Below are 281,953 nucleotides of genomic sequence, written 5' to 3'. Positions count from 1 at the left end.
GGAGAGTTGCTAAGCATCCCCAAGAATCCAAAGATGGGGGTTTCTGTGTACGGGTTTTTACCTGCGGTCGGAACCTCAGTTACTGTGAGATCCCTTTGCACCTAATTAAGATATATCAGGAAGAAATACACAAAGATGCATAATTTACCCGCTCTTTGACTGATTTAAGTGTATCCCCGTAGGGAACTACACCCATTTAACTAAAATCAAGTTAGAAATCAATTTAGTTACATTAGTGCATTTTTGGTATGGAATAGCCCTTAATTTGAATGGGAACAAAGACCCACTATGGGCCAATTGATTCTGTTAGGTGAAGGAAAAGCTTTTATTCTCAATATAGCTACAAAGAAAATCAGTTTCAGAATGCTACAGAATATTATATATGGAAAACATGAGGATCTGTGCATATAGGCTTGGTTTCTTTCACACAGCTCAGAACATCTTCATTCCTTCTGTGATTTCAGGCATTCCTACACAGAGTTAGTCCAGAAAATCCTGAAAAGGGGGGCAGTTTACCTTCCAAGAACCATAGGAGCTTACTTTCAGTGGCAGAGTATGTGGAGGGTCAGAAAGGTCTTTCCAATTTAATGTATGAGCTCAGGAGACATGGGAGAAAGGAAAAGCCTGCCCTCCAGGAGCATGCGGGGGGAAATGACGTACACTGGCAGGGAAAGAAGTCAGGATAAGAAATCCCACCTCAGCTTGCTGTGTGGCCTCCCAAGCAGGGACAGGGACTGATCATGGTATTGCATAGAGGTGGGAGGGAGAAGATCTCCTGTTTGCATCCAGTGGGACCTGTCAGGGAGCTGGCGCCACGGGTGGAACAGCTTGAGCTGCACATGTTCCCATAAGGAGGATTGAAATGTCCCTTCAGTTGGCTCACTTTCCTCTGAGGCACAGATCATTCTATGGGGGCTGGTAGGTGCACTGAGGGAGCCTGGAGACACCAACTGTTCCTGAGGGCCTGTTTGCAGCCACCTCTGGCTAACACAACTGTGGCTCCCATCTGCTGTCCAAAGCAGACTCCACAGTGGTTGTGCTCCATGGGATTCCTGTTTGACCTCATTACCTTCCCACATCTCTGTGTGTGAGGGAGAGATTAGGTGAGGGAGAGGGAACAGAAATTAGGGGTTTCCAGCAATGATGGGCTGCTCATCCCAGTTACTTAATTTTCACTACTGTAATTTCTTAGACCTCCCAGGACCACTTGGTAATTTTGCCCCCACTATCCAGCTCTTGACCTTCAAACACAGTCCCGGGAACAATGTTATAAAAGATATACGAAGTAAGACTCTAGGTGGCACTTCAGGCTGCATAACTGTGACCTTGTCTGTCAAGATATGAAGCATTTAAATCATAGGTTTAATCAGGTAATCCTTTAGGCAATCAGGATGATCAGCAAAAGTGTGTTAGCACTGTGTAGTCTCTGCAGCACCTTCCAGTATATCTTTCCAGTGTAGCCAGACCTATAGTTCAGTTCCACTTCACAGGCAGAAATCAAGAGAAATCTCACTCAAGAAAATGAAAATACTCACTGGAATAAATCAGAAACAGGCCCATGGATCTCTTGCAGGACCAAAAGTTTGTCACCTAAGCAGAAGTAAGAAGCCAAATATATGTGTAAGACTCAAATACTAGAGATGAGTGCATAGCAGAACCACAGGAAATTCAGCAAAATACTGCACCACTCCAATACCTGCTGAAGGGATACACAGGCTGTATATTCTATTTTTATTGAAAGTATTGCACTGTCTATTTTCTGTATGTTTCATCAGTACAGAGCTAGCAATTTTTACTTTTCTCCACAATGACTAGTCAGTGAGTACCTTGGACATGTGCTTGCTTGACAATGTACTAAGAATGAAGCAACAGAGCAGCAGTGAAGCATGCTCCAGCATGCTTTTTGGAATCAGGGCCCAAATACTAATGCGTTTCTCAGTGGACGTCTGAAGGTGCTGTTCCACACCACAATTATCTAATGGCAAAGCTGCCAAAGGAGGATTCTGCCTTTTCTCACCCACAGTTACTTGTTACTCTCCCACCTCCTTCCCATTTATCACTCCTAAGTGTGCTGATGCCCTCTAAACTAAATCAGTGAAATGTCTGGTATTAGCAAAACCAGAAAAAAACCCTGCTGGTCTGTTTTAGACCATGACACCTGAAATAGCTGCCTTAACGTAACTGCGACAGGGGACAGGAAACTGCAGTAGGGAAAGAAGCAGAAAGGGAATGTATTGGGAAGGACAAGAATCTTTTCCAGCTGTTTTCTTCCTACAGAAACGTTAACAGTGACTAGTACCCAGCTGTCTATACTAACTGGACCAAAAAAACCCTTGTCTGCTTCTTCCTAACCTCTCTTCACTGGATCTATGTTAGACTAGTTCACAATTTGGCAATGTGAAATCCCACAGACTGTCTGAAAAAGGGCACACAAGACATGCAGATCTCCCTGTGCATGAGGTCTTCTCTGCTGCATCACGACTTCACACTCTCAAATGCAACACAACTTTTGCCTCTCCACCCTTCCCATGCCTCATGCAAAGCCCCTGGGAGCATTCATGTCCCTGGAGGGGAAAGCTTTTTGCCTCTGGGCTTCACTAGCAAGCAGCAAAGCTGGAGCAGCTGCTCCAGAAGGATTATAACACCTTCTCCCACTGGGTCAAGCCTTCCCCACTGGCTGCTGAACCGGCAGCATCCAGTTGGCAGCTGCAGGGGACTGAAGAGACTTGTGGAAGGAGAAAAGCAAAAACATTAAAGAAGGAGAATGTCAGCCAACTTGTTGAGGATTTATTAAATGGGATCAAGTTTTGGCAAATGTTTTTTCTTTCACAGTGAAACTAGTAGACCCAGTACAGAGTGGTTCCCACAACAAACTTTTCTATATTGTCTTCTAGGGAGAAGCAGCCTACGGAAAGCTTAGGGAGAAAGCAGCCTAGGGAGAAAGCTGACAATGCCATAAACGGTTAGATAATCCCAGCAACATAGAGGTATGAATATACAGAGTGGAGGCAGAACAAAGGGATGCCATATTCATTTTTTCTCCAGTTCTCTCCCTCTCCACCTGAGCCTAGCTTGCCACAGTTGCAGGAGCATTCAATAGTCATGGAATTGGGCAAAGTGAGTTCACCTTTCAGCAAAAGGCACATCAATCAGTTCTGCTCTCCCCACCCTAGCCTCTCTGTTTCAACAGCATCTGAACATTTCACCATTATTTTATTGCTCATTACTCTCAGTTTACTGCCCTCACAGTTTACCCTCACTATACCCCCAGGGATGAAGTGAAGTCTTACTTCACCCTTTGAGCAAAGCTATGGACAAACTTCATGGCAGTCTCAATAGGTATTTTGGTCCTTAACTCCCAGTTAGGGTCAGGAAGGCTGGGGCTGAGTAACACTGATGCATGCAACATGTGACCTCTTTGTGGTCCTACAGATTGTGTGCACAGACCAGGTACCTTCTCACAGTGGAGTCCCAGCACCTTGGGGTCCCTTGGTCAGGTTTGTTTCAGAGAGGAGGCACCTGAGGGGATGCACTGGTGTCACTCTGCCCACCTGGGAAGCAAAGCAGGCAGAGCAAACAACACTGATGCAGGCTGAAGGAAGAGGGGCAACAGGTTCACAGGAGGGGCCCTGAGGTCACCCTTAGCATCCTAACTACTGCACTGAGGCCACCAAGGGAGTACCAGACCAGTGCCCAGCTGATGAGACAGCCTGGCACTGCACAGTATGCTCAACACCAAGAATGGGGAGGTGTCATTCTGGGGAAAAGGGGGAAAAACACAGACTCAACACGGCAGGTATGAAACACTCTGTGTAGGACTGAATCCTGCTTCACAGTGCTGGACTGGTGCAATACCCACCTGTGAGCTCCTGCTCCTACCTTTGGTATCCACAGAAGCTCTTCCTTTATATCACTTATTGCTACCATCTCTTTGAGCCTGAATGATAAACTCAAATGACATTTTTTTATGCTTGTTTTTATATATATGGAAGAAGATGTAACCTAAAAAAATAGTGTCTTCTGTCCTCTGGGCCAGCTCTGGACAGTCATGTCATAATGAGGAACACAATAAATGTCAGTTTGTCTTAGAAGGCACTCGTCAGGGATTTAGGTTCACCATCTGCAAACAGTATTATCTCCAGTGCCATAATCAGCCTGCAGGAGGAATGGGTTCCTAGGACCTTTGGCATTTTGAGTGAAGTAAAGTTATACAATTAAACTTCAGTTAGGAAATATCCATAACTTGCCAACAGGGGAGAGCAGCTAAGAGCATTACCGGCTGTCAGCACCTGGGAAACTAAATTGAATGGCCAGAGCACTGAGATATGAAAACTGGAGGAAAAATCATGTGCCTACTTTCTTTACGGCTGCAATGTCATAGGTCATATGTTGTGCTAACCTGTAAGAAATAATAGGAACTTGGAGATAAAATATAGCTCCAAATGGGAACTGGGGCATGGCATAGAAGAAGTTAGGCAAGGACAAACAATTACTAGTACTCTGAAGTATAAAATCACTGCTCTCTCTATTCCTAGCAGCTTTATAAACTAAATCAGCTGTTTTAAATAACACTGTTAGATTTCTAAAGACATCTATTTCCTTGGTTGTAAATAGAAATATAATTTCTTTAAACTAAAACTACTCTCTCATGCAAATCTGGGTGTTTAAAAAAAAAATTGAATTAGCAACATATGTAACAACAGCCTTTTGGGGATGTGTGATGCTTATACACAGATTCCTGAAAAAATTGTGTCACTCTTACAAATTTATGACTCCCTTCCTGTAAATCAAATTATTTGGGCAATGCAGTGCAAAACAGAAAACAAAGAAGCAGCAACTAAAATTGTTTAGATGCACTTTATGTGTGACAAATCAGGGCCTCACACATAGGAAAGGAGATCCCTTAGTCCAGGTTCATTAAATGGGGACAAGCAGTAGCACTAGGGATGGGCTCAACCTGTATTGGAGGAGGAAGAGGATGAATGCTTTGAAGCATCTCCTGACTGAGAGACTAAGGAACCATAATCACCTCCCACCCCTCCATGCCATGGAGCTACTTGTGCTCCCCAACAGCAGCAGAGGTAGGACATCCACTATCACACGCATAGTGGGGATATATCATCACTGTGTGACATCAACAGCCTGATTTGGAGGGTCAGTGCAGGACACTGAGGTTCGGCACCATCCAGAAAGAGGGGCTGGGAAAAATACAGAGGCAGGTTTAGGGAACGATGGTGGTAGGGGAGAAGAGGCTGGTTGGAGCCTAGTGTGGTGTGAATTAAGAGTCTAGCTAAAAGCAGGAAATGTTCACACTTTTCAGAAAGCTTTATGAGCAGTGCTAATGAAATAGCAACACCCAAAACACTTTTGTTCCTATACACTTTTCTAAGGCATCCATTTGAACAGCAGTTCCTGTCTCAGGGTCTTCCTGCAGAGCAACGGGCGGAGCATGCTTGTGGCCTAAGAAGTGACACTTTCACAGTGTCACTTGCCAGCAGCAAGTACCAGCCTGTTTAATGAGGCCCTCCATCACTCCCTGCCCTGCTGACTGCACACTGTGGGTGGCACTGGCATGGATGTCTTTCACCAAAACGCTTGCTTCATGTCAGGGAGGTGCACCCATTTGTAACTCCACTTGCCTGGCTGTGTAGGTGCCTCCAGCCACATGCTATGTTCAAGAGGAGGAAATGCCAATGGCTGCAATGGAGCCTTCAAGGGAATGCTGACTCACCTCCATCCAGAGGTCGCAAGAAGCACCCAGAAGTCTCCCTCAGTCATTTGCAGCAGATGGGGAAACGTAAGCAGCAGGCATAATACCTCCCCAGCCTGCCATAGCTTCTAAATGCCATGGCCTTGCACAACATTGCTAAAACAAATACAGCAATTAAAAACCTCTGCGTAATGAGTGTGGTTCTGCAAACAGACAAATGGGTGGCAGAGCGGTGGCAATGCCAAGCGTTTCCTGCTAATCCATTTTCTCCAAGCTATGTAATGGTTACATCCATAAAGAAGTAGTAGAGGAAAGGGAGGGAAGCACAGGAAATCCATTACTGCCATAAAGGGAAGGAAACAGAACAGGAGCCTGTACCCAAATCTGGGTCCTGAATTCCTGACCTCCTGCCAGGGTAAGATATTAAAAACCAATACCAGGGGTGGAGCAGCGGTAACCACGTCAATGACTCATTCCCTTGTGAAAAGCAGAGCCACCCAGACAACTGGCACGGCGCCTCATGTGTGCCTGGCCTCGGAGAGCTCACCCTGTCACGTAAGCAGCTGGCACACTTCCTGAGATGAACAAAAAATGCAGACAATTTAGCCTGGCTACCTGAGCCTTACCCCTATTACAGTCTCATAGAAATGGAAACAGAGTCATCCTGATGAGACTTTTGATCCCCAAAAAACATGTAGTACTATGTGAAATATCTAGGAAAGGAAAGTCTGGATGGGAAGAAATTAGGAATTTCTCTTTGAGTTGGCTAAAATCACAGCTGACCTTATTTCTGGTGCTCAAGCAGAAGGAGATAGGGCAACATTCAAGCTTTCTCCTTCCCCCCGCCTATCCTGCTGTCACCCATACCCAATTCTGGTCATGTGCTGAGTTCTCACAGTTTCCACACAATCCCACCCTTGTGCTCCCAACTCGGGGATGAGGAAGTTGTTTATCACAGCATTTGGTTTGTCACATTCATTTCAGATGATGATAATACCCAGTTGCAAGTAGGACATTTTACATCATCAAATATTGCAGCCATTCTTCTCCAGACAGGGAAATGAAGGCTTAGGGGGTAAAAAGACTTTCCTTTGGCCACCTAGCGAGTCACCGATGTCCCAAATACCGGTGCAGAATTAAACATCACTCCCTAGGCATGCTTTTAGATTTAGCTTGCCAGTATATCCCTCTGAAGTCCATATATGAGAATTGTGCCTAACACCTGCACCTAAAACTATATTTTTGTTGCAGGAGAAGGTGGGGGGTGAGGGCAGCTCATGCCTCGGTACTGTAGTTGATCACTCAAAAACTTGTGTACTTTCAGCATTTGGCTAATCAAATTTCAGCAGAGTGCACATAGAACGTATCCAATCTGTCTGTTTGTAAAACTTGACAAATTTTTGGCATCAGCAATAGAGAAGCCCATGCACCACCATCTTCCCCACACTGGAAATTTCACAGTCTGATTGGTGCAGCTTGCCTTCCTGAGCCTCACATTTCTCAAGAAAAAAGTTTCACCTGTAACTACATCTTGGAACACCAGTGGGGTAAGGTCTTCAGTGTGATAGGCTATATCCTTCCTACACATCTTTTCTTTCTCCTCTGTTCCTCCATCCACTACTGCTAGCCATAGGCAATGCCATAGAGATGCATCTTGACATTGAATGTTATAGGGGCTGATATTAGAGACAGAGTACCCTCAGAGTTCAAGGCTGGCTTGCTATGTGATTTGTTTGCTTCTTGAACCTTCTTAAAGCCACAGGTAGGAATTTTAGTAGCTTTCACAACTGTGATGGGGGAAGACCCAATGTGACTGAAGGCCTTGTATGACTGTGCTTCACTCCCAGGTAAAATTAAAAAACCTTCCTGAAAGAAGATGGGGATTTTGTATTTGAAACAACACAGCTGCCAAGATGAACTGGTGTTTAATTTTGGTGGCACGCAGCAGTTTTGTGTGTCCTCCGTATAACCCATGTCAGAATGGGGCAGTTTAAGAGGGCTTCTGTAGAAAGTCCCTTCCGACTTTGCTCCAGGCTCATGGGAATAAAGCCCATCCATACCCCATCTCCCAAGTCCTACAAGTGCTCATGAGCCCCAAGTGGCACATTTAGCCTGCACTTCACAGCTCCTGTGCTTGAACTGAATGTTGACATGCCTTAAGTGTCCCAGGTCAGATGCTGCAGTCTGCTGCAATATTATTACCGTGGATAGGACAATTGTTAGTATTTAACTATGACTTTATTTTCTTGGTTTTTCATAGCAAACAAACAAGAGTGTGATCTATGGCAGTTTCCATTTCAGCGTCTCTGCAGCTCTACCGCAAAATGCCATCATCCACACCTCTGATCCCTGTGAGTCCTGTTAGCGCATCTTGTTGGCAGCAGAAGTATTCTTCCACTGCAGGTTTGATCCAAAACAGCATATTCCACCATCTGCAGCTACCTGCTGGTGTCCAAGATGTAGTGAGGTGGTTGCTTTCTTTGTCCAATAGCATTCGCCAATATTTATCTTTGGCATCAAGTGCTGAGGCTATTTTTGCTTCTGCCAAGTCGGGTTAACATGTCTTTTGTTACAGGCACTTGGTAATGAGCAGTTTGTTGTACTTTGATGAGGTCGCTCAGGCTTATGTGAGTGAAGCATTTGCTCCTGTAGAGGTTGGCCCCCAGGTCAGCACCCGGCTGGGGGTGCAGAATCTGCAGCGCTGGCACCTTCTCTCTACATGCACTTTAGAGTTGCTGCTTCTCCTTCGCCCTTGGTGCAGTGGTTACACAGGTGCCGTCCTGGCTGAATCACTGTCTCTGTTTCAAGGTGAAATATGCCTGGAAGACATCCCAGTCCTTTGGAAATACCTCAATAACCTTTCAGCAGTGCTAGCTGCAGAAGCAGCACAGAGCAGTGCCTGCTCTGACTCTCCATGGGCCAGATTTTCTGCTTTGCCTGTGTCTCACCACAGCTATTCCACCTCACCTCATCCGCAGGTTATTTATTATTAATTATTTTTCTTCTACTGAGTATCTTACTCTGGAGATTATTCCTTCTCTTTTTACTTGTTTTCTTGCAAAAATACCAGTGCTTCTTTTTTTTCCCTTCCTTCCACCTCCAAAATACAAGCCAGAGGAGCACTCCATCTATTCTGTGGCTGTGAATTGATGTGCGCTTGCCTCCTACTTAGCCACATCTCTCTCAATACTAGGATGAGCTCTTCAGGCACCTTCACATAAGTCATTGCTTCTTTCAGGCATACCACAAATTCCTTTTTTTAATATATGATCTGCTAACAAAAGAATCAGCCAGTTTCTTTGGGGGCAGTATTCTGATCTATGCATGCCTTAGATTCAATTACACTTATTGAGGAGATTTTTAACTTATGTTTTATTTAGTGAAGAGGAAAGGTTATGGCCTCCTGTGGTTTTTTTTCTAGATATTATATGAGTCCTCCTGATGTGCCTGAAAGTCACTGCAGTATGTCCACAACTGCCGCTAGAGTGGTTATTATTGGGTTTGTTTCACTCCCTTTTCACCTCATTTTCCTACTAAGATCCAAAAAAAATCCAGTTGATAAATTCATGTCTTTTCATATCTATCTTCCCAAATATTGGAATCTTGGTAATGTTCTTTCTTCCTCCTTCCTACTCCTTTTCCTTGTAAATAAGCATGATCACAGCCTTCACTTCTGATTACACGGGTAGAGAAAGGAGATCACCTCTGAAATCATGCTCTCCATGAAAAGGAGATGAAAAGGCCTAACGAGCAAAAATGACCTGGAAAAAAAGAAAATGGAAGAACCGAGGATTGCCGCCAGCAGCTCTGCTGAGGACCCAGCCTGCTTGCCAGCAATTGAAAAGCTGCTCGCAATTGTAGGTGACTAAACCTGGGGCACTGTTTCAATGTCTGCCAAAATCAACAGTAGGCCAGAAGATGCTGCATAACGACCATTGGACTTGTCTTCCAGTACTTCTAACTGGCCAGTTCCCAATCCTGTGCCTCAGTTTCCTGTTTCTGGAATGGGAAGAGCTGCTATATTTTGTTGCAAAAAAAGGAACACCCTTTATGTATGCCAGGAAATTAGTAAACACAGCAGTGGGAAGGGATCACTAGAACAGATCGTAATGATGAAATAGCTCAAATAAATGTTTCTTCCTCCAAATGTCTTATGCACAACCAAGGATGTAGGTCGGTGGAAACAAAGGAAAAAAATCCCCTTCCCACAGAAAGTACAAAGCACTCAAACCATTTGCATCTTATCAATAAGTGCAAACAAATGATAGAGAAACAGGTCCAGTTCCTGTACAATAACATTTACCTCCTCCCTTTCATTACAGGAGAGTATAAAGGCTCTTGAACAGGAACAGTTTACAGGGATGACCTAGACACTGAACCCCAGAGCCTGGCCTGGACTCCATCCTGGAGGCAGGCAACTGCTTCCCCTTTCTTGCTGGTCACCACGTCCTTTATTGGACATTTACAAGTATATGTAGATCTCTATTTATCAAGCTACTTAAGAACAGCTTTATTTAGGGCTATTTTGATGAATTAATGCATAGGATATTAAAAACTGTAACTATACAGAAAAGAACATAAACTGAAACACATTTAGCAGTCTAAGCAGATTTAACTGTACAACGTGAACCTTTGGCTTTGCAGAGAGATGTTTGTTTCTATCTTCAGAGGTTTAAAAACTAACCTTCTTTACTGCATTCAGAATTGTTTCTTTCACTCCCATGCCTGTACATGAGGAGCAGCAGGACCACAGGGCACCCTGCTGCATTCACAATTTACACAAGACCACATCTGACCTTGACCTTAAGACACTCATGACCAGATGTAGCTCCAAATGTGGCTGTGTTGGCTTCACTACACACAGGTATGGATCTTTGGCCAGATCCAAGGAGAACAAATCACAGACCAAAGCCTTTCTCAAAGATACTGTACAAACACTGGAAAGGAAGAGAACCTTGAGCTTAAAGAATAGGTAGGAGACAGAAACCAAGAATACTAAAGAGGATTCAGTAACATTAATGTTACTTAGATATTTCCACATACCATTCTATAAATTAAAGCTTTTAACCAGCCTGGAATCCAAAGAGGCACCTAGGGAAGATGAATCAAAGAATAGGCAAGGGGTAGTAAAGAAGAATGTGTATTTTATCTTCCAGAGTGGAGATTCTTCTTTTTATCACAGAACAAAATCAAATTGGTTTAATCACAGCATATAAACACTAGGCTGAAAAGCAGATCTAGCCTACCTAGAAAGAGGGCAATCATCTAAGTACACCCAGTTACTGTGCTTGTAATAAAGTAGCTTTATTTAAGATGATAAAAGACAGGCAGTGCCCCAAAGACATGGTTCCTCTGAAACTCACCCAATGCTCAGGTTCAAGCTTACAGGTGCAATGAGCCTCTTGCTTCTATATAGTGAATGAAGTTTGGGCAACAATTAGCCATCACAGGCTCACTGCTATTGCATTTTCTTGGCATTTTGAAACATTCAATATTTGGATTAATTTCTTGTATTAAGTCTATAAGACCATAATATTTCTTTCTTTCATTCACTATGTGTTTCACTTCAGCTGTTATATTTAGTCATTAACCTTTTCAGTAAACTTCTTCTAAAATCAGTTCCTTACAGTACTTTGGATTGGTTTTCTGGAGCTGGTTCCTTGAATTGTGGTAGATCCCAGCTCAAATCAGGGGTCAGCACAGGTAACCAGGACTGCCTCCAAAAAAATAAATTTGCAGCATTTTGTGAGCAGTACAGAGCAGAAGAAGACCAAAGATGAAACGTAGACATTTACAATGACATACAGATTCATGAGAGACAAGATTCTAGGAATATCTATCATAATATTTCTTCTTATGAAGAAATTAAAATCTTCTTAATATATTTTTTTCTCTCCCACTCTCAGGAATGGTTACTATCACAGATACTTTCTTTAGAAGGTTTATATTTGACAGCACATTTCCAGGACAAAGCCTTTGGCCCCAGTTGCCCAGGCATCTGCACATGTGCATTGGTCACAAGCAACTCAGCAGGATTCTTCACATGCAGAAAGTTACATTTAGCTTTTTTTTTTTTTATGCAGTTTTTCTTAGGTTTAAGTTATTTTCGGCCAGATGGACTTACAACTCTGATGTTTGGATGATTGGAAACTATTTCCTCCCAATGAAAGAAATGCTACTGATGGACATTCTGCCTCCATCATCTTGTGAGAGTATTATCTATCATAGAATCATAAAATCATAGAATCAAGTGGGTTGGAAAAGACCTTCAAGATCATCAAGTCCAACCCTTGATCCAACATTGCCGTGGTTACTAAACCATGGCACTAAGTGCCACATCCAGTCTCTATGATTCCTCAGACATATCTTTTACATAATTGAGGTTGACTTAGTAGAAAAGATCATAATCTCTCATTAAGTGCCATAGACCATGTATAAAGAAAACATACTTACAGAAAGACAGAAAATAGTGTGTTACTGCCATTGCCATCTGAGAAAATTATTACCTTTACCCCTTGTCCCATTTTGGATTTAGTTTCTAATCCTTTTAACAGGCTTTCCCAAATCCTGAGTAGTTTAAAATATTATTTAATATATTCTTTGCTAGAAAGATTTTCTGCCTGTGTCTGTGTCTTTCTATGTACATCATAATATGTATGCACATACACATAATATTATTATTCCCTTAGTAGCAATTAAGCTGTATAATCCACCTCAAAGATATTTACAACAATTTAAACTACCCTGAATCAAATAGTTTAGAGGATTAGAGATGAGATTTGAACAGTTATTGAGAGGATAAATTTTACAGTTCCTGTGCACTGCAACACTGTTTGACTTTAAGGCCAGAGAATGGAGGGTTTGGGAGTGATTGAAGCACAGAAGGAAAAGAATCAAAAGTTGAATATGAATCAAAAGACCAGAATAGTTTGTTTGTTGAGATCTTTTAACTTCCATGTTTAGAGGAGAGTAGACAGCTGGTTCTTTGAGCAAGTTTGTCCAAATTCCTTGCAATCTCCCTCCCTTGGTAATTTGAGGACAGTCAGTGAGCGTGTGTGTACTCCTGTACTGTCTCCAGTCCCCTGCGTGTCTGTGGTGTGAGCAGGCAGAGAAGGTCTGGCTAAAGCTGAAAGCTCTGCTTCGGTAACACAGGGTGTGGTCCAGGACAGTGGGTATAAATTAGCACTGAAAATTCAAGCCACCCTGGATTTATCAAAGGAAAAGAGTATCCAAAGATAAAAAATTGGCTATGCTGAAGAAGGATTGAAATCACAGACCACTGTTGTTTGATTTTTCTTGTGTCTGCATAGCGAACCAGCACACCAGAATTGCTTCATGTTTATGGGTGCACCCAGATGTGTATTTATATCAACACATTTATGCTTTTCACTCTCAGACTCCCCAGCTGAAATAGTGTTTGGCTGAAAGTGTCTTTGAAAAAAAACTCACACAATGTGTTCATCTCTTGCACAATCCCTGGGGCCCTTTCCTTCAGTCTACCTTGACAATGGAGCAAAAGTAAACTCTCTCTGAAACTGACCCTCTTCTGCATGTAACATCTGGGATATTTCCTATTTTCCTCTATCTCTGCCAGTGAGAAGCTACCACTAAAAGTAAAAAATAGAGAAAAATTAGTGTTGGCACCTGGTGAACTAACAGTGTACTTCCTACATAATTCCCAAAAAAATTCCTCTTATTAGTCCCAGAAGGTTTTTTTTCCCCCAAGTTATGTATTCATTAGTAGTATCTTACATACAAAAATGCATCAAACTTCCTGACACACCCCAGGTGTCAGCTCATATTATGCACTGCAAAAGTGAGGAGCAGAGTCAGAGCAGGAAGTGGACCTAACTGAGAGAGGAGACTTTCCAAGCCTCCAGTCTCCCAGGTGTGACTTTGCCCAGCAGCCCAAGGGCAGCCTTGCCAGCAGCCCGTGGAGCAGCCCCAAGAAGCTGCGGTCCTGCTCCCTTCCCCATGTAAGGCTCTGGCAAGCTTGAAAGCAGCAAAAACATACCCTCTGACAGTCAATTTTGCTTTGGTGATGAGAGCATGAAGCAACTCCTTTCTGAATGTACATTTCCTTCCTTTCCTAAGAAATTTCTTCTAAGATATCTGTGTTTGCTGCTTACTAGAAAGAAGGGAGAAATAGCAAAATGTGTATGGTAGACGTGGATGGAGATGCCAAGCACAAGGAAGCCCTGTAGCATGAGTGTCATGTCATATATTTCTATCAGCTTCACTTTCTGGAGATCCACACTTGGTCATGGATGGGACAAGCTCTCTGTGGTTTCCAAATGCAGAGAGGAAATGCTCATTACAATTTCTCTTTGTGAGTCTGGTTACTTTGCTTAATAAAGAGATTTAAGGGGAATGACCTATTTCCAAAGCTTGTAAAAGTTCTAACTGTGTTTGTGGTGGTTTTTTTCTCTTAAAAACCATAAATTATTTCAAACTACCTTTAAGTGCCTGTAGCAGTACCATGGGACAGTGAACTGCCATATTCACATGCCAGAAGGAGAAACAATCTTTTGGATACAGCAGTGGGTTTCATGACTAAAGTGCTCAGAAGCTTATTGCATTTACTGGGAAGTGGGGACAGAAATTACAAAAATTGTGATAAATAGCTTGTCATAGTCCATCTACAGACTTCACCTGATGACATGGTTTAGTGGGCAGATCTTAATACCACCCTCGGGAGGAAGAAGGAAACCAGTGCTGGGACAGGAAGGGGTTAGGCAAGATTTAAATGAGTGTACAGGAAGCAATAAAGTTGTGGAGATTTAGCTCGAGTCTGGTGAGTGTTTGATTGAATCCTTGGTTAGGGAACAAACTTGACAACATTATCTGTTTTTGCTGTAGGAGCAACTGTTCACTTGTCTAAATCCTGCCCTCAGCACCGATGTATATCAGCCTTCAATTTACTCTCACTTCCATTTGAATCACAGTATGAATCAAGCACATCCCCCCTGCTCCTATGCAGATGGTGCGCAGAGAAGACTATGCAGTTCGTTTTAAGGATTTTTAATTTTTTTTTTTTATATTTTAATTAGGTCTGATGTGTTCTTCCATTTCCTGCCTAGGGTAAATTTAACATAGGTGGTGTCTTCCAGGGAAGGGCAGGTGATTTGGGTTGAACCTCAAAGCTGCCTGAACACGTCGTGCTCATCGCTGCCAAACTGAGCCTGTGTTTTGCAAGCCCAAGTTTGGCAGGCAGAAATGCCAACAGGACCAGCCCCGGGAAGGGCTCTAGGAGCTCAGCCCCGGCCGCCAGCAGGGGAGCCCGGCCAGCCGCCTCTCAGCACCCGAGCCAGCGTCAGGTGCCAGAGCGGATCAGATCAGAGGTCCAGCTTGCCTGAAATCCTGCCTGTCCTGTTTGCCAGGAACACATGCAGAAGAACTCCCCCTGCAAAGGACAAATGCCCATCTAAAAACATGTTCCGCAGTCCCGTTTCACTGCAAGAGGGAAGTACTCATTGTCACAAGCCCTGAAGCAGAGATCTGGGTTATTAAAATTGTATTACATTAAAATATGAGTTAATAGATTAACTTTTACCCTGGATAGTTTAACTGCAGATGTAGGCAGTATCGATTGCAATGTCTAACATTTGTTAATCCTGTTGAGCTTTTTACCTCAGTATTTTCTCAAGGCCATGGTAGAGACACTGTGTTAAAAATGCATTTGCTGTTTTAGATTTAAACCTGTTGCTTTTATTTCCAAATCTCTCTCTGATATTTATTACAAAAGAGGGTACACAGCAGTGACTACATGACCCCTTGGTACCATCTGTTATATTATATACTGCAGTGACAACTCTTACTTGCCACCTTCCACTACTGAATTGTCCATATCTTCATCTCATACCTTTCCATCAAAGGTTTTGTTACTCTTCTCTGGACGTAAAAATATGTCAGCCATATAATCTTTTATGAGGTGAAGCTACCCCTACCTAAAAACAGCATTCTAGCTGAGAATATGCCATTGATCTTTCCATAAAAAGGCATTGTAATTCTCGCAGCACTATCCTTTATGCCTCCCTTAATAGGAGGATAACCTGATTCTGGGAACCTATTCCCAGGGAGCAGCTAGATGGAAAGAGGTTCAGGTTCTCTGAGTTTTGACCAGAACTTTTTATGATGCAGCAGAGCCCAAAGCTACATCTCTCAGCAAGGTCACCTTTGCTATGCACACATGTAAGATTCAGACCCACTATCTGTACCCTGCTTGATGCAAATTTCAGTTGCCATGCATGGCCTTTGCTTGCCTGTCCAAAATAAAACACATTGTTGGCTGGCCATTGTCCCCTGTGCTGTGTAGGTGGCCACAGTGCAGGAACAAGCAATAGCAGCAGTTCCAGGGGGCCAGGGGCAAAGGTGGAGGTTATGACCTCTTGTGTATCATTAGGCAATTAGCCGGGGCCCTCTCTAACCTCTCAGAACAGAGGGCCCTGGGCAAACTGTCCTCCCTTTGCCAACCATGCTTGACTGTCCTCTATCCGTAGCCACACTGAAAATTTTGACACCCTCTTGGATATTCTTCTGTTCTGCATATGCACAATATTATTACATACTTTTCTATCTTGTATCTTGCTAACTTGCAAGATTATGAGGCACTAGAAGACTGAATGCCAACAATATCACAGATCAGGAGGGAAGAGGCACTCTCAGAGACACCATAGAGACAGGCTGGGTATTCACAGGTTTTGTCCAAGGTACTGTCCCATCTCAGGATCCTGCTATCTGTATCTAAAATGAAATGTTTTTACCCAAAGGGGCTTAGAAAACAGTAGCCAGAGCCATGTGTGAAATGAAAAGATACAGAAGGGAAAGATTTAAAGGATTTAGACATAATTGAACCTAGCCAACTCAGCTAAGCAGACCCCATTGAGATAATTCCTGACTCCCTTGAAAATCTACTCAGATTTGGTCATAATAAACCAGGCAAATCTCAAATGCCTTCTCCTATTTTTTCCTCTCTTCATGTTTGCAAACAGTGGAAGAAGCTATGTGGCCAGATATGCCCGGTACGTTTCTGACTGTACATTAAAAGGTTAGATGGTCTGATTACGCTACTTCTGAGACAGTGGGGCTTTCTTTTAGTATAATTGACACCAATGTCCTTTGCAAGAGACAGTGAAAACAAAGGAAAGGGAGGATAAAAGAAAAGATCAAGGAAGGAAAGAGGAGGCAGTCTGACAGAAGAGGAGAAATCAGAACACCAGATGTATGCTCCATGTATAGCATTTTATTAGATTACCCAATAAGCAATGGTGCAATTTTGTGTATAAGACAGTACAGGCCTTTCCCTCTCAAGGCTAAGGCAAGAGAGAGAAAAAATGGTCTTGTTGTTAAGGTAGTGACACAGAATTCAGAAGATCTGGCTCCCATTCCTGGCTGTGACACAAACCTTGTGTAAATCACTTAATCTCTCTGTGCCTCTGTTTCCCATCTGTGAAACAGAGATAACACATCCTTTTTCTCACCCCAGTCTGTCTTGTCTATTTAGATTATCTGCTTTCCTGGGCAGGGAAAGCTTCTTACTGCATGGGCTTGGGTTTTCAGTTTGTTTGTCCTCAGTGCTTTTTGCTGGATCTTTTAAGACCGGAGGGAACCACAGTGATCATCTGGACATGACCCCTTATACAAGACAAGTCCTGGGAGCTCCCAGAATTAATTCCTGTTTCAGCAGCTGAGATTGACAAAAGAACAGACTTAAGGAGAAACATATATATATATATATATACACACACATATATTTCTCCTACTATTTGTAATGTAAAAAAGAATGTAGTTTTTGATAAACAACTATATGTGACTTTCACTGATAAAAGCTGGTGTTTTACTTCTTCCTTAATTTTATCACTAATTGAGCAACATTTGCTGAACTCAAGAGTTTTCTCTGATAAATATGTATGTACTTATGGTGGAACTTCTTTTTCCTGACTTTTACTATGGATGTAATCTAACCTACCTGCCCAGTGATGGAAGTACCTGAACAGAGGAATTCATCCCAAAGATCTTGGATACCTGTCTTAGGATAGGAAAAATTGTCCTCTGAAGGGGTCTGTATTGACTGTGCATGGACCTTGGATAAACTTATTATCCCTATTTGCACCCTTAGGATAATTTTTGAGCAATCACATGATATCCGCTACTTTTCTTCTTGACATAGCTTTTCTTTGCAGAATTTATACTTGAGGTTCATTTCACTTCATGATGAGAGCACAGTTGTGATTACAACTTGACTTCAGCGTGATTGTTGCTCCTGTTAATGTGTATTCAACCCCTTCTTTCTCCATCATCACCATACACCAATAATTGGTGAGATCCAGGGAGATAAGTAGATTTGATACATTTTCAAGAGAGGAAAGAGTTCTACTTTGAGTTTTTCTAACCTGGACAAGCTCTAACCACTGAGTAATTGAATAAAAGACCTTTTACTGTGGTCATGTGTTAAAGAAAGGCTGCATTTGCTTTTGCATTTTGTGCACAGACTGATCCTTGAAGTGTGCCACAAGCACATTCCTTGGATCAAGCTCTGTACGGGAAACAGGCAGACAAATGTATAGTTATGACATTGATACTGAACTGCTCAACCCTGTCAGGATTGAGGTGTCTTCTGGGAGTGCACAAAAGCAGAACCTCAGTTGCCTTGGAAACTTCTCCAGCTGAAAACCAAGGAGATTAAGGCAGTTCTGGGCAGTCACCGAGCTGAGCTTTCAGGATTGCCATTTTAGATTCAGATTCCTAAACTCCTCCTAACTTCTCTCTTAAACCACTGTTTGCAGAGCTAGCCTCTATTTGAATAATCAAAATGTCAAGCTGCACAAACATCTCACAGGCTGCTAAATCTATTGCATCAAAACTGTAAATCACTCCATTTGAAAACTGCTTTTAAATTATAGCAAGTTAGTTTAATCAGAATCATCCTGATTGTCTTTAATTATATCACCTTCTTTTAATTCCTTATTACTCAAGCAACCCTATCAGCCATTCCATTATTTTGCCTGGGATCGAAGGCAAGCTGACAGGCCTATAATTACTTGGGTCACTGCATTTACCTTTTTTAAATATTGGTACAACATTAGCTTTCTTGTAGTCCTCTGGAACATCCCCAATGCTCTATGGCTTGTTAAAAATCAAAATTAATGGCTTGTAGTGCTCCTTGACTATCGATCTCAAAATCTTGGATGTAAATTATCCAGATCCACTAATTTTAATGTATCTAACTTTAATATCTGCTGTTTAACACATTCCCTTAGTTACTGCTAGAATGAAAAGCATTCCATCATCATTCTGTCCTGAATCATCTGGCTTTTCCCCAAATACTGAATAGAAGTATTGATTGAACATTTCTGCCCTTTCTTCGTTATTATCGAGAATTCTACCAGTTAATAAATGGATTAATACCATATCTAGGAGAGGTTTTATACCTGAAATCCTGTGAAATACTATAAATTTTCTTTTGTTCTGTTTAGGGATTTCTACGCATATCATCTTCTTCCCTGCTGAATTTTCCACCACTTTTGCTTTCAACTTCTGGTGCTTGCTATATGTTCCCTTTCTCATTTTCCTGTTTACACATTTATTCCCCTGGTTTAGGGACTCATAGCAGTTCTCTGTTATATGAAACTGACCCTTTGGAAGGCAACATATATGTTTTTGTGTCCATTAAACTGAAAGTAGGATTAACGACCTGTCTTTACCTTTCTTCATGTAAAGCCTTTGGAAACTTGGCTTCATACAAAAGTCCATTGTATCCAAGTACACATTTCCCTGTATTCTTGTAATTAACATTGTCTCACTCATCCACATCACTGAGACATAGCACTAACTATTTTCATGAAATAAGGCTGATTCTTTGCATAATCAGCTTACTGAATGACTGTGAGCGCTGTATACTTCCACTGAAAGAAACCAGCATTTTGTCCTGCTAGTATCTATAGTTATGACAAAAGGTGTCATTTCTTTCTCATCATTAAAGCTACAAAAGCTGATGTAGAATGTATGAGAGTACACCCCACTAGCAAGGAGGGTGACAGCTGAAGATGACAAGGTTCTCACAACTGCAAAAAAGGTGCAAAAGTGAAATTGAAATAGTATGAATTCAGAGGAGTTCAGAGTAAGAGAGAAAGCTCCACCCTTGGCCTATCCAGACATATGAAGAAAGTACAGGGATTTCCAAAGTATGACTGATCTCACCATCTTCCACACTGCAAAAGCAAAACCAGACCAAGCTTATTGTGGAGATGAAAATGGTCACTGTGTAAGTAGCTGCAATTAATAAATCTGAAACAAGGTAGCATCATTTATAATAAAATAAAATATCAAAACTAATTTACACTTCTAGAATAGCACTATGAATACTAATTAAGCTGCAGAAACTCTCCAGAGGCTCACAACTATACAAACAAAACCTCAACCCCACTGAACTTAAAGGGAGTATTCATCCATACCCTTATACAAAGAGCAAAACAAACTTCTACTGACAATACTTTGTTTTTTAAAATGCCAAAAATATACAGGGAAGAACAAGTCTGACATTCCAGAGAGGCATTAGGGCATGCCCACTTTTTTTAAGATGCAAAACTAGGGCCTTATCAGAAAACTCTTCAAGACAGAGAGATTTCTTAACCACTTTGAAAGATGCCAGCACATTGAATTTGCAGTCATTTCTGAAAACGAATTAAGAATATGTTAAAGCACAGATTAAGCAAATAAAGACTAGGAATCACAGCTTCCTAATGTGTAAGAAACTTCTTTTACAAGCAAGCGCTGGAAGAAAAAGGTTGGTAGCTTCCCTGATTTTACATCTGAGGGACCTACAAGTGCTGACAGTTGTACATCTGTTTTGCTTGCCTTCTGATGGACAGGAATCAACTCCAGTCCAGGAGCTCTGCAGGCACAAGTCCAAGGTAATAATCTCAAAGTGGCACAGCTGTGGTTCTTGATCAGTTCAAGTGTGTTTTGCACTCATGATCAGCAGCAAGACCCTACAGCCAAGGGGACTTCCGAGTAATCCAAGTTCCCAGCTGTGGCAATAACCAAATCATCAAAGGTTGATAAAGTGAATATTGCTTGGTTGCCTTGGTAACCAGACAAATGCCCAGACCTGTTCCCTTCAGTAACAGAGTAGGGAGATATGTCATCACTACTTTCCTCCTATGAAGCGTTCCCAGAGCTCCTGCTCCATGAACTATGTGGAATGTGTCTTGCAGGTTTTGGAGAGATTAACATTTCAGCGTGTGACTTGTGTAATCAGAACTTTGGTTACAAACTCGTAATATAAGAGGCAGGATATAGTTGTTTGGGTTTAGCACCACAATAATGCAGCTACTCCAGTGCTGGCCCACAAGTGGCCACCTCAGAGTGTGGGTGAAGGAGACATGATTACCTGCATCCATCAGGGTAGATGAAGCTGAATGACTCAAAAGCAGACGTCAGATTAGAGCCACATACATCTGTCTCACAGACATGTCCTTTAACCACTAGCCACTTCCCAGAAAATGTGCCTGGATAAAATACTTAAACTGTATTCTTAGAATTCGGCGGGGGGGGCAGAGGGGAAGAAAAAAAAGATGACTCAGTGTTCAGCTGAAGGACCCTACCAAGGCTCAAAAAAACCCCAGGTTTAAACAACTCTGATCCAGTCTGACCAGTAGCATCAGAATAAAGGCAGACCAATAATCCCATCTCCAGGTTCAAATATTACCTCGCATAAGTGCACTGTCTTGCATTTATTTATCATTCATCTGAAAATTACTTCTGTTAAACTACCCAAATCAGAGAAACATGACACATGCATAGAAAGAAAGGGTCCAAAAATTCAGTCCTACAGCTGCTGCAAGCACTTAAACATTTCAACAGTGTTTATAAATGTATGCCAAACTCGAATTATTTCACTCATAATATTATGATTAGTATAGCAAAGAACTCCAATTTCAAAAATAATTGTGTAGCATTACTCATAAAGGAATATTATGCAAAGAATATTTGCCCTAATGTTTTGGTCCAAAGATTTCTCAGTAATGACAGTAGAAATCCAAATACAGACATTAGTCTAATTTCTCTGATGTTATCTAACTGAGAGACACCGTAACATTCCTCTGTCACAAATCATCATCAAGACACTTTTCAGAAATTATAGTAATGTGGCTGGCTCTTTCCTTTTTAAATGAAATTCATCACTGACTAGAAGTGTAAGAGGTATAAAACCAGAAGCAATTCTTTAAAATTCCTATTGACATCTAAAATAAGAACATCTTCGTAAGACTTCCAGCAATACCTTAACATATGCAATTAAAAAGAAAGGTTAAAACCAATCAACCAACCAAAGAATACAAAACAACAAAACCCTAGATTACGTGAAAAGCAAGGGCAAAATATTCTCCTGAAGAAAAAAAATTATATATCAACAATTTCAACAGAGAAAAACAAAAACAGATTTAGGAGAACTGAGAAGAGGAACTTTACTTATATTGCTTGGGAGATAGAAGGATGACAAGCAGAATACATACCTCAAGATCTCTGATACCAAAGAGTTTGCTGCCCACTGCTCCAAAAAAGGCAATCTCCAGCTCACTACTCTAGGTATGCTCTGCAGGCTGACATTTCTGATGTTTCAGGAAATATCTTCCAAATATAAAGTAGTAGGTGACAGAAAGTACAAATTATTTGAACTTTCATTTGAAAATCAACAAAATGCAGACCCAGAAGTTCTGTTGAATTTCTAAATATTTTCTAATCTCACTAATTCCTCATCAGTCTCAAAGACAAAAGATTACCAACACTCGAGCTGAACAAGAATGATCTAAGTGCTATGCAACAGGGATTCAGCATACTCTCTCCTTGAGGTTGATTTATGACTGGTCATCTTTGGTTTAATGCCCTAGAAGTCTCTCCTACATAATATATGTTATCAAGATTGAGTAAATTACAAAAGAAGCATCATGCACAATTCTAATTCTCTTCTCACAACAGGATGTTTATTTCCTGTTTCAAGATAGTAAAAAGGATTTTCAGTTATCATATTACAGCAATTTACAAAAAATGCCTGTAGGCAGGAAGTTCATGAAGAGTGAAACTGGCTCATAACTAGGTTAGCACATGTGAATGAACTATGAAACGTAAATTTATCTGGTAAAAAAAAAAAAAAAGAAAAGAAAAAAAGGGACATCAGCAGATACATCCAGGTATTAAATGAGCCAAAGGTCACAGTGGCAAGATTAGCGCCTAGAACAAGAGGTCCCTGGTTGGGGCTGGAACATCCAGGCACCCATTGTGAAACTAATTACAATAAAGCTAAGTCAGTCTTTTAAATAAATAACTCTTTGTGTCCTAAGGAGTAAGAGAGAAACAACTTCATCTTTTAGTCTCTGACTTTTCATCAGCCCCTTTGGGCAGAACTGGATCTTCACTTTGACCTCCTGCAGATGCCCACGGACGTGCCTGACACTGTCTGAGAGCAGGGTTTGGCCTCTGGTGGATTTCAAGCAAAGTTATGTGCTTGCAGATAAAATTCAGACTTGCACAGAGACTGGAAACTTACAGAACACATAAGCCCTAGGGAGAAGGGAATGGTCTGAAAACATTGCATATGCTCTTCAGAAGATGCAACCTGACTACTTGGTCTTTGAAGGTAGGGTGGCATTCGGGGAAATGTTCTTGTGCTTAAATATCCTGTTCCCTTTGGAAGGTCCAATGTGGAGGAGTCGGGGGTGCTCAAAGCATGCCATGACCGTTCTATACATAGCAACTGACCCCAGATAGAGGTGCAACAATCCTAAACTCCAGTGTGTGCAAACCCAGAACCCAGAGTCAACATCACCATCTCTGTAGTCTCTTCTCCCCTCACCTTCATCCCAGGGTGTCTCTGGAGGGAAGGCCTGGGCCTTGCTGACAGTCAGTTTCAGGGGCTGCTGCAGTACCAGGTAGAGTGTTTCTCAGGACTTCAGTAATGTGTGTGGATGGTGTAAGCAGCCATCTGCAGTCCTGCCTCCTCTCTTACCAGGTTCTGCCCTGGGCAAAGCAGCACTTCCTCACTGACAGCAGAGATAAAGAAAATTATCACCAGGAAAAGAAATTCCTCAAACTTCAAACCCATATGCAAAAGAATCAATAATCAGTTGTGTGAAGGAAGGATGGATGGTCTGGTAAACTGTAGGCATACATGTAAGTTTAAGGTGCAGTGCAATATCACAGATACTGTTAATTAGAAGAGCAGTCATTGTCTGGACTCTGAGGTCCTTTTTCATTTAACTTCATGAAACCCACTTGGCATGCAGCTCACTGATCAGGGTACTTGCCATTCTCTTAATTAGACCAGGCCCTCAACATTTCCACAGATGTTCTCCAGGAACACATGTTTGGGAAACTATAGGTGAGTGTTTAGCACGTATGGACAAATCCTTAAATATAATTCACTAGAACTGAGGAGGCATCCATCTTTCAATAGGATGAAATTAAACACAGAGCCAAATGTCACTAAAACAATCTCATCCTCTTCAGAAGTTGATCCTAAGCTGTTAACAACCGAGAGAACTGCACCATTTGGCAAAGAGGCACCTCAGACCCAGCTGGGTATCAGACTGAAAGATTGCAACATATTAGGTACAAGTCAGAGAATCAGAGATAAATTCCTCTCACTGCAAGTGGTGTAAACCTGGAGTAATACCACTGACGTCAACTGAGTAGCACAGATTGCCACCACTGTGCTTTAAAGAACTTGGTATTTGATCTCATTCTTTTTCATGAATTCACCTTAGAAGCCCATCAGGCATAGTCAGTTCTTTTGTCTTTGCTATGCTGCTACTGCTGTAATTAATCTTTTTCCAACCACCCTATTGGCAATTTCCCTAATGCACACATCCTCCCTCTCTCTCCCTCACTCCCTCTCTATGTCTCTCTCCTCCAATTCCTCTCTGCTGTGCATGCCCTCCCCAGCCTTTTGGGAGCTCATCATCTTTTCAGTTAGCCTGGGAGCCAAACTGTCTTTAAACTCTTCTTATCTAGACACAAAAGTCTTTTACTCATATGTATCTGTGCCCTGAATATGGGTTTGGTTATTGAAATGGTAATATAAATTAAACCTAGGCTTCACATTAACATTAGTACTAATATAGCCACTTGACAGTGTGGGTGTAAGTAAAATCTTGTTAACACACTTCAACTTCTGACCAGAGGAGAACATGTTGTTATTTTAAATAATCTGTAATTTTTTTCTATCTAAAAAAGTCTTACAGAAAATAACTCATTTTGAGCCACATGAATCATCTGATACTACGAATCGTTCCTTAACACATTTTTAACTATCAAATTGAAGCTTATTTCAAAGCAAAATATTTTCGAGCAAATAAAATCAAGGTGAGGGGGTGTTTTTCTAGAAAATACTGAGATGAAAATTCTGACCAGTATAACAAAATCAGCTTCCGAAATGTAATTGTAGTCAACACCAACAGGCAGATTCAATTGGAAAAACATCTTCCAAATATTCACCTCAACAGCTAGGGGCAAAACAGTCCTTCAGTTCTGGGTTGCTTTAATCATGTGCTGTAGGCGAAGCAAGGCCTGGATGCTTTTGCCTGGACTGGTGGGTCAGTGAACTCCTGTGAGGGAAGTGAGAGTGGCCAGGCAACCCCTGCTCACCCCTGTCTTGTGCTCTAACAGGTACTGGAGTCTGGGGGACTTGCCAGCCACTTGTCCTTGCCCATCGCACCTTTTGCTTCTATTAACATTTGCCTTCCCTGTATAACAATGGCTGGGATGTCTGTCTTTGTACAACCCACCCAGTTAGACAATCTACCGATTATGTGATTCTTCACAAAAATAAAAAGTCAGGAAGTTTAAACTAAAAATTTTAATAAATTCTCATAATAATAATAGCAAATAGACAGATTGATATGTGTACTACAGCACTTCCCCAAATTGCTTTTTTTCCCTTACAAAGCAACCCTCTTGCTGCCTGACACAGCTTCTGTGATGACAGGTGCACTCTCTGATTGCTTCTATCAGGCCTGTGAACTATCTAACTCCCCCTTTTCCTAGAGGAAGCCCCCCATCCCATCTTGATCCATGTGTCATGCCATGCACTGTATATCCCAATAGTACAAATAACTTTAGAAACACCGGGGTGGAAGTGCACAGGCGGCGCATCTGATCCACACAGGTGCACACTCCCTGGACGCTGAGGTGAGTGCAACCACTTTTTCCCACGTAGTCTTTCATCCATGTCCATCTTTAGAAGCCAACACAAAATATGGTCACTGGGATACTCGAATAGCAGGAAGACAGACACTCCATTGTTATTCATGTTACTGTGAGATGACACTGTTCTTCATGACCAGACAGTTTAACTCAAGAAGATCTTATACTCTACTTTCTGGAACCAATTGATACATCCCATATGGATATTGATGGTTGTCCAAAGACTGGATAATGGCCAAGTAGTATTTTCTTAACTTTCGATTCTCACACACAGTGGCAGACAACGAACATATTCCTGCCACTGATGCTCCCAGCACAATCTGGGTCTTTTATTTCTTCAGTAGTAAACATGATTTCAATGGGAAAAGCAGCAATAATAGACCTTGTGCTCTTCTCTTACCACACCACTGACATCTGGTTTGACAATGATAGTACAGCCAGCAACGGATTTGGAGTAGTGTGGCATACATTGGAGATGATGATGGAAATCTACCTCAGGACTTCCTGAGGGTGTCAGGTCTGAAGTGTCCTAGCACTGAATTCTTTACACAGTTTCTTGGAGGTCCTGTCCCTCCCAGATCCATAGAGGACACATGCAAGGAAGCTGAAATGTCCAGACCCAGGTAAATCCTGTGGTAAAGGGTCATTGATGCTTTTTCTGCCTTCTATTTGTCTCTTCCCTGCTTTCCATGTTTCACTCATTTACTGGTTGTGCCACTGTTTTCAAATTAATTTATGCAAAGTGTTAACTTGTTACACTGAATGGATTTTTTTCTGAGCCTTTTAGGGAGATGCAGAGACTGCCTTCATTCAGATTGTTCAACAATCTTATCCACAACCTCCTTCTAACAGGTGTTCAACACATCCCAACAGAATATATTTATCCTGAAGCTTTCTTGCTGCTTCAAACAAAACCTCATATTCCCTCTGCCTTCCCTTTCTCCTTCCTTTGATCCATCCCTTTTTAAGCTTTGTTTGTGCTATTAATAATCGAGAGTTCGGTGCTGTCAGCACATTCAACACAGTAGAGAACAAAGGGCAGAAAACAGCCCCACCTAAAATGAGTTTACAGGCTAATGAAGGCAAACAAAACCCTCCACTTGACAGGCTACACAGGGTGGCAGGCTGAATGGTAACTCTTGCACTGGGAGGGGAGGGGCCGTCCTTCAGAAAACACATTTTTAAGTGGATGAGAGACTGCTTATTAGTATTTCACAAAAGAAAAGAGTTTAAGGGAAAAGTTCCTGAAAGTGAAAATGAAAGCCTGATGAAGCAATTTTTGGGTAAAGGGATGCCAGACAGATGGAGATAGGGAGATGGGTGAGGAGAGATATGCAGCTTAAATAGCCAATCAGTAAGAGGGCAAAGGCACCCAGACACCCTGCAAAGACACTCTAATAAAGAACCGGGGACAGATGGAGCCAGAGCTGTGCAGAGCCTTTGAAGGAGCAGATAAGCAGGTTGAATTTAATGGGGGAATGTGAGAGGTTGTAATTGAAGAGCTCAGGACACTGAGGATCATTAAGAATTTGCAAGGAGAATTGAGCACTGCATGAGGTGCTTGGAAAATCTCCCTATTTGAAGGTTTTAAGGACAAGTTAGATAAACATCTGTTGGGAATGTTGTAGATGTAGCTGATCCTGCCCTGGGGCAAGCGATGGGCTCGATGACCTCTTGAGCTCCCTTCCCTTTTCTATGTGGGTGTGGTAGGCCAGGAAGATAATTTGCCAGATGGTAAACACATTTTTGCCCAGATTGAAGCTGAATAAGGAGTAGTGATTTGAGAGAGTATCCCAGGCTGCACAACTATGCAAGGTATCACATGAAAGCTGGAGAGGAGGAGAAAGAATTAGGTTACCGCACAGTCTTTTCTGCTGAGCGTCAGCCAAGTGTATCAACGGGAGAGGAATGAAAGAAAGAGGAGATGAAAAATAGGTCAAAGATTGCAAGTGTAAATTCAGTTCTGTTCAATATGATGAAATTGTTCCTATGAAAACTATTGTATCATTGAATGCCACTGTGTATTCGCTCACAAGGCCATAAGTATGTCTTTCCCAGACTAGCTATAATAGCGATCTTCGTGTCTCTACTCTAAACAGACAATACCAAGGGGGTCAGCAGAAGCAAGGAGAAGCACTCTACTCCAGCTAGTCTGCAGGTGAAGTAGAAAGGAAAGAAGAGTCAGTAGCAAAACAAAGGAATCAGGTATTGGAACACACACAGAGAAGACACTGAGATGGCAGCAAGAGACGGTTTAAAGTACGGAACAAAAAGATATGCCTTTGTAATAGGAAGACCCTCTACTGGCAAGACCAACTGTACTAAAGTGAGCTGAATGAAATTTTTGGTTTAAAAGGCAACCCAGTGTTGCAGAGAAAATATTTTCTAAGGAAGCTCAAAGACTGCATCCAGAGTGAGGAGGGAATTGAGGTGGTGAAAAGACATGGAGGCTTTATTAACCTTACCTAGATTCACATGGTTCCTGTATTATTTAGAAAAGATGAGTCAAGTTTCAGACTCTAGCAAACGGTGTGTGGGTGTGCATATGCAGAGGGTTTTTTTACCTGCTGCTATCATGTGTCCTTGAAGAAATAAAATATAAACCAGATGAAAACTGATATTCCGTCAGTGGGATACAATGACACATAACAACTACTGAGAAAAACTGGGCAGAGAAAGTTCCAGAGCTAGAGTATTAGACTGAGGATTCCCTTCTGGTGTCAGGTATGAGGTTTGCTTCTGAAATGCAGGGTAGATGCTCAAAGCCAGGAACAGAGTTTTCAGTCATGGGCCTCCAGAGTCTGGGCACTTTCCTAACTATCTGGTGAAAGTCCAGTCATGTCACTTTACCAAGAAACCCAGGCAACTCATACTGGTAATGGAGAAGGGGGAAAATAAAAGAAAAAAGAGAATACATTTTGTTTGAGTCGATGAGTTGATGAGTACATCATAGCAATGACAGAGCAATAGAGGAAGACTAGAAACGGAATGGCCCGGAAGTGGATCAAGGACAAGGAAATGGCCATGTGAGCTATCAGCAAGGACAGGGGAATGGGTTGCCAAGGGATTACCAAGGGATGAAAACAAGAACAGGCTGAAGACAGAGCCAAAATAACAAAGAGTCACTGAATGACTGGTCATAACGGGAAGGCTGAGAAGGTGGGAAGCACACTCAAAGATAGCTGAGGTGAGAATAATCAATGAGAAATTGATTATTTGAGTTATCATCGGTGACTCGATAGTCACAGACAGACTGGGGAAGATGAAAATAGCAAGAAGCCATGGCAGCAGCCAGAAAAGGTCACGTTGACCTCAACAAACACCTTGTTAGTTGATGAAGGTGCCTCATTTCAGAGTAATGAATGGAAACTCAAGAGAAGTCAACTGCTGGCAATAGGAGGCACTTTCACAAAGTCTGAAGTCAAAGGTAGAAGTTGCTGAGAAAACAAAGTCTAGATTAGATTTTAAAAGAGGAGATGAGGGGTACATCAGATGACAGAGGGAAAAGAAATTTAAGTGTTGGGAAGGTAAAGTGTCTGTGACCTGGAAGATACAGATGAACTCAACACTTTCAGGTCTTTGTTCATGACTATGTGTGCTATCTTTTAGCATTTCTAAAACTGAAAACATCCTCACTCTACCTTGTGGCAACCTATACAGACTGGTGAACTAATGACAAGACAACTCAGGGCTATCACTACTGAAAAAAGGCTCCTGGTTCAACCATCCAGCCACAGCAGACCTCTGCTGCTAGAGCACAAGTACCATTTAGGTGCCCAGATTCCACATTCCATCTGCGTAACTTCAGTCAAATATCCAAAATCCATCCAGAGTGGGATTGAAACTGCATGAAAATTATGTCTCTGCTTCTATGTCAGTATCTTTTGTTACACAGGAAGATCACAGCTTTATCACAGTGACTCACCACCCGTACCTCGATGTTATTTCAGCTAGTTTCTCTGCCTCCATTTTGCCCAGCAGTAGGTATAATATGGTGTTAACCTCACTGAAAACCACTAGGAACTCTCATACAGAGCTAAAAATCACAGATCTCACTCTTCCATGCAGCAACAGCAAATTTGCTATCCTCTCTATGTGTGTGTATATATATATGTATATATATATGCATGAATCATAAATGATCTATCATCATTAATTCATTAGATATTCATTGTAATTACCCTGCTTGTGATGAATTAATTTGGTATTAATTTAGATGTCACATGTACAGTACTTTTGCAAGGATTGCCATATGATTCAACCTTAATTAATCTATCTCTGAAGCAAAATGCTAACAATCAATTCACATTACTGGGATGCTTAGGCTGTCGGCAGGAGCACGTTTATTATGATTATTATTATTTATGGACACAAGGAAGAAGACATTACAATATTTGCAATCATCTATACTTTCCATACAGTAGAGTATTTTAGTCCCAACATAGCTATATATCTGCATGGCCTTGCTTAAATGATTTTTCTAATCGATTTGTGAATGTCCTTATCTTTAAAGATGTCACCTTGTATTTACAATCATTGGCAGGTCATTATCCATAAAGATATCTCAACCAATTTTTTTCTTCAGCAGTGAATCCTATTACTTATCCACTGCATGCCAAATCTCTTTTCACTCTCTTTTTGGGGGTGGAGGAATTTATAAGAACATATCAAAGGTTTAAAAACAATTCATGAGACATTTGTATTCCAGAATGGGACTTATGTAAATAATGAAGTGACACTCAATTTAGAGAAGGCTTTATTACTAAAGAAGGAAATCTTATTTTAATCACATCTCAATTCAGTTGAATTCCAGTTTTCTCAGTGTTGTAGTAAGAACACCAAGTGCAACACTGATTACTGTAAGATATACAGAAGCATCAAATAAGAACAAGCAATATTTCTGTTTAAATGCACCTCGTCCTTCACCATAAGAAAGCACAAAAGCTATCAAACTGGAAGCACTTTTAGAATGGGTAAGAACTATGAACTCTATTTAAATTAAATGTAAATAACTAAAACCAAAGTAAAGCTGCAATACATAAGGAATGTACTGTGGAAAACAATGAGATATGGAATTTCTGCTACTTATAGACTTCCATATTATTCTTACAATGATTTTGGATACATCATTATTCCTTGTAGCCCTCTTGGTACTTCAATTTCCAAATCCTGGGAACAGTATATTTATGCCTGCTGAGCTCTTTTTTCCTAAGTTTTGTTTTCATTTTCCTCTGATGCAATGTTGCACTTCGTGTAGAAGCAATGAATAGCTTATTGCAAAATAGAGAATTAATATTAATGCACACTCTTAACAGCTTTTATCAGGAATATAGTGTGAGCCTCCTTGAAAGATTTTTTTTGTCCTTTTCTTGGGGTATGACAGTATGATGTATATGATCTATCATGCTCATTTCCTTCACGCATTCTTAGCCCTACTGGAGCAGCCTCAGAGTGATGGTAATCTTATGAAAACTCAAAATGATTTGTTTATTACTGAAGGTTTATTTAAGGCTGTCACCATGACCTATATCCATTAGTAACCTCAAGAATTCTTAAAGGGACACCGGTCCCATTACCTGCTATTTTCAGCTGTACTCCATGATAGCAGAAAGCTAAGGCTGTTGCTTCTAAGAGCTTTTGATAAATTATATTGCTATCCTTCTCTCCCCATCAACCTTCTATGTTCAATAGATCTCTTGCCTGGAAAAATGTTTAATCCCTCCCATATCACTCAAGCAGCACATATAAGGGCATTGAAAGAAGGGAAATGAGGTAGCTACATCCGTGTATTCCAGTGTATTGGCTTTCAGCAATTTGACTCTACAGGAAAATTGTTTTGAATAAAAAAGAGCAGAAGCCTAGATTAACTCAGAGGACACAATGACCTAGCTCATCACCAAAGTCCACTACCTACACGGTCTTTGCTTTTACAAGTTTACACCCTAACTCCCTTAGAGACAAGTCACCTAAGGTACTCCCTTTCTTCCAAGAGGGCTTCACAGCCACAAAAAAAGCCCCTGTCGTGCATCCCTTAGTTGGTCTGCAAGGCCCAAAGCATGGTCACAAAATGGCTTTGTGCAGCAAAGGCGGAAGATAAAATGGCACAATTCCTTGCCGTCTCTAGGCTTCACATTTAGTACCCTAATTGTCATACAGAAAAGTATAAATATTTTCTCATGCTCTTTTGAAGAATTACATTCCATTTTCCCAGATGAAGTCTTAAGTTATGATCCCTCACCATTGCAGTCAGTCCTGTCAAAGATATCACACTTTGCATTTCACTTACATTCAGATGGGAGCCAGGGCTACATCCTGACTAGCTGCTACATGATCCCTCTGGCATACCTTTAGGCTGAATGACTGTTCCAGTTCATGACATCTGAGGTGCAAGTAAGGCAACAGCTTAAGTTTTTGGCAGAAAAGGGAAGGCACTAATGCCAGAGAGGACCAGTGGCCATGAGTTCTGGGTAGTGAGGGGTGGCTGTCCCCTGAGTGAGCGCAGTCAGTAGCTATTTAGGATCTTCTCTAAGGATGGGCTTATCTTATATTACAGCTATATTATATGTAACTGTATTTCAACAAAGTGATGTGGCTGCCACTTGCCCTCTGCTGAGTATTCACACCACTCAGGGTTTGGGCTCTTTTTAGCCTGAGATGCATTAAACCCATGTTCCAAGAAAAAACCCCGTCCACCAGAGTCAAAGACAGAGTCTATCTCAAGCCTGCAGCACAGGAACAGCAGGGTTTTCTCCTTGCATTGAGATAAGTGTTATGTTTCCAGAAAGAAACTCCGGTTATATATTCACAGGACCAGAGGATGACTCAGAAGGGGACCTCAGGAAGTGTGTCATCTCAGCTATGAGATCAGAATAGGCTGGCCATGGCCTTGCCCTGTCTGGTTTTGTGACCCTCCAAAGGTGGAGATTACAGCCTCTGGGTGACCTGTTTCACTGCTTAACTCTCATCATGGCGGAAAAGGTTTTCCTTATACCCACCTCTTTTGCCTCAAGATATATCCATCATCCCTCACCCTCCTGACTTGTGCCTTTTTGAAGAGCCTGGCTGTGTCTCCTCAAAGACAACCTCACAGTTACTGGCAGGCTTCTAGGAAAGCCAGGGTTTTGCTCCTTATGTCCTGACTAAGTCCACAGCAGTCAGGGTCCTCTGAAGCAACTCCACATCCTTCAGTCTGTCTCGTGAGGTAAGAGCTCCAAACCCCAACTATCTTGGTAGCCTTAGTAGCTTGCTCTCTTTGATTGGTTTCTTTCTTGTACTGAGAGGCCTGAAACTGGATGTGGTATGCCAGGTGCCACCTAAGGAGTATTGAGCAAAGGGAGATAATCACTCCCAACCCTGTACTGGCCATGCTGCTGCTAATACAGTCCAGATACTGTCAGCCTTCTTTCCTGCTGGAGCACACTGCAGTCTAAGCCTCACATTTGGCTTGCTGTCTGCCACGGCTCTCAGGTCCTTCTCAGCAGAGCTGCTCCCCAGCTGGAATATCCATAGCTTGTATCACTGCAAGGTGATCCCACAACCTGTATCACTGCAAGGTGATCCAGGTGCAGGATTTGGTGTTTGTCCTTATTGAATTTCATAAGGCTCCTGTTGGTCCATTCCTCTAGCCTGTCTACGTCCCTCTGGATGGTGGCCCTTCCCTCAAGCAGATCAGTGGGTCTCTCTTCCCACTCCCTCCCCTGCCCTTCTCTTTTGGTGTAATTTGAAAATGTGACAAGAACCTCCTCAGGGTCATTGATAAAGATGTTAGTCAGTGTCCCTGAAAGTGCTCAAAAAACATGTAGATACAGTGCTTAGGGGCATGGTTTAGTGATGGACTTGGCTGTATTGGGCTGATGGTTGGACTCAATGATTTTTGAAGCCTTTTTCAACCTTAATGATTCTATGATTCTATAAGTCCCAGTCCCCTGTTGTTCTTCACTTGTTACCAGCCTCCAGGTAATGTACAATCCATTAGCCTCCACCTTCAGGGCCTGATCATCCAACCCAGTTGAGTGCTACAACCACTCTGTGGTTTATGTTCCCACCAGTGTTGCATACACAGCTGCACAGTGACTCAACTTTGAAAGGAAGAGTAAAAAACTGGAAAGTGTTGTCACATCAGGTACACCATGGTGTGATGTCTATTATGCCCTTGTAATCCTCAGTCCTCATAAAAATGATGAGCTGCCCTTGCAGTAGGAAATTATGTAAAAGATGGGCACCACCAAAGGTAGTCATAGTCTTAGGCACACCTAGCTTTTCATGATTCTCCATAAATGACTCCTAAATGGAATGCACAGATCCATCTGTCTTAAATCTGTACCAGCCTGAAGCCTCATGCTTCAGGTGATCATCTCCCCTGAATAAACATTTCTGAGCACACGGGGAAATCAGAAAACTTCCAGTCTAAGATTAGGCAAAATCTACTGGCATTTTCCATAGATTCACACCTACAGCTTCCTGTTCAGCATGTTTGCTGTTTTCTGTATTTCCTATTCTAATTCTTCAGCACTAGACAAGAGAATCTGTCATCTAACCTGGATTATGAATTCCCCAAGATGATAGCCTATAAAAGAGCAAAGGTTTACTGTATGAGTTTACCTTGTGAATGTAGTTCAAACTTACAGGGTTTACCTCCATAATCCAGACTATCTCAATTAGCACATATGCTTTTCCTGCCTGGCTAAATCAACATATTCCCCTCAGTGATCTCATCTCCTGTCACAATGTCTTTTCCATCTGAAATCTCCCAGTTTATTTTACCTTATCCTGGACCTGGCTATGTTGAGCTCTGTCTAAAATCTGCTGAGGAATGAAAGAAGTGCTATTACATTATAGTTAACTTCCTAGGTTGGGAGAAAACAAAAACTGTCTTCTCTTGTTTTCTTCCTGTAGAGTGAGAAAAAGATTTGTTGCTTTCTTCGAACCTGATATCACACAATGTAACTCTTTACCTTTGAGTCCTGGTATAAGGATTGAGATCACAGGCTTGAATCATCCCTTTGCTTGGTTTGTGAAGTTGTATGTCTCATACAAGACAGGCGTGAACAGGCTGTGACATAAAGTCAAACCCCAGAGTCAAGAGGCTGGATCAGTTCAAATCTGTAGGTTGTTAAACTGTACATAAGAAAAATGCCAGGACACCTAAAAATCTGGTGAATAAAACGTCTTCTCAGACCCAGATGAGGACTGAAAGCTACAGATGGGATTCATAGTTCTGTAAATCCACACAGGGTTCAAATTATTTAGAAAGTGTCCTGAATACCTAGGCCTAGTGAAATTGGGCAGGAGCAAAGAAGTTCTCTACTACATTCTCTAGTAACAGAAATTGAAAACCTGTTTTACATAAAACAAGACTAGAATAAATTCAGCAGAAAACCTCATGTGCAAGGAGCCTTAACAGCTCTGAACTGAGGACTAAAGGAAACAACCTTAAGCTGAAACAGGGGAGATTAAGATTAGATATTAGAAAATTTTTTTTCACTGTTAGGGCGGTCAGGCATTGGAATAGGTTGCCCAGAGTGGTGGTGGAGTCACCACCCCAGGAGATGTTCAAGAGGCATCTGTATCTGGGGCTGGGTAATGTGGTTTAGGGTTCAGGTGTTACAGTGGTAGTGCTGGATGGATGGTTGGACTTGATGATCTTAAAGGTCTCTTTCAACCTTGATAATTTTATGATTCTATGAATATCACTCATACATGATATTCACACTCAAAAGTCTGCATCCAAGTTGCAGACCTCACATGTCCAAAGTGTCTCCTAGGAAGATATCCATACCCTAGAATTCACCTTAGCTGGTCAGCTAGCGAAAAAATACAAAACCAGTAGTTTGAAGGATCAAGGTACCTGACTCTAATTTCCCTGAGTTAGAAATGCCGACAATGTGAATTAAGGCCCAAGCTTCAAAGCTTTTGTGTTAGTCTATAACATGGCGCTATTTGCAAAATCCAAGGTGATAATTAAAACAATATCATTTAGAGAACACTTTTATTCCAATCTTTTGTTTGTATCGAGACAAAACTTAATACAGGCTCATGTAATGACTGTGCTTATAACATGCATCAATAGTATACATAATTGAAACTAGTCCCTACAAATGTTTAAATGTGCCAATGATATAAATAAATAATGAGGAGTTACTTTCAAATAAATTATTATTTCAGTCATCTCAAATTCAAGATCCAAGGGTACAAAGACAAAAATGCGGACTCCTCTATGCAGTGTCTTCAAAATCTCCATTCTGTCTGATTATAAGGGTAAGATAGTCCATATGGTGAAAGATGATTTTTAAAGTTTGCAGATTTCACCCTTCAAGTGTTGGGAAACATGTTTTCTTCAGCAGCTAGTCAAGCTGAGGCATCATTTGAAATTCTTACTGGGTAAGGAAACTCAGACTCACTTTCAGCTATAAGAAAGCGGCTCTTCTTTGGACACTACAATTCCAATCACAGCAAATGGCCCACAAGGGCCATCTGTTGCTCTGTTGAAATGCTTGAATAAGAGGGTGAAAGAAAAGGAGATAGCCGATAAATAAGAGCTCTCCTGAAACATCTATGTGCATAAATGTTACATCTAAAATAGCTTAGTGCTGTCAAAGGAGGATAAGCAACTCTTCTGGTATGGCTCAGGGGAGCACGGATGGAAACTTCTAATGGAGTGCCAAGTTTCAAAGACAATTTAAAGTCCAGATAGGTTGTTATGAATGCTACATAGAGCTGTGTGCCTTTTGACTATCTCTCTATAAGCTGTGACTTAGCTCAGCTGCAAATTGCTTCCGTAGATGAAGAAATCACAGTGTGAAATCGTATGCCTGGTGTTATGCAGGAGGTCAGACCAGATGAACATAACAGCCCTTCTGGCCTAAGAATCTATGGAGTCTATCAAATCTTGCAGGAGGTAGTGTGTATGCAGACAAGAAACATAAAAATCACCTACATAGTTATGGTAAAACTTTATGTCAAATGGGAATCTAAAATTAAATCATGTGAATTAGTCAGAGGTCATTTTTTATTTGCTGAAGCATATATATAAGTAGCTGGCAGAGGTAAATGAAACTGATCTCTAGATTCAATTCACACATCAGATTTGTCCAAACTATAGAGATTATTCTATCCAAACCTGGTATATTTATATATTTTGGAACAAAACTCAAAACAAACAGCAGCGTTGGTGGGTACTTTCACAGAAGGATCTTCCCAAACCAGAAGCATCTGCCTCTAAACAACTAACTGGCTTTCTCATAACCGAAATGCACACAAGAAAGATTGGCACCTGCTAATGAAAGTATTGCTTCCCGGCTATGTTGGGTAAACATCAGTTTGATTAAATCATTTGGGGTTTAATAAAGAAGAATGGGTGCTGCAGAAACACCACAGAAGTGGCTGGATTCCCCGTCAGGTGCAAGATATATGAATACACACATATATATGCGCGCGTACGTGTGTATGTGCATATGGACTCTCTAGTGTATGTTTTTGGCTTGCCGTGCGCTCGGCGGAGCCCTCGGCGAGGGGGCAGCGCCGGGGGAGGCGGGTCCCTGGTGGCGGTGGCAGCGGGATGCTCGGAGCGGGGACAGGTCGGGTTCCCCGCCGTGTGCCCGTGCCCCAAACCCGCCCGTCCGGGCAGAAAGCGGGTCGGCAGCCGGTAGATGGAGCACAAGGCCAGAAACAGGGCTGGGGAACGCGCTGGGGGGAAGGGGGGCTGCAAATCTGCCCGGTATTTCGATTCATAAAACGCATAAATCCTCCGCGATTAATAATAACAGGAAAAGCAGTGACTGTGCGCTTCCCACGAGGTGAAAATACTCGAAGACCCAGCACCCACGCGATGACCGCCGGTCTTTAGCCTGGAACACATGTTTGGACGGGACTTCCGCAGCAGGGTCGTGGAGATTCGTGTGCTTTCTGCTTGTTCCTGTCTCGGTTTCACTCACCTTCGTGGCCCCAGGAAAAGCGTGTTCTCATCGCCACCCTGCACCTTAACAGTACAGCATGCAATGAATGCTGCTTGGTGTTGTAAGACCTACCATGCATTGTCAATGTAGCAGCTTATAAAGTTTGAGAAGCAGAAGAGTTCCGGTTTTTTTTAAGCACATTTAAAAAAAAAAAAAAAAAAAAAGCCATTTTCAGGAACCTTAAAAAAAAAAAAGTTTTTAGATAAATGGCCCACAGGCAGAGATAAAGCCCTGAATTTAAAGGTCCTATAACTCTCGCAGAAGCTTCATCATCATTGTCACAGCTGACGTACAACATTGATTTTTGTGTTATTATCCAGACCAGCCAGGACATAATGTGTGAACATTTACCATCTATTTTTCCACTGGCTTTTATTTCTAATGTGCCCCAGACTCTGAGCAAATGTGAATCCGAGCCCCTTAGTTCAGTCAAATTTATTATCCTTAAGGGATGGGGACCAAAATCACAATTGTAAGTGCTCCCTCCACTCACACACGCATGCACGCACACACACACTAGATGTGCTGTCTGTGCACCACTCCCCTATTGTTTTCACTGTAACTGATTTTGGCACCAGCTCTTTAGCACTTTGGAAGGGCCTTCATTAGCACTGGGACACTGTCCAAAAGGAATCCAGAAAAATCAACACATGGCTGCTCTTGTTCTCATGATAAATGACAGCTTTGGCTGAAAAACAACAACAGTAAGGAAGCAAAACAAAACCCAAAAAGCAACAAGGGTAGCCATAATGTGAATAGGAGAAGTCAGACATGACTAACTCAGCCTGGATGGGGGAACAGGGTTGGCTGGGAGGGGGCAGGGGATTCCTCCCTCGGTACTGTATTAAAAAAGTGGTTTGGCCTTTACACTGATGTGGAGGGTTCACTCCTGGAGGGGAGAGATGCAGGGCAGTGGGAAAAGGCTAGGACCAGACCACACCACTTTGATGAAATGAAGTAAATGGCACCAGCACAGTGCATTATGGAAAATAAAATGTCTGCCATCCTCATGAAGATGAAGAGGGATCCACAAAGAGGGATCCATGTCCCTTATAAAAAGCAGAGCTTACAAATGCAGAGAATGTATTAGGCTGCTGTATTAACCCATTTATTCCCCAATGACTATGTTTACACTCAAATCCTGAAGTGCTTACTCAGGCAAAACTCCCAGTTGACCTAGTCCTGAAGGCTTTAATCAGGAAGTATGCCCAATGACTTCAATGGGAGCTTTGTCTCAATAACTATTCAGGATATGGCCCATAGGGATCTTGAAACTAGAACTAATTGAATTTTTTGCTCGACATGCCTTTTCACTTGAAAAGAACCATTTTTACCCAAAAACAATTCTTCACAAAATGCATCAGTCATTTTTCTTTATTATTGGATACTTTCTATCGTATTGTACCAGAATGTTCTCAAACTTCTTACTCTGCAAAGTTAAAAAAAAAAAAAAATCCAAATCCTTATAGACATCTTTACTCTTTCGCCAAGAAAAAATGACAGGCAAATAGTTTTGACACAATGTTGGTGAAAACTGTGGAAAATTTGCTTACTAAGATTTTGTTGTTGCTATAAATTCATTCCTTGCATTTTGATTTCTTTCATTAAGAATTATGGTATGAGTGAATACACAAGTTTGCACATGCAGTTATCTTACATCATCAGAAACAATTTTTTAACTTATTTTGGAGCCTCTAAAAAACAAACAAATATCAGCTCTGACCTGCGAAGTTTTTTCCATACGCTTAAGCATATGAGCTATGGGGACTCCTTCAAGTTGCAAAAAATTCAACAAATATTTTAGAACAGGCTGACATTCTGAACGGAAGACAGATGTGAGAAGAGGCACCATAAAGAAATTTTTGAGGTAAACATCCCCAAATCTGTGAAAAGATATACAAATCCATCACAACTGTGACAAAATTCTCCTGGAACTACCTAAAATGTGGGGTTTGTAGCTTTATTTTGAAGTCTGAGAATAGCCTGCTTTTCCAGAAACGTATTTCAGGATCTGGAGTCTTATCCGAGAGAGTTTTAAAATATATTTTGAGCTTATGGTTTCAAAGGAGAACATTTATTGAATTTCATTGGGGAAAAAACCCCCAACATTTATCAAGGTGAAAATCTGCTGTGAATAAACCAAAGCAACATTTTCCAGAGCTCATCCTTGATCTTTGCACACCACATGTCTCATCCAAACTTGGCATATATCAGATGGCTGGTCAACAGTGACCCATGAGAATACACACAAGACCCTCACACATCAGCTGCATTACAACTTGTTCATTACTACACACAGCATCCCACATTGATCATGAATATATATAATTAGAAAACAGGCTGTACACTGATGAGGAGTTTGGAAATTGTCCTGCTTGAAATTCACATGAGAAGTACATTTCTGATAGATGTTTAGGCTGTTGACTTAATATGGTTAAAAGCTAAGTAAGTATTTTATTGGAACTTGCGCCTGGATCTCTATCCATTCAAAAATATTTAGAGGCAGATCTACAAACTGATCTTGATTTTGCTACAGGGCCAAAGGCCTGATGAGGTTTCCTGAGAGATTCCCTCTGATCTCTGAATTTAAATCAAGTTTGCAAGCATTTGTTTGGAAACAACATGAAATAGTACACCTCAGTGTTTTCAGACAAGCTTCAGGTAAAGTTAGATCTTTGCAGAGCTACAATTCAAACAAAAACTCAGGGACACTAGTAGATTAGTGCTGATCCTTTCCTGTATCTCCCTTGTGAAGCTAAATCACTGGGAACGATCAGTTGAGCGACTTCTAAATTCCCCTTCACACCCACCCAATTAAACTTTTATCATATGGGTTGATCCCATGATATAAAACACAAGTGTGTCTTAATGCAATTTGAAGTCACAGGCAGCCTTCTGGGAAAAGGGCAGATGCCTGATGTACCTTAAGCTGATGTATTGGATGCTGTTTTTCCTGCTTTATGCCATTAGTACACTTGTTCGCCATCTCCCCTACCACATTGCCATCAGGGAGATCTAAGCTTGGCAGCAGGCTGGGATCCCTGCCTCTAAGCTGAAAGAGGTTGAGCTATTTGCAGAAATAATGCTTTCCAGACGTACTAAACAGCACTCATCTTTCCAGATGGAGGGGCATTAGTGTTGCTTCCAGCCATCTCTTCACCTTCTGGTGTACTTGCCACTCCTCCCGTATGCACCATGAGCCTTATGCTTCAGATACCTCTCCTGCATGCTGAGAAACTCTTCAAGCTGCCTGCACCTTGCAGCCCTGGAGCCAGCTGGAGGAGGGATATAGCCCATCCCACTTTAGCCTGGGACTCCTGTCTGATGGGAAATGGGGGGCTCTCAAAAGAGCCAAACCTTCAGAGACCCTTTTCTTCTCTCATGGTCTGTATTTCTACTTAAAGTATTCAAAAAGGAGAGGATTTGGCAGGTAGACGATCTGATGAAGACAAGTGCTGATAGCAGCTAAGCTAAAGGGGGAGAGAGCAAGAAAGAGAGAGAGAGAGAGGGAGAAAGTCAGCAATGAAGAGGTAACGGCCCCATTGCTAAACTGGAGCTTCTAATGGTCCCCCAAGACCTGCAGACTGTCTGGTCCAACAACTAAGGGCTAAGAGCCAAGCCTTGAGCATGGAGATCTTGGATCTGTGGCACACCAGGCTACATCAACCCTGACGAGGTCATCTGGATCACATGAATGCTTCAAGTTAAACAACTGAAAAAAAAATTTATTTTTTCTTTCTTTTTTTTCCTTTTTTTGTTCTGCATGTGAATCCCCAGTGGAAGAAATCCACCGAACAAGCATGTTGATTTTGGCAAAGGCACACACATTCACTCTGTTCTAAAGATGAGCTGACACGTGCAGATTCACAGATTAGCCATTTCTAAAGGTTAATTAAATATTGCCATTGTTTTCCAAGCTATTAATGTATGTTATTTTATTTTTCTCTGTTAAAGAACATCTGGGTTTTGGAGTTAAAAAATATGCGACCCTTCATCCCCTTCGAAAAAGGTCTTAAAAAACACACATGGAGTTTCTCCTTTAAAAATATGGCATGACTGTCTTCAGAGTCACATTACAACGTTGAGAAAAAAAACCTTTGAGAAAATATTGGGAAAAATGTTCTTTCATAGATCAAAACATTTGATGTGCATTCTTGTCTACCGAGCGTGTCTCAAAACTAGCTCACACACAGTAAATGAGCTGTAGGAGAGGCTCCTTGTATTAGTCAGCCCTTCGTTATTTGCTGAAGTTACTGAAAGTGATTACATTGAGATATGTTCCTGCTCCATACTTTGGTGCCAGGATGTATGACAGCCAGTTTTGTTTACAGTGCTGACCCTGCAGGGTAAATTTAGTGGATCTGCACAGCTTTCCTTATCCCTGTCCTATGTCCCTCCTCAGCAGTTTGGATTCAGTTAATGAGCAGACTTGAGGTGAAAGAATGAATGAGTAGGATTAAGAGAATAGAGGTGTACAACCCTGATTTGGTAGAGTTTTCTTGGCAGGAATGGAAATGACTACAAAGGATTCAAGTCAGTCTTACCCAAGTGATCAGGCTTGGCAGCAGGAGCAAAGGAACACCAAATTTTGCTTGCAGTTTTACTCTGCTGTTCCTGTGATCCCTGAGACAAACCAGCTTCATTCCTTGCACATACTTCCATCATTACATCTCCATGCCCAGGCACTAAGCAGTCTGAAAAAACAATAAGATAACATCATTGTGTCCTCTTTGCACAGATAATAACAACTATTTAAGATGCACAGAAAAAAAGGAATCCAATGCAGTATCTCCTGTACCTCCATTTACTCTCTGTCAAGCAGTGACTGTCACATACAGGTAACTCTCAAGTGTGTTAGGAAGTTTAAATAATTAATGCAAAATACTGCTTGGAAATTCTTAGTTGTAAGGAACACAGAAACATAAAGTGTTGTTCTAACAATGAGAATGTCAGTTTTCATATTCCATGGCTATTCCTCATCAACAACTTATATAAGCTTCAACTTATGCTACCTGTACTAATCAAAGTCCTATGCAAATCCTGAAGAAAAGATTCACCATCCCTGATGCTGATTCTGGCCTCAACTGCATTTAGGTGCTCGTCATCAGCTAGAGTATAGTTTTGACAACCTAGTGGCAATAAATGAACTAAGCCTGCTGACGATACAAGTCACAGACCAGTGATGGTCTAACTCACATCCTTCTGCATGAGTTTATCACCTTTGCAGCCAAACTCCCTTTCTTATCTTCTTTCTAGAATAGCAAGCTGTGGTGGATCTCTATTTCCCTAATTGTACTAGCAAGAGATGAAGGGAGCCCTGTGTTGCCTCCTACATTCCTCTATAAGGTATGAAGGGCCAGAAAAGAAAGGGCATAGAACTAATGGTGGTAGGTAAGTCTGGCTTCTGGAGCAAGACAAACATTTACAGTGTGCCTACAAAATCCTATCATGCCATGAATGCAGCTATCTGTACTCTATATCACCACGTGCAGTTGGTCTCTCTAGCCTACTGCCCAGTGATATTATACCCAGCCCTTCCTGATCCTGCTGGGATCACAACAGTCAGATGAAATAAGAGTAACTCTATTATTTATTTCTGTCATGTTCTGCTTGGAAGGTTTGACGATTCCTCCTACCAGGCATTTTACTAGTCGACAAAAAAGTTATCCATATTGTAGTGCCTGTTCTGACCTGTGAGTTAGCAAACAATAAATCTTAATTACACTTAAATGCTAGAAATCTGCAATGAATGAGGCCACATTAGTCAGTTGTGAATTGGTCCTGACTCCTGCCTCCGCTTTGGCTGGAGATGCAGCTGCAGGAATACATAAATTAGTTTTTGATTTGTTTGTGCAAGTACAATCAGTTGTAGTTGTTCCTTAAGAGCATTTCTAGTATTAGTGGGCTTACTGGCATTCATCCTATTAACATCTCTGATGCAGGTGCCATCTGGAAAGTTTTATTTTAAAAGACTTTTAGTATTGTACTTAGGTTAATAAGAAAGCATTATTTTTAAATATCACAGCAGTTTTCCAGAGTGCAGCTCAGTCTCATGACATCTGCTCAGTGGATACTTGTTACCTTTGGGTTTATTGAAAGAAACCTTCTGAATAACCTTTTTGTTAGCAATCTGCTTTATAGGCCCTGCAATGGAATAGTGTGGAGTGCAAATGGAGTTGCTAGCAGAGGGGATTTTCTATGCTGTAACAAGCTCTTTGGTATTCCAGCACTTACATATCATAACATTCAATAAAATCACCGAGACCTCCTCCCTATTTCTCTCTTTTTGAGATTCTTCCATCTTTATTCAAGAATTGGAGCTCATTTGACAGCCGAGCCCTGCTCAGCGGATGTGGTGCAGTTCCCACTTTGGAAACAGGGGTCTGAGGAAGATTTCCCTGCTGTGGCACATGCAGCTCTATCACGTACTATTTTAAACACTGCAATGAGGCTAATCTTAATTGACTGCTCCTACTGTTCAGGAGCATTGACAAATTACACTGGCTAAATAATGGCTCATTCGCAATAAATTAAAGAAATCACCCACTCCGTTTCCAAATTTCACCAATTCCAATATTTAGCATTCAACAGGAAAATGATTCTATGGAAATCCTGTTGGTGAACAAAAGGGTTTCAGTTATATTGAGCAAAGTGGGTCCCATTGCCAGAAAAAAACCCATACCCTTCATGAAATTCACCTTTAGTAGTAGCTGACAGAGCATAGCCGGTAACCCAAAGTAGCTATTTAGCAACTGTCATCAATTAAACCAGAGCAGAAACTGTTCCTACAAAAGGATCAGCTGAAACTCAGGCTCCTGTTTGGTGATAACATACTCACTATATTAAGCTGAATTTTGCAGAATAAAGAAAAAGAAACTTGTAAACATAAATCAAAGTGAAAGAATTAAAATGGTCTTTTCCTGTAAAACAGCAGTGTTAGAACTGTAAGAGTGCCATTCTGAAGACTTAGTCAGGGCCAAAACCTCTGATTGGGTTAATTCTGGTGTGGCTCCACAGATATCTAAACAGTAAAAGTGTAAACAGAGGCTTTGCTGATTCACAATCCTAAATGTTATACAATTCAGTGTACTTTCTATTCTACCGTAAGGCCTGGATCTCTTTAAATATAGCTGAGTAAAAATAAAGAAATACTATTCTCAGAAGCTGTTGCAGCTCTTCTGTAAGCACCAACAAAATGCAGTCATTCTAGTTGAATGAGCTGGAAACTCCAGATTTATGAGTGTTTCCAGAATACAAACTGCAGAAATCAGACACAACTTTAGGAGACTCCTAAAGGTACACTACCTTTACTAAAATAGTAAATAACACAGGAGTCATCAGGTTGGAGAGAGCACCAAAATAACCAGGTTCTTCTTCAGCTTCAGTCAAAGAACACAGATTGAAGTAATAAAAATTATGTTTGGGAGTGATAATCAATAGTTTTCTGGACAAACTTTGGATTTAGGTTCATTTCTAAAGTAGTTAGCCTTGGAAGAAAGAATCTCATCTGTCAGTTGACACCAGCCTGATGCGGTCATTTTTTTATGCAGCTCTTTTCTTCTGGTGCCATACCTGACTTTAAAAGAATAGTGTACATGGTGGAGTTTACAGAAGAAGCTCTAGAAGAGAGAGTTGAGATCAGCCTTGTGGTTTAGATAATAGCTGCTAAAAAGATAGACTTCAAAGTGAGGTAACCAACAAGTGATATAAGAAATATTCCAAGAGATATTTTGTAAGTCTGGGAACATTTATTCTGGATGCAAAGCCAGAATTTTCTCTCTGGCCACTGGGCAAGAGCACTCAGAAAAGATCAAGTATAATTAAATAAGCAGGTGGAATGTGCAAATCAGTTCAAACCAAGATGAACAAAGACAGCTTGTTTTAAATACAGAGAAATACCTTTGGTAGCAAGGTCAGATAAGGCAGTTTAGGAGTGCCTATAAATAAAATTTGCTTTACTTGGACAAATATATTTCCTCCCATGTTTTTCCACACTGTGTCAGGATTCCTACAGATGTAGGGACCTGTATCTCTAAGTGTCACTCAGCCAAGCAACAGCAGTGTCGTCAGGTGCAGTGACTTTAGTTCTGGACAGAGTATCTGGCTGCAGGGCTGTGAGATCAGGTCCAGGCAGTCCAGGAGCTGGATCAGAGGCTGATGACCATCTGTACTAAGTCTGTCAGCCAAAATTGTCTTGGCCAGTACAGAGCTGGAGAATGATCATGTCTTTGTCTCTTTTTGATCTTTCAAATTACCCTGGGATTCAGGGGAGCTACTGGAAAGGCACAATACAGGCCTCAGAAGGAGAAAAACAAATCCAATAACAATCCTGGACCTATGCCTTCTCAGAGCAGAAGCTCTAATTCTTTGGGGCAAGCAAATCTGTTCTCAAGTCTTTCCACTGTTGCCTCCATATACAAAGTCTGTATATACTACTTATGGACTGCCTCCTCGGGAGGATGCTGCATTTTTTTTCACGCTCCTGGAAATGAAGGACCATTTGGATTCTCCAGGTGGATGTCATCCAGATCTGACCGTGAAGCCTTCATGGAGATGGTCTCTCTTAATGGAAATCTGTCTCAACTCTGTGAAGAGTCATCCTCCTGAGTTTTGAGATCAGAATGCTTTTCAGTCCACTTCTATATCTCCCACCTCCAAGAAATTTGTGTGCAATTTCATGACATAGTTCCTGAGCCAAAGTTCTCTGACTACAAAGGGGATAAAAAAATAGTGGCAAAATATTAGTGATAAAGTTGTGATTAAATTCCTTATCAAGGAGAAGCTTTCCTATGTATTTTTATGTTTAAGCCACCAAGCCAGTTCAACAAGTTGTGGCACCAAGAGCTTCCTGTCTATCTGATGTCTTATATGAGAAAACACTGACTTGACTCAGAGCTAATGAGGTTGCAACCTAAATCCATAAGGCAAATTCACATATATTAGGCTGGCATGAGATCTGGGTGTTGGAATAATTTTGATACTCACAGGAACAGAATCACTTGTAATAAAGGAAATCTGCCAACAAGGAACTAAGATTTTACTGATCTGGAGTTAGTCATTAGCCCCATAGGCTGAGAAAGAATTAGCAACAGCTAATAGGATGCAGAGAGATGTGCATATTTATCTGATCTGAATGCCATTCTTGGATGGGTACCTGCCAGTCCTGGGAATTTTATAAAGATATTTTTGTTTATGAGGGGGCCAAATAGCAGGATTTAGTGCATACAATTGTTTGATCTGCCTTCAATCTACTCTGCTGTTTCTTTTTTCCTTTTCTCTCAGTTAAGAATTGACAAATCTGGCACTCAGTACAAACAGCAGATGGGACAATCTCTAGTATTTGTTTCAATGCTGCCAATAGTCATTGAGGGCAAGGAAACTAAGCAAGAGCCACAAACACACCTGCCCTTACCTTATTCTTGACTAGCTACACAGAGAAGTACACAGCCCAGAGGTGCTGCTGTTTTGAATAATCCCTTGGGTATAAACACGGTGAGATCCACTCTCCTACGGACCTGAAAAGCAACAGCATCCTTACAGCTGCTCCTCAAGGTTCTTGGGGGAGGAGAGGTGTGAGGAGAGATGAGAGGGACAAGTTCTGACCTGCTTCAGGAACAGGGACTGGAGGCAGTTCATAAGGAGATTGACAAGGAAAGGTAGAAAGAAGGGAGGAACAAATGGGTGTATTTCCAAATGCAGAGCAGCTTCCGCTGAAAGCAAATCCATTAGCAAGGTCCTTTGAAGAAAATGTGTAGGTAGGAATCATTAACCACTCCTGGGAGATAAAGAATTGACATTGAATATTTACTCGACATAAAAATGTGTTCCTACATACCTGACTTTGTAAAGCAAGCCGAGGACTCCAGCTCACTTATTATCTCCCGTGTTATCCCTCCTTTCTTGTGCTCACCCTGCTGTGGAAAAAAAAATGAAAAAACAACCCAAACCACTCTATTAATGGAAAACAACTTTACTCCAGTGGAACAAGGAAATGTGCACTGTTCCTGAATTTAGCTCCAAGGGACTGAAGAACGCAGGTAATTCCCATCTGTCTGACACCCATCTAAGTTTCTTTTACTCTAGGTGTCACAGTGGTGACACCACACTGACCATCACTCTGCCTTCCCTTCTGAGCTGTTCTCTGTGAATTAACAGTGCTATCTGGTACAAGATCAAATGCTAATAACCTCACTTAGAGTGTGCCAGTACCATCTAACTCTACCACAACTATGCTCGAAGTCACAGGCTCTGACTGCAGATCTCAGTGATCCTGCTGAGTGCTTTTGAGTGCCAGCTTGAGTCCACCATATCTTCAAACTACAAGTCTGTAGGCACATCTCTGGGCATGGCTGAATGCTGAGATTCAAATATCAGGTAGGTACTTGGTCATAGCAGACTGTCCACAAGATGGCTATGAAGATAGCAGGTTGATAGGGTACAGCATGGGCCATGTTTATGGCACCCCATATATCTGTTTTTCACAGTCCTCTGAAACTAGTCCAAAGGGAGACCATCAGTGTTCATCTCAAAGTGTTTAGTTAGCATTGTCTCAGTTTATTTTAGCTCTTCATCTGCAAATCTGCTACAGCACACCACTTAAAAAATCTTTTTTTCCTTTGCAGCTTTTTTCCCTAGGCTGACCTCGAGATGTGTAGATAGGGGGAATGGTGGCAGAGGAACAACGCTGTGCTTATCCGCTTCCTGCTGCTGACAGGCCTGCATGGGTTTACCTAAGTCTTGACCCCTATCTCTCCTGCACAGCTGCCCCAGCAGATGCTGTGCCCATCGAGGAGATGTGCTACTCATCAAGATAAAAGGAATAAGAAGCTATCTCAAAGCACTTAGGTATGATTAAATAAAGGAGGCCATTTCCTCTGCTGCTAATCTGGTGCCTTTCAAAATCACTAACTTCACTTTTTTTTTTAAAGTTACCATCTTTTAATTCTCCTGGGTCTCCTCTATAGTTCTCCTCCTCCTTCCTGGGAAGGGGTGATACACTTCATGATATGACAGTGGCTCACAGGGCTGATTAAACTGAACTCTGTGCAACACAAACAGCAATTTTTCATGTACAAAATGAAAGAATTGTACTGCTCTCTCTTTTGAGTTTTGCCTGGGTCAGGATACCCAATTAACCTGCAGGCTCTTGTACTGGCAGCTACCTGCTCTTCACTTTGAAAACAAGTCACTCTCCTGTTTTGGGAGCTCTGCTGATCTGGAAGTCTTCCTGTCCTTTAATATGATAGAACAAAGCAGAAGCATCTACTGTGAAAAAGTGAAAAAACCCAGACTCATTCAACATGGCCTCTTACTTTTTGTTTGAGTATTACATTCTAAAGTTCAATAACATCTTAACTGCTTGGCCACTAAGAGAGAAGATATTTTAGGACTCTAATATCTGATGAGTATGTACGAAGTCGAGTAAGTCTCTAGATTGTCTCTAGGTTGTATCTTCCCACTCAAAAGAAATCCAAGGTTTAGACTTTGCAGCCTTCACACAGGTTTGGGGTTTTTGAAACTCAATCAGATTACATATCTTGCTGGGCTTTCCTCATCAGGTATCAGATGCTACATAAAATTTCCCATGGAAAGCTCTAATGTTTGGTAGTCCTCCTTTTTTTCTTTTTTAATCAAAAATCTCAGAATTTGTATAGTTATCAACATGAGAGCATGTGAGAATGAAGCATTCAGTGTGACTAAGCTGACTGTCACCTGCAATATCTCTGCAAAATGGCCATGGGCCATGTGAGGAAGGATTGTGCATAGGCAGCAAAGCCCAATCTGTTCTAGCCATAACACAACCCCAAAGTCACAACCATGGGGCTTGACACTTGAAGTGCAAGAGATGTCTGACTACAGTGAAGTCATCCCTTGCCTTTACTTTGTAGTGCTGATCTGTGAATGTGTCCGCTGAGCAAAGCCATAGGCAAAAAAAGCTTTGGATGTATCTGATGAAGTGTCAGATGCAGGGAGCACGAGCTGCACAGAGCGCAATCCATATCTCCATCTCAGCCTAGATGGGAATGTGACTGCCATAGCTTGTCAGAGTCCATCTTTACTGTGCCCTTCTTAGGGTCACCACTAGTATGTGGGTAATCAAAATGGACAGAAAACCATATGTAACTGATACTTCTGTGCTACAAAGTTTAGCACAGAACTAAATTATTTACACACTGAGCCTGACTTTCCTTTTCTTATGCCATCTTTTACATTTGTGCAAAAAGATGGTAAACAGCCACTAATTCAGCATGGTAATAATAGGTGCAAGAAAACGGGAATTGAGGTTGCTGGTTCACAGAGATCAATGTCTTTCAATATGTTTTTCTTTTCTATAAATACAGACTTTTAGTCAGAGCTAATGTATTATTTGAATCTGGAGATCCGAGAAACAATTGTACAGCAAAACCAGTGTTCTTTACTCTTCCTTGGTCAGAATCTACTCAGTGTGATTTCAAAATGCATGCACTGCTTTGGAGTGGTCTTTTTTCCCCCAACTTTTAAATTCACACATGCATCACGGATTGTAAGGCTGTGCCACACTTTAAAATGCAGTTGTATGTATGAGAATGCCCTGTACTGGCTGCATGGAGGCTGATTGCTAAATCTCCCAGAAACCTTAGCTTTTTTGCAGCCCAGAGCTTCTCATCATTAGAATTCCCCAGGTTTCCACCTCCTTCCTCAACAGCCATCTGGCCTGTCCACACTCCAGCTGCAGTCAGACATCCCTCACCACTTACACCTGATCTTTTGACTCTATGCACCTGAAACAATTCTTACTCAATCTATCAAGGAAAATACATTTAGACAATCAGGGAAGCTCTTCCAAAAGCTGTGAACAAATTGACCAGCTTAAAATGACCGCTCTTTTTCCATGATATCCCAGGTATTGTTAAAATGGAGGGGAAGATTTATTTGAGGAAGGAAATCCAAGTGCATTTCAGCACAGCAATGCATCCTGATGGAATAGTGTTTGTAAAAGCTTGTACTTCTCTGACAATGTTTCTTTTGATACTTGCTTCTTGCTGTCAGGATATTTTCATGGAATAGTAGAATCATTCAGGTTAGAAAAGACCTCCAAGACCATCAAGTCTAAGTTTTGACCGAACACCACCATGTCAACTAAACCATAGCACTAAGTGTCGCATCCAGTAGTTTCTTGAACACTTCCAGGGATGATGATTCCACCACTTCCCTGGGAAGCCCATTGCAATGCTTAACCATAGTTTTGATGGGCAACTCCATTGTCACCTCCTGCTAGTTAGCAGATCAAAGTTTAGCATGCAAAGGAAAGTGGTATCTGCTCAGAAGGGACTTTTGGGAAGGGAGAGCAGCAGGAGGAGTGCTCACATGGCCATCACGGAGTGTTGCAGACTGAATAGTGGTGGATGTAAGACTGGGAGAAGAAGCTGCTGTGCTTTGAGGCTACCTTGTCTCAAAGCTTAAGGACCTTACAACACACACCTTTATTTTTTTCCCCTCCTGTTTCCTCTTATTTTCCATATCAAAAGTTATGCTGGATTATTTTTAGTATTTTGTCCACAAAACATTTGAGAGAAAACCCACCAAACCTCTTTTTTGACACAAGCCTTTTTAAATCCTTCCAAACAGCAGTCTTTTGTTAGTTTATATCTCAGGTTAGAACGAGCTGTTCTATATCAGCAAGAAACCTGTTACAGGACAGACGCCAGCATGATTACAAGAGATGAGTAAACCTTAAAAAGCCTAAGATCTGGTTGGGTTTCCATAAAGCTGAACCTCTGGGGATCATTTCTTCCTGTTGAAGGATCTGGTTTTGGAAACAACAAGAACAGGGAGTATTGTTTTTAATGTTATTTTCTGCTCCTGGTTTTAGGCCAAATTTGAGATTACAGAGGTGCTCAATTACTTTAATGAAAAAATGAAACAGTTTTGCAGCCTAGAAATATATTTGCTTGTGGCTTTTTTCCCATACTCAATTTTTATTTTATTATTAAATATGGTGGCCAACCTCTAGATGTCTGTTGCATGGTACACATATCAGAACTTGCCAAATCAAGAAAATCTGACTTTTTATACTACTTTTGTCACTGCCCCAGCAGCCACAGAAGCACATTCTCTGTTAATAATTTTTTTTACTCTCTTGTTTTGCATTTCTCATTAGAGGCTAGAGTCTATTCTTAATTCCTGTTAGACTGTCATTGACTTCTATGGAGCAACTCCAGATTTACAGTGGTCATCATTAAGAGTTGTTATATTACCAACCTTATAGCAATAATTTCATTAAGATTAGTTTTGCTGATGTTACTCCTCAGCTTTTTTTCCAGTCCAGTAAAACAAATCATAAAGGAGATTTCATCACTGGTCAGCTTGGACAGCCTGCATCTGCCTCTTGGATCTTTCCCCTCTCCACCTTCCTGTGCCCGGTCTCCCCTCACCAGTACCCTCTCACACACACACTGTTTTATAGAAGGAGTCAGTAGAAAACATAGTGTTCAGCACTATAGAAGTGGAAACAGAAAGCAGCCATGGGCAATTAACCAGGGCTGTGACTGCTTATGTTTGGTTCCTGCTTCCATTTCTGTTTCCATGGAAATGGACATCAGATCATTGGAAAGAAAGTAAATTTTCTACTTCTCCTCACCTTCATATCAGCCAGGCTATACAATCCAAATAAATCTAAACTTATCTAATTAAATGTGAATTTAGAAATCTTTTCATTTCATTGAAATAAATTGACAAAAACAACATTGCTTTTGAAGTACTCAGATGCTGTTGGCCGTCCTTTGGGAAAGGAGTAGGTAAGTTTGCCCACCCCTTTTTGTTTTGTAAGGTATGGAAACATGCAAACATCCATCTTACCCCTTCCTCTATGCTCTTGCCTGCCCATTAATATTGTTGTGCTGAACAGTACTCATCACTTGCCCATTAGGGGTCATTTAAGCATAAATGACCCCCCTTACAGAGACTGTGTGGGTTAAAGACCTCTTCTTTGTCTGGCTGCTAAAGCTTTGAGGTTCATTTGTATTGCAGAGCAGCTGCATAAAAAAAGGTTCAAGCCCACCTTTAAAGGTCACACGGTCTCAGAGGAGGAGCTTTGACCTAGAAGGGTTTCCCAGGTGAAAAGCTCAGGGTTTGGGAACAAAAGGAAAAAAAAGTGTTTTTTAAGCTTTCACATTCCTGTGATCTACTCAGAAAGAAAAGATTTGTGTCTTTTATAAACAAACATATTAGAGACTGAGCACTTAATTTCTTCTCTAGAGGTGAAGATGATCTGCAAGTCTGCCAGACCTGTAGAGGAGTAACAATAATTTTCAGTTTGGCTTCTGACACAACAGATCAGTCACACAAAATCTTGAGGGCTGGCTTCAACAGAAACGTCCCAGGTCATGAGTCCGTATTCTTCCAGAAGTAGCAATTGCCTTTACTAGTCAGACAATGAAGGCACAACTTGGAACAACCAGCTAGTCTACCAATGTGTATTACCCACCATAAGATGCTTTGTACTTTTTTTTCTCAAAGAAGCCCTCTAATTTTGTTAAACCCAAGGAACTAATAAAAACTTTGTGACAAAATAGAACACAATAGTAACTCTGCTTGAATTGGCATCGTGCTTTGCAATGTGTAGTGGTTGAAAGTATAAATATCATTACTGTATTAATGCAAACTCAATATCAGTGAATGGCTTGACTTCTAATGAGGTTCGTTTTACACCAGGAACTGGGGAAAGCTAGCTTTTCCAGCGTCTACCAAAGTGTTAATTTCTGGAGTCCAGTAACAAGAACAGTAAGTAAGCAAGCAATCAAAGTGGATCTATACTGGATGGTAGATTTAAACCATTTAATTACTGTAGCTGTAGCTGGTTATTGCTAATGCATGGATCACAAAAGCTTCGCTCCTGCAGAAATCAGTCATGCGAGGGAGATCAGGAATTACAGATACTTCACCAATGCGAGGGATTTGCTCTGGTTCTTTTAAGTGATTTCCTCCAGTGACAAAAGCCTCATGCCTGATACTAATGCACAATATGTAACAAATTTACTTTAAAGAAAAGTGGGTTGTAACCTAATCACAGTCGGTCCTAAACTATACTTCTTTAAATAGCTCATATCAAATCACTCAGTCATGATGTAGATTTTTTTTTTTTAATTTAAATCCATCTCTGTCAGATGGATAAAGTGTAGATGCAATTTTGTTAGATACTAGCATGTCTTGGGGAAGGGGAGAAAGCTAGATGATGGGTAACTACATGCAGTCAATGGTATATAGTCTGATTTTTCCTCTCTAACCAAAAGGCAAGCTTCAAACTCTTTTTCTGCTATAATCCCAGTCATTACGGTCGCTATCACAAGCACAAACACAATCTCCAAGACCAAGATGTCTGTATGAGTTTCTTTCTCCAAAAGGCATTGCACATGCATTTAAAACTTAAAGCAAAGACTCAAGCCATTAAAACTGTTATGATCACCCACAGAGGAACATGGATCAGGATCTAACTTCACAGCACTGGAGCCACTCATAAACTACCGGAAAATTAGAACATTACAGAGTGTATGGAGAAGCCTGTTAAGTATTAGTTGAGTTTGCACAGAAATACATGCAAAGAGCAGGGAGCGGGGGGCAAAATATTTAAGGGGCAAATTAAAAGAAAAAAAATCTGGAATTGTGGATTGAGGTCTAGTTTACAGTAGTGGGTTTGCACTGACAGGACTTCCTAGGGGTAATGTAATATATGCTGATTAATAAGTAGGTACAGGCCATATTTATTCAACAAGTCTAATAAAGCTATGCAAGGCAAATCATACTTTTCTGACAAAACTGCATCTATAGTTTAGCTTTTATTTCAATAGTTAAAGAAAGGATAATACCTTTAATTGCTGTTACAGTCAAGCCCCTAGTTTAGATCCTGTCTGTCATTTTGTAGAATAGATCCCCAGAGACCCTTCTGCTATTGGTTTTGTTCATATCTTAGGAGACTTTTTTTCAAGTAATAAGAAAAATTTAAAGTGGATGTCTTTTAAAGGATAATAAATACCTGGAGAAGAATGAGGAAATACATTAAAGCTGAATCACTGTTGTGTCACAGCAATTTTCCCCTTTTACTCCTGAGATTCCACTGAAATCAATGAAGTTACAGTTACTTAAAGCTGTAGGATTATATTAGTAAACCAGGTACATTGCGTTGCCATAAACAACTAGAATTTGCTGGCAGACTTGCTTGGAATCAAATATGTCCCCTTAAATTTCACACTATTTTCACAATCTTGTAGCAGCAAAGCAAAACAAGAAGTTCACTGTGCAGTCAGAACAAAATCTTTTTTCTCTGGTCTAAGTATTTAGCCAATACAGTATCACAGAAACATTGATTTCTGTGCCCAGCCTAGGAATCCTCCTGATAGTTTCATACAGAACCAAAGACCCAACACAATCTCTTCTTTTATGGCTAAGAAAATGCTGGGAGAATCGTTATCCCTGGGAAAGATTTCTCTGATGGACGAGGAAGGACTGTTCATTAGTGTCATGAATGATGCTGCCTCTTTTTTATGCAACTTGCATTCACTGATGCTGGCACTGTCAGAGCCTCCAACTGTGTGCACAATTCAGTTCATCGAACAAGGCAGCATCCTTTCCAGATACACTCAACGTGTGGTATTATGGTTGGGAAATTCATTCCACAGAAGAGAAACATGAATTATTTCAATTCTTAAAAAAAAAAAAAAAAAAAAAAAAAAAAAAAAAAGGCACAATCTGTGCCTTCTTTTTCCATGCTATTAGAGAGATTATCAGGAAAAAATAAACACAGCAGTTGCTCAAGGTCCCATATAAACAAAACATGGGCTGCAGGCCACTCCATACACAGTGCTGAGCCATTGCTCTTATTTATTTGTAAGATGTAAAATAACACATTTTTCAATAATTTTTTTAATAATTATTCAGTACTGAAAGAGCAGTTTTGCAAAATTTTAAGCACAAAAAGCAGCCCCAAATGTTCTCAGTTCTAAGTACACTCTGTTTTCAGCTCCTCCAGCTCAGCCATTTCCTTTCAGTGTATTTAGTGTGGCAGTGAAACGTCAATTTGTCTGCAGGGAATGGCTGCCTCTCACTGACGCTGAACGTAGGTAGAGGCCAGTCCCACGCTCCTGAGTCACCTGCAGAGCTCAAGGTGCATGAACAAATTACATCTGGTCCCTAAGCATCAAGGACCAGATCCAAAAAACTGAGCTACAACACGTGTCTCTGTATGTGCATTGGTGCTTGCCATACGAGAGAGCCTGGAGCTAACGGCAGGGAAGCAGACACATCTACTCTGAGAAGCAGAGAACCCTGCAGAGATAATAGCTCACATCCCAGGAGCTGGGTAGGTGCTTTACATCAGTAATGCTGGCACAGGGCAAAAAGCCCAGTCTTCTCCCCAGGGCTGAGGTGGTGCCCTCCCAGCATAGTGCCCCACTCCCGTTCAGCCAAAAATCCACTGTTCACAACAGGCAGGGTTTGGGGATGTGCTTGTTTCTGTACCCCCTTCAACCTCACCTCCTCCAGCAGACAGGGGAAACACACAGCTGTGGCTTAGGCTTTTTGAGATAGCAGCATTTGGCCCTGATCCACAGAACTCCATGTCCACACTTTAAAAGCATCAAAGTGAGCAAGGAGCCATTATAGCCCACCTCTAGGAAAACCCGGAGGATGTGGGATAGGAGTACAATTTAAATCCCTCTCCTCTCCAGAGCTTATTTATTTTACTCTGTTTTCCCACTTTGGATGCCTTTTCTCGAAAGATGCTTCTTTCCTGCAGAACTGGGCAGTGTCACAGAGGGTACTCAGAAAAAGAAACCATGTCACTGAAATCCTCCATCTCTTGCAATGATTGAATAGTGCCACCCAAAGTATTTTGTCCCCTGTTCTACCTGAGGAAATTTGCTTCTCTCTGTGGAGAACTGTTGATAAGCTGTTGAGTCACTCTGTTGATAAGGCATTTGAGGTGGAAAAACCACCCTTCCCTTCTCTTCTCTTTATAAAGCAGTTATGCTTTATAGGAAATATATGTATATATTTGTTGGATAAAATAGCTGAAAATAAGAAAGAAAAAAAACCTTTGGCCTAATGGCCAAAGAAGGAGCAGATCTGGCAGACCACAGCAGGCGGATTCGAAGTGTCCTTGTGAGACTGAGCCCTGAAACAAGATAAGTGGATGAACACACTGTTCATGGTTTCTAATCCGACTTAAATGTCAGATAAGTACCCCGCTGTACAGCCCGGTCAAGGCAGAAGCACTGGTTAGGCATGCTCCAAAATGGCATTAGATGCCTCGGGAACTTGAATAGCAAAGATTGAAAGACTTGTACATTCTCAGTGCCTGTAAGACCAGATGGGATCTGAACATGGCTTTTAGGGAACTTAACACTCAGGTCCCTAATTTCCTTCCAGTTATGTTTATCATGCCTAATTTTCCGTCTTTTTTCTGATGCAAGATGGTGCTACACCTGGGATGCAGAGTTTACAAGGAGCCACATTCCCCAGTCTTTTCTCACAGGTAGTCCTACTGATATGAGGAGGAATCTCTGATAAACTACCCGTGAATCACCTGATAAGGACTTCTTTGGGTCCTTTGAGACAACTGCCAGCTTTAGAAAAACAAACAAACAAACAATTAATCCAGTGAACATGCATATAACCCAGGGGACATACAGGACCAAAGAGTGGACTGGAATGTGGAGCATTCATTTTTCCATTATCAGCCATCAAAGTAAAGGGAAGAAAGTGAATAAATTTTGTGCCTCAAATATTTGGAAACCTTTCCAAGCTAGATATAAAATGCAATTATTTATTACTTCAGGAAATACTCTAACATCAAGCAGTGACCCCGAATTGGTGTCAATGCTTACCCAACAGGATTGCCATTCAGAAAGCTTTATGGTTACCACATAAAGTTTAATCAGTGCATTAAAAATAAATTAAAGATTTGCTAATTGTGGTGTAATTAGCTTAATTTAATTACATCGTTCAGTGACTGAGAATTTTATTGTTATTGTGAGATCTTTTCTCATTTGGGGCCTCAAGTTAAGTGGCACAGTATTGACAACCATTTCCTCCTTTAATATTCAGCTTCAGGAATGGGCTGAAATTTTTACCTGAATCTTGCAATTTATCACAATCAGTATCATCACAAATTACAGAAAGCATCCAGTAACATGATAACTTCTAAATGAAGTGTCTGTAACCAGGGCAGTAGCAGCCTCGGCTGTTAATTTGTCATATTTCATAGCCAGCCTGACACCCTGTCCAATTTGCTTGTAAGTTTTATCACAAAGACAGCTATGAGAGCTGCCTCTGACTCTAAACAGGATGGAGGAGATGGACAGAAATTCAGCAGCAGCAGCTTGGCTCTTCAGGTTCCCTGGTTTTGTATACAATGCAGATGCAAAATAAGGAGATATTTGTTTTCTCTATTAAAATCCCTCCATTTTCTCCCCTCCCTGCTTCCTCATTAAGACAACCAAATTTTTTTCTCTAAGACTCCCTGCTGACCATAATCTGATGGTTAACATAATTTATTAGCAGTTACAGGAGTTAAAAGAAATAAGAGGGATAGCAGAACTCAGGGAGCATCATTACCTATTTTACAATTTCATTCCAAAGGATGTCATCCTCTCAAAATGACCTGCAAGTTTTTCCTTTTAGGCAGAAGTTGTGCAGTACTGTAAAAATGACTATGAATATCCCTCCAGGAAATTGGGCTCTCTTCTCCTTTTATCTTCCAGATGCTCTGAGGTCCTCAATCAATTTGCATTGATTTAAGCAACATCATTCAATACATATTATCAATCTAATCTGAGGGGAATTGAGTGAAGAGTAGGTCTTCCTTCCTGTTCCTGACATGTCAAGAACAACAGCACAAGATGCTACAAAACCCAAAAAAGGGTTTTTATTAGTCCAACAGGTGTTAAAAGATGGCTGGACTTACGAAATGCAAGAAACCACATTTTAATTTGTCTGACACTTGAAAATCAGGTTGGCCAACTTGGAGCACAGAGCATATATTAGCTTGGATGGATTTTGTTGATAGTACTGGATCCAGGAACATTTTTTAAGACCCCAGTCTGAGTGCACAAGCACCAACCTCTTCGTACAAAATCAGAGTACAACCAATACCTGTCTGACACCCTTGGGTTTTTCTGCATAATGAAAAATAAGACTCTCCTTGAGGTAGGAGATATTATTCTCCCTTCTACAGTTGCTCCATCAGGTGAGCCTCAATACCTACTCTTCTCATCCTGTTGATGGCCCATGTCCTGCTGTTGGGCAGTGGACTCCACCATAAGACTTAGAAGACAGGCTTTGCAGAGCTAACGTCTCCAGCCTCTAAGTGGTTTTGCAGATCTGTCCCTTATTACACCAGTAACTAAGAGAGAGAATGAGTAGGAAATTAGGAGAGAGCATTCCAGTCTGTACCGCTGAGCCTCCAGAGGGGCTATAAAACCTCTCACACTGTCAGGGAGTCAAGGATAAACAGAGAGCTTGTGATGCCTGCTGTTCATAGGAGGAATTTGAGAATGGGAACTGTCCAAGCGCACTGAGACTAAAGGAGATAGAAGAATGAGAGCACAGAGAAGAATGAAATAAGGTAGAAACCAGTCAAGAAAATCCACAATTGTAGAAATGGCAGAAAGAAGACAAAAATGTAGACAAATTTTCTAGTTTGAAGGAGCTTATTCGAACCAAGTGACCATATGTCAGTCTCCTGAGGTTTTGCCTTTCATGTTGAACTCCTAGCCCACTGATTCTGTGGGATGCAGTCTTCAGCACACGGCTACCACTGTGAGTGAGTCATTTGGTACAGTTCCTGTGGCAAGAATCCCAAATGTGTCAGGCCTGGACTAAAAAGCAAGATGGAGAATGAATACACCTGAAGGCACATTTGGCACTTTAATTCTGAGCAGATATCACTTCTAATTATAGCCAGCCTTATGCCAGCTTACTACCGTTCAAGCGCTTGTGGGTTCGCACATTGAGTGCCAGATTTAATCCATTCAAGGTAAAGCGCAAGAGAACCAATTGCATTTTGCATGCCTTCTACCTGAATGATTTGCTTTGTTGTTCCCAATTTGCAGTTTGACTGGAAGATTTGCACCCCTCTGGTTAGTTCTGGTTGGCTTCTCTGCAGCCACAGGGGCATATTTTTCAGCTGAATGAAGCCCAGCTGGCAGGCTCAATTTGCCCCACCAATGAGTCATATCTTTCTCTAATTTCACCTGCATGAGAGAATTGCAGCTTCCCCTCCTAATTCCTTGAGTTTGAAATTCGTGCTGCAAAGAGAATGTTTGAGCCCACCCCAGCACAGGGAGCAGTAACCCTGCTTGCCTGGAAGTCAGTGGCAAAGCTGAAGAGATGGTCACTAGTGAACATTATTTAAATAGTAAACTCAGTTAAGAGAAGCCTTTCCCGGTCTGATCCTGTATCAGATTTTGATCTTACGTGGTGCCTAGTGCTTCACAAAATCCAGTGCTCAGCACCCCACAAGGACATGTTGTTTTCCAGTGTGATTTAGAGCTTGGAGCGGAGGGAGGGTTTAATAAAATCATGCATCAGTTTTCTTTCCAAACAGCACTGTGAAATGGAGAACAGAAGGAGGATTGCCTCTTCACCCCCTAAATCCACTTAAGCTTGGATTATGAGCCATATTCACCCAATTTTTGCTAGGAGCTTAAGGCAGCACCATGCTGCTCTTGGTCTGTGGGATGCTGGGAAGCTGGGGCAGGATTCAGGAAGCTCCAAACTTCCAGAAGTGAAACTGCCACATTCTTCGATGTGTGGAGCTCGAACAGCATAGGTCTGACTTCAGCCATGCTCTAGGTCTACGTATGGAAATGGATGAAGTGCACACAGAGCAGGCAGAAAGAGTTTCTTTTAATAACTAGTAGCTTTCAGAGCATGTGTTTTTTAGTAGCTCTGCCACACAGAGTTGACAAAGAAATAAAAGGGAACACTTCTCCCCACACAAATCTCTATTGATCCAAATATGGATCTTGTTTCAATATAGAGAACAACTAGCACTGATGCTGTCAAACAGAGCCTTCTGGAATTATTTTACAAGGTCTATTTTCTACCCTTATGCTTCTTCCTGATACTACATGGAGAGAGAGAAAGAGAGAAAGGAGTGAAAAGGAACAGAAAAAAGAGGAGAGGAGTGAAAAGGAAAAGAAAGGAGAGGAGATAAAAGCAAAAGCAAAAGAAAATAAAAAGAAAAAAAAAGGAGCATAGGCACTGGTAGATTGTGTGAAACCTCTACACACATCACCTGCTCTGAGCACTGTCCTTCCCGTACCCATCCCTGATGAGCTGGTTCACTTGTGCAACCTCTGTCCTGGTTTCTCTCTTTCCCCCATGAGGATGCCCTTTCCAAGAAGTAACTGCACACACACACACACCTGGCACTGTGAGATAGGGAGCCTCACCATGGATACCGGCCCCCCATTCCCAGTCTGATCTGCGCTCCTGGGATTTGTGCAACTGTCTCCAGGATGCTGTAAACTCCAGATGTGCCTTACCTACTGCCTGGAGACACCATGTGCAAATGCTGCTTACAACTGTTATTCTGTACTCACACACACACAGAGAGACACTGGCTATGCAAATCAAGCTTTGAGAAATGAAATAAAGCAAAATGTTAATCTTAATCTTCCCTTTAATATCCTACCCCATGCCAGATAAGAGCAGCTGTGTTCACACAATGTGTCCAACTGGACATGATAAATAGCCTGGGAGAAAAGAAAAATATACACACATACACAAATATATATGTGCATACACACATGCTGTAAGGAATTTAAAATATGTTTGTTAACAGAAGTGGTGGCCTCCAGCTCACAGCTTCCTCGATTAAGAGAAGGGTTGATTAGAAATAAAAATGGTTTGCCAAGGTTGGAATCGTACACAATATCTGCAAGGGTAGCCCAAATGATTAACCTTGCTGAAGCACAAATACTGGCTCTCCTCCTGTTACAGTGTAAATGCTGATTGGAAGGAAGAGATCATTCTAGGTCAGTATGTCCTTTATATTGTGAATAGCTTGACAGGGGCTAATAAACTCCCCTCCCTATGGCACTGATAATTTATTATATATTCCTAGGCATCACATGCAATTTTTTATTTAGACATGTATAGTTGGTTAGTTTGCTTTTAGAGAGGTGAAGCAAGACAATCTGGTCAAGAAACAAGCTTAAGCCCAAGGATGCAGAAGGCTCTGCTCTCCTAGTCTTAACCTATGGTGGAGAATAGCATCCTGCTTTGCTGCTGGAACTTTGCATGGCAGCTGGGAATTGCCAAGAGTGAACTGCAGGTCAACACAGTCAACTTCTTGTACAGGGATCCGATGGGTCACACATGTACACTCTCTCATGCTGCAAAGCAATCTCAGCTGACTTCTGAGTGATCTTGTGAATTGAGATCGTAATTTTTAATTGTAAAACTAACAGATTTTAGGAGTGGTCGCTCCCCCACAGCCCACTGCTGAGGGAGCCATACCCCAGAGCAGCCTGTCTTGCTCTTGCTTGCAACGTGCTGCATTTCACACTGATGAGGTAATTCCACTGCAGATGAGGTAACCCTGCAAGTTGCCCACAAGCTAGAAGAGGTTACCATATGATCGCTCATGTAAACATGCAGCCCTGTCCCCCCGGATGGTGGCTGACAGCTGCGCTCTGCCGACGCCCCGCGACGCTGAGCTGGTGGGCAGCAGCGGCCCCGGGGAGCCCCTGGCCTGCGGGGGCTTCGCGCCTCAGTGAAAGCAGCCGGTTACCTGCTATGCGTGTACCGCACACCGCTCACAAACGTGCTGGGCACTGCTTGGCTTTCCGCCAGTCTGACAGGGGACCCTGTTTTTCTGGCACCCCTGCAGCCAGGTTCTTCATTCAGATGGCTCTTCGTCTTCCCGCAACGGGATTTCTAAATGCATGTGCCTTCTCACGCCCTGGTGAAGTGGATCATCTCTTCAGCAAGCACTAGGGAACGACTTTCTCCTGCGGCTAGAGAAGACCTGGGGGAAATCCCTTCTTCCCTTGCCTAGAGGGTGCAGGGGAGGTGAGGGGCAAGGGTGCTGCAGGGCAGCAGTGTAGGGAGCTGCCTGGGAAATCCCCACTGGTTTGATGTGTGAGCACTGGCACTTTATGTGAGTGCACTTCTCACAGGTGCTGTTCCTAGAAAGTCCCCAGTTTGCAAGCAGCACAAAAAATGACTTCTGTGGTTAAGGAGCGCTGATGACTGCACCCCTCTCCTGCCTTTAAGTGTATGCACCAGAGGATCTGCAGAACTCTTCTCACCCAACAGGCAAAAAGCTTAAATCAAAGCTCTCAGACGCAAACACCTTGTCTTCAGGGTCTGGAATCATCGCCATTTACAGTGCAGCGTAGCCTAGGACCCCTACTAGCTCTGCTGTGGTAAGTATTCCCAGTGCTGATCCCTACCAGGGTGCTGGGCAAAGCAGATCTATGTGATGAAAGTGTGAGAATGAGGAGGAATTCACAGAGAAAAAAGAGCAGGACACAGGCTTGTCAACTCCCTGAGCCCAGAGCTCACATGCAGCCTGCTCAATGCTAGGAACTCTCAAAGCCTCCTTTTGACTAACAGGGTAGCTGGGATCAAATCATACCACAGTTCCCAGTAACTACCTGTGCCTTCATGGACTCTAATTAGCCACAAAAACTGTGTTTGAGAAGGTTGTTTTAGCAAACTTCCTCTCAGCAGTGGCAGTCACTGATCTGGAAATCTGTTCTGGGTAGACCTCAACCTGAACTGCAGGTGACAAGTGACCCAGGAGGACCCTGAGGTCTAACATGTCATTAGATTTGGGAAAGCAGCTAGGGTGAACATCTCGTGCTCTGTGCCCAGGTTACAAAGCTCAGGTTCCCTGGTCTGGCCAGTCTAGAAGAGGTCTAACCAAGCACCCCTGGTAAGTAAGGCATGCCTGTGCCAAGGATCCAAAGGAAGCTGTTCTCCTCAGCCCTGGGGATATAATGATCAAAGAGTTGCTGGCAAAAGGGGAAGGCTTTCCATTACCCTCTGGTGAGCTTATTTGGCCAAAAATGGGAATTACTGTGGGCAAGCCCTGGAGGAAGTCTTGTCTCTCCTTCCCCTATCTCCCAGAACAACTGCTTACACAAGGAATAGGTCAAAAGGAATGACTGATTTAATTGGAGTATATGAAGGGACAAAAAATCCATTACTGCTGGAGCTGAGCTCACCTCACAATGCAAGAGCTGAGGTCAGGACTCTTCCCCTTATCCTGAGCTCACAAGACTGCCAAAGGGGTAGACTTCTCCTGAAGTCTGCCCAGAGGGGATTCAAAAAGGCAAGGGGAGAAGTGAGGCCACATGATTTTCTCGTCCCTCCCAGCCTGGAAAGCCAGCAGTCTCTGCACCAGAAAACCTGCATCAGGGCCCCGAGGAACTGTGCAGCAGGACGTGTGTTGGACTCCAGACAATGCAGCTAGATTTTTAAAAGATGTGGCTAATTTTATAAGCTCTAGTGGTTGCTGTCATGCATAATGAGGTACAGTTAATCATTTCTCTGCCTCATGCTGTAGCTGGATCATCTGTGCAGGCTCTTTTATAGGGAAAAGCAAGATGTGTTAGGTTTTACCCCTCCCTCTCTCGAACTGGGTGCCGGTCACTGTTCAGTGGAACACGAAGCCTGGCAGAGTCATGACCACCCTCCACCTCAAAGGGGTCTGTGAACAGCAGGTGGCAGGGACCTAGAGCATGCCTGTCATGACAGACTCTAGCCTTTTGTCTGCATGCCACCTACACTTTTCAGACTTGCTCTGGTTTAGAGGGCAACAGATGGCCACACCAAGGCAGTCTGGGTAGCTTGAGCTCTTCCAGGATGTGTGTGAGCAGCTCAGGTGGGATTCACCTCTCCGACCCCTTGCTGCAGTGTAAATGTTGCCATCCAAGTTTGTCACCTCCCTTCATGGTTTAGGGGGACAAGCAGGCATCCTGTGGGCACAGTTGGCACCTCTGAGATGGTTACGGCCCCAGGTGAATCACCCTTCAAAGGTGCCATTTCCTCTCTGGTGGCCATAAAGGATCTCTAAGGTCATTAGCTTGGACCCGTCCCTGGAAAAAGCCATGCGTTCGGTCAGATGAGTTCCACCCTTTGAACCTGCTTAGTAGCCAGGCTGGCACCCCCAGCCCATGTGTCATGGGTCCTCAGCCCCAGGAAGCAGACCTCAAACCTCTGCTGCTCTGCCTCAGGACGCATCTTCCCCTCCAAAGGCCCAATTACAGGTGCTGTAACACAGGCAGATCATTACTTATGTCAGGAACTGATGGAGATCCAGCAGGCAAAGAGTTAAGAGAGCCAGGGCTTGTTGCTATCCAGGAACCCAGGCTACCTCACCTCCCAGGATAACCGTCAGCCAGACCTTTCTCAAGCCTTTTTTGGCAGGCTGTGTTGTCAGAAAACCACCTGTTACTTGGGAGAGATTCAAATGCATAATGAATTAAAAAAGCATATTGTGTGTTACTATCTAACCCCCAGACAGATGTGTTATTTAAGTGTGGTTGTGATCTGTGCTGTTAATTTTAAACAACATATGATCAAAGATCATGTCTGGCTCTGTGCTTTGCTTCCTTTCAGGTTCTGGCTTGTGTGACCATGCCAGACAGTTGTGGTTTCTGTCATATGGCAGGAAAAGCTTATTTTACATGCTGCCTAAATTTATATTTTATTGCACATTAAAACAGCCCATCAGAATTAAGTTATCACATTGTTTATAATGGTAAGTGAATCACAGCTGTGGAAAAGAAAGCACCACACAAAGGGATTTTTTAGGAACACCTACTCCCTACACTCAGGACTTGCAGCCATTTTAAAGACAGCAGCAGACCGAAGAGCAGACTGAAATATATAAACCACATCACCGCTCCTGTGGGAAGACTGGAAACTGTTGAAAATGGCAGTCCTGCCAACCAATCAGTCCAAAAACACCAGCCAGGCCCTCGGCAGACAGGGGGACACGCTTAACAGATCATGAGATTTTTTTAAAATAATACAGTTGGGGTTTTTTTTATTTGCTCCTTGGCCTGAGTTTTCAGGCTTTGCTACCCAGCTAGAATAGCTAGACATCTGCCCTGGATGAATAGGTGAGTAAACAAACTGACTAAAAAAAAAAGAAAGAGCAGCCCCGTGTGATTGCTCAGCTCATCAGGAGATGAGGCTTTAACTTAGAGGCAATGTGTGTTGCAAGACGCTGGGTAAAACTACAGGAACTCTGGCTCTACTCAGAGTGGTAGAGAGGCAAATATTCTCTTGATGGATGCCTAACTACACTGCTTTCCAAAAAACCCACACTATTTAGGGCAGATGTAAAGCACAGCAAAAGTCATTCTTGATGATTCACTGTGCAGAATAGGTATTTCACCACTGTAGCATTTGAGGATACAGAGAGAATCTCAGTTCAGACTTTCCAGATAAATCTGAGAAGTGAGATTCATCATAAGAGAACTGAAAGTGAGTAAAGTGGTTTAACATTAGTAAACATGGAGCCAGACTCAGCCTTATCTACACTGAGGTAAGTGCAACGCTGCTGCCATGGCAAGTGCACAGGCACAAGGAGCAAGCAGATGCCCACCTCTGAAATGTGCTGGGGCTTTAGCCCTCCTTTTCCTAAGAGAAGGCAAGCAAAGCTTCTGCCACACTGCAGGCAGCTGCCGGGCTTTGACCATCCTGCTGGGGAGGTAATTATCCTCTGACTAAACACACAAGTTACTCAGCCCCTTTACAGGAATCAGTCATCTGTTCTACCCAGGTGTGTCAGGAGGGCTGCTCTAAGTGCCAAAGGCACTCTGCCCCTGCTCTACCCAGCCAGGGAATTCGATCCAGATTCCTTTCCCAGCCTTTTCATCTACTAAGAAACTATTCTCTCCCTGTTGTGGAGTTTCAGCTCTGCCCACTTGAGGTGTGGAGGAGGCTTCACCCTCTCCCAACACCAATGTGCTCCCAATCCCACACAGAGCAGATCCATGAGCTGGGCTAACCACTGGCTGCCACTAACCCTGTGAAAGGCAGGCCAGCCCTGGATCTCAGCTTCACAGAAATAAATAAAGGGAAAAGACATGAACACTCCCCCTCCAAGACTGTATTGAGACACACACCACCGTGGCTCTAGACCAGCCAGCCTTCAGCTGTGGTGGTACTACTCTGCAGCCATTTAGCAGAGGTACCACCCGTCCTCCCTGCTGGGTAAAAACATTGCCCTAAAACCTCTCCATGGAGGGGACTCAGAGAAGAGGTATCTGTGATACATCTGTGAAGGCTGTCCCCACCTCTGGGAGCCAGGCTAAATGCTGTGTGAAGGCTCAGAGGTGAAGCAGTGAGCATGGGTTAAAGGGATGGCACTGTGCTGCTTTAAAGTAAAATAATCCTGCTCTGGGCTGCGACTGTTAGAAGACCTGAAAACACCCTCACCCACACATGCAGTACTGAACAGGAGAGTATGAGTGGTAAGATGGGATTGTTTGAGAGAAGAGACTAGAGATGAGAAGAGGATTTTAAAGAGCACAAACTCATTTCATATGGCTGAGTGCTGGCGACACTAGGAGAAATTCAATGGATTATGTTGCACTGGAGGTCAAAATATAATTGTCCCTTCTGGCCTTTAAAACCTGTGAATGTATAGATGAACCTTGAAATGACCAGATTCCTCAGGAATTTGATTCCTGGCGTTTATTTATTTATTTTCTTACCAGCTGCCAGACACAGCATGCTCCTAGACAAATAAGGAGGTGGTAGTTATGGCAGCGAGTATATCAGTAACGCTAATCTCTTGCAGGGTTTCCTGGTAGAATTTCTATCTCCCTCAAGGAGACAAGGTTAAGGGATATAAGACAGTTTCATCTTAAAAAACTAAACAGCACGGTGCTACTTCAGAAGTCAATAGATGCAAGGGAGAACTAAGCAACTTAGTGCATGAATATTCTCCTAGAAGATTTTTTTTAAACAGAACTCCCAACCCCCACATTAAATAACTCTCTGTTGTCCTAGCAAAGGGCCAAAGAGCTAAAGATAGCTCCACTAATTGCTGCTTCCCTTTGTCCCTTAGCTCGAGAGATTCCCATCTTCTATATTATTACTTCATCATTTTAATTGTGCAAGAAGCTTTTCACAGTATTAATTAGAATAAAAAGATAATAATGTAAAATATAAACAGTTATTAGTATATAGGTAGCATCATTTTTAGAGCAGATACTTTGCAAAAGACTAGTAACCAACACTTCTGTCTGCACATGCTCATGATGGGCAGCCTCATTCTGCAAACTGGGGACCCATCCTGTGACCTGCACTCACACCAAGGACCTATATCCTGGAAATACATTGCTGTCACCTGAGACATGCACTGAAGAAGGGAAAGAAGAGTAAGGAATAGGGGGCTGTTTCACCTCTGAAACAGGAAGGGAAAGCCTAGAAAGTTTAAGGTGACTAACAGCCACTGTTCTTCTCCACACCCTTGGAAGTACAGCACACAATCTACTCTATAACTGATATCCACATGGGGAGGCAACTTGCAAACATCTGACCCTCTGATACCAGGCACAGACATTTAAGCAGACCAATTTACCAGTGTCATTCATTTGCACCTTTCAACTTAATGATACCTTACAGGGAAGAAAAATTCGAATTAAAAATTGAAGCTCTTAATATATCTTTGAAAATGATAAAGGAACAAGATTAAGACCAATAGGAGGCCACTAATCTTGGCATACTTCTGACCTTGTACCCTTTAAATCATTGTAATACCTTGTTCAAATTCAAACATAAATAGGATTTTTTTTATGAGGGAGTTAGTGCTCCTGCTGCATCAAAAGCCATATTACATTTTAAAATTCCTAGAGCTGAGAATACCCATTCCCAAAATAGAAAACCTCCTCACCAGATGATAGTAACGCAGATGACAAAATAACGTTACATCGAAAAACACATCTGTAGAAAGTGAAACAGAAAAGCAGAAGAAAAGCTTTTCTCTTACACTTTTTGAAAGGGGCTTGCAAGGTAAGTAGAATGCATTTTACAACTTTGTAGTGGAGATACAGTATATTGCAAAGTAACCATGTCCTCTCCCTTCCATTGCTTCTCCATTCCTGGCAACTAGCTGCAACTCACGTATATGTGACAAGCATCAGCTAAAGACAGGCAGAAAGAGGGAACTGCTCCCAGCCAACTAACTGCATCTTTAAATTTCTCTTCCCCCTGCTCTCCATTATGTCTGTCTGCCTGCCTCTGTGAACGCCTGTTTCCCTGGAAGGGAGGAGGGGACCCAAGCAAACCCTGAAGCAATCCCAAATTTCCTTGGCAGGGGAAAAATCTATTCTCCAGAGATCAGACCTTTGGTGAATCATTTTCCACTGCTCTGACATGTCAAATACTCCAGTGATTCACCAGTCATGGATCTCTGATTCACCTGCAGTAAACAGGGTTGATTGCTTCCCAGAAGCACTGTGGTTTGCATTGCTCTTTAAAGGCTCCACTTCGTCCATGCAGCTTCTCACCTGCCTGCCACACCCTACTGCCATGGCCTCCCTGCCACAGCAGCAGCTAGGGCAGTGACAAGGAGCAAGAAGTTCAGGCTACTGGTTTTGGATCAAAGGGCCAAGAGGGAAGACAGTCTTGGGTAAATGAACAGTGAGAGAAGTTAGGAGGGCTCATGAATCTCCCCTTGTTCCTATTTAAGTCTGAAAATGGGAAGGACAGAAAAGAAGGGATGGGAGGAGTTTGGTATTTATTTGTGGCTCTCATTGGGTTCATCTCCCTGCCAGCACAGGACGCAGTTTCTCCAAGAGGGAGTACCAGAAATAGAACTGACATTACATCTAATGAGCTTTTTGGTGGCATATTCATTAAGTTTGTAGAAAGGGTAAAGAACGCAGGAAGCTCAGTCTTGGAAAGGCTCCAACTGGACCCCTTTGACTCATTAAAGGAGGGAGTAAAATGAACCATGCCTCAAGGCAATCATAAAAGGATAAGCTGGAAAGCAGGAAAGGGTCAGTTCATTAAGGACTGGGGGACCCCAGCAGTCCCTGGGTGGGTAGTGTGGGGATGGGGCCATGGGATGCTGGAGCCATGGGATAGAGCTCAGCGGCAGGAATGTCTGCTCGCCCTTGGCATGCTGGTGGAGCCACTGATGCTTTGTTCTGGCTGAGCCCCAAAAGGCAGCAGTGAGGGGACCTTAGATAGCCCTTGCTCCCCACAATTGTCATGAGTTTCCCATCCACCACCAGCACCAGCGTTCCTATCTCCATCTCTGGCTTGGACTGGCCTTCCTGCCTGCCAAGGGGAGGGGGAATGGGGGAAAAGTCACACAGACCCTCCTGAGCCTTGCAGGGGCAGGGGAAGGGAGGGGTAGGCAAACTCAATTGTGCAGCTTTGCGGGGGGCCCCAGATTTTCTCAAACCAGTCACGCCAGCTGCAGCCCAGCCATGATGAGAAAGGAGAGGAGACAGTGCGACAACGGCTTCTACACCCCGAGGGAGGAGGAGTAGGAGGAGGAACAGGAGGCCCAGGCTGCTAAACTGACACCAGGCAAAAGTTGGCCACGTTTTCCCCCAGCCACGGAGGAATAGCACAGGCAAGTCAGATGTGACCATGCTACAGGAGCCAGGAGAAAATAAAAACAAGTGACAGCTGACTCTTGAGGACTTTTGTAGGGGTGGGGGAGAGAGAGGGCGAGGAGGGAGGGAGAGACCTACAAATACGGGGGGAAGGGCAGAGCGCAGCCCAGGAGCCTTCTGCAGCAGCAGATGGAGAGGGAAGCTACCGCTGATTCCTGCAGAGTCAGGGAAGGAGAGAGACAGCATTGCACTGAGGTGATCACATGAATAGGGAATGAAGGCGCAGAACAAAGAAGGGGTTTTGGGGAGAGGGAGTGGGAGTCCTTTGCAGGACCCCCAGAGCCAGGGTGTCCCAGCACAGTGCCCTGGGGTGTGCAGCGGGGGGCAAACCTGCATGGGGGCTTGGGTGCAGCCAGCTGAGGCTGCTGGAGGACAGAGACAGTGCAAGCAGAGGACGGATAAAGGAGACAGTGCAGTTACTAAGGGGTGAAGCTCAGTAAGACCCCACAGAAGAACTAATTCCTCAGACCAACCAGGACACAAGCACATGGTGGGAAGGAAAGTCTAAATTCCCTTGCTCTGGGCTCAGGAGCTTCCTCTAACCGGCTGCAGGATGAAGCTGTGGAGGCTGTGAATAGTGCAGCCTGTCTTTTCGCTAGTCCTGAGGTCCCCGATGTGCCTGTGATGATTGTTATGACAGTCATTCTCGCTGTGATTGGCACCTGCCGGTTAGATCCAGGTCACTGTTGGAACATATCTTTTCATTAAAATGGCCGAGAGCCTTTCAATGACCACAGGCCACAGCTAATTAAGGGAGGACCCAACACCCCCACAGGAGTCGGTAATCAGGGCGGATGCTGAGCCACCCACCTCAAGGGGAGCCAGCGGAGCAATCCTGTCCCCGGAACCCTTGCATGCAGGGAGGACATACCCACTCCCGGCATGCCAGGCCACCCACCATCCTCACTGCTGTCACACCAGAGCAATAGCATCACCTCCTCTCACAGAGCTCGTGAGAGGCACAATAGCAACCTGGGCACCTGGGAACAGTCTTTGTGTCTGGCTAGGTCATGGATCCTTGAAAGGAGAAGGACGGATGACAACAAAGCTTCTTAGAGTGTGCGATCAGGTGCACATTTAAGGGACAAAGACGCATAAGCAAGCTTTTGATTTGAAGAAAACCCTTTTACAAAAATGTCTGAATGTGACCATGTTTTAATAACTAATTCTGTGAGGCTGGCTCTGTGCAGGACTTAGGAAACATGACAAAGTCTTCTTAGGAAAGGACACTGTGAGAATAGGTCCATGCTACTTGTATAAATTATCAGATCAAACCCCGACACAGGTGAGATACAATACACTGTCCAAAGAATTTTTGCTGCCAAACACTAAGATGAAGCCATACACTGCCTGAGATTCTACACATATTTTGCATAGTACCTTCCCATGGTCTTAGTTTGGTTAAACAACGGATCAATAACAGTCAGTTTCTTCTTATTAAAAAAAAAAAAAAAATTCTTGAAAATCGAGGAAAACAGTTTTATTCCAAAGGCTACTGGTGTCTCTCAGTCTTGTTTGACAGCGCTTCTGTCCAGGTCCTTTTCTAGGGTTCTCTTATTAATTTTCCCATCACTGAATGATAGAGCAAGAGTTCCTCATCATGGAAAAATGGGCCTCTGGGCTGCCTCCCTACTGCCACAAATGTAATCCGTTTACTTTTGCCATCAAGCTAGTGTCTCCAAGCCACACTGTCTGGTGTTCTCATGCAGACAAACTCTTCCCAGTTCAACACCATTTGCACCTTACAGAGGGGTTATGCTAACCTCAAGAGAGCTATGCAAGATTCCTGCAATGCGATTCCATGCAAGTTTGCTTATTGATGCACTTTCCTCTATTTTGGCAAAATATTTTCACTTTGTGTCCACCTCAAAATGAAAAGACTTTGGAATTATTGCAGCATCCAGGTGCACTTCCCTTGTTTTTTTTGACTATGGTGACCTTCCACCTAGAGATAAAAGAGGACCAGTATTGGAGTTTAGCAATACAAATGATGGTATATAGGACAGGAAAAGGGGCAATGGCTTTAAACTGAAAGAGGGCAAGTTTAGATTAGATATTAGGACAAAAATTCTCTACTGTGAAGGTGATGAGACATTGGAACAGGGTGTCCAGAGAAGCTGTGGATGCCCTATCCCTGGAACTGTTCAAGCCCAGGTTGGATGGGTCTTTGAGCAAATCAGTCTAGTGGAAGGCGCCCCTGCCCACAGTAGAGAGTTTGAAGCCAGATGATCTTTAAGGCCCATTCCAACCCAAACCATTCTATGATTCTATTACAGCACATGTTTTTGGCCCAGTGAATGTGGGAAAGAAGTTTGACTCCCTAAATATGTTCTGATATACCAGACACCTTCAACAGCTTCCTGGCAGAGGAGGAGAGGGAAACTCAATCCCCCCATCCCCCCTAGTTTGTTCTCAGGCTAAACAAATGCTTTTTGGCCTTTCCATCAGTTTCTTCTTCTACTACTGTGGTTTACAAGTTACATATTAGGCCCTATACCTGAAAATAGTTTCGTAGAATATCCAGTCGAGCAGGAGCCTGACCTTAGCAGACATTTCTTGGCACAAGGTAATTTAATAATGACAATAGTGATGTTTAATTTTGACTGTGATTGTGAGAGAAAGGCAAAAGACACAGCAGGTACTTATTGCCTTACACATGAAATGTGTTTTGCAATGCAACTTTTTAAAAGTGTTTTTTAAAGAATCTTTTTTTAATTGCTATGAAGAAAGGTAAACCTTGTGTAATTTTGTCGGCATTTCACTCTGATCTCTAACTGCCTAATCCAGGCCAGGACTTCAAGAAACCCATTACAGTGACACCAGGCACCCACTGTGAGAGTCAGTCTGGGAGCTAGACAGCTAGGAAAAACCACAGCTTTGGTCTGTGTCCAGCAGTCTAAATAAAAAGTTTCCTTTCCATGCTTTGCATTCATCACAAAAGAGCACTAGCAATCTCTTTTATACAGTAAATGTGCACCACCACAGAAACATATCACATTAAAGTCACACTCGTAAAAGCTTGAGCACAGGATGTTAAAAATGAGGTATTGTAATTATGTTATCTCTGATTAATTTCTCCTTTTTAATGACTCACAGTATTCACACAGAAATGTCAATCCCAAGCATAAAAAGAGCATGTGTTGTTTTCTCTCCACCTCAGTAAATCATCATATATTTGGCTTTAGAGAAAATTATTTAGGCATAAATATATATGTTTACATATATAAGTGGATGAATGGAATTGTGAGTGCTTATTTAGTTTGCACTTTTTGCACTTCGGTGATGCCCAATGTTCTTTTCACAAAGGTGGAGGTGCTAAAACTGAGATTTTGCTGTTATTCATGAGACTTGTTAGGGCTTAAGTAAAGTATCAAATGTTATGAGTTCATGATGAGGTGCAAGAACTGCCAACACTATTAACTTCTTACAAGATAAATGATATATACTAAGCCAGCAAAAAAATATACCTTGAAAACACAATGCACCTGAAATACCTCTGTGTTAATATTACCAGGAATTGAACAGCTGCATCTCCTGACTTCAGTATTAACAATTCTTTTCTAATAGCTCTTGTGCACTCAATCTTTGTGATGTTGTTTAAAAAAAAGAGAAAGAGACAAAATCAAGCACTGAAGTTCAGCACTCTCAGAGGGGAATACTGTGGGGAGTAGTGAATTTTGAGCGGTGCTAATTCCCATGCTGCTAATTGGACAGAGGCCATTTCCTGCACGCTAAAGTCAAACAGGACAGGAGCATATGGGCTTTCAGAGAGAGAGTTGAGTCTTTGCAAGAAAACACTAAAGAAAAGCACCCTAGAAGCCCCACAGAATATTGGTGATTGCAGTTAAATTACCGACAAATTACAAACTTTAAAGCTATATGCACAGATGCTGCTCCTATTGCTTCTGGGAGAACTGCACCTTTGAAAAGATGGTGCTTGTTCCCTGGAGATATGCCATTCTCCCTTGGCCCTAGCGTTAAAGGGTATAGGGTTTGATTGGTTTTCTTTATTAATTTTTAATTATTTTTCACTTTATCTGAATTTCTTATAGGTTTCAATGGTAGGATAACATCCTCATTGGTATGCTTTTCTGAGAGCAGCCGGTATAGCTCTCAGGCCTGAAGGAGGGAGGAGGGTTGCAAGTTCTGTAATGTCACAGAGGGGACAGACCTGTCCTACAAGACTGAAAGTTAGCAGTCCACATCAGTCAGCACAGAGTCTTTTATTCAGCTGTGTCATATTCAACCAAGCCAAACATTTATCATCAGTGGAAACCATATTGGCACAAGTATCAAACATTATCTGCTCTCCTTTAAACATGCTAAATTCAAGCAAAAAAGCCTTGCCAAATGAGCCTGGGACAGGTATAAGAAGGTCGGGCTTCAGGTATGTGACAGAGCTAGGATTCTAGGGGTGAGAGGGATGCTCTTGGAGGAGATGCTGATTAGCTCACTTCCCTGTATTTTCCTGCAAAGAAATTGGTGTAGGGTGGCCACAAACCAGGGCACTAACAGAGCACCATTCTGATCCTTTGTGGCAAGGATGATGATGGTCCAAAAGAGTTGATTTTCTTCTATTAGCTGCTAATCAAAGATTCCTCTTTTACTTTGTTTGACAGTTTATTCTTCCCACAGCAATCTCTCCTACACAACACCCTGCAAAAAACAGATGCACAGAAGGTGCTGCACAGGGACCAAGCATTGAAAATTTCAGCTGCCAGAGTGGGTGGTTTATAAAAACAGCCATGGAAAGCCACAGGGACACAATGGCTCTTGTGATGGAGTCGGTCAAAACAGGCAGCACAAGCAGCAGCAGCATCTCCATTAGAGGAGCAAACCTGCTGCATCTCCACCCAGCTTCTGCTTGCAGCCGCAGCTGCCGGCTGACCGACTGGTTTAGCTGCTGCTGGGGCTCCCTCAGTAGCTGTCACACCTGCTCTGCCCTCCCTCGGAAAGCTGCCAGAGGAGAGAGCAGACAAAGGACGATCTGCACAGCTGGAGCTGCTGGAAGCTGCACGCTACTCGGGTTGGTGTAGTGCTCGCCCAACACCCCTCTTCAGTAGGAAGCCTCTTTCCTGCTGCCCTCTGAGTTCGGCTCTTCAAGCTCCCTCATTCTTATCCCTTGCCATCGTTTTTAAGGCATTACTGCAGAATTCCTTTGTGTTTTTCAGTATTATTATCGCCGGTTCTCACTGATTTAGCCACCGCAGACAATATGTCTTCATTGCTGGCTGTGCCCATGAAGCCCACTTAGGTGGCTTGCCTTGGTGCCAGCACTTGCTTGAATGACCCAGGGCAGCAGGGCCCTGCTGGATCACATGGGCATCAGAGCAGCAGAGAAGGGGTTAATAAAGGGTTTAATACCAAGAGGCCATACAGCAAAGCCCAAGTTAGGGCCAGCTGCACCCCTCCCCCCTCGGCCTTCATCCTGCTGCAGCAGCCCTGGCAGGGATGCAGCACTCAAGTGCTTCTTTCCCCACTTCCCTCCTGCCCCACTTGTGTGATGTAAAGCAATCCTTTTGTTTCCTCTTTAAGACATTAGCCTCAGGGGCCATTACAGGGAAAAAAGGTAGCTGGGGCTCTTTTATCTGAAGGAATCCATTAGGAAGGGGGGGGTCTTTTCCTTCCCCCATGCCCAGGGAGCAGCTCCTGCTTTTGCACTGCTCCAGGGACATCTCACTGCTCCAGGGCCACCTCCTCCCTGCTCCATTGCCTTCTCTTCCCTGTTCCAGGGACATAACATCACTGCTCCAAGGACACATCCTCACTGCACCATGGCCACTTCCTTGCAGCTCATGGCCAGCTTCTCAATCCACTCCAAAAATGGGTCAAACGCAGTGTCACCATGCAGAAAGCATGAGTCTGCTATTCAGAGCCTCCACCTCCCCACCCCCATGTGAAATGAAAAGGAGGACATGTTTTTAAATACACCCCAGTGTAACAGATTGGCTTTCTCTTTGCTGACATTTTGGGTGACTGAGGGGTGTTTAGTATTCTGGCATGTCTTTGTGGCTATAGAAAGCAGAAACTCATTCTTGCTCTGTTTATCCTTGCACTGAAAGCAACAGTCCCTGTGCATTTGCAAGAGTCCAGGACCTGAGGATTTAAATAAAACCCCAGTTATTATAACACTCTTAATAAACTTGAAACCACTGAAATAAAAATAATAATATTAATAAAGAAATTAAAAAAATATGACAGGGAAAATAATTGGGTAGCAGGGGGGAGGGGCTCTTTTGAGCATACCCTTTGAGCTTCCGCAAATCATGAATCACAGAACAAACATTTGCTCTGTACAGTGCATGCCACCAAGACCCACAAGGACCTATCTTAGGCTAATATAAATTGCCTGAGTTCCAGTAAGACATTAACAGCAGATAGTCCTGCTTATGCTCCAGCCTCAGCGGAGACCAAGCAGCCGTGGTCAGCCCAGAGCCAAACCAAGCATGCCACCCCAAATGGGTGTATTTACCCAGGCTTGGTGTTAACTGCTAACAGCATTATGTGGTTTTACCACAGATAGGAGCTGGCTTGCACATCAGTGATTCGGAAGACAAGCAGGGTGAGGACACCAAAATAATCCTAGCTAAATACAGTGTTCAGCACAAAAGATGCAGATTAGGGTAGAAAAGGTGCCAGCGTGATTTGCTTCTGTCTAGGTCATGAGATATAGGATGTTTTTGAAAGCCCTTACTCAGCACCTGCCTGCATCCGTGCATGGGGAAGCCACCCCCACAGGCACAGTCATGATGGGCACCACCAACTAGTCAAAAATAGAGGGAGCAAATGAGAGCAGCTGCTGAGGACATAGTGGGAACATGTTTGTGAGCAGAAATACATGTGAACCCATAGCTGGAACTGGTGTGAGCAGGAGCATTACCATGTCTCCTTGTCAAAATCATCAGGGAGAGAAATGCCAGTGGGCTAAGAGCAAGGGTTCCTCCCTGAGCCCTGCCGTGTCCTGTCCTGCACTGCCCTGCCTTGCATGATGGCTCCAGGAGGGAGGTGGAGAGTGAGGGAGGGAAGGAAGTAAGTACAGGCTTCCCTATCCATTGTGGTTTCTTTATAAAATGTGGGGTCTTGGGGAAAAGCCACAGGAGGATCCACATTCTGCTCTTCAAAGATCAATGGTAGTGCACACCTTAAAGCCACACGCTCGAACTCCAAAAAATTTCAAGTTCGCCCAGTACCAAGAGAATAAAAAATAAATGTAGGAAGACTTCTGCCAGGAAGCACTCACGGGAAGGCCAGTGTATCTGCTGCTGCCCATTCTGACAGGTCTCCCTCTGCTCTCTCATAAACATCTTCCCCACACGCCATATGTCACACATACCCTCCCTGGACCCGCCAACACAATTATGCTGGGTCTGGGCACGGCCAGGGGACAACATCACTTTCCCATCAGTTCTGCGCTGTTGTCGGTAGCTGGGGAGATAACCGACCCCCAGCTACTTCTGTCACAGCCAACGGAGAACAGGAACAGGGTTGAGTCCAGTTGCTTGAGGCAAGACAAGCGGAAACACAAAGGTAGCAGAAACAGCACTGGTGTGAAAAATATTTAAACATGTATGATATTGCAGAAGCGACCTCCTTTGCTGTGATGATCCTACTTCAGCACAGGCTAGTGCCACAAAAATGAGTGAAGATGTGTGGTGCTGTTGGTAAGGTAACACCTGATCACTGACCTAAGCAGCCCCTCCTGTAGGGTTCAGGCACCAGGATCCTCAGCTATGGCCTGGTGTCCTACTGTTTCCCATCCACAAAGTGCCTACACCTATCTAAGTGAATTTGCACTGGGAGAGAATCCTACACTGTGTGTGCACTTTGTATTAGGGGTTTTTGTTTAGGGAGAAGATGCAGGAAGGGGTGATTTGTTTCAGGGGGAGGTGGGTGGTTTGCACACACCATACCTGCAGCAGCGGCCTGGCGGGAAGCAGGGGCTGGGTATTGTGCAAGCCACAGGGCAGACGTCTGGAGATGCCTGCAAAGATGTGTTAAAAGCAGCCTGATTTCCAAGCCTGGGCGGATTTCCTACAAGGAAGGAAAGTGACTAGCAAGCCTGTAGCTGCCCATTGAGACACTCGGGCTACACATTTTTCAGAGCTGTGGCGCCTGCCCCTCAGCTCTTCAGGGGGCCGTGGCTGAGCCTGACACTGCCACTGCCATTAAGTGAGTGTCTGCTGGCATGGCAGAAACTCACCAACAGGCTCTCAAGGAGGCACATCTGGTGCTGGAGGTAGCTTCGGTGTCTTGCTTATCCTAGGCTGATGTTCCCAGCAGGGCTGGTAAACAAGTAGATGTTTATAGCCTCCAATCAAGGGAGGATGGCTGCTCAGGCCTGCCCAGGGTATTCTGCACAGCATTGTGCTCAGCTGTGTATGTGCTCCTTGATCCATGCAAGTCAGGCCAGTAAGAGCCAGGGAGAACTTCAAGGAGTTACATTTTGAAGAGAGTTAATACAAATAAAACAGGTTATCTTTAGAAGAATTGCAAGCAAGACTTGTCTTTCTCTACCTGGAGAGTTACTGCCAACACTGAGAAACTGTTCTAACAAAGAGCTCTCAAGAAACAGGGGAGGGATATGATGGAAACCCTACCATTTGAGATGTGATTGACTGGACAAAACATTGAAAATATGATGGTTCCAAAGCTGCCAGAAAAATACATCAGAGCTGATCTCATCTATGACAAGTGTATTATGTACTTATGGATGGATCTATACAATCCCCCACATCTGACCCGGGGTCACAGGCGTAAAACAGTGGGAGTCACTATAAACACACTTATAATTATTTAGGAATGTCTTCTTTTCCTTCCATTCATTAAAGAAAATCATTTTGTTTCCCTTTCCACTTCTTTACTCAGGAAGAACCTGAACCTCAGATGATTAAGGTTTGCAGAACTTTGTGGAGTTTGGATCAGACTTCAAAATTCGAACCACTGTCAGGAATCTGCTCTGCCAAGATGTGTAGAAAATGTAATCCTTATCCTTGGGAATTGCTTCAATAATTCAGTGGTGTGCAAACAATAAACAACACTAAGGGTGACGTTTCTGGCAGTCCTTGTAGCCTCACAAGCAGGATTTATGCCAGGTGCCTGTTATGCATTGCTGTCACAGTCCTGTTGCTTCACGTGCAATTATACTCGATCTTGGGAAGGTGCACCTGGCATTTTTGCCGAGCGTTGCTCTGTGCAGAGGCCATACAACTTGAAGATGATGCTGTGTGAAGAGACAGAGGAGCTTTTTCATCTGCTCCCTGCTCCAGTTAAAAGCATTTCCTGGGGCAGAAGCCAGACATGCTGGGAAAAAATGCTCAGGCAGCCCACTTAGTCTTGCTGGTGGACTGGCATATCTTGGCAAATAGACAATAACTAACGCCCAGAATTTGTTTAACCCAGGGTATTTTAACCTGTTTGGGTGTCAGCTCTAGAGTCTGGCCATAGATGCTCACAACCCTCATGAGAATATCATGCTCTTTCTGCTGTGGTGCCATCAGGTGTAAGTGTCCCGAGCTGAGGTGACCTGCAAAAGGCACGTGGGCTTTCCCCAGCCCTTCCTTGGCCCCTTCATCCTTGTACTCACAGAGGATGGAGAGTTGATGCCAGTCCAATCTCCAGGCACTGCAGCGGCTGGGGCTGGACCGCCTTGACCTAGACTTCATGTCATTCATTTCTCCTCCACTGGGAAATGGCTCTCTGAGGTCTCAGGCATCTGCTACTGCTTACCCAGGCTGCAACGCTGATTATCGGTGCTGGCACTGGTTCAAGAACACACTGTAATACTTTATTGTACCAGTGCTGTTTTTCTGAAAGCTGCCCCAGAGACCAGGAGGATGGGTGGATAGGAAGAGGTAGGTGGACGGGGTCCTCCACGTCTCTGTTGTGTAGGGAGGTCTCCCATCCCAGAAGTTATTGCAGCCAAAGTGCCAGTCTCCAATGAGAAAGGCACTTTGCTTGCACTTGTCAAGTGGTTGTGTGAGGGGAACACATCACAATGGAATGGGGAGAGGATGTTTTCCTTGGCTTGGCTGGGGAGAGTAGAAACCCTCCTGACAGGCAGGAAAGTAGGCAGGGAAGGGAGAAGATAGGAAAAGCAGGAAAGTTCAAGCAGGAAGGCAACATCAGCAGGCAAACAGCATAATGGAGGGCACCTGTTGGAATAACTCCAGGAAAGTTCCCAGTTATTCAGGGAGTCAAGAATGTGTTGAGTCAAAGCGTATTAGGAAATAAATCTGGTGGGCAGAGTGGGAGATGCCTGCATCTACGTTGCCCTCAGAAATATTTTGGATACTGTCTCACAGCTATTGCTCTGAAAGGCCAAGAAACTAATTTCAAATTGCTGTATGATCCCTGGGACAGCAGAGCACTCAGCCAGGAGTGATTTTTCAGCAGGCAGACAGGGAATGGCTGTAACAGGAGCAACGGACCCCTCCCTAATTAAGAAGGAGAGATTTTTCCCAGCAGGGTCTTGACAGGCCCCCCAAATAACCCAACAGCACACCACTGAGGCTGACTCCATCCACAGCTTTCTATCCATCATTCACGCACTTTTGAGGCAGAGCCCTCAGCTTTTGTAGGTATTTCTTCAGCCCTGACCAGGTACAACCAGAGGGATACATTAGATGGAGTTGAAAAGCCTGTTGCTGGGAGCAAAGCTGCTGCATCCATGAGAAGGTGAAAGAAGGTTGGTGCTATAACAGCTCATCCCATGAACACCGCTGCAAACACCACACCAGAAGATCAAGGTCTCCTTTAGATGGTTTCCCAAGGCTTTACAGCTCAGCTATAAAACTGTGCACTGGGAAAAACTTTAGCAGCATGAGAACAAAGTTGTTGCATCATTTTTCCTCTGCAGATTTGCCTCAGCCATTTCTCAGCCCTCACCCTGCTGAAGAAGAGTTAATGTGCTCTCAGCTGGAGAGATTACATTTGAGCACTGCATGGCCAAAAAACCTACATGTGGAAGGAGAGGTGGAGAAGAATCTGGTGCAGGATTGACATTGCTGAGCTGTCTGGTGCCCCTGGGATTTCTCCGTGCTGGAAAAAGACAATAAATAACAGTGACTGATGGTGGTAGCATCATGCCCTGCACAGAAGGCTCTGTGGAGGATGCCAAAGGGATACACAGGGCATAGGCTCCTGCAGGCAGGATGGTGTTTTTGGGGTGCCCAGGTGGTGCCCAACTTCATGCTTTATGGGAAGGCACTACCTCCTCCCACGGAAGCAAATTAATGCCTCCCCTCCCTTCATCCCTCCCTGCTTCCTGCCCACTCCTCAAACCACCTTGGTGGCCAGCAGAGAGGGAGCCTGGGTGGTGCCCAGTGGTGCAGGGACACAGGTGTCTGTCACCTGCTCCCGGCTCCAGCTGGGATAGAGGAGGATAAGGGCTAGCTGTCTGGTCTGCCTCATTGCAAATGAGTTTCTAAAACCACAGCCATTTGCAAGGCAGATCAGCTGAAGTCCTTGACATTGCTTAAAATCTTTTTTTTTTTTTTTTTTAAAGAAGAAGAAAAAGAAGCTGAACTGCATTGCAGTCCAGGTGGGAAGCAGCAGGAGAGCAACTCCAAGGTCAGTGAATTGTGGTGGTAGGAGATGGACCAACTTGCGGAGGCCACATGGTGACATTACCACAGCAGTTCTCACCCTGTGACATCTCTTGAGCTGCAGGGTCCCCACCACCCCAAAATCTGCATTACTCCAGACAGTGCCCGGGCACAGGGGCAAGCAGGGCTTCCTATCCCTGTGATCCATGGCAGGCTTGGAAACCACCTTGCTGGTGCCTCCTCTGGCCTTCTGCTTCTCCCTGTCCGACTTCAGCTCCTTTCCCTTGAAATCGAGTTAAGGGAGGCCTGGGCTTTTCCTTTTACACAGATGAGGTGGGGGGTGCTGCGGGGGAGGGGTTGCTATAATTGGATCACTCACTGTGTGACTAATCACAGCACCGGTAACCACAGTGACTGTGGTTTCAACCTTACTTGGCCATTCCCAAACCTCACGGATGACCCAGCCATCTGCGGCAGGGCAGGCAGGCTGGGGGCACACGCCCCGCAGCCCTCACTGCCTGCCCGCAGGGTGGGTCAGGGGCAGTGGCATCTTGATGCTGGTTCTTTCTCCATCTCTGTGCTGGTGGCCTTCTGAACCGGTGTGTGGGGGGTGGGAGCATGGCCACAGACCAGGCAGGACTTGTAGCTCTTGGTCAGGATGGGCTTCTGTGATGGAGCACCCCCCTCCTCCCAATGCCTCCTGATTAGAGTTTGGACTGTGGCTAGGGACTTGAGATAAGACTATTGTCTAATCATCTCAAGTCTGAGGAGAAGTAGACAAAGCTCAGGAAAGAAGAATATATCTGTGTTAAGAATCAGTCCTAGCTGAGCTCAGGAGGTGGTGGGGGAGAGGGGTTTCAGATGTGTGATGGTGAAATCTCCACACCAAACCAAAAGAGCAATCCCGTGCCCCCACCCCTGCCCTGAGAAGACCACATACACATGGGACATTCACATGAGAGGCAGCTGAGAAGGGGTCATAAAACACCGAAGACCCCCAAATCACCCCCCTAATTCATTCCTGAGGCCTTCCACCACCAGAAGACTGCACATGATCCAAGTGAGGCAAGAAATCTGTTACAAGTGACTACTGCAAAGTTCCCCCCACAAGGGGAGGTGCTGGGCATCTCCCAAACATATATTAATCCATTGGACTCTATGTTTTTTGGGAAACCTTCACCACCAAGAAGACCAGAAGAACTGGACTGATGGGACACCGCCTGGTTACATGGAATGGTGATAGTTTTTCTATTATAATCTCTCTCTGTCACTCTCTTTCTTCTAGCCCCTCCCTCCTTTTCCCTATTTCTTTCTATTTCTCTTTTTCTGTCTCACATTTACCATTAAGTAAAACCCATACTATTGATTTCGGCATTTGGTCTCATCATGTACCTTAATTTGGGCAGAGGCATTTCTAATAATTTTAATAACTGGATCATAACAGCTTCAGCCAAAAATCCAGATGTGACATTGCAGCATTCCCCAGATGAAGGGCTCAGCTTGGCCCAGTGGACAAACCCATGGAGCTCTGCATGTCCGTGTCTGGATGTGACTGGTGGTACCTGTGCTCACTGCAGAGGTGGTATCTGACTGCCCACAACTTGCCCTGGGGCATCTATTTCTGGCAAGGAAGCAGCGGCTAGATTATGGATGGTAGATCAGATTAAGTTTTGATTCTTATGCGTTTGAGTAGGAACAATCCTTAAAACACATTATTAACCTCCTTACCTTTAATCAACCAATTGCTGGGTGCCCTAGCACCTGCTTTTACCAGGTGACCTGGCGAACCTGAATGTGGTTCAGGGAAGCAGGGCATAGGCTGCCACCACTGCTGTTCAGGAAGCTGTGCTGCAGCAATGTGTGTCAGGGCATTCACCTTCCTCTGTAACAAATTCAGGGCTGCAAGATGAGGCTGGGGAACACCCACCTGCCCTGTGCAAACACAGCCTCCTGGGAAAGCCAGACAGCCGCTGCCACTGTCACTTATTTTGAGCCCAGTGTTCAGTTCTCGAAAGGAGGACGGAAGGAAGCAACAAATGGGAAGGAAACGGGCCTGCTTGTGAAATCCAAAACCGGATCGGTAAGAAAAACATCATAAATTATGGATCCCCTGGAGCCGCCGGCAGCCTGTCACTGTGCATGATCTGTCTCCATTGTACTTTTCTGTGTGGTGAAACTGTTGTAAACTAACACAGGGTGAGCTTTTTCTGCCGAGGATCACTGCCCACTGTTAGAAGAGCCCTCTGCCTTCCAGCACAAACAGGCCATTGCAAACCAAATGTTTCGTGTAACCGATAGCGGCCCCAGCGGATAGGCAAGCCCTTGAAGAGGGTGAAGGGGAATGAGGGTTTCAGCTGATCCTGCTCACTGGAGCTTAGCACCGGTGGATGCGCCAGCTGCAAGGACGGGGACGAGCAGCCTGGGCCAGCACAAGGCCGCCCATTGTTCCCCAGTACACTGCTGGAAAAGACAACCGGATTAGGGGAGACGAGTGGCAGTGCTGCAGTGCAGGACACTCTTATCGGGGAGCCAAGGGGGCTCTGTCCCAGCCTTCAGCCCCCTGTTCCTGGGGATGGTGTGGGGGGCACATCCAGAGTGTGGTCTGCCCAGAGCAGCAGGGGTTTTGAGTTGGGGAAGGGGGATTTTCAGCCATCCAGCTACACCAGCCTGTCTTGGATACCAGATGCAAGTGGGCAGGGGGAGGAGGGGAGCGGGAGCAGAGAACGAACTCAAGGTCAAACAGCGAGGGGAGGGGGAAGAAGAGGAGGTGGCGGGGAGGAGAGGAAGGGTGTCCCCCATGCGGGTGGAGAATCGCTCTTTATCCAACCTCCTTCCCCCCTTCTCATACGCCAACCACAGAGGCAGCCTCTCATCAGGATATTTATGAACACACGCACAAATGGGAGGCTGAGGGGAGGCAAAAAAAACCCCCACCACCAACCATCCAACCCTATTTTGCTCATTCTCTTTCTTCAAAGGGCAGATGTGCTATGGCCTGCAAAGCGAGGAGGACACTCCCTTGCTGTTAGCTAATTTAGGCTGACATGTTAGGGTTTTGCAGTTTGAAACAAGAAGTTTAGTAATCAGCCACTAACACTAACCAACACCTCTCACACAACGCCTGTGCAAGGCTTGGGCATCCTTAAATCTAATAGGAAATTTTTTTTTTTCCTTTTGCAAAAAAAAAAGGCAAAAGGCTCAGCAGCATAAGACAGTTCCATGGTAGTGCCGGCAAGCCTCCCTACTTTCACTGGAGCCCAGGGAGTAAATGAACAGTAACGGCGAAGAAAAGGCTGTCACCCTGGTGCTTACAAACGAGTGCCCCTCCCCACCCCCCAGAGATTCAAAGAAATAAGTCTTTCTAACAGGTTTATATAGTTTTAAGAGGTCTCGTTTCTCTTTTTAAGCCACTCTCCTACTTATTTTCTCTGTTTCTGGCCACGGTTCAGCGGCTTATCAGAAGGTGGGCTAGTCCCTCATTGAAGATTCAAATGCACTTCTGTGCCAAATTGACCTGCTGTTATCCCCCCTTTCAGCTACTGTAACCAACACCACACAAACAATGAATTATGAGATTAGAGTTACAGAAAAATGGCCTCATTCTGCAGATGTTGTGTCTGGAACCGGCTGCTGCGGCCTCGTGTTTGTTGTGTCATCTTCCTCACTTCCCCCCTCCTCCTCCTCACAGCCCCACCTCCACCGGGTGATGATGCTTGCCAGGGACCCTGTTATGCAAAGAGTTAATTAGCCTCTTTCAACCCTGACACACACAGACGCCCTTCCCCCCCTCAGAAAAAAAGAAGGAGAAAGAGACGATATGAATGAAAGAGAAAAACACATTGATAAAAGAATAGCTATTGTATAGACAGACAAGCAAAAAATTGAACTGGAATTAAAAAAAAAAAAAGCCATAGCAGAATTATTTTAAGATATTGGAGTTTCACGTGGGAGCTTCATGGTACAGATAGCGCGATGCTGCTGAGGCCAGAGGAGGCACACAGAGTTCTTTTGTTGTGTGTGTGCTGGGAGAGGCATGGGGGTGGCTCTGTGTGCGCGTGTGTGTGTGTGTGTGTGTGTGTGTGTGTGTGTGTGTGTGTGTGTGTTTGTTTGTGGGTGTGCACGAGTGTGCATGTGCTGGAGCCCACATGCTGCCATCAGCTACTCGGCATCGCAGCAGCTGGTACCTGTGGACTAAAAGCCCCCTGGGCACCGTGGCAGCACCAGGATGCAGCCTCCAAAGTACATTTGCTAACTGAGGAGTTTAAGGGTACTGTGATTTGGCTTTATTTTCCCCACAGTGAATCCAAATTTTGAGTTTAAAAAGCGGTCCTTTAAAGTAGATTTGCGGACAAGAAAATATAACAAATTAAAAAGCTACCTTAAACTCTTGATACTGCTGAGAGTTTTGCTGTTGACTTCAACTGGGTAAGGAATTTGCCCAGGAAGCCAGTGACTGATGTGGATCAAGCCTGGTAGATACATTTGATCACTCCTTTTTCCCACTATGCATGGATTACACAGTTCAATAATTATATTTATGTGCAATTTTTAATGCACATTAGGGAGCAATGAATGGAAATAGAAGCTTTCTGCATGCTGAAGGGCCAAAGCTGTGCTCTTGGTTAGTCATGGGACAGGTTTGATTCAAGGGAGTAATTGATTTGAAAAAAAATGCAACTCTAGATTTAAGCTATTTACCAGTTTCATCATATTTTTGGGGAATAGCTTTGACAAATAAAACAAAAATTCACCAGCATTTCATTTGGGGTTTTCAAATGAAAGTACAATTTTCAAAATGAAAATACTCACTTCTGTCTTTTAAAATGATGTTTCAGTTTGGAAATTATTTATGTTTAAGGAATTTAGAAGGCAAAATAAAATAAAGTGCTCTTCTTTAGAGTGAAATCAATCTTTAATTATTTCCTCTGTTGCTGAGTGTTTTTTCCCAGTTCAATGAAACCTTTTTTTTGGTTGTCATTAAATTTATGTCAGAGAGTGAGCTGGATGTCCCCAGCCTGTGTGGTTCTCTCCCCCCGCGCAGAAGGAGGTGTAATTGCTGGGGAAGGTAATTGCCCACATGGTGACAATAACTCTCTGTTCTTCAGGATGCAGCCAGGTATCCGTGTGAAACCACAGGCTGGGCACCATGGAAGTGGAACAAGTGTAGTGATGGCCAGGAGAGGGAGGAGGTCAACCAAGCCTCCTCCTCTGCCTGGTACCCAACCTGAAGGTCCCAGCCTGCATGGAATATCCTCTCTGCCTCTCCATAAAGAGCCCAGAGGCGATCTTGCACCCAAAAGCTGGGAGTTTCTGTGTCCATTCATTCTGTTCATCCAAGAGCAGATGGCTTCTTGCCCCAAAGTGGGGCAGTCCTGCGTCATCCAAAGAAGACACAAGTGTCTCTCTGAATTGCTTCAGGTTACATCCATCCCTCCACTACCCCCCACGGGTTTCCACTCTGGCACACTGCGGTGCTACCGTGTGCCTTTTTAGTAACTGGGACTGCCGTGGCACTCCAGAGGACGAGAAAGCACAAGACAGAAACGGGAAAGCGGCTGCGAGAAGAAGCCCCATGGAGATGCTGCATCTGCTCCCTCTCTTTCTTTTTTTTGCTGGTATTTTAATCTCTCAGCTAAAACGAACAGCAAGTTACAGAATTTGGCTTGATCTTTTGTGTTTTCTGCAAATTCTCAGCCTACCATCACATCCTATTGTGCTTCAGGCAATGTGTAGTTCTAGGCTTCACTTAACACCGGTCTGCGCAGGCAGGAGCTGTAGGTAGGCTCCAATATGTTAAAAACAGTTAACATTCCTTGAGGAGAAACACACTTTTATGAGATGCTGCAGACCTGTTAGGCAGCAGGTTCAAGATTCTGTTCTCCCTGTGTCTCTGGTCTCAATTTCTCCACAGTGTCAGTTCCCTTTCCATCCTATGCTTTTCCCCACCGTCTTTACTTCCATTTTTTTAAAGCAAACTCACATTGATGTTCTTATCCCAGTCCCGTGCTGGTAAGATAGGTTACAAACATCAGTCTCCCTATTAGCAAATTGAACTAATAATATGACAAAGCAACATTTGATAAATATCAGTTATTAAGACCCAACAGTGACAGAAAAGGATGTAAGACTTCAGTAGCCTGAGTTCTTTATGGTCTGCTTAGTTATTTTTTCTGTGTTCAAAGCAAGTGTCTCCTACTGTGCCATTGAGAGGTTTTGCATCCTCCAGTCCACTTGCCCTGGACATTTTATGCTTGTGTATTTTGCTAGAGTTTGAAATGATGCTCAGAGGCACTCTAGGAGAAGAAGATGGGGAGCAGAAAAATTAGAAAGGTGCTCAGGAACTGAATATGTGCGTATCTGTGTGCTAGTTACTCCCCAGTTTATTAATCTGGTTTTACCATATCTATACAGAAAGACTTACTTCAGTTTTCTTAGAATTTGTGTTGTTCCACAGGGATTTGCAAGGTTGTGCTCTGACTGCACAAAATCTGTTCAGTTTTATTTGGAATATTCAGATCAAATGGTTGTATTTGGTTAAACTCCTCCATAAGAATCAAAAAGGAGACTGGATTTCTGTTTGCATTCCTGCCTGTTTTCCTCCCCTATCCCATCAAACAACAACAAGAAGTTATTCATGAGGAAAGCTCCAGCAAGAAAACCTAGAATTAATGTGAGAAAGTTACAGAGAACAAGAAAAAGATCTAATAATGGAAATTACATTAACTGGAGTGCTCAAATCCATATGAATCACAATCCCTATGCTAAGAAGCCACCATTTGGTGGTGCTCTCAGCAGTACCCACTGATGGGTTGGAGGGGTCACTCCCAGGAAGGGGACAGTTGTCATAGCAAGTGTTTCAGCTAGACAGTGCCAGGTCTGCTGTGCCATCACCTGGCGCTGTAGCCATTTAGCCATTTTCATTCATGTTGGTGATATATGAGCATACAGGCACCTGACAGTATCCATTGCTTGATTTTAAAATCTTTTTTTTTTTTTTTTAATCTGCATTTGAGTTACTGCTTTAACCTTTGCAGCAGCATCTTTTTTTAACCCTTCTGAGAATCACCCCATGGCTCACACATGACATCTCTGCTATTTGGTATTATGTCTCTTTGTTGCTACCCATATGCATTTTAATCTCTCACTGCTCATATTGTCCTTAAATAAATGCCGTACCAAACTCCTCCCCATCAACTACAGCAGTGAACACCTGTTCTCACATCATTAACTTTATGCACTTAAATTCTTCAAGAATATCACTCCTTTCCTGTAGCACTGCTGCATCTTGAACCCTGATGGATAATCTATGAAATCTTCAAAATAGCTTCAAGGATGTAAAATGAAGGATTCTCCATCCAGATTCACTTGCTGGTCCCCAGCTATCCCATCTTAATTTGTAATATATATGCTTGTCTGCTTGGCAATAGGTTTATTAAGCATCTGGGGTTAAAAAAAATCCCAGTTTATCCATCCATTATTCTTCCAGCTCAACTAGTGGTAAATCAACAGCCCTAATAAAGTGTTGCATTTTCCAAATGAACAAAAACCACTTCAGGACTCCTGGAAGACAGCACAAGTATCTTTCCATACAGCCAGCATCAACTTCATCACTTTCAATCCTCCCAATTTTTTTTTCACTTGGATGGCAATTTGCCCAGGAACACCTTGATGTGCAGGCTGGTGCTTGCTGTCACTCACTCCACATATCTGTTTCCTGTCAGCAGCAGTATAGCAGTGATCCTGGGGCCAGCCCCCATCCCTCCCTCCCTCCTCTTTCCTGAGCCTTCCGCAGGAGGTGCCGTGTGGGCTCTCTCCACGTGATGGGGAGCAGCTGCGCTCCTGCTCAACCTCCCCTCGCTCCCCCCTTGTTGCAGCTGCAGCCCATCCTGGCTACAAAGGACGAGGAGCTAACTTTTTGTGGCATATGCTGTTACAGTCGGCTTTGCTGCATCTTTTGTCTGAATTTGTTGTCTTCAAAATAGCTGAAGCCCCTTTGCTTTCTCAGCATTCACTGAGCCTGAGCATTCAGCCAGCCAACACATTAGTATTTTGTCTTTGTAAGCACTTATGGCTGCTGTGAATGTGGCCAGGAGTTGTTAGACCTGGGACATCACAGCACCCTCTTCCCTTCTCTCACAGCACAGACAAACTGTGCTTCATGGTCAGAGAACTGCCCTCAGCCAGCCACCTACTTGTCTGTCAGGGCATCCCATCCCATCCCATCCCATCCCCAGGTCATCCCCAGGTCATCACCTGGGGCTCGCACCTTTACCTTCACTGCACTGGGGTCCCTGTTCAGCCCTCCAGAACCACGTGATGATTAGTGACCTGAGACTTTTCCCTTCCCATCACCTCCCTAAGCCTGGCCTTTGCAGTGTTGCAAAGACTCCAAGGTTAGCAAAAGCAAACCTTCTTCCTGTCCTTCTCCTGTCTGCGCTGCTCCTGGAAGGTGTAGGAAGACTTATTCAAGAGTTATTTAGGAATGACAGACATACCTTCTTCACAGCCTGGGCAGGGAGGTTTCCCCATGACATGAAGGGCACCTTTACAAACAGAGGTGGTGCTGGCAGCCCTCTGTCATATTCAGCAGCATTTGTGCTTACCAGGGGTTTGGGCATTTGGGTGTCACGGCACTCACAAGGTACCCTGAAAGCAGCATGCCACCTGACTGGTGCACATGGGGGGTTTTGAAAAGATTCCATAGCCATAAAACCCACTGTGACTTCTGGTGAGAGTATCTGGAAATGTGATCCCAAAGTTTTCTCTGCTCTCAAGTATTTCTTTTTAGAGTAAATAAAAAAATACTGTCTTTTTCTACACACATGCAGTATTCCAAAATGCAGCTATTGCTTTTCTCAAATCTCTCTCTAAAGCCAGAGGGGGTGGGAAGGTTTCTTTACACCCACAGACAAATGCAGTTTGTGCGTAGGAAAAGAGAGACTTTACAAAATAACACCAAAACACCTCATGTGGTGTTGTCACATATGAGAATACAAACACAGCTTTGGTGCAAAACTGTTTTATGCCAGGGAATCTGGAAGTAGCTGGTGTAGATAAATGAGTTTCAGAGGCAGTTAAGTATGTGCATATTAGGTGAGAAGTCTTATGCTCAGGAGAGCCTTATAGTGCTGCATTACACTTTAGCAGCTGCAAAAATCACGAATGTGCATTTAAAAACAGGAATTGGAGGAAATGATGGTGGTTTTTCTTCAGCATGCCCAGAGAAAATGAAACATTTTTCACACAAACTCTTCATGAGGCCTCGTTTATTCTGCATACCCTGTGCATGATACCAGTCTTATTAACCTCTGCCTCCTGCACTCACCCATCAAGTACAATAAAATGGCTCCTCTGATGTCCTTGGTCTGCAGGGAGTTTCCAGAAATGGCATCTGTGCTGACATTGAAATAATTTGCAGTCTGAGGCAAGTATGCAAGTTATTGACGAGGCTGCCTGGCAGCGGCGGTCAACTCTGTGAACTGCTCCGTTCTTGTTTACTTAAAATCCTTTTCCTTCCTCTCTTTATTTCAGAACACAGTATGGCGTGCCACAATGCTATCTAATAGCAGCCCCACACATAGAAGGGCTGGCCAGGGACTGTGGTCTGATATTCACAGAGTCACAGAGGATTCAACACTCTCTGCTCCTTTGGCTTTTCGCTGCCACTGAAAATCCGGTTTCTGCTCTTGGTCTCCTGGCATCAGTCCCACAGCAGGGGCACAGCGAGAGCAGATTATACCCACCACATGACAGGAGTCAATTCCTACTGACTCCAGGTAGCCAGCACTGCCACTGTTTCATTCAGTGTGCTGGTAATTAAAAATTGGTCATGATCCAGCCACTTCCACCTGATATATTGGGCGAAAGCATCTGCATGAGATGGACGAAGGGGTCCTGAGGCACAGATGGCTTCTCCTAGACCTCACGCTGCCTATGTAGGGAGCTGGAGCCCCATGGATACTGTGCACAGCTCAGCCTGTCTCTTCCAACAGCCTGCAGGGCAGGAATGAACCCCCAAAAAATGCATACCAGGGACTGTGCCACAGGAGGATACAGCATGGACTAGAGCAGATCAGGTCATGAACAGGCATGTAGGCAGCAGCAAAAAGTCTTGGTGTTGAATTTGGCCATCCTTCAGTTAATATACACCACAAGAAGGACAGGTCTATCTTACAGTAACTCTCTGCACTTTTCAGTACAACAATAAATATGTATTTATACAAAGACCTTTCTCTGATAGCACTTGTAGTTTGCTGTGGCTGAGAAATACAGAGCATCATGTTTAGTCCCCAGAAACATCATTAACAACCCATAGTACCCGGCCTCTTGGCACAGCCCTGGCTGCTCCCCAGTTACCCCTTACAGAAAGGGGTGCAAAACCAGAATGGGGAGCCACTGTTGCCCAGACCCCATATTGCCACTTCCAGCCTGTCAAAAACCACGGCTCAATCACAACATATCAAGATACACCTGGTGCTCCAGCTTTGAGCCTTTGATCTTCAGCCAGTTTGAAAAGACAGAAAGAAGAAAAAGGTTAATCACAAACAAAGTTGCTGGTCTTGGTATAAAAATGGCAGATTCCCCTGTAACCATGTACCTTACAGAACATGGGCTTTCACCAGAAAGCAGTTGCCTCTCCATTGCAGGAAATAGCTGTATGACAAGTATTTCCAGAGAGAAGAGCGGATTAAACCGGTTTCCCATCTAACCTCAGCATGGGCTCCTTAGGGATACCAAGGAAGGATATCCCTTCCTTGGTATGAGCTCACAGCTTTAGTGGGTGTTTATAACACATGCTGCATGATTTTTCCAGCTAAGCTGCAATTTCAGTTTCTATCCTGAATCTTACACACAGAGAAGTTAAATGGGATGCTGAAAATTCATAAACACAGAATACCTGCTTGTGTCCCCTGGATCTCATCCCCTTTCTGTGTGGGCACATGCACTTCTGGGTACACACAGCAGCCTGGCCCTCACCTGCTCCTTCCACTGGCTCTTGGCCCAGCTTTGTTCAGGCAGCCTAGTCAGACTTGTCCCAGGTGGCGTGCCAGTGCTGTCTTCCTTACCATGGAACCTTTCACCAGCACCTGTGCCACAGCCTCTTCTCCATTATATCTTTCTGGGAAAAGGGCAGCTATTGGTGCTTAGTGGCCTTACAAGGAAAGTGAGGGTTGCCCTCAGGCCCAACATGGCTCCCGGCTGATGGCACTGGCTGCTCTGCTGCCCCTTAGGACCTTGAGCTTGTCACACAGGACACTTGCCAAGGAGGTTTTGGTACCACAGCCTCATTTCTTGCCAAATTTCTCTGTCAGCACTGGAGGCTGAGGATATCATGGAGGAGGGGGGCAAAGCTGGTCTCTGCTCATGCTGGCACTCACTAAAAATCCTGTTAACGAGGAGGAGAGCTGGACTTTGCACCAGGCTCAGGCCTTTCCCGGCTCCATCTCAGTTTGTCACTGAGATAGGCAGCACTGTGTGAAACAAAGAGGGACCAAGAGCAGCTGCGGGAAGCTTTTCCAGAGAATAAATATTTCTATTATTTCCCAGCCTGACTGGAAGCATTCATGAGCTATGAGGAGATGGCTACTCCCTCCACTGCTTCGCTTATCTCAGCCGCTCTAGGTGGTGGTTGCAGCAAACGGCACACTTGCGAGATAACAGCAGCTTTAAAGGGCTGCTGCCTCACAAGGAAAGGGAGATGCTGACTCAGCTGCTGGGAAAATCAAGCAAAACATGGAAAAGGAACAAAAGTTTGTTCGTGGCCTGAAGAGGAGAAAATAAGGGAGGGATTCTGAGAATAGGAAGAAGCTGAATTCAGGGTGCATCCGCTGGCGAGGGGAGGGGGGAGGCCGGGCCAGCCAACAATGGAGCAAAACAAAACAACACAAAGGCAGGAAATGCAGAAGTTCAGGTTCACACCAAAGTTCAGGTTCACACAGTGCAGCCGGGGCAGCTGCCCCACCAATGGCACAAGTATGGAACCTCCCGTGGCTGCTGCACCCCACGACATGGTTGTGCCCACCCGTGGTTTTTGGGGCTCTGCCCCCACACAGTTTGGTGGGTGTTGAATTTTTTTTTTTTTTTTGAATAAGCATGTAACACCCAGTAATGGGGCTGTGAGCTAAGGTAGTGCTGTGAGTGGCACAGCATACAAAGTATCTACACAAAAATTGTTTTATAGTACACAGGAGAAGCAGAGAATTTTCTTCAAAGCCAAAAATTATTAAAAAATCAAAATAGTGGATGTCCCCTGTGACTTCTGCTTGTTGAGGATTTGTTAACTCACTAGGTAGGTTTTACAGTCCAGCTATTTTAGCTTTGATTAGATAACCAGACCAGTGTAAAATGTGAAATCTATATTACCGTGGATCCTCAGTGCTCATATTTCTGTAAGCATTTAGGGAGGTAACATTAAGTACCAAAGCAGGGGCATATCAGCAGTTAATTTTCACTCACTGCTAATTGTGGGGATGTTTTTTTTTTGCTATAATGTTTATAGCAAACCATATTTACAGAGGTCTTTTAATATTCATTAACAAGGAGGTCTTCACAGATTTATTTCTGCTGCAGAAACCAGCATCTCTAGATGCTGAGCAAGACAGCAGAGAAGTGGCTGAGGGCATAAAGGACAAAAACACACTAAGCTTCACTTGGTTAGCAGGTGTATTTAGACTCCAAATTGTTCATGTAGACTTCAAAACAAAATATATGTGGGAACTCAACTCATTGGCATGACTTGGGGCTGCATTTCTAACAACTGCTCTGGGTCCTTTGCCGTGGTTGCAGTGGTTCCCAGGGCCACGGGTTTGTGAAACCTCTCCAGTCAGCAAGAGAGGAAAGGAAACTGGATGCCCTCAACCCACCGGGAACTACTCTGGCAGAGTGGTATCACACTTGCTGCCACAGAGGTGTGTTGCAGCTCCCAGAGGATGAACAGGGAAGGGCTGGTTTCCATCACAGGACTTCTCTCTGTCCTTTTGGAAATGCCATTGCCAGTTTTTTGGGGGCTGCATGCAGACTGCAGCTGAGCCCCCTGCCCGGCTTTGCTGCTGCCAAGAGCAGCTGAGCTCATTAGCATGTAAAGGAAACGAAACTGCAGCTCCCGCTCTGTTTTGGGAGCATAGAGACCATAGAGCCATGCAGGAGACACAGAAATCCCTGTGCATTTCAGACCCTTACAGAGAAGGAGGCTGTAACCATTTTTGATGGGGCAGCACCATTTGTCGAAGATACCTTGCAAGAGAGACATGCCTTGCTCCCATTTGGCTTCTGCGACTGCCACTGGAAGAGGGAGGGTAGAGCCTGTGGAGGGGACCCTCTCAACAGAGCCAAGCAGCAGCGTGCAAACTCCTCTGGGCAGCCAGGGGGTCTTATCTAGTGTCTGTAAATCTCCACATAAATTTATAGCACTATATAAAAGTTTAAAAAGAAGGAAGAGACTGCTGCTCTGTAAAGAAAGGAAGTGGTGGGGAAAGGAGTAGAGACAGGCTTAATTTGTGCAGTAGCCTGGAAAGAGTCCATAGGGAGTTTAAAAAGCAATTGTATTTTGGATCCTGAAATTAAGCAGCAAGCCACTCACTGTTTGGCTGAGGGTGAAGTGGTCAAATGTCATGACATGTGAGGGAAAACAGCAGCTTTCCATCCCCTGTGGGAGAGCTGGAGCGAGGGGTTTGGATGGGAAGGGAGGGTTACTGCACCAGAGGAATACAAAAAACAAATCAACCAAAAAAAAAATGTGGACAGGAAAGCGTGGACGGAAATTTCAGCATAAGGCCCAGGACTGCCACAACAGCAACACGCAGAGGCTGTAGTGTGGCTGAATAAAGTAAAAGGATGCATGGGGAGGGGAAGAGGGGGAGCAAGGGGGGGAGGAGGGCTGGGGATTATAAACCACTGTCAGCTTAATTTCATTTCCCAGTAAAATAAAAAAACTATTTGTAGGCACACAGCTGAGAACAAGGAGATGAGATTCAGCCAAGACGGGTTTGTTAAGAACATATTGCATCAAATCAAATTAATTTCCTTGTGTGATATAGTAATAAGCTTTGTGGATATACTTGAGGTTGGCAAGACAGAGTCTTCCAAACATCCTCCTAAGCAAATTGGGGAAGCACGGTCTAACTCAAACTCCTGCAATATGACTGAAAATCAAATTGGAAACTGTATGAAAGGATTTAGTTAATAGCTAAAAGCAGATTCTGCAAGGCCTCTTCCAGGACCTGGTACAAACAGCATTCAGCAGGGACAGAGATCACACCTTCATGGAGATGCTTAAAACATTTTGAACAGTGATGTTCATGTTTAAAGAAGGTCTTCATATGATATAACACAGTGAAGAAGTGTCCATGCAATCTGGTGAGAAGGAGAACAGGACTGCAGTTAGTCAGAAATAACACGTGGAGGGATGACCAGTCAGGGGACCACCGAGTGGACCTCCTGGGAAACAGAAGATCACAAGCTGAGCACAAAACAACCAGAAACCATGGCAAAAGAGGAGAGCTGGGTAACAGGAGGCATGAATGAGAAGAGCTGAAGCCCCAGGTGAAGCAAGCTGCCTACAAGGACTCTCCCAGCCCAAACAGTCCTGGCCAGTGCCAGGACCTGCCTTAAGACTGACTGAAAGGAGTGGTCTGGAAGGAGCAACCAACAGAGAAAGACTGGGCCAACCGTGGGTCATTCCGAAGACAAAAAACTGAGGGGAAACATGATAATTGATTTCTGAGCTAGAAACCCTGTTGCCAGGGAAAAGGGATCATTTGGTTCTCCATGTTCACAGAAAACGGAAGTAACGGAAACAGATAAAAACTACAGCAAGGAGAGTAAGCTAAAATGCAAAGGGAGCACAACATGGATTGTGGAATCTCTGTCTCTCACAGTCATTAAGAACAGGTTAAACAAACATGAACAGAAGAGCATGAAGGGTTGTTGGCCCTCTTTTAGGGCACTGGATTTTTTAAACATCCAAAGGCTCCTGCCAGGTCAATGAGAGGCAAAAATACATTGACATAGTAGTGAAATAAAATGCTTGAGCACTAGGCCTTCAGTAATAACTCCAGGTATACAGTCTAATAACTTAATAGGACAATTTATGCTATTTTATTTAGGACCTGGATGTTGCAAGACTAGAATCCAAAGGCAGGATGCGTTTTACCACTACCTTCAATATGGCCAAACTTTCACCCTGGAATTCCAGCTCCCTCCACCATCGCCTGCAAGTCTCAATAAAATGTTTATATCACTCATTTTTATTGGATTTTTCTCCACATCCTGATCAGTTGCTCTGTGAAATGCCTAAGAGAGCCTGGCCTTTTAAAATTATACAGAGACATGTAAGGGCTCAAACAGCTTTTCCCATACCCATAGGCACCACTGCCTGCACCCAGCATGTCCTATTATCTTCATGTTTTGCCTTGCTGACAGTTATGAATGCCACTAGTTAGTTAAGGAAAATTTTGTTGGGCTAAGAAAGCAGGATATGGTGATGTTCATTACTGGTATAAGTTCTCCTTTCATTCATCATAGCCATAATTAATTTTCTAGCATGGGTATAGGCTGAGATTTAAAGCCATCCCTGTAAAATGAATTAGCCCCTTTTCTCATCTTATTTGGAGTTCCCTATTGTGAATATACTCCACGTGTAATAGAGAGGCAATTTATGAGAATGAAGTCTCATCTGTGTCCTGTTTCTTGCCCTCTCTCTGGTGATTTTATTATGCCAGGATGCCTCTTCCCATTTGTTTAGAGGGCAGGCTGCATTTGTTATTATGAGTTCAACAGGTTGTTTAGCATATATCAATGCACAGTGGGAAGCAGAGACAGGCCTTGAATGCATGACATCAAACAGTCAAAGTGTGCAGCAGGGGCCTGTGGGTGCGAGATGTTGCTCCATGTAACATCTCAGCACCAAGGAAATACTTACAAAGGCTCACAGTGGTCCAAGACTCAAATCCCAGTAAGTCACAGATCATTCCTGGAGGCAGAGCTGGACACAGCAACTTATAGGCATGAACCTGACCCAGAGCTGGTACTCTGGCACCAGCACACCTCCCATCACTCCCAGTCTGGTACGTAAGACAGGTGAAAATGTGAAGATGGGTTAGCTCAACTGTTTTCATCCAAAGAGGAGTCTGCTATTAGTGCATCTGGTGAGATTTAAAGACATCTCTCTGAAACGAATTAGCCCCATTCCTCATCCTATTTGGAGTTCCCTGTTGTGAATATAATCAGAGCAGTGTGTGGAGAAAGCTGCTGACTTCTGGGAATAGGCATTCAGCTTTGAGAGAGCTCGGGAAAGCTGAACGGGAGAAGCAAAGGTTTTTGCAAAGCAGTGCACTGTGATGACAATTCTCTTAGGCCCAGCTCAGGGACTCTGGTGTTTGCAAGCAGCTACAGCTCCCAGGCCTTAACAGAAAAGCTTGCACCTTTGGCTTGTCTCAGAAAACTCCAGTTCCCTAGGTAAACCAACAGGTAACTATTCAGAAACTTAAAAAGGGCCCGTGGCATCAAATGTTGACTCCACACCTTTAAAAAAGAAGAAACATTGTGCATAGAAGAGCAGATCCTGGCAATCCCACAATTATAAGAGTCCTCTTGCACGAGGGCATGTGGATGTAGCTGGACCCAGGGAGGAAACAACCATGGCCACCAGCAATGCCTCTGACAGCAGCTGGAGCTGCTGCACAGTCTGATGTCTTGTGACTGCCATCTCCATGCTGCTTCAAGGCTGGTACACTGACAGACTGTAATGGCTGATCTTAATGGCCTGGGCTGCAAAGTGTGGCAGCTCACAAAGCACCAAGGGCAAATACATCTGCAGTTTAAACCATCCTACTCTGTCTTTGGAACATCTCCATCCACCTTAGCACTGAATTTTTATTATGGATTGATCACTTGGGCAGTTTGCATGCACATTTCAGTTGAGATGAAGAAGATATTTTGCTGGTTTAATTGCAGCTGAGTTAAAAATAAAAATTAGCACTGGTAACTTTTCACAGGTTTCACCTTTGGAAAACGGCTGCATTTGATTTTCCAGAAAACTGGGATGTAGCTAATTAAAACCGCACATATCATCCTAACATCATATCCTCACTACTGAACTTCTAACCTGACATAAATACATTGCATACTGTAACCTGTTTCTCCTGATTATTAACCTTGAACATGGCAACCTATAAATCATCAGTGAAACAGCTGGTGCTCAGCATTGCCCCAAAGGTGTATGATTACGATCATTTTATATATATCTTGGTATGCAGACATGAAAAATTCATTGAAGAGCTTGGTATTGTAAGACTTATTGTAATGAATTTTCTTAAAAACATAGATCATGTTTAAAATAGGTGTCTGCTCATTATAATGTAGCCATTTATATCTTCTTGAATTACTTGTGCATAGCTTGGCTGATTTCTAAAATTCAAATGTAATTCCTAAACAAATTTGGAGTGGTCAGTTTGCCTGTACTTCAGGGTGACATTTTCATTTTTAGCTTTGTGCCTTTATTTCTAAGGGAGTTAGGACTCAAACTAGCAAAAATATTCAAAGGATTACAGATTTTTCCCCGTTGGAGATTTCCCTGCAATACGTGGTGTTACATTTGTCACTACTGGGATTTCAGTAGCTGCCGTTAGCATTTTAGCAGTGCGGATGGTAGCTGTAGATTCACCCAAGGTCTGGTGCCAGTAAACACAAGAACTGTACAATTTGAAGTCAGTAATGAAACCAAAGGTAATAAACATACCATGAAACAGGATATATAACCAGAACTTGAAAATGAACTTGTAGAGGCCACTAAAATCTGTAGGCCAGGACCTCAAGGAACATGGGGAGTTAGTCCAGAGGGAGTAGGTTATCTGGTGACATTTTGTTTTTCAGGATGGCATCCTCACCTTTTCTCTTCTCCCAACAGCCACACACCAGCTAAAAATGCAGGCTATAGCCTGCACCAGCTAAAAATGTGCTTAGTGACTTAAAGCTACCCAGTGCCCATCTAGCAAGCATCAAGAAGCCTCTGCCACATGTTCCCATCCTACACACATTTTACAGGGAGGCTATAACTGCTCATGTCTAAACTTGAGTGGTTGTTGGTAGGTGATGGGAATCATAAGAGAAGGGTCCTGAATTTTGCCACTGATTCATACCATGAATTTATCATCTGAGAGATGAAACCATTCTTTTCCACAGGGTTATGAGAGGATCTGGTCACCTCTGGTTCCCCTCCCTCCTGCAGCTGCTCTGTCAGAAACCCTGCTTAGAATCGATAGTGGGAGGGCCACCTTGTGCCAGCCCTCTCTGTGCATTTTCCCCAAGACAGCAAAGTCGACACAGGAAGCTGTCCCTGCCCTTGCTGTAGTATCCATTAACAAAGTGCACCAATATCAGGAGAACTCCACCAAGGACTCTGGTACTACATCAGCCACAGACCCCTTCAACCTTCACCTTGCACCAGAGAGGCATCACTGCCACGTTGAAGCTGGAAGGGAAACTACAGTATTCCCACAGAAATCTCCATGTTCGTCCCCGAACTCCTGGTTCTGATTTTCCCTGTGAAAATTTTTGTTCGCTGCAAGCAACAGACACACAGACATTTGCGTGCAACCCTTTTGCACACTGGTCGTCAGAGAGTGCAGATTTAATTTGCTTTTGCCTGCTCACAGCATATTCTCCCTTACCTCTCAGAAAGAGTGAAGACAAGCATAAAAACCAGCTCCACAATTGCTTGCAGATTATTTCTGTAGGTGCAAACAGTAAAGGCTCAACAAGAAAACCAGATACCACTGCACGCAAATGTTGCTTGGGTCACTAGAGGCATGAGGCCTAAAAGCCACCTCTCCATGAGGAATAAATAAAGCACATGGCACAGAAGCATAACTTGTTCTAATTTAGTTAAGATTCTCTTGGCATGCAAACTTGCAACTGCTTTATGAAGACTTCAATAAATAGTGTGCAAGGAAGCCCACTCATCCTTTAGCTTGAATACAGTGAAATCTACTGATGAAAATAGTTTTGCAAATCCTATTTCAAATCCAGGTTAAAAGCAGCCACCTCTGATATGGTTGTAGTCAAATGCTATACACATTCGGGTGTTTTTACTGCATAGCATGATCCCTACTAGCCATCAGCAGAGAAGCTGATGCAAAATCATTAAAGGCTGTTACACAGAAAGGGTGCCAAGAAGAGCTGACAAACACAAGGTATTTAGCAGCATGTACTGAATACAGGCTGAAAGATATTTTGGAGCTTGCCTCTCATGACTTCTAGAAAATCCCTCTTTTCCTTTGGATTAAATATCGTAAAATATCATTAATATCATTAAATACGGTAGGTAAGCAATGATGGCAGTTCTTCAAGTGGCAAGGGAAACTAATAAGGCAGTGAAAAAGCTTGTTCAATTTAAACACTGAGTGTTAAAGGCAACAGATGCCTTTTTCTTTTCCTGAATGCTCCTTTTCTGTGCAGTTGTATAGAGTCAATGACAGGTGCTCTTTGGTAGGAACTGGTACTTGGAAAGCTGGACTTTAGGCCTTTTTAAGAAAAACCACCAGTTTCTACTAGAAGACCACTGGACACTGGAAGCATTATCTAACCAATTCTTTCCAAAGATGGAAAAAAGCAGGAATATTATCTTCTCTCTGCCTGTCCCCAGTGTATCCACAAGCTCCCTTACTGAGGCGGATGTAAGCAAAGCCAAGGAAGAACCAGGGGAGGGCTTTTCAGCACTTCACATGACCAGGGAGAAAGAGAAGCTGTTAGCTTACTAAAGCTGCAGCAATCTACCATCTTAATTTCATATTTGCTCCATCAGCAGAGCAATGCGTGCAGCAGAAGCCTTTTGAAGAGAACATGAAGCTGTAATGATACAAATCCTGCCACTTAAAACCAGTGTCCGAACATGTAACTTCTGTAACAGCTTTAGGCAGGTGAAGCGGCTCCACCTTCTTCTCCAGGCATGGCCAAAGGAATATTAAAGAAACATGAACAACCACCAACCCTCCTCCTAAAGAAGTCAATGTACCGCTTTATGTTCCCATTTCTATGACATCCTATGCAGTCAGAACAAAAAGGTTGAGTGGTAGCAAGTTGTACAGCAAAAGCAATAGCTGCGGCCCTGCCCTGACAGTGGGACTCAATGGGACAACGAGAATCGAGACCCAAAGCTTGGCACGCAGTTTTCTATGGAAGTAGGAGACAGAGGAGAGAAGCTGACAGATTTGGTACCTCACAGTGGGGTAGCAGGTTTGCCATTGTACAGTGGCAGCCATTGATTGAGGGGGGTTGTATTACGACAGCCCGAGACGTAATGAAGATTGTCATGTTCAAGGATGAGCTGGAGTCTTAACCAACAATCATGAGTGCTGCATGATTGTTGCTAACATTAGCCTCAAAACATCCCTGTGAAGAAGGCAAGTGTCATTCTCCATTCTGAAGATTGGAAACTGCAATTAAAGCAACCGCCTCGGGGAAGCAGACAGAATTAGAAATTGAATCTGGAGTCCTGGTCTGCTGATTCGCCCACGGGCTCACCTTTCAGACTTGGGAGCGGGCAACTTAAAACAGTCAAAGGGCACCTTTTACCTGCAGCCTGAGAGACACGCTCCCCCAGATTCCAGCAATAGCTCCAGCCTAATCAAACAAGCACAAAAGAGCAAACGCTGCTTGCAAAACAAAGCGCATACCTCACTGGTCACTGGAGTGCTACAAGCTGGAATCAATGCGATGATTGTGACAGCTGAGAACAAATTCAGCTATGTTTGACAACTTCCAGAAAATATTGGCAGAGGACAGGGAGTCTGCACTGCCCAGCAGCACCTTTGTGAATTGATTAGCCATATAGCAGATGGCAAGCCTGCTGCAGACTGAGACAGCAGAAGATGGCCAGTCTGGTTGAGAAGAACTTGAAGACGACTGGGAAGAAAAAACATGTCCTTACAGTGACAGCCCAAAATGATATTTCAGAAATGTCACATGCATGGCAGATGAGGAACAGGACTGATTTTTAACATTTCCTTTAGCTATTTATTACAAGCACCTGTCTGGCTCATAAAGCAAAATAATATAGGGTAGTTTAAATCTTTCACTTTCACTTCTTTCCTTCACAAAAAAGCCTTAAAGAAAACATTTTAAAAAAATCTTTTTTTTTTCTTTTAAAATATTCTTCTAAAAAGGAATTATTTAAGTCATTTCCAAATCAACTGATATGTTTGAGAGAACTTCTACACTTTCTCTGAAAGCAGGCATGCCTTGAAAGTTTGATTTTAGGAAAACATATTCTGGACAAAGAGCAAAGGCTTTGCCCCCCTCCTCCTGCCACATATTTTTGGGAGGGGTTTGGCACATGTTTGGGGAAAATTCATATTTTGTAATGGTTTTAGGAAATGCCTTAGGCTATTCAGAGTCTGCACAGCTGCTCATCAGTAGCCAGCCATGGCTGAAGGAGCAGAAACTATGGTTCAGAGAAATATGCCATCTTTGTCTGGTGCAGAACAATGCCGCTGCAGTGAAATACAATGGCAGTCTCTTATTTTCTACTAGCCCTTAAAAGGAAAAAAAAAAAAGATTGGGGGGGGGGGATGTGGGGGGGAGAAAAGGGAAGGATCATGGAGTTTCCTTGCAGGGCCTCTGAACTGAGGGAGTGAACATCAGCTCTGTGCTCACAGATATGCAAATCCTTCCCGAGGCCCAACAATAGCAGAAGCCCTGTGGGAGGAGGAGACTGATAGCACAGACCAGGCACTGCTGCTCCCAACTCCTAAGCCTGCAAAGCCCCCAGGTTCCCGGCACTTCCCAAAAACTGGAAGGCCAAAGCATGACCCAAGAAGAGAACTGTAAAAGCTGTGGTACCAGTTGACCAGCACTGCCCACAGAGCTGTACTCTTTTCACTGGACATTTTAAAGCTTACAGTTGGACTGCAGTTCAGTTCATGGGTGCGACTGCCCAAAAGATTGATGAGCCCATGGTTCAATGTCTCAATATTGCCCCTTTGGTTAGTAAGGCTCACACAGAAAAAGCTGGAACTAAAAGAAAAAAGGACTTTCTGCGGTGAGACCCTAATAAACAATATTTGCATCTACATACTCCAAGCAAACTTCCCAAATGGGTGGGATGCATTAGGGTTTTGTTTTTAATGTAACTACAATTACCAGGATTTAATGAAGTGCCTGACTTGCAGCTGTCACTGATATCTGAATTTTTTAAGCAAAGATTGAGGGAGGACAAGTAACAGATTGGAAACTACCTGCATTGAGCTACTGCAACAGAAATAGCTCAAATGACTGAGTTTTGATGGTTTTACCAGTGCTGACAGCAATCTGTACAAGTTAGAAAAACAAAAACATTCACTGACACGGACTTATCCCCTTTTAGAAAAAAAGTACTTTGCACTATAGATCCTTACCCTAAATATTTGCTCTTTTGCATCAGATCTATTATCTAAAACTGCATGCAGACTGAGCTGGGACATTCACCTTGCATTTAGAAGGGGGTTTTCCTCAGTCCCATCAAACTATGATCACAGCAACTGTCCATCTTTAAGTTTAATTTCCTTCATGTATCTCCTCAGAACAGCTGACTCAAGCCAGTGATTATACTGGATGCCCAAAACATCATCTGTCAATGTAAGAAGTAATCTTCAGGTCTCTCCAAGGCATCATCACTTGAAGTCAAAGAGGGGTAGAACACGTTATTGCACAGCACATGAAGCAAAATGTGTAGCCAGCGCTCTTTCCCCCTGAGGAGAGTCAGAAAATGTTCATGGGCTGGCACCTTTCAGGCTGCTGGGGAAGAGTGTGGAGGCAGCAGGACCAAGAGCGCTCATGCCATTACATTACCGGACCCCAGCTGCAATGTTAAGGATTCAGAGGTAGCTGAAACACGTGGTGCAGAGCAACAAAAGTATTAAATGCTCCAAGCAGTTTTGTTCACCATACAAAATTAAATGTGAAGCTGAATACTAAAAATACAACCAAATACCACCCCCACCCCTCCCCTCAATCTTAAGGAAGTGCTTAATGGCAGAGGTCCTCAACAGAAGTGTGTTATTTCAATATGCAGTACGCTTTGATATTTGATGTTAACATGAAACAAGAGACTAAAGCTGGCAGAAAATACCTGCGACTACTTTAGGAATTTGTCCACTATTTCATCAGTGACAGTTTTCAACACTCACATTTGAACCATTTCTCCCTTATTAAAAAATATGTCTGTAATAGCTTGAGCAGATTTGTTGTTCAGTTCTGCACACGATGCACACAGAACAGGCTGTGATAGCATGCAGATCACTGCTGCACTTTGACACAGGTGCTTTCTTCTTGAAAGTAACAGAGAAAGTAACTTATATTCCTCAATAATGCCATTATAGTTTCCGTGAACATTAGGAGGTCCAGAAAAAAAAATGGTTGGTGGCAAATGAAAGGTTCCTCATCAAGACAGACAGAAAGGGTGCTCCAGATGTGAATCAAGTGCAGAATAGTATCTGATCTGTGCATCTTACTCACGTAAGCTTTTATTCATTTAGACACACTTTAAAACTCCGTAAGAATATTTGCAATAATTAACATGTAAAAACTCTGTCAAATCAAAGAAAAACCTTCATATTTTCATGTAATACATTTCTCGGACATTAGATGGCAATCCCCCCACTTCATTTTTCATACAAGGGGCTCATATCCCTTCCAAAAATCAAATGTCACCATCTTTTCAACAGGTGAGGTGTTTGTTTGGCTTGTAGGAAGCAAGGCTGTTCAGAAAGCACAGAGGCTCTCACATTCCCATGGCATTCATTCCATTGCAGCAGTTCTCCAGTTTTCTTTGAGTAGGAAAGGCAGATGAGTAATATCATGGAAGATCCTTGTCCTAGGGGCAAGATTCACTCACTTGTCACTTGGACACTCTACACCACAACTTGGATGTTTCCATGTCAAAAACCTATAGGCAGAAATAGGCGGTTACAAAATTTCCCCATTTTGACAGCGGAGAAAGGGACGTAGTATGGCATTTAACAATATAATTTCTAGTCTTGCCAATTAAAGAGGGCCCTCTCAAGGGATATCATTAGTTTGTGTAAATCTTTTCTGGGAATTATAAAACTGAATTGAAAAAAAAAAAAATGAAAAGAAGTTATTTGGTACAGTATGTGGAATATACACAACGGGAAGCACCTACCAACTCTTATAGTGGGAATTCTATAGGTAGGAGAAAAAATAAGATGTGGTACTTAAACAACAGCTGAAACTAATTCAACAGAGTATATAACACACCTGATCAAGTTAATGTACCTTGGCCTTCAGCCTCTCACTTTTTATCGTGGTTTACGTGTGATGTTTTAGAAAGAGGCAGGAATAATACACCTTGTCAACCATTCTGTGATGTACATGGTGGGGGGAATCCTTCCTGACCTTCATTAACTCCCTATGATCTATTTAAGTGGCAGTACAAGACATCCTGACATCTATTCATTTCAACAGTGCGTGCCTGTGATTCATTCACACAAAATTCACTTCCTAAGCCTTCATTTCTGATCTACTTTCATCGTCTATGAAATGTTCCTTTCAAGCCAAGTTCACCCCTTTTCATATGTCCCCCTTGGGACCAAATTTTGCCCTTGCAATACTTGTCCATTTGAGCTCTTGTGCAAATTCACAGTGTACATGAGAGTGAGGTTTGCAGCTCTCCAGCATTCCAAAAGCACAGATAATATTAGTCCTAAAGATAGGGGTCCACCCACAGCTGGCTTCTGAAATAGCCAATTTTTTATGTACTCCACTGAAAAATCTAACCTTTTATCCTCACTTTTGAGCCGGTTGTGTATGTGTGTGTCAAGGTGACAACACCGTGAAAACAGAAGTTCTCAAATGGTACATTATCTCGAATATCAAAAGGTCACAAAAGGGTACAAATCGGTAGCTCTCCAGAAGAGACACTGGTTTTTATGAAAAGTGGGTCAGTTTTAGTTTCATGTAGGTTGTTTGACACAGTGGTTTCTGGCATCACAAGCTCTGGTCTACAGGATACCACAGAGCCTTTGTATCCCTTGCTGTCACTACAGCATTGTGTTTTTCTACCCATTAACCAAGGATAAATGACCTAGATATTGTGCCTATTAAAGCCTCATTTTTCTTTTGCCCTTTTGTTCTTTAGTGTACCACATTATCACATGCTGAACACATTTAAAGTATTCTCAGTCTCTCATGCCCCTTTGAAGGAGTAAAGTAGGGATTTTAGCGTGCATTTCTGTAGAGTTACTTAGAGTGGAAAATATGAAGGCAATTCAAGGTTTCTCTTCCTGCCTAGTCCCCTGAAGACGATCAGTTTAGCATTTACAGCCACTAATCTATAAAGAATATAGCAGGAAAATGCTATAAAAAAGCCACAAATGCAAATACAGAAAGTGAACACCAGTTTTGATGTCCCTAAACACTACATTCTATAATTACATCTCTGCATATCATGGGTCACTTTTATTAAAAGTATCATTACTACAGTTGGCAGCAATTTACATCTTATCTTACATGATAGCAGTTTCCAAAGAAAAAAAATAAAAAGACATCACAACAAAGAAAAACAATACATTTACAAAGTCATGTCTGTAAACTTCAAGGCTAGTTTAGAGTTGAGGTAATGCTGTTTAGCTTTGTGGCTAAAGTAACAAAGTCCTTTAATTTAAAAAAGGTACCTGATTTTTTCTTTTTGTTTATACCAGTGCATTACAAGATCACGAGACGATTAAACTGTAGCTTTATCCTGTAAGAACCTTCTCCGTGGGTTAATTTCCAAAAGGTACTCTTCACATTCAACAGCTGCCTTATTATTGCTGCGTCTCAAGACAGAGACATTCACACTATCATGAAGATTGTCAGAGAGAGAGTGTGTGTGTGGGTGTGTGCGCGCATGTGAGCGGGTGAACTCCCATACAGTCAAAATGAAGCATGAGTACGATATGTATGGTAAATTTCATCTTGACCTTCACAGCAAAAAAAAAAAAATTTAAATATATAACTTCATCCTTCCTTTAAGCAGCACTTCCTTCTATTAGTGCCACTTGATTAAAAATTGCTGCTTAATTCATAATACCAATGGTACCAAAAGAAAAAAAAGCAGAGCATTATGTCAATTTCCTTAAAAAGACATGATCACCTCTCAAATTTCATCTCTCCTAGGGATAATAAATAATGCACTGCACAATACTTAATGACCAAGATACCTTTTGACACATCTGTATAACATGACTTGAACTTTTTTTTTGCTACACTATGTTACAGAACAGCTTATAAAAACTAAGTATGGACATTAACTGTGAGTGTAAACAGTAGGACTACCACTTGTCAAAAGTTTAAAACACTTTAACTGTAACTGGTACTGGTTATTCATCGTTTTCATTGTTTTCTATTTCTTCCCCCCCCATCAAGTGAGTCTAATTCTTCACCCTGTGCTATTTCATCTTCTAAAACGGAGGAATCTGCAGTTTTATCAAGGCTCTCCTCTGCATCACTGCCTTCGAGATTTTCTTCATCTTTAAAGGCAGCTCCTTCAGTTTTGTCAGCAGCCTTCTCTTCATTGGAGCCCACTGCATTCTGAAGTCCTGCTAGTGCTGGGAAACCGGGCAGAGTCAATCCTCCCAGTCCTGGAGGTAGAAACATAGATGGATAGAAGAGGCCAGGAGCCACGGTAGACAGCAGGAAAGGATTGAAGGCCAGAGGGTTTGTGGGCAATCCAGTGTTGGTGGTGGTAGTAGTGGTGGCAGTGGCGGTAGTTGCCGCAGCAGCAGCACTGACAGATCCATTCGCAGAGTCAGTAGCAGAAACAGTGTCTGTGCTTTTCTCAGAGTCTTTGTTCTCCTCTTCATTCTCATTTTTCTTCTCTTCAGCTTTTGAAGCACCATCCTCAGTCTCTCCTTGACCGGAAGCAGTAGTGGCATTTCCAGTAGTAGCTGTTATGGGGTTATTCAACAATCCGCTTAGTCCAAACATATTGGGCAATCCTGCCATCCCTGGCAACATCAGAGGCAACATGGCAGCCGGATTTTTAGTGTCCCCTCCAGCAGCAGCAGCTGTTGCTAGCCCTGGCGGAAAGCCCATGAGGCCTGCGAGCTGGAGAGACTGCAGGTTCTGTAGGTTCTGGAGGCTTGTGAGGTCCATTCCAGCAAACAGACTGTTCATAAGTAGTGGGTTGATTCCCGAAGTTGATGCTACAGCAGCAGCTGCTGCAGCTGCTTTGGCAATTTCACTTTTTGGCCTTCTTCCTCTTCTGCTTGCTCCTTCCTCCCTCACAACAGGTCCAGTGAGAAGACGGTCAAACATGGACTCTGGAACAAAACCCTGAAAGGGGAAGGTAAAAAGCAGGCTTTATTCTCATTTAGCTTTTATAGCTTTCAACAGTTAACTGATGACGATGGAAGAAACAGAAGGGATTTCAGCATACTCCAAAAGTGGTTTGTTTTTTTCACCCTGGCAAATGGTGACTAGCTAGCTACTAAAGTGAATGGCAGCAGAGCATGTAAGGAAAGCTGAAGAAAGCAAGATCACAGATTTTTTTTACACTTAAACACAACAGTAAAACAATACATGCTGAAACTCTGTAGCTTCATTAAAAAACCAACCTGATATGCTGCAGTCATGAATTCATATCTTTGTAATTCATACTGAATTTCAGTTAGTAATATTCTATTAAATTGAGTACTTGCAGATTTTATCCTTTATTTTCAAACAAATGTTGTAAAATAAAAGGTAGAAAACCTATTCCTTTGATGCTGCCTGTTATCAAGACAACGACATGTATTTCTGTCATGAATATGACAAAAATTTTCTTAACAGTTCCTAATTACAAATACCTGTATTTATTAAGGATTGTTGTTTATAAAAAAAAAAAAAGGCAAAACAAATGCTGAAGGCTACCTTAACTGTGGCTGATTTTTCGAGTATATTTCAACCCCATTCTCCAGCAGCCTCCTATCACCATCCCCCCCGAGCTGGGTAACTCCTACAGACACTACAATTTTCTCAAAACCAACTATGAGATAAAGACTTAATGATCAATTTAAAAAACCTTCAACTTTTCTGTGCTATAATCTACAGTGAAGCATGGAATGAGAGTTTCACTTACAGACTGTTTAACAATGTCAGTCCAATCTGGAGCAACAGCAAATTCAGGATTTTCTTCCAGCCATCTTGGCAAGTCCTTCATTGGAGGGGCCATAGCTCCACCCATCTAATGGAAGAGACAAGGTTAATACTTTAACAAAAATCCAACAACTACCTATATGGACATTTTCTCTCTGTGCACTTTCATCTCTGAAGGATAGCAGGGAAGACTTTCAGTTCAGACTGTGGAAAACTACATGGATACCTGAACTGACAAAATTATGTTTTAAAAAATCATATTTTAAAAAAACAGTTAAGTGCTGCAGCTTAGGCAGGTCTGGTAATAAAATCTGAATCTGATGTAAGGAAAAATTGTGCTATATAGGTTCAGAAAGTATGAACTATTCACTCAAGCGACTAATATGAATGTATCAGAAAAGCAAAGGAGGAATTAAAGGAACCAGGTGGCACAGCCTGGTACGAGTAACTGCCAGTGTCAAATTATTAAACTTTCTGTTTAAAAGTTCGGAGTAGAAAACCTGCTTTCCACATGAAAAGACATTATTAAAGACCTTAACTGAACTAACTTAATTTTTACCTTCTTTCCATTTCGTTTATTTACAACAGGTACCCTTTCCTCTCCTGTCAAGGTGTTTATATCCAGTTTATTAGGGTTTCGACATCTGTGTCGTTTTTGTTTCGGCTTCTGAAATGGGGAAAACAGCACATCTGCACTCTTCTGGAAAGAAGAGAAATGTATTGCTTTTTAGTTTTTCTTTTTCTTGACAAAAATCACCAATCACAGCATCCCTTTTCACAACAGTTTTAAGAAGGGGTCAATTACTTTACTCTCAGATTATGTCAGAAGAAATTTTTCTTGTATTAGATGAAGAAATTCTACAGAACTTGACAAACGCTGTTCTAACATGTTGTTAGACACAAATATTAAGAAAGGAAAAGCAACTCATACATCCTAATGCCACTTGCGTGTTTAGATACATTAGTAAGGATGGCTAAAGAGAAAACCCCCACTGAAAACCAAGTTACAAAATCGAATGACTATGCCTAATGTGAGGAAATTCATTCTGACATCTGTAAAACTAACTTTTCCATTAATACTATAGAACAATGCTTTTAGAATCACATACTTACTGGTACATAACTTGGCATATCTACAGTGTAAGTAGGATGCAATTTAAGCCATTCAACTAAATCCTTGTTTTTCGGAGCATCCTCTCCCACCAGCCTGGTCCCATCCTCTAGATTGATTACGGGGATGCGAGTGTCTGGGTCTAATTGACCAGGAGATGGAATGTTCCTTGCTGGTAGGGCTTCCATATCTTCTTCAAAAGCTTTGGTCACTTCTGCATCCTCCTGAAAACAATAACCTCTGTATTAATTCTCACTTCAAGAGAACAGCTGAAGAAATAATTTCAGGGACTGACCGAAATGTTCAAGATTTTTCATACACAAGAGTTAATGGGGTTTAAATATTCATACTATGTAAAGCAATATCGTTGCATTAGAGAATTTTGTAAATTTAGCATCCTTGAACAATAAAGAATATACAGCTAAAGACAAAGCAGTTTTTGTGTCTTTCCAGCTAATGTCCTTCAAGACCCTCCCCTCCCTTTTCAACACAGTAAGGCTGACATACTGAAGCCTCAAAATGTATGTTGTTGAAATATTTTATGTTAACAAAAAAAGAAAGTAATTTTGAAAGTAGGAGGGAGCTACTTAAAACTCCGCTACAATTTGCTGAGTAAAATCTTCATGTGATCATTTTGTTTGGTTCAAAAAGTAGTAACAGCTCTAAACAAAGAAAAACGTGGTTGGGCAAAAACTGTATGTTACTAATGGGGAGAGTATAGCAAGACTTTAAACACATTCAGGAAGTACCAGAGACAGAACAACAAATATGAGACAAAAAGGGAAAAGGTTGTGGTCTTACTACAGTCAACGATGTCCGTTTGTTGCTCATAAATAACAGATCAAGCCCTTCTACATTTTTCCTCCTTCCTCTCCTCCTCTTCATGGGCGGTTCTCCATCTATTAAAGAGCCATTTAGTAGATGCCTTGTGGGTGTGCGTGAAAGACCTGCTTGCAGCAGCTCCATTTGAGTTTTAAAGGCATCAGACATGGGTGTGGAGACATTAGGCAAGATAAACTTTGAAGTAACAGACGAAAAATTTGAGGTAGAACTTGTTGCCTCTCGTGAGGCCTTTGATAAATCTACAACCTTTTCTTGTCCGTTTTCTGAGACCACCTGAGACTCACGTAACTGGGCAACCATTTCCATAAGATTTCTCCTCTTGGCAGCTCTCTCAGCCTCAATTTCAATCTTTCTTCGTCTCCTCCTCCTCTGACGTGGAACTGATAAATTGAGTGCATCTTCCTAATGAAAAATGAGCATTTCCAAGCATTAGCAAAGCCCTGTTTGCTATGCTCAATTTAAAATAAAACTCCAAACATATAACTCTGAAAACAAAGCCTTCATTTTATTCAAAGAAACACTTTTACTTTTTTCCTATTTTATTTAAAGACATGTTATTTTTTTCTATTATGCAGAAGAAGAAACTGCAAGATAAAATGTTTTATGTAAAAAAGAGGAAGATGCAGGCTTGCCTTTGATAACTGAGGAGAAGCAGTGATATCTTCACTGCCACTGACGCTGGCTTGACCAACCATGGAGAGCTCTGCAAAGCTCCTTTTTTGTAGAGGGCTGTCCACAGCTGTTGGAGTATACCCAGGTATGAGCCCCTGGAAATCAAACATCTGGCGCCTATTTACTGGCCACTTCCCTTTCAGCACTGCTTCACAGATGTTGTCTAATCGGTTGATCATTACTCGGTCCTGCATAAAGGAAAAGTATGTAATGAACCTTCAATGCAGAAGTCGCCTTTTAAACTCAAATGAGTATTATGATGCAATTCAGTTTCCAGAGCTTAAGAAATACATTCAAAAAACAACTATGCTTGCATATTAGGATAAACCGATCACCTTACAAGAAGATAACACACAATTTTATAGAATAAAACACCACTAGGATTTAAAAGTTGCACTTATATTGGGGGGAGCAAGAACTAAAAACAGACCAAGTTTTCTGTGTGACGATGTACTAACTGAAAAATTTAACAGAAACTCACTGTTGTTTTACACTGCAAACCTTCAGTAGTTAGCAAAATCAACAGTTAGGAGGGGAAAATCACAACATCTGCAATCAGTATCTTAAAGCTGCAGTTCTTGAGATCCAAGAGGCTGGATCTGAAATTCTGTCCTAGGAAGTGGATCCTCATTAGCGTCACTATTAATAAAGTTCAACATTATGAAACGGGCACCAACCTAGGGACATCTAATGAATGTCAATTTTCATTCCACGCCCATTATCACTTCAAATTTCACTGAAGCGTGTACACTAAAAATCTCTAATTATGTTTATTAGTCTACTTATGCCGAACCTATACAGATGAAGGATTTTCTGTTCTACTTTCACACTATGACTGGAATAAGATTTTAGCCCATATTTCCAAAATACTTCCTGAAAGCAGAGGAGTATTATTTGATTTTTTTCCATTTCAGTATTCAAGCACATTCTATGTGCCTGAAGTAGTAGAAACTTCCGAACCACGAGAAATACTGCTGGTTAGGGAATATGAGCATCAGTTAGCTTCCTGAACAGCAAAACAGTGCAAAAGCCACTAGCAAATCTCAGCAGCTGCAACAGACTGCTTGCTTTCCCCAGAAATAAGCCTATTAAGAGCAAGGTCCTCCCGCCATTCTCCCCCTTCCCCCCCCACCCCAAACCAGATGGCCCTGTTATGGTGATTAGTAAGCTTAAGACTATTACTACTTTATTTTTCTCTCTCCTCTTACTGCAAAGGAGAGTACTAAATTAAGTATGGATTTATTACAAGGTTACAGTTTTGCATTTTTAAAAACATTTTATACTAGATAATTTTCTGCATTGTTACCAAAATAAGGTACAGCTTTATCCTATCTAAAACTGCAGCTTATGTTTGCAGGATACCTTAATACAATTACATCTGTCAACATTACATAATGGCTTAGATCATGTAGGTCACCAAAACTCTTCTCTACAACCTCATCACCCCACAATAAAGTGGTGATCGTAGAAAGTCTCATTTCTCAATTCTGGAGATCGCTCTGGAGACAAAATTCATAATTCAGAATTGTATAGTGGTGCAAGAGGTTGGATGCTGCTGACACAGTTATGGACCCTATGAAGAACTCACGTCTGCCATGTTTGTTGTTTTAATAAATGACACTATTTTCAACAAAGCAATTTCTTTCATTTCCACTGCTAATTTGTATGAAATAGAGGCAAAAAGTGCTATTCCACAATCTTTCACAGAAAATAGTCTCTTGCCTGTTAGAAGTATCATACAAAGCATGCTGTTATATTGAAAAAGACATATCTTTCTACCCCCTAACCAACCTTAGGCCAGAAAGAGAAGGCAAATGTTCTCTCATGAAGCAGCTGAACCACAGAGGGATCACCATCTTCCATGTAGAATCCATCGCGTGTTTCGTCCCTTGCAGTACTCATAGAGGCATTGCTTTCTTCATCAAAATTCTTACCCTGAGAAACTGCTCCTGCTGAATAACAATCATGACCAAGCATTAACATCCAGTGTCAACCTAACTAGACAGGCTAAGGCAACCAGGTTGGACACAACATTTCTAACTCGGGCTTTTGTTCAGTAATTACTACAGTAGAGCCTTAGCCTTCTGCATTTGGCACAGAGATCATGCTTACTAGCTCAGCAAGCTCTCTTGAAAATTATCCCTTGTGGGGGAATACCCTGTTGATGCTGGATGGTTCCTATGAAAGCTTATCTAGCCACCTGATTATGGAAGGGCAGAGGAACTGCTACATACAGCCCATCCCGCATTCCATAATGGCACCATGTGTGCCACTTACCAGCTGGCTAGAACAACTCTGGGACTCACAGTTAAACACACAGAACTCATCTGACCTATGCATTACCTTCAGGTTGGGAGGATTCTTCTGATTTATCATCATCATCCAGTTTCTCCTCTTCATCTTCTTCTGAACCTTTCTCAGAAATAGATTTTGGATCTACATCTGTACTCATTTCTATGTCTTTCAATTCACATTTAACAGAGCCAGGCTCAGCCTCAGCATCACAGTCTGGTTTAGTGTCCTTATCTGCAATATCAGTTTCCTCTTTGATATCAGACTTTTCTTTGGCTGCTGCATTTTCAGACCCTTCAGCTTTAGACTCTGTTTGTTCCATAGTCTTTTCTTCTTGTACTGGTGTGGATGGGACAATAGGTGGTGTTTGACTGCAGCCAGCACCCAGAGGGTTTACAGAAGAGACAGTATTTGCACTGCCTGTCCCTCTGTTTTGAGCAAAGTTCTTGTGAGCCTCAAGAAAAGAGAGTTCAGGATCATTCAGAATGTGATAATCTGTCCTACTGACTCCATGTTTAGCAGCACCAATCAGTAAGTCTTTGTCATGTTTACCACACTCCCACCACTCTGGCAGGTCCAAACTTGGTTGGCAAAGTTTTAGCCTCTCCCCCAGCTGCGGGTGATGGAGAACCTGTTCGCGGATTTTTCTCAACAGTTCTATGCGATATAAAGTTCTAGAAGCACGCTCTTCTGTGATTGGCTCGATCATTGTGGAAAGATCAGGTGGTTCTGCAATGACATCAATTTGTATTGTTTAACATGGATTAAACGTACACTTATATTAAAATTGTTACACCTGGGCAGAAAGTTTCAACAGTTCCACTGTCAGTAGTCATGTTGATTTCCACAGGTAGTTAAAACTTACCATCATCTGGTTTGACTGGCATTCGGCACACTCGTCTACACATATTCACAAAGCCATTAAAATACTTTTCCAAGCTTTCATCGGACTTTTTATCAAGCCTGGCAAATGCTCGAAATTGATTCCACTCAAATTGATGTTTTACAGGATCGAAAATAATTCCAAAAGTAGACACCACACGATAAAAATCAGCTTCTTCTCTTCTTGTCCATCTAGTCAAGGAGGAAGCAAGAGAAGTGAGGCCACCAAATAAACAAGAATCCAAACATAGTTTAGATGCCCCAAACCCCCCTTAGTTTACTCTTTCAAAACAGAAGAGCATCACTGGTGACATGCAAGCTCAAACAGCATTTAAAGAAAGGTATCACTGAGAAACTCACTTCTGTCGTTTTTCAGTTATTATAGCTTCCCTTTCTGCTTCTAGTGCCCTCACTTCTTCTCGAGGCCGACGTCTCCTGCGGTCAGTCTTCATTAGTGCCTCTTGCCTCATTTGTTGCCTTTTATAGCTGCGCTGATAGGCAGTAATGAGGCGACGCAGACGGGTAGTCAGGGTTGAAGTGTTGGGCCAGTAGAGTTGGCCTAAGTCAGCATTGCTTTCACTGTGCTTGTCTAGAGAAGAGAGAAGTATTACCAACACTAAACATTTCAAAGTTTCAATGGCTATAACTGGATTCCCGTTTTATCAGATAAGAACATGTGCCTCTAATAATGGTGCACAACAAATTAGAAACAGGACAACCATTGGTAGGAGATAAAAAAATAGAATCAAATCATCCAACTCTAAGAACTCAGAAATGCTTGTGAAGCATTTAGAGATAACAATCAAGCATTATTATTCAATGTTATGAATTCAAATATATTATGAACACTGTAGGTATTTAAATTAATGCAATGCATCTTTAAATACATTACTAAGAATATTATTCTCCCTCTGAGGAAACACCTATGCTTATCATTTCCCACTTTATTATTCTCACTTAAACTTGGCAGTTTTCCTCCATACTGAGGAAACAACAGATCTGTAACTTCCAAGATTATCTCAGCAAAACCATCAACGGCTGCATTATGAAACATCCGGTATTTATCATCACAGTTTCTACAATGTAATTAAAAATCCAGAGAACTATAATGTAGATTATTTAAAGACAGTAAATAATTGTTTTGTAAAACGTGAAGTACGAAGAAATTTGGCAGTAAAAAGTTTACTGTGGTACTGCCCCAAAACATCACCTATCCCCTCATAGTAATATAAACAGTCCACCTTTCACTAAACAATTCCTTTTTGCCTTCCTAATTTCTTTGCTACAGCCTTACTTGAGTGTATTTCTATGGACTCCTCTTTGTCTTCTGGAGGTGAGTTTGCAAATTCCTTGGGGAGAAGACAGAAGTTATTTTAGTTTTCAGTTTTGACCATATGTCATCATTTGAGAAGAAAAATATGTCATTTCTCAAGCAGAGCAGCAAACAATCTTTGTAAGGTGTGTTTATCTGGTAGCTCTCAAACTTAAGAACTGCACATTAAAATAAATATGGAGAATCAGTTATAATTATATATATTTGTAAATACAGAAAGTTGGAAGTTCTTACATCAATTTCATCCTTGAAAGGAGTTCTGGTTGGCTTATATTCTGGATCTTCATCCTCTCTGTCAAATTCACCCCTATAAAATATTTAGATGAAATATTTTCAAGAAGTATACTGTTTTTGAGGGGGACTGATTTTCTGGACAGAAGCAAAAAAGCTACAAATGCCACCAGTATGGTGTACCAAGTTACACATTTATATTTCATGCTCAACTGTGTAAACTACTCTATGTACTTTGTACATCATATGGTCACTTCATATCCTCAGGCAACATGTAAGTAAAATATGACATATGAACTCATGCCAACATATACAATGCCGATAAAGTTTATTAATTTTTTCATGTCCTCCTTACCCATCACCGCCATCTGCTAACATGTCTGTCCCTCTCTGTTCAGCAGCTATGGCCTTTGCATCAGGCATGCCAACCCGTTCCAGAAAGCACAGTGCTGGATCAGCTCTCATAGAATTGTACTTCTCATAACCTGCATGCAGAGTGGGAGACAAATGTTTTTTTAAAAGCTATGACCAACTGTGAGTAGAACAGGTTTAGGCACTAGAAGTACAACTTCCTGGATTCATTTATTTATTTTTAAATAAAACAAAGGAGCTGTCACCATGCTGCAAACAATCACTTCATTCACATAGAGAAATTGTTCATATTGGTAAACTCCATCAGCACAGAAACATTTTCCCATCAATAACATTAATGAATGGAAGATAGTCAAGAAAGCATTGAATTTAATGTTGTTATAAGGTTAAGCAAAAACCTTTCACAAGCGAAAAACTTGAAGTTTCCTATATGACTTTTGCACTGGATCTCCACATTCAATACTTGCCTGTGGAAACACACAGATGTGAATGGAAACACACACATACACATTTTCTATAGCTCCAGCCCTGCTGGAACCCTCAATATAGGCTGAAAAAATGCTGTATACATGGGTTATACGTAAGGCCAACGAACCTGTCTTATTAGGTTTAGGATGATGCATGTCAGTAAGATGACACTGTTCCCTCTATGGTTTTCAAACTGCTGTTTGCTTTTTTACTGCCCAAGTTGACTAGATGGAAAATGGCAGATCCCAACAGTGCACTGCAGGAAAATGATTTTTAGACTAGACTTGCCTCAGCTGAGCCCACAACACAGAGCTGCTGTACATAGGCAGAACAGCACAATTCAATTAGGATTTGTACTACAACACACTGCTCCTAACTGCTGTAGAGCCTCAAGCCAAACTGTAATCATGAAAGGTTTTATAAGCCATCATTCTCCCCTTTAGTCAGGCTGGGCTGCTGAGAATACCTCTGCGACCTCCAGAGAATTGGGATTATAATCAGGAATCGCTCACTGTATATATCATGCCAGCTCTGCATCCCCAGCCTTTCAAAGTTAACAAGGCTGCATCCCACTCAAGGGAGCCGGGAGTTCTCAACACTGACATTTGTGAAATATTGCTTGGAACAAAGCCCAGGAGGCACTTGTACAGATTAATAGCAGAGGTTAAGCCCACCGTCCACTTTGACACTGGTTGGCAGAGTTAGCAAGTGAAGCAGTGCTGGAAGCAAAGTTTATGGAGATCTATCTTACTATTTGGCTATTATTTAAACAAATATGGCTTTGTTTTATTTACAGCCAAGAAAGTAATGTTTTCTTCTCAAATGTTCTGCAAACATTTAAAAACAGCATCTGATATTTACAGCTCATATTAGGTTTTTAATGCAGGCAAGAAAAAAAGGGAGATACAAGCCAACAGTTCTTTGGAACAATACTTGTTAATATTATGACTGAACAGTCCTACACACTGAAAGCTTTACAACTGAGTTTTGTTCAGAGTGAGACATCACTTACCGTGTTTAAAAACTCCAATTAAGAGGGATTTATCTGCCTCCTTATCCCACCAGTCTGCAGGAACTTCGGCATGGAATGGCTCAGGTATCCACACATCTACCTCACTGTGAAGACAGCATTATATACTTTCTCAAAGGTATTACTGGACAAAGATTTTAAAACAAAACAAAACAAGACAAAAACAAACAACAAAAAAAGGGGGAAAAAAACCAAACCGAAAACAAAAAACCCAAAGCAAAACAAAAAAGCCTCCCAAGTGGTAAATATTAATTTTGAGGGGGGAAAAACACCCTGAAACCCAACACAGAAACTGAAATATCCCAAAAAATAATTAGGATGGTTAAACAAAAAACAAAAAACCAACCAAACAGCCAAAAAACCCCCAACAAAAAAACCCCAACATTAGGCTATTTTGGGAGTGGAATGGTTATCTAAATATGATTCATTTAAAGTCTTAGTATTTTTTTCATTTTTTAAATTGTGATAGAATAATCCCTCAATATTAGCAGACCTGTAAATCCACTTCTGTCATTTCCCACATTGTTTCCTCCCCCAAGAAAATTGCCCGCTGCGCTTGATAAAATAATATAAGGCTGCTTGAGAACACACATAAAGGGTGACAACCTTTAAACGTTGCATTATTATAGTATGTGTACTTTATAAAAGCCAGTGTCATAAAGCAAAAAATAAACCTGCACTTGCACTAACCTTGAGTCAGCACCCTCTAAGATCTTGTCTGCTTGGTCCCCTATAACTTCTTGTCGTAGATAGTAGAGCATGCGGACACGCAGCAGGACCCTGGAGAGGAAGGCAGAGGGGGGAAAAAGTTCTTAACTTCAGGACTGTTTGCCAACAGTGGCTTTTGGCAGCTGCTGCTGTTCATCCATCATCCTGCCAAGGCTGATTAGCCATGCTGTATGGTAGGCTTGAAGCGTGACAGATGGTGGCACATAATCACCTCTGTGTGGTGCTTTCTGCTGGCTTCCAACAGGCCTGCCTGGCAACTGCTTACACTGCACAGAGAGGGACCCAGCTCAGCCCGGCCTCGGCGCATTTCATTTAGTTCTACCTAGTGCAGCTTGTGAAGTTTAGACACGTACTCTACCACTGCCTCTGAAGTATTGAAGCAAGTTTGTAAACAACTGAGCAGATGGCTTTCAGTAACTGTTCTGCTTCATTATCTCATAAAATTTCCTCAGCTGCTGCCTTAATACCATTTTTGGAAGCACATCAGAAGTTGTAGGAATAAACGAGATATAAAATCTGGTTTTACTACCTTACAATAAACCCTCAATATGGAATGTCAGGTTTTTCAGATTATACAACTTTCTGCTTCTGAGAATGGGGGAGAAAAATAATCCCCCATTTCCCTTGAGAGATATTAACTATTTTTACTCTTTATAGTTCAAACTGCTATTTATTTACCTATGCACAACCTAACTGCTACAAGGAAGTGAAAATCTTCATGGTTTATTTTTCCCCATTTCTGCAATACTACAGTCATTTTTGGAAGCACTGTCAGGTGTTGTGGTCACACTTGAAGCTGGCAGGAGAGAGAATGGCAGACTGGCTTTTCAAGGAGACTTGAAATGAGGTCATTTCTGTAGAAAAAGTATCTACCTGAAAATAATCCTGCTCTCCTATGTTTACCCAATTCAGGGCACCCCCTGCTGCCTAGTTCACGAAGTAAAACCAGTACTGGCTAAGATGGAGATTACTCAGCCTGCCCTCTCACTGTATTTAAATCCATCACAGCAACTGTCGAATTGCTGCTGCTCCTGGAATAGCAAGGGTGACCAGGGAAGCAGTAATCTGATCACCCACTTGCATGAAAAATTTAGACCACCACCAGTTTTGAGAGCTCCTCATTAGAGACCTGATGCAACCAGAGCAATACCCGGTTTCACACGTGTTACTCAATCAAACCTCCAAGAGGAGGGATTTGAATGAAGGTCATGTCTGCAATTCAAAGCATGTCAGACATGCTTCTTTTTGTACGCACGGTAACTGGGACCAGTAAGGTGTCCCTGCTCCCTGTGTGGTTATGTAAATAAGCTGTTGAGGGTCTCTATCATCTTAGTATGAAGCAATAACAGCTGTTACATCAAGCCAAAGAGGAGGAGCAGGAAATAAAACCCAAGAGCAACCAAAAACCAGAGGCTCTTTGAATCTTTCAGGAGTCCTATGCATTAAACCAGCATACATGGTACACAAGAACAGGACATCAGTTCTTATAAAGCCAACTGCTACTGGTACCTTTGAAAGAAATTACTCAGATTATTAACTGGCTTCCACCTCTGTGTGATTTTATCTGTGCTAAACATGTGGTTTCTACAATTCACTTAGTCCTGGTGGATCTGGGAAGCGAAGGAAAAAGATAGCAACTGAAAACATTCTTGCACAATTACCAGTCTTCCCGATCCTTGTAATTATATTATTAAAGAAGCAATATTTTAAAAAATAATTTAAAGTCTGATCTGCAAACTGATATAACAAGTAATGGAGACATGTTACCTGAAAGATTATAATAATGTTCCAGGAAAGAATTTTATTACTTCAAGAGCAAGTGAAGTGTAATAACAGATCTGAGTAACAGTTCAGAAAAAAAAAAAAATCACAAAAAGGTTTATTTGGAAGCGTGCTTGCTAACGTAATTCTATGAGTATCTGTTGTCATCAGCTGAGAATTAAACTTGGTTAGCATCTGGAAATGAGGTAATAAACCCCCTAAATGCCTTTCCTCCTTCACATCACACCCCCTATTGACAGCCCACAGGTACTTTTCAAATCAATAATTTCTTTCCAGTAAACAGCATCAATAAGACACAATACATATTCAAAACACAAACGTAATGACAACCTTTCAGTAACACTGCATTACAGTTGTATGGTATATATACAACAGTGAGTAGAAATTTAAGAACAAAACCAAATGTTCCTAATACCAAAAGCAAACAACGATCCCTAAACCCTAAAACCAGGTATTTTTGGGACAAGGGTAGGTTCAGTGTCTATAATGGATAATATAGTAGCAAAACTGAGATGGAGTCAAAGGAACCTGACATAAAAATAAGATATTATGAAACAAAAGCCAGAAAACAGGTAAGAGAGTCTCTTAAGAGACATTCATGCAACCATTAAAAAAAATAAATATAATGATCTTTATCCCCAAAGGTTTCCAGTTTAGTAACATGTTAGAATTTCAGAAATCAAATCAGGACAAATCAATTCAGGTAAGAGAATTCAGTGAGAAATTTCATCTCAAAGGAGAAAAAAAAATAAAATCTGTATAATGTGAAGAGCGAGAGAGGAAGGGAGAAAAAGAATGAAGAGAAAAGATATGCCCACATATAGCTGAACTGCTACAAGAAACTCTGGAAACTGGATATATGAGTTTAACATCTAAGGAAGAGAACCTTAAGGACATCAGCCTGAGAGACCCCACGAGAAGCGTAAGAAGCAAACAGCTGTTGTTTAAAGATAGCCAACTGTCAAGAGAAATAGACAGTGTAGGAATACAGTCTTATGGTAAAAGTAATAACTTCATCTGATTCCATTCTTACTTAGTAAGTAGACAACAATTTTCTTCAGAACTGTGCTGATCAGTCATAAAGAGCTTACAGAAGTATCCAGATATCTATTAAGACGATTATCAGCAAATTAAAAAGTAATAATGGCCTTTACATCCTATTAAATGGCCCTGTGTTCTATTAAATATATCAAAATTAAGTTGCGGACTTTTCAGAAGCATGTAGTTAAAAAAAACCCCAAACCTCTAAATGATACATTTATTAGTACTTACTTATTACAGTGATGTTTGAGATGTTTCCTATAGCTGTCTTCTTGAAATAATACATCTGGATTACAGGTTGTGAGCCAATCGGCATCTTGCAGCATTGGCTGTGAACTCTGGGCTTTTACTTTCTTCCCTTTCCTCCCTCTGGGCACTGGTGCAGACAGACCTAGATAAAACCCAAATATTTCTTACACAATCCGAATAGAAAAACTCTCACCCCAAACTACATTACAAACATACATTTAAAGCTAAGTATCACTGCTATTTTTAATTACTTTGTGGGCAACACAACCACCAAAAACTGAACAGCAACATAATTCAGTACAGAAAATTGCAAGTAACAAAATAAACCAAAACTTTCATGCAAATTTAGGTGTGAAGATTTCAAAAATTCAGAGTGCTAGCCAGAAAATGGTGTTATATAAATATTTCTTGTAAAAACTCTCATGAATCTGAATGGCTGTAAGGAAACAAGCTTTCTGATTTATGGCAATTTAAAAGATATTAACTCCAGCAGTAGGTGCCAGTTAAAACTTATACTAAAATATTTGTTTAAAACTGATTCAACACTGCATTCTACAAAGTGTGTGAGGGAGACTTCCCCTTTAAGTACAGACCAAGTCAAAGCCCACCTTACTCATAAAATCTGACAAGATCCTACGACATGTCAGAATGGCTATAGTTTAAACTAAATACATAGCATGACTGAAGCAATTCTTTCCTATTTACCAGCATCATTATTTGATTGTGGTAGACATACCGGAATGATTAACCAAAGCTCGAGTTTGCCCATCTGCAGTTGGAGTGATCAGATCCCAGATGAAACTTTTGATATTTTCATCCCCTTTGTAATGATTAAGACAATACACCAAGATAGTCCGGCAGATGGTTTCCACATCTTGTTCTGTTAGCTGACGTTTATAGCGCCCGTGTGAGAGGATGTCAGTCCACCGACCCCAGCTAGAAGAAAAATATGTTCAATACAACAGCCAGGGCACTGGTATTTTAATTTGTGACTTTCAATTTAACTCCTGGTACCAAGCAAGTTGGGACCTCCTGTGTTAGCACTAATGCGTTTTGCATTTGCAGATTACGTCAGGGAATTCTACCTCCAGCACCAAAGAGTTAAGAATGTTTATTTTACAGAACAGGCAATAAGTTCACTGCTCGTAAAGCTGCAATTGAACTACACTCAAAATAATAAAGTACATATGTTTAACTCTAATGGTCCCAGTAAGCTACAAATAGGAAACTCAACCAATCCCTACAATCATGGGATTTGCAGAATCATTCCTAGTTTGATTCTGAAATCCATTATTAGCAATTGTTGTATTCTACTTCCTAAAATAAAGACAATCATTCTGAAGCCTAATGTGTCAGCAATCAAAAATAGCTACCTGTTTGAAAAGAGATAAAATTCAAATTGACACATTCAATGGGGAAAAATATAAAGTATAAAATTTAAGTGGTGCCAAAATACCAGAATCTGTGTTGAAAACCTCTAGATTGACTGTTGATTTCAGAACTACATTGTTCTTTACAAATACACTTTTATTACTCTCCTCAACACTTAGAAAAGAGAGATTAGAACTCGATAACTCAAGAATATTTATGCTATGAGAAACCAGAAACAAGTATTCCATCATTGCAAAACTATTTATCATACCAGTGAGCTCATAGCCATCTGATAGACACTCAGATACTTTAAACTAAATAACACATATATAAACAACCTATATATACATAGCAACCAAAAAAATCTCACTGGCATGTATACAGCATAATGAGGCAAACATTATACAGTAAGAGATGATGTGAATGTGTCCAAGAGAAGGATGAGTTATTTACTATAATAATTTCTGTATTTTCACATGTTTAGCCACAATCAGTATATTTGTACATGCTTACCCATAAACCAACAAGTTCTTCTCCACCCTGAAACATTCACTTCTTGCATAACCTTGTGATTTGTCCTGAGGTCTACGGGGTTTTGTGCTAGGCTTTTCTTCAGAATCGCTTTCCAAGTCTGAAAACTCCATCAGTTCATCCTCTTTGACTGCACTGTAGAGTCTGGTTTGCTTTCTTACTCTTGGTGTATCAATAACCAGGTTATTCTAAAATAAAAGTGAAAATGTAGAAATTTAGGAGAGGGGAAAAATCCTCAATTTAGTTGTACTAGGAACAATCATAAAGCTCTTACCCTTCCATTTAAAGCATCGATATCCAGCTCAGCTTTCTTCGCCCACTTCTGCCAAAAATTAGGGTCATCCAAAGAAATGTCTGTCCTGTTCCCAGATGCAACAAAACTAGCCTAATAAATGTGAAAACACATGCATTGGTTTCTTAACTACATGCTACAACAAATACCTATTTTTCTCTAGCAAATACACTACTTAGAACTTATAAAATGGTAGCATCAAGAAAGAAAGAAGGTAAACCTGGAAAATATAGATTCCCAACATTTGCAAGGAAAATACCTGAGACAAGTACAGTGAAAAAATAAATAGACACAGAAGGCAACTTAATACTATTTCCATCTATTCTGGTCAGATTTTATTTATTTTCCTCTGAATTTCAGTGCACACCTTTGCAAATGTTGAGCCTTTTCCTTCAGATTCAATAGTAATTGTGTGTGTTCGCCTTAAGAGAATCTGATCGATATCTTCTTCACAAAACTTAGACCCCTCATCTTCCTCATCCATCAGAGCACCATATGCCCCCTTTCGAAGAAGATCTTCAATTTCTTTTTTAGAAAGCTGTTGCACCTGTAACACATAAGAGAGGGGGTTTGTTTTTGTTTTTGTTTTTTTTTGACACTAGCCAATGTGTTCATTTGATAGCACAATCAGATTGATTGTCCTCTTATTTGGCAATTTTAAGAACTGAAACACTACAATAACATGGTGTTGGTCAATTTGAAATCACCTTTTAAAGAAGAATACAAACAACAAAATTCTCAGGGCGAAGTTATGCAAGTAGTTTAAACAACTTAATAATTCATTGTCACTGAATTCCTTTAGCTCTGATGACTGCTGAACTCCTCCTGGGAGCAGATTTAACTTACTAACCTGACAAAAAAGCTAAAGCAAAGAAAGTCCAAAGCAAAAAGGCTACGCCAGCAAAAGCTAACTAGAAGAAATCCATAAAGTGCCAGGATCAACACAATGTAAAGGGTGGAATGACAAGAACAGATCAAGATTGAGGGAACATGACTCCACCTGCCCCCTTTTGGCAATAAGTGAGCCATTAGATAGGCTGAGCCAGTTCACGTAGCCAATGCCCTTAATTAACCCTAATTTAAAATATATGCCATAGTCCATCTGAAAACCACTGTCCTCCAGCTAAAATGCAAACAAGTAAGAAAAGTCTAACACATTCATAGCATTTGTTGACAGTGCACCTTAAAATATTAATTCTCACCCCATTTGTAGCATTTTCTCTTCCGCTCATAGACTGTAGCACAGCCTTATCAAGGCCCAGCTTCAAGCTAGCTTTGTCAAACATTTCCCTTTCATAAGAATTTCTTGTTATCAATCTGTAAATTTTCACTGATTTGCTCTGCCCTATTCTGTGACATCGTGCTTGAGCCTGATGAAACAAAGGCAGATAATCAGTTACAGGTCACAAAAGGAAGAAAAACAAAATTAAAATAATCAACACAGAGAACTTACTTTAAAAGTTATTGTTTTCAATATAAATAATAATGTTTATGCTTTCAAGAGAATGATAATGGATAATTTCTCTTGTACATGAAGAAAATTTCACAGCAAAAAGGCAAAGAAAAATTTTCAATAAAATCATTTCTTGTAACATTACCTGGAGGTCATTTTGGGGGTTCCAGTCTGAATCAAAAATGATGCAGGTATCAGCAGCAGTAAGATTAATGCCCAAACCTCCTGCTCTTGTACACAGCAGGAAAACAAACCTATCAGAATCAGGTCTTGAAAACCTGTCAATAGCTGCCTGACGCAAGTTGCCTCTTACTCGGCCATCAATTCGCTCATATGGGTACCTGAAAAACAGATGCATTTTAGGGATTGCTTTACTGCAGCTGCATTCTTTCTTTAAAAGAATATGCAATTTTTTAAAAAATTGGAAAAAAAAAGAGTAATATGCTACTATAGGGTCAAAAGAACTCCAATAAACTAAGTGACTGCTCCTGTATCCACTAACTTCATCAGTAAAAGACATCCTACTTTGTCTTCTGCTCTGCACCTTTTGGTAAAGAACAGACCTTCACTCTAAGAAATGAAATAAACATTTAGGTCTAAGCTACAAAACTCTAGAGCCACCAAAACATTTAACTGAGCAGTACACTAAGAGGTTTAAAGTTCTCCATATGAAGTAATTTTGTATTCACTCGACAGAAAAAACTCAGTACTTGCAACTTACTTCAAGGCAAGGAAGTATGTTCCTTCCCTTAATCAGATCGCTACAGAAAACACTGTAGTGTTTGAATTTCATCCTTTCTCGTTATGGATTACTCACATCTTAAATACTGTGGCCACTGAGGAAGGCACAGTTTATTTATAATTGTATTATATTGTTGCTCTCACCGTCTTTGAATGAGGTAGTCTTCCAGTATGTCCAAGCAGCGCACCATCTGGGAAAAGATAAGCACCCTGTGGCCACCAGCCTTCAGTTTTGGCAGCAGCTTGTCAATCAGTACTAGCTTGCCAGCAGCCTGGATCATTGCCTGGAGCTGAAAATCTGGAGAGTCGGCATTGTGTGTTTCTTTAAACTCTTCCAAAATTTTCTCTTCAGCACCTGCAAAGATTGGACAGCAATACATGAACGCTGCAAAGGGTTTTATTAATAAACAATGAGCTCGCCTTCAATACCCTATAGAAACTGTAGGAATGTTTTAAGCACTATATGAATAAACATTTATAAAAAATAAACATTTATAAAAAATATTAAGCTTAAATTTAAGACAAACATATACACAAATGCAGCATAAATAAAAAAGTAACTCTGAGAATTCATTCCTTTTTTTTTTCCTCTTTTAAACAACAGCAAGCTCTTTCCTAAAATTCATAGAATTATTGATGCATACAATTTAAGGAAAGAAATTACAAAAAAATATTAAAAAAAACCTATTTCAACTGATAAAATTATTTTTTGTCCTTTTTAAAATGCAATATGAAAGAAAAAATATCCTATTTCTACAGGAAAATACAAGAAATACAAATACATGCCTGTGGTTCCAAAATCAGCCTTAAACACCCACATGACCAGAATCTGATCCTTCCATTATTAATTATAGAATCAAAATCCAAACAATGAAAAAACTAATCGGGGGAAAGCAGCTCTGAAATTATTAGTTTACCTTCTATTTAGCTTTTTTTTCACTGAATGTATTTTTTGTATTCAGTTTGATAAAGCTATCCAACGTATATATTCTTTCCAGCATTAGTAAGTTCTTTCTTGCCGCTCAATTTGCCTATGAATGATACACACAGCAGCATCTATTTCCTTGTTCTGCGCACTACCACAAGACCAAGTTCAAGCTTTCTCTTCAACCTCTCCTATGCTTTTATTGCATTTTTTTTATGTCATTTCTACAAACAGTGGGCAGTTTCAAGAATTATCAGATTGCTATTCTTGGCTAAGTAAAAGGTTAAGAACCTTCGTTCTAAGCTTATTTCATAACCAAATAAACCCTTTTTTGGAACCATCTTTTTCAGTCCCTCTGTTGTTTTTTTTTTTTAAACAAACTGTAGTTTATAAAGTATTTCTAGTTTTTATAACATTCAGCTTCAATTCTTCTTTTGAATAGCACAAGGAAAGCTGGGAGGGCTGGAGGAGGGGGGAAGAACGGCTTACTGCCAGGCTTCTGCTGAGCATCTCTCTCCCATATCCCAGTTCTAAGTAGATGCCTGTAAACAAACACGGAAACGCACCCTCCCTGTGTGATCCCTGGTTCAGTGCCTGCTGTAATGCGGTGCCCTAACTAGATACCACCCTGAGCAGGCTGACTGACAGCTTCGTGCCACTCCACACACTTGAATTACTCGCTTTCACAGAATGTGAAGGACTCAGTGTGACCACATTTGAAGAGAGTTCTACATCCATGGATTTTCCTTATTGGGATTCCCTGTTCCAAGCACCACTCATCCTCATGGGTTGCACATATGAAAAATAAGCCCATATGAAAATCGTGTAATGAGACGCCTAAAGTTCCCCTCAATTTTATCACTTCCCATCTTGTAAAATGGGCAGAAATCTCCAATTCTCTACTGAACTTCAGCAATTTCAGGATACAGTAGACTGTCAAGTAGTTTATACACAGTAACTTCAATGATCTTTCCCAGTTACATCAATTATTTCTTATTCAATTGTGATATCCAAATTTTAGTTTACTACTGTGAAGCAAACCAATATGCAAACACCATCTGCAAAAGCAAACTACCTAAGCCAAGCACATCACAACAAACCCCCAAACTGTTCTAATGAACAGTAAATTTACAGCAGAGCTTGGTTTCAGCAAGACCCACATCCAAACCAGACCATGACCTCCAAAAACCTGCTCTTTCAAGAGCTCTGTCCTAGCTAAACCCCATAAATGGCCATCCTGTCTTTTTAATTACTACTTCAATTGCAATTAAGTCATGTACACTGAGCATTCTGTTACCCAAAAGTTACTTGATGCAGTACCTGCGGGTCTGTAACAACAGTTCCTATCCGGGTTGATTTTTAGTAGGGGATGAAAGGAAGGTATATGAATGTGTGCCTGGGTTTGGTCCATTAGGGAAATCAAATCCCCACTTCCACTCCTAATTATGAGAGGCTTCCAGGGCTCAAGAGAGCAAAACAAACAGAGTAAGGAACCCTTCCAATGTTCAACGCTGTAAGATGTGTAAGTACAGAAGCATTCCCCACTGCTGGCTCTTGGAGACAGAGAAAGAGGAATGATGTATAAATACTTGGGAATGGTTGCTATGGAGAAAACAAGGAGTCCACTCTAAGAGAAATGACAGACAATGCTTTGCCCAAGTTGGTTGGAGAATACACAAAATGTAGTAACTACCTCTAGAAGTCTACTCACAGTCTCAGCAGACCACAGACACATCTATCAATCAAAAAACAAACAAAAAAGCCACTCTGCATTCAACTCCTACCCTGCTACTTCCATCACATAACCTTAACTGAAGAATCTATAGAAGACTTGCTTGCAACTCTTATGCAAAACAAAATGTACAATGTTCTATTTGGATATTCAAATACACATGCAATACTGCTTGCTCACAAAACCTGCAGCCTTGTAAGAAAGGAAGAAAGATTCAGCGAAACTTTAAAAAACCATTTAAGTCTCAAGAACAGAACTTGCTACTGCAACAAATCATTCATCAGAACAATATGCAGCCGTAAGTACTAGCACAGTAAGACTTCTTAAGAGAACTACATAATAATAACAATAATAATAAGAAGAAGAACAATAAGAATAAGAATAAACTTGTGTCATCACACTAAGTACAAAGATGTTGATTATCAGTCAATAAAATAAAACCTCAGGTTTGGACAACTATAGGATAGATTTTCTGTCCTAGAACTACAAAGGACGTATTTGCTGAGTTCCATCTCCACGCTAATTACAGTTGATTTATTTCTTTTTTCCCTCAAATCTGAAGGCTTGACCCACCTGCCATGTTGCTAAGTGAGACCAAGCATGTCCAAAGGTTCAAAAATCACAAAAATGTTATAAAGGCAAATGCATTTAAGAGACAAACACACCCCCTTTTATTAGGGTAAAGATACAGTCATAAAAAAATATTTGAAATTTTCTAAATAACCACCTGGACTTCAGCAGTTCCTAAATGACATTAAATGATATAAGCCTTCTGAGGAAAAAAGATCACTGCTGCAGGCAACACTGCACGCACTACTGATAAATTCTATTTGACAAAAACTAGTAGCAAAATATTAAGTTTATTTCTTTTAGTAAACAAGAAATAAGAAAAAATAATGGTAAGGTTAGAACTATCTGAATGCCAAGAAGCATCAAGTTCAGAAGCTCATAACTTGAACATCCTAAACTATTTTCTGATGAAGTCATTCATATAATGGATTAATGTAAAACAAACAAACAAACAAACAAAAAGAGCAAAAAATCCCCAACAAATGCTGCAACAGAACCACAAGGCTACTTTACTGAATGCTCATATGAGTTTAGAAACTGAGCAGCCACCAGCATGGCTGAGTTAAGCATTCTGGGGTAATCCTGTGTCATATCTTTGGAATAACTACTTGTACATGAAAGATAACTAGATGTAATTTCATGAATCAGTTTAAGCATTCCCCCCACCCCCACTGAAACAAAAAACGTCAAGGAAAAAAACTTAAGTACTGCAATAGGGAAGTCATACAATTAAAAAAACTGAAATCACATATGGCTCTCAAACAACAGTCTTCAATCAACAGTCTCAAACAAACAGTCTTCCATCATAAAGCTTATAACCAGCATTAAACCAACCATAACATAAACCATATCCAGTAAGGAAGGGGAGCTGGGAAACAAGAAATTAGTAGAATGCAAGCCTGTACAGAGGCTTGTGTTACAACCTCAAAGGAAAGAACTGACCAACACTACAAGTTCAGCATACTTCAGACAGCTATAGCTCGCAGGTTCATCATCGGGTTGGCCACTGGAACAGGTTCCCCAGAGAAGCGGTCACAGCACCACAAGTCAGAGTTCAAGGACCATCTGGATGACACTAAGCCATATGAGACAATTTTACGTAGCCCTGTGAGGTGTAGGGAGTTGGACTCAATAACCTCTATGGGTTCTTTTCAACTTAAAATATTCTGTGATTCTACAGTACTTGTAAAGGGTAATCCTGATCTAAAACTAATAGCATCACACCAAAAAGCAACCTTTAAAACCTAAGATGACATTCATACTAATCTTTTTCTTACTAGTTATATTAAGAAAATGAGCTGATAACATGTGGCTATAAAAGGAGGTCTGCAACTTTTATTTAGAAATTTTAAGTCACTATCTAATAATGTTCTACATCAAGAAATTAAGCAGCAGCTAACTACAACTCTGAATAAAAAATCTGCCATATTCATGCCAGCATCCAACAACCCACATGATAACTGAAGTCTTGTTTGCCAGAAATAACAGAAAGAAAACTTGATAATACCAACACTTACTCTGTCAGGGCTAGGAAGCCGTGGAAAAAAGCACAGATGTCTGCAAAAGCAGTGCTGTCCTGGCTAGCACATACCCATACCTATGAAACCTAAAAGGCTATCTCACTTTTCTACTTAAAATACATGAATAAACAAAAAGACACACTGGAATATCCTTAAAACCATTTTTCAAATGAGCAGAAAAATAGGAGGCCTACCATTAATAAGGTATGGATGATTGCAGCATTTTCTTAGTTCCATCATAGTGTTTAAAAGATTAGGTACATTTGCCTGACCTCCACCCTTGGAAAGAAATGTGAAATTCTTTTCAAGAATAGCACGATAGTATTTCTTCTGAATATTTGTCAGCTCAACTTCAATGATTGTTTCCTCTTTGGGGGCCAGGTTCTTTTCTACATCCTCCTTGAGACGTCTCAGCATCATCGGCTTCAAAATAGCTTGGAGTTTTTGCACCTGGAAAACAGATGTTTAATAAATAACGGAATTAAAACTGCAAGGCTTCAAATATTCATTTTTCAATGTCCTTAATTCTAAAATCCTTGTTTCCTACCTCAAGGTAGAGAGCATTTGTAAAAAATCTTTCCTCAATGGCCTAGAGACTGAGTTCTCCTCATTAACTCAGTGACATACACATTTCTAAAGTCAATGTTTAGTGTGTAGCCCTTCTGTTTAGTGATGTCTGTTATTAATAAGACCTCAGAACTATCTTTCTAGACAAGAACAGTACTGCACACAAGTCATGTAGGGCTAACCCTGAGTACAGCTATATAGGCAAATCTAACTTTTGCAGTTCACTTCTAATCACTAAACAGTGATTAATGCTATTTTCCCCCTTCAGAGATCTGCTTCTAATTATCTTCTTATTTCCCTAGTTTTGACATCCACTTAAGTAGAAAACTATTTAGGCCTGGTCTAAAAATGAAAACATTTTAGCTTTAAGACTCTGATAATTTTTAGTGTCTCCAGGTTTTGTGGCATATACTTTAAAACACATCCTAAAGAGTGGAAGGGGGAAAGAAGAAAATGACAATTTTCCTAAAAAAAAAAAAAAAAAAAATGCTAAGTTATTTCAAATTTTTGTAATTCAAGCAGACAAAAGATAAGAGATATCAGAAATCAAATTTTCAGACAAAGAGAACAAAACTGCACACAACAATGCATGCAGTTATTGTCATAGGTTGCAAACAGCCAAATGAAGATCCCATGTTTCAGTTAGCTGCTAATGTTAAGGTGATTTGGCTTTTTAAAAAAAATTTCATACGTGTATGGAAACATTTTACATTTCCGATATAAAACATGCACTGTATATTGATTTAAGCATCTCTTATTGGACAGCTTGAGAAATCTGTTTCTGAGGCAAAAAACCCTCTCCCTCCATTTGCTGAACTGGGTTTCAAGTATGTTCCTGTTTGCACAGAATCATTGAGAAAACTCTCAGATGTTAATTCCACAGAAGTTACAGAGGACACCGATGCTGATACTTAAGGAAGAATGTCAACTGACAAGTTAATTCTCTTAGAAATATTTTTATCCAGAAAGCATTACGAGACACACGACCCCTATTTTTAAACACTACATTTTAACAAAGGGAAGTAACTTTTGGTCAAAAAGCAAAAAACTTAATAAAATGAAAACAAACAAAAACATAGGGATAAACCCACTGTGGTCTTCCAATAAGCAAATAAGTATTATTTGTAAAAACAAGGAATGAAGTTCAGATGTAATTAGATGGATAAATTCAAAATATCTAAACAGAAAAGTAAGTGCACAAGATAAGTTTACCTGCTCTTCTGTTTTAAGATCCCCAAATTCTTGCATGAATGTGGTTTCTGATGGGAAGCGACCTGGTTCCAAGAAGTGAAGCAAGCTAAATAGCTCTTCTACTGTATTTTGCAAAGGGGTTCCAGTAAGCAGCACTTTATGCTCCTGAAAGGTTAAGAAATAGCTGCCTAAGAATTCATCTCAATTAATTTTCAATGGAAAAATACACAAAATTCCTTTCTCTCATCACCATATGTCTGTCTTATCTTTGCTTCCTTTCCCCTCCCCCAGTTACATAAAACTCTTTTCAAGACATTTCTAACTGGTACTCTGGTCTCCCTTCAGCGATAGCTCAGAAAAATACTTCCCTACTCAAGCACCTTCAAAAGTCCTCCAAGACACATGAGATTTTACTGATCCAGACCATCCCAGCTCTTTCACAAGTACAATGAACTTTAAATGGCAAAATTACAGCTCAACGTATACCATCACTTCCAGTAAAAATCCACCGATTTACCAGACATCCAATAGACCTCAGTGCATTAATCTCCTCAGAGCAGGTGTAAGTTTCCAGCACAGTAAACCTGAAGCAGAGTTCTACTGTCCTACTAAATGTTACAGAGCATGAGATGGGCAGAGACTCATAAGAGTTACATATTGCTTTAGAGGAGGAGTACAGAGAGGTTAAGCAACTAGCCCACAGTCTAACACGAATTTCGAAGTATAACAAGAACCCATGTGAGAAGTCCCATATCTCTATCTATTGCCACTACTTTCCTCTACTAGCAACAGTAATAAGGACAATAAATTGTACATAGCATTTTTACAAACTTAGTTATTAACAGAGCATGACTGCATTTTCCTCACATTTTAAAAGAATCTTCTGACCACAAAAAAATAATTATTGTGTCCTTTAAATGGTAAATATCTTTACATTATCTCATTTTTCTCTGTATGTTTAATACACCTATTTTGTATACATATTACATAATTATGTAACATCAGAAACAAACTCACTTTTCCCTTCCTTAGTGACTCTGAAAGAACATCCTTATGGCTACACAACAAATTAACATTAGAGCTGATATTAATGCAGAGCAGTTTAACTCTCATGGCTGAATTTGGTCTCCCGACCACACTACACTTTTAAATAAATGTCTCTGTAAAGAAGTGACTATGGGTTAAGTCACACGAAAGGACAGAAAGGAAAGAACAAATTTATCTTGGTTCTCTTAAAAGAATCCACATAATTCTAGGTCTAAATCAATGAAAAAACTTATTAAGCACCAGCATTCCAAAACTGAAGGTATGCATATGCTTCCAGGTATTTTACAGACTTTCTCATCTGCTTTCCTTCACCTCACTCTTCTTAACACTTGATGATTTACTTCAGAAGAAAACCTTTTATTTTACTTCCCGATTAAATCATAAATCAGAAGTTATAAAAATACAGATGTTCGCACTGACCAGGTCCATCATCTTTAGTCCTTCCAAAAGCTTACAGTTCCTGTTTTTCAGCCTGTGGGCCTCATCAATGACCACGCAACGCCATGGAATGTTACGCAGCTCTGGGCAGTCAGTCAAGATCATTTCAAATGTTGTGATAATGGCATGGAACTTGTAGGACCCCTTTATCACACGACCCTAAAAAGAACAGCAAACATTAAAAGTAAACTCCCTAGCAAAGAGAGGAAGTAATTTGTTTCATCTTCAAAATTTTTGTTTAAAAATACAGAACAGTACAATGAGCAAATTGTTCACTTAAAGTAAATTAAATCATTATTGCTGATTAAATGAGGGAATACAAATGCGTAAGTTTGCTGCTGGCTTCACGATAGGTGTTTTTAATCCTGTATAAAGGCCCACAGAACCACTGCACATTCATTACAAAGAAGTTATACAAGTATTTCAGCTGTAATTCATATGGATTATACTAATGCCTTGAGGCATTAATGTATTGCTGCAATATTCAAACAAGATTTTCAGACTTTGCCAAAGAGAATTCTTTTTTTTCTTTAAAATCAAAGGTATGTGAAGGTCCTCCCAGACAATACAAATAGGGCAGAAGTGCACTAAGGTTTCCTTTTTATGGTTATTTGAATATTGTGCTCTCCAGTAAATTTTTTCCTGGTAGACACTCAGTATTCAAAACACCTATAATTCATAGAACAGTTTGGGTTGGAAGGGACCTTAAAGACAACCTAGTTCCAAACTCCCTGCCATGAGCCCCAACACTTTCTACTTCATTAGTTTGCTGAAAGTTCCATCCAACATAGCCTTGAACAATTCCAGGGATGGGGCATTCACAACAACTCTAGTAAACAGCTTTGAAAGAAGCAAACATTTGAACTCTTAAATGGAGAATGCATACAATTCCATAATATTTTTGTATATCTGTATTAAGCAAAGTTTAACAGGACAATTAACTTGATGTCTGGCACCATATTCACTATCATTCATTAAGAGTCTTGTTTTCAGCACTTATACAAAGAGAGTCTTTACAAAAAACCCAGCCTGAATAAACTTTACTTATGAACACGTAATGAGCATCTTTCTGATACACTATGCTCCTTCCCAATGCTGTTCAAAGAAAAATGCAATTTGGTATCTCCAATGTCACTGGGTCTGTGCAGAAAAACTGTCTCTCTAAGGATGGGCCTCACACAAGTTCAAAGCCATTCTATGTTTTCAAAGCAGGACTATGTCAGGGGTTGTATATTGAATACATTTCAAAAGAAACAGATATTTTACAGCAAGGTGACCATTTCTTCCTTTGGACCTGTGCAAGACTGAATCCTTTTATAAGTGACCTGCATATAACCCTTTCCAAACCTTAGAGATCAGAACTGGCTACTGATTGAATAAAATGATTGGAAACCTGATATTCTGAACTCAGCATTATATCTGCCTTCTTGCACCAAGAACACTTCAGAGGGAGTAATGACCTGCTCAACTACGCTTTCTCATGGCATAGTCCTGAAACATTTATCTTCTTAGAGACAAAAAAAGTTGCTACTTAACAAACAGCAGATGAAGATATACTAAGTGGGCAGCTTTGAAAGCCAGCAAATTGAAATGCTGTAACCTTTTCATGAGCCAAGTAAACTTCTATCACGAACAAGTCAACTCTTTCACAGAGCTCTGTCATTAGCGCTATTTGGTATATATAGTTTTCCTGATCTTAAAGTAGAACTCCTTCTAAGAAGTAGAACACTTTAGAAAAGCAAATGTTTTATTTGATATTCCATCCAGGGAAGGTCCCCTAGAAGGATTTTTCAGTTATATTGCTCAAGAACACCAGAATAGACTTCTCTATGAGAATCTCACAAGCAGAATGTCTCTGGTAATACCATATCCTTACTGTTGAAGTCACACCACTGCAGAAACTTATTTTGTCATCAACAACTCTCTAGCATTTCACAACAACTTGACTCTGGTAACTGGTGTTGACTCTGAAAACCCACACTACTGCAGATGGGTAGGTGCTTTATATGCATGCTGTCTCTTGTTACAGCCCTTCAAAGCCACTCAGACTTTCTCAATGTTCAGTTGTCTTTCTGAGAAACAGTTCAGCTTGAGAGGTTTCTTTTCACATTAAGACCTAAAAAGCCAAAGATGCTGATGTCTTGGTTGATATGTTTGGCAAGGGAACTAGAAATGAAACTGCCAAATCCTGTCTTCTTTCTCTCCTTTCTTGTCTCCCATCGTACGCCCAATGATGATACTTCAGAGAATGCCAGACTGAACACTACATGGGGACTATTTTGTCAGAATACGAAGAGACTTTTTTTCCCCCATATTTCATTTTCTAACATGCGTTTCACAGCTGACACCATCTTACAAAGAATGGAACACAGAAGGTGACACATCTAAGCTAGCTGCCACCAAAAGGATGAGTTCACTCCCTTTCTCCTTTATCTGCAAATGTAGCAATTGCCTGAATCTCCTCTCCAGCCAGTTCAGGGAGCAAAGCTAGCAGAAAATGATTCATTTTCTCATTGCCATGAGTGCTTTGTCATTACTCGCTGTGGGGTTAAATGACTGCCACGCTCACTGCAAGAGGCGAGTTAAGAATATGGCAACAGGGAGACCAAAACTTTCTGCAGCGTCTTGCTGTAAATCCTTTTAGTTGCCTTTAGAGCAACGAAACAATATTGCCAAAATAACACTAAGAATCTGCACAGTAAGTGGGATTTTTCTGATGACATTCCTTCAGGTTTCATGCTAGGTAACTGCTGTATCCTAAGGGGAAGAACATGCTGAGAACAAGCACTGCTTAAATAACCAACAAACATGATTTTTAACACAGGAAACATTTCAGTAGAGACAGTATTTATATAAATCCAAATTTTTAAAGTATATAAACTTATCAATCTCTGCTAAGAAATTATTTTTAAAAATTATTTCAATTCCACTTCATTTGTACACTATACATCTAGGTAAGAAGCTAAATGTGATAATTATCATAAGGAATATCATAGAATCATAGAATGGCCTGGGTTGAGACCTTATAGATCCAGTTCCAAGCCCCCTGCTGTGGACAAGAACACTTTTCACTAAACTGGTTGCTGAGCTCTATCCAACCTGGTCTTGAACACTTCCAGGGATGGGGCATCCACAGCTTCTCTGGACCACTAGACCTCAGCGTAGCAACTGTTATTCAATTAAATCTTTAACAACCAGGTATATGATTTTGATTTGAAAGTTTCTTGGATAAATTGCTGAGACGATTATTGTCAAGACCAAACAGATGTAAAATCTAACCAATATAAATTACTTTGTGTTTTTCTACTATATTTAAGTACGTGATTCTATTTCTGTTTGTCCTAATGGCATGTCAAGTTGTGCCACAGTCATCACCTCCAAAAGAGTTTTTAATCAAATCTTTCCCTGTAAAAGCATACTTTATATCTTGTAAACACCCTCATAGCTTTGCTCTAAGACTCCAGTTTTTCAACACTCTTTTTGAGGACAGGAAGTGAAAGCTAAGCAGGACTACTCACCACATTACTGACAAAGAGAAGAATGCTGTAACTTCTCTCATCCTTATTAAAGATTTGTTTCCTCCTACACACTAGCCCTTTTCACCACAGTCTCACAGTATGAACTCATATTTAACTGGTCGTGTGCCATGGCACAAAAGAATCTACATTTGTCTTACAGCCTTCTCAGAGCCGAGCTCTCTGCCTACAGTAAGAATCTTCATTCCTTGTCCACAGATAGCCGTATATTTACCTATTCTGAGTATTGTTAGCTTGGACACCATTTATTAAGTAACACAGCTTACTCTGTATGCATGAACTGTCTTAATTATTTACCACTATCCCTGTCTTTGCATCATTTCAAAACTTCCTCAGTAATGATTTTATGTTTTCTTTCAGGTCATTGATAAAAGTGTTATATAGCTCATGGACACAAACCAATCCCTGAAGAGCTATGCTGGAAATGCAAATCATTTCTCATTTACAATTACATCAAGACATATCAGTTAGCCAGTTTTAAATCCACTTAATGTGTGCCATATTGATTTTATATCCTTCTAGTTTATTAATCAAAATATCCAGTGGCATAAAATCAAATGCTTTACAGAAAACCTAAATGTATGAATTCACCACTATCACTTCCTTAAGATCAGTTGAAAATAATACTCCACAATATATCAAATCAGGTTGGACTTCCACTCTTTTCATTTTTCCTCTTAAGTGAAGAGGATTATATTGTTTTGCAATATCGTTCGATGTATGCACATTATTTTCCCCCAATTCTGTTTACTCTGGGCAAAGCCATGCACTTAAGAGTAGAGGTCTGTTGTTCTTCTTAGCTTCTGTTTTCCAAATAATTTTTTGTTTTTACCCCTAACCTTTTCTGTACCTGCTTTCCTTCACTCACAGAAACTATTCAACCTGAGTACAGTAACGCAGATTCAAAATATATTCTGACTTACAAAATTTGATTAAGAAGCATCAACAAGTCTAATTTCTGGAAGCAGGTCTTTCCTGGAATGGTGGGCAAAGATTTATTTTTAAGCTTAGTTCCAATTAAAGTATGCATAGTAACAAAAACCTTTCATGAAACAATGAAACTCTAAACAAGAGTTGCACCATCCCTTAGTGCTCCTCTATTTCCAGCTGATCTCTTGGCTGCTATTAAAAAGCACTCTCCTTACTAATACACGTATCTTCTTTATTAGCTAAAACCTAACATATCAGTACTGCAAAACTAATTGATGCTTAAATTAATAAACAACACTAAGGCAGATACAAAAAAAAAAAAAAAGAAAAATCATGAAGAGCTTTTACCTGTGGATCTTTGAAATACATTTCATACAACTGAATGGTCCGTCGACTTGCTTGACTCCCATGATACACAACCACATTTAACTCTGTCCAGGTGCGGAACTCCCTTTCCCAGTTGGGAATTGTGGACAATGGTGCAATAACCAAGAAAGGACCATGGATTCCTTTCAAATATATCTCATAGAGAAACGTAATGGACTGGATAGTCTTTCCCAACCCCATTTCATCTGCTAAAATGCAGTTTCGTCTGAAAACAATAATACAAACAGTCTGAATGATTTATCCCTAACTTAAAACATAGAAAATCAGTAAGAAGATAGCCTGAATAAACCAGATATTTCTAAAATTGCAAGTTTACACTGAAAAGACATCATAATCTTTTTGCATTTTAAATAAATGTTATGATTTGTGATGCAATAAGCACGGATATATCCGTTCTATGTACCTCTCAAGTTCACAATGGGAAGGAAGGGGCAGCAGGGGGTATGCATGAACCCGAAGTATTTGCCACAAGAATCTATCTGAAATGTTCATGTTCCACCCCAAATTAGTTTGTATATGACTCCCACAGCAAAAAATGAGACATGTAAATGATTCTAAAACCTCAATTTAGATGATTACTTTAAAAGGTTATTATTTCAAATAAGCTATAAAAGCTTTTCCAAAGCAGGATTCAGCAGTTAGCAATGTTTTACGTACGTGTTGTACCAATTGAAAAGAAGCCAGTTTACTCCCTCCAACTGGTATTCCCTGAGTTTGTTATTGTTTTTATACTCCCTGGAACTCTCCGATTTCTTCCAGTCATCGGCAGGAGGTGTCTCCTGTTTCAAATACAGCAAATCCCATTAGTGGTTTCTAAAAGACCACATTACTTTACTATTTTCAAATAAAATCCTCTATATGGAGCCAATTCTTACCACACGCTCCACTTCTGGCTCCCTAGACATCAGTTTCTCAAATTCTTCGATCTTAGCTTGGTCGATGTCTTGCTTGAGCTCCCAAGTGCTGTCTTCATAAGGAAGCGAACACCATTTCACCAGATAATGCGTTACAGGCTTTGTTAAGACAAAAATAATATTACATCACAATATAGAAAGAATAAAAGTGTAACCATTTTTACAGGAGATCTGCAGGTCAGATAAAATTCAAAAAGCTTTACCAGACCTGAATCAGTCAAAAGGATAAGCTAACAGCAGGCTGACACCTTGACAACCTAACGAAGTAAGATTAGAATGTGGGGAACGCAGGCTTTTCACTAAAACGAGCACGCTACATTTGAAATCACTAAGGTTAGACTAAAATTTAGAAGTAAAACAATATTAATTTTTCAACCCTTACAATTTCTATGACTTACTACATATTGAAAAAAGTCAACAGTTATCTTTTATCAGTGTCATCAAAAACTTCCCAGCAGGTAACTCAACCACTGCCATTCACTGACAGAGCAATATGGAAACACTGGCACAGCCAGTGAAGCTTTCTATTCTCCCAGGACCAAAAAGGAATCTCCTGAATCTTGTTCTGCAGAACAAGTCATTAAAAATGAAGGAACAGTGAATTCATGAACTCTTCCCCAACAGGTAGTCCAAACCATGTCTAAACCATTCTGACACTTAACTAAGACTCTTTCTTGCAATTTTCATTTAAATTCTGCATTACATGCATGAACATCATATTCCTACTGTATTAAGTACCACTCCTCTGTTGTTGTTGTTTGGTTACTTTGTGGTAGGTTTGTTTTAAATATAGGTAACTTATAAGAAGTTTGGAATTTTCACTTAACTCCCTTTATTTTAGGGAAACTGCTATATTAGCCAATGTTTTCTCAGACACGTTCCTATTTTATACACACATATACTGTGGTAGTTTCTGTAAGTGTTTATTATATTCACATTTCTAAACAATAAATTCTAAACACAATGTCTATATGACTACAGATGCACTAAAAGTTTTGTTTACCTCTCCATTATCATCTGTGCTACGTGAAACATCCATGATTCGATCAACTTCCACATAATCTGGATTAAAAAGCTCATCATCAATCTGTTCAAGGAGAGAGGCAAAAATATAAAAGATATCTCTATTAGCCCTTCCAGAGAGGAAAAATGATTATATATTTCACCACACAATAATATTTTGGGTCACGGTGACACAGAATTTATATTTGGCAAACTTCAACATGTTAATTGAAATGCTACAATTCAGCAAGATCATTCCCCGTGAGGGAATCAGACTTCTCAGACTTTGTTAACTGGGCCTCTTAATTACTGTGTGAAACCTTTTACTGTGAGAGAATGTTTAAGAATATTTTAAATGAAGTGTGAAATTACAATTCACTAATGAGCAATCGAAAAGGCTTATGGCATGCAATGCATTTAGCATTCTTGAAAACTACAGCTTGCAATAAAGAAATTAGAGCCTTCTATACCAAGTGCCTTTGGATTATTTTATCTACAGGAACTGGCTAACAGCTTTATAAGCAAGATTCGAAGATTATTATTTCAAAAACAGAGAAAAGACAATGCATGCATACACAGTTTCTCCAAAAAATCACAATTTGTTATGTTCTTTCTTATTCCTTCAACAACTTACAGGATACACTTGCATACTAAAGCACTGTGTTTAATTTTATATTTTTATAAAAGAGACAGACAAAAGGATTAAAGACTATGTACATTTTAAAAGCTTTTTCTAAAGCAAGAAGAAATTCCAAGTATTTACAATAACTTGTGATCCACTTGGAAAAAGATGAAAAAAAGAATATAGAAGCAATTCCAGGTGCCTTCACTGAGAACAGATGAAAATTTTCAATTTGCAACAAGTTTTGCTTGGCTTGAACAATATAGTAAAATAAATATAAATAAATAAATACAGTAGCTGATGAACCTCATTTTTTTTTTCTTAAAAGACAGCATTTTACTGAAAGGTAAGCTTTCAGAGACATAAATCAGCAGATCTGGTCTTTTATTGACAGGACCCCTGCCACATTACTGCTTATGGCTCTAAGTGAAATTAAATTGATGATAAAAAGCTTAGAATCCCTAGTGAGCAGCAGTCCATAACACAGAAAAATGGGATGCATTTTTTCCAGAATAATCAGCTCCCGAGAAAAGGGACATGGTACTGATTCAGTCATGCTTACAAAGCAAACAACTGGCCACTCACTTTAAAAATAACTCAAAAAACCCACTAGAGGAAAAAGCATAGTCAGGATAGATCACTTGAGTTTCACAGACTTGTATCCAGAATGGTTCTGCTTTATACCACAATAAATGCTACTGATATATCACACAGTTATTCAAAATGTTCTGCTCGTATACAGAACAAGAACTCGTAAGAACATTCCTTAAAACACCCAAAAGAAATAAACAAATCATACTTCTGAAAGGAATTTGTTCTGGCCCTGTTTTGCCTTAAACCGCTTAATCTTCTGCTGAATTCTCTTGTCTTTGTCCAGCTCTTCCACAGATGCCCACTGACAGTGAAGGTAAGAACTAGAAGATGAAACAGAAAAATCTTACTCAAAACTGCTTCCATTGCAATCCTTATGTATCCCACTAGCATAACAAGATATTGTAATGCTGTGCTTGGAAAACTGGACACTATCCTTTTCATAATACAGGTTATTAACAATCATTCTTGAAAGTAACTATACTTACTAACAGAGAAACTTGCCAGGAAATAGAAACAACTCCCACTCAAAATTTAAATATATACTGTCTACATTTAGTGTTCGGCACAAAGTTAGGATGATTTTTATTGGGTATACTTAAAACATAAATATTATACAAGACATTTATAATAATGTCACTATCTAGCAATATATTCTAGCAAAGAGTAGGGTTTTCAGAAGTTAATGAAAATATGCAAACATTTTAACTACTAACGTACTATATAATTTTTTTTGTGAGAACAACATTGTAATCAGAAGTTGCTTGTGAGTCAACTGCAGTTTTAACACTGACAGAAAGAAAAGAAAACCCCTTGTAAATGCAGCTCCATGGTAATAATCCCTCTTTAAGAAAACACAGAGTAAGGAAAAGCATCTCTGCCAAACTGACTTGTCCCACTTCATAAATTTAGAGTCTGTCAAAAGTTCTATTGCTAAGACATGAATAGTTATGACAAAAATTACATGTCTATGTAATAGAACTAAACAACTACAATTAAGCAATTAAACACCGTGCAATAAACAATATAGTGCAAAAGGTACAAAATGACAGCATATTTAAAGTGAAGTCAACTATATGCAGTTAGCTGCAAGAAACTCACTTTCAGCAGATTTCTATCTCTCAGATAGAAAATTTGGTAAAATTAAACAAGACAAGCTATTTTTCTACAAGAAAAGTGAGCTTATCCAGTTCTGAAGTATTTTATTTTAAATACTGATTGCATTGCAGTTTCAGAGTCCAGAGGTGAAACAATATGCTGTTCTCACCACTCTAACATCCCTCTTATGGAGAGACAGTGATCTACTGGAATATGGAAAGCCATCTCCTTTATTATCTTAGACATTTTGTTGAACACAAATCTTGTTTTTGAAACAACATCAAGGGTTATTTTTGAGTAGTTTGCACACACATTACTCTACAGTTGCAGTTAGACCTACACAGCTACATATGTATGAGTTCATGAATCTGCATGCATAATGAGCCTTAAAGCTTTTAATAGCAGAGCAACTTTACCTACGGATTTAATTTTGCAGAGAACACAAATTAAGACAACACTATCAAATCTAGTACCACCAACGCAACCTATTTCCCTGTTTATTTGTCATTGTTTTGGATTAAATATTAGATATGCTTAAAGTTTGATAGTAACAGTTATATCAATTACAAAACCAGTTTTTGGAAACTATTTGGAAGTTACGTGAACTTAAAGACAGCAATCAAACTTATAACTTTACTTACAAGTTTTTGTACTTTACATAGAATTCCTCTATTTCTACCTCCTCTCCGTTCTCCGTCTATAAGAAAAGAAATGTTGAAATATGAATTAAACCTCTAAATAGCCCAATTTATAAATGATTAAAAGTTATCTGAAATATAAAATAAGGTCCCCACACAGATACACAAGTGGAGGTGTAGGAAAAGGTTTGTGGGGGAGGACATGGGTGAGGAGTTTCCTCCAGCTGCTTACCCAAGTACATAGTGCACTGCTTACTACAACTTCCAAGACATGAATCATTTGAACTCCTCCCTAACCACATGCAGCTTCATTCACAACCTCACCCCAAATCTGGCTTTCTGCCAAACCCACAGTGTTAAGTAGAAGCCAAGTGTACCATTTTCTCAGGCAGCAGCCAATTAGCAACTGCACTCCTGAATGCCATATGTATTATTTTTGGCTGGCTCATGGCAACTTTACATTGTGGGTTTTGTAATGTTTTAAAAAAGAGTTTTAAAAGGGGTTTATTCCTCCATATAGTTAATAACTCCAAACAAGAAGCCATATAAAACTAAACCTTATACCTCTGCTAGAATTTTAGTGCATCAGTGTTCATGGCTTTAGTTTTACTCAATGGTGCAATTAAATTCACTCAGGCAAGATGTCTCACATACAGAGCAGCCAAATTAAATTAACACCCAAAAACTACATTTAAAGCAAGGTTAAAATTGTGATACAAACCAGCAAAACCAAGGGCATTCAGTGTTAAGGGTTGAGACTATCCTTAACTCATCCCTAGTGCCAAAGCATTGCATAACATATGGCATGTAATACTTTGTTGAATTACTCCTGAACCCAGCCATAGGACAAACTAAGGACAGTGCACCAGGCACACAATTAGAATTCAGTTTATGTCACAACATTAACGGTTTGTGTTTACTAATGAACTTTGGAACAATTTTAAATAGAAGAGCATTTTCTGTTTTACATACTTTATCAGGGACAACAACATCTGTAATAAATATTGTATGCAGCACTAAATAGACAAAACTGTTGACTGCTGTGTAAGTCAACACTCTTTGTATTTATATACACACATTTTAAAAAGAGAGAGAAAATATATATACACACACAAGAGAGACTGTGCTAAAGCTTGAATTGTCTCCTAGTTGCTGGTTAGATGTTACCTCCACAGCAGTCCAGTTAAGGAACAGTAACAACTGAATTAAACTGTGTTCTAGCACAGTAAAGTTCATTAATTTCTAGTCCCTGATTCACATAGTATTTCTTTGCTTCCAGACTAGCAAGGGATTTTATCAGTTAAGCATTTATATCATTCCAGCAGTCTGCTGGTGTTCCTTTCTAGAGAGAGGAACAACACCAGACTTCAACTATTTCACCCTAAAGAAAAGGAAGATAAGGTATTCCTGGTACTACTTTCTTGATCTTCTTGAATCCTCTGTCAAAGAAGATAAACTGTTCAAACTATCCCCAATCCCTAAACACAGGGAAGAAACTTCTCTGTCACTCACAAAGACACTGTCAACGGAAGGAATCTGAAGACCATCAGGATTCTTCTTTAAACAAAAAATTTAAAAGGGCCTTTCTCAAGAAGGTATTCATATTTAGAGATCAAAACTGCTTTGAAAAAAGAAGCATTAATAAATGAAGACCACATTATCTGGAACTTATTCATTGCCCTGAGGCAAAATTGGTCTTTAAGAAGTCAACTCTAATTTTAAGACATTAAATTCTTTTATTTTCTAAAATGTATTGTGGCCAAGTCTCTTTGATTAGTGTTAAATCAGAGTCCTCTGAGATCCATCAATCTTACAATGACAACATGGTTAAACACCTTTACGTAGAGGTTTCATATTAGCCAATTTAACTCCCCTCAACAGTATTTCAGTCAAGTATATTTTCTGTCAGCTGCCAACTTAATAACAATAATTTACAATGTAGATCTCGATAAATCCTGTAACTCTCACAAGTAAAACACTTTTGTATTGTCTACCAGGTAATAACTGGTCTATGTTATTATATGTTCTATGAGAGTGCATCAAAGATTCATTTAAGTAAAAGGTATTTCAGAAAAAATGTTCTTAAAATCTTAGTCTGGCATCCAACACTTATGCTCTCCTCCAAAAATCTAATCAAGTTCCAATTGCCAGCCCTCAAGTTGGAGTTAACAGTGCATCGGTTTGGGATATATGGGACAGCAGCTTATGACCCTGACATCACTGTTCAACCCCCACTACAAGTACATTTACATTAACCAGGTAAAAAGGTGAGATAGAACATTTATGCAAAATTCTCCCAAAACTGATTACAGAGACATGCTCAAATAACACATGGCAGACTTGGGCAATGCAGGACACTTCAAATTATCACTGCCAGTTGCAACCAGAATTGACAATCTGATCCACAGTCTCTGCAGATAACTGAGTAAACAAATGATCCCTTCCTTCAAGGAATGCAAAGTAACACATAAGAAACAATCACCTCAATGGATACACAGCACTAGACTGTAAACTTATTGGTTTGAGGAAGAGATGTAGGAGTTGTACACATTTCAATTAGATCTAATTCTCATGTGCACTTGTAGGCAAAACGACACATTCAGATGTGTAACATGCAGTTATAATGTTGTACAAACTCCACATCTTTCCATAATATGTGCTATTTGTGCTGGATACCATATTCAGCTCTAGACATTCCTTTTCAAAGTTAAAAAGCAGAAATTCAAAGGGGACTGTATAAAAAATTTCAACATATAAACTTAAGACATTAGGTTTGGAAGGAGAGTGATACATATACTTAATGCTTTCTGCAAGAGGAAAGAGTATATTCAAGGGAATTCAACATTCCATGTTAAGAACAACAGGGGAAAACACTGTCTTTCATACTTCAAACATGAACTAATTTCTACCTTTTACTCTCTATGTTTCAAAAATGGCTGCATCCTATCTGGTAACTCCACAACCAGACTAAGACCATTTCTGAGAAAACCAGCATGATTCTGTGATAAGAATACTGCTCCAAAAGCGTAGTCATGATCTAATGTCCTGTACCTGAATGCAACATCTTTGTTACAATCTAATCCACTGAAAGGTTTCCTAGTGAAGCCTTTCCTCATGTTTATTTTATGCACTGGTCCTGATCGCAGCAATTTTACTTTGATTAGTAATCTAACAACCAGGGTTTTGATGACGTTAGTAAGAGTGTAAAAGACCTTTAATAAAAGCACAGTTGGATACTTCAGATGTTAAATATTAACATCCTGAAATCCATTTTTTTTTTTTTTTTGGATTTTGGAGGAGTGGGTTGGAGAGAAGATCAGGGAAAGAAGAGACACCCCTCAAACCTGCAAATACAATCCATAAAAAACATTAAAGAAAAAGCTCAATATAGAGCTTGCCTCCAGCAGAGCATGCAATCAAAGACATGTAGGCAGCAGACCAACCACTTCCCACAAACTGCAGCAAAATACACACTCCCCATGAGTAATCACACCTTTGTTTGCTGGGGAGAGGAAGAACACAAGAATAATTGGTGAAAAACAGCTTCCAGTGTAAAGACATCTATGAAAAGACCACATTCTCCTCTCTTGCCTAGCAGACCATCAGGACAACTAATGACTCAGTTTATATTACCTGAAGTTTATCTAAAAAATAAGCCTATGATTTGAAACATAAAATATAGCTCTAGACTTAAAAAAAAAAAAAAAAAAAAAAAAAAGCCCTAGAAGTTTTATGGTGTACAAGGTGCATAAACAAGTCAGACTGAATCACAGCCAGTCATGATATTGCATGCATGTAGGTTTAGAAAGCTGCTAATGATGTCAGGACAGTAGTAATAAAATTGAACACACAACCCCTGGATCAAAAAAACCCCCAAACCAAACCAAAAAACAAACCACCACAACACTGGAAAAAAAAAAAAATCCATTACTAAAGGCAATTTTCCTTTCTCTAATTTGAAGATTAACACTGAGGAAAAGAAATAGTTCTGGTTAACTGAGATCAGTGTGAGTACTATATAAGTCAGACAATTTTCTGTCCAACTATAGTACAAGTCAGAGAATTAGCTACACAAGAGTCTATAAAATATAATCATGCTCTTTTTGGAACAAGTTCTTTTTCTACTTCCTACTCAGAGTTTTAATCTTTTGGAAGTGCAAAGGCCAATCAAGTTGTGAAGCAGACTAGAAAAATCCGCAAGCAAAATAAGAATGTAACTAGCAACCAAGGTAGAATTAAAAGAGAACCTCACTGAATTTGAGTGTTTCTTTCACCATCTTAACATAGTGACAAGAGGATATAAATCACCTATACACGTAACATACTTGATCACATGTAAATCTGGTTTTAGCTGTTAAGCACAACCCCTATCAAAAGATGCAAAAATCATGGACAAGGGTAGAAAAGGTAGAAACTTGGTTTGCAGGAGTGTTCTCTCACTCAAACTCCTACAAAACATCACTCTGAAGTGAAGAGCACCACGGATTTCACCCAGATATTTATATTTGCAAAAATCAATCTTTTCATCCAAGAAAATGCATGAAATGAGTAGAAGATCCAAAAATCTGTTTTGTGTACGTGCATCCAAAAGCATACTATCTAAATACATTTTCAGGGAACCTCCTGTATTCAATAGAACAGTTTTTCAATTTGGAATATCCAAGGTATTTTAAGAACTCAATAGGGGCTTCAGTAGAAATATGCTTAGCCTATTTAAAAATATGGGGGGAAAGGAGTTTGTTTTACCTTTTTCTTGACTGAACGGCTACTCATGATTTTCTCCACAACAGGACCTTCAGCATCAGCAGATTCCTACATCATAAATACCATACAAGAGTTATGGGAGGGCATCTTTGTTACTTAAAGACTTCCTTTATTAGAAAAACTTTCACATAATATCTTGCAACAGGAGCTTAATACACAGAAGGACATTATTCCCCTAGCATGAGAACTTAGAGGGGTCAAATAGATTTAATACCACAATAAAGGATTGAAGGGTACTTGTTTAAGCCCCTTTTTAAAAGCTAATGCAACTCCAGTTCTCTCAGTAAGGTTGACATGCACAGATAAACAGGTATAACCACATGGGCAGTTCACCTCTCCTAAAATAATACACGCTTTCAGCACCATACAGTCTAAATATCAGACCATGTTCAGAAACTCCAGTGGGCTGTGTAAGCGTCCACACGATCGCCACCAAAACTGCCTGCAATTCTCTGTTACATTAATTCACTAATACAACAGGAGGTAAACCTACAAAATTCTCTTTCTGATAAGAAACAATTAACAATGGAGATCACACACAATATTTCACAAGGCTCAACAAATTGCCAAATGAAATACCAAAGAACATGTATATATTCTCCAACAGGTCATCAGTTAAATGAAGTAGTTCTTTGAAAAAGCACTACAAAACAATGAGATGGTTACAACAGTCATTCCTACAGTATTACCCCTCATCTTATTCAAACTATTTTATCCATCATTTACATTGCACAGAGAATAAAGTGTACCCTGCTGGGTACTACAAGGCAGTAATTTCATAAAGGAGTTCTTATGGTGCCTAGCAGCAGGGGACAAGCTTGAGTGGTTTATTAAAGTCACAGAAGCCAGACCACTGAATTCACAGAAGTAAATTCAAGATTCCTAGCAGTACAGTTTAGGTTTCCTCTAGGTAGAGACCATTAATTTCAAGGAACTTAGCTTGAACTTTCAAGCTGCGTATCATCAGCTTGAAAACAAAACCATGAATTTATATATTCTTTAGGAATGCAAAAAAATAATGCCTTCTGGTACACTCTGACAACCATGTCTGAATATCATTCAGGAAAAGGGTCCATATTTGAACTTTCAATGCTGCAGTTACAGCCACCTTTCCAGCCTGTTCATATCTGACCTGTTGCTCTGACTGAGAAGTATTCGAAGGAGAGTCTCTTCCAGCAGCATCAGCATCATCAGCCTCCTCATCTGAAATCTTGAACTCCAGGTCTTCCGTATAACGCTTCCTCTTCACCTGCCTACTGGAGCGTCGCTTCTGAATAGAAAGCATTAATATTTTTCATGAGAAACAAAACTGATTAGCAGCAGAACAACTGAGAAAACTTCTTTGTGTTTCCCAAATACACTAGTGTGTAGTGAATGCTATAATTTTTACAGCACCATGGTAGAAATACTACACTCAGGATACTACTATTCTGAACTCATGCCTGTTAGCTGTTCTTAAATTCTGTAAGCAAAAAACAACAACAAAATCCCAAAACAAAACAAAAAAACCTCAACCATAAACAAAACTCTATGTTTGTTCTGAGTTGGAACGTGGGTTCCTCCCCTCCTTGTTTTTAACATTACTAAAACCATGCTAGAAAATTAGAAAGCCTATCTCAGAAAGTAATTAAAACCCAAGAAGTTGCACCTCTCCATTCACATCTTTGACAAACTTTGACAGATGGCCAATGCAGGAACTGAGCACCACCTTTCCACAGCATGGCCCACAGTGTTGCTAAGCAGTGACAACACACTTTCTTGCTCTCCCCATCCACCCAGTTGTACCAGGATTATCTTGTAGGGGAAACACAATGAAATACGATTTCCTCACTTCACTGACCCAGCACTGTTCAGAAAGGCATCCTGCTGCACAGCATGGGAAAAGACCCCAAACTAATAGAGGAAAATGAAAAACTTGAACCACCCCAAACTGAAAACATGATTTCTGTCTTCCCACACCCTCATCACCAGGATGAGAGAAAGCTTCAGCAAAACTGCGCAAAACAATCTGTAAAATACACAAGCAAGCATTTGACAGAATTTACTCCTTGATGCTCAGTTGCTGGGCATTATTTTCTACAACAATAAAATTCAAATTCCCAGATAGTCTGCATCAGGTTATATATCTTGAAAAGCTGAGAGCATATGCTGTTAAAGGAAACTGTCAACTTAGCATCAAGTGTCTCAATGGACTAATATATTTATTAAAAAATACACTGAATATCAATTGTAAAAAACCACCTTTATGAATTGATACACTACTTATTTATACAACTTTCTCAGCTACCACACATCTTCACTGGTACATGCAAAAACTTATGCAGCTTGTTTAACAGACCTATGCACCTGAGTCTCTCAATATACATAGATAAAATCAAATATTTACATTTAGATAGTTAGTCATGCTTTTTAAAGCACAAATATCTGATGTGCTTCACGAAATAAGAAATCCTTTCTTTAACTGAAAATGAAAATTTTGAGCCATGGTTAAGCTTACATCACCCTTTTAAATAATGGTGATGTGGCTTCTACCTTGAACACAGTAACTTGAGGGGGTTTCCACAAAACTGTAGCAATATTTTTATACTTCAAAACAGATACCACTCGACAAATTTGCATCTTCATTTACATAACCACTGATGGGAAAATACCAATTTTCTTCTGGTTGTGTAGGTAAGTCTTACCATTATTTTTGGTGCCAAAAATCTCTTTTTCCATTTCCCTAATAGAAAGAATGCCTGAAATATAATGGTGGTTCTTTATTTGAATTTCAGTGACTTGATGAACTTCCTGTTTCCTCTTACATTCATATGAAGTTTTGCAACTGATATGCATTATTGTCAGAAACTGTGCATGCATTTACCTGCATCAGATTATCTTTAACTCATTAACTGATCTATGGGTAGAAAGGAGTAATAGGCTTGATAATGAAATATAAAAAGTTTTCATGGTAACACACAAAGGCAAGTATTTTTGTTCCTTAAATATAACAATGCATTGCTTTGTGCATTACTACATAATATCTTTAGAGAAGGTTCAGGATTTAACACTAAGAACACAACTGTGTTTTAGACAACTGCATAACATCAATTTCAGCTGGGAAATGCACAACAAGCTTATTAATTCTAGCTGTCCTAGCACATATCGTTGGAACCCTTCCCCAAGTTTATGCAAAGAAGTGTGGGTGCAGTATACCATGCACTGTATGAGAAAGTATTAAGAAAACAAAAAGTTACCTGAAATACTTTATTACATTTAATTAAAAAGTGATGCAAATACCCCAACAGTTCTATTAAAAAAAAAAAAGTCCAAAGTTTATCACTAATTGAGTTTCACAAAGAGAAAGTTTTTGTTCCACTTCACTGAAAACAAGTAAACCATGCATAGATGTTGAATTGTAAACAGAATATAATCATCTGCAAGTTAACCCCGAAAAACTATCATCTCTGAAGTTTCTTCTACATCTTTTGTAAGTGTCATTAATCACGCTGAGAGAGATTTGTGGCACAGGACAGAAAACTTAACTCTGCAAACATTTTAACATCTGCATGGTATAACAAGTTTTCTATTTCAGAATACATGGCTTGAACGAATCAGAAAGAAACACTCTTCTGTTGCTGTTTTTAACTAGAGCATACCAGGTTGCTCATATTTCCTAATACCCTACATCCTTCTAGAAAATAGTAAGAGGAAAGGCATAAACCATGTTTGTGTGGGACACCATTGCTTGCCAGAGTCTTCACTGGGCAGCTTTGACCATTCTCAAGTGATAATCACTCTGGACATCTCTCATAACCAGAAGTGACACATCCACAACCTGATGTGCAATGGACAAATGCAGTGGATTTCAATTACACCATTATGACTTCTTAGGAATCTCATACTTTCCCCATCATGATTTGCCTCTACTCCTTCATGAGGGGATTCTTATTTTTAGTGCCCACTCAAACTGCTGCCAGCAGAAGCGAGTCAGGAGCTGACCACTTCTTAACATAGCTAATGACAGAGCACATAAAACTTGTCATTTATTCTACATCTATTTCCAGATTTTCTTTACGTGAAATAAAGTTTGGACAGAAAGTGACAGGTGTGCAGTGGTCAAGAGAAATTAATCAATGCTAGCTAGTGACTGGCAGTCCTGCAGAAAGGCCCTTCATCCATTAAAGCAGTGTAGGTACAAGTCCCTGACATGCACGTTTCCAACACTGTCCTTTGTCATGTCTCATTCTTGACTTCAGAAGGTTCACAAAGTGAATGCAAGAAGAAACACTGGGCTTATAAGCAAGATCTTGTAAATGGTACATTAAATGTACAGAGCAGAAAATTCAGCACCATAACTGCAAAAGCGATGGAAGAGAACATGTGAAAACTCAGCAGCACCTTACACATATCTACAGGTAACAAGACCACAAAGCAGAATTATGAAGAAAAATACTTGCTTTCATAAAATATTCACCACAGTGATTTCCAGGTCTCACCTTCTTTGTAACCAACATAGAAATTACCCAAATAGCTGTATCTCTGCAACAAAGACCATGAGAACTACCATTTTACACATCTAAGTTGTCAAAGCCTACACTGAACTTGAACAATAGCATTACCTGAACCCCTGGGTCATCTTCATCTTCAGGATGAGGTGATGGTGGTGGAGTTTTCTCCAAATCTGAGTTTTCTGAACCTTCCTTTCCCTTGTTAACCTTTTTCTTTGCAGCACTTGTTTCTGAATCTTGTTTCTTGTTACTGAAACAGAAATATTTTTAGTAAGTATTTGTAAAAAAATATAAGGAAGAGGTGCTTAACAAAATAGTTAATCTGTGAGATTCTTTTTTTCTGATGTTTGACTTCATTATTTCAACTGCCTTTCTTAAGTATTTCAGTGCAACTGCAAAATCAATGACGCATGGGACATCACTATGCATTTCCCATTCCCTAACAACAAATACCTCACTTCTTTCCTTCAATACCTTAGACAGCAACACTGGATGTGTACAAAACAAGAAACTAAAAATGGGACTGGAAAGGAAGAGCTGCTCTCTTCAGAACCTGCAATTTCTGAAAGTAGTGTTTGGGCAACCTGACGCATGCGAAGAGAAACAGGATTATGCATGTGCTTGTCTTGATATTAACTGTGCAGACCAGGTAAGCAGAACCAGAGTAAACGTTACCAAAACAAAGGACTGAATGAGAAAATTCATTTTCTTCTACGATCCCTGCTATTTCCAAGCAAAAAGGCACTTTTGAGTCAGCTCTGAGGGCACCCATACAGCTTCCATGCATGCAACTGCAGTTTGTGGGGCGAGAAAGTCACCCAAGCTGGTACCTCAGCAGAAAGTACAACACTAGAAAGCTATATCCACTGACTGTAGAGCAATGTTCTGGGGATTGTTTCTACCCCTCCTCCCCCATGAAAACGTTCACCACCTCAAGAGCTGGGACCACGTCTCCCTCCAGCTGCACTCAGAGCCTTGGAAATGGGTGAGGACGTGTGTATCAAAATCCAGCTTTAAATACATTGTCACCAAATCACTCACTGAGACAATCCATGGCACTGCAAGGGTGAAATTTTTAAACGGCAGTGAAGATCGATGGTAGAAGTTTTTAAGCACATTTAGCCTTTGAATCTGAGGTGGGTTTTCGCTAATTTTTTGCCGTCAGCCCTCCACGGCCCATTACCAATATGAGGGGCTTGCTGTGGGAAGGTGCTGAGACGCCTGAGAGCAGAGCTGTGTGCTGGTACCTGATGCTCAGCAAGGTCACCAAGCACTTTTATATGGCTTCTGCATACTCATCACTTGAATTTTGTACCCAGGACACTGCCTGGGATTCGTTTTCCTTCAAAATCTTTAGATTTTTAACTTCTAATTTAAACATCAGCTTTAAGCTTGTTCGTTTTGATCGGTGCTTTAGCCCACCAACTGCACATTTTGGAGCTGTAATTTTAAATTTCCTAATATGGCCACGTCTCTTTGGGACTGGGACAACTTGGTTGCAGCAGCATTGTCTCCTTGCAGCCTATGTTTAAACTAATGCTGATTTCAAAGTAAAAAAAAAAAAGAAAAAGAAAAAAAAAAGAAATTTACAAGTGAAAGGGTTTCAAGTTTGAACATAAATTTGTATTATTGCAAAATTGTCTCTACTCGGCCCTAGTAAGGCCACATCTGGAGTACTGTGTCCAGTTCTGGGCCCTTCAGTATAAGAAAGAGGAGTTACTGGGGCCACAAAGATGATTAGGAGGCTGGAGCATCTCTCCTATGAGGAGAGACTGCAGGAGGTGGGCCCATCTAGAGAAGACTGAGACTAGATGATCTCAGAGGTTCCTTCCAACCTTAACAATTCTGTGATTCATTAATACACATAACTACCTCAAATGCGGGTGTCAAGAGGGTGGTGCCAGACTCTTTTCAGTGGTGCCCGGTGACAGGATGGGGAGCAATGGCCATAAACAAAAACACAAGAAGTTCCATCTCAAGATGAGGAAGAACCTCTTTATATTGAGGGTGGCATAACATTGGAACAGGCTGCCCAGGGTGGTCATGGAGTCTCTGCCCCTCTGGAGACATTCAAAACCCACGTGGATGTGTTCCTGTGCAACCTGCTCTAGGTGACCCTTCCTTGGCAGGGAGGTTGGACGAGATCATCTCCATAGGTCCCTTCCAACTCTAACAATTCTGCAATTCTGTGAAATTAAGAGGGTGCAACACAGCTCGGAAAAAAAACCCACGTGAAACTTTGACAATTAAAAAGAATAATCATAATAAGGGGGGGGGGGGGGGGGGCGGGGAGAGTTTGACACGGCAGAAAGAGCACGGGGGCGAGGGGAAGAGTTTTGGCAGGGCTGGAGGACCGCGGGCAGAGGACGAGCCTCGACGGGCGGCAGGGCCGGCCAGCGCGTCCTTCCCTCCCTCGCTCCCTCCTCCCCTCCCTCGCTCGGTGCCCGGCGGGCTCCCCTCCCTCCCCGCCGGCGCTTGTTTCCGCTCTGGCTGCCACCAATGGCACAAAAAGCCGCAGCTGAAGCGGGGCCCCCTTCGCCTTTTCATCCTCACGCCGAGAGCGCTGGCGTCGCCCCGGCAACCCGCGGCCACGTGACCAGCACCTGCTCCGCTGGCCGGCGGCCACCGAGCGCTGCCATCTGCTTCCCTCAATCAGCGCCCGCCCGCTCCCGGCACCTGCGCGGCCACGGCACGGGAACCCCCCCACCAGCCCAGCCCCACACACACACACACACCGCCTTTTATCGAATCACCGCGAAACCGCTTCCAAAAAAAAAAAAAAAAAAAAAAAAAAAAAGCACAACACATATACAAAAAAAAACCCCAACCTAAAACAAAACAAACAAAAAAATCCCCACAACCAAACAAAACCAAACCCGCTTAACACATTTCTCGAACTTCTTTAAATCAAAGGTGAGGGGCGCCGCCAGGTGAAACGCGCTGACAGCCCGGCGCCTTTCGCCCCTGACCCCCGTAAATCGGAGCGGGGCGCGCAATTAAGCTCAGCCATCGTGCCGTGCCCCGGGTGCACGGCCGCCTGTGAATAACAGGCTTAAAGCTGGGAAGAATAGCGTGGGCTAGGCGGGATAAAACACCATCCCGCTGAAAGGCCGGGCAGTGCTAACGAGGGCCCGCCGACCCACCGACGGCGCTGCGCTCCCCGCCGGCCGGGCGCAGACAAAGACCCCGGCGCTGCGGGCAGGTCTGCCCCGACACGGGCTTCTTTCTGGCCTCTCTGAGACCTTTCCCTCTCCGAGCCATGAGTATTTCGTGACCTATATATACCCCCGAGCCGTGCGCCTTGGCGCACAGTCACTCTCGGTAACGGAGAGGCGACCGAAGCCATTCGGACACAGTTTCAAATCAATTCACTTGCTAGGTCGGTTATAAACAGACACATGAAAGAGCCAACAATTTGGGAGAACAAAGCCAGTGTGCAGCTCCACTGGGAATTTTAAGTTCTAAATTCAGCAGCAGAATTGCTCTTTTTAAATGCACAGCTACAGTTTCCTTGAAAGAAAGGGGAAAAAAAAAGCTGAAGTAGAAATAAACTATAGAACAGCACCATCCCTCTGAGTCAGGCGACACCCTGCTTCCCAGTGCATCACACACCCAGGAGCTTCACCTGGCCAGTCAGCAACTGGAACTGTCAGCAACTGTTGTTCCTCTCCATCTTCCCACAGAGCCAGTATGTTTTGTTCCTGACAATTAAATGTACCTGCTTTTGACTCAGCCTTTCCATTTTCCAGCAGATCCTACTCAGGCCATTCAGGAACAGTGTTAGCCGGGAACAGAATTACCATTCCACATGGAAGTACAGGCAGGTACTTAGAGACTGTTCTTAGAGACTTTGCCATTACCATTAGGTCTCCCTATCAGTGGTCAACTCTGGATGCACATCTGATAGTACTTTCCAAATCTGGCAACAAGGAAGGTGAACTGTAATATACACGTTTAGACAACTATCTCTCAAATTTGTTTTTACACATGCATGAATGCAAAATTTAACCAAGTCCCCCTACAGACAAGACAGAGTCCAGTCCCAAAACAAGAACTATAAATCTGGGAGAAGTACTATTTGCCACACACAAAACAGTGAAGTATTTCAAAACTGTCAGTTAAACTGGCTCCTCAATTCAAGTGATATAAATACAGATATTTCAGATTAGACTTTTTTTACAATCTAGCTGTCCAATACCACTTTCTGGTTTTATCCTCTTACCCCCAAGGACTACACAGCATACTGACCAAATGGGATCAATAGAGAAAACCTGCGGAAGGTCAGACGAGCAAACAACATGAAGAAAAACAGGCTGAAGAGTAAAACAGTTAAGTAGGACAACTGAAAACAAAGCTTGAATTACAATTTGAAAATGGTATCCCAACTCTGACAAAGTGTTTTGTGTTAATTAGTCCAGCAGCCAACTACAGAGCCAGGTGAAACTCCAGGAACTTACAGGGCCAAATCATCTGACTCAAAAAAAAAACCCAAAATCATGGCATACTTTGCAGGATTAAGAGGGGAAGTAATTAGCCCATATGTTTACACTGTGTAACTACTTCATCTGATCTGGGTAACTGATAGATCTGTTTATTAGTATAATTTATGACAACTATCATGATCAGGATGATTTTTTTTCTACAGTTCTATGATCTAAAATAAGTCAGATGGATCACTGATTCTTATTTTACCATTTGGGAACACTGTCCTGTGACAGATTCATGAGTGGAACCTGGCTTAAACAAACATTAAACATCCACTGTGGAGCATAAAAATAATTAAAAAAATAATCCCACCCTCTCAAAGTGTCAGCAATGTGAGAATTAACTGTACTGTCTCACCCAAGGAAAACAGTTATTTTTTAAAGCTCCTAGTGTAATCAAAACTTTTCTTTAAATCAATTTTTATACATCACCAAAGTAGGAAAAACAATAGGAAAACAAGGTTTTTTCCAGCCTGAAAGTCAGCCAAATAACTAAAAACCTTTGGTAACAGTGAAGCCTACAAAGCCTGCTGGCAGCACAGGCAAAGGTAAATATCAGGCAGCTGGGCTGGTTCAAAAGGGAGATGAGGACAGGTGTGAACAGGAACAGCCTCAGTGGACATATGCGTGGAAATCTCGCATGATTTCCTGTTCTCTCCCACAGGCAGCCCCTTCCTGCCTTGCTCAGGATGATCTGACCTTGGGAGTGGAAACTACTACCACTGCCTCGGGACCTCTCTTCCTGTCCTCCAGCTCCCCAGGGTGTTGCGTCCTGCTGTCCGCACTGCTCCCCCACACAGCAGCCTCTTCCCACTTCCGCGGCCAGGAGCCATCCCCTTTCCGATACAATAAACAGCCAATCTGTGCGCCAAAAAGCCCTTCTCCACCTCCCTCTAAAAGCTGTAATTATGCTCATGTTTAGCACTCCCCTTGTAAGCAGCAACCCACTCACCCTACACTGCATCCCAGGCTGCTACTCTGTGTGGGAAGAATAAAGAGTTTTCTCAGCCATAGGGAGGGGAGGAGGGAGCAGATACGAGCAGCCCTGAAAAGCACAGCACTCTGCTTTGAGAAGATGGGATGAGGAAAGAACTACTGCAAAGAGCTGCCATTTGGCCCTTGCAAATAGTTACTGCTTCTCCCACCATAACCGGTGGCCACTCTCTAGGGTTTCATAGGAAGCAGCAGGAGAGATATCAGCTGTGCTGCAGCGTGATCTTCTCAAACAGGTGGTCCTCATCTCCTCCAGGGACAGGCACAGGAGGAACAGACATCTGAGCCATGACTTTGCAGTTCAGTAGGATTACTTGCCTTTCCCTGTCCATCTCCTTTTTGAAAAATCTGCCTGCTTTGCATGTGCCTGGAGTTGGCTCCGTAACATTTAGAGCCCACATAATACTCAGCACCCACACAATTTAATGAAAACCCTTCACCTGCGATCCTAGGTATACCTGTGATCCTAGGTATATTTTGCTTTAAAACTCGACTAGTTTGGTCCACAAGAGATTTGTTTTGCAAATGTTTTTTTTCTAGTCACCACTATATTTGTCTTTCTGTATTGTCAGGATTGGGCTAATATCCATTAGAAGTGTAATAGTACAATACTAGTGTGTGATCTTTCACTATGCAGTGTAACATACAAGCAGCCCATTTGGGTGTTTTCTTTCTTTTTAAGATGCCACAGGACACACAATTCAAACAAGCATGGAATTAATCAGCATCTGCCATTTTCCAATCTGACTCACGTGTAGGTGCCTTTCAGTGAGGCAGGTTGTTCATTTTGTCACAACTTGCACCAAAGATAAAAGAGATGTCAAGGATAAAGTTTCTGAGCTTTTGTTTTTGTTTGTTACGTAAAAGGATTATACTTTCAGTCGAAATTGGAAGCAAAATAACAGGGTTATGAGTTATATTAAATTACAAAACAGTTAACTAAATACCAGATATTTTATCTGTGTCTATACTCTAATACAGCCTGTGTCAAAATTAACTATCAAGGACTCACTGTGCTCTACCAAAAAACCATTGCTCTTCAATAAATACCTAACTTTATTTACCAGAATTTTACATGACTGCAAAACTTTTATTGAAGCTGATCAGCTTATTCAGGAATGACAGTTGTTAGTTACATACAGCATTTCGAAATCTAAAAATCACACTACTCCTTCCAGTGCTTAGAAGTAAAATACTGAGCGATACAAGCAGTAGTAGTAAAGACATGCCAGAGACTAACTTTATCAAAATATTTTACTTGTACATAATCATCCATAATCTATATTAACTTTCATTAATTTCAGTCATCTCAGCTACTGTACTACTTCCTTTCCATAGTTAGTGCCTCTGAAATACTGTGGCTCATATGATTAAACATTTGGACTGTTGATTTATTTAAAAACTCAGTTCAATGATCTGTCACAGGTTCCCCAGTCTGTGATGTTGCCAAAGTAAGCAAATTTCTTTCACTGATTTAAAATTCTTTGGCAGCACAGCATCCCAACACAGTCTCCAAGTTCTTCAAAGAAGCTTGATACTGAAGCTGACAAGACCACAAAATGAGAACAACCTTGTTTTCAAGAGAGCACTTGGTAACAAGAGACACAAGCCTGCTATGGCAAAAGTAGAACTTTCTCCACATCCCTGAGCAAGCGTAAGGAACATCGAATGCTCTTAATGCTGCTCCAAACACGTTTCTCTCTCAGGTAAAACAATACGGGCTTAGTACTTACTAGAATACTGAAAGTCACCTAGCTACCCAGGGATAAGAATTGTTGCATGGGAAAGAAGATAAAGACTCTCCTACAAATACCTCTACGAAAGCAGTGATTTGTTCCTTCAAAGGAAACACTGCTCCTTTAATTGCATGGCATGTCCCATGGCTCCTTTAATCTGCATGGCGTGTCTCAAGATTTAAAGACACACCTAGAGATATTAGGATTGAGTGGATGGGACAGACCAGCTCATAGGTCTGATGTCCAGCACAAGCACAGGAACCCACGCATGATTTTTGAGGCAGACTCCTTCTAACCATGGTCTATTAAACAAAGCTTCATTGGAATCAAGTCTTTGTAAAACTGCACTAATTGAGAAGTCCTTCAGTAAAAGATTTTTTTACTTTTTCGTTGCAAAAATTGCTGGGAGATGCTCAATACCATGAGTTATGTAGTCTGGTCAGCCTTTAAACCTGTGAGTCTACAGAACTGGAGCATCTCTCTTAGAAGGAAAGGCTGAGGGAGCTGGGCCTGTTTAGCCTGGAGAGGAGATGACTGAGAAGAGATCTTATCAATGCATACAAATAGCTTAAGGACAGGTGCCAAGACAATGGGCCAGACACTACTCAGTGTTGCATGTTTCAGAGTCACAGAATATTCTGAGTTGGAAGGGATCTACAAGGGTCATCAAGTCCAACTCCTAAGTGAATGGCCCATGCAGGGGACTGAACCCATGACCTCGGCATTATTAGCACCAAGTTTTAACCAACTGAGCTCATCTCAGGGCACCCACTGACAGGACAAGGGGCAGCGGGTACAAACTGAAACACAAGAAGTTCTATCCCAGTATGAAGAAAAACTTCTTTGAGGGTGACAGAGCACTGCAACAGGCTGCTCAGAGAGGCTGTGGAGTCTCCTTCCCTGGAGATATTAAAAACTCGCCTGGATGCAATCCTGTGCAACCTGCTATAGGTGAACCTCCTTTAGCAGGGGGGTTGGACTACATGATCTCCAGGAGCCCCTTTCAACCCCAAGCATTCTGTGAGTCTGTGAAAAGGTTATTTTAGCTGATACAGTATTTTGGTGTGAAAAATACATACTGTGTGATATATAACTTTTTTCCTAAGCTGTGAATTGCTGTTACGTATGTAAACCCCATCCTTAGGACAGTTTGGTACACAGCCAAAGTAAATTCTGCAGTAAGGATAGGCTGACCAACTCTAATTTACAGATCAGTTAATAGAACTCGTTCATGACAACACTTGATTTTACAAGACAGTGTTTATAAGTTCTTCAGGAAATATTGTCTCTGCTAACACTGAAACTTCTCCATCTTGCTAAAGGAGCAAGTAACATCTTAGTGTCCATGCCTTGTTTAGCCATGGGATCAAACTTACCCAATAAATAGTTAATCTTGTAGAATACATGCAAGGCTGACTCATTAACTGCAATTTTTAAACCTAATACAAATAGATTTTGCAAACTGATTTGGATTAACCAAGTCTGGCTGTGCTTCCATCTGGAAGTTAGTTATATTTTATAACGTTAACCACATCTTGAAAAACATATTCAGATGTTTGGAACAAATTCAGAACAGTTGTAAGAAATTCTAGGTACAAATGAAAAAAAAAATTGAGCTTTAATGTCTTTTTCCTCTCCATTTTCTTTCAAGTGAGCATTTATAAACACGGCATTTAGGGACTTGAGGGGCAAGGAAAGAATCTGTATTATTGTCTGTGATGTATTTACTCATGTATAACAGCAGTTTATTCTTTCTCATACTACTCTGTAGCATTTTAAGCCTATCCTGATAAAGGGACACGAGGCTGAATGAAAACAGTTAAGAAACAGGGTTCAAGCATCTGGTCCATCCACAAAGATTTTCTGCTAGGAAAATTGTCTTTACATGAAACAGCAAAATGAATATAATCCCTACAGTGAGGACCCATCAATATCCATATAAAATGCCTTTTTAACAGCAGAGCACAACCCATGGGTTGTGTTAGTATAAAACAGTGTCTCTAAGGGTTGTACAGCTTACAACAACGTGAGCAACCTAATTTTTTTATTTAGGGAAAAACATCATCAAACTTTTTTACTTTAAGCCTTCATCTCTGAATGTGGTCAAAGCTACATCTATGTTGATAATGACAAGAGAAAGAGTCAGTTTTGAAATCCAACACATCCAGAAACTTTTCTGCCTTGAAAGGAAAAATTAACCTTCTGCCTTTCCAGCTTGCTTAAAATAACTGTGAAGCCATAAACAGGAAAGTCAAACAAGAGAAATGTGCCCAAGCTTCTCAAAAACATGATGTTGTAGATGGTAGAAGGCAAACGACAAAACAAGATTTCCTCTCCACCCACGCCATTTAGCACAGATGCTCTAGAAATCCCACAAACACACTGTTCTTCTCTGATCGCATATAGAAGTTTCCTGACTTACCTAGCCTTTTTGCTGGTCTTGGGTTTTGGCGTGGTATTTTTTGCTTTCTTTTCCTTTGGCTCTTTAGGGGTCTTAGGGACTTTGGGGGTCTTGGGTTCCTTCTTTTCCTTGGGTTCTTTAGGATCCTTCGGTTCTTTTTTTGCCTTGGGCTTTTTCTTTTTCTTCTTCTCTTCTTGGGAGCAATCCACTGAATTTCTGCTTAGATTCTGGCTGTCAAGTCCCCCAGGAAAGTCTTCCTTACCAAAACCTTTGCTGGGACCTTCTGCAGCAATGTGATTGTTTTTCTTTTTCTTTTTCTTTTGCTGTGGCTGCGGCTCAATTGACGGCAGATAATCATCACTTTTCACTAGCTGGGTATTCGGTCCACTAACCTGAGTCATATCCGGCACTGGTTTCTCTAAAAAGGGTTCCGACGGAGAATGCTGAGAGAGATAAACAGAAACAAAATTGGAGATTTGCAACTTTGATTTCTAAAACTTTGCTCTTTTGGAGCATGAGGTAACAGAGGCAGAAAATACTAAGCACGAGATTAGCCTGTTAACAAGATTCAGCATATCTGAAAACATTGTGCAGTAAAACAGTAAAGAACAAAGCTTTTTGCAGTCAAAACAGTAGCAAAATGACCAGAAATTTTTGATATGTCAAGGGTAAAATTATTCTAAAGCTTACATATAAAATGGAAATACAGAAAATATTTAGTCTTCAACATTTAGATGCAAAAGGAAAGCAAATGTTGTTTCAGATATTTCAAAATAGTTGTTAGTAAAATTAATATCTTGTTACAAATTATCCGGTTGCATTGAAATTTTGTTTCTAGACATTCAAAGGAAAATAAAGTATATTCACAGGGTGTATTTATAAAAAATTAATCAAGGCAATTTACATTGGTTCAGCTGTGACAGGAGGTATTTTGATCAGCATGTGAAGGATTAAGCCACTTGAAAATGTAATATAATGTTACATTTTATGTCAAAAATCAACAGCTCCCAACTTGTACTCAAAAAAGATTTGTTCCTGCTCCAGACTGGGTAAAGAACTACCTTAAGTGTTTATGAACCTGCATAAACATCCTATTTCAAAGTCTCTATAGTGTATCAGGTTTACACCAGACTTACATATTATGGGAAAACCTATGTATCATTACACAAATGTCAAATGTCTGAACTAAAAACATATTTCTGCGGTGAAAAGGTGTCTAAGCTCTACCATGACTTTGCAGCATATCAAACCTCTAAACCGCTTCTCCTGCCTGCCTGTGGTTGTAAATGCAGGACAACAGTGCTTTTCAAGAAGCAATAGCATGACACCATACTCATGCCTTTCTTGCACCTACTTACACGGTCAGACCATTTTCCCACCTTCTTTCCCTCTTTGTTTCTCTTCACTAAAAATTAAGCCAGGATAATTCCAGGTGGAAGAGCTCCCTACTAGCCATGGTGTCATAGTCTTGCTTTTGAGATGTTTGATCCATTGAATTGGGGAGAAGAAAGGTGTATAGCACATCAGAATTTTACTTCTTGGAATAACAGTACCTGTGTAACTGTAATGTTCTTCACATTTCCTTTTCTCCACTTTTTATTCAAACTGCACTTAGAAGTGGCAAGCGTGCAAACGAATGACTACAAACCCAATCCCTGAGCATAAGGAGAACTGATGGACATACACAGACATACTTCAGTCACCTGGTTCTAAATAGAAATGCAGTTAAGATTTAAGAAACCAAAGTCTTGATATCGTTCACGAGAAAGTAAATGCATGTGTATCTTTCCAAATACATTAATATAATTTTCTGAATGTAAATAAACTGAACTAGTGCAGTCCTACCTACTTCTGGCATTTCTTTACAGTAGCATAAAACCAGTGTGCCCTGAATACACTCATATACTCAGAAGCTACCCAAGCAGCAGAAGGAGCAAGGCTGCCCAGAAGTGAAGACAACAATTTTTTCTGCTGTCTGGGAGAGCTTTGAATGGTACATGCCATACACTACAGTTCTTCATGGAAGAGACAGGACAGAGGGAAGGCCTGATTGACAGACTGAAGGTTTGGGTCTCCTTGGCTTAAGCAAGAACTTCCAGGGTGACTTCTGCATGTTTCTGCCCTCCATCTGTTTACTAAGATACCTTTTTGTGCAACAGGGTCTAAGCTGCAGTGGAAACTCAGCACTGCATTAGCACCAACGTCAATCAGCCCCACCTCAAGCCCATCTCATGTCAGCCATCCTGAAGTATGAAGCAACATCTGTTCTAGAAATCTGTAGTCACCATCAACACTTACATCTCCATGCTGGAAAGTTCACAAGAACTGGGTATCTGTAGAGAAAACACTGATCCCAGAAAGACAGTGGTAACAATGAGCTCTGCGGTCCAATTATGCATTACATAAAATAGAGATCTTTCGAAATGTTCTAATTGTTTCTGAATTTGGTTGACTGAATTGAATGTCTCCTCAGATTTGTTCTGATGCAGAACAAAACAGTCTTCTCTCTACCACAGACTATTATGTACTTGTACTGTTAAACTTATTTTTAGGTAGGAAAACACACCTGTAGTGTAGATCACCTGTAAGTACTTCTTATCCCTTGGTTTTCAGAGCAGTACCTTTAACATACATTTTTGTAAGGCAGTCAATATTATCTGCCATTTCATATCTCATGCCTCCCACATTTTGCAGAAACCTCAAGTGAGAGTTTCACCAATTTCTTCACCAAGCTGTTCACCTTAATACTCAATCCTCTTTCAAAATATTGTTCACTTGCTGTGTCTAACATATAAGAAATCTAAGGTCTTCTTTCCGATATTTGTAGATTTTGTATTGAGCAAGTACCTTGTAGTTAGCACGACATTATTTGTTTGCCATATTAAGAGAGAATTTTTAAACTATCTAGAAGCTTATGCATAAGGTACAGCTTTCTAGAACAAATCAGAATTAATTGTTTAATTTATTTTTCTTCCTAAGCATATGAAACAGCCAAGCCAACAATACTAAAACCCACAAGGAATCCAGTAATGCCATGTAAATTTAATTCTAGAAAATTTTCAATGTTGCACCTTCATTAGTGGTATGACCGTGTCACTGAAATCAATATTTGGTTTTATACATGCTTCAGTATTCAAAAAAAATTAATCCTTGTCTCCTTTCTAAGACTTGTGAGTTGTTTTTGTTTCTTTGTTTTAGAAGTCTGAACAACAACTTTCAGCAGAGTCACAGGCAAACCTGAAAGCAAAGCTTTCCAAATCTCCACAAGACACTTCCAATCGTTCAAGACTTGACATGGCCTGACCAGAAGGTAAAGCACAGAGAATGGCGGCAATTGCTGCCACACTGTAGTACCCAGTAACTCATTTATCCTGTGAAAATTCAGATTCTTACTCCTCAGAAACCTTATCCACAAGAATCATTCTCAGGCTCTAAAACAACTTAGACTATACACTGGATTTAAATGTTATGCTTGAAACAAAAATTAAAAAACCCCCAAACTTACTGCATTATATTTACAGTACCAAGTTATGTGCCTTACCAAGCATACAAATACTGTGATTTTGGTTTATAGCATTCACAATCTCAGAAATATTAAGCTACAAAAAGCCAACGCTGCCCTAACTAGGCTTTGGTTGCATTTCCCATTACTTGAAAATACAGTACTTCTGTCACATACCACTCCCCTAGCAGTTTGGTACATTTCATAAGTCACCTATATCTGATTTTCTAAATTGTAGCACTCCTTCAAAGAAATAGTTGTGAGTACCTTTATTTTTCTAGGAAGTTCTGTGGCTAGACTTTTGCAATATGCTAAAACGGTTTATCCCTAACCAACAACCCCACATTGCTCCCTAGTGTGAAGCTGTGTAGGAGCAGCACAAATCTAGTGAGAAGAGGAGATGGGAAGCAGCTTGAAAGATGCATTTTCTTACCCCAAACCAGTTGTCTGCTCTTTCTTAAGTAGGGAGAAAAGGAAGAACAGCAAGCTTTCACTAGTAAATATTAGATTAAGCCTACCACAGGGAATTATTTCAAACAGTTCTACTTTAAATCTACAAAGGATTAGCTCTAGTTACAGGATCACAGTTTTAAATGAAAGAACCCCATTTTCCATTTATAAAATTTTAGAAATATGTATATTACAAGTTTTACCAAAAGATTGAAAAAAATTATCTGCGTACTTCACAGAAATCACTTTTCCTGCTGCTTTTAGTAATAACAAAGCCATAATTTAGTATGTTGGTACAGAATTTAATCTCCCATAGGAAAGAAACCAGTGAAGATTAAACACAAATAGGTATTCATCCTATTTGATATTGCAGCAGAATTATTTTTGGTATTATTTGAAATAAGGTGACAAAGGTGCTCAAAAATATTGCTTTGTTTACTAGACCCACATCTCTTTAAATCTTTTAGAGAAAAGCTGTTTTTGTAAACATTTAACAAAGAACAGATGGCCTGTTTTAATCATGCGAAAAAACCTGGAGCTCACATTAATACTCCTACCAGCGACTACCAGGGCTAGTCACCTCCCTAACCAGCAGCATGGCATGGTCTTCAGTAATATCATTTAAATTTACAATGGACATTTTCTCATCAGTTCTCACTGCTTGACAGTTAATCAATGCTATTAACATGCAATATCACAATGCAGGACACTCCTACAGATCGCAGCATATTAGAGCAAAACAGAGATTCTTCAGGAACTCCGAAGAGTAACAGGCTATCTAACATGGTGATATGCTTTTGCATTGTCAGTAAGAGCCAACAACATCCAAGGAAATAAAAAATGAAAACACTATTGGAGAAATTGTTTCTAGACTGCAAAAATCTCACTTTTCTGGAATTCAAACTTATTTTTAAGCTTCCAACCATGTATCGCTAAGACTTGAAAAATTAAAATCGAAGCTGCCTGCATCTCATGCCTGTGTTTTGCAGCTCCTTACACTTTCAGAGCTAAGCTCATTCTCTACAGCCCAAAGCACAGAGAGCTGTCTCAAACCAGGCCGGTTACGTGAAGTAGCAAGATGGACAGGATGTAGGATTAATCCAGTGAGGGTGAGTGGCAGGGAGGGAGGTTAAGGAGGAGAGTCTTTCTGTTACTTGAACAAGGATTGAACCACAATCAACTGTACTTAAGCACTGAAAGCAGCTGAGTGTCACTTCCCCAGCAGAACAGCAACTTGAGCCAATATTGAGCTCTAAAAAGTATGAAGGAAGAGCACCAAAGTATGCAATATGACTCAGCTAACTTTTTGAAATTTAAACATCAGCACCAACCGAACAAAAAAAAAAAAAAAAAGGTCCTTTTTACCAAAACTACTTTCATTTCACTCATGGGTACTATTTCCAGACTCCCGGTCTTTTCCATATTTTAATAAAGACTTATGATAACCACACTTTATTTAAATTTTCCAGTAAAACTTTGGTTTACTAAGTTGTCTTAACAGTAAAGCAAGTGCTCAGTCAGTTCCCACTGACTCCAAAATACAAATCTCTCCAGTATGATCTCCATACAGTGGATGATTTCACTTTAGGTAAATCATTAGAGAATATTCTCAATTGCAGCCTTGTTAAATTATCACCTTTGCTTTGGAAAAGTTAAAACAGCAATCTGTGACCAAAGAAAATTCTTTTAAAACAGAAGAAAGACTACAACAGCATTGCTTCTGGCAGCAGCCCTATCTAGTGCCACTATAATCATTCATTCTCAATTTATATCCTTCCTGATGGCACAGTCCAAAAGGTGTTAAAAGCCATCACATGGTGAAATCACTCCATGATTCTTTCTTTCAAAGGTTAGTGAAAGGATTCATCATCCCTCTGGACTATTTAGAATGAACTACTCATCTTGACTATCCTCCAAACTAATAATTTGGAAAGTTTCTGCATCATGTCTCTATATGTTGCTTTACATATGTTGTTCTGCAATTCTCAACTTGTCTCACCAACACTTCAGGAAGGCCTCTCAGTGCTTCCTTGATCTGAAGCATGAGTTGTCTTCTACAGAGCTCTGTAAATACTTTTCACTGTCCATATGCAAAGCTCACATAGCAGTAAAAACTCCAGAGTAAACAGGAATCAACACCACCTCCAAAACTCCAACCAAATGCCAGTACCTACATTCAACAGCAGTACAACTGTTTTTTCCTATAGTAACTAAAGTCCAGAAACATCCTATGTTCACAACCGGAATTCTTTTTTTATTAATCAGTTTCTTCTCCTTCATTATGAATGATGATCCCTTCCCTTTCATGTGAAACTACTACCTTGAAGATGCATATGAGACTCTTTTACTGTACTATATGAAAATACTTAGTACTAAACTCAAAATACTTTGGGGAATATGATGCTGTTAAGAAACAACTGGTATCTCAGTAATTCAGAAACCCCTCTAAGAAAATTGTAGTTCCAAAGTGACAACTGGCATTTATAAACCAGCAAGTGCTGTCAGTGATCTGTGTAATAAAGGAAAAGCTATCACACCAGATGAGAATGAAAGAAGTCTATTTTACAAATAGGCTTGACAGGAATCTAAATTTCTTGACATACCTCCACAAAACACACATGAAAGTGTATGGAAAACAGAAGTTCTATTAATACATTTCTAAACTTGACAATTAAAAATCATTGTGCATGAAAAAAGTTAATGTTTTAGTGAAGTGCTGCTGCAAAACCATTTTATTTCTTAAGAAAGTCTTAGGAGAAAACAGAATATTCTAAGATTATCCTAAGTCATCCTGTGTTGTCAGTGCTACTGGAAAGCTGTTAAAAAACAGGTACAATGACTAAGTTATAACTTGCTGATCCCAAAGCTTTTTTAAAAACTCTGAATCAAAACAACTAGAATTTTGATGCCAGCAGTATCCTAACAGTGGAGCAGAAGCAATTAAAACTGATCTTAATGTCCTTTGCCACCACAGCAGAAGTACAATCTTTGCTTATTTGGTGGAGCTGAAAATATTACTCAATTACTGAATTTCCAATAGTAAAAACACACTGTGCACACTACAGAGTTTCTTATTTGAGTCTCAGCACAGGTAGAGTATCAGAAGTATCTGTTTTCTGGTCATGTACTCTGTGGAGTAACACAGATTACAAAATATGAATGACACTAATGTGGCCATCCAAAAAGCAAACATCCCATCATATTTTACAGTAATCATATGCAGCAACAGTGTTTCATGCTCACAGAAAGTGAGCAACATTACTAAGCCTATGGAATATCAGCCAGTGCAACAAGTGCTGATGGCTTGTTCACAGTTCAAAAAACAACTTGTCCCATAAGAGAGTTCCTAGGTTGCTGTCCATCAATCAGAATCAACATCAGTGTTGATCAGGCAATCCCAGACAACTGCCACCCTTAAAAAAATGAAGCATGCATGCTCCAAATTAACATTCTACACAAGAGACTGCAGTAGCAACCACATGGATTGTACGTAACTGCTAATGTCATGGTCCAAAAGACAAACATTTTATTAATACTTTTTTTGCTACAGATTACTTTGCAATATATACTGACTTAGCAGTAAGAGACTGCTCCTAATGTAGGTACGGCAGGTCCTAAATATTACACAAGAGCAACCAGACTCTCCACTCTCCATCATCACAGTATAGACTGACTGAGAACTCGCAATTTTGGCAAGCTTTTACTAGTTCTAGCTGCAGAGACACATAAAATGGGTGGGACAATTAGGTACTGGATTCTACTGACAAAAGCTGCACTGCTCATGTTGACAGCTTGTCTACCTCAAGCTTGCCTTCCCTGCATGGCCACAGTTAAAGAAATCTTCACTTCTGTGTGCACTCCATTATCAAGCAGAAGACGTGCCAAAACATGCCAACATGTTTTACCACAGAAGTTTTGCAGAGTTTATGCCATGCAGTTAATACCACAGGTGAAAAAATGACTGGAAGGGTCAGCAAGAGTCCACCTGTAAAATGGCTGATAAGCATCTTTTTCTTAACACTTTACTTCTTAAAGGGCTGCACAAGCTTTATGAGGAGTGGCTGACAGAGCTGGGGCTGTTTAACCTAAAGAAAAGGAGGCTCAGGAGGGACCTTATCACTCTCTACAACTACCTGAAAGGAGATTGTAGTGAGGTGGGGGTCAGTCTCTTCTTGCAGATAACAAGTGACAGAACAAAAGGAAATGGCCTCAAGTTACACCAGGAGAGGTTTGGATTGGATACTAGGAAAATTTTTTTCATGGAAATGGTTGTCAAGCATTGGAACGGCCTGCCCAAGGAAGTAGTGGAGTCAACATCACTGAAGGTGTTCAAAAAACACATGGATATTGCACTTGAGGACAAGGTTTAATGGTGAACACAGAGGTGCCAGGTTGATTGTTGGACTTGATGATCTTGAATGTCATCTCTAATCTTAACAATTCTTTGATTCTGCCATATAACATCTGTTTTTAAAAATGTGTGTATTTTCTTTGTGAAGTTGTCTGTGACATTATACCCAAGCACAACTTATCAAGATATCTAGTGCTTACTAGAGAATTCCTTGGATTAGAGAATATCCAGGAGATTCATCAACAGTCTTTTCCAATCCCTCTAAAACAAGGCGGTAGCTGCTCATCTCCAGGCAAGATGAGAAAGTCACACAGTAAAAAACACGTAAAGGGGAAACAGTCTCCAAAGGATCTAGTACAATACTCCAGCTTCTCCAGTAAATGGCAAATAAGGGAGGAAACATCTGCAAATATTCAACTAAAACGGTAATAATTAAACTGCTATTATTAAATACATAACATTATAAAGACTAACCTAACATTTTAACGATGTACAGGCTGAGTTGTTGCTCCTGGCCTTGCCTCCATGTTACCCACAGCCCTTAAACTGCACTGTGAAAGCAAAGCAGTTCCTCCAAAATAGTAAAATACAAACATCCTCTTTCTTGGAGGCATATTTCACATCCATCCTTTGAAATACAAGGATGTATTCCCTGAGGGGAAAAGAGAAACTATACTGTCAGGCAAATGCAGCCTCCTCCCTATGCCAGCAGAATTCCCTCTGTTCAGTTACTGAATGTCAAATACATGGGGATCCATCCTCTCTGAAGGGTAACTCACTCCTACATCATTTTGTATTGCCGTCACCATAGTTTATGATGCTCTGGCACAAACTATGATTTCCACTAAACACCCTGTTCCCTACCCAGAAAAAGAAAACACAACAAAACAGTCCTGACTGACTTGGTATATTAAGCACTTATAGCCTTCCCATAGTATTCACAGTGATAAATGTCCTCTAAAATTTTGGGTTTTCTATGGAAGACTTAAAGTCACCTAGAAAACTATTTTGAGACGGACCTTAAATAGACCACATCTACCTCTATTAATACACTTCTCTACCGCTGTCAAATCTAAATCACAGTGACACACAGCAAATGGCATCAGGTTATGACTAAAGAGAAAATCAAAGACCAGCATATATGGTACAAGCGCTGGTTCTTCTGACCACAGATAACCGAAAAATCTCTGTCTGTGTTTTCACTGCTGCAAGCAACAGTAGTAGTAAAAGCAAGAGCACATTTTTTCTGTTACTTTTTACTCCACCCCTTCTAAAACCCCAGAAGAGTTAAAAGGTAATTTTCTCGTAATTTACAACTAACAAAGTTTACTTTAATCTAAGGAAGGGAGAACAACAATAGAGAGAAGAGCAGCATATTTGGAGTGGTTTTTTTCATTAGATTAAGCTGAAGATTTACAGACCAGGAAACATTTTTCTCCTGCCTGCTCTGCAGCACTTAAGATTCAAGTAAATACAAGTTACAAAAATACCACCTGTCTGATGGACATCCTGTGAGCCCCAGTCCATTGCTTGTAAGGACAATACTGATGCTTTTCAACATCATCATGGCTGGGCTTCATGAACGAAGATTTGGGGAGGGCTTTACCCACGTTTGCTGCAAGCGCGTTGGTGGCTAAAAAGGCCAATACGAGATCGACAAGACCGGTTGCAAAAGGCACAGCAGAAAGACTCCTTAGGTGGTATATTCTGCAAGACATGATTCTTTCTGCGTTGTCTTTTCTCCTCAAGGGTGATCCTGCGTGCTTTCTCAAAAGCATCAGCAGCGTTATAGATGGTGTGTCTCCAGACCTCCCGATTGGAGGCCAGAGTAGACCAGTTATGGTGATCAATATGGCCAAGGCTGAGATGTTGTTCCTAATATCCAAACTAAACCTCCCCTGACACAGCTTCATGCCATTGCCTCCAGTCCTGTCACTGGTCATCAGAGAGAAAAGGATCAGTGCCTGCCCCTCCGCTTCCCTTCGTGAGGAAGTTGTAGACTGCAAAAGGACCAAACCACAACAGACTGTAAGGAAATACACCAGGAGCAGATGGATGTATTGCCCCAGTCTCATTACTCGGCACCACTACATGCCTCTGCCAGAAAGTCCTCAAACTCAGCCTTATACACTTCACATCCACAACTATGTGCCTGGCTTGTGTGCGCACACCATAACGTCCTTTTTTCTGGGCTTCTTCACTCTTCTGTTGCATGTTTGCCAGTTATGGGCAAATCAGTGTGGACTTAATGGTAGCCTTTTCTCCATAAAAGTATGAGGTTCTCACTTGAAGTTCCTCTGCCATGTACCTGAGGGCATTATAAGGCACTCTGAACTTGATTCTGTAATACCAAGAAATCTACACAAAATAAATCTGTTGGATTTACAAAGAGGGAATATGTAGACTAACCGGGCTGTGGAACAGAATGAGGACTGCATGGTGTCTGACAGGTTTTCAAATAAGTATAGTAGTAATTGTGAAACAGAACATCCTAATCTGGAAATTACTGACCAGCTGAAGGAATAACTTTTTTTCACCACCCCCTAAGTACACAGGATCTATCAGGACTTTTTATGTACCATTGGAAATACTGGATGAAGAATTTCAGTATGACATTTAAAGTAATTTTTTTACCTGAAGTCATGAGTCAATACATGTTCTCCTCTACCCCACCCTGCCTTCCCCCCAGTTGGATTTTGGGCAAAACACATTTGAAGTGTTTAATTCCAAATGTTATGGTTTATCCTGGAGCAGGTTGAAAACAGAAACTCAGTGGAACCTACATCTAGGTTTGACTGGCATGGCTTGTTGCATGGCACACTCTGTTTTGCCATGCATACCTGCTGCAGGCAACCTCTCGCCCCTCTTCTTAGGGCACTCTAATGCAAGGGTCTTCAATGGGTCTAGCCCATCTCTGAGAAAGCCAACCCTCAGTGGGCAGCCTGTGGATCTCAGCTGCCCTTCAAGCCCTTACTTGTAGACACGAATGAGGGCAGCAACTGAAGAGTGCGACTTCATACATTCATAAAACAGTAAGATACAGCAACCACCAGCAAAATGCTTTCAAAGTTATTTTTAGGCCACTACATTTATTAGCATATGGTGTTTGTTCAGGTGCACTAGCAAGACTTTAGTTAAGATATAACTTCTCTATCATTTTCCTAACCCTTTCCTTATACATCATGGAAAACAAAAGCCCAGCATTTTTGTTTTAAAAGTTCTCCCAATCAGCTTCTAGACTTGCTAACCATCCATGTTTAAGAAGCCTGCACATATAAAAAAAAATGTATCAGTCACAGTTTAATGACAAACGTGCATCAGATGACAAGGCTGGTAAAAAAAAGGATGCAAATTGTAGAGAGCCTTTACTAAGAACTTTATCACTTCTCCTATCTGCAACCTTCATAAAAAAAAGAATAAGTTTTCCCCAAAAGTATAAATATATACGTATGTTCTAATAGCTCAAGGAAAGGGCAGTGGCCTCAGATGTTTAAGATTTCAGTAGCTGTGAAAAGGACTATAACCTTTGAGTTTTTACTCATGTCCCTGGAAAGGAGGTCTCACTGAAGTCCCATGATACTTCCACAATACCATTCCTAAGTATGTTTATTAAACCACAGAACACTCTGAACTGTTCCACGGTTCGCAACAAGATTTTTTTCAATTTCAGATATTTTATAGATAAGTGTACCAGATTGAGAAAAATGAGCTGAAAGCATTAGAAGAAACACTACTGGCACAGATATTACACTTTGTTTTCTGTTTAGAGCTGACAAACTTTCAGTTCATCAATATTTTATGTAGATGACTGGGAATAGACCCCACTAGACAAATAATACAATACTCTTTTTCTTCCCTTGCCATTTTCCTCCTCTGCAAGATGAAGTTTTACTGTATCCACAATCAAAAGATGAAATCCCTTTTATTCAGTAGCTGAGCTGGTGACTTTTTTTTTTTTTTAAACTACAACTTGTACTCAAGGCTTTTCTGCTAAAAATTTTAAAAAACACACAATTCTCTGACCATGTGGACTTCTAATGCCATAAAATACTAAGGAACCACCTAGGAATGAAAGTGAAATCAGTCTAAAGCAACTTCTTTCTTTTTATGTAATGATTGTAATCTTTAAGTTGGCTGACTTCTTCAGAATTTCACCCAAAAGACCACATTTGGTAAATGTTTTCTGATATCATAAGATGATGTCTCATATTATCTCAATCAACCTGTCTCTACTGTTTATATCTATTTCAGATCTCGAAGCGTTTAACTGCTGCTGTTTCCAAGTATAGGTGAGCACACTTAGTACGAGGAAAATCATAACTTAAAGTCATAACTTTTTGTTTTGACATTCTAAATGCCACTTCTATAGTCACAAAGTACCATCACATCATGAAAGAAACTCCAAAATCCCAATGCCACTATCACTTTTACTTCTATTAGATGTCCCAAATAGTTGATGTGACTTTCCTAACCCATATTTATCCAACAATAATCTGTTCTTGTCCAGCAGAAATTCAAAAGCTTTCTTCAGACACTGGCCAATGAGTCACTGTGCAAGTGATATTGTAAACATGTAATGTTGCCTTGGAAAAAAAGAATATTTAAAATTCATTGTACCCCTAAGAAAACACATTGTAAATTATAACCATATTTTTATTTTTTTAACGGCAGTCTAAATTATTTAAGTATTTCAAATACTTGAAAACAAAGAATAATTGTTGTTATTAAACAAATTTTATGTCCTATTGCTTAATCTTTTGCAATAACATCTCTAACATACAGGGTGAGTCTTTCCTAGTTACTTCCAGATTTGCTGCCTCATGTACTTTACAGGATGGTTTGGGTTTTTTTTTTTCCTTTTCTATTAAATTACATACTCATTTCTTTCTAACATGAGCCTCCAGCAAAGGACTTGCCATGGACTCTCTTCCTGAGAAGTGTCCAACCATGACTGCAAGAGAGCACCTACTTGGATAACTACAGGCTTCAGCATCAGGGCAATGCAGCCCAGCGTAACACACACAAATGAGCCCCAAAGCCCATTAGTATCACTCTGGCCTTGGGTAACTCCCTATCCCTCTGTCTTGGTTTACTCATATGTAAAAAATGGAGAATACACGCTGTAGGAGAGTTTAGAAGATGAATAAATTAGTGGCTGGGGAAGTTCTCCTGTGATATGATTACCATTTAAAAAGCCCATTTAGCTATTCTTTACCAAGATATGAAGAGAGACACCGCAGGAAGAGTTAGCCTGTTTCATGAGATTCTGTGATATTCATTATCAGGTTTACTGGATAACATACAGTAAACAAATTATCAGGTCATACCTCAATAAAAACAAACTAATTAAACATCTACTTTATCACAGAAGGCCTTCTGCAGGTAGAAGAAAGGATTCAGAGAAAACATGGTTGCATAAACAGATTACATCCTATTTCATAGGCATGAGAAACATGTAGTGCCAGTCCTACTTCAGCTCTTTCTTAACTCCAGCTTTGCAGCTTGCCATCATTCTGTACACACAATCACTCAAAATAGGTGTATGAAGTTACAGAGTTTAACATTTTCTGTAACTTACTTAGTTCTTTCTTGATACTTAGTTTTAAAAAGTATATACAATAATTACAACCAAAGACTTCTTGCTAACTGGAGATACAAATAAGGCAGACGAGGCAGATGGTAAAAAACAATTACAGTTTTTTGGATGCCCTCATCACACCCCTCTTCTGGAGGCACTGATGCTTACAGTAATATAGATACTTAAAAGCTCTAAGGTGTCACATATGAAGTATGAGGGGAAACAACAAAAGAAGAGTTAAAAGCTACTGTTCTTCTTTATATACATATATATTTACTACTATATACATATGTATTTGAACATTTAACTTTCAGTGTTTAAATTGCTTGTACTGATGTCTGACTCCCTTCCCAAATGACAGCTGTTTTCATGTTCACTTTCCACTATCTTAAAAAACAAAAATGAACCCAAACCAACCCCAAAAAATGAACCCAACCTGCAACAGGGGAGAAAAAAAAAAAATCAACTAAATCATGCCAGTTCTCCCCTGGGTACATACTCAAGAATTAACTTTTCCCATCCTGTCACGTAGAAGGTAATCAGTCCTCAGATTAAATAATTTCTATGAAGATAAAACAAAACACAATGGAAAGGCAGGTGTTTCCTCTTCCCTCTCCTGCATTTAAATAGAAAAGAAAAATAACCTGAAAAAGTAATAATTTGTGCAATGGTTTTCTTATATTTTGTTTTCAATGCACTCCTAAATAGTGATGGAAAAGCAGTAATTCTAAAAAGGTCTCTCTGATTAACCAGCCTTTTAACACCTATAGTTGACCAAGTCATGGAAATCAGAGGGTAAAAGGCACAATACATCTTCAGCAGTGATGCATTTTATACCAATGACACCTATTTTATGAGAGAAAAACTACTGAAGATTTAATGGTGCCAATTAAAGAAGCCAAGAGTTTGCATGGCTCAATGGCTGAGTCATAGACCTTTTCCCCATAATAGGTTCCATTATAGTCCTGAGCTCAAAGTGTGGGAAGAGGATTGCAGATGAGTAAGAGGAATTAGTATTTTTAAATGTTATAGCAAAGGAAGGTGTCCTTTAAGCATTATGCAACTGCGTCTCTGGTAGCAGTTAGTGCAGCTTGTGCACTACTCACCACTGTAGCTTTGAGATCCTCAGAAATTTGTGGACACCTTGCAACTTCAAAACACTTATCACAGAAATTAAGCCCATCAGTGTAGTACCTCTCAAATTTAAAAAGCATTTCATATGCATTTCTAAACTTGAAATACTCCAATACTTGTAATTTTTGTGCTGTGTTATTACCCAATTTTTTTTAATTCATTTATATTTACGTAAAACAAGACTGCCTAGCTGAAGACCAAAGTAATTTGTTCTTAACCATACGATGTCTCTAAACAACTGGAGGGATGTACAATGAGGAAAAGAAAATTAAAATGTTGATGTGCCTCTCAAGATCACTTCCCAGGGAAGTATATGTGCCAGAGTACAATGTGGTACAAAATTCTGATCATCTACATCAACAACAGTTACACTTCAGACATGGGTACAGATTGCCTTGAAGAAGTCTAAAGGGAACCTAACTTTGGACAGACTGCTATTTATCAAAACACTGGTAGATCCTAATACAGGAAATAAAAATAATTACGATCAGTAAATTTGTACCAGAGCAAATTGGGTATAAAACCAGTTACTAATAAATTTAGGATAGAAAGTCAGATGCCTGTTCCAACATACAAAGTAATCTGATTTGGGTAAGAATTTCAAAAAAACCAAGGAATACTGGGAACAAAAGCCAAGTGATCTTTAAATTGAAGCCTGATGAGGTTACGAAAAGCAGTCCATAATGGTACTTGTGACAGTTGGAAGCTCAACTCAGTGTCCCAGACAACCTTTACAAGTATTTTGCTCCTAATGACCGGTGACAGTAAAAATCAACAGCAAAATCTAGTTTACATTAAAAAATAAATGCGTTTTAACAAATGCAATTTGGAATATGACAAACACTGAACATATTAGTTCAGAAAAGAATTAAATGTGCTTAGGATTAACCATTTATATTTAATATCCTAGGGGAAGAAAATATCTATTAAGCAGACTAACAGGACTGGTAAAACAAGCTTCTGGTCACAGAAGTTTTATCTTCAGACCTGCAAAAAGGGGTCGGTTACCCAAAAAGCTTTTATAATTACACTGGCCAACACAGTCAGGAAAAAAACTTGAAGTATTACCTCCTTTATAAGCCTTACTTCACACACATCCTCAAGTTATCACAGCTATGAACATGATGACTCAGATACCCCAAAGAAAACCTCTGTGATTTCAAATGTTTGTATTTATAACATTTTTTCCTTGGCTAGGAATTGTCTTTGTGTCATGACTGTCACAGAAAATGCATCAGTGCTGTTTAAAACAGAAAAGGCTACTTATTAAATAAAGATGCCACAGTCCCAGTGTTCTTTTGCAATAGCTTTTCTATTCCCTAGTTTGGACAATTTCCCCAGAACATTGCAGAAGTAATTTTTATTTTCAAGTACTCTTAGACAACAGAGACTTGAGAAAAGTAGAAGTAAGCAATTTATTAAATTACCGGTCATCCATCATTTGTTCATTTACACAGTAACATTATTTAAGTATTAGTGATATATTTGTAAGGAGCAGGTTAGTACAGGAGGGTGCTTGTATCCAATTGCTGGGTATGTGTCTTAAGTTGCAACAGGAGTATCGCCCCTAAAAAAGGCTCCTGAGAAAATTTCACCTCTTTCTAATGTTGTGTTGGAAAATTCGTTCTTCCTCAAGAGCTTCCTACACACAACATCCCCAATAAAAAAGGTCAGAATCAACGAGGATAAATGAAGATAGAACAAATTCTTCCCTCAAAAAAAAAGAAATTCTTTTCCCTAGAAAGCACCCCAGAGCTCCCAGCTCAGAAGCCCATAGCCTACTTTGAGGTTTCTCCTGATCAGTTAGTTACAATCTAAAACCCCTTCTCCCACCCCCACACCCGTTAAGCAATTGAGTGGTTTACCGAAGTGCTTTGTTTTGGGCTAAGTTTGATACAAATTGATGTAGAGACACAGCAGAGAAAGAAGCAAGAGTTTTTATCTTTTGTACCTGTTAGTAAATCAGACTTCCGCAGTTAATCACTGAAAGAGCAAGACAAACCTGCAGATCATACTTCAACTACTTACAGCCTGAGTTTTCTTGGATACATATTTTCCCCCTATAATGTTTTCTTACTTTCATTTGTGAATACAAGCATCTACCTCTTCAGCATCTACAACTCACAGAACATATTCCTGAGTTAAAAGGCAAATACGCTAATCAAGATTTAAGTAATTCTGTATTTGTGACTTGCAAGAAATAAACTGGTGGTTTTCTAGCATTGAAAGTAGATATTTTCACATGCAATGCTAGTATTCTTTTTATGTACCAGTCTCTAAAGTTTTGCATGATAATTTTTGATTATCCAATTAGACACAGTCAGTAAAATCACTTTAAATGCAGAAAGTCACTTTCTGAAGCTGCAGTGTTTATATTTTGGATACAGTAGAAGACAAAGCAAAACTAAGGACTACACCCAAAGGCTTTTTGGCCTTTTTGAGGACATGCAAATGCAGACAAGTCAAGAAAGTGTGCAGGAATTGAGGAACAAGCAGTGCTAACTATTCTCAAGGTAGAGCTGCTGAGGCAGGCACCCCCCTCAGAGCACCAAGCAGGCGTGAAGGACCTTGCCCAGGGTTGTGGGGGTGGAAGACTGCAGAGGTTTGTGGTCACCTCTGTAACCCCAGGCTGTTACCCATCTGCACATTTCCACCCTTCGAAATGGAAACAGTGATTGGGTTTGCCTGACCCACCAGCAAATTCCCACTGATTCAAATTACACAAAGGTTATCTGATGGAAGAAGTTAACAGATATGGATGGTACGTATCACAGGCTAAAGTAATCTTTTTCTAGCTGGTTTACTAATACTCACCTGTCGAACTCCAGTAACTGTGGTTTCATGCTGACACTTTCCACTACAAGATTCTTGACAGAAAGGGCTCAGTTATGCCCAGTTCCCTTCAAATCCAAAGGTAAATATAACATATAACAAATATAACATTTTTAGTATATGTCTTCGTCAGTCTTTCTGTGTCCTTTCCAAAAAATGTGGCACTATACAATCCATTACTTCCAGGTCAAGTGAGGATACACCATCTGGAGCCAACACAGAACACTCTTCTGAAGAGATCATAGAATGGCTTGGGTGAGAAGAGACTTCAAAGCCTATCTAGTCCAACACCCTTGCAATGAGCAGGGACATCTCCAACTCAATCAGGTTGTCCATCCAACCTGACTTTGAATGTTTCCAAGAATGGGGCATCCACCACCTCCTCTGGGGAACCTGTTCCACTGCTTCACCACCTTCTCTGTAAAAAAATTCCTTCTTGTATCTATTCTAACTCAATCTTCTTTTAGTTTAAAGCCGTTACCCCCTTATCCTATCACACCAGGACCTGCTAAAAGGTCTGTCCCCATCTTTCTTATAAGTCCCCTTTAAGTACTGAAAGGTTGCAACGACATCTCTCCAGAGCCTTCTCTTCTACAGGCTGAACAAACCCAACTCTCTCAGCTTTTCCTTATAAGAGAGGTGTTTCAGACTCCTGATCATCTGCATGTCCTCTTCTGGACTTGCTCCAACATATCCATGTCTTTCCTGTGCCAAGAACCCCAGAGCTGGATGCAGCATTCCAGGTGGGGTGTCACAAGAACAGAGCAGAGGAACAGAACCACCTCCCTTGACCTGTTGCCCACACTGCTTTTGATGCAGCCCAGGATATAGCTGAGTTTCAGGGCTGCAAGTGCATTTCGCCAGGTCACGTCCAGTCTTTAATCCACCAGTACCCCCAAGTCCTTCTCAGCAGGGTTGATAACTGTACTGATACCAGGGGTTGCCCTGATGCAAGTGCAGGACCTTGCACTTGGACTTGATGAACATCATGAGGTTCACACAGACCCATTTCTCAAGATTGTCCAGGTCCCTCAGGTGTGTTAACCACAGCCCTCAGCCTGGTGTGGTCTGCAAACTTGCTAAGGGTGCACTTGATCTCACTGTCCAAGTCACTGATGAAGACACTGAATGGTACTGGTAACACAGCACCCTTTTCTGGAACAGGAGGTCTCTGCACTTGGCTTTACACTGAGGTGTAGCCACTGTAATTTCAGACACCAGCCTGAACAGATCCCTTCAGAAGTGAGATTTACATTACACCACAGAACTCTGTTCTGTCAAGTTTCCATCTCCCCCTTTTTTTTGTTGTTAATCTGTAAGCCTCTAGTACAGGAGATGTAACTCTCTCTATAAACTTCCCATACACATATTGTTGCTTATCATATAAACCTGCTCTCCTTAATCAACTTTCCCAGACTACAGAAAAGTAGTCTGCAGGAGACTTCAGAGGTATACAGACTGTGGTTTGAAAACACCAACTTAAAGAAATCTTAACGGATACACATGAGATACAAAACTAAAAGTGATCACCACTAATCAACTCTACTTTTCTCTTGGGGTGGGAAAGCAGCAGTTCTCCATATGGTCTTTTCATTGCACTATTTTATTAACTTCAACATGACAAAATGGGCTTCAAATCATAGACTTGTTAAAAATCCTTTGATGTTGTATTTGCTGCCCAAGATTCATTTATGTCAAAGAGCCCAAGATACTTCTCAGACTCCAGTTCTATAGTCCCAGCAACAAATGAAAATAGCCTTTGAATATGTCAGCTATAGCATGTCACTGGTAGGCCTTTCCCCTGCTCCTCTAGTAATTGAGCTAAACTAACAATTAAATCAGTGTCATTAGAACTTGAGGCTGAAGAAAGAAAGAAAAAAAACCAACCAAAAATCCCACCCTTTATTTTCTGTGGACAAACACCTACCTCAGCGCCAACTTTATCTGCACCAACTGAGTTAACTCTTAATTATAATGTTTAATCATACTTTAGTTATCCAACCAGTTTGATTAACACTGTTCTACGAAACACCTTATCTTCAGCGCAGATATCTTTTGTATCCTAGCTCCAGCCATTCTTTACACAATGTATAGTAAAATGTAAAAATCCATATACTCAGGTCCTAAATCAGATGTGCCTACAGCAATATCAGGTCTAGATTTTGGTTTATATTGTAGTGTTATAATGAAGAGATGTGTCTAAAGCAATCCTTTAACTCACCCCTCACTGCTGTAACAGTTTCTGAGTTACGTTTTTCACTGTTGTGCAGGAACCACTCTGCCATCCCCCACTCGCCACTGCAGAGCACTTCCCAAAGCACATCCAACAGCAATACTGGCAATATAGACACCAAACAAGCAACCTGTATCAGTCAGCAAAAAGTCCCCAAATCCCAGCCTAATGCCTTATGTACAGAATTATCTGGTTTTCAGCAAGTTTTCTTGAAATATTTCAAAGGAGGCCTGCTGAGAGAAACACTTAGAACCAGGCAGTATTCCAGTAGTGCAGGTGTTCATCCTTATATCCACATCTCACAATGCTTGCCCCTGTAAACAACTGCAAGGTCCCATTAACAAACTGAGATACAAATAACAACTTTAGACTAGTTTTAATGACTACATATTTCATACAGTTGTACAAGAAAACTGTGATGTCAACTTTTTATGGTAAGGTGTCACTTTAAATTCAAACATGCACCGTGTATTATAAGCCTCCCACTATATTTAGCAACAATTGGCTGGTACAGAAAGATTTCTTCCAAAAATAAAATAAAGGACCTCATATCATTCAGCACTCACATGTAAGGAAAATTACAGTATTATCACAGTTATCAGAGTCTTGCAGGGCCAAAAAAGATACGAAGTAACAGAATGCAAGTGGATGGAGGGCCATCTGGAGAGAAAGGAGATGTAAAAGGAGAGTGGAAAAAACGGAGTTCATATTGACTACTAGACATCAGGAAGTTTGTTATGAAGCTTGTTATGAGTCCTCTCTTCTCTTTCCTTACAAGAAGATTACACCCAAAAATCTGTGGAACTATTAACTTCTCAGTTACTGTAGTCATTATGTTCTTTTCGTTGTGGAAGTTACAGAAACATAATAAAACACAACTGAATTAGCACAATTAAAATTGACTAATTTTTTCAGATTCAAACGATTAAATTATTCACAAGAAAGAAGTCTACTGTAAGTGGGTATACATTCCTTTTGGCACTCCCTACAACATGCTGTATCAATATATCAAAGATGCATTTGTTTTTGTGTACTAAAGAATAAATGTTGCATTCTTGAAGACAAATATTTCCAATTTTCCCAAATGAAAAGGTTAATAATAAGCCACAGAAACCTGCCAAGTTCCAGAAGTCAAGATTTTAGAAGCTGAGATTGTGGACTTCCAGTACTTATAAAAAAAGAGGGAGAGGAACTTTTTACACAGGCAGATCACGATAAGGCAAGGGGGGATTGTTTTAAACTAAAAAGAGAGGATTTAGATTAGATGTTAAGAAGAAATTTTTTACTCAGGGGGTAGAGAGGTACCGAACAGATTGCACAGGTAAGTTGGAAATGCCCCATCCCTGGAAGTGGTCAAGGCCAGGTTGGGGCCAGGAGCAACCTTATGTAGTGGGTGGCATCCATGCCTGTGGTGGGGTGGTTGGAACTAGATCATCCTTATGGTCCCTTCCAACACAAGTCCTTCTATTAGCCTGTGATTTCTTAACACTGGGTTTCTACAGCAGCAACCCTTGCAATATGAACCCATTCCCGCAAGTTCTTAATTTTTGTGCTTGTTCAGCGTAATACAAGACCTGCTGTCTCCTAAGACTGGCTAACACAGTAAAACCACTGAGGAGTACAGGAAAGAGTTGTACCCAGATCCTCAGTACTGAGGAAGAACAAAAAAAAAAAATAAACAAAAGATTCCTCCCAACCCAACAGTAAAAAAATCAGAGATCCACTTGTTTTCTTCCACATCTTTTATATAACTGCACTACTCTCACATTAACCTCTATAATTACCAAATTCCTACACAAGAAGTACGATTTCCTCACTTGAACTGCTAAGATCAGTTGTCATAGTCTTCTTAAGCTGCATTTATAAGACAGAGCAGTACTGGAAGGAGGGACAAGGAGAGCAAGGAGGTGACATGTTTTAGAGTAACAGACACCTAAGTAAGAACTCGAATTGGGAATTTTATGGATTCGGGTTTTGAATAAATAACAAAGTTTATGCTCACCATCTACACGTTCTTCTTCATAAACAGGAGCAACACAATAATTAGCTACAACAACCTTGCCCAGGAACAGAGAAAATTCTAACTAAACATATAGGGTAATCAGTCACTGGAATGGGCTGCCCAGGGAAGCGGTGGATTCTCCGTCCCTGGAGGTTTTTAAGATGAGGCTGGACGTGGCACTTAGTGCCATGGTCTAGCAACTGTGGTGGTAGTGGATCAAGGGTTGGACTTGATGATCTCAGAGGTCCTTTCCAACCCGTCTGATTCTATGATTCTATGATATGATGTATGAAAAACAGTAAAATCAAAAAGAGTGTTGATTCCAGAGTTTATAAATCAAACCCACACTCAGACCACTAAGTCATCCTGTGATGAATAAAAATTTAATCTGAGTTTTATTTCTAACTTTCATGCTTTTAAACAATTCTCCATGCTGAAGAAAAAAATAAAAAAAAAAATCCCATTCAATACTCAAAGAAAACAACTGACTGACTGGTACTGGAAGCATCTTCCCTCATTTCAACGCACATGACACACACCTAACAAAACTCTGTCAAGCTCTTTGGTAGAAAGGGGATGTTCTTTCACCTCTGCAATAACAAAATAGCTGCAAATACTTCAGTTGGAAGAGGAAAACAGTTGTCCTTTTCTAAAATCAAAACAAAACAGAATACCACTCCTGAAATCAAACCAGTCACTTATATTTGTGTGGACTAAAAAAAAGTTGGGAGAAGTTGGAATGTGATCAGTTTGTCACTAATTCAATAGAACAAGACAAAGCTTTGACTTCTAACAAAAGTTTTAATTTATCAAAATTTAAGGGAGAACTCAAGGGCTGGTGACTGAGGGCAAGTGCTACAAAAACACAAGCTGTGTAAGGGTAATAAAAAGCCTGAAAGGGCCAGAGAAAGAGGCACTCCCCATTTTGCCCCAGCAAGTATTCCCACTCCCACACCACCACACCAGCTTGGGTGATCTTGTGGTCACACAGCAAAGAGATGCTGGAACATGACCTGTCCAGAAGTGAGCAGGCCAGATAAGCCTGTTCACCCAATGATCAGGCACGCTGATGCAAGGAAGGAGCTAACGTTCTGTATCCCAGACCTCAGCCACCTTTATTTGCATGGATTTATTTTTTTAAGCAGATTAGATACTGAGAGTTACTGAGTGCACACAACTATGCTGGGAAGCTGTCAGTGGACTATTTGCCCACAGCATGGTGACACAAAGGTACACCCTGAAGCAGCGTGCAGAGCGGTAACAGGCTACCTCTGGCAAGGGCTCAGTAGGCAGGTGACTCAAGCAGGAGGAGAGGTGGAGTGACTCCCTAAACTCTGCCCCCATTTTAACATAACATTGGCCATTTCCTCTCTGTTCCTACTGCTCTGTCAGCTCAGTTCAGCCTTTCACTGACCCTTCCCTGATCAATGCCTCCTGCCTACCCTTCCCACTCTGGTCCCAAGAAGCAGCTTCACCATCTTTAAATCACACCTCCAAACAAATTTAATGGCATAAAAAGAAAGATTTGTACAAACAGATGCTTTAACCACCATGAAAAACTCAAGGGTGTCAATCTTACTCCTTAGCTACCAAACTTTACAACTCTGTTGCCAAAAGAAGTCTATAAATATTTATAGATGTCATCTCTATAGAAAAAAAAACAAACAAAGAAACGTTTTGTTTCCAAACCCAGACCACATTATCACTAGTAAAATACATGCATCATCATACAATTAAAAGAACTGAGTTCTGAAAATTCAAAAGTGAAAAGCACTGCACTGAGGAGAAAACAACTTCTACAGGCTGAAGTTAAAAATTACACTTCGAAGTGATGGTGTCCCATCATAGCAGGAACTGAGACATTTATTCTCCACAGAAGAAAAAAAAGAGAGGACACTTACACAAGTTTGTGACACTTGCATTCAACATACAAGCATAGGCATATTAATTAAAAATAAATGGATGCCTTGCATTCCATATGAAAGAGCAAGATAGAAGACTGGGAGGAGGATCTATAATAAAAAGGTAGGAAATTATTACTTTGCCTGCAACTTGGTCCGTATTAGAATTTCTACTGTATTTAAAGAAATAAAAAATAAATGTAAAAAAAAATTAAAATCAGGCATTTCTCCTTTCACTGGTCCTAATTTTCCACCCTTGTAAGTTTATATAACTTACTGATAATACTGACGAGAGGGTTTGTATTAGACTATCAGCCTTCAATGGAGAAAAAAGTCTTCTCCAAAACAACAGATTTGAATTTATTCAAATAAATATAAAGTAATAGAATGTGTTTGGCCATGGGAAAAATAAGATGACTGCCAAACCCCACTGGAAGCGACCATCAGCAGATAATAACACTGTACTGAAGTACTGAATAGCAGCATAAATCTAAAAATATTTCTAGTTACGTGATTCCTCAGATAACCCCAATGATTTCAGGAAACAATACATTCAGGTTACCAACATATCATAGAAACTTTCAAAATATTCATGCTGAAGAACAAGTCTGGTAACTCTTAAGCCTACAAACCAGAATGCTGATGCAGAGTTGCGTTTTTATGCTAATGCTGCAAACTGGCTTTACCCAGAACTTCAGAGCAGATAATTTAATGGCACAAATTATTTTCATTATAGTCAAATCATGGCACCCAAGGGAAGAAGTATTCTTGAAATTGCTTGTGCCTCCCCAGCAGTAAAAGATGACAAAAGAATTTATAGCAAAACCACCTCAAAACTACAAGTCTTTGGCCCAAAGGCCTATTCACTGAAGGATCCCTCAAAGCCCTTATTTACAAAAGCACACAGAGCCTTTTCAAGGGTGAGGAAGAAATTAGTCTTTGGACATTGCTATATTAACTTTAGACTTGAATATAACTGAGGAGTTTTAAAACATGAACTTTTGTTGGACAAAGTATTTCATATTAATTATTCATAATATCCTTTGCACAGGAACTAGCTCAGGAATGGATCAAGTTATAAGTGTAACACACTATTCGAGTCCACAGACGTGAAATAACGTCAACACTTGAAACACTTTTATGGTCTACTTTTCTTTTAGTGGGAAAATTATAATTAATTACATTGCTCAAATACAGGAGTTCTTCAGATCCTCAACAAAACATAGCAGAAGCCTGCAAACTTTTAAGAAAACAACAGTTATCAACCCTTACTTTTAAATGAATACTATGGATTTTCTTTGCAGCTTTTCTTTCATCTATCACCCTCCACAACTTCTGATTTTGCCTATGTTTTCTACATACATTTTACATAAATATACACATACATTCATGCTTATCTATATATAAAATCATATACAATTTCAATTAAAGTTCAGTATTAGTGGGGTTTTGATTTCATTTAGTCAGGCAGCTTCAAAAATCTTGCCAACATACACTAGTTTGCTGGTCTATGAATACTTAAAAAGGGAAACTACAATTTCTAGGACTAGCCATGAAATTTTGCTGAACATGCAACATATAGAGTACCCCAAAAGACCAGCTAGCAGTCATGTGAAATAGCCTCTGTGTCAAAACAAAAAGTACCCAACAGTGTTTGTACATTTTTCTTAAAAAAATTGAACTTGTTCTACTTATCAACAGGAAAATAGTAAAAGAGTTAAACACCTGAGGGATTAAAAAGCAGTTCTCTGGAGATATGGGAAATTGCTTATGAATATTAATTAATGGGAAAAATCTTAACTATTTGAAATTACACCATTTCTTACTTTGTAAAATTATAGGAAACATGCTGAAAGGTAATTGCTCATATGAAGACAGTAAGGAGTCAGTCTCTTCTTTCTTCTCTTAGGCATTAAAACAAATACTCAGGAGAAAGTCAACTTTCAATTTTAGTGTGCCAGTAAGTAACTGACTTAACCTCTACTCTCTGCCCGGTTAAAATATTGCATCAAACCACTCCAGCTGACAATAGTTTTCATTAATATCCCTCTCCATTCAGGTACATCCAAGTATAAATTAAAGTGAGGCAGCAACTCAGGGTTTGAAAATACAGGAAGGGCCTGTGAGAGGGGTGACCCAGCTGGTGACTCAGCAGGACTTTCCCTGCCTCTTCCCCTGCAAGGGAGGGCAGGAAATTTCAAAGGAATGTGTTCATACCAAACACAGCTATGAGTTATGATTTAAAGCAAAGTCACATGCCCACAGATAATAAGGCCAGCAGAGTAAAGCTGGCAGTGAACCCTTAACACACACAAAATGAGTTCCTTCTCCACTAGAAGCTGGAAACTGCAACCTGGCATCCTTCAACACTGTTGGTGCCTATCACTGAGCTCTACCATTTAGTCAAGCATGGAGGCTATACCATACCTGTTTGTCATTTAAATACTCCTGTGTTTGACTATAAATAATGTAGATCGCATTTGTGGAACATGATTAATGAACAGAACTCGAAACTTCAGCCCACACAGTAGCTGTGGGTAAATAAGAAGTTGTGTGTAATAACACACCCAGGACGGCCTATTCTTGGCAAAGAAAACTCCTACACTTCCTCTGCCATTAAAAAAATGCTCTGAAAATAATGACATGTAAGAGCAACTACACAGTATTAGAGCCCCAGAGGCCTGTCTAACCTGATATCCCCTCTTTGATAAAGTATGTGGAACAGTACAAGAACCAGACACACACACAGAAGATGCAACCCAATAACAAATTCTCAGCCACTTATATATGGCACAGATCTGCTGAGCCAAATGTGGTGTCTTCACGTTTATCAAATGATGATGCATTTTTCTGTGCAACATCTCAGAGATCAGCATCTTAATGTGCAGTTCTGAGCTCACCACCTGATAATTTGCTGAATACCTTAAAAGAATTAAAGGAGACAAAAGAGGTGACAAATAACCCTTATTTCACATTCATCCTCTTCATCCATCCATATTACTCACAATTTTAGAGGCTTTCACCATCTCTCTTCTTCCCTCCCCCCCAAATTACCCCCTTCTGTGCTTTTCCAAGTGTTACCGTATTTTCTGAGGCCTGAAGAAGGGACCCAGAGCTTCACAGCACTTGCCACACCAGCATACCAAGCAGACAGATAGCAACGTAGTAACAATCCTTGTTTTGCTCTCTACTACTTCCATAACAATTCCTACCAATTTCTTTCTTTGACTGTCACAGCACACTTTCAGACAGCCATCTAACACCAAGACCCTTTTCCTAAGGAGAGGTTTTTGCCTGCCATTTCACTGGCCAAGCACTACAGAAGCATAAAATCATTTATGTTGGAAAAGACCATTAAGATCATTGAGTTTAACTTAGACCCAGCATTACCAGCTCCACCACTACACCATGTCCCTAAGCACCACATCTACATGCATTTTAAAATCCTCCAGGGATGGTGACTCTACTACTTCCATGGGAAGCCTTTTCCAACGATTGACAATCCTGTCAGCGAAGTAAATTTTCCTAATATCCAATCTAAACCTCCCCTGGCCAAACCTTGACTCCCACTACTTATGGCCAAGTGACTGACACTCCTATTATATTTCTAAATATTTAGTTTTGCTCTTGTTAGGGTCTTTACCACAGCCGCACTTGGCACTCTGCTTTGGGTAAATTGACAACAGCAGTAAACTTTGCCATCTGACTTTTCACCCTTCTCCAGATGATTTATGAGCATTTTGGAGAGCACAAGCTCATGAGCCCAACACAGATGCCTCCACTGTGAAAACAAACAAGCTACTCCTACTCTCTTCTTTGCACCTTAGTGGATTACCCTGCAACAGCAGAACCCGCCTTCTCACCCCATGGTCACTGAACTCTTCTAAAAGCCTTTGGTGGTGAAGAACATTTCAAAGGAGCGCCTGAAAAACCACACCAACTGAACATCTCAGCGCTGTGGTGGTTCTTATGGATCTATCAAACTCCACCGAAGCCAGCAACTCACTGCTTACACAGTCCTAAAAACCACGTTTAGTTTTCAGCTATTAATCGAAAACAGATGAATTGTCAATCACCAGCTTCATCTCCCAGCCAAAATAATTTGCAGTTTTGCACACAAAAAAAGAAATAACAAGCCTTGGAATCAACACAGCAATTTCTTTCAACTTAAAAGCAAAAGAACTGCACTTTCCTTCCAACATATCTAAAAACAAAACAGTAATTTGGTTAACCACAAGTATTACAGCCTTCCCATGATAAGGCTAGCTTCAAATCACTGAAAAATAATTACTAAGATGGCTTCTGTTGATTTTAAAGTACATAGTGATTTCCATTTCACTGACTATATTAATTTTGTTGATTCATTTTATACAAATAAAAACAAACCAGTCATTTAAATAACTGTTCTTCAGTGAACAGCTTTCTGCCTACTGACATGGAAGGAAAACCATGACACAGGAAAGCTACCAATTCTGTATTCAGGCTTTAGAACAGGGGTTTTGCACATCTGCATTTTTCCCCAGGGGGTGGGGAGGAGTTTTCGTTGACTTGAACAATATTCATTTCATCCAAACAGATTTCAATGGGAAATGCCTGCCTGTCAAGAATTTCATTACTACAGTCAGGGCTCAAACTAAGTACTTAATGGGCAAGTATGTTAACAATAACTTTTACCAGATAAAAACTTCACAGAAGTAGGCTAGCAGAGAATTTACTTGGCTTGCTACAACTGTCTGAATTACTGATTTTAATCAAATAACTTGAGTTATCATGTGGTTTTCCTCTAATTATTTCGTTTCAGCACTTACCTTTCTTCAAGCTATTCATCTGCAGTTCAGCACTTTGTAATAGGTTGCATAGCTCATTTAAGGGTTGAGCTGTTTGCATTTTACCTCTTCACTGATTAAAGAGAAAAAAATGTCCCAAGAACATTTAACAAGCCTATATATTCTATCAGTAAACCTTCTCCCAAACCACCTTCTGATGCCAAAAATAGGCTTGCTGGATTATCAGATGAAAACAAGGAATTAATGCTGGTAAAGACCACAGCTTTAGGGCACAGTCCACCTCAAGTCTTTCCTCCCACATCCCCAGCATCACTAGTCGTGAAAGATCTCAGTGACACTGTTTTTTGTTCCTTTACAGTCTTCTAAATCTTACATTTCCATTTCTATGATTTTCTTTCAAGTTGTTTCTGCTAGATGTGTCAGCTCTTGTCTTCAGGATAAAAACAATCTTATACTTCTTTTTGTCAGCGCTACTGTTTTTCATACCAATTTTGAGGAGGGCAGGGAAGAAAAATATGGTTTTGAAGATATACTCTGCCCCTTCCAGAGAGCTTCCTCCTCCCACCCAGAAAGACAGTGTACTTCTTCCCCTTGCCCAGCTTAGTCCCTGATCTCCCTTCTCCACCCTACAGCACCTCCAATGCTCCCCCCTCCTCTCTTCCACGGGGAATGTGGAAGCCTGTCCCAGCTGCTGAGCTGCTCCACCTACCACTCCTTGGCAGCTGCCTCTCTGTAGCGCATACATCTGATTCCCAGACCCACCTCATGCTGTGTGGAGCAGCGAACAGAAGCAGCCGGCAGGCAGCAGTGGAGGGGACTGCTGAGCAGCTGCTTCCCGCACAGGCCCAGGACACTGGCTAGGACAACTGTTTTTATGATTTATTAAGTGTATTGTAGCCTCATATCATTACGACTGCATTCCAGCAATTGTCTCCAAATATTTATGGGCAGAGCTACTTGGTATTAATTACTGACTGGTTTTAAAAAAAAATAAATTAAAAGTAAATCTCTGATATCTTGACCACTTATTCATTTGGTACCAAAACCTCTCGAATGCTGACTGAGAGAGCCACAGGCAAACAATGGCAAATGTGAAGATCACAAAAAACACTTTTTCAGCTGAAGTTTAACATACTAGCAGGTAGTCAAAGCTGATAAGCTACAGAGAATCAAGATGTTTTACCATTTTTAGTTTTTAATTAAAAAATGACATGGAAGCAATACATCGCCATTGAAATCTGGCAGATCAGAGACTAGGTAAAATAAAGCTTCAATTCTATTCAGCATTTCATTGAAGCCTCAGATTTTATTTCAGACTATGATTCACATCTGTTGTCTTCTCCTTGCATAAACAGTTGCCCCATGACTTCTCAGTTGCATTACTTAGTGCTGAAGAAGTTCACACTGGATATTTTTTCACATGTAAAAATTTCAGCTTTAATTTAAAACCACAAAACATTTTCTTAGAATTTAAAGAAAACCATTGGTTTGGTCAAAACAAACACATTATAACACATACTTCTTTCTCCAAGTTGCAAATACAAAAATTAATAATTTAAATGACAATTCTCACACATGCCTTCTATTTTCCCCTCAAAGGAACCAACATGAAAAAAAAGAGTAGGTATTCAGGTATTGTACTGTTGCTGTATCAAATTTCAGCCTATCCATAATGTTATCCTGTAAAAATTACGTGAAAGATGTTAGCAAGCTACCTGAACTTCATTTTACCTTCAGCCTCTGTACACCAAAAGAGCCACATAACCAGTAACAAACAAGGGAGTCAAACAGGAGCAACTATTTTGAAACCATAGTTCTTACGTATCCTGAAATGCACTTAAAGTCATTTAAAACATTTTCCACTAATTGGAAGTAGCTTACCTGAAGGACAGGCACTTTTTGTGGTGTGTTTTGTGGTGACTGGTGAAGCTGTGCCCAAGGCTGATGATGAGGATGTGGGGGTGGTGAAGACTGGTGATGTATCCCTGGATGAGGCTGCATGGGAGGACAGGTTGGCATTTGCTGTTGAAAAGACTGCTGTTGACTAGGAAGCTGCTGGCCAGATATTAGTCGCTCTTGTATTGCTTGTGGATCTGCAAGGCCAACACCTGGACAACCATTTGGTCTCATGTGCCCACCCATCTCCCGTGGTGTTGAAGACATACCCATAAATGGACGATTCTGTTGCATGTTTCGGGGGCCCATATTCCTTTGTCCAATTCCCATGGCACCAGGGGGCTGGTGTGACGGTTGAGGATGGGGTATATTTGGGTAACTGCCAACTTCCATTGGTATTCCAGCACTACCAGGTCTAACCTGTGGAGGAGGTGTACCTGCTGGATTACTCATTGCTTTCATAGGTGACATGGGAGGTGGAGAGGCATAAGTTCCCTGAGGCTGTGAAGGGTGCATAGTTTGCGTGTTCATTTGGTTAAGTGAGCCACTAGGGTGGATGGGCTGCTGGTGCATTAGTCCTTGACCACTGTTTGATGGAAATCCGACAGCATTTGGGTATCTTGGTACAGATTGATTCATTGGAGTGTTATTTGTAAGGCCTAAATTCTGATTCATCCCTGTATTATTAACTAATCCCTGATTAAGGTTACTGTAAGGATATCGAGAATACTGCCCTGAGTTGTTTATAGTAGGTGAGGGTACCGTCTGGCTCCGAGAACTAAAATTAAGTGTTTGTGGCCTAACAGCACCCTGCTGGGGAGGATTAGGGGAGAATCTGGGACTGTGGGCTACTGATTCTCCATGGAGAGCAGTGGGGGGATGGTGGTGAAATTGCTGGACTGAGTGTCGCAAAGAAGGTGCCATACTGGGATTCTGCTGGGGCACATGAGACAAGTGGCCAGGTCCTGAGGTGGCAATGAAAGGGTTTCCCTGATTGAGGCCTTCTTGGCCTTGAGAAAACTGGTTCATCCTCTGCTGCTGCGGCTGACTGTGCTGCTGCATTGAAAAATCACCACGAGCCATGTAGTTTCCCATCTGCTGCATGTGCTGAGGATGGCCCTGCCCAGGGGGTCCGGAGGGTGCCTGCGGCGGCTGTGTCGGTTGCGGCGGCTGCTGCTGCTGCTGTTGCTGCTGGTATGGTGCTCTTATCTGGTCTGGCACTTGAACTGCCCGTGGTCCCCACATGGAGCCACTGTCTACGAAGGGTTGCCCGTGTCTTTCGTTCTGCATGCCGGGATAGACTCCCATCTGACCACCAGCACCACTGCTGTGAGGAACCTGAGGAACCGGAGGGTTGTGATACTGCGAATGAGGAGACGCTATACCATTCCCAGGGGCATTGCTTATCATCCTGTTCGGCTGATCCATCAGGTGCATTTTCTGCTGTTCGTATTGATTATAGTGATCAAAATGGGTCAACTTGGCTTGATTTTGATTTGCAGTGGGATGATGAAGAGATGACTGTAAAGTGGGAAATCCTTGATCCATGGGCATTTGCTGCCCCATAGGATTCACTGTATTTTCAGGATATCCACATTCTCCAAGACCTTCCAACCCTTCACTGAAAATATTACCATCTTCTCCAAACAGACTCATCATTCCTGGATCTGCCATCTTTTTTCAGCACACAGCTCCTTGGAGCTACAACCAGAATGCTAGTCTGTGCTTCACCTCGGTGAGGTGTTTTGTCCTCAAAGCCTTTAATCCTCAACTAATCTCCTTCATGTCATTCCATATTTCCTTAATTCTTTTGGACCACGCAGTGTCAGGCAAAGTCTGGTTACTGCTCCTAGAAAAAGTGGGGGAGGGAGGAGAAAGAGAGGAAGATATTGAAATAAATAACATCAGGCAACATAAAGAAAAAATACTTGACTGGTTTTTAAACAACCCTAGCTAGTTTCAGCCCCCTGAAATACATCTTAAAAATCTATTTCACTTTACGAAGGATTCAATAGCTTTATCAGAAGCTTTATTATGATGGAGAGTTAGGAAGCAAGCAAAACACTAGCCTTAACCTTAAATTAATCCATTCACTAGACTTCCTAGTGCTCCCTTCTTGGGTGGAACAGAACAAAAGAACACAACATGCAGCAGCAGCAGCTGCCACAGCAGGTAGGCAGATGTATGAATATAGCCAGGCAGCCCATCTGCTGAACTAAAGCCCTGAAAACGCTCTAGTTACCAACAGCATGTCCTTAACCTTATTCCCTTGAGCTGTGTAATCAGATGAGCAAGCAGAAGCACCAAGTCTTACAATGAACTAAAGTTAGTTATACGGACAACAGATTTTTCAAGTGCACACAGACACGACCCACTAAAATATACCAAATCCCCAGAGTTAGCCTTCAGGAAAGAAAAAAAAATTTTTTTAACACTCACAGTTTATCTTAATTTAACAGATTTGTAAAACTGAAAGACAATGCCTCTTCTCAGGTAAACAAAACTATATGCTCCATTTGTGTAAGAAAATTAAATTCAAAAGCTTCATTCACAATCCCTATTCTAATTTCCTTCATGATGGTAACAGGGAACCAAGTGTCATTGAAGTTCATTACTCATCTTCAGGTTATCATGCTACTACTGCAACTACAGCACTTGAGAAGAACAGAGAAGTTTTGTTCTCTCCAGAATTATAATCTTGAATACTCACTCAAGAGAATTAGTAATGGTAAAAGAAATGAAATAATAAAAAGCAAACCTAACAAGGTACACACTTGGACTTGGAGGGCAAAAAAAAAAAAAAAAAAGCAACACACACAGTAACAGAGCAGATTCAGAAAAGTTCCCATTCAGGTTTTCCACAGGGAAGACTGCTCTGTTCTGACATGTGTCCCCCATTCTATCCCCTCAAGAACTTGTAAGATTTTGTTTGGATCCATTTACTATGAATAATGCTGTCTTTTCTTCTTATGATCAGAATTTTAAATGCTATGTCTTACATATCAAAATAAACTTTTAGACTAGTCAAGGGAGCCTATCCACACAGCAAATAAAACCAAATATTTTCGCATCTTTGTTATACTTTAGGAGCAACTTTACTTGCAGATACCAACTCACCCTTTAAACAGCAACCAAAGTAAAGAAGATTTACAAGTTTGTGCTTTCACATCTTGCATTTTGTAGTGGAGGAGAGATACCTTCAGTCACTTAGGATGCAAAATGCCAGGCCAGACTACTTGACTGAAGGTGATTTGTCCCAGACAAGTTTTAGGGAGAAAATATCAGCACATTTATTACCCTTCTTGTACCCACTGTCAAAAGGACCTTCTACAGCATGAAGCAGAGGGCAAGAGGAAAAGCACAAGCATTTATCACTCCTCTTAAAATAGCATTTGAATGTCACCTTTAAAACCACACTCTTAAATCTCTTTAGTGCTCAGCTGGGATATTAACACTTATATTCCTAAATCACTTGGAGGTAAACTCCTATGAGCCATCTTCATATCTCTAATACCTATTCTTTTCTTATTTCATTTCCATTATTAAGCAAAGCCATCTGTAATATTTACCACCTCTATCAGTTTACTAAAGCACACCCAGTAAGAAAGTTCCCACAACAAGGTGAGAAGGAACCTCCTTCACCACAAAAGAAACTTTTGCTATTAGATTGCTCCAGAGCAGACTACAGTCATGGTGAAGACCCCTGATTGCCTGAGGACTTCTGGCACTGCTACTGCTGATGCATCAGGACCTGCCAAAGCTGTACATCAGTGTGTACTGAGAGTCTCCACCTAATGGAATGGTCTCTTTGCTTGGAAATGCTAAAAAGCATAGCACAGAGATACTGTTACCTGCCAACCACTGATGTAATCTGGGCAATATCAAACGTGAGCCAAGCAGAGGATCTCACCCATCCTCTAATGTGTTTTATAACCACAGAGTTATGAACATGTAAGAATTTTCACTCATTATATAAATCATACCTGCTAAAAAAAAATCTTTTTTAAGACAAGCATGCTCTACTGTCCTGAAGAACTAATGAAACTTTCCAATAAAAAGAAATTAAATCCACACAGAGGAATTCTCTTTGCCATCTGCTATAGACAAAGTAACTGAGCATCTCCAGAAACACGGTTAAAAGCAACAAGCACACATTTGAATCCTACTGCTTTATTAACTGTTTTTCAGCTGACAAGCTAAAAAAATTCAGGCCAGTCAGCCACAGGTTACAGTCAACATCAGCTAACAGTAGCTATGCTATGACTCTCAGAAAATCAAATTAAAATAGGCTAAGGGTTTTGTTTTACTACACACATTATTTCTGCCCAGCTCACTCCATCCCAATGGAGTCTGGGCTAGGGACTGTCCTTTACAATGAAGGACATGTGCTATGGAACCAAGCACTCATGTGGCTTCCTCAGCACATGATCTTTCAAAAGAAAAGTAACCTTTAAGTTCATGATGTACTTTGTAAACAAACAAATTCATCATCTAAATTAAGAGCAAAAACACTGTTTGCCACTATGTATGATTTTAGATCTGCATTTTTACCTGAAGTGTGATTCGACTTCATGTTTGAGCTGTTGATGCTAAAGCTGTTAGGTTTGAAATAGAGTGTAAGACCTTGTTTAGGAAGATGTCTCAAATTGTAGAAGTATTTCTTCGGATTTAAGTTTCACTTTAAAATTAATGACCACAGCCCTTTACAGTCAGTTGTGCTCTTGCCAAACCTTCTTCCAACTTCCCCCAATAAGAGTCACACCTCTGATGTGATATATGGCTAACAGCAGCTGTTGAAGCATGAAAGACAGTAGCAGCTACAGCCTGATCAAAATAAATTAACCAATGTTTTGATAAGGAAACAGTCAATACTGGAATTACCTAACAACCTCTCAATAACAGGATAAATGTCTTCTAGATAGTTAAGCAAGTCATGAGAGTCAGCCTTATTTTAAGTTGCAAAAATCTCTTTGCTTCTTTCACCACAAGCAATATATTTTCTTTGCTTGAATCCTCAAAGCTAGTCAAAAAAACCCCCCACACAAATAAAGGCAGAACCTGCATCATCAAGCAATAATTCTACAATACTCAGCACGACTGTTCACTTCCCCATCAACGCAGACATACTATTTGATTTGATTAAATCAAATTAAATATTTTATTTGATTAAATAGTTTAAAAATAAGGGATGGTATATCTTCTTCTCCACATTCCTGTGACTTAAAATCACCATACAGAGAACCCGTGACTGTTTTTCAGATACAAAGGAAAGCATATCTGAACCCTTAGAAAGGTGGATTGCTTTAAAAAAGTGTGAATGTATGAAAGGTAGTGATTTTTTTAAAAATCATCTTAAACCATACAGATTCTGCTATAAAATTCTATCACTTTTCTGTTCCTGAACATGAAAGATTGCACTAAGACTGACCTAAAGAGTCAATGAATATATTTCCTTAAGGCTGCCTATAATACAGCCTGTTTCTGTTCAAACCAGGACACAGTCAATTACTTAACAACCCCGTTGTCTCAACAGACAAAGCTCACATTTACTCCAGCCTGCAACATTCCAGTCCTAAACAGCTAGATTTCAAATTTAAGTAGTAGTTAACCATTGCCCAGCTTAATATTTCAGACCTACATGGACTCAGTAGCCTTGGGCAGCTTCCCACTTTTATGAGTTGAACTAAACTGGCTGCTGCACACGCATAACCCGCCCGATCGAGGTTTTATTCCTTAAGCAGCAGATCCAGGCAGTCAAGACCAGGAAGCTGCAAAGAGCAGCACACTGATGCCCTCCACACCACCATCCTCACATTCTGCCACATTCAGATTTTGTAAAATCAACAGGTTCCTCGATTCAGCTATGGAGACTTCTATAGAAGAAATTTAACAGCATTTCTGGATGGCCATGCAGCAAGCAAACTGAATAAACAGAAGTGAGCAGACAGCTAATAATGAGTGCTTCAACCTTGAAAGACATGTCATGCAGAGTTGATATTTTTACAGCTATTAGTTGATATCTCAGACAAAACTCTTAAGTACTTAGACACACACAAACCAGTTACTCATATAATGGAACTATGCACCTACACACAATACAGTAAACAGCACAAATACCGTGCTATTTTGAAGAACTAGGCTAAAAAGACCTCTCATGCTAAAAAATGCCATGCCAAAGGTCATATTGAGAGCAGAGCCTCAAAATGTAGGATTAAACATTAGGCTACTAAATCTGCATTTAAACATTGCGTATTTAAACTGCTTTTCAAAACTGCTAAGCTCCTGCTGGCTGTTAGGGGTAGTAATTTAAGCATTTGCCGCATGGAAGGAGATGACATAAATGACAGCAATGAAAGTCACATTCTTATTTTACTCAAAAAATTGAAGGAAAACATTCACTGAAAACTTCGCAAACACATGTAACACCGTGACGACATAGAAAAAGGCATGACAAGACATTCAAATTGGGGAAGATGGCTCATGAGACTTCTACATTTCAGCTCATTTACCTACTGAGAGAACAGCACTGCTGATGCCAGGACAGTTATGCAAGTGCCTGACCACGTCCGTGGGAAGCACGCCTAGTCTCCTGCGTGCTCTCATGGCTGTCACAGACACCACGCATGGTACGTTCCTCCTGCATACAGATTAGCCAAAATATAAGACCAGAGCTGTAAAGTGACTGCAACATAGTTTCTGACTGCTGCTTCCAAAGAAACTTGGTTATCTGAACGCAATGCTTTCCTAGTATACACTTCACACAGTACAGCTGCGTTAAAAATTAAGTCTGTACAGTTTAGACATCAAAGGATGGCAGGAATCTTGTTCCCCCTCATCCCAGGAAGGGGACACGCAACTTGCAAAGATGAAAATAATGACCTGATGCACTTCAGAAATATTCTGCCTTCAGTGGGAAGCATCCGCAAATACGATATAAGCATTTCTGAAAAGTTTAGTTTCACATTTATCTTTCTGAAATTCAGTTAGTTCTTCACAGAAATACATATCCTTACAAAAATCTGCAGGGGCTGTCAGTGTCACTTGTTAAACTAAGAATTGAGGAGGGAGGTAGGAGGGAAAACCTCAGGTCCCTTTCTCAAAAGTCACAAGTTTTGCCTATGTACAGTCAGCTAAATGCCATGAATGCTATTCAGTAACATCTTTTGGGCAAGAAATCCATGAAATCCTAAGTTCCCCACATAATCGTTCAGCAGGAGCCAGACTGCATTTTATTTCCTTAATGCATGATGTACTTTGCTGAAGAACAGGCTTCTACCAAGGCAACTGAGGGCACAACAGCCTTCGAATATTTGGCAGCTTGTTGCTGTCAAGCAGCTGATGCAGGAATGACCAGCCTAGAGTTCAGCCTGTGCCACAGATTTGGAAACAATATCCTACGTCATTCAAGTTCACAGGAGCTCAGATATGAGACCACAACCACGTCACGTAGGAGGACTCTGATGCAAACCCACCGAGCCTCGTTGTTACATCATACAAAGTCATTTGCCACAACAGCTGGGCTGCAAACTCTTTTCCCTAACATGGGAGCACTGCTAATTTTAAGTCAGTGCTTATAACATGAAGTAAGAAGCCTCAGCATGTCTTTTCTTTCCAGATCAGAAGAAAAAGACAAAAGTCTACAGCCATTTATTACAAGCACATATTTAGAGGCTTTTAATGAGAGCAATAAGGAAACCAGAAAACCAGAGCAATAAGGAAAAGAAATAATGTTTTTTACATTTAAGTACATTACGAACATGAGTAGGAGGGGACAAGCCTAATCCAGAGACACTTCAGTTTTAGTGTTACATAACCTGGAATTTTAAGAGCCCTTTTTTGGTCGTATGACCACCCTCTCTCCCAACATAAGTTTAAAACACAGATGTGAAGCGGTTTATCTAAAAATAGTCCTAGATAAGCAAGTGAAACAATTGCAGCCACAAAAATATTTCAGGAATACTCTTCAAAACATTTGACAGAGGCGTTAACCTTGCAAACAACGCCATACAGGAGAGCAGTAAGATGCTTAACATGACCCCTAAATGACGTTTTACCATGACAAGGCAGCCGTGTAGCCAATATAAAAAATACAAGAAGATATGAAAAATTGTATGGACTACACGGCTGCCTTGTTTTGGTGGGTTTTGGTGGGCTGGGGACATTTAGCTGAGCGCTTGCTACTCCATGGCTGTGCGACGGCCAAGCGAGCACAAAGCCTTGGCAGGGCTGGCGGGGAGGTAGTGTCAGGGAGAAGACTTATATTGTCACCATCAGTCACCCAGATATCTCCCCGCAATTACATTCTCTTCTCAAGCTGACACTAAATCGGCCCGGGGATTCAAGAGGTGGGGCCAGCGGCGACCCCACTGGGGCGCTGAAAAAACACCCCGCGCAACCCGGTGGCTCCTGTTAAGGGCCGGGCTTTTTGAGCACCTACTGCAGTTGTCACTGATTAACCAACTTATCTGGCAATTTCCTACATTCTTTTGCATTTAAAAAGGATCTGAAAGGCCGAGAGTCATCCCTTGCATATTCCCGGGGGAGTGGGAGGCTGCGCCTCGTCCGGCTGGTGGGGCGCGGAGGGGCCTCCGCCACCCTCCCGCCCTCCTCCCCCAGCTCGGGCCTGCAGCTGAAAATAATTTATCTGTTCGCTCAGCCGGGCTCCCGGCATATGCGACTGGGAGGGAAACGTATCCATCATGGATAAACTTGAGCACAAAGACAGGCTGAGTGTCACAGGATACAAAAGGGCAGAGGTCGCCGCGGCGAGCAGGAGGGTTTGCGCAGGGCAGGGCAGGGCAGGGCGGCATGGCCGCCTCACGGCAGCGCCGGGCCCGGCCTGCCCGGCCGGTCACAGCCCCTCGAGTAAACAAAGCCCGAGCCACAAAAACCGGAAAAAACCGCTGTAAACAACAAAATAATCGGAGGGGTGACGCAGCTCTAAGTAACACGAGGCCTTTCCCCCTCCCTTCGCTGAAAGCAGCTCGTGGTGTTTACACCCAGAAAGCTGGGAACTGTAAAAATTCATGAGGTGGAGACTCAAATGTTTCCCAGAGTTTCTGAACATGTGATTTTCACCGAAATGTATTTTTTTAATCACAGGCAGGTTTTAAGACTTAATCGTATCCCAAAAGGCTATTTCCAGCTATAGAATTATGAGCACTTTAAAGTAGCCAGACCCCATATTTTACTTTACCTGTTACAAGGCCAATACAATCATGTTTCATTCATAGTTTATGAAGTCTGAAAAACCACTTGATGAAATTACAGTCTACCAATACCACACATGGTATATTTGTCCACGTATATTCTATAATCATTTCAATTTATGACTTGTACTTAAGAGTCATTTTCCTGTACATGTGTTCTTCATAAATACTGGTAGATCACAGTCTGTGCTTTTACAGGAACCACATATCCACACTCATTTCTGTGAAGATAAATACACCTTATGCATCCAAAGTGAAAAGCCAGAGTTTTCACAGGACTAAAGAGAACACACTTCAGGACTGCAGAACAAAATGGTAGTTCTCCCTTACACTCTTTATATGTGGCAAGAGGAATCATCCTACATCTGAACTTAAGCCCTCACTCAACTGCCAATACTGATGATCGTTTTTGCCCCATACACTTAAGCATAACTTTCATGATTGTTTCAGCAAAGAAAAAAATTATTACATATTACAACGGAAAAGGATTACAAATTATCTTATTCAGAAAAAAATGACATCACTGTTTCATATAGTATTTTAAATGAAATTACACATAGAATGGCTTGGGTTGGAAGGATCCTTAAAGATCCTCCCAAGCCCCGAACATGATCTATGGGATTTTACAAATTTTATCTTCATTACAAAGAAGACCTGCAGTACTACACTAATTATGTATTTTATCATATGTTATAGACTATTTAAATGAAGTGTTAAATTATTTCACTAACTTAAAATCAACCATAAAGAAAAAGGGTTGGGGAGTGAGGGTGTGAAGAAAGACAGTATGCTGCAGGACACAATGCAGCACACAGAGTAAATAGATTTCAGAAACCTTCATTTAGTGCCTAGACCATTGCGTGGGTCCAATAATGTCCTACAGGATATGGGGGACAGCTGAGACACAGGACAGATAACCAAAAGACCTTCCACAACTAGTTCATTACACTACTTAAATTTGAGAGGTAGGTTTGTTTGTTTTGACAAAATTAACATATGCACCTCGAACATTCTATTGTTTTTTTGAAGGATATGACAAAAAAGGTGGTTTATTCTTGGTCAGTGGAATGGAAGCAGGCTCTCACCTACAAATGAAGTCTGATTTTTGTTGTTGTTGTTGTTTTTTGTTGTTGTTTTTTTTTAACATAATGCCTGGCTCACAGTGATACTTATTCAAACCACAACATAAACAACTATACCAGGCTGTTCTCTGCAATGGAGAGTGGCAAGGGAAAAGAGTGTAGAGGTCTCAACTTCCATTGTATAAGACTAAGATATTTAAGAGTAAACAAACAGCTGCATTCAAGTCCACTTAGACATGGAAAAAGGGTGCCTAGACAGCATAAACAATAGTGCCAGAAGTTATACACTGAAATGGGGACTGCCAGATGAGTGCAACCCTTATCAGGCTTCATATGCGGCATGGCCTTTCTTTCCAGGCACAACTGAACTGAATGTTTTTCCTCTATAAAAGCAGAGCAGGTTCAAAGGGAAGAAAACCAAATTTTCTAGTGCAAAACTTTAATGGGCCTCCAGACAAAGAAGAAAAGTAACTGAGGTGTTTTCAAGTGTGTTGCCTAATTCATGTGCACTTCTAAGATGACTCCAGCATAGTTATGTTCAAACAAACAGAGCCTTCCAGGGCAAAATTTGTCATCTAAAGTTCTAGAACTATGCAATCTCACTCCCCTTCTCATCAAGATTTTGAAGAACTTGGAAGTAATTATCTTTGACTTGCAAACAACTGATCCAGTACCCAGAGCCACAGTCATTCAAACTACTGCAAGCAGTAGGAACACCTGACATTCATCTAACACAAAATCTTTTACACACAACAGCAAAGTTCTTGAGCTACCTTCAATTCTCCACAATCTTTGCAGAGATGGATGATGAACATACCAGAGCAGTGCTGCATTCATAGATCAGATATGAAAGGGAGTTTTTACTTATCTAAAAAAGAACTTGGAAATCAGTTCCACTTCATGGTAGGCAGCTCCATCTTCATTCAGAAAGCAGAGCTAAACTTAATTTTAAAATGGGAAGCACTATTTTCAGTGTTCCTAACGATTCACATTCTGTTTAAATTTACCTTTCAAGTTTATCAATCTTGCTGCAGCATTTACAGAGAATTAGACATTTCCAAGCCCTTTTAAATTAAAATAAATAAATAAACCTCCCCCCCAAAAAACAACCAAACAAACCCAAAACAAACAAAAAGACCCATTTCCACATTGCCGTCCTCTCAACAAACACAAACATTTATTTCTACTCACTAGAAAACTGTGAGGTTAAAATTTAGTGTGGAGTGCTGGGGTGTTTTTTTTGTTTCGGGTTATTTTCGGGGGGGTTTTTTGTTGTCATCATTTTTGTTGTGTTTCTTTAAGTAGGAAAGGGAAGAAAATTGAAGAAATGGGCAGGCTGCCTAAAAGTTAGACTACTATGTTAAAGCATAAGAAATAAGAAGGCTTATTTTGATAACTTTGATTGCAAACTTAGCTGAACTAGCAATTACTTTCTTTCGTGTTTGTAAATACCTGAAAAAGTGATAGTCTGACCGATAAAATGGCTCATTAAAAAAAATCCCAAGCAAAACCAGTCAAGTGGCAAAGATCCCAGAACGACAGAACTCAGCACTCCTAAACAAGTACTATATGAAGATTGCTACCACACAGATTTGTGTAACCAGCCAAGTTTAGAACTATTTCACTTACTATTCAGAGTCCGGTTCTCAGAACAAGACCTACAACAGCTAGTGTATTATCTCAGCTATAGTGCAATGCAGAAACACTACTAGCTAAACAACATTTCCAAATTTATTTTATCTCCACAAAAAACCCATCATTCAGAATAAGATAGCAAACGAAAGACTGAAAGACTATACTATGTTTTACTTAAGCATCTACTAAATGGCATTTTTATAGCATAGACTTAGATCGCCTGAACCCAACAGTACAGTGCTCAGCTGAGGAAAATGCATGGATGAGGCTCTGCTAGAGATCAACTGATTTAGAAGTCACAGGAATTAGAAGCAGATTAAATACTTATGCTGTATTAGCAAATATTATTTGGACCTACAACCGAGACTCAGGTAACGGTTTAATTAATGATGCTTGCAAAGTAATAAAATCTAGCTCCTTTTCCCCCCAATTATATATACTATGTAAAACTAGTTATGAAAGTAAAAGTACATAGAAGTACTTTAAGGGGAAGATGAACTGCCTGCTGTCACTACAATACCTCCACAATGAGCTTTCCTGTCCCATGTTTTACAGTACCTTTTAAATTATTTTATCTGGTCACAAAGCATTATCAAAAAATCTGAAACACATAAGAGGATGATTCTTCCTTTCCTACCCTGTTCAGCACCTGAAATCCAGGTACCTCCATGTGTTTTCAGGCAACAGTTATCCCTGAGTTTAGTCTTGAAATAGAAGCAAGAGAGAAGATCCCCTCAGAGAAGTACATGTTACGTACTCTCGACTGAGACTGCAGCTTCAAAACAAAGCAAGCAATGAAACATCACACCTCAGTAACAGCCAGTCATCAGAATCAGGCCCCCCTGGACACTGTATACCAGTGTGCCAAGCTTGGCCAGGAACAAGTTATTCAGGAAAAAAAATTCTATTTGAGAAACTTCTGTGCTTACCACTCAAAAATACACAAAGACTTAATACATAGATCTTCTACCACCTGCTCTTTATGTAAACTGTTAAGGAGGTTCTTTTGTCTGGATGTCCCTCAAAGCCAGGTCTCACTCCTCGGCGTAAGGGACACTAACACCAACTGCACCTATCACATCTCCACAGCACCCAACACGTTCTGCGCAGCTCTGCAAGTTACTCAAAAACCAAAAGTGAAGAGTCAAGCAAAAGACACGGGAACCAGTGTAATCAAGAGATGCCTGCAAGGCAGTAGCAACAGCTGTCAACTGGATTTGCTCATTGGGATTGTCAGGAGTCCCAGCCTGCTTCTGAGCATTCAGGTAAGCCAGCTGCCACCTTCCCTTTCAAATGAACTCCTCACTAGTCAGCCATGACTCTCACAGCAACCCTGGGTTACAGCACAGGCACTGTGATCATATTCAGAAGCTGTTGCTACCAAAACCTAGAAATATTTATTTAAAATTTAGACTTCTTTTTGTGTGTCTTTTTTTTTCCTCTGGGGAAGGCTGCATTTGTGTTTGATTTGTGGCTACTTTATAAATTAACTCTTTTACTGTTAAAGTAACTCTTTCTGACACCTCCACATAAAATACATACTTTTAGAATGAATAGAAGATACTACGAAACAAGAATTACTCTGTATCTGTAATCTCCTTAGTAAATAGTAATTGATGCATTAGATAAAAAGAAAAACCACCAAGAAAACCCAAACAAAACCACTTAAATATCTGTGTGCTTAAAAGGAAAAATTCCCCTATTCTTTAGGGATCTCAAGATTGTAAACAGCATCACAGACAGGAGGGATTATTACATTTTTCACAGCATCAAGATGCTCTATGAAGAAACAGGCTACATCACTTTTTCTGTTTGCAATAAACATGTAATTCAATGTAGTTCATTTAAACCAGGAGAGTCAGCTCCCTGGTATCAGCCTGGTCCACAAATAGCCCCTGTTGATAATCTGAGAATTTGAGATTATTGCTATGGCCATAGCATACTACTTTACCTAAGGATCAGCAGTTAGTTTTTCATGTCTCACACCCATGCCCTATGTCTTCTTCACAACAAGGACAAAACTAAGCTCCCTCTCACACCTTCTAAACCACTGAGTGAGGTAACAGCATTAAAGCTGGAGTAGATTTACAGTTAAGGTCCAGATCTAAAAAAGCCTTTTTCTCCAGAGCTGAAGCCAATGAAAACAAGTTTAAACCAGAGTTTCATTTGAGAGGCAAGGAGGAAGGATACATCAGCAAAGCAGTGATGCAAGGAACATCTACAAGATAGAAATCTATGGAGCGCCTCTATTTCAAACCTATGATCACTATACTGTCCAATCATTTATACTTTGTTAGAAAAGCGGTGTCCATCTTACTTCAAAAAAGACATACCACCTTTTAAGATAACGGACACAAAGGTGCAACAGAATATACCTTGAAATCTTTTTACAGTTTTGAGAACTAGATCGAAGATTTCAGTGATAACCACAAATTTCACATTTCACTGGAGCCAGAAACTGTCCAGCCAGTTTTTCCCCTACTTCTTTTTGACCTAGGCATCTGCAACTTTGAATGAATTCAAACTCAGAAAACTACTAATTCATCCATTTAAATTAATTTCCTATTTCTGCTTCACCATACTGTAGCTACTTAATCTGAGTGTCTTGTAGCTAGACAGACTATCCTACCTAATAACTCCTTAAACCATCAGTAGACACTCACTCCACTGTCTGTTGTTCCCAAACTTAAGAAATCACAAGCTGGATTCTCCTTGACCCTGATCTTTTATTTTCCCTAGTAATGCTCCAAGTGCTGAACACGGGATGGGGAAGCTTCTTTCCAAAACATTGCACAGCCTCTTCCCTGACTGCTCTGTACTCTTACTGTTCAACTAAACTCCCAAACTATTAACAACATGGTAGTTCCTCACTACTGAGTACAAATGAGAGACTGAGTCATGCAAATATTATCCATCAATAAAAACATTCATGTCTCACCAAGTCCTCTCCTGCTTGTTCAGTGTTTCATTCACTCCATGTTTTTCAAAAAGGCAGCACATCTCATGGGCATGGAACCTCTCTTCTCACTCTGCATGGAACATGTGTGGCAGCTGCATTTGCATAGAAAACCTCCCAGAAGCATATTACACCTCTGATAATGCAAAATACATCTATCATCCCAAAAGGCAAACAATTGCTCCTATCAGCAACTCTATATTTTATTCCTCCATAATCAGTTTCTGCCAACATCAAGCTAATAAATGCATGATCCCCAGTTACAAATCAGTGGTTAAGTTACACATATTGTATTAGCTGGGATGTGGGGGCAGAGGGGGGCTAATTTGAGAAATACATAGAAACTTTGCTTTCAGGAGAATGAGAATTAGCACTTTTAATGTGCTCTGGGATTTCAAGTTGAATGTATGAACCACTTAAAAAAAAAAATCACTTTACAGTCATTTCCAACTGGTTGCCTAACACCCATCTCCTAAGTGACTATCATCAAAACATAACCATAACACTAGCAATGAATTAATATTAAAACCCTTCAGTGAGATCACAGAAGTCCTCAAAGAACAGCCCAAGTTGTCAGAGCACACTTCTCCCACACTCTGAATAGTAGTTAGGTTCTGGAAATAAAAGCTTTGTTCAATTACTAAAGTGGGTGCTAGGTACATTTCTCATTTACACATATAATTTTGAAATTCAAACCAATTTGATGGTGTCTAAACAGATTTTAAAAGCCAAGAACGACTACTTTCAAAAAGAAAATGATGCAGTAGTCAGAAAAAGGGGAAGCTACACTCACTCACTAGGACAATTTGACTAGCAAGGGACTGCACTCGGACAATTTTATTAACTTTGGCAGTGATAATTTATGAAGTTTTGCAGAGTTTCTGTGTACCAGCAAGTCAGAAGTGGTTATAGTTCTTCACTTATAAAACGGAAATTTTGTTGTTCACCTATTTTGCGTTACAGAAATACTTCTCAGTCACAGGCCTGCATTGCCACTGTCTCTGCTGCTGTTGGTAACTCACCAGATTCACTCAGAAGAGAGCAACGGCTCAGCGATCTATGAAAGGGATAATCTAAGTGACTGCAGGATGGAAGAAGTGCTAAAGACAAGAGCAGCCTAAAATAGCAGTCTGAAGATGGGCAGCAGGCATCTGCCTGCCGAAAGCAAAAACACCTCACGAGGTCAAGTTCCCCAGCTCCTAGGCCAAGAGAGTGATGACCATGTTAAGGTTTCTTAACACCTCCCTTGACTCCCTGCAACTTCTCACTAGTTGCATATTTTTGTCTTCACAAATAAGGCTTCAGCTATTTCTCTGTCTGTCTGCTGCATCTTAACATTTAGCATCACTGTGCCTTTCTGAGCCCACCACGGAGCAAAGCACAAATGCTCCTCCCAGGACAGGGGGCAGCTGCCACATAGGACAGGCCTACAGCATCACGCACACAACTAAGATGAGTAAATACGTTTGCTACAAAGAAATGCACCTAACAAAGTTTCTCAAGATACTAGATGTCTTGCATGCCGAGTTTCTGAGAGAAAAGGAAAACAAGCATGCAAGCCATTTTCTCCAAAACCACAACCCCTTAATTCCCCGGGTCAGCACGGTGTCTGGTCCTTCAACATTTTACTCGGCTCAGCAGATGAGGAAACAGTCACACCAGAAGGCCCTGTAACAGATGGAAACCAGAGCAGCTGGAGAGCAGGGAAATGTCTGTGCAGGCGAGGGGGTGGGGTGGGGGCAGAAAGCCCATCCCCACTCCGGAGCTTTAAAGCTGTGTGCAGCCATCACGCCGTACTGCAAACTCAGCCCCCGGATCTGCTGGGGAGAAAGTTGAAGGAAGCAGTATGTGGCCGGATGATTTAGTGCTTCCCAGACTTCCCATCAGGAGAGCAACACTGAGCCATGCAACACAGGCCTGCAAGCACTGGGTGTGAGCCCCTCAGGGGAACGAGAGATAGTGGAAAAGAGCAAGCTGGGCATTTGCCTTCTTCATGAAAAGCACTGCAGATGAAGAACTGCTAGCTGGAGAAGGCCTAGAACTGGAATGGTGAGGAAGGAAACAAAACTACATATGCATACTGGAGAAACAGTAAGGAAACAGTGAATGAATTAATACCAAAACCTGTGAAGGCTTGAGGGATTTTTTTTCCTTCTTTTTTTAAAAAAAGAGGTATTACAGAACCAAAGTGGCACAGAGATACATTTTTAAAGAGAAAAAACCCAACATGGTAAATGAGGAAGAGTAAGAATTGAAGAAAAAAACCTGCCATATGGTACAACTATTCCACTACAGTTTAGATTCACAGCTTTACAACACCTGCGCAGTAAATAACCACATTAAGTCATACATGATGTCACCAGTATTTCCTTTCTCAACTTAGTTAACTATTCGGGAAATACATCTAACAGGGGGTTCTATACTGTTGGAAAGACAAATGACTGTCCATGGTTAAGATGCCCATTCCCTGACAGAGTTTGGACAGCAGCCTATCGCCAGTTCCCAGATGAAGGAAACAGACCAAGCCCTATGAGGCAAAGTAAGCCATTAAGCAGGGAGTTTATTATAAACAAGAAGAGTGAGGTGGGTTTTTTCCTTGTTTGTTTGTTTCTTTTAATCCGCGTTGGAACTACTTTTGCTCCTCAAGTCAGGAGACAAGAAACTAAACTGATCAACGCGTAAGACGGAAGTCCTCATATGAGAGCAGCAGATTACAGCGTTAACCCAGATAATGCAAACAAGGTCAGTCAATGTAAAAGGCACATAGAAATACTCCATTTTCTATGTATGTGTGTGTGTATATGTATATGTATATATAAATGTATATAAAAATGTAAAAACCTGTTCTTTACCTGGCCTGCCATGTAGAATTAGGCTTTGAACATTGATTTTCAACAGCTGTGAACAAGTGCAAAATTGACAGGACAGTGGAAAGTTTTCATGAAAATTTTTCCTCCTTAGTTATTTCTGTTCCTAACCTCAAGCATGATGCTTTTGTTCTACTATTATCCCAAACATCTCAAGAAAATTCAGGTGCAGTCTGACACCAGAGGTAAGCTGATCTAACCATTAGTTGCCATCAGAAGATAGTCACCACAGGGGTAGCTGAACAGCAGTGACAGCACAAGGAAAGAAGCAAGAGTGGTATGGCTGATTTCAAGCATCACAACCCATTGGATCAACTTATTACTATATCATTCATTCAAACTGCCTTCAGGCCATGGCCAGGTGGTTCAGCAACTTAACCTGAAAAGCACAACAGTAAAACAAGCCAGGCATTTGCTATACAGAAAGAATATGAGAAACCACTGTCTGCTGGTATGACTTGCAGAGAAAACAATTTATGAATTTTAACTTGGTCAAATATAGGAAAAATATTTTGCATCCAACTAATCAAGCACACAATCAACATTGAACACTACACAAAGCAAGGGAAATCTTGCAGTTCCCTCTAGCTACTCCTGCTGGCTGGAAGATTCCTGACCTAGAGCTATTTCATACAGTGTAAAACTCCAGTGAAGGATGTGCTGAGATCTGGCATTAGAATTTCTTTTAGACAAGAAATGTTATATTTCAGTGTGATTTACGAAAATAAAGGCCATTTGTGAATACTAAGGATATTTGTCAAGAGAGTCAAAGAACAGGTTTTAGTTAAGACATTCCAAAAGCAATTAATCCATAGTGCTCAGAGGACTGCCTCCAGCAGTTCAAGCCAAGCACACATACAGTTCCTCAATGAATGGTTGTGATGGATAAACACCCTACTTAAAGGGAGAATACTTCATCAACACCCATTCAACACCTAGGAAGCCTTCTGGACCTAGAGAGGTAAAACTTTCTTAGATTTCCTCGGTACACTTCCCCTGCTCACATTGTACTTGTCTGCAGTCTTACCTAAATCCCCACATGAAGAGTCCATTAGCATAAGATAGGGTTTTACATATTCTTTTTTTTTTAAAACATATTCACCACAAGAATTTTTAAATATATCCCACTATTTGAAACACTTTTGTTCCAAGAGCTGACCATTACAGACTATTTTCTAGATATGGCAGGACAAATTCCTTCCTGTCTGAGAGTTTCCATGGTAATAAAAGTCCCCTTTAAACACATTCACGGTGGTTTGGGCAGGCCAAACAGGCAGCCTTTGTACTGAAAAGCTCCCTCTTTGTACTCCTCTGTGCTGATCCTGCACAAACTACCGTAAAAGTGTATTTTAGTGGAGGCAGAGTAAAACTAAGGCTCACATCAGTTTCACACGACAACTGTTTATTCCACAGCACAGATACAATCCTTTGGAAGATTCCCTTCCCAAAGAATTTCGAGTGGTTGGAGAAAACAAGCTACAGGACAGCCTATGACACATTTCAGCAGATCTAACAGCAGCAACTTTGCCACTTCCACTATTAAAAAAGACAAACTGAAATGACCATCCTCCTTTTCCCTTCCCCCCCTCCATCATGTAGTCTCATTGCTATTTGGGGATGGCATATTTACACCAGTGCATGTGTCTCTGGTTAAACAAGAGTGGTCTCAATCAATAGCTCCGCATCAGCATGCAGATCTATCATGGAAAGGGACTGAACCACACCTAATGGGTGGTTCAGAATGTTTCTATATATTCCTCCAAACAACCAACCAACCAACCAACGTTTTTTGAATGTTCAACAAAGCACTTCACTTTAAATTTCTATCTATTCACATTTGTGCTTTGGCACCTTTGAGTACTAGCACAACTTCCAGAACATTTAGGTCTTGCTACAAGCGGAACATCTTTTTATTAGGAGTTTACATTTCAGTACTTCATGCAGTATTTCAAATTTAAAAAGATTTTTTTCTGCTACAACTGTAGCAGACCTTCTAGAGATGCTGGATCAACTCTACAGACAACAATTCTCTTAAAGAACCAAATCATTAAGCATAAACGTGCAACCCTAATTCACTAAGAAAGGTTTCAGCTATTCCTTAGATTTTCCTTTGTTAGTCTTCAGAAACTTATATGGAGGTTACTTTAGATAAAAAGTCTCTATTTCCTGGTCAGGTTTGGTCATTAGAGCTTTCAAAGTTTCAGATATCTCAGGAAGACTCTTAAGTGCAGTTCAGTTCCCAAGCCAGTATTTCTTTGTTTATAATAAAATACAGAAGAGAAAATGTAAGCATCTGATTTGCACAGTGAGCTTTTCTCCAGTGCTACCATTAAAATCCAGGGTGGTTTTTTTTCCACCTCATCTAGCAGATACTTCAGCATAGCACAGAACTCTCTTATCCCAGCTTTTGAGAGAATATATGAAGAAAGGACAACAGGAATAGCTCCAAGAAACCAACATAATGCTTCACTATCAGCAGTTTTAAAACACCCCTCAAACACACACATGCACACCTCCTTTCTCAGCTCTCACCCCCACCATGTAACTCATTCCCTGCTGGTTGTCATTGCTCCCAAAAAGTCCAGTCTTGACTACAGACTCTTTCCTTCCCAAGAATTGAAGCAGTTTGTATGGAAAGCATTATCTGGATGAGTAAAAAAAAAAATAATAATAAAAAAAATCAGTCTTTGGTCATTTGGTCATAAGAATTAAAATCCCTCATTTTTGTGAAATCTAATTTAGAGGAGTTTAGATTTCCTTTTTGGCAATAGAGGAAACAGCCTTAAAATTACAGCAAATTTAAAATTGTAGTAGGCAGTGCAGTACCATTTGAGTCAAGCAGACTGAATAGAAGGTGTGAGAAAGGCATGTTATGCGGAACGATGACAACCCATAAACCCAAGCTATGGCTGTAACTTTCTGGAGAAGCTTTTCAGTAGGCAGATTTTAAGGACAGGATCAGAGCAGAAAAATCAGGAGACAGCAAAGTATTCATGAAATGCCTCTCAAAATAACAGGTCTAATAGCTCACTGACTACTGGCAACTGAAAAATTATGGGTTTGGCTTCAGCAAAACTAACAGCATTTATTTTTTTCCAGTAGAAAATTTCAGCTCGGGGAAAAGAAACTGAACAGAATTTGTTTTGGTTGCCAGCAAAACCTGGTCTATCGCTTTAGTTGAAACTAGTCCAATTTAAACAAACATCAATGTAACATCCCACATTTCTCATGCTAGCAAATCTTATTACGAAGACTTTCCACAAACACATGGTATTGATCAGTTATTATCAACAACAACAACAAAGGAAGTCATACACAGTCCTTAAGGATCATTTGGAGTAAATCCATCTACGTCAGCAATCTAGCTATAAATCTATGTCCCTAAAAAGATGCAACATGTTAGATGATTTTCACTGTAGGTTGTAATATTTCTGAGTATGTTTAAATTGCCCTCAAATTATGCTTTATCAAGCCATCATGCTGATTGTAAGATAACTGAATATAATCAGAAAAGGTAAACTGTAGCTTCTATTTCTTATGCACCCACTTCTTAAAATCGAAGTCATTGTACGACAGAGATTTCATTACCACCCTGTTCTGACAGAAACCAATATTAATTATTATTTGAATTAACCTTTGAGCCATAGTTTTCATCAGTACTCAGTAAAGACATGGACAATTTCTAATTACATTCTACTCTCATTATAAGTCACCAGGCTGTAAAGCTGCATCTGACAAGACTGCTATACTTGGCCTTGAAATGCTTTGGACTTCACTATAAATCTTTCAGAAACATCTAAGAACTCATTGAATACAAGAGCTATCACACAGGATGCTTCTCCAACAATTTAGAAGCTGCTTTAAAGGGATACCAACTGTGATATGACGGAATTGCAATACTATTCCTGGAGAAAAATAAATTATCAGTGGCTTTATCATTTGGCATCACTACATAGGTGATCTTCTACCTAAAGTTACATACAGTGGATTGACTCAGTCCATCAAGTGCAGTGATCATCAACTAAATCATAATTATATTCAACAAATAATATAAGAAAATGAAAATGTATAGACTGGCAGAAATCTGATTCCCAAGCTTAGAGCAAATATCTACAGCATAGGCTGTATTTATTACGGACCGGAGAGAGAGGTTTGATCCACTAAAGTGTTATTAGTTCTCTAGCAGGAAATATGGATTTTAAGGGTCATAAATGAAGAATAACCTCTAATTAATATAAAATAAATTAGTGCAAGAGGGCAATTTTTTTTTTTTAATTTTTCAGCTTTACCTCACATAATCACTTTGCTGCAGTCAGTTAGCTATCCAGCAAAAAATGAAATAAACACATGGATACAGGGAAAGCAAATGCCATTCTGGAGAAAAGGTTTCTACCCTTGGCTATGCCAAATCTCTTGAACGAACAAATTGAACTTCTAAAAGAGTGATTTCTGGCTCTGTAACCCGAGCCTGATTTTCACAACTTCACAAAGCTCACATCTATGACTAACTCCAAATGTTCAATCTCTAAGCTAAAGACAGTTTTATTTGAAGGAATACCAGAGGCTGGGATCTATCAGGTTTCAAAACCAGAACTTGACTTAGCTGCTGACTCAAGACATATTTCAAGATAACACAGGCATATTTCAAGACACCATTTTTAACGTTCTACTGTTGAAAATACCTGTATCTTAAAACAGAAGCGTCAGTATGAAATCAGTTTAATTCCAGTGAATGACATTTCATGTTACAGAAACCTTGACTTCGACTAAGATGCACAACATATATGACTTTACATTTTTTCGCGTAAAAAACCAAACCAAACCAAAAAACCCACCTAAACAAAAAAACCCCCAACCAATGATCTTTCCTTCACAGATCACTTTTATGGGTGCTGTTAATTAGACAGAAGAACTAAGTTGCTAACTGCACAAAGATTTTAAAGGGAAAATCATAAGACACAAGAGAACCTAATATAAAGTTTGGAGTTTTTAAACACAGAAAATGACAGTTTTGCATGTATTTAAACATATTATGGATTCCATTAGTTAATGCACAACAACTTTGTAATCACACAGGGTAGAGATGGTCCATGACCAGAAGAATAGCTGGATGTAATCAGGCTTATCACAAGACAGAATATGGCAAGAGAATTCAGATCTCACAATTTTTAGAAAAGGCTAGAGGTGATGTACGGGATGTCAGTCTATAAAAATGCAGTGTTTGTAGCATTGGTGTCAACAGTGTTACCGATTGTAAACATGCCTCCATTTAAACACAGAAGTTGTATTTTTACTTCCAAGCCAGGTGATTAAGACTACTATCTTAAATCATGTCCCCATACTCTGAAACTATCCAGACCCTTCACTTGAGGGTCCCAACTTGCTTACCAACTCAAATGGGCCATATTGGTTTGTTCCTGTTTTTTCATCCTTGCAGTTACATGCTTTTCAGAAGGTACTCCAAACATAGAGCTTCTCTGTATTACAGTTAAATCTACCTGAATATTCAGATAAGCATTTTTCTTTTATACCCGATACATTAAATGCCTGGATTATTATTCTTCTCTACCAGCTAAAAATATGTAACTGGTAGTTTGACTATTTCTTTTCTAGACATATACGGGTAAAAGGACAAGAGAGGAATGAAAAGTCATCATTCTTCACTATGCAAAACCAGTGCTTAAACAGAAACAAACAATTTAATTCCTTCCAGCCAAGCGACGGGAAAATATCTGAGGATTCAGATCAATATCATATGGGGAGGAGGGAAAGGAGGCATCAGAACCATCAAAACCATGGTGGGTTAGTCCATCTTTATGAACATTTTTAAGTACTTTCCACACGACATTTCATAGAGTTTGCTATTGTAGTTAAACTTCAAGGTAGACCAAGATACATACTTCCAATTATGTATCCAAGCCTTTGAAAAGGCAAGGAAAACTGGCAACTTACTGTGAAAAAGAGTCAGTGTTGATTTTATTCTACAACAAAGCCTACATTGTGACTCTATTCTGCTAATGCATTAACTGCTTCACAAATCACAGAATCATAGAATGGTTTGGGTTGGAAAGGACCTTAAAGATCATCTAGTTCCAGTCCTCTAAAACAAAGCACATGATTTAACCTCATGCCACATATCCCCTTTAATAATAAAATTAAGATAATACTAACAAGATCATTAAATCACTAACACTAAATTTATTTGAAAAACGTATTTGGTCAGCAGAAAGGTTGCCTTTTAAAAGACGCAAAAAGATATTGCCTTACTGCTGGTGCATGAGGGGAACAAAAGTGGTACATGCCTTTGACAAGGATCACAGAAACAGGGGCAGATACCTATACATAATCCATAGCTTTGTTCATCCTACTAGATTAAGACCAACTTCCCTCTCCCGATGCCACTTTCAAAATCCCATGTGTGGGGGGCATAAGGGACAAGGAGGTTGAGAGAGAAAACAACAGCATTGCAGCACCTCGTTTTGCTTATCAGCTATTCATAGACCATGACGAAATCCCCAACTACCTTCATGTCATTTTTTCGCATCAAATTTGCTAGTTACATTTTTCAGCAAGCCTATAAGCAATGTATTCTAATAAATCAGCCTATAAAAGCACCTATTCCATTTAAACCTCAGCACTAAATGACTGATAGCTTGTGATCTTCCAATAGTAGAGATACGTCCTACTAATGCACAACTACACAGCTTTTAAACGAATGCTAGAATCCCCCTCCATTCTTCACTGCAGTTACTTCGGAGGAGAAGTTCAAAATGCATTCGTTAGGGAAGAGATACAAAAACTGGCAAGAGCACCCTAATGTTTAACACCTAAAAGACTTTACCATCTCAGAACACGCTGCTTTTGATTGTTTCTAGGCTGGACTAGTTTCAACTCTTGTTACTTCAGATTCTGTTACCAGCCTTTACTTTGCACACAGAAAGCCACTCCTCCACTTTCTTCTAAGTACTTTGCCAGTAATTAGATGAACTAAGTGACCACATCCTAAAATTCCTTTGAGTTCTTTCTTAAACCAAAAGCCTATACTTCTCTATAGTTCCTTTCCCTGTTACCCTCAGCAAATTTACTCATAAGCCCATTGATTGCAATTTAACTTGTATTTTAATCAGAATAAAAAACACCTTATGAGTTATCTTGCACACAATGGCATGCCATCTAGAAGCTGTAGTCAGATTCATGAGAAAGTTTAAAAATTAACAGATTTGCAGACTTACAACTTTCCAAGTAATTTTCAGCTAAGCAAAGGAACATAAATCTCAAAAAACCCGAGTACGAAGTGGTTATTATTTGTGCAAAAGTTTTTCTAAATATGGTACTCACACATCTATACATGAAGACATGAATAAACTCTTACTGTTCCACCACTGCTTCAAGCACCAAAGGTTTTTATACAGAGTGGTACTGTAGCATGTCACATACTATGATAAAACAGAGAGACCTCAGTATTAAACAATTAAATAATATATTACAGTACGGTTTTTCACACAGAGAACTAAGAAAAAGAAAAGCAGAAGTTATGGCTCCCATGATAACTACAGCTTGATTGTAATACTGTTTTATACTGTATATTTGAACAAATGCATCAATTTACAATTGATGGGGAATTATAACTGAAGGACACAGTCACATAATTTGTCTCACTCCAAAATAAATCAGTGGCATTCGAAATAAATTTCCATTCCACTTGTACAAGTTGGTAAGGTGACTGGTTTTCTGGCAAGAAGAAATCACAGTATAAAAGCATATAAACCATATTTATCAAACAATTTACATGAAGTTATGGTAAAGCACAGAGGGTAACACTGCTACATTTTAACTAAATCATGGACTATTTAAACATACATCAAATTATATTACATTCAGATTTGTTCATGTCATATTTGACTTAACTATATCACGACTCATGGCTACTGCTAATGAAATTCATTAAATATATTTAAACTTAGTATTCCTAAAAAAGCAACAAGCAACAAAAACACATTGTTGGAGCGCTTACTCTCAGGCTATCAGTAAGAACATTTTTCAAGAAGAAGTGAATAAATTGGACAAAGAGAACTAGCAAGGAAAATTGCAAACAAAAGATATGCTCCTAAAGGAGCAAATTCATAAAAGGTCCTTCCACAAATACCAGGTGTATGAAGCCTGCTAGAGAATCCACTGGACTAATATATAACCAAGATATGAAAAAAGTACTCCAAGAAAATAAAAATTAAAGTTTTCTGCATCTACTGTCATCGGAGAAGCTAAGGAAAGCTTTCTTCTTAGTCACATAAATCCTCAGAGGTAGTTTTGGTCAAACCAAAGCAAACAGTAGCAAGTTGCTAGTGTGAGATGGCATTCACCAAGAGTTCTGAAGAGCTGAAGGATAAAATATCCTATCTGTCCACTGTGCTGCATAATATCTCAGAGTCAAACACTACTTTCACATCAATGGTGCATCAGTTTTGAAAGGTGGTCACACCTTTAGCCTGCCAAGAACTACAGACCAACAAGTCCAAGGTCTCAGCAGGCCAAACAAGCAGAAGATAGAAGCAACACGGGCACGTAGCTAAGTACAGGCTACAGAAGTGACACCTATGCTTTCCCACAGAAAAGTCCTGTCTTACCAATACAGGAGATTTCACTGCAGCAATTGGTAAGTGGTCAAAGTTTGAGCTAACCTGGACGACCAAAACGCATGCCAGCTGCTGAACAAAGCTCCTCCAGCAATAGTTCCTAAGGAAACTAAGCTACAACAGCAAAAAAGGGAAGGCCTTCACATGGATAAAAGTAACCAGTTCAAAACAGGAAAAAACCACTAGAAAATATCACCCAGCTCTTTTCTAGACCTGCATCGACAGCATGCACATAAAAGATCTAGAAACAAATGGTGAAGCTTGAAGTGAGTTTGCTGATAATATTAACAAGTTCATTTTGCTAAAACTTAAAATCCACTATGCAGGAAGCAGCATCATACCCAGTGAAGGTGTAATAAAGTGCAGATGAGATTTAGTGTAGGTAAATAGAAGACAATGCATCTGAGGAAATACAATCTGACTGTTTTACATACATTTTACTGAGCTCTCACATGATCATCATCAATAAAGAGATTTGGGAGTCAGAATAAATAGATCTAGGAAAACAAGATTTGTCAGAAGAGTAAACAGAATACTAGGCATATTTAAGAAAAAAAAGAGAAGGGAAAAAAACCCCACAGAATTGTACAAGATGAGATACGCAAGGCTGTGAGGTATCTCTGTCTTGCTGCAGTGCTAGCATTTGCTCTGCTCACCTCTACTTCAAAATTAAAATTGACAGCCCAGAGAGGGCATTTGAAGACCCTTCAAAATCTCCAGCAAGAAGGGGCAACCAGGGAGAGAATAAAAGAGCCTTCGAAATCAGGAGCTACATGGAACAGGTAAGTAGTGAACCATTGTTCTCTTTTAACAAGGAAACTAGAGAACATCAAACAAAACTAGCAGGTGGTAGGTTCAAAATAAAACAAACAAAAGGAAGCAGTTCTTCATACAATGTGTACTTAAGCTGCAGAACTCATTGCCATGGTCTCAATGGAAGCCAAGAGTTTACACAGACCAAGAGAAGACTAGATGAATTCATGCAAGAAAAATTCATTAAGCATTACCTATCATTTTTTCTGAGACAATTCTGAGCTGCAGAGTTGTGGAGGCTAAGGGGCTTGCTCTGTTTCTGGATAGCCTCCACTCTGGTTACTGTGAAACAGGATTTTGGATGACAGACCTCTGGTACTAAAAAGTAAGATGATATTCACAACATGGTTTTAATAGCTCTTGACAACTATGCTACTTCAATAAGACACAATTTCCAGTATATCATTTCACCCTCCTTTCATGAAGATGCTGTATTTTAGTCCATGTTACCAATACTTCAAGAATACAAGTGAGATTACAACATTCTAGAGGATCACAGCATGAGACAGACAAAACTGTATCAGAGTCTACTGAAATTCTACCAGTCCTGTATAAAAATTACCCTATTCCGACAACAGAAAATTCAGAGAAGAGTTTATGATCTGGTTTTAACCCCTTAAAGAGTGGAAAAAAAAAAGGCAACAAAAATACTGACAATACTAAATACTGCAGCACAAGCAGTACATCTCTGCATGCTACTCAGCACCTGCAGTGGTTAAGTTCACTTTTTGTAACTCAAAAAAGTGGATTTTTAATAACTCAAAACAAAGTTGTGTTATACACTGACATTTTAGGAATGCTGAGCTTGTACTAAAAACATTTTTTCATGTTTGAAGGAAAAAGAGTTAAAAACAACGCTAAGTGATGAAAAAATTAAAATATTCACGCTTTTGATTTAAACAGCATATGTAAAAGATAGTATCAGCTCAAAGCATTGGCCTGGAGCTTTATTACTGTTATAAAAAGGTACTTAAAATAACTACAACATATTTAGGTTAAGCACTTAAAGGAATTACTGGAAGACTGAATTCAATCCTCGGCTCCAATCCACAAGTCATTGTGCAACGTCTTAGCTGCTGAAAACAAACCCATGGTCCCCATGGTCCCCATAAAGTGGGGACCATGCCCATCTCCTAAATTAGGGGTACAAATCTTTCCCTTAACAAATACAGAAGGCACGGCGATTGCTGTTGTAAGCATCTCCCTGCCCTGCTTCCTCCAACCCAAGAAAGGTGCTGCTGCCACTGTATGCCAAGCACAGCCCAAGCTTGAAGGCAGCAGCATATTCCCAGTGCAGAGCAGGCCTTCTGGTAAACCTCTGTCAAAGAGAAGGCAGCACAAGCCAGTGGCTTATTTTCAAGGACTCATAACAATCAAACTTTTCATAGGTACAGTAAAACTCACCATAACACCCAGATCACACCCAACAAAGAAATTACATACCCTTGCTTGGAAACATGCAGTTTTCAAAGAGACTGTTTGGCTGTAGTTTAGTTTAGTCAGGTTAAAAACTTGACTTGAGATGGAAAAATAATCTGACAGAAAATGCAAGTCAAAATGGCTAATAACCTAGCACAGAATACAAAGTATCTTCTCTGAACTCTTTCTACTCCCAAACCTAAACTCAACATATAATTGCAGACTATTTGGCAGAGTTTGTTAAGGAAACTGTATGGGACGAGAGGGAAGCTTATAGTCCCTAAACTCAACACAAAAAATACAATTGTTTAAAATTTACTCCTGAGAAAAATATTTAAAAGAAGAAGATGTAAATTCTGAAAAATCTCAGTCTACTCGGACACAGACTGTAAACACACTTAAAACAGATTTTTTTTTTAAGTGCTAAGTGTCAGACCAACTCCCCTTTTAAGGAGGGCATTTATCTACTTCACAAGGGCAGTAGCAAGGCAAAATTAACACTTGGTAAAGAACTGAGATCATCAGATGAGTGCTGCTGGGTAATCAGCAACTATTACATATCCCAATACGGTGGACTGCAAAATACCTCACTAGGAACCTGGTACACCAGTTTGGAGTAGCACTTAGGATCCTGGCTTCCAAACACCTGCTCAGGTCACTAGCCTTGAAGAAAAACTATCCAAACACTTGCCTAAACTAAACAGATATTTTGCCTTCTATCACTTCCACGTGCAATTGAGACAAGAAGCATCAAACTTACACACTGGAAACGAATGTACTTTTTCTTACGGTACAGCGGAACGATGTGCTCAGAACTCTTCCTGCCCTTTCACAGCAAGCCTTGTCCATAGGCCAGCAACAGTAACCATCCCAAAGTGGGAAAATACCCTTCCTGCTTGTATTCCAAATGCCTTTTTTTTTTTGAAGCAACGCTTAAGTTCCTCTTAAGCCCTTCCTGTAGCAATGCCCACCACACCAGACACCTCCAAATTTAATCCACTGGAATAAGCAGCCTTTAAATTAAGGTGTTATAAGGTCATATAGCAAGCAAGATGATCGGATTAAAGAGGAAGTGGAGTTAAGTTAATACAGAGTCACTATTTTAAGTTCTGTATTCAAGACAACAGCATGATAGCTGTTCAAGTGCAATCCAGTTTTCAAGTAGGATGGCAAAGAACTTCTCTATTAAAAAAAAAAGTTTTATTTCTCTTCTAAATTTGAATATGAAATGCAGGACAACAGCTCACCAGCCAGATAAGATCTGGTCCCTGAGACAGATGTTTTACAGCTGTGCTTTGGGCTTCCTAAAGCCCATTAGAGCTAGCACATACAACTCCTAATGTAAACAAGCTGCTTTTAGTAACTACAATATTCATCCTGAACACACACAGTGCTAGTGAGGGCCACCACTCCTCAGAGTTTTCACCAAAAGCAGCTTACAATGTCCTTAAGATAGAATTTGTAAGTCCCCTATCTTGCTGCTCCCACCATCCCCTGTAGCTGCTGAAAGGGAATTTTTTAGGTGTAAAACCCAAAGAAAGGAATCTAGACAGTGCACTACATGGCAGTTTGGGTTTTTTATAACTATGACAAGTGTTTACCTTCCATTAAGGCATATAGAATTGCCCAAATCTTGAGAAAAACAGGAAGGAAAGCATGAGCTTCCACTCTTCCAGCTGCTAAGAAGCCCCATTCTGTCACACTGCAGGCAATTTACACAAATAACTTGATAAAATAGCCAAGGCTATTGCTTCTCATGCCACATTTCTGGTACGCTGAGTCACCTCAAGCTGGCAGGTGGATTGAGCAGAAGCTGCTGTCAGAATCCCCGATTTTCTGTAAGGTGTTCATTCCTCTACTGAGCTACACAGTATCAACTGTCCATTTTTCTCTCTGGAGAGTAGCAAGAGACGGTACTACAGGAGTGACTTGCAATGCACTTTTTTCACCAATTTTAACAAGTAGGACTGCATTCATTTCATTATAAGAAAGCTTTAGACTGACAGAAAGTAACAGTCTCAGCCACCTACTATAACCAAACTCTTATTCCATCTCAAACCAAGAAGAAAAATACTTGGGATAAAACTCTGAATAAGGGAATCCACTGAATTACTGACTGATGAAACTTAATGACATTGAAACACAGTGACTTGATAAAATTTGAGGCATACAAATTGACTCAGAAGGTTGATAAACCTAACAGAGAACTTCAAAGTTGCCCAAAAAAAAAAAAAACCAAACAACAAACAAACCACAAAACACTTGTGAATAAGTTGTTTCAAAGATTAAATACTTCACATTTGAAATAGCAGACAAGATATTTATACATTAGTAAATCTTTAAGGCTTTTGTTCTCCTACCTCAAGAAGAAAACTCATTTCTGGGCAGTAGCTTATTAATTCTAACAAATTGTTTATAGTGTGCAATCCATAGCACCACCAGAATAAACAAATTTTAATATCAATTTGAACTCAGGCCAGCACATTTTTCTTTTGGTATCCTTTGCTTCACAGATGATTACTCCATTTCTCTTTCTCCCATGAAGGTTCCCAGGCAACTGATCCAATCCACTTGCTCACTGCCACCAAAATGAAAAGATGAAAAGCACTTGCTGCTCTCCAAGCCAGCGGCCCCCCTCATCCTAAGTACCAGCTCTGGTGTTCATCAGAGCCTTTTATGAGCCAGTTTGATTCATTACAACAGCAAAATGCTCTCCATTTTACAGAGTTATTTTTCTGCCATTTTGGTAAACTAAAGTGTCTCACAGAAGGATCTGACAAGCACTGCTGCCGAAAGAAAGTAGCAGAGCCATGTGGTTGTGAGGAAGAGTGCAGGGGGACAAAGGCAGAGAGGAGACTTCTCCTTTCAGAACAAGGTCTGGTTAAATTAGCTCACTACATTTCCTAAACCGTACTCTGACTTACAAATGATTAGATGGACCATAAGATGACATTCAACAGCTTCCAGCTATTTTTAGAGCTACAAGAACTTATTGTACAAGAATACATGGTAGTATGTATTCTTCCACAGATTTAAGTATTACACTCCATCAGAAGAAAATAAAAGTTCTTACAAATGTAGTATCAAGATAAGTATAACAACTGGAAGAGGAAGGTAAAGAACGCTTGGCATATTTCTGCCTAGTTTTATGTTGGTTTTGTTTGCTGGTGTTTTTTTTTTTTAATAAAAAAAGCCTTGGGAACATGACCACCAATCTCAATAAGCATTATGATGGAGAAACAAGTGTTTCTGAGAAGGAAAATACAGCAAGAACTTTGCCTTTTCTGCTGAAGTTGTCACCAGTGTCCAAAGTGAAGCTATTAGAGGATGGCTGACGTGCCTAAGAGAAAGAACCTGGATGGAGACAGTTGAGCCAACAGATGCTGTAGATGCCTAGTCACCAGGTTTTCTGCCCAGAGATTTCTCTTCATGGGTCAATCTGCCTCCTTATGTGATGGACTGCATGCTGTGGATGCGCCATTTCACTAGAGAAACAAGAAGTCAACATGTATCAAATGTATCACTCCCATGGTCAAACTGAATTAATGACAGCAGCACATGGGACAGCTCAGCTGCTGGAGTCCTTACCTTGCTATTCAAAGTTCACTGCCTACCTGGAGGCACCTCGAAAGAGAAACAGCTCCTTTCAATATGCACTGAAGAAGCACTCTGCCCCAAAACACTACCATCATCACACCTCAAATTAGAGAAAGGGTTTTCAATGTTCCTGACCCTACCAGCTTCCTACCAAAAATCTTAATGTTGGACAGCCACAGAGAACACCACGCATCTCCATGTGACAGAGAGACAGAGGCACAGAGAGGAAGACAGCAGCAGATCCCAGAAGCCGCACCAGGGATAAAATCAGGCACACAGCCTGCATCCCAGCTGACACTAATATCCACCTCCAAGAGCCCCTCCTAGTCCAGTTCCTCACACAACAAAAATTCACATTGCCCAACCAGCCCCATACTGCACAGTCCAGTTGTGCCACTGGTCATGCGACAGTCTCAGCAGGGAAATCACACATGAACCACTGACAAACCAAAGGTCATCCATCCTTCATCCAGAGAGGCAGGCAGAAAGTCAGGCATTCTGGTTTCCTTTCTTTTAGGAGAGGAGGCAGGGAAAGAGGAATAAGAGAAATATATCAAGGAGATCAATCTCTGTTACGGAAATTTCTTATCAGAAGAGCAATGGAAGCAATTCCTTTCACCTGCCATCTTTTCTGTAGCCATGGTTTTCTTTTTTAGCCCCTCCAAAATTAAGTAGTCATGGTTTGGGCAGGGGGCAGCCAGGGCATCTGAGGCATTAACTTTCTTCCTTGAGAACTCACCATTCAAGAACTCAGTCACCTTAACCACAGCATTTCCCTAATTCTAACCATGGTAAGCGAAAAGTCACACAAACACCCCCCCCCCTTCCATTTTTCTTTTTTCAGTGCAACATCTTGACTTCTAAGACTATTACCTACTACAATTATTGCACCGAAGCAGTAAAACATGTTTCTGTTCTAGCAGTGCCTGTAAGAAGCTAATTCTTCCAAGAGCCATGCCATTTCCATGAAACAACCCTTTCCTTCTGCACAGCTGCCACAAGGTTCAAATCCTGTTTAACACACACAAGTGCATTCACTAAGAGTCACTTCTGTGAGGGAAGGCAGCATGGGCTGGGGAATACTGCAGAACTGAAGGAAAGGAGAAATGCAGGTGAAACTGAGGCAGGGTTGTTTTCAGTAACCTCTGTGAAGGTTACAACAGAATTAAAGAACCACATGTAACTGCCTTCACTTACTTCTGTACAAAAAAAAAAAACAAACAAACAACAAAAATGACAATGTACCTTTGCAGAGATCAAGACAGAAAGAGGGGGGAAGTGAAGCTGAAGCCTGCTTATTCACTTCCCTACGAATGAAAGAATGATGATTAAAGTAAGGATAAGTGAGGCTGTACCCCACTTACTGAATGCAAAGCACAGCAGACATCTCGCAGCAGTACTGATAAATAAACTGAATTACTTAGCAGTTCTCTCCCAGACTTACAACCTGAGGCAGTCCAGAAACCCCTATTTAACTCACTTTCTGAATGATTCCTTCCTAAATCAAGAGAGATATTAAATTGCTCACTATAAACTCTCAGTTTAATTCTTCACGGTTAAAACAACTCGAGGCAAGAATTACACTTACTTAGAGTCCCCTCATCAGAGTTTAAAGGAATCTCTGAACTCACATAGGCAATGGCTACTATGTCAGAGGGCCTTCCTTTAAGCCATCCTCAGACAACTACACCACCCTGTGAAGCCTGCCTGATCTTCCCAGGAACTAGAAACATAGTCCCCATACCTCTCAAACCAAGAACCGGAGATGACAACCTGCCTGCTTTTTGCCTTGCAATAAATCACCAAATCCAATAAGCAGCTACACCACTCCAAAAGCAGTGCAAACCAGAGCACATTCTCAAAAAGCCACAGGACTTGCCTAAATATATGCCAGACAGTTGAGACAAAAAAAAGAAATAAAATCACATTCTTAGATCTTATTTCAAACCAATAACTGAAGTTATGGTTGTTTAGGTATTTCTTACCCCACACAACCAAACAATGCACATTCAAATATAGAACTACAAGCAGCAAGATACTTGATTTCTGGACTTCAGATAAGCTCTCCTGTCCAGGAAGAGGTAAGATTGTAAAAACATTTGTTATACCCTAAATGACTAATTAAGATGCATCTTTGAAATTTACCAGTCTCTCACCTACGTGCAGTTTTATCTCAGCCTTATCAGAGTGATTTCTGAACATCTGTTAGCCTCAACATTACCCTCCTTTCCTCAATCCTCCTCCTATCAAGCATTAGAAATGAAGTCAGTTGTATCACCTTTTTGGTTGCTGATCTTCAACTTGAAGAAATACTAAACTGCTATTCTCTACAGTACAGACTGCCACACAGTTTCCTGCAAGATAATTCACCAAGTAGCATTTCAGCTTTGGACTTCAATCTCAACAGCTACATTGATGGATCCTCTTTGAAGCAAAGAATGTTTTCTTGTAAGCTGTCATCAACTCAGACTTCCCACTTATTAGCTCACCCAAGTTAATACCAAAGACTTGAAGTGAATTTCTCAGTTTCTGTCATGTAAGAGTTGTTTCACATTTCTCCCAGAACAGCACTACCTCAATGCTTTCTATGAAGACTTTCTCCTTGTTTTGTCCTATTACTGATGTCTAAACTTCTAAAATCTCAGCTCTCAGTTCTAGTTAATTTTCCCCTGAATTCTCTCTCAAAGAATAACCAGTATTCTTTCGCACCTAAAGACTACCCATTTAACAAATCCTGTTTACCCTGTAAATAAATCCACAGGTTTCCTTTTTTAAGGTCGAGGGCAAAAGTGCCTTTATTAAAATCTTCCTTGGACTTGCTCCATGTTCTGATCTGCTGCACCAGTGGTCACATAACTGTTGGTCTCCAAAGCGTCCCTATTCCCTTCAGAAACATCACAATCCCCCCAGGAGCTCCTCCCCATACCCCAAATTTCTGTTTGGCAAGGGATAGCCCACAGTGGCTATGCCCATTTCAAAGCTGTCATGGGATTTGACCCTCCCCACGCAGTTGCACATAGCAAGAGAAACCATTACAGCTCTGTAAAGATGGGATAACGTCATTGTCACAAAGACAAAACCTGAAACGAGAGGCCTTTCCTATTCAAGAGGTCATGAAGAACCTTTGGAAAGCTGTCGGCAGGCTGCAGTAGCCCTCTGCTCTGGTTCTCCACTGCTGACCATCTCCTTGCCAGGACAGCATCCAGCCTAATGCGAGACTTCATCAGGCTTTGGTGCAGTCAGCCAGCCAGCTTTTCCCACATCAACAAAAGTATCCTCCATGCTTTGGGTAGAAAGCAGCATTATTAGGAGTTGAAACGCGTGTTTATTTTGTAACATATCCTAATTATCTCGGGCTGGCAAGAAAACACAACTCTGCTAACCAAACAGAGAGCAATATGAATTGGAAAGAAGATTAAAAACTCAACAGGAAAGGCACAATCTAAAGAGGAAAAAAAAAATCTATAGGAAAGCTGGAGGGGGGGAGCAGGCAGGAAAGAGAAATAAAAGGTTTAGTTTTTAGAACAGGACTGGCTTTGCTGTACAAAAGAAATCATATTTTGTACATCTGATGTATACTTCCACAAAATGTTTTAAGAAGTTATGCCTATTTTGTAGACAGCAATCAAAATAAACTGTGGGGTGGTCAGTTTCTTTCAAAAATCACAAAGAAAAAATTTTAAAGCCAGCTACCTGTTGAAGTTCTAGCAGTAAACATAAAGCTCAACTGAATAGCTTAAAAAGTGGCTCAAAGACATTAAAATAAAGTGCTTCCAAAACTAGCCAGCATGTGAATTCTCCACATGCCAGCTAATCACAGGCAGGTAAGTTGCTGCGCTGCTCGCCACAATCACCAGCCCATATTTAAATGAGACCTGAACAGAATAACCTCTAGAACCAGGGCCATATATGCTGAATTTAATCTTCCCCTCAGAACCATCAGCAAGACAGCAAACATTTTGGCTGCAATGACTTTTTCCAGACAATTGATTCCCAAAGTTATTTATTCCCCACCATTCTCCTCAAGGCCCTCTCATCACAGCAACTGTCTATGTCAGAGGAAAGCTGGACTCAGCTCCCACGAAAGCCAAGCAAAACCACACCCAAAATAGCTATATAGGTCACTACAATAGCAAGCCCTACATCATGCCAGCAAGGGCTTCTGGTTACTTCCCATATGCCAACAAGCTTTCAAAATAACGTGTTACAAGCTCTACTAATACGGTATCTTATTTGATAATTAGCACTTTTATTGAATTACAACTTTCAAAAGAAAATGTTTAAATTAAGTTATATCTCTGCTTTCCTTTCTCCCCCCCTCTTTTTAAGGAGAATCCATGTAGTGTAACGGCAGCAAAATAACCAGGACGTTTAGAAACTGCTCCTGAGCAGCATCCAGAGAACCCAAATGGCAGCATGAAGATCTTTAGTTTTGGCTCGGCTTCTTCTAGGTGCATGTTTACATCTTTGAAAATGTTGGAAGCTAAGAGCTAATCAGCTTTTGTATACTTAAGAATACCCTTAAGAGCTTTGTTGTCATATTTGGGCTCTTGGAGCATGTTCTTTAGGTCACAGCTTCCTTTTTATTTTTTGCATCATGCCTTCCAACCAAGGAGTTTTCCAAGGAAGAATTTTAATGTGGAACTACAATGTGGTATTTCCATGACTGCTGATCTTGGGTAAGATACAAAACACTGCAAGTTACCATTTGATTCTGCAGGTAGAAAAAAATCAGGAGAAAAACTCTTCCATCAGGTTTCAATATCTTGTCAGAACCCTAATACAAACATGGGATGTTTCTGCATATTGCACCTCACTCCCTCCTCTGAAAGAGTTGTAAAAAATAAATTGTAGTTGGAGTTTCCCTTTGCCTTTTTATCACTGCTACAACGTAGACAATATTTCAGACTTTCTTCCATTAAAATCCAGTGGTTTGTATTTGTACAAACAAGCTATTCATGGAAACACAAAGTATGAGAAACAATGGATTTGATGTCTGTCTTAATGATGAAGCTAAACTGATGCAGTAAATTAATAGAATAACTTTTCTGTTGGAAAAGTGAAATCTAAAGCCTCACCTACACACAAAAGACTCATTTGTCAGAAAGACAGTTTAATTATTTACTAAAATTTGCCATTTTCTCATGTATACAGGGAATATTAAAGTAACATAAAAGTATCACCCATGTTACTTATGGGCATCAGTTAACCAGCTCATAAATCTGAGCAGTTAGTGATTTGTTCACAGCAAATACATAAGGGTTTGGAAGTCAGGATTTAAGGGAACTGGGGGAAGGAAGACCGTCAGATACACACACCTCTTGTCACACGTTTGCCTGTACCCCTGCTAGCCAGACAAATTTCTCTGAATAACACCAGATTCACAAGAGCAAATACTGACCATCAGGTTCTAAAGGCCTTCCCTCTGAAAATTAATGTAAAAATGAGTGGGAAATAAAGCATAGAGGTAAGGCGCAGGATTCAAGGAAACACATGTTTATTTCCACCCTCTTTCTTTCTGGTTACTTTTTCCTCCTCCTCCCACCTTAACAACCTTTACCTATCATGCCATATGCTACAAACAAAACCCCAAACAGCCACCTGTTATAGGATGCCATGAATATGGCAAACCACAGAGCCTCACTGCCACACTTCAGCAGTCTTGGAAAACTTGAGAAGTCCCTATCACTGAGGCCTTTACAGATATCACACCTGGGCTGGCTTTGTTTGTTTCTTAAGGTTTTGCTGTATCCTTTTGCTGCAGGCTCTCCTCCAGTGAAGGGCCTAGGCCATGTCCTGCCTGCACAGCTGCCACCCATGGGGCACAGACCTGCCAGGGCAGCACAGGCCCGCCAACCACAACACCCACCCACCCATGCCAAGCCTGGACCAAGCAGACCATCCCCTTCTTCAGCACACTGCTTGCAGCTTCAGCATTGGCCTGTTTCACCTTGACTTGCAAATAACTCATTTTACGTCTTATAAAACTCCTAATATTATTTGAGCGTTAATGGCAAATACAGTGAATGTTCATCAAAAGCTTTTCAGTTCAAAACAGCAAATAACTTGTGTGGAAAAAAAGCTACACTCAGGTTAACTGACCCCTCTACACGGATTGGGAAGCCTTTACAGTGTTCTTTTGACCCAAGGCTTCAGGTTTCTACATTAACCATATAAAAAAAAAAATTGGTCATAACTCAAATCTCCCACCACTGTACAGAGTTTTGATTGCAGCAGAGAGTATTCTGCTATAATTCATTTTTACTGATATTCCTTAAAACCTGTTATTTTCCTAAAAGGATGGTGTGATCCTTGCCTATGATCAAAACTTTCCTTCATTACCGAAGAGGCAATAGAATCATTTGGGGTTTCAAATATGAGGTTTTTTCCACTGTTTAAATAACTTAGCCAGGATTTACAAGTAATAACAGAAATATCATTACATTGTTAAATATTTAGTAAGATATTTGGTCAAATACAATTATCCAATTAGTATCAGTGAATCACTAATTCAGTTAAACACGCAATCACAAGCATTTAATGCTCTTCTAAGAGCCTGTGCGACAGCTTTAATAATGATCTTTATAAATTTCTTACTAAAAAAAACAAGTTCAAAAGAGACTGAAAATAAGCAGTTCATGTTAAAAGAAAGGCAAGACAAGGGGATGTGTCAATCTATGGCATTTTCCAGTGCTTTAGTGGGGAAAATTTTGTTTTGTAAAACTGTTTCAGACTTCAACTTATGTCTCTCAGCAAAAACAATCACTTCTTCCAAGCAGTTGTGGTTTTATCCTAGAGGAAAATAGCACATTATCAAAAGGATCTCCGTGAAACCCTGAGAACATTTACAACACCAAACAAGAAGAAACAAGCAATACTCCTTGCTTTTAGTAGCTGGAGATAGGAAAATACATGGAATGTAATTGTTCTAATCACCTGTTACAAACCTCAGAAACAAATGGTTAATATTCCCCTGGACTGCATCTTATTTTAAAAGGCATTACTAGAATTTTTGCACTGTTGTTATAAATGCAGCCCTCTTGGAAGGAGCTCTGTCTAACTATCCCCTTACCGGTAAGTTTGTCAGCAACCCGGACGTCTAAAATGTGGTTTATGCTGAGCAATGCAATTTTTTCTTTTTCCTTTTTTTAATGAGGAAACAAAAAAGTATTGGAAACTTTCACGATAGAAACTAGAGAGTTTCTAAGTTCCTCTCTTAGCAGTGCCCAGCAATGGAGAGGAGAGTGTTCTGCAAACGTGCCCCAAGCATCCAGCTACATTTAGCTTTCAGCCTTTTTATTATCATTGTCAATGAATGGGCCCCAGTCAAATTAAAGCTGCCATTTTAGGTTAAAGACTAGAGAGCCTCTGTTGTGCAACAGCGAGACAAAAACACTCCAAGCGACAGATGCAGCACTCTCATTGGAAAACAACGGATTTCCAACAACTTCTACCAGAAAAAAAGAAAAAAATTACGGATCATGCTTTTTAATATGAATTATATATTGATACTCACACATTACCGCAAACTAACGGGATTTATAATTGGGATAAATCAGCTACCCATGCTGCTAAGGTCATAGTCATTAAGATTTTTTTGCCGTCGTTAGAATGGATGATCTGTGAGGAAATGAACAGAAACATTTTTTGTTCAACTTGTTTGTTTGTATCTCCACTAGTCCCGTATATCACGAGAAAAGAAAAAAGGAAAAGAGGAAAAAAAAGAAAAAGAAAAAAGGCTAACACATTATCCCGAAAGCCATCTTCCAGGATAAACACAGCCCGCGATCTGGTTTGATGAGAGTAAAAATCGAGACGAACATCGACACAGAAACAAACTTATCGCACCAAGGTTATTCGGATATTCCCGGAGTCAAACACCCGCGGAAGGAAGCCCGACTGGCTGGGGAAATAAAAAAAGGAGGAAAAAAAAAAAAAAAGAGGAAAAAAAAAGAAAAGAAAAGAAAAAAGCTTCTTGGAAATGAAAAAAATCGCCCTTTTCTGTAGTGGGGAGGCACGTTCAGCCCCTTCCCAAACGAAAACAAAGGCAGAAAGTGGGTAAGTGCGGGAGAGTTGCGCGGCGCCGCGCGGCCCCGCAGCGGACAGGGAGCTCCCGGGCATCCACCGCTACTTTCCTTTTGTCCATTGTCTGTTTAAAAAACAACTACTTTAAACCCGGGCGTGAGCGGGGTGTCGGGGGGAGCCCGGCTCCATTTCCAACCCGTGCCCCATGGCCCTCCCCTGTCCCGGCACCCCGATCCGCCCCCCCCCCCCGCCCCCCCCCCCCCGACGGCCGCCCCGGGGCGCGCCCGGAGGGGCTCCCCCGGCGTGGGAGCGCGTCCCCTGATTTAGCGCTACCGGGATAAATGAAGGCAACGTAATGATGGCTGCTCATTGCCTGCAGCGCCTTCTCCCTGAGACTCACTAACAACCCTGCCCCCCTCCCCCCGCCACCGCTCTCTCTCACACACACACCCGCGCACACGCACAGGCGCTGCCCGCTCCCCGCCGCCCCGCACGCAGCGCCCGCCGCCGGCCCCGCTCCGCTCCCCCCCGCACCCCGCGGACCGAGCGCGGCCGCCCCCCCCCCCCACACGCCCCGCGCCCTGACCACTCTGGCCTCAAATCACCTTTTTCCGCTCACCCTCAAAATGGCCCGGAACGGGGCGGGGGGCAGCGCGGCGAGGGGAGCGCCCCGGCCCCGACCCCATGTGCGCGGTGAGGGCGGCAGCACCTCCTGCCCGCCCCGGCCCCGCGCCGGCGGAGCGAAGGTGCCCGGCGGGGTGAAGCCCCTATTATGCGACGTCCGCCGGCACCGCTCCGGCTGCCTCGGGTAGCGCTCTCCCTTCCCGTCCCCTCCCTCCTTCCCCCGCTCCCCTTTCTTCTCCGGCCGCCGGGGAGCGCCGGCCGCCCCCTGCCCCCTCCCGGTGCCGCCGGGGCAGGACGATCCCCCCGCCGCGCGCACCGGCGGCCGGAGCGGCACCTCGTGCTCCCGCCTCCCTCCTCCTCCTCCTCCTCCTCCCTCCCCGCCCGCCTTCCTGCCGCCCGCCGCCACCCACCGCCCGGCCTCTGCTGGGGGTGCCCCCGCTGCGGCCCGGCCCCGGCGACCCATGTGCCGGCGCGGAGCGAGGAGCGGGGCGGTGCCGGGCCGAGTCGGGCCGGGCCGTGCGCGGCAGGGAAGCGCCCTCACTTTGTTAGTGCTTGTTGTGCCGCCGCGGCCGCCGGGAGCCGTCAGCGTGGTCAGCGGGGGAAGCGCTCCCGCGGCCATCCCGGCCGAAGCTGGGCCCCGCCGCCCCTGCCGCGCAGTTTCGCTCAACTTTTCCCGGATTTTTAGTCACCCTCCAAACTTGCGGAGAGGAGCGGGGGGGAACAAGGGGGAGAAGAAGGGAAGGGGCGCCGGCGCTCTGTTTCCCCAGTGCCCTCCCCTCCCCCGAGGCGAGGCAGGCTGCCGGCCGGCCGCAGCACAACAAAAAGCCATTTACACCCGGGGAAGTGCCCCGCTGAGACACCCCACACACACCCCCCCGCCCTGCCTCGCCCGGAGCCGCGGCAGGGCTCAGCATCCCCCACCCCCCCCCCCCGACCGCCGCCGGCAGCGAGCACCCCCGCGCCGCTCCGCTCCGCCGGGGACAGAGACCTGCCGCGGGTCCCCTGCTCCATGGCCAGCGCCCGCCCGCCCAGCCTCCCTCCCTCCGCGCCCAGCGAGGTGCGGGGTCACTCACCGGACCGGTGCGTGGCCGTCGGGGACCGGTGTCCCCCGCTCGCTCCCTCGCTGCCCTCCGCCGAAGGGCCGGGGAGGAGGAGGGGACACGCTCCGGAGTTGGTGCCGCCGGCCGGGGGGGGGCGAGGTGGGGTGCGGGTCTCGCACACACACACACGCACACAACACACACGCACGGAGTTGCTCGCTCTCACCGGGGCTGGGCTAAGAGGGGAGGAGGGGGATCCCTGACCGGGGCGGGCGGGCGAAGGAGGGGTGGAAGGGAGGGGAGGGAGAGGAAGGGTCAGCGCGGGTCTCGGGTAGTTTCGGGGTCTCCGCCGGCTCCGCTTCGCTCCTTTGTGTAATTTCACTCGATTCAAGTTTAATCCGATAGTTCCCGAGCGAGCGAGCGCGCCCGCCGGAGCCGAGCCGAGCGCGACACCAGCCAGCCAGGCGGCTGCCGCCCCCTGCGCCCGCCCGCCCCCGCCGCCTCCCTCCCTCCCTCCTTCCCTCCCTCCCTCCGCCGCCACAAGGCGCGCCCCCGACACCGCCCCCTCCCCGGGGGCGAGCGCCGCCGCGCGCCCCGCCCCCGCGACGTCACAGCCCCGCCTGGCATAATTTATGCAACGAGGAGAGAAGGGGGGGCAAAGAGGAAAAGAGGGGGGGAAAAAAAAAAAAGAGAAAAAAAAAATAGGAAACCCCCCCCGCCGCCCCGGGAGGAGGAGGGGCGGGGGTCACTAACCTGCCTCCGCCCGGCCCGGCAGCGCCCCGCCAGGTCTCCCGCCCGCCCGCCGAGGCAGCGCTGCCGCGGGGCACGGCGGGGCACGGCGTCTTCCGTGCGCTCCCCCCGCCCCGCTCCGCTCCGCTCCGCCCGCCGCTCACCGGGGCGAGAGGAGCCGCTCCGCTCCGCGGGGTCAGCTCCGCGCCCGCCCGCCCGCCCTGGCGCGTCCCGTCCTGGGAAACTCCCAGTGAAGCCACGGGTGTATGTTCTGTGTGAGGTGTCACTGTGTCACTGCCGCGCTTCAAACTTCCCAACCGCGGCGGCGAAACGAAACCGAGAGGCGCTCCGGGAGCCTGCCCGGCCCCCTGCGGCCCGCCCCGGCCCCGGCCCCTGCCCCCGGCCGGGCAGCGGGCACTGCGCCCCCGCCCGCCCGCGCACTCATCCCGGCCACCGGCGCGGGGCGGGGCCGGGCGAGGGTAGGATTGCCCGAGACCGCGGTTTAGGGTGGACTTTGTCCCGACCGGGTCGGGTTTTCAAAGGGAAGCGGCCATTAAGCGCTGCCCGCCCGCGGCAGCGCTCCCGTCCCGGCGGGGCCGAGCTCCCCCGGCACCGCATCGGCACAGCCGCCGCCGCCGCGTTTGTAAGCGATGCATTCGAATTCGTGGTACAAACCGAAACAAACTCATTCCATAAGCAAATGAGACAAATCCCACCTAAAAGTGATTACCAGTAGCGCGCTTAGCGGTCCTCCCCGCATCACTCTGGAAACTAAATAAGCGTCTTAAAAGTATAAAGAGATTAAAGCGTAAACCCAGTGTAAAGATACTAGGCATTACAGGAATTTTCAGCGAGTCATTTGACGAGATAACTTTTTACCATCGTTGTTTGTAGCAATGCTCCCGAGAAGGGAGACACTCACCCCCTCCAGCTCCTGCCACTCCTATTAGGGGGGGCTGTTTGTTGCACTCACATTCGTACCTCTTCCGTGGGAAAGAGAGAAGCCGTCTTCATAGGATCTCACACAGCTTTTCCTCTACACTCTTTTAACGCACAGTTAGTAAGCTGGGAGCCGGACACGGACAACGTGGATGTCAAAAGCTTTTCTGGCACTTGGGTCATTGGTTCCCTCAGTCCAGGTGTCCGTGTCAATTCCACAGCCATGGGGGCCACTACAGCTGCAAAAATATTTCAGGCTTCTCCAGAGGAAGTATGACACTCTTCCACATCATATCATTTGTCTCTGCCCTACTCAATCTCTCTTGGGTTTAGGGGGAAAGCACCTTTTGGGAGAAGGGACGGTTTGTGGTTGGAGAGGCATTGCCTGCTCCCGTGCAGTTGGGCCCGCACAATCACTCAGAAAGGGGCCAGCAGCTGGGGAGGTGTTGCTGTCCCATGCTTTTGACTGAAAAATGTGTTGAAAAGCTGATAGCACGTGATGGTGCAGCAGAATACATTCCCTGTTCTTCACCGAGGTCTTCCGTGAAGTTAAAAATAGCAAGTGGAAATAATATTTAAAAAACCACTTTGAAGCACCACATGCCCCAAGTATACCTTCACCAAATTTGCGCAGTTGATGATTGTTCTATTTTTAATTTGCAAAAATAAGAAAAAAAATCAAAAAACCTACACAGAGGTATCCTCCCAAGTTACTAAATGTAATCAGTTTCAGTTTTCTCTTGCAGTATGTTGATAGATCAGACAGAAAACAGCCTAGAAACACTTATCCCTAAGTCTGTTTTTCTGCATATATCACTTAACTGTACCTCTGTTCTGGTAGCCAGGCACCCTGGTGTAGTGTAAACTCACCTGGAACTCCCCTTGCTTTCAAAGATTTAAGTTCTCCAAGATTTAGGGGCAAGAGAAACTCATTCTGAGACCAACTGCCAGCAGCCTCACTGCTCCCTCTAGAACTTGTTTCAGTTTCTTGTTGAGCAGAAATCAGATCGCAAAGCTGCCAAGCATGAAAAGTGTTCAAAGAATATTGTGGTGACAGGGTGAGACAACCAAAGAAATGCAGCATTTCTTTGAAAAAAAGAAGTATATTAGCATGGCAGCAGCAGTGAGGGGGGACATGGGTAGGTACTTAGATAAACGTTTGCCCCAAGGAAAAAAAAATTCTCCAGTCTCTAGTGCATGCCTCTTGCAGATGGCACAGAACCAGCTCCTCGGGTCCCATAGATCACCCTCAGGCCGTGGCCTGTGAAATCAGCTGGCTTACTATGTGGGTCTTAAAAATGTGCAGGGAGTCTCCCAATGCTTTCAAACATTAGAAGAAACAGCATCTGCAAACAGCACTTTCACAGGACAGGGAGAGTTACAGCTGCCCTCCAACTCCTCAGCAAGAACAGGAAATGGAGAGTAAGGAAAAGTGCTGCAGGGGTTTCACCACTCCAAAGTGGGACACCATCCAGGTGTGGCACAAGTTCACACACATGCACACTCAGTGGTAGTATCAGACATGGACAATACACATCATTGCATAGTGGCTATGGAGGAAAAGTTTTTGAAACTTTAACTTGTGCTTCTGCCAGTCCCCAAAGAGAAAGACGTAACTCCATGAGTTACCATCAAGGCAGCTCCGTAGGAGAGTGAGGAAGCATCAACATGGCAGTCTTCATGATTAACCTTATTGGTAATAGCTTATTAAAATATCCAAGAGATGACAGGGATGAAAATTCACTTGTAGCTAGCCACCCAACCCTTTATGTGCTGGGACGAAGTAATCCATCTGATGTAGGCAGCCATTTGGCTCGCAGATTAGAGAGAATTTGCATTAATGGCTGAGAATTTCAACAGCAGTTGCGGAGCAAGGGTATATGTACCAACAAACCCCCAACGAATTGCTACACTTTACCTAACTAGGTAAACTTTCAAGGTGGGGATAGTTTGTACAAAGCTGAGCCAGTCACTGTGTATGACAGGCGTAATTGCGTAGAGATAAATTAATGTACTCCGTAAGAAGTACAGCATTGAGATTACTGTGCAGCATTTAAATCTGTTTTAAAACATCAGTATTACAAAATGCAAATGATTTAGCATCACATGAAAATACAAAGGCAGGTTACTTATTCAGCAGCCTTTGAAGGACTAGCATCTGTTTTAACAGCCAGGTACAGTGAAATGTGATCTTAAGATCTAGACATTGTCACTTCTGCAGGCGGCAGATGACACCTCAGAAGTCGTGAGTCCCCAAACAAGCCATGCACAGGGAAGCCTTCGGGCCACAAGGCACCAGCAGTCTGTGCCTCATTCCTGACAACCCAGTCCAGACATTGAGCTTCTTTGAGAGCTTCTGAGAGCTGCGCACAGGGAGCTCAGAGCAGCCCACCTCGCTGGAGAGCAGCTCTGTTAAGCACATCTGGTTCCTCACCTGCTCAGCACTGTGATGGTCCAAACCACACATCAGTTCCAACAGAAAGTGCTTGTGCTGGTGCCATGCCCTCCAGCTGGCTTCTTCTAAAAGGCTTTTTTGCTCTGGTGAAGGAACTTGAAGCTCCCAAGGAAATTCTGTACAGATGTACCCAAACCTCAACAATAACTTCTCTCACAGCCTTGCTTTTACTTCTGTTTGTGCAAGGAGAGATGTAAAACTGCACTGGGAGCCCAAGCTTGTGCTTGGAGTAGCTGCCCTCTGAGCACTCCAGGCTCAGTATTCAGGATGCCATTTCACGGCCTCAGACAAGCTAAGGCATCGTGTTTTGTCCCATGATTGCTGGGAAGTGGCTTCAAAATCACACGACCCTGACACACACTCATGTTTTATTAATCTCTGAACATTGTTTCAGCCAAATGAAGTGAAAAAGACAAATGGTTTCTTTTTCTTTCACAAGTGAAAGTTTTACTCAAAGTTTCTCAAAATTTACACAGCAATGGAAGCCCACAAGACTGACAGTGTGTAGTGGCCAAAAGGGCTCAGATGCTAATGATATGCCACATGCTGAAGGAAAACAATATCCCTTCTTCAGAAGAGATCATTCACCAACCTACAGCACACTGAAATACTGAAAGCACGTGTATTTTGGTAAGTACCAGGAAGCAGCAGACTCATACCAGAAAGAACAACTTTAACGATTTCAGCTGAAGAGCTAAAAGTGTTGGAAATACGAGTGCTACAAGGAGCCACCCTGTGGCACCAGCAAGCTAAGGGAACGGAGGGTGAGCCAGGGTAGACACTTGTGTTAGTTGGTTGGTTTCTGTTTGGGGTTTTTTTTTGAAACTCCAGCCAGAGCGACAAAAGCTGGAACAGGCCCAAACAGCCACTTCTGTGGCAGGGAGCTCCTTAACTGTGGAACTGAACCAGAGAAGCAGAGGGGCAGAGAGCTCCAGCAGTTCATGTCCAGATTCCACTCGCCTTTGCCAGGCCTTACAGGGGCAAAGCTTTCTGAGGGACATCAGCATTCCCTGTTGCCCCACCTTCAGGAATCCAACAATAACAAGAATTAATACTACTCCCAAAGTTAATTCTTTTATGAGGAAGTGTTCTGATACAGCAGTCTCTCTCAGAACAAGGGTAACAACATCTAGCTCTCTCTCGGCTAACTTAAGGACATAACCAAAGACTTTTAGGGGGTAATAGGTGGAAATGCTGCCTGAAACAGCACACCCTAACTTGTCACTGTGGGTTGTGTGGGTGCACACACAGCTGTAGGCAGCTGCCCCCAACCTGCCTGCACTCTATCCCTCAAGTGTCCCTGAAATGCAGCCGGGCACTGCCACTTACCCATGATGATCTTCACAGATGGACGTGCCAGCAGCATAGAGGTGATAAACAACTCTCTTTCCCTCCCAAATAGACTCACCACTTAGTTTACTGTTGTATGAGGCAGGATCACTTGGCTTTCCACCTAAATTCTGATTTAACAGGCCAATGACTGACTGCTCACCTCAGGCCCCTGGTTCCCATTACTACTGGAGACAAGATCAGGCAACCCCTTTAATCGGGAACAGTAGTGAGTTCTTATAAAAATGGAGCAATGCTGTAGAACTGACCTACTCCACATCATCACTGCTCCTGAGGATGTTTGCTCTTGGATCATGACATGAACTGACAGCTTCACGGTCGGTTTTGTTTTCAACGTGCACGAGCAGCATTAAGGACTCCCATTTCCATCTTTGATGGCTCAGCAGAACGAGCCTCTTCTTATATGGAGAGACAAAGCTATCGCAGCGCTGACAATTTCTGACCTTTGTCCCTAATAAATGGAAGGCATCATATCTAACAATGAAGTCACACACCCGCCGAAACTATCAGCTGACATAAAAATACGGCAACTCATCTGCTTAGCAACACAGGCTGCCACCAACTTCACTTCCTTCTTAAATACAAAGTTCAGTTCACGGGCTCCGCCCTGACTCAGAGCCGCCTGTAAAATTGGATCTGACTTGCCGAGAGGTCACGTCTTCTCACTGTGAGCAGGACTTTCCACAGCAGCTATATTTCATTGGAACTTCCCAACGCGCAGGCAGGGAAGGCGGGAGGGTGGGAGGGAGACGCCACTGCAGTCACAGAGTTCACCTGCCGAGGAGGCAAGGCACTGACGTTCACATTCCCATTCAGCTGGCCTTCCAGACAGATTTTTCAGAACAGGTACTGAAAAACTTGTTCCTTCTGTGGACTGGAGAACAAGAGTGATTTCTCATGTTTATTTCCTGGGCTTGCACATGCAAGGACTCAGGTGCAATATTGTTGTATACAGTCAGATATACCTACAGATGTTCTCATTGCTTGTTTTGAAATGGGAGGCAATGTAAAACTCATGGCCAAACACAGATTTATATTATGGTTGAAAAATACTTAAAAACTTGCTATTTTTGCTACTTTGCATTTAAAAATTGTTTCTTGAAACTGTAACACCATAAATGCTGTAAAGACTACTTTACATGTGTTCAGTTTTATAACTTTTTAGGTAACTTTTTTTTTAATAACCATGTGTTTTTTTAAAAATTCTTTATAAAACTGCAAGTCAACAACAATTAAAAAGAAATCCATTTACTTACATAGTTAACTTAAATGCAGTTTCTCTCTGATTCTTTTTCTATTCTGAAAGAGGATCAACTAATAGGATGATACCGTTTTCTCATTAAACTCAGGTCCATTCCCCTCCCTGCTTGGTAAACTTGTAGGAAGAGGGCTGAGAGGGATCTGAAGAGACCATCTGGTCCCCTCTGGACACACAAAGATGGGATAAAGTAGCCCCAGACAATCCCCAACAGATGTTTGTCTAACCTGTTCTTAGAAACCCTTCATGAAGCAGAGACCCGAACTTCCTAAGCAGCTTGTTCTGGTATTTCACTATAATGATTTAAAAGTTGTTGTGGCATCTCCCCCCACTCTCCTAATATCCAATTTAAATCATCCTGCCACCCTCCTAACATCCTATCTGAGACATTTTCCCTCTGTACAGATCTGGTTTCTCTCATCTTTCCCCCAGCATTCAAAAACAGTTGATCAAACCTCTTCTAATATTTTACACATTGGAAAATTTATCCAATTTCCTCTAAACATTATATTTCAGGCTAAATATCCTCCCTTCCTTCACCATTTCCTTTTATATTCTACATCTCCTATTCCTTTCTTGCGCTGTCCTATACTTTATTTTTCAGCACAGAACATGAAACCAAGGGCAACGTGGCCGTTGGGACCTTACCAGCACTTGGTGGACTCATCTTTACATTGTTCTGATGACTTACATATGCCACCTATTGATAAATCCTAAGAGAGCATTTCGCAGGAGCATTGCAGTGTCCACTGGTATTTTGTTAGTGATGCTCTGCAAACTCCCTCTAACCATCTACCCTTGATTTCTCCACAAAACTGATGATTTATTTTTCTTTTGCACTTAGGAAGTTCACTTTGATTTCTGAACTGCTGATCTGTATCCTCCCACCTGGCTGTAATTGAGACATTTCATAAACATGCTCTGCATTACATCAATCCAGACTATTCTTTGTGTTTTCTTACACCGGATTTATAAGGATACTATCCTAGTGCCTCACAGAAGAGTAACTGGTGACAGCTCTTCTGTCTCTTTCCCTCTCTGTCTTGTCCTTCTTCTCTTCAGATGGGCGTGCATGGAAAATTTGGGTTCAGAAGGATATGGGGACATGCATAAAATCATTGTATGTTTATACAGAGAAAAAAGTAAAATAAATTGTTCCTTCAGACCCAGCCCTGAGAAAACTGTCCCATACATGGTTAGGATGAGGAAACAATTTTGTACATAGTTAAGTTTAATGCTCATGGAACACAGTAGCAAAGGTGGCAGCTGTGGTCTTCATTTCACTGGCATAAAACACTTTAAGAGAAGGGTCGAAACTCTGAATATGCATCAATACTCTGTGATGGAAAGAGGAAAAGGGGAATGCACTCACACTGTAGCCTGCACTGTTGTGGATACTGGGATATTTAAAAAGTGTGAGATAAATTCATCAAACATATAAGGACTTAAACTTACTTGCACCATCTTCACAGCTCCTCACAACCCAGCCGAACCTGTATCCCTCGTAGAGCACTTCACTGCAAGAAAAGAAACAACTGCCTCTCTAGGTACAGTTTGATCATAGAATCATAGAATAGTTTGGGTTGGAAGGACCCTTTAGAGGACATCTAGTCCAATGCCCCTGCAATGAACAGGGGTATCTTCAACTCAGTCAGGTTGCTCAGAGACCCGTCCAAACTGACCTTGGATGTTTACAGGGATGGGGCATCTACCACCTCTCAGGACAACCTGTTCCAGTGCTTAACCACTGTATTGGGTTTCTGTGGCCAGGTTTTGGTAGTGGGGGGGCCACAGGTTCCTGTAAGAAGCTGCCAGAAGCTTCCCCCATGTCCTGTAGAGCCAATGCCAACCAGATCCAAGACAGACTCACCACTGGCCAAGGCTGAGCCAATGAGAATGACAGTAATGTCTCCATGATAACATATTTAAGAAGGAAAAGAAGTTGTTGGGCAGATGAAAATTGCAGCCAGAGAAGAGTGGAGTGAGAACAAGTGAACAGCTCTGCAGACACCAAGGGCAGTGGAGAAGGAGAGGGATGAGGTGCTCCAGGCACTGGAGCTGAGGTTCAGACCGTGGTGCAGACCATGGTGGAGCAGCTGTGCTCCTGCAGCCCATGGAGGACCATGGGGTTGCACAGATCCACCTGCAGCCTGTGAAGGAGACCCAGGCTAGAGCAGGTGGATGCCCAAAGGAGGCTGTGACCCTGTGGGAGGCCCATACTGGAGCAGGGTCCTGGCAGGGACCTGCAGCCCATGGAGAGAAGAGCCCATGCTGGAGCAGGTTTTCCTGGAAGGACTTCTGGCTCTGTGGGGGACCCACACTGGAGCAGCCTGTGCCTGAAGGACTGCACCCCATGGAAAAGTGACCCATGTGGCAGCAATCTGTGAAGAACTGTTGCCCTTGGGATGGACTCACGCCAGAGAGGTTTGTGAAGGACTGTCTCCTGTGGGAGGAACCCCACAGTGAGCAGGGGAAGGACTCCCCTTCCTGAGCAGTGGCAGAAACAACCTGTGATGAACAGACCATAACCCCATTCCCTGCACTACTGAGGGGGAGGAGGTAGAACTTGGAAGGAGGGAGGGGTGGGGGAAAGGTGTTTTTAAGATTTATTTTACTTCTCATTCTCCCACTCTGATTCTGTTACTAATAAATTTAATTACTATCCCCACTTTGAGACAGTGATTGGTAAGTGATCTCTCTTGGTCCTTATCTCAACTCATGAATCCTTTATTATATTTTCTCTCATCTGTCCAGTTGCAGAGGGGAGTGAGAGAGAGGCTTTAGTGGGTACCGGGTGTCCAGCCAGGGTCAACCCACTACAACCACCCGCTCTGTAAAAAAACTTCTAATCACCTAAGTATTTACAACAATACACCATTAATTGAACCTTAACAAATGTTAAAACCGAGTTTAACAAAATGTACTCTGATAACACCAACTCACAGATAAAGGAACACCTTACTTCATGCTTACATTTCACAGGAGACATATAAGATCTGATTCCATGAGGTGCTGCATACTTGCCACTCATGCCAATGTGATTTGAAAGTAGAGGTGTTCAATAACACTGAGTGCCAAACGTGAAGAAATAAATACAGAGTCATGGGGCGGCGTTAAAAGCACCACCACCACCTGACAAGACCTCATTTTGTATCCTCCATTTTGCACCTTTTCTGCACCTGTCTTATGTAAATATCTAAAATTTGTCTTATCCTTAAAGAGGAACGCCTTGACTCTGCAGCACTGAGGGAAACTCCCCTGAGAACCTGCCAAGAAACTCACCTCTCCTGTGCACAAGACTGTTTATACTTTGGGCATTACAACCAACTTACACAATCATTGTATTTACCTGAACATTCTGGGCAGACAAACAGAACTTGCTTGTTTCAGTTAAGGCAGAAAGACTTTGTGCCTTCATCCTGTGGTTGCCGAGAAGGGAGGGGACATGCACTGCATCTGTAACGCCACAGGTCACACTCCACAGGCTGCACACTTCAGTGGCGCTGCACAGAACGGCACAGCTTTTAAGCAATGGACCAATTGTTTTCTCTCTTAAAAAACACAAGCCAGAACATGCCGTATTTTTCGCACCAAGAGTACAGATTATATCAAGGCTTCCAAGGTGGCAGGTTTTCACCTGAAGCTTGTCTATAACTTAACAGAAAAGCTGTAAAACAGTTGCTAAAACATAAAGACAACAACTGATGCAGTGCCGGCACTAATAGTCATCTTTGGTGTAGCAGGTTACTAACATGACTTTTGAGTCAGAACACTGCACATGCTGCCAGATTTTTTATTTAGTTAGTAACATACCACACACCATGTCCACCTTGCAATCTGTAGGGAAATAAGAAATGTTGACACGAGAGCTAAAAAGCCCAAACTTGATGGCAGTCACATTGATGCCAACTTCTTGGAACCCAAGTTTAACGATGCATAAAAGCTGCTTGCTTTCTTCAGAGGTAACCTTAAGCTTTTTAAGTTACATTTGCTGTTGTACAACCACCAGAAGTAGTACATTATACACAGCAAAACTCCTCAGAACATCAATGAATCAACATAAGTAAAGACAGATATTCTAATATATTGGTCAAGTGACTACAACTCTCTCAGTTTTGTAGCTTAGTTTGAAAGGCAGGCAGTTCTCAGGGCCTGGATGAAAGGGAATTGCAGCAGGATGAAGGGAGGAGCAGGAAAAGGCCCACTTCCACCTGCAGTTGCTTTTTATAAGCCTCCCTGCTACTAAACAGGCAATCCCAGTGCTTACAAGGATTGCCCCATGGGAACCTTGCTGACAAAGGCCCAAATACACAGTTTATTTTTGATCCTGAAAAAAAACCAAAATGAGAGCCTTCAGAGAAATAAAGAGAGGGATCATCTGTTCAGTTCAACATGCTGGAAGGACATTTCTCTCTCACTACTCTCCACAGAGATTTAAGGCTAGCCAGGCACAGATTCCCAAATAGATGGAGCAACAGCACTTACCGTAATAAAAGGATCAGTGTACCTAGGTCTTGGATTTTTTTTCAAGCAGAAAATATTATTATGCTCAGAAGCTCTCCAGCGCCAAAGACAGCAGCACATCTAACACTATGGTGTCCTAGGTATCTTTTACATGTTTATACAAAGGCACAACAGTATTGTAAGGGTTATCATCAAAGCCAGTAAGTCCTTCAACCCTCCTATGAATCCCTAGAAACAATCTTCTGAAAAACAAAGATACCACTACACACACACACACACAACTGAAAAAATTACAGGCAATACGTGTTTTTAAATCCTCACTGATCTTTCCCCTAGTCTAAATGCCATAAAATCCCAGCAACTTAAACTTCTCTAAGAATTTAAAACCTATAATTCCCCGCAAATCGTAAGTTTTACTACACATTTTTCACCTCCTTTAAAAACGAAAACTTTTAGCAGAAGTGAGACTATTGCTTCACCACGATTAGATATAAGCAAGAGAAAACAAACAAACTGACGCTGGGGCCTAATGCTGTCAGCATTCGTTCCACAGGCGGTGCTTTACTGGGCACTTCTCAGCACCAGCACACATGGTAGTTTTTGCAAGATCATGGCCTTGTTTTAGTATAACACAATCAAGATAATTTTTACAAGGTCAGAAAGTTGGAATAAAGGGAAACAAAATCCAGGCCCGTTGTGTCTGGAATCAATTAGGCTTATGTGCTTTTCAGATGCTGCTTGTCTTTGTATTAAATAGTATTTCAACGTATACATTCTATTAGTGCACACCTAAAAGTATACATTCCCTACAACGTGTTTCTCCAATTAATTTGAACCCACCTAAACTAGGGATGTCAGGAGGTCAAAAAAAGAGGAGGTGTTCATCTGTGAGTGCTGAAATAGTTTTTCTTGCATTTATAGTTTCGTTATCTGCCTGCTCAATGACAAACTATTCAGAAGGGCAAAATGTCCAGGCTTGCCTGTGGTGTACTCTAGCTGTCCAAAGAGCAAATTAAAACTGAAGCAGCAGATCAGGTAAATACTGACTGTACCCACTGTCAACTTTTAAGCACATTGTTGAGTTGTAAGATTTAGAGTAAAAAGAAAATGTTATTTCACTTTTTCAAGATGTAACTTTACCATCTAAGCATTACATCTAGTACTGAATTATCTACAGAAGACTTTAGGTAAGGAAAAGTTGACTTTATAAGGAATTTCTGTTTTCCCTAGATGAGATCAGTCTAATTTATACTGAAATTAAGGCCAGTATCAGTACAGAAGGCATGTGCAGGGGCACACAATCCAGACAGATTCTTGCTGCATTCGCAAGTAAAACAGGTGACAGTAAAAATATTTATCTGTTGCTCATATTGTGAAAAAACATTACAGACATCAAAGTTCGATTGTCTAATCACATAAAGATCAAAATACTTACCTTCATTGCTTCTTTTCTCACCTTCATTTTGACCAATGCAAAAATAAAGTGAAAGAAAGTGTTCTTCCTCCACTGCAGCAACTTTTTAACATAAAAGTTGAAAACATTTTGGAGATAGCACGGTAAATAACAACAATATGAAGTGAAAGAAGTTAAAACCATCAGTTTTCCTATTTTTTTCTAAGTAGAACAGCTATATGGTGTTGTTTACACCCTCAGAGCCGGCTCGGTACCACAACACACGGGTCAGCAACATTCCAGCTGAAGCTGGGCCAGAGGAGGGACTCAGGAAGGGGATACGGGCAGATTCTGCAGGGTCAGAGGGGGGCGGCAGGCCGGGCTACCCTTGAAATGACCAGAAAACCTCATTCCCTGGTCGCAGGCAATGATTTTCCTGCTGCAGTCACCCCTCCCACAGCGGTTCGGCTCCACACGCGGGCGGCGAAGGGAGGACGCGGCCGCCTCCAAGGGCAGAGGTCGAGCAGGCAAACGCATCCCGGAGGGAAGCCTCGAGTGGGCTGGAGGAGGGGCCTGGCATCCGCACGGCCATTGTGCTTCCCGGGAACGGGGTTCCGCGCACATCGGGCTCCGGGCTCCCCCCGCCTGCCCAGCGCTCCCGCTCCGGGACGGCATCGCTCCTTTGAACGCTCCAGCGGCTCCGAGCCCTGGGTCACAGCGGGGCAGGACCACCGCCTCCCCTCTCCCCCGAGGAGCTCCGCTCGCACAACCTCGCACCCGTCCCCTCCTGCCGCCGTTCCGTGTCCCCACGGACGCTCCCGGGAGCCCCGGGCAGATTGGCGCCGGGGCAGCGCCTCAGGCGCCCGGCCGGGATGGGGAGGGGGCCCGAGTGCGCACCCTCGCAGGGCCGCCGGGAAGAGCGAGTAGCTGGTGCCGGGCGCCTCCCGGGGCGGCGGGGAGAGCCCCGGAGGGATGGCGGGACCGACCCTGCCACCGCCGCCCGCTGCCTGCGCCCCTTCCCCCCGCGGGTCGGAGGTTGCCGTGGCGACGAGCCAACACCATCCCTCGGGACAGAGCTGCGAGCCACTGGCACGGAACGATCCTTACCCGCCTCCCGGGGGAACCCTCTCCCCCCCCCCCCCCCCCCCCCCCCCCGTCAGCCCGGACGGGCTTTCCTGTCCCCGGCGGCGCCCGCCCGTGGGAGCCGCCGTGTGTGGTGCCCGCCGCCACCTCCGCCTCCCCCGTGCAGGCAAAGCTGCACCCGGTTAAGCTGAGCCCCCTGTAGACGTATTTATTTCGGTTTAATAGGTGTTTATGGTATGTTAGCCCGGACCTGTTCCTAATCAATCCGAGCTTAATCAAAATAACGCAGATTTATACCGGCTCCGGTGCCAACCGAGCAGGTGTTACCTCCCACCTGTGGCTAAACCGGCGGTGGGCACCCGGTCAGGCCTCTTGGCTGGCGGGAGGGTGATGGCTCTGCCCAGACTGACCGCTGCCACAGTGCCCAGAGCCAAAGCACGCGAAGCACAACAGCACTCCTCGGCAGAATGGAGAAAGAGGAAGTTACAGCACATGGGTTTCGGAGTGGACTTTTTTTCGTTTTCTGTCCTGGCTCACGCTAGGAGCACATGGTCGTCCCAACAAGCTCAAGCGCTGGGAGGAAGAATTACCTCATGGAATTGCAAGCACTTTCCAAGTAAAGGTGGAGGCTGGAGCAAACAGGAGATCCAGCTGATAGTGGGTAACAAGCCCGGGGAGTATCGCATTGCTGCTTTGCTTACCTCAGAAACGCTTCAGTCCTGGTGGAGCAGGAAGAGGAGCCTCTCTAACACACTGGCTCCCAGCATCCAGATAACGAGACGTCTCCTCCTTCCTGCAGCAAGCAAGTTTACTCCTTGGCTCACAGAGAAATAGCAGCTTTTCCTCTAATGGATCCTCTTTATGTTTAGTGGGCAACAACAACCCAACAACTTTAGAACTTAAGAGTTCATCTGACATTGAAGGAAAACTGCTTTTTGCCTTGCATAGCAATTGAATTAAACTGGAAGGCCAGGATGGAATGAAGTTATGCACACCTTCAAAACAAAGACCAAACCAAACAAACCCCCACCATTCAGAAGGTGCTTGGCCAAAATAATTACTAACTGGCAACTGCATTTTTCGTCTGTGATTGAGGCCTTCTACTGCTGGTGGATGGATGATCTAGGAGAGGGGATTTAGCAGAATTAAAGAGGTGGGTCTCTGACCAGCTATGTATGTTAAGTTTATATAACAGCATTGCTACAAGCAAACCACTTCATCCAAAGGCAAAGTGTTTTTTGGGTTTTTTACCAGTGATAGTTAATACAGGTCTTCCAGAAGAACGGAGTACTATAAATATGCCGCAGCTTTTCTTGAATCATTTGCCCTAAACAGACATCAACCTCCAAACAGGAAAGAAAAAGGTGAAAGAAGAGGTACAGAAGATAGGAAGAAACACAGAAGAAACAAGACACAGAGCTCTGAAAACTGGAAATAGAATTGGACTTTGATAGGAATCCAGAGAAAATGATGAAGCATTTAACTGATGATGCAGTGGTGGTCAGTCCTGGACATAAGGATGCCCTTTTCTCTGGAGTTACAGGGCTTTACAGAAAAACATCCCAAACAGGATTATAATATTGCACACAAGTTCACAAGCTTAATTTCTGCTTCACAGCAGTAACTATGGGACACACCACAAGTGCTTTTGTTTCTGTGCAGGAATGTTTTACTTCTGAAATGAGAGTTGAACAGCATAGGGCAAGGAGGATCAGCAGAGCCCATCTGCTGGATTTCTGTGCACCCCTGATGGCTGACAGACCTTCACCAGTTAGCTTAGGTCAGTCAGTCACGTTTGCTTAGAAGTGGCTGGATTGACTCTCAAGGGCACCAGACACACAGATTCTTTTGTGGTCTGATATTCTCCATGTTAAATACTTTAGACATGAACCTAACCAACAACCCTCCAGTAAGGTTCAGTCATTCTCATGAATTGTGATTAAAAAACCCCAGAATAATCTGCTTCCAAATACATTCAAAACAAAGCTTTGCTGTATTTGTGTAAAACAATCACAGAGAGGTGTTGTACATTGATTCAGGTTTTTTTTTTTTTTTGAGCCAGCACTGACAAGTAAATTTGCCCCATGTCCTCTGCTGTTGTTTCTGTACTCATCTCTCCTCCTAAAAGCCATGCATATGACTCATACAAGTTAAGGACACTGCCTCAGCTCTCATCTTAGTGCTACAAATGTGCACCTGGCAGAGTGTCCAAATTTAAAAGTTCCTTCCTCACAGGCGGCCCAGTACTATGGTCCTCCAGCAGCAACACCAGCCCAGGCAGAGGTGTCAGTGCTCAGGTGCTGGGCAATGCCTTTTAAACTGACAGCTTCTCCTGGGAGTCAGAAGCAACCCCATGGGTTTTTGTCTTCCCAAGTATACTTATTATTTAACTGTCTTGTAAGTCACATTCTTTCAGACATTTCCTGCGTCTGAAAATATTTTCCCATGCCATAATCAGAACACACACTGTTTACTTGACTGCTTTAACCCAGACAATGTTAAATTGGCAATTGTTAGAGTGGTACCTCTGTCTCTTTTGAGTTGTCCTTGCACTTAAGGATATTCCTGCCTCCCAGTATTTTATGTCTAAATCTAGGAAAGTAAACAATCAGTTTCCAGTTAGTTTGATACATGGAACTGTGCTTAGCTTAAGAAAGGCTAATTAGATCCTGCTGTAATTTACAGCAAGTGTACCATAGACCCAAACCATCAACAAGAGTCTGCCCAACATAAACATTTATATCTCTGACTCTGTAACAAAGGAATTTTAAAAATCATAACTATGCTGTGGGGGTAAAAAACCCCCAACAAACACTGATGCATTGATTTATCTACATTCGTGCTGCTATGGACAATTCTACAAGAACTGTAATTTGGGACAGGAATTCAAATGCATGTGCAGACTTCTAAAAAAGCTTTGAAGTAGGTTTTCCCTACACCTTATTTCACACCTCTGTGCCACAGAGCATGGGATGTAGCAGTTAAATTCCATGTCTGTGTATCAGATACATGTTACAGTTTAGTTATCAAATCAAATACTTATCACCATGATACGGAGATTTGCAACCAAACAAGTTTTTAAAACTTATTTTTAAGTGAACAGTATAGCTGACGGTATAGAATAGCCATTTCTTTACTCAGCCTTCCCCTAACAACAGTGTGTTTTTTTAGGCTGGGGTATAACAGACTATGGAGTACGCTGGTTTTGCCTTCTCCAGCTTGGATTGCCTGCGGTAACATTGCTACAGCAACAATCTCTTTCCTCAAGCCGATGCTAAAGCAGGAACACTTCCCCCCCACCCTCCCTCCTCCAGCTGCTAAGCAAAGAATAAACTTTTAGCTTTGCCCCTCCTTTATTGGAAGGGGAATAGGGTAATATGCTGTAATTGGTTTTCCATGTTTGCCAAGAGTCTGTTTCCTCTTATCATCCACAATATTTAACATAAGTCTTGTAATAGTTCCAAAAATAATAAAATCTGTCCCAAGAATAAAAATGATAGATCCACAACATGCTGCTTTTTTTGTCATGGTCTTGGTTTCGTAACATTCTGTTAGTAGTTTTTATTGCCTAATGTTGTGGTTTCTTTCATATGCAGCAGACCCAGTAAAGACATTTCATCAGCTACTTACACAGCAGCAGCCTGGATTATTTACAAATGGAGATTTCAGTAGTGTATTACAATAAATCACCACTGCATACTGTTAAAGTTACGTTGCAGCAATGTGGCAGAAGAAAACCCAGAGATTCCATGAGGAGGAACATTAAGTATATACAAATCATATGTATGATATCAGCAAACAAATTTATTAAGATATCCAAATAAAACCTGTTAGTCCTCCTGTCTCCCCTATCTCCTCCCATGCAATACTAGAAGAGTACTAGGCAAATTATATCACCCCACACATGCAAAACAGCACACACAGTATGTGTAACCCATGCAATACTTCCTTCATGATTTTATATCATGCAGATAGCATATCCCTCTCTCTCTCTGCCCCACCCTTCCATCCCTAAAATAAATGCCCTGTACTGGGCAAATACATAAGTGTAGGAGTTACAGATGTAGGGCAGGTAAAGATGTAGAGCAGCACTTTGCTCACAGGACTCAGCTTGAATGAAAGAATATGAAAACAGAAAAGACAAAGAGGAGATAATACAAAATAGAGACTTGATTTAGAAAGAAAAAAAAAAGACAAAACCAACCAACTAAAAACCTAACAAGAAACTTGTAGGACAATCAGCAGTATCAAAAGAACAGTTCATCAAGAGGAACCACTACCTCAGCCCTCAGCATCTACTAAAGCAATACCCTACAGGTAGCAACTTTGAGAAAAATGCAGGCACACTGGGGTGCTCTCACTAGGAAAGACTGCTTTAAAAAAAAGAAAAAAAAATCTTCAATGCCTGAAATTGTCTTCTGATATTTCTAAGTTAGTTTAATACGTATTTTTTTATTCAGATTCAGTTTAACTGTAACTTTGAGTCTGATAAGTAGTTTTCCTTTCTTCCCAAGAACAGATCTAGTGTTTTAACAGTCACAGGTAAACTCTTAAGGCAGAAATAACTTTCCCAATTTAAAGGTATGCCATTTAGCCTAAAACCAATGTGTACTCTTCTAACCCCCCCAATATATAAATACTGCAGCTGAAGGCTCTTCAACGAGCTGCCACCATGAACTGTGTCTCACAAAAAGCATAACACAGCAGAAAGGATACAACCCTGGAGCAGGGGACAGAGCACTCACTGCCTGCTAAGGGCTTCAGACACTCTTGTTATTTTAGCTTATCAGCAAGTGTTTTTGCAGTCATTTTACCTTAACTCACTGCTGAGTCTGATCTCACATAAGTCAGAATGACTGAAGCCAACAGAAACACACAGGTGTGTAAGATTAAGGGGGATTGTCAGTCTTTCTTAAATGACTGCCAAAACTCCTGGAGCTTCTCGTTTTAGTAGGAGAGACAAGTCTTAAGGCATACTTAGAGGACTTATCACTCCAAATTTACTAACTCCAAAGTTAACTATGGTTTGTACCATATGCTAACTGTGAATAAGGGAAACTGCACCTTAGTACGATTTTTTGGTATCGATACTTTTCCATTACATATAACAGCTGTACAAGTTGCTGGGGAAAAATTAAATGTTTTAGTTCTTTGGTTGTGAAAATGCAGCTGATAAAAGCAACTTGAATTCAACACAAAATCTCAACAAGTTATCAGTCACTCATGTTCCAAGTAAAACTGAAACCTGGGAAAGAATAACCTTGTTAAAGCACATGTTCTAGAAGTAAACCATCCTGCTAGGTTCTGTGCTATATAATTTTCAAATTCTAATAGGATAAAATAACATCAGGGCTTCTCAAAAAAAACCCAACAAAACAAAACAACAAAACCAACCCCACAAAAATACAGAGATCTGTAACTGGCAACAAAAGGATTATGTGCGCACAAAGTTTGTGACAAAAAGCCAGCCACAGTGCATGGAAACTTCAGTTTTGTTCTAGCTCCTCTTTGAAAGTACCAGATTCTTAACATAATGTACAGTGTAAGACTGACATGTGAGCCAGGACCAACGAGCAGGATCAGCAATCAATTGCATACGTGACATCAGTAAGTCACAGCGCATTCCCCCTGCCCCTCACCCCCCAGAAAGCAGCCCTGGTGGCTCTTTGCTATAGTACCCCTAGATTCCTGGGCAGTTTTATACCTCTTCAACGCTTTCAGAAAATGAGAGGCTGTCAGAAGCTTCAGTTTTGTAAATCATCACCACTTAAAACAGTGTGCATTTTTGTTCTTCTTGGGATAGGGTACAAATCCCCCCTCAGCTCCCTTAATGGCCAGTTTTTACGGCTAAGAGAAATTTACTCCCAGTTGTAATGGAGCTGATGCTGCTACAGAAGAGCACACTTTTTTCACATATTGTCTCAAGCAACTAAGTTCTACAATGTTGCCAGTTGCAAAAAAACTTCAGATAGTTAATTCAAGCAAGTACTCTAGTTTGTGCACTCCTTGTGAACAGCAAGTTACTACATGCCAGTTTTCCCTTGGCATCCACGGAGTGCAGTCCTATGGTTTTACTGTTCAGTCCTATTTTTACTGTCATGCAACACAATTTTCAAAACTTCAACTGAAACAATAAATGTGCTTTATAAATGCAAACTTCATATAATAAACAGTTAACAGTTGAAAGTATCTGAATTGAGTAACCTCTTAATAAATAGTTGAAAACAATTATATTGCATTGCTGATAATGTTCCTAAGCATGTAGAAAAGAATTGTAAGTTCAGCAACTAACATAAATCCATACTGATTGCCCTTGCCCGTAGATACCAACAAAAGGTTCCACACATTTTTTCAAATTTTATTTAATCTCAGAACCACTGCTATGTTACACCTGTCAGGCTGAAGATATTCACTTTGGATGTAAAGTTCTGACAATCAGAACGGGTAACATAAGGATCCCAATCCTCCCATTTTGTGCTGTGGTGAGTATTGGTCCAGTAAGACAAAGTTTTGCAGTCACTGCCCCCCACTCTCTTTTTTTCCCCCCAATACACAAAGCATGGCCTAGCATTAGTGTCACTCTTTTATCTGCAATTATTTAGATAGGATGAGATGGAAACTCAGTTGTTTGCACAGTTGTAGGAAAAGTGACATGAACACTCTGTATTTTAACAAATAAACGCTTAAACACAGGATTTTGTTTTGCACTGTTGCAACCCTTTCACTTGAGGCAAAACCTGCCCTCCCCAACCACCACCATAATAAGTACCAAAACATTTCTAGTTTTGATTTTCATCAAGATTTCCAAACTGGCAGATTTTATTTTCACACCCTCTTCACAATAGACAAGATGCTTACCATATATTTAGGATTACAAGTTGTCACTAAAAGAAAACTTTACACAACCACTATACATTTAGGTTGAAAAACTGTCCTTGCATGAAAAATATACTTAGAAATCAAGTGGTAAACAAGAAAAAAACATTGAGAAAAGATTAATGTTTTTATAATGTGCCATTTTAAATTTATCAACTCCTCCTCTACTTTTCATTCATACTCTGTTTTTACCTATAGTATTTGTTAAGGCAAACAGCTAATCCATTTCTGAAGAGGTGCTGTGGAAATTGTGGACAAACAGCAAACATTTGGCATTAAAATAGATAGCACGCATGTAGCCTCTAGTAATATACATTAAGCATCTTTCTTGGACTTCAGGATAATGATGGGGAGCATGAACATGCTAACAATGTCAAAAAGGCTTAAAATTTAGCATCCAAGCAATTTCTATTAATGCTTCTGTAGTTTTCAAGCTCTAAGTAGTATAGAATTTATGCAAATGCATTAAAGAATTCTAGCTTGGCAAGTACACCCAAGCAGGTTATTAAACTATATATACAGAAAGTGATAAATACAGAATTAAAAGAGTCCTTCCGCTTCTCTTCATAGCCTTGAAAATTGACAAAAAACTTGAGGACAGCTCTACAATATTAAACATTAGGTAACCGCAGGAGCTGGGAAACCTAACTACACAAACTGATTAAAATACTCAGATGACTTTGTAGTGTTTAATACAATTCAGTTCGTAGTCAAGGGCACAAGACAACATTTAACAAAAATAATCACATCAATTGACCTAGAAATCAAATGTAAATAGATATGAATACAATCTCCAAAATCTGTCTTTAAGTGAACATTAACCATTTATTCAAAGTTATACAAGAATTTGAAGGATAAAGTCTTCTGCAACAGGAAACCAACTTACAAGTTTCATGTCTCAGTTGAATTGAAGTGGAGGCGAGCGGGGCAGGGGGAGGGAAGGGTGAACAAACAAGTTAGTAGGCCCCATCCAGGCAGCTAGAAAGTAAAAACAGGCTCAACAGCAGCCTCCTCCAGCTTGTTGTCCTCCCTGATTGCCTGCAAGTGTTGCATTAGTAGCAGCATGTTGAGGGCCAATTTTTATGCCATTTGCCTGAAATGAAGTTGAATACACAGTGTAAATACTTTAAAAGACTAATATACTTGAAAAGCTGCTTTTTCTATTTAGAATATAGCAAGTTCTCCTAAGGCATGCAATAAATATAGCAAAGTTTGTAATTTTTTAGTAACGTGTCCTTAGTGATTAAATATAATTTAAAAGAAGATGCCTTCCTTCCTTCTCATTTAAATTTTATCTCCATGTTTACACTCTGTAGCTTAAACTCCTAACAATAAAACTCACAAAGCAAGAATTGTATTTGAATACTACTTGGCATAAGGCTTTAAAAATACGTAGCATTTGTTAAGAATGTATAACCTCTCCCCTCTTGCCAAAACCTCCACTAGTTTAATAGTTTAATATAAGACTTTTCCTCTCTAGACAGCATTTCTTTCTGTGTTGAATCAGCTGTAGAGGCTAAGGGCATACGAGTGTTCTGTGTCATCAATAATTTCTGTGATCCCAAAAGACATGGCTACTTGCCAAGAACCCACACACAGCATAGCTCTTTCATTCATCAAAATCACACTTATATCTTAACCCTCACTCCCTCAAGTGGATTTTACCTAAAAATACAGCACTTTGAGAAAAGTAATACAGTAGCTTCAGAAATTAAGCTCTTAAGGAAACTCTGCGTCACAGCAAATCTCAGATTTATAGTGCTTGGCAGTTGTTCTGCAGCAGTGGTAGCCTTCGGGTTTCTGGCACTCGCTCAGTATTGACAGCAGCTGATGTGGTTTCTTTTCGCTCTTTGACTCCTCTTTAATAAAAAGCATGCCCTATGGCTCATTGGTTTTGCCCCCTCTGGGCTGATAGCAACTTCTTGAGGAATCAAGGAGCCAGACTTGGCATAAAGCCAAATAAGTAGCACGGACTGTTGGCTCTTGACAGCATATTGCAATCAAAGCTCCATAAGGCACAGTAAAGCAGTCAGCTACTATATGAGACTCAACAGATACAGCGAGCATGCTTGTTCAGAAACTCTGATTGCTCTCCAATTTATATTGCACTACCAACTGCATTTTCTTCAGGAGAAACATGAAAGAAAATTTTAAACTTTTCATCAGTGAACGGAGTTTTAAGAAATGTTTCACCAAAACACCACATACACACACACTTTCCAGTCAGAATTAGTGTCTCTGAAGGATTATTATTCAAGTCTTATTTAGCTACAGGTTTCCTAATGCAATACTTTGCATACTACTGAAGTTTCTCATTTTTTCCTCTCTGAAGTCATCAGCAATATTTTTAATAGTCTAAGTTTTCTCATGTCGAAATATATTAAGCAGAAAGAGGTGAAGCTATTTAATGGAGTCCTGCCCATTCCCTCACCACTCTAAGCAATTCTGCAAAGACTGTAATGTTTAAGAGAAGCCTCAGACTGACAGTCCCAGACACCCCCACTCACAGAACAGAAACAGAACACAGTGGTGGTGCAGACTTCCATGTGTGGTTTCCCTGAGCACCTCAGCAACAATATTGAGGGATGTGCAAGCTAAAATACCAACTTGGACATCAGGAAAGACCGACCACATTGTCAAATTTAAACTTTATGTGGTGTGACTTTTCATGTGAATGTTAACAGAGAGCTTATATGATTTTAACATTTCTATGCAACACTAAGATGTCTATTTACCACCACTGAATTTGAATCTGCTTTTTCTATGGCCAAGAACCTCTCTCCAAACTGCTCAAGATTTTCCACAGCACAATAATTTCAAAATTCGAGAGAGACATTATAGGTCTTTCTAAGCTCTTGCATTACAAAAGTGCTCCCTCCTCCATGTCTCTACCCCCACTCGAAACAAGCAAAGGGACAGGCCCCAATAATTTGTAATTTCAGTAATATGCATAGGCAAAATGGCTAATCTTTTATTCCCTACAGTATTCAGCCACCTAAACCAGGAACATTTCAAAAGTCTTTTATGTAACTCTCAAAGCAATCCCTCCCCTACACTGGACAGCTCATGGAGTGCATCTGGCATATCAACATGGTCCCCCATTTACATAGTGGAAAATTATCTTTGAAAACAGATGACACCATATGGAGAAGTGGATGAAAGTGGATTTTCTTCTCTTTTGGGGATTTATATTATTTTGCGATGCTTCATGGATGGATAGGGTCACTTATTTTAATCCATTTTTATCACAATGGCAGACAATTCTATATCCAAATGGAACAGACAAATCTTTTACTGTCCAGCCTTCTAGGGAAGGTGAATTTTGTACCTTTAAAAAGGAAACAGTGTTCAAAGTACTAAAAGTTACCTCATTATTAATGTCAAAAACTCCTTCCTGGATTTTCTCGTAGATCTCCTTTGCAGTGTTAATAAATGCCTAAAACAGAGGAAAAAAGACCACAAACACAATGAATGAGATATCCTTTGGTGTAAGGTGCACTAATTGGAATTCAATCTCATGTGCAATTGTTTCAGCAAGACTCTCCTTCCTGACCTCCGCAGGAACAGGTATGACAACAGCATCCTATAACCTACCCTGAAGCAGCAATGGATCACCCGCTGTTTACAAAAACAGTGGCACTTTCATAACATCTGTATTCTACAATCTGTTGTCCAGTAATTACAGGGAAAAAGTGGTTTTTAAGATATATAAATTACTTCTAAATTATTTATTTCTGACCCTTATGGATAGATTGTGTGGCAGATGGTTTCCCCTACCCTTAATATCTTTGTAATAGGCCACTCTAGATTAGAGTGCTTAGCAACATAAAACCACAGGGTACTTACCATGATGATGTAAGGATGCTGTCTGCTGGATGAAACCTTATGCTATCATTTAATATTCACCTAATTTTAAGAATGTATTCTCTTTAATTAATCTTGCACACAATAGGCAACAGACATCTTAATAAAAGAAAGGAGATGCCCCAGGTTTTAAAACAATTTCTATTTAAAGATCTATTGTTTTAATTCAGAGAAAATACTTTGACACTCAGGACTGAAAAGGTGACCGATATAAATGTTTTTGGTTAAAGTTTACAATCAATGATTCCATTCTTCATCTCTCATTTAGCTTTATAGGTCAAGTAATGCCTAAAATAATGTATAATTTAGGAGGTAATGAACAGCACCTAGTAATTACAATAAACATACAGTTCTTTTTGTTTTAAAATACCAACACCATGCAATCATACAGGACATGCTACTTTCTGCAGAAGCCTATAATAGGAAATACAGATCTAATTCAAATATAAAAAAGTAAACAGGGTTCATGGAGAGGAACAAATCATACTTTTCCTCATTTCTACACTGGAAGCATTTGACTGCTGAACTTGCCACCAGAGCTTTGTTTCCTAATTAACAGGACTGATATGTTTTCACCTTTAAAGGCCTTACAGCTCCCCAGAGTAATCAATCTACTGCAGCTCAATTACTGCACCAAGCACACACCACAGTCAGTGAAGGAGACTTGAACGACTGGAGCAGGAGCGGAAAGATATGAATATGCATAAACTCTAAGTGGGTGATCGAATCATCACAGAGGGTCATGAGAATTTGCAGCAAAATAATGAGAAGAATTAATCATTGCAGATTCACAAGGCACTTAGGAAGTGAGTTCGTTTTTCAAACACATGTTAAGAGTTGAGGAGAAAAATTGGCTTTCAGCCAACTACGAATTGATTCAAATTCCTCAGAAACTGAAGTTTTACACATAAGAAAAAAATTCAAAAACTTATCTTTGTTTCTGATAACACACTAATTATTGTAGTGGCCTCATACTTGGGCCTACTGAAAGGTATAAGTCAAGAACTTTGGAAATTCACACAGCTGGAATCTGCAAGGATACTTGCTTGCTTCTACTTCAGTGGGACATTAAACAGAACTTGAAGTCTTAAAAATGCATTATGATAACTTCATGTAAACAAGCACTTAACAATTGGCACTTCTAATAATTCTAGAACATGCTGGCTAAGTATGCCTAGGCTCTTAGAATTTATGTCATGAGAATTACACTACATCTACAAAAGTTACTTCAGACCAACAAAACTAGCATTTTAAGAGACTAGAAACTCCAAACTAACACAACTGATTACAAATTATCTCCTGGATGCTACATTCAAGAATCACTGTAGGAATGCAAGATGAACTGGAAAACAGCATTGCACAAACACAAACATCCCCCCCCCTTTATTACACGTGTAATGTACAAAGCAAAAGAGCACTGAGTTCAGTACAGTCTATTTTAATATTAAACATATTGTCTAAGAAACTGTTGACCTGAAAAATCCAATTATTACTTTAATCTCAGTTCTATCATTTAAGTTCTCTCGGAAAGACAGATCTGACAGTCACATTCCTATCAGTGATGCTGGTGCACCACACATTAGTGTTAAAACAGCACGTACTGTTATTCCACGTGGCAAAATGCCAGGCTGCACTGGGTCACAGAAATAATTCCTATTTGAAAACAATGGTTTGACAAGAATATAGCACATAATGAGTCTACCTCATGTTCTCTTCTTGGTATGGATTCTGAAAAATTGCTACTAATCAGCCATGAAAAGAGACTTGAATCCCTTGAGACTTCCATTTGTTTCTTGCATCCATGTATTTTAAGTTCACTTACACTTCAAAGTGTAGGCAGACTCAAAATAACCACCTGAGAACATCACTGAAAACAGCAGTCTACTTGCTTTAAGAATATCATATCAGATTTTGGTATTGCATGCTAGTGCCCCAATTAGCAAGGACAAGAAGATGAACTTGGTGTAATTGTCTTCTTCTAAAAATCTCTTTTAATACTGCATGTTCTAACTCTTATCTGGAACATACAGTATACTACAAACTCTTAATTATTTATGGGCAGTTTATCCTATTTGCAGATTAACTGAGCCCTAGATGCAGAAATACAGAACTGTTTCCCCTCAAATCCAGTTTGGATTTATTAGACCACATGTAAGGGACTGCAAGAACACAGCTGTAGCACTTCACACGCCAACTTGGATCCAGGTGCAGTTTAGCCATTTCCACACAACACAAGACCTCAACCAGTAAGCCCACATGGAGTCAGCTGGCTGCCCAGCAAGCCTGCTGCAGTTGCACCCTACATTCCCATAACGTTGCTGCTACTAAAACACTATACAAAGACACCTGAACCCTTCCATCCCACATCAGCTCAGGTTGAGGTTTATTTTCACCACTCCAGGAGAGACAGTACCAGATTCAGCCTGGATTTATACAAAGTCACCTGAAAGACGGCAAGACTCTAGTACACAGTACCTCTATTACTCAGAAAAGAAGCGAGAGACTTTTGCAAAAACAGTATATTAGATTTCCAAACATAAAAATTCTTGACTGCATTTCCGGAAAATTCAAGAAAACAATGTAACTTCAGGAAAATGTCTACATTTAATGTTTAACTCTTGGTTTTAATCTTTCTAAATCACAACGTACTGATCCTTTTATGCATGAGACTACTGAATATATACCTGTACCACAGCATTAAAAAAAAAAAAAAGGTTGTATACAAGTTATTCAGTGATTTGTTTTAATGTAATGTGTTTTTCAATTGTGTGCTCATTAAAACTAGGTTCTCAAATAATAGTAATACCCTGTTGAGGAAAATTGTGTTGCTGTACAAGTGGCAAAGTGAGTCTTGCAAGACGTGATCTGCCTGTTGTGTCACGCCTGCACCTACTGGAAAGCTAACAAAAGAGGCTTTTGAGTCACAATATACCAGTATAATATCACTTCAGATTATTTGTATAAGGAGTTTCCTAGATTATATTGCAACATGAGAATCAAGAAGTCTCACAGTGCTCACCTCAAAAAACCCCTGAACAACCCAAAACACAAAACCCCAACTACCAAAGAGTACAGATGCTGCATTTAAGGTAAATTATCCTAAAAACAATGAATGTAGAATTATATCAACTTCAACATTCATGTCATCACACGAGTGAACAAGGTAATGTAGGTTTACTCCCCTAAGACAAAACCAGGAAGAATGAATTCTATAACTGGTAAAAACAATGCAAGAAGTAAGGGATAAGTTCCTGATACCTCTGTCTTATGGAAGCTGTATGCAGGAGTAATAATAAGCTAAAGGCACCAGAATCCAACTTATAGAACAGCTACAGTTAGTTTTTACTTGTATTGACATATTTACTTATGTCAATAATGTCGCTTCTCTTTCTTAGAAAGTTAATGCTATGACAAGAATTTGAGGACTTAGATACAAGCTGAGCATAACGGGAAAAACTTGTCAATGAATCACTGATACTTTTCAAAACTCAGATTTTACAAGTTCATCTTTGCCTAAAATCAGACGCGATCAGCTTCAGCACGGCCAGCTCGTGGAACATGCTGCCCTCTGGTGGCAATGTTAAAACTAAACAATGCTTGGCAATAAAAATCGGGCAATCATTAATTCTGGATTCTTTCTTACAATTAAATGAGGAATGTTTAAAGATTAAATACCTCACAAATTCTAAAGCATGACCCTCAGCTCTGTAGTCAGCCAACACCAGGAATTTCCTCCTCCTCTCCAACTTCTCATCTTATCTTTTAGCAATATGATATGATATAGTTAGATTACTCTAGTATTTAAGAATGCATTTGGAAACAGTAACAAACATGGACTACAAATGGATTTACCCCTACAACATTTATCACCACAGTGTGTAAGTGGTGCTGGATGGCTACTTAATACAGTGAGATTCCAAGGCTCTGAGCAGCTGTTTTATGCACACACAGTAAGGCAATACTTTTTACAGTTAAAGGATCTTTCAGAAAGAAGCCTAGTACACTAAAAGGGCTGAAGAGGGGTTAATTATCAAGCAGTAGTAAGGTGCTGTACAATGAACCCCAACACATTTGTAGCCTTATATTTTCAGTATAGGTGCAAAAGCACAAAACAGAACTTGACAGTCATTTTTTTATATGTCCCCACTGAGGCACAATTTCCTGATAAACTTACTGGGAAGATGTACATTATTTGGGCTCAAATTATCTTGAAAAGTCCTGTAGCTGCTATTGAACAGTTACAAAGGATAAAATATCTGAGGAAAAAAAAAGATGAAACCCTCAGAACTAAGAATCCATCTCTCCAGAAATCTACAGGTCAGGCAGGCAGTATCATACACTTCATGCTCTTCTATAAAGCCTGAGACTCTCAATTAACTGAGACCTTTTATTCCCATCATATCACAAGATGCCCAGAAGTCCCAAGAACCATGGCAGAGCTACTGTTCCTTACTGTGTAGTTGAGGCACAGCCCAGGAATTTGCCACAAGAAGCTAAAAGCTGTCAATCTTCACTGGAGACATGTGTCCTGCCCCTTTTCCCTCCCACAGCTGAACTGACATGAGCTATAACCCCATTTTCTCATGGGAGAAACTAGCTGAAGTTTTACACAGCTGAAACGTCACAGAACTTTAATTTCCAGGAACCTGAAGAAATACTGGTTCTGATACAAGCTAAGATAAACCTAACTCTTGGGTTTTGGTTTGCTTGGTTGTTTTTTTTTTAAAGACTCATGACCTAGAAATCCTGCTCTTTTGCAAGTTCTAGTCAGATTGTATTACTCTACCTTACTATGAAAAGTATTAACATCCTAGGACTTTCAAGTTTTATTAACTAAACCCCTAGGTACTATACTACCAGGTCAAACAACTGCTTGTTTACCAGCAATTATTTATGTTCAGGGAGGGTGTGGAAGGACAATAAAACACACTTCTAAAAATCAGTTCAAATTTAGATACTGCCAAGAACCTCATCTTTCCATGAAATTTTCATTTTTTCCTTTCAGAACATCATAAAAAACCATCTTCCTTCCCTTATCTGTGCCCAAGCAGTGCCACTGTTGAGGCAACAGGGGCTTTGAATATTCATTACCCATTTAAGCAAAAGTATGAAAGAATCTGCTTGAAGAGAAAACTAAGTTACAGCTGAAACAGAACCACTGAACGACCATCCTGCTCCATGTAGCAGAAGTGCTCCATTGCTCAATCAAAACCATTAGTTTATTAAGATTTAATCCTAAATAATGAATCCATTATTGCATTCTATTTATGTGCAGGCAACTTGGAATAACACAAACAATGCTCTTAAAAGTTTGGCATAGGGATATATAATCCCCTCCATATGGGAAACAACTTGGTAAAACCGACTCCCACACCAGGAGTCAGTGATACACTGGTACAACTGAAGTGAGATCAGCTTCTGAACAGTGTCTGGCACTGCTTTGACCAGCATTCAAAAAACTTTCTGGCTTAAGGTTGGACACATAATTAATAATTACCAATTACTAATTAATCATTACTAATAGTAATAATAATATTATTAATATTATTAAGTATTAAATATGGAATGAAAGAATCATGCACAAAGTGCAAATGAAAGAATAATGCTTCCCAAATACAGCTAGGTAACCCTACTTCTTGATAATCAGTGCACATACATGGATTCAAACCACTGATATGCCAGAGACAAAAAGATAAGCACTGTGTGCTGTAAGAGATTGCATGATCACCCTGAGTTCTTGCAGGTGATTCTACTCTGCCTCTACAAGTGTTAAGACACTGCCCAAGCAGAAAGCATTCAGCAAGCTCTGAACTGCAGGTCGCAGATAAGACCAGAATTAACAGTCATATACTATTCTTGAACTATCAAGGAAGAAACAAATGTGCTAAAATTGTTAATGTCTCTTGCAAATGAGAGAAAAAAATCTTGTGTGTTTTGTGTTGATTTAATGCAAGGTCAGAAAGCAATGGATGTTATGATTAAAACAAGTGCAAACCTGCCTATGGTTGGGACTTACACATATACAAGTCCCCCAACAGGCATCACAGCGTTTTCTCAGGCAAAAAAGTAAATAGGCAAGACTGAAGTCTGCAAACAGTACATCAGAGTGCACATCACCCATCCACAATTCAACAAAGTAGAGCAAATATTATAACCAAGATTCTACTGGAAGAAAACCCTCAGCCACGCTCGGAGTGTACCAGTATTACCGAAACTTCAATACAGCTTAGAAATCACTAAGAAGAAAAAAGTCAAAGAACAAAAGAATCACTTATGTTTTGATAGTTGGCTACCTTGACAGCTTTAGACAGAGGCTAAAAGGAAATCAACAACAAACCCCTGTTTAAATAAATATGATACTGCTGAAGAGACTAGCATTAACGTCCTTGCTCTGCAGTCGAATTATAACCCTGTGCCTAACCTTCCCCCAAAATCCTTCTATCCTCTTGATGATGCAGAAATTCTTTTTGCCTGATACCATTCCACATCCAACATGATGATTTAACTCTGTGGCCACAGTGAATTCTTAGAAGTCTCCAAAGTAACTACGAAGGAAGAGCCTACACCTGCTTGTACTCCCTGCCATCAATTACCTGTTGTGCAAACAGGGTAGAAACTTCCCCAACAGCCTTGCATAAGATAAAGAACCAATGGGAAGTTTTCCACTGCTAAACATTTCTATCCAAGCTATAGGCTACGAAACAATCCTGAAGAACACAATGAACATTTTAAACTGTCTTGAGATCCAAGCACCAAACAGGTCAATGCACTGCTACAGCCACAGATTTACTAAGGTATTCCACAGCATTGGAAATCAAGATTAAACAAAGGAGACAGCTTAAAAAGCATTAATGACAGAAGCCAATTTGTTCATATAAAGAAACTACTAAAGATTACAATTTTGCTCCTGTAGCTGTAACTATTCTAAATCATGCCACCTATTTTAGTGTTGACTGAGAACACCATTTAAGGAATGCACTTGACTGTCACTGAAAAGGAGTATATCCTAAAGCTTTTCCATCAGAATTAGAAAGTTAGCGCACACACACATCACTCACTCATATCATCAGGAGAGAATTCTATTTGAACTTGTTTGATAAAGAACTTTATTATGCTCATTTGCCTCCTGATAATCAGAGATGCATTAGGTACTGGACAATTCATTCACTAGGACATATTTTTTGACACAAAGAGAGGTGATAATGTTAGAATCGGGTAGTAACAAACCAGACTGAATTCTGTTAAAGCAATGTGTAACTTACTCTAACTTTTCAAAAAAACTAGAATATTTCAAAAGCAAAAGGCTTTACCTCTAAAAGAATACCTCACTGGTTGCACAACATTTTGCGTTTAGGACAACTATGGAGAAGAATAATGCAGATCAGGTAGTGTAAGAAGCTGAACTATGTCATGCTATTATAAAAAAGGTCACTGTGGATGTATGAACTGAGTATGGGCTTTAAAGACGTGAAGCAATCTTCCTGCTTTACATAGCACTAACATCTCAGCTGGAGCTCTCTGTTCACCACTGTACTGCGTCTGGCTAGAATACAGTTAGTTTCCTTTACAGCCTGTATGGTGCTGTATTTTGGATTTATGACTAAAACAGTATTGGTAACTCACTGATGTTTTAGCTAATGCTGAGTGCCAAGGTTTTGTGTTTCTTACTCTGCCCTCCTCCTGCAGTGATCAGAGTTTAGGGTAGGCAAAATCATAAGGGACACAATACAGCCCTAACACGGCCTAAGGGTTATTTCATATAATCTGACATCACGCTCAAAAATAAAAACTAAAGGGTAGTCAAAGTCACTCTTGCTCACAGTTGGGAGTGACTGCCTTTCTTTAACCCTTCTCCCACATCTTTCCTTCATTTTTTTAAACTCTATCTCAGCCCTTGAGTTTTTCTTGCTTTGGTTCTTCTAGTGTTTTCCCCATTCTGCTGGACAGAGGGACCAAGTGAGCAACTCGGTGGGCATTCAGTTGCTGGTTGAGAGCAGCCCACTACAACCCCTCTTCAAGAAAGGCATGCAGTACATCAAGGTCAGATATGCAAGAACTCACATGTGTCCAGAAATATGAACTATAAGCCAAACTTGAAAAGACTTAAATTCTTTAAAGAAGTAAAAACTGAAAAACTTATTCAAATACATAGCAGACTACAGCAACCAAGACAATGACCTCTTCAGCAGCTCTGTAGAGGACAGAAAAAAGAAGTTGTGTGTGAATTGAAGCAAAGAAGATTCCTACCAGGTAGTGGAAAGATGACAACAACACAAATACCAAAGCACTGCAATAGATTGCTCTGAAGAGCTTGTAAAATACTAGAGGTTTTAAAATAGTTTAGAGTTACATATGCCAAGAACACCAATAGTTTGGCTTGCTGTGGACTAGCATATCTATTCTAGTCTTAGATTTCAGTGCAGACAGAAATTAGCCATTTCTCTGATGAAATACTTATAAAAACCCCACAAGTACATTAATAAATCTCAACAATATAATCAGTGCTGTGCAATCAGGTACAACATAGACATTGTGTTTCTCATAATATAAATTAAAAAGTAGTTAATTTAAGTTAAGGAATCAATGCTCTAGAGAAACAATATCTGTACAAAGTGTAATTCAAAGCAACTGTTTTAGTAAAATGCCAGTGTTCAGCAAAGTTACCTCCTCTACATTGGAAGCAGTTTTGGCAGATGTCTCCATAAAGATAAGTCCATGCTCTCGTGCAAATGCTTCACCCTCTTCTTTCTTGACTTCTCGTCTAGATTCTAAATCACTAAGATGGAAGAAAAAAAAAAGTTATTACATGGTCCACCATGTCCATGTAAATATTATTCTTCACTGGCATGCTTATAAGCCTTATAAACAAAGAGCCCCTTCCAGAACTTAGGTAGATATGGACATCTATTCAAGCCCTTACATAAGGTAGAATTATTGTAAGCCTTGCACTTACAGTATGCGGAATAGCCACAGGCATCACACTTGCTTGAGCTATCAATCCTAGCTGACATAAAGACTTCATGAAATGGCTTTCAACAGGATGAGTGTATACTTATTCAGGTATTCCTTGAATACTAGCTTTAGACATTATCATTTTAGGTACATATTACTCTCTTCTAGTATAATGTTATCTACCAATCCAATACTGTAAAGCTGAGCTGATAAGGGAGCTTTATAAATTATTTCTTAATATTAAAAATAATTTAAAAAACAAAATTCATTTTTTCTATTTAGTAGCAAAACTTCATACAGTCCATTTCTGTTTTGATAAAAAGATCTAAAAGTAAGAATAAGTTCTTTTAAACTACATTAGCTGTTCTCTCCCAATAAGCTAGCATTTAGGTTTTGAAAGTCCAGGCCTGACTGTCTAATAGCAAATAAATTGAAGCGACTATTAGACAATTTCTTGCTTCCTGCTTTCCAAGCAATTTAGTTGAAAGTTAAATATTACACAAAGGACCAGAAAAAAACCCTCTTGGACTGGACAACTGAAGACAAAACCGTTTCTATAAGTCATATAGACAAGTATGTTACTCTTATTTTTTAAAGCTTCTTTAGAATAGTCCTTCTTTGTAAGTATATTACATCTTAAGCAACAATGGTACACATACATAAATAATAAACACAAACTATATTTTTCAGTAAAGTCTCATCTAAGTTGTGCATCTAAAAATATCTCCTCAGATACACATTTTTAAACTAAACAGCATGCAAACAGATATGTTTAATTTGCAGTAAGAATACAAATAAAAAGTATCATACTAGGCTTCAGTGTTTGCCAACCTTGTAATCATACACATATTAAAAATAAATAATACTCACTGTGGCATCTATTTTGCAGCAAAGCAGGTTTTTGTTGTTTTTAACAACTAAATGCTAGCTCAGATGAGTTATAGATTCAGCAGATCATTTAAACATTAAAAAAGTAGTTTGAAGATAAGGATACAAGAAATGTTCTCAAAACAATTTTGAAATTGATGTTCATTATATTTAAGCACTTCCAGTATTAGCTATCTGACATTCTCTTTTTGAACCTAAGCAATGTCTTTATTTGCTAAGATCATGCTACCCTCAAAAATACCTTTCTTAAAACCTTGATTCACTTCTGTCATGGAGATAACACTGAACACGAAAAACTTTTTACTTGAAATAGTGGAGCTGTATCAAAAACTGCAGTGACAGCCCAATCAAAATTCACTACCGATACCTAAACATATTCTTAAAGAGCTTTAACTGCTTCTACTAACCACAGTTGTCTTCCTCTCTCCATTCGAATAATTCGAAGCATTTGGTCTTACTAGATCAATATAGCTATGCTTTGTTCTGGAAAGAAGATTAAGTACAGTATTTGTCATGTTTTAACACTAGTATTTGTCATGTTTTCAACAAACAGCCATTATATTTCAAACTAAATTCTCAACACTCTTAAAATCCAGCCATAAGTCAGTACTACAAACTTATGTCAAATGCACTTCTGGGATTCATAAGAACAGTATGTATTCCTTCAAAAATATTATGCTAGTATACATGTTCTTCCTTCCATCCATCTCTAGTAGTTTGCCCTGCAATAAGAACTTTCAGGGTAATGCAAGGAAATTGAAGGAGTTTTCTTCCTGTCCTCCTTGAAAAAATATCTTCCTTAAAAAGCTTCTTAAAGAACTTTAATCCATGTGGCACCTTGATCTGTAACTCAATTTACAGTACAAATTTTAAGAATATTTATTGCTTGAATAAAACCTGGTTTAACTGGGAATTTCTGAGCTAACTGCAAGCAGCACATTATAACACAAAATCGTGGTATAGTCTGCATCAGCAGAATTTAAGACACGAAAATTTAGTTTAACAGCTAAGAATAATCAGGAATAGTTACAGATGTCAATTAAGTATGCAAACACTGTACTTTAACATTTCTCTCAGTGCCATATTTTTATTCACAAAGGCATAAATACAGTTGCTCAGGGACATCACGGGCTTACCAAAGCTTCATTTGATAGAACAGATTACATTTTTATATTGCTTTGTGAAGATTATGCTTATTATATTCCTCAATGAAAAAGAAAGTTGTCAGTCATCTTCCAGATTAGGTATAAAAAAAGTTGACAAACTTCACAATTACTTAATGCTTAACATGTGTTTCAGGAGGAGGTAGCGGCAGTGGGTAGACATAGGGGGAAAATAAAAGGAAGAAGAGGGGGAAGAAGAAGAAAGTACAGAGTTGAACAGGCCTGAGTAGCAAAACCAGACTCACTCTATCACAAGGCAGTTTCTCAGTAGCATCTAAGAAATGATCTAGCTGTTAATTAAATTTTAAGGAGCAAGCATACACACCATTATTTTGACTCATATTTTTACCTTCAAAAATTGCTGAGGCATGGAGACAAGTTCAGGTCAATTAGGTAAAGGTCCATAACTAATGGATTATTAAATTCTGAGGTGACGTTTTTGATATTTTGAAAAAATCCTGCATCCAGCAAAAGAATCTAGACATGATGCTACAATTCACTGCATTGAAAACTAGAAAAATTACAGATGAACTTAATGTATTCACTGATGTGTTTTTATAAAGACCTTCACTACAGATCAAAGTCTCAGCATCATAAGGACCATTTTATAATTTTGGACAGTGTAGCTGATGAGAAGACCAAGTAAATAATTGTTTACAAATTATGTAACACTTCTGAAACTTTAATTGTATTTTCATCACCCAGTGAATTCACTAGGAAATGGTGAAAAAGCATTCTCTGCCTCCAACCCTGGAAAAAAGGTACAGAATATGGAACAGGCTAATTCAGAAGCATCTCATATAATCATTGAGGTACATACTTTTTACATCTGAGAGAAGTTTCTGAAGTGAATCCTGTGGTTTTTTAAAATGACATTGTCTCTGCTGTGATTCTTAACCAAAAACTAAAGCACTTCAGAACATCTCAAATTAGGAATCTTATTCTCTTTATAAGGGAGAGATATAGGTCCTTCTAATTGGTGATTCCAGATGAAAAAAACATAATGAGGAAGTAATCCACACAGTCCATAACTTCATGCACTCACAGTCAATCCTTTAGAAATAAAATTATTTCTAAAAAAGATACTCAGAACATAAGGTAGTTGATCATGTGCTGCACATTGTATAGTCTAATTAGAATAGGAGAGGTTTTAGATTTACCACAGAACTATGCCCAGTGACTGAAAGGAATTTAAAGGCAACATTTTTCCTACAAATAAGAAAAAACCAAAAACTGAAATACAGAGTCATAAATCTTTCCCTCTCACAAAATAATAGCTGATAAAACTTTACCTTTTGTTTCCAATAAGCATTATAACCATGTTGGAATTGGAATGCTGACGAGCATCTTCTAACCAAGTTGTCAAGTGGTTGAAAGTGTCCCTCCTAAGTTATAAAAGAGAAGGAAAATTAAAAACAGTATTTCAAGAAATCCTCTGCCTCTCTTTGTCAGCTTCTCTACTTGAGTAATCAAATCATTTATTAGTACCCATGCACCAGGGATAAAAGCTAGTAATCCCTTTGTGAGAGGTAGAATAGTTGAACGAAAATTTTGTAAATAAGGAGCGTTAATGAACTCTGCCTAAAAAGTAATTGAAAACATGTTTGCTACAAAGAGTAAAGAGGATTCTTATAGTTGTAAGAATCCATAATTTTATATACATATAAAATCTGTTGAACAGAATTTTAAAAGTCCCCAACACCTTCAACAATTCAAACAACAGTACAAATACTCATATAGTAATGCTTTTTCTACTGAAGGTAGAAAATGATTGCTAATTTTCTGAGTTTGTAAACTGAATAATAACTTGGGCAGTAAAGTCTTTTAAAGTGAGATATACTAATGTGGCATGTTACAGTTTTTACAGAATGTATACATTAAAAATTAAATCTCATACTTGCAGAGTGATTTTAAGATATTCATCAGAGTAAACCCATTTATTTACAAATCAAAGATTCATTTATTGGAAATCCAGTGAAAGAATATGTTACTTCCTGATATTTAAACATAAACTGGGAACAAATAGAAAAACATTTAGGAAATCTCTAGTAAAAAGTCATTGCTCAATGCAGTAAAAGAGCCAGGATCCACAAAAGGAGGCATGCAACTTCTGAAAATGTTCAGGCTCCAAAATCTTCTTAAGCCAGCCACAGTACCCACAATTTTACAGATTACAAGCTGTATATAGAGACTTTATTCAATACAGCAGGAGAATCTTTGTAACTTCTGAACAGCTACTAAAAAAATTAACACATTAAGACCTCATAAACACAGCAACAGTAGAGGTTTCTTGGTATCTTTTGTAACTCAACTTCTATGTTTTACTATTTCACTCCTTTGCAGAATGGCACATCAGTAAAATAATCTGTTATAATTAAAGAAAAATTAATGCTCGTGATAATAAAAACATTAGAAAGGAATTAATAAAATATTTTCAGGTCTTTCTCAACAAAGATAATCCAGAGGTTGATGGTCAAATAGTAAAAAAATATTTTGTTTCATTCTTCCTGAGCCTTTATGTATACTTTTTCTTAACTACTATACAGAGAAAATTGGAAGTATATACATTACATAAGCTATTTCTTGATTTTGAGCACTTGAGGAAAGTTGACACAATTTTAGACTACAAATATCTATACAAAAAGCCAAATTAAATGAGACATTTTAGCACTGCTATATATCATAGGACAATTCTACAAAGACACATCATTGTAATCCAGCTGGCATTCTCACCTTGTAATGTCATACACTAGTAAAGCCCCTGCTGCCCCTCTGTAGTATGATCTTGTAATGGAACGGAAGGACTCCTGCCCTGCCTGTAGAAAACAAGGTGTCGTTATTTCATATCTCATATTTATTTTTTGGTCCTGAACACCACAAACGTAGAATCACAGGATCACAGAATTTTACTTTTCAGAAGACAGGGACAAGGAGGAATATGGAGGGGAAATCAGAGAGGGGACAACTGGGGACAAAGTCTCCAACAGTAGCAAGAGAAGGCACATAAGCAGAAGACACAGACTATAGCACAGTGCTGTTAAAAAAAAAAAAAAATCGGAACAAGACCTCTAAACCTTTTTTGGCAATCCCTGACAACCCAATTTACTGAATGGCTTCACAATACATGAATCATTATTAGAGCACAGAATGGACTCCTAGCAACTAAGCTCTGAAGACAAATTTGAAAGGAAGCAAATAACCCAGAGCTTCACATTTGAATTCAATAACCCGCTCCCTGGGGCAGCTGTTGACACTAGAATAAATAAAGTCCATTGTAAATAAATGATGAATGACATCTTTACGCCCACCATCTGCTGGTGTAAAGGTTGTTGGAAGGCCAAGGATGCAGATTTTATCCGTTATATCATAAACTGCAGCCAGCTTTCAACAGTCTTCAGATGGAATTCTTTCATAATCATTTTATTAAGAAAAAACAGAAAATAGTCATGAATTCAATTTTACACAATTCTGCTCCACAGTTAATCAATTTCCTCTGTAATTGATAAATAATGCTTGTCAAAGCAGCTACAGGACACAAGAGTCATCTTCATAGGCACTGTGAAAAACTTTAGATTCTACATAAATTAGATAGTTCTCATAGAAAAGTATCCTGTAAAATTCTCAGCGCTTAAAAGAACATGCTCAAAAGAACACTGTCCTGAAAAATAAATATTCATAGTTGCAGATCTTGAGCTCCTCATGCTCATGTTTTTCAGAAGAGTTATCTAGCACCTGACACTTGTTAGAAAAAATATTTACTTCTAATATTCAGTAATAACAGATGTTTTAGAATAATTCAAAGATAACACAGAACATGTTTAAGAAATACTAATATTAATGCTGAAAAAACCCCTGCAGTAAGGTAGTTATCTGCAAAACTATAGGAAACTGCCCTGATTTAAAATCATGAAAAGTAAGAATGAAATACTTATCAAATAAAAGCTACCCTTCAGCTCTGCCTACAAAATTAGTGTATGCATAACTTTTTCTTCTCACAGTTACCGTACTTTTCTTAATATTAATTCAAGAATTCTTGAATTCAAGGAGAACTTGGTCTAGATACTGTTATTACACAAGAACAGTGGCACAACAAGTTTTGGCATGTTCAGTCTTCAGAAATCATCCTTATCTTCCAGAATAATCAGTTATTTCACTTGATTTTAGCCATTCTGGTGAAAAAAGTTATGAAATACAGACAACACATTTAATAGTTTCAACACGATTAGAATATGCAAGCACATGCTCTTGGTCGATAGTCCAAGTACATCTTGATGTAAACAGTGATAGTAAAATACAGAAAATCCAGCAGAATACACAGAGAAATAGTAAAAAATCCCAACAGTTTTTTAGTGCAATATTTGGTTTCCTACACAGAAGTTCCACTAAGCTCTACTTTTTCTCAGTATAGTGACTAGTTCAAGTGATGGTAGATACATGAAACATTTCCCTCCTAACCAGACAATAGAGTTGTTGTTACCCATGTATTCTATCTATTGCCTAAATTCATACATGACCTGGACTTCATCTACCACATTAAGATTGCCTATTTCACCTTCATAAATTCCACCTTGACACGTGAAATTGTTCATCTCCCTGAGTGAATTAATCGTGGTCAAGCAAGATTGTCAGAGGTTTCTAGTAGATCTTACAAGAATTTATGAATTGTGAGTTCTTAAAAGAATCATTTACTTACAGAAGTTCAGTATATAAATCCTGAAAATACTGTAACATTTTTAATTGTCTCTCACTTGCCTATGTTGAAATTTAAATATCACTGCTTCCTGAAGGGTGGAAAATTGTATCTTTGGTGAAAGGAACACAGCTTCCATACACAATAATGAATTTGTGCTTACCTATACCAATGGACAACACAAACTGAATTCCCTTTCATTCTAAGCAGAATAAAACTGAGTTTCTGTAAATAAGCTTCATTATATTAATTTGTATTTTATATGTAATATAAGAAAGGTATTATATAAAAAGAAACATCTTATATATATATAATTTACTGTCTATTTTAACAGTATAATTCTAAGTGAGATCTGGAAGGTCAAATAGGGTTAGGTTTGTAAAAAATACTCCACAGCTTTTTTTTTTAAGTATCATTATTACTTAAAGCATTTTTTCATCTGACATCTTGCTTCCTGTTCCCTCCCTTTCATTTCAAGGGGACAAGCCGTTTCAAAGAAGACAAAACCAAAAGAAAGTGTAGGCTATTAGCCAAAACAAACTTAAAAAAAATACAAGTGTGTTATAATTGTACTTTACTGGTCTTGTAAAGTAGGACCTACCCAAGTTTAGCTACTTGCTACAAGGAGCAACAGATAGAAGTAGCAGTTTAGAAGCTCAGTATAAATTCAAATCAGCTTTGAGATCAGAGAAAAGCCCTTTATCTTAAGTATAGTTTTGTTATTACTATCCCTTTCATGTTCCTGCAAAATCCAGCACTTGCTTGTTTTTATCTCTTCCATACTAAAAAGTTTTTTTTTCACAGAATCATAGACTGATTGAGGTGGGATAGGGACCTCTGGAGGTCACCTGTTGCAACCTCCCCAGCTCAAACAGGATCATCCAAAGCAGGTTGCCCAGATCCATGTCCAGATCATGGAGGAGGTTGGGGGTGTGATGTGGGGAACAGTGGGAGCAATAGTCACTAAATAAACGTTAAATAGGGTATTTCCCAAGGCCACATTACATCCAGTACGGGTGACACAAGTCTTTATTCCAAGACAACCCCTGGTTATACCCGTTGTCAGAATTACACTGCAGTGGAACTGGGGAGATGGACAATATTGTCGGTAATAGCCTGACCATGACAGCAATTTCAAATGTAGAAACTCCAGCTCAGACATAGCTGCCTACAGGAACCAAAAACTGCATGCTGAGCTGGCCTGAGCACGCATCCTCTCTCCTCAGAGAAACAGGTGCTAGGTCTGATGCCAGTAGATCAGTAATCATGAAAAAACATGGGCCTCTAATAAACAAGCAATGTTTAAAGTGCTGGTTATTTTCTGTACTGTAAGTTTTTACAATTCATATCATATTGGTTAACGAACTTTTTGATAAGAAAGCCTTACATAATCATAGCTCTAGAAGTCACAAGTCTTCAAAAGAGTATAAAAATCTTCATCCCCGCTTGAACTGCATGAATATATATCCTGTGTGCTTCTGAAAACATACTTCAGTATAGAGACCAAAACAATTTCAGAATAATGATGTAAGAAAACATGAAACATTATCAATCACCTTAGGTCACTAAGATATGTGGAAATTTAGGACCTGCACTAAAGTTTTCAGGAACATTTAAGCCATGCAATGTGTTACCACAGACAGAGTATCTGTGGCACATTTAAGAAAAGACTCCAAGTGTTACTATTCCCAGAGGAAATCTCAGTGTCATTTCCAAGTGTGTGGTGTAGTCACATGGGTGTCAGTTGCAAAATGTGTTACTTGCAAGTTCTTTACCTGCATATTTTTGAATTTATAAACGAAGGGAAAAAAAATAAGGAAAAGAGTCATGATGCAGGACAAGAAAGTAGTTAATAAAACAAGATCCACAACAGAGCATCTCCCTAGAAAAAAGCCAACTTTGTTGAATTCTCTACTCTCAATGCTGAAGAATTTGGAAAGTTTCTTCAAGGACCAAGTTATCTGAGTGCATCCCAGCAGGCCTTTACCATCCAAGTTGACCAACAGTTTTTACTAGGAGGAAACTTTATAGTACACATCTACATGAAATATGAGAAACCAAAATGCACCATAGCTAGTAGCTCTAGACTCCCTCACTTTTAAAACAGGCGTATGCATGTGGTATGTTAAAACCAGTGGCAGAACATCTCATTCACATTGGGAGTTACTCATTTCCACTTGTTTACACTTTCCTAAGTTGCATAGCAAACTGAAAAAACATCTAAGAAATAACCAACTCACACAAGTGTCACACCACCTCTGACAGCTGCCAGTTGGGAACTACTCCACAAAGTTGATCCCTGGAACAAAATGTTCCAGAAAGAGAGAGGAGCAATACATACCTTTATATATAGTTTTTAAAGTTATAAATAAATTAACAGCCTTTTAGTCACATGGTAACTTGTTTATATAAATGCATTACTCTTTTTTGCAATCATGTCTCTAATCCAGAATAAACAGAATTTTAAGGTGATTTACTAGCATGTAGTACAAATAGGCACAGTAGTGTAAAAATAAAAACCAAGCACTGTTGTTTCCATCAAAGTCATTCCCAAACAAGAACAGAACTAAAGATGTTTCTGAAGAAGAATCCATAATAACACAAGAAAGCGTCACAAGTTATGTGAAGAATTCAGCTAAGTTACATGTTGCTTCAGAATAACCCCACTGGCATGACGTAAGAACTGAAATTTCAAGTGGACTAAAGATCCTCAAGGGTGAAACTGTACATATGTCTAAATAAAGACAATTTGTACATCTGCCTGTTCTTCTGCTGGTGTTGAATAAATGTCATTTAAACATCCAAAGCAATTCCCAACACATCACAGAAATAAAGCTTTAGCCTTCCATTATTACAAGTACACTTATGGTTTATTTCAATATATTTGAAACCTTTAGGTTTTAAGTAGCTACCCTCACTAAAATGGGAGTTCTACTATGGAAAAATGTGAGTCACACTCCTCCCATTTAAGGCCTTATCCTAAGCAAGAGTTTGCTCCACTATTGTAGAAAGCCATGGATAAACTGCTAAGAAATCTAAAACCAGTCAGAAAAAAACATGGATATTACAGTAATTCAATAACCAAACACATTTAAGCATGACAGACAAAGGCTAAGCTAAAAGGTGTATCAAGTTGCCTCAGCTTCTTGAAGTGCCAGCATGGGTGTGAACAATAACTTAGCTACCAGCACTGAAGTTCAGATGATGGTCATATTACACAAACTGCAATAGGACTAACCATCAAATGGACAAATCTCCTGACCCCACCCTCCGATACATGCATCCAGAAATAAGTTAATCCTTCCACATAGCAGCAAACACAATCTGTGAACTGATGATCAAACTAGTTTCAGGAAACAAAGCAGATCCTCTAAGTTCTTGATGTTACTTCACAGCAGTGTAACAGAGGGTCATGACATGCAGCCATGTTCATGCAGGTTCCAGGGTTGAAAAGTCAAATTCGTAAAAAAGTGTATAAAAGAATACACCAACTGTCCATAAACTAAGAGTATGCTCTGACTACCAAAGCAAGTAGAAAATATCATGAAGCAGAGAGTTGATAACGAACTCTTGGGGGTGAACCTTACATCCTAGCAATTGTCAAAATCACTAAGATGAAATGGATATTCATTTAATGAATGAGGGAACTTTATTTGGTTCTACTAGATCTAAAGCGGCTGCAACTACATGAAATAACCCAATTTCCAAGAAGATTTAGTATATTCAGAATATCTGAAAGTAAAATATACTTCCAACAATTATGTCTCCTGTCTTCCATAAACATGCTTTTTTGTGTGAGCTCTCACACAAAAAAAGAAAACTGTCAATTCAACCAGAAAACACACTCATATGGAAACCAAGCACTTACTTGCAATTAGCTTATAAAACACAATTATTTCAGATATTTCATTTGTCTGAGCAATGCTAGGGTGGTTCATAAACATAATAAAAATGTTTTTTAGTCACAGATTTCCATGAAATAAAGCTGAAATAGATATTGAAAAATATAGTATTTAAATACATAAGAAAAATTCTTACTCATATCAATTCAGAGGACAGTAGTATTACTTAGTATCATTTTTGATCTCTCCTGCTGCAGTGTCTGAGAGAACTTAAATACCCTCTTTCAACTACTGCTTACTTTTGCTCACCAACAATGACTTGTTAGTAACAGTCAACACAATAGGGAACATTCCCCTCAACGACAAAATGAAGGCCACTGACTCAGCCTGGTAACAAGCCAGTGTCTCTCTACAACAATGAAATTTTTCTGAGGAGAAGCAATTTTAGTATTTCTCAGTGTTATGCTGCTGCCACAAGACAACCAACCTCATCTACACAGCTTGTTTAAACTCAGAAAGCTTAGCAGCTTCCAGAACAGTCACTTTAGTCCTTACTGTGGTGCTGTACACCACTTCTAGTTCCCTCAAAGATATTTGTGCAGCTGACACAAGCTCAAATACCACACTCCCACAAAAGAGTAGCTTAACTTATCATAATAGGCAATTACCAACTAATCAGTTGGAGAAAAGCATTTCTCAGTCTATCCACCTATTGAAAGCCATTACTAAGATAAAGACACAGGAAAAGAAATAATCTAGAGACTCAAGATAGACAAATGAACAATTTGGTCCAATAACTCCACTCTTCCTGACTGACCTAAAGGCATCAAAAAGGAAAAATGAAACCCAAGGACTCACAGACCTAAACACCTGGGTGTGCCACAGCACACAGCAACAGCCAGCCTGCAGAGCCCAGCAGTGGGGAGATCCAGAGCAGCATGCAGCTGGGAGAGAACAACAGGACACACAACTTGCTTGTGCTGACATGAACAGCAGAGCCAAGACTGCAACATAACACTAAGTATGTGAGGGCCACACTGGGTATCTTTCATAGAACGTGAGTTTTCAGCTGTGGGGTTTTTTTTCTCAGGATGAGTGTCTTTTTCAATCAGACTAGTTTTACTAGACTACCAGCTCACAGGACCATATACTGGACTACTTTCTAATGGGCATACCTGAATTCCTTAGGCATATCTTCCAGTCTGGCCTCATCCAAAAGGAATTCAGTTCGTATACTCCCACGTGAAAAACAGACTGCAGTAAGCAGAACTAACTTCCATAACACAATCC

At 41.0% G+C, this 281,953-nt stretch overlaps 2 protein-coding genes and 1 long non-coding RNA gene across 9 annotated transcripts in view; 1 reads left to right on the top strand and 2 right to left on the bottom strand.

Annotated features, from left to right (window-relative positions):
- Nucleotides 1-107,461: 107,461 nt before the first annotated feature.
- CHD7 (chromodomain helicase DNA binding protein 7) lies at nucleotides 107,462-237,174 on the bottom strand. 6 transcript variants are annotated; one of them, XM_027638452.1, is made up of 40 exons: nucleotides 236,751-237,174; nucleotides 234,545-234,648; nucleotides 215,080-215,210; nucleotides 194,803-196,666; nucleotides 164,173-164,594; nucleotides 154,649-154,787; nucleotides 151,180-151,317; nucleotides 150,030-150,095; nucleotides 145,287-145,342; nucleotides 143,756-143,870; nucleotides 142,336-142,419; nucleotides 141,294-141,431; nucleotides 141,076-141,197; nucleotides 140,380-140,623; nucleotides 135,548-135,724; nucleotides 134,102-134,245; nucleotides 132,517-132,772; nucleotides 127,720-127,930; nucleotides 126,980-127,175; nucleotides 126,584-126,751; nucleotides 125,749-125,928; nucleotides 125,364-125,474; nucleotides 125,072-125,277; nucleotides 123,924-124,123; nucleotides 123,170-123,329; nucleotides 120,077-120,166; nucleotides 119,369-119,472; nucleotides 117,872-118,001; nucleotides 117,520-117,592; nucleotides 117,247-117,301; nucleotides 116,313-116,541; nucleotides 115,936-116,144; nucleotides 115,122-115,799; nucleotides 114,570-114,730; nucleotides 112,739-112,966; nucleotides 112,065-112,508; nucleotides 111,266-111,487; nucleotides 110,712-110,852; nucleotides 110,136-110,240; nucleotides 107,476-109,351 (listed from the first exon to the last, which is right to left on the bottom strand). In XM_027638452.1, the coding sequence occupies exons 4-40, from the start codon at nucleotides 196,489-196,491 to the stop codon at nucleotides 108,410-108,412; spliced, it is 9,033 nt and encodes a 3,010-aa protein (XP_027494253.1). In that variant the 5' UTR covers nucleotides 196,492-196,666; nucleotides 215,080-215,210; nucleotides 234,545-234,648; nucleotides 236,751-237,174; the 3' UTR covers nucleotides 107,476-108,409. The 6 variants fall into 6 exon arrangements, with proteins under 6 accessions (XP_027494250.1, XP_027494256.1, XP_027494255.1 ...); XM_027638449.1 differs by lacking the exon at nucleotides 215,080-215,210 and having other exon boundaries at nucleotides 107,462-109,351; XM_027638455.1 differs by lacking the exon at nucleotides 215,080-215,210 and having other exon boundaries at nucleotides 107,462-109,351; nucleotides 110,712-110,849.
- Nucleotides 157,982-161,702, top strand: LOC113944862. The gene is made up of 3 exons (XR_003526855.1): nucleotides 157,982-158,361; nucleotides 158,767-158,865; nucleotides 161,511-161,702. It is a non-coding gene; the product is annotated as an uncharacterized LOC113944862 (long non-coding RNA).
- A 19,997-nt stretch (nucleotides 237,175-257,171) lies between the features above and the next one.
- The window catches only part of RAB2A (RAB2A, member RAS oncogene family), a 40,767-nt gene continuing 15,985 nt past the window's right edge, over nucleotides 257,172-281,953 (bottom strand). For both annotated transcript variants that reach the window (XM_027638522.1, XM_027638523.1), the window contains exons 4-8: nucleotides 274,865-274,947; nucleotides 273,424-273,516; nucleotides 269,793-269,904; nucleotides 260,632-260,700; nucleotides 257,172-258,357 (exon numbers count right to left, since the gene is read on the bottom strand). In XM_027638522.1, coding sequence (XP_027494323.1) covers nucleotides 258,262-258,357; nucleotides 260,632-260,700; nucleotides 269,793-269,904; nucleotides 273,424-273,516; nucleotides 274,865-274,947 — 453 coding nt within the window. In that variant the 3' untranslated portion in view covers nucleotides 257,172-258,261. The remainder of the gene's footprint in view (nucleotides 258,358-260,631; nucleotides 260,701-269,792; nucleotides 269,905-273,423; nucleotides 273,517-274,864; nucleotides 274,948-281,953) is intronic.

This window comes from Corapipo altera, unplaced genomic scaffold, assembly GCF_003945725.1.
Source record: "Corapipo altera isolate COAL_440 unplaced genomic scaffold, ASM394572v1 49, whole genome shotgun sequence".
Taxonomy (NCBI): Eukaryota; Metazoa; Chordata; class Aves; order Passeriformes; family Pipridae; genus Corapipo; species Corapipo altera.
The sequence above is the reverse complement of the archived record's forward strand: the minus strand, read 5'-3'. Positions and strand labels throughout refer to the sequence as shown.

What these genes read in the sequence shown, in the direction of transcription:
- CHD7 (XM_027638449.1), bottom strand. Translation starts at nt 196,491, where the DNA reads ATGGCAGATCCAGGAATGATGAGTCTGTTTGGAGAAGATGGTAATATT. An exon ending in TTAGAGGGTGCTGACTCAAG is followed by an intron (nt 119,473 to 120,076) that starts GTTAGTGCAAGT and finishes CTGTCTTCACAG; the next exon opens with TGAGGTAGATGTGTGGATAC. An exon ending in AGAATCCTCCCAACCTGAAG is followed by an intron (nt 114,731 to 115,121) that starts GTAATGCATAGG and finishes ATTGTTATTCAG; the next exon opens with CAGGAGCAGTTTCTCAGGGT.